Source organism: Dendrobates tinctorius, unplaced genomic scaffold, assembly GCF_039654945.1.
Source record: "Dendrobates tinctorius isolate UK_male_01 unplaced genomic scaffold, ASM3965494v1 ptg000250l, whole genome shotgun sequence".
In the NCBI taxonomy this organism is placed as follows: Eukaryota; Metazoa; Chordata; class Amphibia; order Anura; family Dendrobatidae; genus Dendrobates; species Dendrobates tinctorius.
In genome coordinates this window covers 45,792,261-46,080,618 of record NW_027361917.1, presented here as the reverse complement: position 1 = coordinate 46,080,618, position 288,358 = coordinate 45,792,261, and the positions used below count along the sequence as shown (strand labels likewise).

Sequence of the window (288,358 nt, the reverse complement as noted above, 5' to 3'; positions counted from 1 at the left end):
TGAGGGTCGCCGCGCAACAGGGAGATGACAATTTTAACCTACTGCACCGAGGTCCCCGAGGAATTAGGTTTCAAGGCAAAAAACAGTTTACAATTATTCTTAAAGTTCAAAAATTTTGACCGATCCCCAGAAAATACATCAGGAATAGGAATTTTTGGTTCTACAGCAGACGATTGAGCGAGATAGGTAGAAATTTCCCGAACTCCAGTAGCAAGCTGCTCAACACGATCGTACAATTGCTTAGTCTCCATTAAAGAAAAAATCCTCCTACGGCCCCCAGAGAAAAAGAGGAAAAAATTTATAAAAAATTCTGACACTTTTTTTTTTTTTTTTTTTTTTTTTTTACAATTTTTCCCTTCTTTAGAGTACCCTAGAATCTATAGTGTAGGCTGGTGATTCTGCTATGATTAGGTCACCGAGAAGGATAGCTGGGGAATAAGCTAGGCAACCAGAAAACCAGAAAGGTTGGTAACTAAGCAGATTGCAGACCCCTAAAACTAACAACACAACTAGAATTAGCCGTGGGACATACTGTACCTACGATGCCTCGGCACAGCCAAAGAGTTAACTAAGCCTAAAGCAAGAAGTGGGAAAGCTAAACTGACCCGGAGTAGAACCCCAAAGGAATAGATAGCCCCCAAAAATATATTGCCAGACAAGATGAGGCACAAACACAGGCAGAAAATAGAGTAAGCAAATGATGGGGCCCAAACTGTCTACATAGAACAAGACCAGAAAGATACTGTCTGCAATCACGCAAAAAACCCTAAGAAAAATCCAACACGACTGATATGCAAAAATACTGAGGCCACACAACCTCTCCCCCACTAGATCAGCATTCTGGTGTGAACTGGAAGCAAAGCAAAAGATACTGATATAACAGGGGACTAGCAATACTGAACAGACTGACATAGGCTGTGGCATATGGAATGGGGTCCAGCATTGGTCCCAGCAGGGAACAATGCTGAACCCACAAAGCAAAGCAGAAAGCAGAGAATTTTTTTCCCTATGGAGAAAATTGGCTTCTACTCTGTGGGTTTTTTGCCTTCCCCAGTATCAACAATGCAGATCAGCTGCACTAAAAATAGGCAGAACTAGATGGACATAAGGTCTTCCTTCAGCCTTCAAAACTATGTTACTATGTATGTATGAAAGGCAAAAAAATGGATCAAATGCAAAAAGATTCCAGCAAACAAATAACTTATCTGAACGATGCAGGACCAAGCAGGGGGCAAGCGGACTTCAAAATGCACAGGAAGAAAACCAAATCACCAGCAACAACTGAAGGAAGCTTGCTGACTTAAATCTTACCAGTCTGTAACACCTGACCTCCAATCATCCTCCTCAGGTGACTGACTTCTGTCAACCCGACCAGCTCCATTAGCCGCAGCAACCATCAGAGGGAGCCCAAACTCAGAAGTCAGGTCAAAATTGTTCACAACAGAGTGTTAGGGACACTAAATAATAAATAACAGGCGATATAACGCACGCGGGTTGAACGTCACCCAGTGTGTACTGGGCGGACTCTACTTCACAGAGGTGCCAAAGCGTTAAACACAAATGCCGAGCCTGTTGAACTCACAGGTCTCAGCGGAATGCACACACGGTATATGGTCACAGGACTCGGGCCCAAGACACAGGGTCAGCGTCCTTCTAGACCTACCGTGCGTGTGGCATCGCAACTGCGGATGCCAATAAGTACTGCTGACTGCAGCACGGTAACAGACACTGCCACTCTACGACAATGCCTGGTAGCAGGCACACTGTCGGACGCTAGTACCGTGGATGATATGCACTGTGGCCTGCATCTTGCCACTGACTGGCGCTGACTCTATCACTAGTTCCCTATCCACACACGTAATATCAGAGGGAGGGGAATCTTAATGAGTCATTTGCAAGTCCATGCATCCATCATCATTCACACAGGTAGCAACTAGAGTCTATACTAGCGCATGGCCGATCAGCCATGCGAACCTTTTATAACCGGGACCTTCCGGAAGCTTCCAGATCCCTGAGATGGACCAATCAGATCTGGAGACGGACCTGTGTATGTGACTCCCGATCTCCAATGGGAGATTGTCTCGTGAGCATGCTCAGTGGAGCGACGGAACGACTTAGCCTCTGGAGTGGCTTGCTGCTGAGCAGCCAGCGTTGCTATTGCTGGCCCAGAGGTGGCAGCAACAGCCAGACCCACAGAGCTGGTCTGGGCAGAGCGTCGGGAACGATGGGGCTGCTGAGCAGGCTCCTCTGCGGTTGATGGAGAATGAGAAACTGCTGAATGCAAGGCTCTGGATTCCCGCTGTGCAGCTGCAGTAACCCGACGCCTAACACAGAGAGCCAGAAAACTTGCATGTTTTTAGGTGACCAAATACTTATTTTCCACCATAATTCGCAAAATAAATCTTGCCAAATCAGACAAGGTGATTTTCTGTATTTGTTTTCTCATTTTGACTCTCATAGTTGTGGTCTACCTATGATGTCAATTACAGGCCTCGCTCATCTTTTTAAGTGGGAGAACTTGAGCAATTGGTGGCTGACTAAATCCTTTTTTTTCCCCACTGTAGATCAAAATCATCCAGAGGGTGACAGATTCCCTTTGCAGAGAATGCAGAGAAAATATCTATATAAAACAAACTTAAAATGTTTTATATGAATCACTGAGAAGTGTTTGAACACAACGCTTGCCACCAGTAGTGCTGCTCATTTAAGCAGGAGACACATATTAGATGGCCAGCATTTAGCTGTCAGATATCTCGCCTGATTCTCCCATATGCAGGAACTCTGGTTCTGTCAAGCTCTCCTGCATTCTATAGAAGAAAGTCATGTTTGGCAGCGGCTTATCTCCAGGCGACAATGAAATCAGCAATCAGAAATGAGACATGCCCAATCTACATCTCCCATGTGAACAGTTGTCCAGCGCCCCCATACACATTGCACTATCAACGGGTTCAGACTACATTAGTCTAATATTTAACTCCTTCAGGATGCAGTCCATTTTCATTTTTTCCTAACTTTTATTTTTCTGTCCTCATAGACATATGAGGGCTTGTTTTTTGCGGGATGAGTTGTACTTTTGAAAGACACCATTCATTTTACTACATAGTGTACTCAAAAACAAGAAAAAAATTCCAAGTGTGGTGAAATTGTAAAAAATAAACACAATTCTGACAGTTTTTCGGGAATGGTTTTTACGGCGTACATTTTGTGGTAAATATGACCAAGCAATATGATTCTCCTCATCGATGCCAAACATGTCCAGGTTTTAATTATTTTAGTGATGAAAAAAAATTCTCAAGTTATAAAAAAAAAATTTTGGAGTGGTGTCACCATTTTCCTAGACCGGTAACATTTTTATTTTTCGTCTGATGGTTTATTTTTTGCAGGGCGAGATAACATTTTTATTAGTACCATTTGAGGATAGATGTGACTTTTTGATCACTGGTCAGCATTTTTTTGAGAATTGTGGTGACCAAAAAATTATATAATTTTGGCGTTATAGGTTTTTTCCGTTTATGATCGGGTTAATTATTTTTATATTTTGAAAAATTGGACTTTTCTGAATGCTGCAATACCATATATGTGTATTTTTAATACTTTTATTAACACTAGGGGAAATAGGAGAGATTTGAACTTTTATTTATTTACTGATTTGGTTAGCTCGAAGATCGTCCGTTCACTTGTGCTATATGCAGCTCTGCCACAGGAAGGGTTTCAAAAGAGCTCCATAATGACAGTCATGGGGTTAGTGAATTCCCAGCTGTCATGACAACCCATCTGTGACCCGCAATTACGCCATCGGTGCGCCGATGGGCGGAAGTAAGGACACACCAGCTTGTCAGCACTAGTTAAATGCCACTGTCAGAGATTGACAGTGGCATTTAACAGATTAACAATCACGGGTGAAGTGGCAGATTCTGAATGTAAAACACAGCCATGGCCTACCAGGTATGAGACGGACTCACGTTAGCCTGCTCTATACACCCACTTCGCTATACAGCTCTGGCAAAAATTAAGAGACCACCACATCAAAACCCTGTTAAGGGCAACCCATTCTCCAGACCTGAACTCCATTGAAATCCTCTGGAATGTAATCAAGAGGATAATGGATAGTCACAAGCCATCAAACAAACAAGAACTACTTAAATTTTTGCACCAGAAGAAGTGTGAAAGACTGGTGGCAAGCATGCCAAGACGCATGAAAGCTGTGTTTAAAAATCATGGTTATTCCACAAAATATTGATTTCAGAACTGTTCCTGGGTTAAAACATTAGTATTGTTGTTTCTAAATGATTATGAACTTGTTTTCTTAGCATTTTTTGAAGTCCGAAAGCACTAGGGTTTTTAAAAAAAATTTATGACCATTTTACTTTGTCAGAAAAAAATACAAAGTTTATAGCTTGGAAATTCGGAGACGTTGTCAGATGTTTATAGACTAAAAGAACAATTTACATTTTACTCAAAAATATACCTATAAAGAGAAAAATCCGACAAACTGAACATTTGAAATTTTTGCCAGAGCTGTATATACACGGTGCATGTCACGAAAGGGTCAAGGGGTTTTTAGTCTATCTCCATTAGTCCCACTGTTGATCCTTTAAAACAGGGGACAATGAACCCCATTCCTAGTGATCATGGGCATCCCACAGAAATCAGATACTTATCACCTATTCTAAAAGGAGAATTTCATAATAACCCATTAAGATGATACAATCGCTTCACAATAAATTTGAATTTTTTCACAATAGGAAAAAAAACAAACAAAAATTCAAGTAAATTATTTAAATTTGGGAAAAAACATCACGTGGCAAAGCTAATATTACATGACCGTCAATAACCTGGGCAGTAAAACAGGACACATCCAACTTCACCCTTTGTACTGAATGATATCTCCTTAGCCAAAGACATAATTATTAGGTAAAAACTAAAGGTGAATTTACATGTGGCAGAAAGTCCTCAAACTGTCATGAAATAAACAAAACATGAAGTGTGCAAACGTCCTCAAATAAGAAATATAAGGAATTACAAAATTATAGATCAGTTGTATGTGAGATCTCCTTTAATATGAAAATTAATCTTTAGGGTATGTTCCCATGTACTGGGCAGAAAATCCAGAATGTATTACATTAGAAGAATTATGGATGAGATTTTCTACTTCCTCATCCACTCGCTGTGTAAAAATTCTGGTATCTAAATTGGCAGGCTGCGCAAATTTTTAATTCTCACCTGGTAAGTCTATATTGTCTGATTTTCACTACATTGCAAAAATTTCAAACTGAGAGTAATCTTTCAACAAAAATTTACTAGATTTGGTGCAAAATTAACCTCAGCAAATTTTCCTACTTAGAAATGGATGACTCCCAGGTAGAGAGGGGCGGACACCTGGATGTTCGGGTCCGGTGCATTCGGCTGAACAATTACAAAAAGTTTGAGTTCGGGTACCAGAACAGTACCCGGATCCGGACCCCATTCACTTGAATGGGGGTCACGAACATCCAGTGTTTGCCACGCTGTCATGTGCATGACAGTGCGGCAAACACCGCTTCTTTTTTTAAATCAGATCATTTTTACTGATTTGATTCTATAATCAATTACATACATTATAGTACAAACACAATAAACTTAACAAGGTTTACCCTTAAAGTTTATAAAGTCCTATACCTGCCAAAGTAGTCCATGCCAAACAAAGTTATTAGTTTTTGTCCAAATGAAGATTTTCCCAAAGATTGGTATAATCCTTGTATTTATTAACTTGTCATCAAAGCAAACACTGCTTCTGATCGGCGGGAAAATCATTCCTGCCAGTCAGAGAGCCACGGTTCCAACATATCAAAAGGCAGCCTGAGCCAGCAGCTGTGATTAGAGGTAAAACGTTTACCTCCTGTCATTGGTGTCGGCTGATAGGACGGCCTGCTGCCACGAATAACAGTGAGAGCAGGAGCGGCTGATGAGAGTATTCATCAGCCGCTCCTATGCTGTAAATAATTTTAAAAAATGGCGTAGGTTCAACTGTATTTTTGACAACCAGCCAGGCAAAACTCAGAGCTGGGGGCTGCAACCCTCAGCTGTCAGCTTCAGCAAGGCTGGTTATCAACAATAGAGGGGTCCCCACGTCGTATTTTTTATTTAAATAATGAAAAAACACGGCGCTGGTCCCCCAATTTTTGACAATCAATCTTGCTAAAGCAGACAGGTGGGGGCTGGTATTCTCAGGCTGGTAAGGGGCCATGGATATTGCCCCCCAGCCTAAAAATAGCTGCCCGGAGCAGTCCATAGAAGCGCATCCATTAGATGCGCCAAATCTGGCGCTTTGCCCGACTCTTCCCACTTGCCCTGTAGCCGTGGCAAGTGAGGTTCATAATTGTGGGGTTGATGTCACCTTTGTATTGTTAGGTGACATCAAGTCCACTGGTTAGTAATGGAGAGGAATCTATAAAACACCTATCCATTACTAATCCTATAGTTGTATTGTACTGTAAATAAAGACACAGCCAGAATAAAGTCTTTATTAGACATAAAAAGTAAATGTGTGTTTTGTTTTATTTAAAAATAACAAACACAGTTATACTCACCTAATTCCACTGAATCCCTCGACTCCTGTAATAAAATAAAAAACAACAGTATCCTTCAGCTCTCAGTCGTTCTGTCCCATGCCGTAACACATGTCTGGGGGAGAAACAGTTTTCAACCTGGACAGTGCCAAGATGCGACCATCCAGACCAAGAACCACCAGACTTTACTCTCCGGGTTCCCCCATCTCTACTCCCATGTGCGCTTATCCTCACCTCCATTTCCCTTGAGGAAGCCACGCTTGGGTTGGCAATACGCGTGGGTTCTCCCCCTCCTTCTCCTGTTACATCATGTGGGCACGGAGTCTTTGTCTATGATTTTTTGAGGACTCTCCTTATCTATGGGTTTGTGGCAGATAGGCATCAATTGTGTTATTTTGCCTCCATTTGGATATTCACTAGCATTATTCAATGTTTCTTTATTGGTCTGCCTTCCATATATATGGATTTACATTCTGTCCTCATCCCTTTAAATCTTGAACAATGGGTCATATAGGGTATTGATATTTCTCAGATCTCTTTCAACTTGCAGCAATTATTTTTGATTCACTTTTAGTGACCTGCACTTTATTTGCTGATTTTGCACATAATGCTTGTCATGATGCATATCATTATTATATTTGACATTTTATACTTGTCATAATGCCTTGTCATAATACATATCATTATTATATTTGACATCTTTTTCTATTGAATTGTCTTGTGCATTATTTTTGCATCTTTGCTGTATAGAGTATTGTATATTTATTCCTATACAAACTCTTTGCTTTAGCATCGTGGAGGAGTGGAGCATTAGGTTATTATTTTAGAACCTTTTTGGGAGTGTTACACACGGCCAATTTGTCCTGGCCTTTTTTTTAATTGTTTTTATTCTTATCAAAGTCACTTTTTGTGTGGAATTTTTGTGTTAATAAAATGTATCCATTTGTTTATATATTTTTGTGTTATATTGTGGTTATGACCCTGGGGTTGATCGCGTCCATTATACACACTTCTTTCTCTTGTTGGTTGCATTTCTAATTATGTGTGTGGTCAGCAGTCCCCCTCAATTATTGGTAGTGCCCTCAGGCTTTTTGTTTTTTCTATCCTTACTACTAGAAGACAAAGCATTTAACTGAATGAAACATAACTTATTCTACTTTCTAAGTACCCATTTTGCTTATTCTTTGAATGTAAGAGGTCCCTGTGTATGCATATTGATGGACAATGAGGGAACATTTTTGTTGTGAGATACTCGGTTGGCCTTGAACAAATTTTTCTCATTTCCGCGAAGGATATTTTGTTAGGAATCATTGGACTCAGACTTTTATCTTCATAATTTGTACGCAGTTTAATATTTTCATTTACTAATATGAATGCAAATGTGAAGCTTTTGAGGAACAATTGCAATAGGATAGGGATAATAATTTAGTAATAGTAGTAATAGTAATCATTTCTATTCTAGCAGAGGCTGATGTACCATATTAACATTGTTGCTATGTAAAATAAAAGTATACAGATATATAATCTATCCAGGTAAACATTATATATACACTTGCACTGAAGACATTAAAACCAGCGCATCCATTGACTTAAAACAAGCAATGTTGGATGCTTATCAAATTAACTTTAATCTCGAAGAGGTGAACTAAACAAAGCTGACCGCATCCATAGAAGAAATGTGTATTTAGCTATTCACATAACGGCCCATATTAATTATTCTTCTTGTATATTTTTTTAAGGAAATCGGTCACTTGAAACATGCTGCCCAAATCCAGTTTGATTTTCCTTGAATTGATATGAGGTTTCAGAGAAAACGAAGTTTGAACTACCAGCAGGGTACTACAGGGAAAAACCAGTCCAGCCAGATGCTGTCTCCAGTTGGCTTTTTGGCCCAACTCCAGTTGATTGACAGGGCTTGCCCATTTGTGTACAGAAGAGAAGACCTGATAATGAGCTGGAGCAGAGCGGTGAGAATCCAGCCGGGAATGGTGCAGAGCTAGCCATGTCTCCATACAGTAAGCATCTGGCTCTTCAAAACAATGCTCTCATTAAAACACCTAAGCATTTCAGATAAATACATACCTGATGGGAATCACACAGCCAGGCTCTAATCCTTGATGCCTGTGGCTTGGGCAGCATGAATCAGGTGACAGATTCCCTTTAGGTGAAAGTTTGACTAATTTTGTGCCTAGTTTTAGGAGTGCTCATCCTTTTTTATATTTACTAAACATGGCCATGGTTTCTTCATCCGGATATTTTGGGGATGGTTCATCATTTGAGGCTTTCCAAAATGTATTTTTTTAGAGCAGTTGAAGACTAAACATTTTACAACAGTTTACACAAAAAGGTAAATAAAGCAGAAATGGTAAAAGGAAACATCTTTGGAAAAAAGCAAATGAAACAGGGCCCACGGTTTATTTTTAGTCCATCTGCCTTAAACTTCTTCTTGTGTTAAACCTATATGTATTGTATAGCAGGACAAAAAGTGCTATTTATCCAGATAAAATAAATTAAATGAATCCCGTATAAAATGCAAACTAAGACAGACACTGGCTGAACTCCCAATAAAAACTGATCGTTAAATGCACCCATGTGTAGAGAGAGAGAAATAAAGGCTGTTTATTAAAGAAGCAGTCCAGAATTTGTTTCTATCCCTGCATCGCCTACTTGATCAAGTCTCCTCTTGGTTTTTCTTCAGCCTCCATCTTGGATTCCCAGATACATGTTTTATATTTTAATTTTACAGGTATGTGAAAAAGTGTTTTCCTCCTTCCTGATTTCCTATTCTTTTGCCTGTTTGTCACATTTAAATGTTTCAGATCAAACAAATTTAAAATATTAGACAACGATTACACAAGTAAACACAAAATGCAGTTTTTAAATGAAGGTCTTCATTAAGAGAAAGAAATCCAAACCTACAGGGCCTTGTGTGAAAAAGTTAAAACAAAAAAGAAAAATTCCCAGAGGCTCACACAGGGAGAGCATGTGACTGTATTTCCTGTTTTCCTGTGTCTGTGTATGAGAGAAGCAGCCTGCTGCAGATGATGCACAGATATAGACACACAAATGATTTATTACTGTAAGCTTATCATATATTGTTCCTGAATAAAGAAGCTCTGTTGTCACACGCTTGGAGAGTAGCCTGAATAGTTCGCTGACAACAGGTTATGGGCCCAGAGTAACACAGAACCCCAGAGTAACACAGCAACAGAAGCCCAGAGCAAAAGCAGCAAAGAGCAACAGCATGTCCACATCGGACATTACCTGTCTGAATCCTGCTCATGTAGGTACTATACACATGATCAGGTTTTAAAATACATCAGTTAGGGACTGCTCTGATATGGGGTTATCTTGATGTTTGATAGAGTGGCTTAGTATACTTTTTTTTTTCAAAAAAACGTTTCAACCAAATACCCTGTTTTCTTTTTACTAGCACTTGTTGTTTAGTGTTACTTTTTTACAGCAAAGTATTTTATATGTTTGTTTTACTGTGTTTTTCAGTGTTTCAGAGAAGTCCACTAGCAGCAATCCTGTCAAGTTCTCAGCGCCAAACCTCACTAACCAGAACTACCAGTCCTGGAAATTCAAGGTGGAGATGCTGCTCATAAGAGATAGTATGTGGAAATAGTGTATACTCAGGAACAAGTACCTCATCTATTACCAGATGATTGGCTAGAGAAGGATCAGAAAGCACAAAGCACGATCTCCCTCAGTGTAGATGATAATCAGATTGTGCGTATATGCAAGTGTGCAACTGTAAAGGAGATGTGGGACGAGTTACAGGAAGTGCATGAAAGATCAAATCTCAGCAATAAGCTTTATCTGATGAGAAAGTTGTATCAGTCTAAGCTAAGTGATGGACAGAATATGCAGGACTATATAAGAAACACCCTAGAGATTGTGGAGCATCTCAGGGGTATTGGAGAAGAAATTAAAGATTTTCATGTTGGTGCACTTCCATTAAGTGATCTTCCAGAAAGTTATGACACACTCGTGACTGCACTAGATGCACAGCCAAATAATGAGCTTACACTAGAGTATGATAAAGGCAAGCTTGTGGATGAATTCAAGAAAAAAAAAGACACAGGATTCTCTAAATATAATAGCAATAAAACAGAAACTCGTGAATGTTTTGTCTGTAAAAAGCCCGGCCACCTTAAAGTAGATTGCAGAATTTGGAAAGCAAGAATGAGTCAGCTTAAAAAGCAGAACAGTCATCATAGGGTTAAAACAGCTGTAAAGGAAGATTCTGCATGTGTTGAAACTGCATTTAATGCCAGTACAGGCCCATCTGCAAAGCATATATGGTGTATATTCTGGTGCAAGCAGCCATATGACAAATAACAAGGATTTTTTCAATGACCTTAATGAAAGCAAGTCAAAAAGGTCGTCTTAGCTAATGGTCACTATATGACTTCAGAAGGAGTAGCAGACGTCTACCTCCACTGTCCAGTTTCCTCAGCCCCAATCAGAAAGATGCCAGCAAAGGATGTTCTCTATGCTCCCAGCCTTGAAAGCAATCGGTGTTATGAATGAGTCACCGGAGGAAAAAACAAAAATACAAGCTAAGTCCAGAAAACCAGAGAGGTTGGTAGCTATCAGATTGCAGACCCCTGATCCTATCCACAACAACTAACAGTAGCCGTGGGGGGGTTCCTACGATGCCCTAGACCCCTCGATCACAGCCGGAGAACTAAATAGGCCTAAAGAAAGAAAGGGGAAATCTAAACTGCCCCAGAGCAGACCCCAAAGCAATAGGCAGCCCCCAACATATAATGACGGTGAAGCAAGATGAAAACACTAACACAGATAGAAAGATAGGTTGAGCAAATGATGGGGCCCAAGCTAACCAAAAAGGACAGGATAGAAAAGCTGCTGTCTGCAATCCGTAAAAAACCCTACCAAAAAATGTCCCAACCGTCTTATAGGAAAAACAGGCCCTGAAGTCGCTAGGACTTCAAAATGACTATATCAGCACTCAGGTAAATTCTGAAGACAGAGCAAAGAGACAAACTGATCAGAGACAAAAAAATGGAACTCAGCACACCCCCGACCGGGGATGGCTGAACTCCAAAAAACAAGGTAAACGAAACAAAACTAATAAGTTCAATAGCAGAGCAAAAACTTATCTTTGGGAAGCAGGAGTCAGACTGGTCTCCAAGAATCCAGCAGAGAAATCACCAGCGACTCAGAAGGGCGTCGGCTGCCTTATATCAAGTCAGAAGTTCCAGCCACCCAGTCATCATCTACCAGATCAGGTGTTTGGTAATCAGCCTCACTACCTTCCTTCACCAGAAGAGGGAGTTCATCAGACATCGACGGTGAAGGGGAAAATGAACTCACAACAAATCGGTCAGTAAAGAAGCTCACGCAAAAGGGGCATGTAGTTACTTTTAGAGATAACAGCTGCATCAGCTCTCTCAAAGAAGGGTCACACTCCTGCAAAAGTAAAAATCCAAGATCAACTTTATCAGCTAAAATGCAAATAAAGAGTGTACAGTGCTAGACAAGACCTACATAAGAACTGTATCCATGTATGGCACAGACATCTTGGGCACAGAGACCCAGAAGCAATAAGGAAGCTAGTCAACTTGCAAATGGTATTGAAAGCAACCAGTCAAAAGATGAAGTGCACTAGCTGTCTTAAAGGGAAAATGTCTAGAAAATCCTTTCCTAAAATAAGCACCACTAGATCTGCACAGCTACTGGATCTGATACAAACAGATGTATGTGGTCCAATGAGTGTTCAAACTCCTAACAAGAAGAAATATTTTCTCACATTTATTGATGACTACTCCAGATATACAGTCGCCTACCTGCTTCACAGTAAGGATGAAGATCCACAGAAACTTGAAGAATATCTTGCTGTAGTGTTTAACAAATTTGGAAGAATGCCATAAGCCCTGCGTGCAGATAATGGAACCGAATATACAAGTGGTAAGTTGCAAATCCTTTTGAAAAATGATGGAATCGAGTTCCAGATTACCACTCCATACAACCCAGAACAAAATGGCATTGCAAAGAGAAAGAACCGTACTCTCTGTGAAAGTGGAAGAAGTATGTTGTTTGATGCGAATCTATCTACAATGTATTGGGGAGAAGCCATCATGACAGCTTGCTATCTTCAAAACAGAATGCCAGGTAAAGCCACAAATAAAACTCCATATGAGTTATGGCACTGCGAGAAGCCTAACCTGAAGCACCTCAGGATATTTGGAAGCAAAACATTTGTGTATGTTCCCAAAGAAAAAAGTTCCAAGTGGGAATCACATGCAAAGCAAGGGGTCCTGGTGGGCTATATCAAAACTCAAAAGGATGTGAGGCAGTGACCCCGGTAACAGCTAGGGGGCACTGTATGTTCTCAGGATTTGCACAGAGGCGTATGGCGGCTATGGGAATGCATTTCGATCACAGGCTTAGATGGGATTGCAATGATGAAGCAGTGACTGATGTCACAGGTAGGGGTCGCTGTGTAGTCTCCCCAGGATATGCACGGAGGTGTATGAAGGCCAGAGGTGTATGGCAGTCACTGGCGTAGCTGTGACTGCAATGCAGACTGATAAGAAAAGTAAGTGTTATCCTTGGACATGTTAGTATCCAAGGCAGAGGTACGGAAAACCTGCTCTGGATGTTGTATTTGAAACAGATTGCAGTATGATAGTGTTGCAGTCTGTTCCATTCCGGACGCAGGTTTTCCATGGGCTGAAAGCCACAGGTTTCTGTGATAAAAGCCCTGCAGGAATGGATTAGTGAGGTCTTAGTGAGTCTGAGGAGTCTCAGGTGTGTCAGGGCCAGAGAGAGGCTTGGCAACCCACAGCGTATACAGTGGTGCTGCTGTCCACAGTGACTGGTCCTGGATATGGACAGGTCTTGTGCCCGGAGGAAGGACTGGCGTATGTCACAGCTGCAGACAGGAGGATGTCAAGGTCTGTGTACGGCTGTGAGTAGAGACTGTAATACAGTGGTGCAGGACACCCATGGGAACTAGTCAGAGGAGGACTAGCGTGTGTAGTTAATGCAATCTAAAGGATGTTGTATACTATGAAGAAGTACTATGAACTGGTGTGAACTGTACAATAATATTAATTGCACTTATATGAAGATAACACATTAAAAAGACTTGTGTTTGAATTTTGTGGGTCACTGCCTCGTCACTGTGCATGGTGCTACCGCTGCCTTACAGGGGATACAGAATCCTGCACCCAGAGATCAACACAGTACCAATCAGCAGAGATGTAGTGATTGATGAAAACTTTGAATCACTAAAATTCCAAGAAGTTACTCCAGTTATTCAACATAAGAAGCAAGAATAAGAATCTCAACCACCAAACCCAGATGATGAAAAGGAAAACACTGAAGTGTGGATAAACTCTGCAGCCACCAAGGAAGACATACAAGAACCAAGTCGACCTCCAGTTAGGAGATCAGAAAGGCCAAACAAAAAGGTATTCCAGCTAAACGCCGTTCTCATATGGTCAGAACACTTCCTGGACCAGAGCCACAAGTCATGGCAAGAGATGCAAAAACTGACTGTCCAAGAGAAGCAGAAATGGATAAAATGCCGCTAATGAGGAGATGGAGTCCCTTCACCAACTCCAGACATGGGAGCTTACTGAGATACCACAAGGAAAAAGAGCTATTGGATGCAAGTGGGTCTTCAAAAACAAATATGACTCAGAAGGTAAAGTTCAACGGTTTAAGGCAAGATTGGTCGCAAAAGGGTAATTGTAAAAGTATGGTGAAAATTATGATGGAGATTTTCTCGAGTTGCAAAGCAAACCACATTCAGAACATTAATGTCCATAGCTTCAGTTCAACAGATGACAATGAGACATTTTGACATCAAAACAGCCTTCCTGCCTGACATTGAAGAAGAGTTGTTCATGAGCCAACCCGAGGGATACATTAAAAAGGGTGAAGAGCAACTTGTTTGTAAAATGCAAAAATCTCTCTATAGACTTAAGCAGTTGGCAAGCTCACGGAATTCAAAAATGTGCCAAGTTTTTATGGATGAAGGCTTTAAAAGATCTCAAGCTGATCCATGTTTGTATACGAAAAATGTAGCAAAGAAGTGGATGTATGTTCTCCTATATGTAGATGATGTAATCATGTCTCATCAAGATGAAAAGGAAATTGCAAAGCTAGGTGAAATTCTCAACCAGCACTTTTGAGACTGAGGACCTTAGAAATGTGACATATTAGAGAATCCAAATCCAGAGAGAGGAAGATGGGAGTTTTCTTCTCAACCAAAGTTCTAAAATTTCCACAATGGATCCGTCCTACTTAAAGTTGGAAAGATAAGATCTGCTACCCAGCAATGAGAGTTACAGACAAGAAGTGGGGGCGCTTCTTTACATAGCAACCACAACTCGTCCGGATATCACAGCCACAGTCCTAATTCTCTGCTGATGTGTAAGCAAGCCACGCCAAAGAAACTTGAATGCAATTAAGAGAATTCTTCAATATCTTAAAAGAAACTCAAAAGGCTAAATCTCAAGATATCTGCATCAGGAGATCTCACTCTCAGAGGTAATGTGGATGCAGACTGGGCGGGAGATTCAAGTGATCAGAAATCAACAAGTGTTTACTTGTTCAAGTTAGGAGAAAATTAAATTTCTTGGTCCAGCAGAAAACAAGTGTCAGTCGCATTATCTTCTGTAGAAGCATAATATATGTCTGCTGCTTATGTAAGTCAAGAAGTATTTTGGTTGAAACAACTTTTGAAAGATTTCGGCAAGCCATTAGCTCAAACAACAGTTAGCTATGAGGACAACCAAGGATGTATTAAACTTGCCAGCAGTGAGAAGATTAGTGCAAGGACTAAGCACATTGATGTAAAATATCATCACTTGCGTGACTTAGTGGAACGTGGTGTACATGAGTTTGTTTATTGCGAGTCTGACAAGATGATAACTGATGGTATGATAAAGCCATTATCAAGAGCCAGGTTTGTGGACTTCAGAACCGCAATGGGACTAACAGGATAAGTAGATGTTGAGTGGGGGTGTTGGAATATGTTTGGTGCAACAACTCCATTCCGGTCTGTGAGTGCTTATTTGCTAGATTTGTATGCTGTTCATAAAGTTAGAACAAAACAAACAAACAAAAAAAAAACTCCCATGTTACTGGGAGCATGTTACTGGTTTTCCTGTGTCTGTGTATGAGAGAAACATCCTACTGTAGATGCTGCACAGATAGACACACACAAATGATTTATTCCTAATCTATTAAGCTTATCATGTATTGTTCCTGAATAAAGAAGCTCTGACGTCACACACTTGGACAGTATCCTGAATAATCAGCTGCCAACAGTTTATCACATCTTTGGGAAACTGAGTTCAACTATCCAAGCCACACAAAGGCCTGATTGAGCAAAGGTGTGGCAATTATAAAAAAAAAAAAAAAGAAAAAAAAAAACATAAATAGGACTTGCCTGACAGAGTGAAGTAGACCAAAAATTCCTCAGAAGCTACACATCATGCCACAATCCAAATAAATTCTGTAACAAAACGGGAAGCCATGTAAATTGAGATATATAAGTCTGGAGAAGGTTATATAGCTTTGGGACTCCAGCGAAACACAGTAAGAGCCATTATTCACAAATGGTGATGGGTTGAAACAGTGGTGACCCTTCTCAGGAGTGGCCGGCAGACCAAACTTAACCCAGGAGCGCAGCAACGACTCATCCAAAGAACTGCAGGCCCAACTTGCCTCAGTTAAGGTCAGTTGTCATGACTTCAGCGTGGGAAAGATACTGGGCAAGAATGACCTGCGTAGCAGAGTTCCAAGATGAAAACCACTGCTGAGCATTAAGAACATAAAAGGTTCATCTCAGTTTTGCCAGAAAACATTTTGATGATCCGAGACTTTTGAGAGAATACTCTGGACTGATCAGACAAAAGTTGAACTTTTTGGAAGGTGTATGTCCCATTACATCTGGTATAGAAGTAACACAGCATTTCAGAAAAGGAACATCATATCAATAGTAAAATATGGTAGTGGTAGTGTGTTGGTCTGGGGCTGATTTGCTGCTTAAGGACCTGGAAGTAGTGATGGGCGAACCCCCTGATGATCTGGATCGGCAAGTTCGCCTGAGTTTTCTTTTGTAAAGTTCGAGTTCGGGGCTGAGGATGACGCAAACTTGCGTCCGAACCTGGAGCTTGGGCTTTACAGATATGGGATGGGGTGGGGGGGCTGCATCTGCTTCCGGAGCCGCTCATTAACTTCCGGCAGTATTCACTACACTTGGTAGTCCTCGGCTTTTTTCGGCAGTGTTCGTGCGGTGACGTCAGGGTTCACTCCAGTTCATGGCCTGAGCCTGACATCACCGCACAAACACGGCCGGAAAAAGCCGAAGACAGCCGAGTGCAGTGAATACCGCCGGAAGTTAATGAGCGGGCCTGGAAGCAGATGCAGCCAGGAGACAGTGGGACAGGAGGACGCGTCGCTGGACAGGTAAGTACACTCCCTGACAGAAGTTATGTTGCTTATCCATGTTATGTGGATAAAAGCTTATAAACTGATGTTAAATTCATCCATTGGTTGTATAAATTATTCTTTTGAAAGCTAAAACCCTCCGAAATGTGGTTTAGGTTAATAAAATAATTTGCCATCAATGCAGAAATATTGATCATTTAATGGACACAGAATGGTCTGATTTTGGCAAGACAAAAGTTTTGTCGACCACAGAATGTAATGTGGTATTCAAACAAATAATTATCTTTAAATACAAATATATGTTGCATAACATTGGTGAATGAAGTTGTGGTGCTATTAGAGTAATTTTTAATATTTTGTGTGACTTCCATGAGCTTGAAGAACTGCATCCATGCGGTTCAACAATGATTCATACGATTTATTAATGAAGTCATCAGGAATAGCAAAGAATGCAGTCTTACATGCCTCCCAGAGTTCATCTAGATTCTTTGGTTTTGTCTTCCAAGCTTCCTCTTTCATCCTACCCCAAACATGCTCAATGATGTTCATGTCTGGTGACTGGGCTGGCCAGTCCTTGAGCAACTTGATCTTTTTTACCTGGAGGAACTTTGTTGTAGAGATGGATGTATGAGATGGCGCACAATCCTGCTGCAGAATTTGACCCCTTTTATGATTTGGAATATAAGAGGTAGCTAATACTTCTTGATATTTTAGGCTATTGATATTGTTTTCCACCTTGCAAATGTTTCGCACACCCGCATACTGAATGTAACCCCAGACCATGATCTTTCCACCACCAAAATTAACTGTTTTTTGGGTGTATTTTGGATTCATATGGGCTCCAGTAGGTCTCCTGCAGTATTTGCGGCGGCTGTGGTGTAATTCTACTGAAGATTCATCAGAGAAATCCACCTTCTGCCACTTTTCCAGCGTCCATCTGTTTAGCAGGCTGTGGGACTTTGCAAATGCCACACGGCTTTTTATTTGCCTTTTGTTTAGTGCTGGCTTCTGGGCACTGATTCGACCATGAAGGCCATTTAGAGACAGAATCCTACAAACTGTTCTAGTTGACACAGGGACTTGAGGTGACCAGGCCTGCTGGAGCTCTGCTGCAGTGGAAGAGGGGCTTGCTTTGGATTTTCTAACCAACAAACGTTCCTCCTGAGCAGTTGTCTTGCGGGGTCTGCCGGACCTGGGCTTGTCAAACACATCTCGAGTCTCTTCAAATCTTTTTTCTAATTCTTTGTACTTGACGCGGAGACACATTAGAGGTTCCAGCTACCTCTGCAATGGATCTGGTCTTCATCCTCTTGATAATCCAGGCTTTGGTCATAGGGTGGATTTTTGGCATGTTGTCAGAGCTCAAGTTGCAGCTCAAGTGAAGGTCTGGGGTGCTGGGTTTCTTTTTATACACACCCACTAATTAACCAATCATTTACTGAGCAAAGGTGAGGATGTAAACTAGGATTGGGTGCATTATATGACCAGGCGACAAAACTTTTGTCTTGCCAAAATCTGACCATTCTGTGTCCATTAAATGATCAATATTTCTGCATTGATGCCAATTTATTTTCTTAACCTAAACCACATTTCAGAGGGTTTCAGCTTTCAAAAGAATAATTTATACAACCAATGGATGAATTTAACATCAGGTTATAAGCTTTTATTTACATAACATGGATAAGCGACATAACTTCTGTCAGGGAGTGTATAATTAAAATGTTTATTAATTTTCTGCTTTGTTTTACAGGTCCTAAACCCGCACTGTAACAGGCTTCCCATGGAAACCAGTGTTCAGGACCTTGTGACCGAACACTATGTGTTCGGTGCGGGTCCAGAACTTTACAGTTTGGGTTCGCCCATCCCTACCTAGAAGACTTGCTGTGGTAAATGGAACTCTGAATTCTGCTGTCTACCAAAAAATCCTGAAGGAGAGTGTCCGTCCACCTGTTCGTGACCTCAAGCTAAAGGGCACTTGGGTTATGCAGCAGGATAATGATCCAAAACACGCCAGCAAGCCCACCTCCGAATGGCCCAAGAAAAACAAAATTAAGAATTTGGAATGGCCTACTCAAAGTCTTGACCTTAATCAGAATGAGATGCTTTGGTATGACCTTAAAAAAGTCGGTTCATGCTCGGAAATCTTCGGTTGAATTACAACAATTCTTCAAAGATGAATGGGCTAAAATTCCTGCAGAGTGTTGTAAAAGCCTGATTGCCAGTTATTGCAAACACTTGATTGCACTTGTTGCTGCCAAGGGTGGGCCAACAAGGTATTAGATTTAGGGGGCTATCACTTTCACACATGGCCCTGTAGGTCTGGACTTTTTTCCCCTTAAATAAAGAACTTAACACAAGTAAACACAAAATACCTATAAATTATCTTTGTCTAATATTTAAAATGTGTTTGGTGATCTGAAATATTTAAGTGTGACAAACATGCAAAAGAATAGGGATTCAGGAAGGGGGCAAAAATTTTTACACAAATATATATATATATATATATATATATATATACATACATACACACACACACACACACACACACTATCTGTACAGCATCACATGACATGTGGAGACAAAGGGATTTTTCTTCTGTATATTTTCACCAAATAAACTAAAATTATAGTAAAGGGGATGAATGTTCATCCTCCGAACTGTAGATTGATAAGTAGACAATGTTGCACAGTTATCAGTAATTGTGGTATAAGGGTACCGTTACACCTAGCGATGCACCAGCGCTCCCGACTAGCGATATGACGCGGTCAGGATCGCTGGTGCATCGCTAGGTGGTCGCTAGTGAGCTGCCAAACAGGCAGATCTCACCAGCGACATCGCAGGGGACGGGGATCGCTACTTACCTGTCAGACGCGGCGATACAGCGTCCTCCCGCCCGCCTCCACGTGTCGCTCGTCGTCACAGCAGGAAGCTCCGCAGGAAGTGACCGACGAGGAATGGTCCAGCAGCTTCTCGCGCGATCAGCGATTACCAGCGGGGGAGCCGGTCGGAGGTAAGTATCAGACACAGCGATATCACTAGCAATATCGCTGTAACGTCACAAAATCTGTGACTTTACAGCGATATTGCTAGCGATATCGCAGTGTGTAACGGAGGCTTAAGTTTCTGTAAAGACATCCAGATGTGGGTGGGAATGGGTTCAACATGAGATTGATGAGATTGCATGATCAAATGGAGAAAGATACTAAGGTACCTGATAAATCACTGTAACAGTTGAAACTAGAAGTTTACATACACTATATAAAATGACACATATGCATGTTTTTCTTAATATCTGACATGAAATCAGAATAAATCTTTCCTGTTTTAGGTCAATTAGGATTACCATAATTACTAATATTTGCAAAATGCCAGAATAATGAGAGAAAGAATGTTTTAAGGAATTTTTATTACTTACTGCAAAGTCAAATGTTCACATACATTTCCATTGCCCTTAAACTGAATTACTTGGGTCAAGCATTTGGGATTATCTTCCACAAGCTTCTCACAAGAGTTGGACAAAATTTGGTCCCATTTTTCCTGACAAAACTGGCGTAACTTTGTTTTAAGGTATTTTTATTACTTACTGCATTCTCATTGTTCTGGCATTTGGCAAATAATTATGGTAATCCTAATTGACCGACAACGGGAAAGGTTTATACTGATTTCATGTCAGATATTGAGAAAAACATGCATAGGTGTCTTGTTTCTATAGTGTATGGAAACTTCAGGTTTCAACTGTACATGTTGGTTTGTAAGGCTGGTTTCACATTTGCGTTTTTTAGCGCTGGAAAAAAACGCATACCTGCGCATGCGTTTTTTCCCCTATATTTAACATGGGTGCGCATACCTGCGCGCTGGTAAGCGCATGTATGCGATTTTCATGCGCTGCGTTTTTTTGGGGTGTGCGTTGGTATTTTCCAGACGCAGCATGTTGCATTTTTTGGCCCTGCAAAAAAGCGCATGCGCACATATGCGCACGTTTTGCGCTAAAAATGGCCATTATAGCCTATGGATGCGCATATGTGCGCACTGGCATGCTCATGTATGCGTTTTTTTGCATATGCGTTTTTTTTTTTTAACCATGGAATTTAGGGGTTTGGGTTAGGGTCAGGGTCAGGGTTAGGGTTGGGGTTTGGGTCAGGGTTAGGGTTAAGTATGGTTTGGTTAAGGGTTGGGGTCAGGGTTAGGGTCAGGATTAGGGTTAAGTATGGTTTTGTTAAGGGTTAGGGTCAGGGTTGGGGTCAGGGTTAGGGTTAGGGTCAGGGTTAGGGTTAAGTATGGTTTTGTTAAGGGTTAGGGTTAGGGTCAGGATTAGGGTTAAGTATGGTTTTGTTAAGGGTTAGGGTCAGGGTTAGGGTTAGGGTCAGGGTTAGGGTTAAGTATGGTTTTGTTAAGGATTAGGGTCAGGGTTAGGGTCAGGATTAGGGTTAAGTATGGTTTTGTTAAGGGTTAGGGTCAGGGTTAGGGTTAAGTATGGTTTTGTTAAGGGTTAGGGTCAGGGTTAGGGTTAGGGTCAGGGTTAGGGTTAGTAAAGTCATGGTTTGGGTAGTGTGAGGGGCCACCTAAAAATGTTGGAAAAAAACGCAAACGCGGTAAAAACGCACTAAAAACGCTGCGTTTTTTTCATGCATGCTCATAAAAATGCTTGAAAAAAACGCAGCAGTTGTATGCTTATGTATGCGTTTTTTCAATGCGTTTTTTTGCGGGAAAAACGCGCTGCAAAAAAAAGCAAGTGTGAAACTAGCCTTAGACTGACTGAATGAATATTCCTGCATTAAGTGACAGGGGAAAAAAAGAAAAAAAAAAAAAAACCACACAATAATAGTAATACTTGAAGATGACATGTCTATATGCCTATATTACATTACAGTAACTATAAATGATCTGTCTGTTATTTAAAACACATCAGTACTAGTAACATACTGCAAAAAACCCAACAGTGTAGCTGTAAAAATTATTACATTTTATTAAACTGTTAACAGATTGTAGTAGTACAAAAGCTAAATCAAATACTGATTAAAATGTACAATATTTGGAATAGTTTATCTTCGCTCCAAGTTTTGTTCCTGCAAGATATTCCTCAAACTTGGCATCCACCTGTTTGCTCTGTTCCTCAGTGAAAAGACTCTTCCAGTCTCCAATTTCCCCTTGAAAAAAATAATTGATATTAATGCATTATTTTTACAAGTACTTTAGATATTACAAGGTAAAATATCCAAGTTATTATTGCGATTCAGTGGCATAGTCAGTACATTGAATTAAACATTATGTAAGTAAGTAATTATACCACCATTTCCTACATATGCCAGATTGATTATTATTTGATAGTGTACTGGTAATTATATTTTCCTAGAAAGGTGCAATCTTCCAACTGGCCAGTCTAACACCCAAAATAAAACCTAATAAGCAAATACCTTGCAGTACATAAATAGAAAAAGTGCATGAAAATACTATAGGTTGCTTAGTTAACATAGTTTTGATTAAAAAAAACAAAAAAAAAACAAAACATAATATCCATCCCACCACATAACGGTGACCCTATTCAGGACTTTCTTAAGCTCTAGTATTAAAACCATACCATTTGTCAAGTGACGTGCATGTGGATAAGGGAGAGGATGAATCGAGACCCAAGTAATGGACTTAGGCATGGTGAACTGTATGAACATAATGTCAAGTGTTGCCTGATGAAGGATCCAGATAGGTTAGGGCCCCAAAATGCACAAATAAAAATAGTTTATATCCACTTAACGTCATCCTTGGAATCCTTCCTGCTTTGTCTGGTAGCGCTCATTTTACACCGGTAACTCCTCTCACCATGTACATAAAGATATGACTAAGACAATGAGGAAAATTATCCGCTGAATCCCCGTCATCATCTCCACCACTTTTGCTAGAGTGATTAATTGTAACACTTTTTTGTATTAAAAGATTTTTTTATTAAATCACTGAAAAGAGCAAGGAGAACATACAGGATCACTTCAACTGTTTTGGTTGCATATGTCTGCCATAGTTTATGTATACATTTGAAATGAAAACTGCAGTCTATGCTATTCAGTATACTTATGCAAAAAAAAAACAAAAAAAAAAACACAGATGTCTGACTGAGACCTGAGTGCCACCTGTGGTTTTCACCTGTAGTATAGACCATTCAAAAGGTTTGTGATTTTTGGTAATGAAGCGGCCCACAGAAAATGTAAGATATGTCCGCCTTTGATCCAGGCGTAGGATGAAATTTGGCAATGCAAGTTTATATTTCTGTGAATATATATATATATATATATATATATATATATATATAAAAAAAAATTGGTTGCACTCAGATGACATTTGAGCGCAGTCTGATTTTTACTGATTTGCAAAAAGGACAAGTCGGGGAAACATTAGTTTTTCTTCCTCGTATAAGAAGAACTGATGACACTAAAACCACATTTTGAGCAAAATAAATTGGTGAGTTTTAATGTACGTGAGAAAAACGGACGTCTGAATGAGGCCCTAGGCCTATGGGACCAAATGGAAAAAGTTAATTAAAGTTTATTCGCACATTAGTGTAGATGTCAAGAGTTTGTAATTAACATTTAACAGTACATCTCACGATTGTTTACTTCACCCAAGAAAGAAGAAACATAGGATGTGCAGTTTAAAATACATACCTTTTCGGAAAAAAACGTTTGCCATGTTCCCATGTGTTTCACCAGCATTTCCTTTCATGGATTTAAATGTAGATTTGTCATGAACTTTCTGTAATTGCTCATCAGTTAACGTTATCCCATAGAATTCAGAAATTTTTTTTAGTTCTGCAAGGAGATCCTGAAAAACATTATTGCAAAGAGGTTAGAAGGAATAGCACTTAAAAAAAAAAAAAAAAAAAAAGTTACTAAACATAACCCCTTCACCTCCAGACCATTTTCCTTCCCCCCCCCCTTGCTCCCCTTCCCAGGGCCATAGCTTTTATTTTTTACTTTTCTGTCAATATGGCCGTGTGAAGGCTTGTTTTATGAGGGACGAGTTGTACTTTTGAACGACATGATTCATTTTGCCATATTATGTATCGGAAAATGGGAAAAAAAAAATTCCAGGTGCGGTTAAATTGCACAAAACTACAATGCCACAGCTGACCCGCCATTACGAGTTTGCAGACCCTATGCATTTTTTTATTTTTTTTCTGTGCTACCAGGGGCTGGGTAAGGGCTTATTTTTTGCGAGCTGATGTCTTTATCAATACTATTTTGGGTCAGATACAATCTTTTGATCACCTGTGATTGCAATGCTGTGGCGACCAAAAAACGTAATTCTGGAATTTTTAATTTTCTCGTTACACTGTTTACTGATTGGATTAATTCTTTTTATATTTTGATTGATCGGGCATTTCTGAACATGGTGATACCAAGTGTATTTTTTTATTTTTTTTTATTATAGGGCGATTTGATTTTTGATTTTTTTTTTTTAAACTAGCCTTAATAGTCTGCTACATGTAGCAGAATTGATCATCTGCTATGAATGCCGATCCTGCAGACCCCAAGTTGTCATTCCAACCCATCTGCGCTCTGCAATCATGTTAACTGAAGCTGTCAGATTGACAGCGGCATTTAACATGATGTTAACAGCTGCGGGTGGATCGTGATTTTACCTGCGGCTGTTAAGGTCATATGTCAGCTGATGAAATCAGCCGTTATGTGCCGGGAAATATGTGGGCTCAGCGCTGTAAAGGGCCTGTCACACTAAGTGATATCGCTAGCAATATTGCTATAACGTCACTGGTTTTTGTGACGTTATAGCGATATTACTAGCGATATCGCTATGTCTGATACTTACCGCCGACCGCTCCCCCACTGGTTATCGCTGATCACGCGAGAATGTCCTGGGCTGCTTCTCGTCGTCAGCTTCCTGCTGTGGAGACGAGCGACGCGTGGACGCGGGCGGGAGGACGTCAGGATCGCCTCGTCTGACAGGTAAGTAACGACCCCCGACCCCTGCGATGTCGCTGGTGAGATCTGCCTGAGTGGCAGCTCACTAGCGACCATTTAGCGATGCACCTGCGATCCTGACCGCGTCATATCGCTGGTGCATCGCTAAGTGTGACAGTACCTTAAGACACGACGAGATAGAGATGATAGAGATACACATCATACGTCGTGAAGGGGTTAAAGGCAGAGTAGATAAAACATCTTTGCAGTTGAAGCTTGGGCATTGATGATTGATTTGAATAACAAAATCTACTCAAGAACCACTTATTACATTGTGTGTTGCTACTTGGACAGTGCCTTCACATGTGATGTGATCCAAAAAAAAAAAAAATTATAAAAAAGTAAAAATGAGAAAATTTCTGGTCAACTTTAAACCCTTATAACAAAAAAAGTTTGGTTCCAAAATAGTGCTGATATAAATTAGACATGTGGGAAGTTATTTATTATTTTGAAGGGAATAAAAATTCAAAGTTGGAAAATTGCAAAACTTTCAAAATTCACCAAATTTCCAATTTTTTCACAAATAAACGCAAGTCATATCAAAGAAATTTTACCACTATCATGAAGTACAATATGTCACGAGAAAATAACGTCAGAGTCATCGGAATCCATGGAAGCGTTCCAGAGTTATTACTTCATAAAGGGACAGTGGTCAGAATTGTAAAAATTGGCCCAGGCATTAACATGCAAACCACCCTTGGGGGTAAAGGGGTTAATATTTGGACATCGTAGACTTTTTTTCTGCTATAGGATTATTTAAATTACTAAGGCATTAATAATAAACCTGCCACACTTGATTACATTTACCCTTAAGGGGGTTTTACACATAGCGATATCGCTATAACGTCACCGATTTTGTGACGTTATAGCGATATCGCTATGTGTGATACTTACCTCCGACCGCTCCCCCGCTGTCCATCGCTGATCGCACGAGAATGTCCGGCTCCATTTCTCGTCGGGCGATTCCTGCTGGCGGGAGGACGTCAGGATCGCTGTGTGTGAAAAGGGGAGTATCCTGCGCTGCTGCATCGCTGTGAGATCTGCCTGTGTGACAGCTCACTAGCGGTCATTTAGCGATGCACCAGTGATCCTGACCGGGTCGGATCGCTGGTGCATTGCTAAATGTAAAGGGGCCTTTAGCCGCTCCCACGGACTCAAGGGCACCCAGATAAGGTACATTGCAGTAATCTAGTGCATTAAAATGAAGAGCATTGTCCTGACAACAACCTTGGAAAAAAAAAAAAAACAAGATTTGATCAATGTAACAGTCAAAATGCAAACCTCATAATTCTCAAGTCACTTGGGGAGGTGGGGGGGGGGGGGGGGGGGTTGACCGTCCTTGAAGTTACAGAACGTATTGAAAAGCATGCCTACCTCTTTCTTCTCGCCTACTGCTGCTGTTTAGCTCAGATGAGCCAATTTATTCTGTAGACATGCAAAATATGGTTGACCGCAGGGACTTTACCCTACAGTTATTAGTGCCCACTCACCACCCCAAGCAAAGCTACTAGTGCCTGCTCTCCGCCCTGTCATGTGCAGAGTTATTAGTGCTCACTCACCGCCCCATAATGTGTAGAGTTACTCCCTAAATATTTCATTATTCTATATATATGAGAAAAACATTTGAAAGGCTCCAGGTAATCCACTTAGGCCTGTGCTATCCACCATCTTAGGTAATGGTAGCCCCCCACAAATATAACTGTAGGGTGGGGGGTCTCATGGGAACACAGACCCTATTCTAATTCTGCCATTATGGGTTTGTGTTAATATGGGTTTAAATTGGTTTCCTTGGGTTTAAACTGAGGTCTACAGATCATTCTGGTAAGCTGTGGCGTCACGAGCAGGTTCATTCCAGTTTTGGCCAGCTGTTTTTGATGCACTTTTTGCGGAATGTGATTGGCTGTTTCACAAAAGACCGGGAAGATTTTAGGTATAAAAAGTCCACTTTTTGCCAGTTATTCCATTCACCTCAGATGAGGTTTAATTTGAGGGAAAATTGCCCAGCTATCTGGGTGGATTGGGTTAGATGATTAACTTATTGCTATTAATTGTATTAATTTATTAAAATGTTATAAAGTCTATTTTGGTTACCCTAAATACTGCAGCCATTATTCTTCTACATTTCCGTTGTTTTATTTCATATATATTTATGGGTTTTGTGTTACCACTTGGTGGGTATACACCGGCCATGCATACATACTGTATGAGGGGGATAATATAAAGAAACTCATTGGATATATTAGGCAATACAGCATGTAAAATGAGAGGACAAAAGGCTGCCATATCTCCAGAGATAGATCACTGAGCTAGAAATCATGTACAGATTATATGTACAGCAAGGAGAATAACCTGTACCTCCAGTTCTGTATACACAGCATGATCCGTACATAGCAGAGATGGGGTCACATGCAGGGCAACACACAGAAGGGTCAGTATAGCTGCACTGACATGAAGTGCAGCCTCTCCTCATCATACATATACCATCCCCTGACTGCTTCCCTGATAATACATTTTATTTCTATAGCGCCGACATATTCCGCAGCACTTTACATTTCAGAGGAGACTTGTACAGACAATAGACATTACAGCATAACAATAATCACATAGATCATAACAGATACCAAGAGGAATGAGGGCCCTGCTCGCAAGCTTACAGTCTATGAGGAAAAAGGCAGACACGAAAGGTGGGTGGTAGCAGTTGCCCTGATTGAATGGACCAGCCATAATGTTAAGTGTGTAACAGTACAGACACAGAGGGCTAATGGATGCATAAAGCATGTGGGAACATGATGCGGGGAACCTGGTTATTGTAAAACTTTTGTCTGTGCCACACAGGGATAGATTAGGTTAATGTGTTGAGGCGGTAAGCCAGTCTGAATAAATGTGTTTTCAGGGCATGCTTAAAATTGTGGGGACTAATCGTATTGACCTGGGAAGTGCATTCCAAAGAATTGGCGCAGCACGTGTAAAGTATTGGAGACGGGAGTGGGAGGTTCTGATTGAGGATGCTAACCTCAGGTCATCAGCAGAACGGAGGGCGCGGGTAGGGTGTTATACTGAAACAAGGGAGGAGATGTAGGGTGGTGCTGAGCCATGGAGGGCTTTGTGGGTGAGGGCAAAAAGTTTATACTGAATTCTGGAGTGGATGGGTAGCCAGTGTAATGACTGGCACAAGGTAGAGGAATATGATCCTGGCTGCAGCATTCAAGACAGATTGGAGAGGGGAGAGTTTGGTAAGAGGGAGACCGATTTGAAGAGAGTTACAATAGTCCAGACGAGAATAAATAAGAGAAACAGTAAGTTTTTGCAGAGTCAAAAGTAAGAAAAGGTCGAATTCTAGAAATGTTTTTGAGGTGCAGATGACAAGAGCGAACCAGTGATCGAATGTGGGGGGCAAAGGAAAGATCGGAGTCAAGTATGACCCCAAGACAACGGACATGTTGCTGGGGAGTAATAGTGGAACCACACACAGAAATGGCAATGTCAGGTATAGGTACATTAGTAGAGGGAGGAAACACAAGGAGTTCAGTCTTTGACAGGTTCAGTTTCAGATATAGTGAGGACATGATGTTAGACACAGCGTTTAGACAATCGCCGGTGTTTTCTAGAAAGGCTGGCGTGATGTCAGGAGAAGAAGCGTATAATTGGGTGTCATCAGCATAGAGATGGTACTGGAAACCAAATCTACTGATTGTCTGACCAATAGGGGCAGTGTACAAGGAGAAGAGGAGGGGGCCTAGAACCGATCCTTGAGGAACCCCAACAGTAAGGGGAAGGTGAGAGGAGAAGGACACGCCTAAAGATACAGTAAATGAGCGGTCAGAGAGATAGGAGGAGAACGGTGTCCTTGAGGCCAATGGAACGGTGCATAGTGAGGAGGAGCTTAGCATGGAGTAATGACCATTTGATTTAGCTGTTAGTAGATCATTAGAGACTTTAGTGAGGGCAGTTTCAGTAGAGTGCAAAGAGCGGAAACCGGATTGGAGAGGGTCGAGAAGAGAGTTATCAAAGAGATAGTGTCACGGGGCAGTAGGGAAAAAAAAAAAGCAGGAGACGTGGAACCTGGGCCCCTGATCTGCCCCTCAAGCTAAGGGGTTACCCTGACTTTCCTTAACTTGGGGGTACACTTGAAGGTAGTGAGGCCCAAGTCCCCGACCTGTCCCTATCTCCTGTTTAGCCCTGAGCTAAACCCCCAACCCCCTCCCCAGGAGGTGAGACAGGGAATAAAGTGTACTGCACAACTCCCAAAGGAAAAAAAAGGGAAAAACACCAAAACACTTATCTTGCTCTGCTGCAGTCATCAGGCAGTAGAGTGAATCACCGGATAAACTTTTCGCAGTGGCTCAACACCTAAGAGCCAGCTGCCACCTTCACCATCTAACTCTGCTGCAGACACCGGGCAGTCAGAGTTCACACCAGTTTCAGCAGTGGCTCTTCACCTCAGATCCCGCTGCTCACTTCACTGTGGTTCGCATCCAAAAGGAAAATGCTGCTATTACCAACACCTGCTCATAGACCATGTGACCCTATATAGGAAAAGGGAATGGTCAAAAGCTGCTATAACCCCAATGACCACTGGGGGAAAAAGGTAAACTAAAGAAAGTATCAGATGTAATGACACTTGTGGCCACCGGGGGCAAAAACCCATATCAAGCCCCCAGAAGCCTGAAAATAAAGGTTTTCATGAGGGAACCCAGACTCTGACACGGATCAAAGAATTGGACTGTAACAGATAGCTGATAAGACAGGAGTGGACCAGGTGATCCAGGAGTTTAGAGATGAAGGGAAGATTAGAGACAGGTCTATAGTTAGCGGCACAGTTTTGGTCAAGGGATGGTTTTTTAAGTAGTGGATGTATGATGGCATGCTTAAATGAGGAGGGAAAGATACCAGAAGAGAGAGAGAAAGGTTAAATATTTTATTTTAGTTAGGTGAGGGGTGACAGCAGGGGAAAGGGACTGGAGGAGATCTGACGGAAATGGGTCACTGGTGCAAATGGTTGGGCGAGAAGATGCAAGGATCCTGCTTACTACTTCTTCTGTGACTGGTTCAAAATCAGAGAGTGAGGGAGGACAATGCATGGTATGAGGTGATTGGGAGATAATTTCCTGTCGAATCTGGTCAATTTTTTCTTTGAAGTAATTGGCCAGATCGTCAGCTCGGAGCTCCGTGGTTGAGGCCTGTACTCTTGGGTTGAGTAGAGAATGAAAAGTGTCAAAGAGATGTTTCGGGTTATTGGACAGTAAGGTGATGAGGGTGTTGAAATAGGTTTGTTTTTGAGAGGTGAAGGACAGTGTTGTATGTTCCAAGCATAAACCTTTAAGGGATGAAATCTTCGGGTAGGTTGGATTTTCTCCACAGACGTTCGGTGCACCTGGAGCACCGCTGCAGGAAGAGTGTTTGCAGGGTGTGCCAGGGTTGTCGCTGTCTGTGTTGTGGTGTTCTATTTATAGGGGGTGCAAATTCATCCAGGACACTTTGAAGTGTTTCATTGTAATGCTTCAATGCAGAAACCGGACATGAGAGGGAGGAGATAGGGGCCAATGATGACTGCAAGTTCTTCATAAGTTTCTGGGTGTTAATGGCCTGTATGTTTCTATAAGCATGGACAGTGGGGGTGACCTGAGCAGCCTGGCAGTTCTTGATAGAACTCCCCTCACCAGTGTCTAGTACATGTGACTGTCCAGCTCCACCATAGAGAGCATAGTAATGGAAGACACTGTATGTACCCATGCTCCATCCCATCATATGTATACCATCCCCCCCGACTGCTCCTCTTACCAGAGTCTCTAGTACAGGTGACTGTGCCATTACTATGCTGGAGCTGGGCAGTCACATGTATTAGAGACATTAGTGAGAGGAACAGCTCGCATTTCAGAAATTTACATGAAAACCCCAATGTGAGAGCTCACCGTAGTGCACAGGAGAAATGTGCACCTTGCTTAAGGCTAGTTTCAGACAAGCACATTTTACATGCAGCGCACGGTGCCGCTAAGCCTCGCCCCCCCCCCCCCCGTCATTTCCTCCTACTATCGCACGCGGCTGCATGCGATCTGCGCACCCTATCTTTAGCATTGGGTGCGCTGGCCGTGCGCTAGTAGGATTTTTGCGTGCGCTGCGTACTTTTGAAGGTGCGCCGAGCGCACCAAAATGCAACATGGTGCGTTCGGTGCACACCGGCGCACCTTCAAAAGTGCGCAGCGCACGCAAAAATCCTACTAGCGCACGGACTGCGCACCCTATGCTAAAGATAGGGTGCGCAGATCGCATGCAGCCGTGTGCGATAGTAGGAGGAAATGACCGGACGGGGCGGGGCTTAGCGGCGCCGTGCGCTGCATGTAAAATACGCTAGTGTGAAACCAGCCTTACTGCGATGTTTGGGAGGCAGAATGAAAAAAAACAAAACAGCAGGTGAAGAACTCATTAAATATTTTTTTACGCCATTCCTCGTGCGGTATAAGTGATTAGACAACTTTATTCTTCGGGTCAATGAGATTACAGCGATACCAGATTATATCGGGTTTTTAGGTTTGGCTGCTGTCACACACTAAAAGAAGATTTTTATTGCAAAAAGCATCGCCATATTTTGAGAGCTATAATGTGTCCATATTTCTGCTGAGAGTCATGTGAGGCCTTGTTTTTTTTGAGGGACGAGTTAATTGGTACCATTTTTGGTCACATGACGTTTTTGATCACATGTTTGTGGAGGCTGAAAAAATAAAAAAAAAATTTCAGGTTTTTTTCCCCATTCTGCGTGTGGTATATTTGATAAAGCAGCCTTATTATTCGGGTCCGTACGATCACAGCGATACCCAGTTTACATTTTTTTTTGTTTTGGCGCTTTTACAGAATAACTTTTAGAAAAAAAAATATATTTTTGCATTGCTTTACTCTGAGAGTCATAACTTTATTCTTCTGCTGATTGAGCTGTATGGCAGCTTGTGTTTTGCAGGACAAGATGATATTTTCAGCGGCACCATTTTTATTTACATTTGTCTTTTTGATCACGCTTTATTACACTTTTGTGTGGCGGTAGGATAAAGCTCAGTTTGAATTATGTGGGGTTTTTTTAAACGTCATTCACTGAAGGGGTTATTAGTGACCCTTTTATAGATCGGTTGTTGCAGATGCGGTGATATGAAACAGGTGTACTTTTTTCCACTTTCTTACTTCGTCCCTCAATGGGACTTTTACTTTGATTGCAGGTATAATGCATTGCAATGCACCAGAATTGCAGTGCATTAAAACTATACTGAAAGCTTCTGACACCATGCTGTGAGCGACTCAGGGGTCAGCATGACGAAGTCATTGCGGGGGTGCTAGTCTGAAGGCAGAGGAAGCTCACGTCCCTCTGCCTGCCTCGCTCGATCACAGCATTTAGCCCTGGGTCAGACTTGCGAGTACGATGCAAGAAACTCGAGCGAGTCTTTCGAATCAATACCCGGCATTGCCGCCAAAACTCGGGACCAGAGTGTGCGGCTGCATAGAAATACATGCAGCTGCACACTCCGCTCCCGGTCCATGAGTGGAGAAAAAGTTTTGGTGTTACCACTCATTCTCTGAAAAGAGGCCAAGAAAGCAAAAATTATGATTCTGCTGCGTTGTACAGTACCTTTATTTCCTATGAAAAAAAAACGCAGTGCACATGCTGTGGATTTTTCCGCGCGATTTTCAATCCGCAGCATGTCAATTCTTTGCGCAGTTTCACACCTTATCTTTATGAGGTGTGAAACAGCAGGGCAAAACCACAGGCTAATCCGCAGATAAACCGCAGGACTTTTGTCCTGCAGATTTACCTGCGGATTTTCAAACAAAATCCGCACAACCAAAAAACTACGTGTGCTCTTACCCTAAAGACTGTTTAACTCCTGTTGCCATCAAGGTGGTCACCGAGACAATGCAGTAATCTGGTGCATTAAAATTAACATAAATATACCTAATCTGGGTGCCCTTGAGTCAGTGGGAGTGGCTAAGGGTAAAAGTCAGCAAGTGCAAGAAATCCAATCGACGTAGGTGTTGGAAAATTATTATTAATAATGCCTTTGTAGACTTTCCGCTATAGGTTATTTTCAATAAATATCATAAATGTTATTTATCCCCTTCCCCCCAGCCCATTTTCACCTCTCTGAACATGTCATTTTTTTCGATTCTGACCAGTGTCACTTTGAGGCTATAACTCTGAAATGCTTCAGCATATCCCAGTGATTGAGATTTTTCCTTTCTCGTGACATGATGTACTTAATGCAAGTGGTAAATTCTGGTCGAGATGATGTGTTTATGCAATTCTAGAAAAATTTTAAAAAATGAAAGTTTTCCTACTGGTTAATACCTATATTTTGTGTGATGTAATTTACATCATTTTTATCTTATGTATTTTTTTCAAAAATAATGTATTTTATTTTTTCATTATAGGAAGGGTAAAAGTTTATCAGCAATGTTTCATTTTTACAACAAAATTTATAAAAACTAATTTTTTTTCAAAATATAAAAAGTTTACTTGTATGCAGAGCTTTTCCATGGAATGTAGAGCGGTTTGAAGGTTTATTAGGCATGGTTGATGGAGGTTGAGGTGTTTAAGGTGCTAAATGGCCTCTTTGGTGGCGGATTAGGAGTTAGGTGGAAGTTGCAGACCAGTTAAGGTCGTAAAATTTTAAGTAGTAGAGGATGTAAAACCTCATGGTAGTGAACAGGCTCGGCTTTGGTGGCCAGCCTCAAGGACGTTGTAATGGTAACGTCAAACAGGGGCGGGCACAGTGGTTAAGCACAGGAGTGAGGATAATAGGTTTATTGGAGCCCTAAGGCTACGTGCACATGCGGCCGCGCGGATTTTGTAAAATCCGCAGGTCAAAAGACCTGCGGTTTATCTGCGGATTATCCTGCGGTTTATCCCTGCGGTTTCACCATCTCCACAATGGTGGAGATGGGAAACCGCTGCAGAATCTGCAGAAAGAATTGACATGTCAATTCTTTCGGCGGTTTCAAGACCGCAGGAAAACCACGCGGAAAAATCCGCACCGTCTGCCCTGCGTTTTTTTATTCCTATAGGGAATAATGGTACTGTACACCACGGCCAAACCCGCTGCGGAAGCGCAGCAGAATCCGCAGCGTGTGCACACACCCTGAAAGTTTGCTGGCTCTGCTTGAATGGTAAGCCAGTGCGTGCCGCCCCTTTATGGCTGTCTGTCCTGGTGCTATATGCCAGACAGCCGGGGAAATCACAGGACTTGTGAATCCCAATGTACAAGGACTTCACAGACTCCTACAGTGATTGTTTTAATCCTGTGATTTAAATAAAGCTGTGGCCATTTAGATACACAAAATACTGTACAACTCTTCTGACTATATATTCCAGTGACGTTTACTGCAGTTATGGTTGTTTTAGTGTGGAGTGGGGATCTGTGCCATATCCAAGAGTAGTTTTCATAATTCTTGTTTAACGCCTGGATGACCCTTTGGCTTCACCCTCGGACTGCTGGACCTCTTTCTGACAGTTGGTATGGCTAAGGGTGTGTGCACACGCTGCGGATTCTGCTGCGGTCCCGCAGCGGATTTGGTCGCTGCGGATCCGCAGCAGTTTTCGCTGCTGTGTACAGTACCATAATATCCTATGGATATTAAAAACCGCAGTGCAGACGGTGCAGATTTTTCCGTGCGGTTTCTAAACCGCAGAAAGAATTGACATGTTAATTCTTTCTGCAGATTCCGCTGCGGTTTGCCATCTCCTCCATTGTGGAGATGAAAAACCGCAGGGCAAAACCGCAGGCTAATCTGCAGGTCTTTTGACCTGCAGCTTTACCAGCGGATTTTACAAAATCTGCGTGGCCATATCCGCAGCGTGTGCACATACCCTTAATCTCCGAACTTGAAGTTACATCCCTTTACTACACTCTTGGCTTAGAATTTTCTTCTTTTGTTCTCAATCTCGCGGTCTACAATTCAGCACATCTTCCCCCTCCTCCTGAACTCTTCACAGGTGCTCTGGGACCTGCAAGTCGAGTGGCTAGTGAAAAGTCTGCCCATGGAGGCCTTTTTGAGTTTATTGATTCCAGATGGCAATGTTTTGCAGAGAAATGACAGTACAAAACTGTCTCTTCACAAACAAGACCTGATTTCTAACATTAAACTTTGTATGACACACTTTACTTACTGTTTTCATGTCTTCAAATGTAAGTACAAGTAAATTTCCATCATCCAGATGTTTCTCCCAGCCGAGTGTATAATCAAAGTATGACCCATAAATTACTAAGACAAAGAGAAAACAATTAGTCAACATTTGTCATCTCTTAAAAATGTAATTCATCAGCAGGTTTTTGCTATGTAATCAGAGGGCAGCATAATATAGGGCAAGAGACCCTTATTCCAATGATTTATCACTTACTGGACGGCTTAGCTTAGTTTTGATAAAATCCCTGTTTTAGCTGCTGTAGATGCAACAGTGATCATATTGCTAAACTGTGTATAACCCAGCCCACATCACTGATTCCTGTGCACACGGAATCATCAGCAAGCTGCAGAATATTGGTGGAGTTGGGGATACACAGATAGCCTGCATGCGAGACCTAGTCAGGCAGTGATAATCTCTTGTTGATAAAACACTGATTGTATTGAATTTACAATACAGCCTAGTAAGTTACACATCCTTTGAATCAGCCTAATTTGCTCTATATTATGCCGCTGTCACGGGTGTGTCGGATACTATAGACAGTCACTCTTCATCTGGCTGCAGAAGGTCTCTGTGTTAGGCATTGCAGACGCTTTCTAAATCCTTCTGACTTGTGGACCCAATGGTAACCTCCCTCTGGCTCTAATTGACACACCTGGACTTGGGTGTTTATAGACCCCCAGTCTGCTTCAGGGAGTCGCCAGTGATCTCCACATTTTCCCTTGTGAAGGCTTGGAACTATAACAGTTGGCTTACTTCCTCTCTGGTGCTGTTGGAGGACGCTTAGTTTACCTCAGAGTCTGCTCAAGCCAAGTTGATCCCCCCATGTTTGTCTCCTTACTTCTCTTTAGTGCAAATTGGGGACTGACCAGTGCTCATCCCCGCTTCCCTATTCAGGGCCTAGCTCTAGGGATATACAGGGCTTAGGTTCCTGCTCGGCGATTGGTGTGGAACCAATATAGGGATGGTAGTGGAGGCAGGTTTGCTTTTAGATCTGCCTAGGGGTCTCCACTCCCCCTTCTCCTAGCATTTGGGCTTACTTCACCTCGTGTCGCAATTTGTCTTCCCACACTGTGCGTGACAGCTGCTCTCAGATTAAACAAAAAAAACCTGTTAACAGATTCCATTTAATAAATATCAGGCCTCATTGTGAGTAGAAATTACAATATATTAAAAGAAGCAATCCCAAGGTTTTTATCCTCTTAATATATCGCAATCATCAGATTATATAGCACTGTACTTACAATTGCTCACTTTGCCCTTCTACCCAATTAATACTTCTCTTTTCCACTAGGTCTATGGACATCACGTGATTAAAACCAGACTCGCTGAATCCTTCTAAACTATGTAGAAACAGGAAGTCTCTTCTCTGCAGGAGTTTAGAACTACAATTCTTAGTCAAGGCGGAGGGGAGGAGCAGAGCAGGGTCAGGAATTGAAGATGGGTGCCGCTTGGCTGCCAAGGAATTTGCAATGAAGTAGAATTGTACTACATATTGACAGCAATATCCATTATTAACCAACTTAATGATCGCCGATACGCCTTTTAACGGCAGCAGTTTAGGGCCCCGTCACACATCGCAATCTCGCTAGCGAGATCGCTGCTGAGTCACAAGTTTTGTGACACAACAGCGATCTCACCAGTGAGATCGCTGTGTGTGACAGCAATCAGCGACCGGCCCCCCTGCCAGTATCGCTGATCGCTGCAAGAAACCTCTGGACATTTCATTCGTCGCTGATCTCCCACTGGCCAGCACGCATCGCTGCGCGTGACAGGCGGGAGACCAGCGATCAGCTGGTAACTAACGTACACATCGGGTATCCAAGGGATGCACGTCCCTTGGATACCCGATGTGTACGTTAGTTACCAGCTCCCTGCATCAGCGCGCTGGTAACTAGCGAGCTCGGCGTCGCTGTGCTGATCGCTGGTGAAGCTGTCTGTGTGACAGCTCACCAGCGATCACATAGCGACTTACCACCGATCCTGACACGTTTAGAGTACCTATTCTTCAGTGCTGCTTTTCAACGGCGCTAAGAAATAAGGGTATAGCACCTCACCAGCGTCAGAAAATCTTCTCATTTATTTATCTAGATATGTGGTGAGCACCTTCCCAGAAGTGAATATTGAGGCAAAAAAGAAAAACATTTTTTTTTTCCAGAAAAATGTTTAGCCCCAAGCTTATTTTTACAAGGTTAACAGGGGAAAATGGACCCCAAAATTTGTTTTGCAATTTCTCCTCAGTACACCAATCCCCCCATGCATGGTTGTACAGTACTGCTTAGCCATACGGCGAGACTCAGGAGGGACTGAGCGCCGATGTTGCTAGAATAGTTCTCTGATGCCATATACCGAACGCCTAAGTGCTAGAAGAGCAAAATCCCACCTCAAGTGACCCACTCAAGTACGTGGTAGTGCCCAGCTCGTGCTTCTGGAGACACGCACCTGTAAATTAGACAGCCTGTCATCGCTACAGAAATGCCAAATATGTGGACACCAAATGTTTAGGCACGCTGGGGCTCGGAAAGGAGGGGATATTTGGATTTGGGAGTGCAGAATTTGCTGAATTTGTTTTGTGGGGCGAGGAGCCATTTTGCTTTTCCAGAGCCTTTGTGCTACCAGTAATGTGGAAGCCACCTATATTTCCATAAAAGATGACGGACCTGAGTGTGGATTTCCTTTTTTTGTGGACTGATTTGAAGCTTTTGTAGGGAACATTTTACATAACATTTGGGATCATAATAATTCGGCGCTCTAGGCTGAGCATTTACATCTAAATCTCCAAGTGACACGATTCAGAGGAGACCTCCAAGGGATCCATTCACTATAATGTGGCCACAGAGTTACTTTGGACTCAGTCTGGCCTTTGTTGAGCGATGTCCTTTCAGAGGTGAACAAAACTGAGACTAAGCTTTTCTGCACGCCTAAAAAGACAGATACAGCCGGATCACAGGTCAGACGGTATACACAGTGCCTCCATCTGTCTCATTATAGGGAATCTTCCCCGCTAGGGGTTCCATGTGAATCACTTTTTTTTCCAGAGATTTAAACGGAAACCCCGGTGTAAGCGCTCAGCATAGTGAGCAGGATGAAAAAAAAAAGTCTTAGTTACTCACCGGTTAACGGTATTTTTCGGAGTCCATGACAGCACCACCTGAGAGAGGGGATCCGCCCTTTAGGAACAGGAAACCTACAGATACAAAAAGGGTGGCACCTCTCCCACGCATCAGTTGGATTACAGAGCACAAGAGGACTTCCAAGGTTAATGCATGATTTATGTACAGTATTCTTTACAATTATAACTTTTATCACCAGTGAGCATATACAAGAAAAAAGACGTGCACACCCCAATTAAACTATAAGGGAGGGAATATACGGGTGCTGTCATGGACTCCGAAAAATACCGTTAACCGGTGAGTAACTAAGACTTTATTCGGTCGTCCATGACAGCACCACCTGAGAGATTTACAGAGAGTAATATCAGCTTTAGGGAGGGACTACAGCCTGCAGCACCCTTATACCAAAAGAGAGGTCTGTGGAAGCACCCAGGTCTAGCCTATAATGACTATAAAAGGTGCTCGGAGAGGACCAAGTGGCCGCCTTACATATCTGGTCGATGGAGACTTCTGATCTTTCGGCCCATGAGGTTGCCATTGCCCTGGTGGAATGCGCCCTCAGCTTTCCGGGTGGCGACCTGCCCTTTGATGTGTATGCTATTGCAATCGCCTCTCTAATCCATCTGGCTAGTGTATTTTTTGATGCTCTACAACCTTTTCTGGGGCCTTGATGAGAGATAAATAGGGCATTATCTTTCTTCCAGGGACCGGTGACTGTCAGATATTCTATGAAGCCTCTCCTGAGATCCAGGGTGTGTAGTTTCCTTTCTTTTTCGTTAGTTGGATTAGGGAGGAAGGATGGCAGAACTATCTCCTGTGTCCTATGGAAACTAGAAACTACCTTTGGCAAGTACGCTGGATCAGGTCTAAGTATTACCCTATCCTCTTTAAACTGTAAATAAGGAGGACACCTAGATAAGGCCTGAATATCGCTTATTCTGCGAGCTGATGTTAGAGCTACCAGGAAGGCTACCTTGAGGGACAGGTTTTTTAGGGAAGCCGACGAGATAGGTTCGAATGGAGTCTCTGTCATAGCAGTGAGGACTAGGTTCAAGTCCCACGGCATAAACCTATCCTTCAATTTTGGCCTGGATCTACCTGCTGCCTTAATGAATCTGCTTATCCAATAATTACCAGCAATGTTACAGCTAAACAGAGCCCCCAAGGCTGACACTTGTACTTTAAGGGTACTGGTAGAGAGTCCCATGTCTAGACCTTTTTGTAGGAACTCTAATATCTGCATTATAGGTGCTGAATCCCCAGCGATTACTTCTGAGTTTTGAAGGAATTTTTTCCAAATTCTAACGTAAATTTTTGTGGTAATGATTTTCCTACTCTTAAGTAGGGTGTTAATTAGGTCTGCGGAGAAACCCTTCTTTTCTAATAATGACCGTTCAAACTCCACGCCGTCAGATGAAGGCCAGCCACCTGAGGATGGAAGACTGGGCCCTGGGACAGGAGATCCGGGATGTCCGGCAGAACCCAAGGATCGGACACCGACATGGTCCTGAGGCATGAGAACCATGCTCTCCTGGGCCAAAATGGAGCGATGACTATAACCCTCGCTCTGTCTTTCCTGATTTTCCTCATCACCAGGGGTAGAAGAGATAGGGGAGGGAAGGCGTAGGCTAGTTTGAAGTCCCAGTTTATCAGGAAGGCATCTACTGCCTGAGGATTTTCTCTGGGATTCAGTGAGCAGTATTGTTTCAATTGCGTGTTGTCTACCTCTGGATATCCCCACTTTTGAACAATCAGATTGAATATGGAGGTGTTTAAAGACCATTCCCCTTGCTTTAGCCGATTGCGGCTTAAAAAGTCTGCCGTGATGTTGTCTTTTCCTTTTATATGCAATGCTGTTAAAGATAGGAAGTATTGTTCTGCTAGATGGAACAACCGCTCTGCTACAAACATCAGGGGTCTGGAACGGGTCCCGCCTTGGTGATTGATGTATGCCACGGTGACCCGATTGTCGGAGAACACTCGCACGTGATGGCCCTGTAGGTACACAAGGAGCTTTTTAGCCGCCTGTTCTACCGCTGTCAATTCTTTTAGGTTAGATGACATTCTTAACTGATGATGTTGCCATTGGTCCTGGACTAAAATTTCACCCATATGAGCTCCCCAACCGTAAGGACTAGCATCCGTGGTGACTATGCGGGTTACGTTATACTCCCAGGGCACCCCTTTTGATAAGTTATCTTTGTCTAACCACCACTCTAGGGACTCCCTTGTGTTACGGGATAAGGTTAGCTGACCCTCCAAGTAACCTCCAAGGACTTTTTGATGTAATAAGACCTCGCTCTGTAGTTTCCTTGCATGAAACTGGGCCCACTGGACTGCCGGGATACAGGCTGAAAGAGAGCCTAGAAGGGACATGGCTTTCCTGAGGGACATGGTGGGGTTATTGGAGGCGTTCAGGATCTGATAATGGAGGCGAACAAGCTTGTCCGGAGGCAGACGGCATTCCTGTTTTTCAGAATCCAGGGTTAGGCCCAAAAATCGTTGGACTTTCATTGGCTGCAACCGGGACTTTTTGACGTTCAGCAACCATCCTAACCGTTCTAGGGCAGACATTGCCTTTTGTAGCTGTTGTAAACAATGGTTCGCCGTTTTACCTACAATAAGAAAATCGTCCAGGTAGGGAATCACCAGAATGTTCGATTCACGTAGATGGGCCATGACCTCCGCTATCACCTTAGTAAACACTCGGGGAGCGACTGCCACTCCAAAAGGGAGGGCCGCATATTGGAAATGTTGAATTGACCCATCCAACTGAACCGCCACTCTGAGGAACCGCTGATGGCCTGCATGGATGGGTATATGGTAGTATGCGTCTTTTAGATCTAACACCACCATGAAGCAGTTTTGGAACAGCAATTTTATTGCAGACTTAATCGTTTCCATTTTAAAGGGACGTATGACCAAAAACTTGTTGAGGGCCTTAAGGTTAATTATTGTCCTAAAGGAGCTGTCCGGTTTGCGGACCAGGAACAGAGGGGAGTAGAATCCCTTCCCCCATTCTTCCTCTGGAACCTCTATCAGGACTTTCTTAGCGCACAGGTTATGAACCTCGGCTTCCAGGGCAGCTTGTTCTGCAGCAGACGACCTGAGTGGGGTGATTTTAAATTGATCAAGGGGAACCCTAGAAAACTCTAGTCGTAGTCCCACGGCTATTATCCCCAATATCCAGCTGCTATTGGAGATCAGAGACCAGGATGGGTAGAAGGCAGCTAGTCTCCCTCCTACTGGGGCAACTAGTCATTGGGGCGGCTTTTTCGTATCCCGAGCTGGACCTTCCTGGCGCCCTCCCCCAAACATGAATCCTGTACCTTTCCTTTTTTTGTCATCCCATCTGCCCTGATCTCTGGACGGCCTTCTCCGGAAAAACCCTTTCCTGGCAAAGGGACGTCTGTAAGAGGGGTTCGGGAGACTGGGAAATTTCTTTTTGTCATCTCCAGCTTTCTCCAACAATTCGTCCAAGACGGGGCCGAATAGGTACTCCCCCTCGCAGGGAATGGAACAGAGACGGGACCGGGCTTGAATATCTCCTGGCCAGCATTTTAACCAGAGCGCTCTTCGCGCTGCATTAGACAGACCTGCGGCTTTAGCCGCCATTCTTGCAGAGTCTGCAGAAGCATCGGCTAAAAACGCCGCGGCATTTTGAATGATGGGCAAATTTTTCCGAATAGATGATCTTGAAGCTCCATCTCTTAGTTCGGAATCTAGCCAGACCATCATAGATCTGGCTGTACAGGTGGCAGCTACCGCTGGTCTTAACGCGCCTGCTGACATCTCCCATGTCCCTTTAAGGAAAGAATCCGCTTTTTTATCTAACGGATCTTTCAGGGAGGCCATATCGTCAAACGGTATGGCGGATTTTTTAGATGCTTTGGCTACTGCTGCATCTAGTTTCGGGGCTTTATCCCATCTGTTTACTACCGGGTTATCAAAGGGGTATCTCCGCTTAAAGGCTGGTGGCATGGAGCCCCTTTTCTCCGGTCTCTTCCATTCTCTATCAATTAGGCTCTGAACCTTTTCGTTCAATGCAAAAGCTTTACGTTTTTTGGGGTCCAACCCCCCGAACATTATGTCCTGTGCTGAGAGTTCCCGTTTTTTTTCCGCTACCCCCATGGTGGACCGTATAGCTTTCACTAATCTGTCCATCTGGTCTAAGGGGAAGCAGAACCGGCTAGAGTCTTCATCCGAGGAAGACGACGAGGAGGCCGAGGAATTGTCCCCCTTCCCAGGGGCGACTGAGGCCTCCGAGCCTGAACCACTAGCCTCTCTTCTCCTAGAAGGTTCTCTTTGAGGTAAAGCTTTCATTTCTGCCCTGATCATGTCTCTCAGGTTTGAAGTGAAGTCAGGTGTCTCTTCCGCTACCTGCATAAACGGGGGAGAGTATAAGGGCCTGACAATCTACCCCTGGACTCCCTGTCCTTAATAACTCCTACCGTCTGCCGTATGCATGGCTGGCAAAACTTTTTAGGGTGGCCATCTGGTAGGGGGGGAACTACAGAGGGCACATTCCCTGTGTTTCTGTTTTCCCGTAACCTTCTTCCCCTGAAAAGAACATAAGGGAACACTGCATCAGGGTACATTCACGGAGATCTCTTACCCATGCAGATGAGGCAGGTACCGGATCACGGAGGGAGGCAGGGGGGTCCTTTCTGGAGGAACTTTCGCGGCTCTGGTCGCTAGTTCGTCTCTGTTTCTTCTGCTGACTACTCGTATTGGCCTGTTTCTGCGGCCGCTCCTGCGCCTCGTCCTGCTGGACTAAGGGGGCTTCCGACGTATCCATTGCTGGGGCCTTCAGAAGCACCCCAGCGGCGTCCCCATCTGCCTTATATGGCCTCCTGTCCGGGTCAGCAGGCAACCTGCCATAGCACCACCCACCCGGCTTTGCGTTCCCTCCCCCATGCTCCGGCCCCCTTTGCGCCGGGTCGCCGCGCGACCCCAGGACCGGCATGCACCCGCGGCGCGCGCCGGAGGTCGGCCGGCACCCGACTTCCGGTATCGGCGCTATCGCTCCGCCCCTTCCGCCGCGTCACTTCCGCCGCTCACAGAGCCCTGCGGGAGCGCGCGCGAAGGAGCCGCGCAGCCCTGCCCGGAGTGCCAGCCCCCCCCGCGCCCGCCGCCATGAGCCCGGCCAGGGGACAGCACCGACCGGAAGGACCGGGCCTGGGGAAGCGCACCGGGGCATACATACCAGGTGCTGGCTTTGGAGACGGCATCCACCGGACCCTTGCTCCACCTGCTTCGTCCATTGCCGTGGTGACCTACCCGGCCCCACCGTGGCGCTTCCAGGGACCCCGCACTGACCGAGGTAGGAGACCCCCTCGCTACCTGGGTCGGTCAGCCGGCCTGGGTATTCAATGAAGATTCCATGACGGACGATCTGTAGAGAGTCCTGTCCTCTAGGAACAGGAAACCAACTGATGCGTGGGAGAGGTGCCACCCTTTTTGTATCTGTAGGTTTCCTGTTCCTAAAGGGCGGATCCCCTCTCTCAGGTGGTGCTGTCATGGACGACCGAATAAAAAAAAATAATAATTCAACAGCAGGTGAAGAATTGGTTGTATTTTTTTTTGCCGTTCCTGGTGCAGTATAAGTGTGAGGAGGGGGGAGGGATGAACAAAAAACAGCAATTATTTTATTTTTAATGCAGTTATGCGTTTAGTAAAATTGGTAAGGCAGCTTAATTCTTTGTGTCAGTACGTTTACATCGATAACTCATTTATGGTATATAGTTTGTGTTTTGATGCTTTAAACACAAAAGTATTTTTACTTTGAGAGCTATAACTTCTTTATTTTTCCACTGACGGACCTGTGTGGCTGCTGGTTTTGTGGGACAAGATGATGTTTTCGGCTGTACCATTTTTATGTTTTTTGTTTGGCGTATGGTAAGGCATGTATAATCTTTTGCCTTTTTATACCGTGTTTACTAAAGGGTTTAACTAGTAGGACAGTATTATAGGTTGCGGCAATACCAAATAAGTGTACTTTATATTATTTTTTTTACATAAATACATTTATGATTAATATTTTTTTTTTCCACTTTTCTATATTGTCCCAGAATGGAACATCAACTGTCTAAAGACAGATCGCTGATGTAATTTAACTCTGCAATGCTTCTGCACTGCAGGGCATTAGACCATCGTCTGACATGCAGGGATGAGGCGTGTCAGCTTGTGCCTCCCAAAGCCATCTTGGGACCCTTTAACAGGTTAACAGTCGTGGATGATGCTCCGCTCTACCTGCGACTGCTAGAGGCAGATCCTGGTTGTTTGTTGCAGCCACTATCTGCCCGTTCCATACACCAGCTCCCAACATGCGCCACACATGTTCATTGGATGTTGATAAGTTAAAATACAGTTGTGTGAAAAACTGTTTGCACCCTTCCTGACATCCTATCATTTTGCATGTTTGTCACCTTTAAATGTTTTTTCAGATCAAACAAATTTAAATATTAGACAAAGATGACACAAAATGCAGATTTTATATGAAGGTATTTATTAAGGGAAAACGAAGTTCAATCTTACAGAGTCCTGTGTGAAAAACTGATTGTCCCCCAAACCCAAGAACTGGTTGCGTCACCCCTACCAGCAACAACTGCAATCAAGAGTTTGCGATAACTGGTAATGAGTCTTCTGGTAATGAGTCTTTTACAACGCTCTGGAGGAATTTTGACACACTCATCTTTGCAGAATTATGGCAAGTCAGCCACATTGGAGGGTTTCAAAGCACGAACCACCTTTAAGGTCATGCCACAGCATCTAAATCAGATTAAGGTCAGGACTTTGACTAGGCCACTTCAAAGTCTTAATTTTGTTTTTCTTAAGTCATTCAGAGGTGGACTTGCTGGTGTGCCTTGCATCATTGTCCTGCTGCATAACCCAAGTGCGCTTCAGCTTGAGGTTACAAACACATGGGCAAACAGTCCTTCAGAATTTTTTTTTTTTTTTTAGGTAGACCGCATAATTCATAGTTCCATTTACCACAGAAAGTCTTCCAGGTCCTGAAGCAGCAAAACAGCCCCACACCACCACCACCATATTTTACTGTAGCTATCATGTTCCTTGTCTGAAATGCTGTGTTACTTCTACGCCAGATGTAAAGGAACATGCACCTTCCAAAAATTTCAACTTTTGTGTCTCCCAAAAAGTCTTCGGGATCATCAAGATGCTTTCTGGCTAAACTGAGACAAGCCTTTAATTTCTTATTGCTCAGCAGTTGTTTTCATCTTGGAACTTTGCCATTTTTGCCCAGTCTCTTAAAGTTCGTGTTCATGACTCCTCTATATCTGTGCAAGTGAGGCCTGCAGTTCTTTGGATGTTATTGTGGGGTCTTTGGGGGTCTCTTGGATGAGTTGTCACTGCACTCTCAGGAAGGTTCACTACTGTTCCATGTTTTCGCAATTTGTGGATAATGGCTCACACTGTGGTTTAATGGAGACCCAATGCTTCAGAAGTGATTTTATAACCTTTTCCAGACTAACAGATCTCAATTACTTTCTCATTTGTTCCAGACTTTCTTTGGATTATGGCATGATATCAGGCTTTTGGCCTGCTTCACTTTGTCAGGCAGGTCCTATTTAAGTGATTTCCTGATTGAGAACAGGTGTGGCAATAATCAGGCCTGGGTGTGGCTAGGGAATTTAACTCCAGTTGCCAAAGATGTGATAAACCACAGTTAAAACATAAAAAAGGCCTTCATTTATAAACTGCATTTTGTGTTTACTTATGTTATCCTTGTCCAATATTTAAATTTGTTTGGTGATCTGAAACATTGAAGTGTGACAAACATGCAAAATAATAGGAAATCAGAATGGAGGCAAATGCTTTCACACAACTGTATAATGTGTAAAATGAGCAAACTAAGATATTTGAGAGGCACCTGATAATAAGTGGGAGAGGATGGAAAAAGCAAATGACCCCTGTTTTTAAATGAGAGACACACTGCACAATTCATTACTAAGGAAGGCCTTTATCAAGTGGGAAAAAATAATAATGGTTGTATACTTGGGTGACCACATAGAAACTGACTAAGACCAATAACCAAAACATGATGGATAGAGAAGTGCAAACTGATTCTTACCATCCTGGTCCAGCATCCACTTTGCATTAAAATGGTCTGTCACAAGGTACCAAACAACTGATTTGGCATTCAAATGGCATTATGGGTGCCTCATTTATAACTAGACCCTTAGCTTGGTCAAAAGGCCTCAAGCAATATCATGACATGTATCGTAAGCTTAATGATCACAAGGGGCGCTAAGGATGAATTTGAGAACCGACTGGAGGTTTGCTCTGCCCTGGAGGTACTTAAGAGGTAGCTGGACAGGGGTATTACTATTTTTTTTACTCCTCTCCAATGGTGGGATTGGTTAATTGTTCATGTTGAACTCTGGCTTAGGCCGGGGTCAGACTTGCGAGAGCAATGCGAGAAACTCGCACGAGTCTCTCGGCATCAAATATTCCTATGCAGCCGCACAATCTGGTCCCATGTGCCGGCGGCAGTGGTGGGTATTGATGCGGGTTTCTCACAAGTATGACCCCGGCCTTATGAGACGACTACAGGAAAGTTAATCAATTCTATGTATTGAGTGTTAGAAGTACCCAAGGACCATTTCAATATAATAAAACATTTCTTGTTCAAGTTACCATTTCCAGTTATAAAATCATCAAAAAATGAGTCCCAAGAGCTCATTGTGGGAAGGACGGGATTGCCGTTTAAGAAGTGGTAATAAGAGACTGCTGTATCTTTTGGATTCCGGAGAATTAACAAGATCTGTAATAAAAAAAATAAAAAAAAAGTGCTTTGTGTCATTGCCTGTAGTAAGTAAACCATGTCATTTTATGGGTGGCTTATCTTATTAGGTTTACAAAAAAAGACATTAAAAGGATGTTCAGTATTAGAAAAAAAACGGCTGCTTTTTTACTGAAACTGCCACCTTTGGCCAAGGATTGTGCGTGTTACTACAGCTCAGCTCCATGCGAAGTATTTTTATTTAAATAATTAGCTCCACTAATATTAACCACACTTGTTTCAGCAGTCTAAACAGGCTTCCGATAACCCATCAAACAAGCAAAACGTTTGTGCGTCAGGTGAAATCATCTCCTGGTTTTCAATAAATTAATGGTTCTCAGCAGCACACCATCCTGTGTAAACAGGACTCGTGCTGCCGAGAACAACATCTTATGTGCACAGAGCAATCTATTATAGATCATTCAGTGTGCATCTGGTCTATTCATTGGCAAGCCCCAAAACCTTAAAGGGAGTTAGGGTCCCGTTACACATAGCGACGCTCCAGAGATCCCGACAACGATATGACCTGGTAAGGATCGCTGGTACGTCACTACATGGTCGCTAGTGAGCTGTCAAACAGGCAGATCTACTCAACGATGCAGCAATGATCCGTATAACGACCTCAGCGGGTGTTGGGACCTTGTCATACAGCAGCTATTCTGATGACTCAGACCTCGATAGACGTGCTTCAGTGTTGCCTTTTCCACGTCCCTCTGCTCCGATTGGTGGCCACTACTGCGCTATCATTACGCGGTTTGCTTCAGCGCCCTGTTTGAGTCGCTAGTGCACTATTTATTCGTGGATCCACAGTCACTGACATGGGGACACGAGATTATTATAACTGTACATGTTAAATGTTATGATTGCATATAATTGATAGCTGACCTATAAAAGGAAAGATCCTAATTTGAGACCACCAATCGGAGCTGAGGGGGCATTGAAAAGACAAGGCAAAATCACGCCTGCGTCCCCGAGTTCTGAGTCGCCAATGAGGTCGCTCGTTGTTGTTATGGAGTCAAACACAGTGATGCATGCTGGCCAGCGGGACACCAACGATCAAAAAATGGCCTAGGACATTCGAGCACGATCAGCGATATCCAGCAAGGGGGGGGGGGTCGCTGCTATGTGCCACACGTAGTGAAATCGCTGGCGAGGTCGCTGTTGCGTCACAAAACCTGTGACGTTTCAGCGATCTCGCCATGTGTGAAGAGCCCCTTAATCTTTTTTCCTACTGTAGACAGGTCACAGCAGGGAGACTTCTGCTGCATCCAGTTATCTTACAGACACACAGGACAGCGAGGAGGACGTTGAGAGAGAACGTGGCTTATGAGGAGGTTTTGAGACACAATATTTATTTTTTATTCATTTCTAAAAATTCTAATCTAATTGTAACAGACTATTTGATCCAGAGAACCTGCTGGGATCTTTTTCTGTGTGCATCGGCTGTGTTTAAGTAATGCCTTAAGTTTATACATTAGTTCATTGCACTGTACATGAAAAGATTGCAGAGAATACCTCTACTGGGACCCATGGCCCTGGGACTGGACATTATACAGAGCCCTTAATGCTTGCTCATTAGAAAGAACACATCTGGAATACAAGCAGACATTTAGACAGCAGCTCTGTGGGATTATCCAATTTATGAGACACAAAGGAGGAGGTTTCTACAAGTACAGTAACTTGTGAGAGCCCAAGCCATGCCACATATCTTATTTCATGCTTTGTCACTTCCTTAGACAGATAAAGCCTATGTTACACTTGAATAAATGTGTCCATTTAAAAGTCTATACAGCAAAAAGACAAGGGCAACCCAAGCCGAGGTGCAGCTGCCATACTGAGATATTGAAAGACATGGACAGACACCTTTAGGGGCATTTAAGAAGTAAATAAATTGCAGCCATTTTCTGTTTACATGAAAACTGAACTTCATAGTCATCAGCTGACAGGAGCTCATATGTAGGTTGATAAAAGTTAGGAACGTCTCCTGTCAGATTGAGCTCCCTGACTGATTCTCAGTTCACTCATTTGCAGCCAGCAATATACATATTGCAAACACAATTTTTCAAAGAAACCCAAATTTTAACCCAAAATAAATGCATGCGTATGAAAAGAAGACTGCCCATAGAAGGTGTTATTATCCTTCGAGGTGTTTCCCCCCCCCACAAACAAAGTTAATTTTAAAGTGGATTTTAATAAATACATCTCTTCTTGGGATAATTTCCACAAAGAATAAAATGTTCCTGTGCTGAGATAATCTTATAAATGTGCCCCTGCTGTGTACTGTGTAATGGCTGTGTCTGAACGTGCAGGGACATGGTCTGATCATACTACAGCTCCTGGGCAGGGGAGGAATATCTCTATAATTTATTTTATTTTATTTTTTTCCTTCCTCCCCTGTCCAGGAGCTGTGGTATGATCAGACCATGTTCCTCTACAGTCAGACACAGCCGTTACACAGAAGGCTTAGGTTTGACGGGTTTCTTCATCACTCATGTTTTTATATACAGGTGCAAAGATTTGCCTTTATAAATTTAAGAATTTATGAGAAAACATGGCATAAGATATGCAGTCTTATGGAGCTGTGCTCCCATAGAAATATTGCCTCTAGTGAACTATAAGGCTTTAACACTGGTGGTCTGCACAGTTGTAAGGAGATGACAGGGGCCATCATATGTCTCCCCCTCTTTGGACAGTATTCACATTAAATGTGTGCAGTTCCATAGTGTTTATGACTGTTAATGTATTGTTGCTGTAATGTTTATGCACGTGTCATGTGTTGTGTATAGGGTCAGGGATAGAATAGGATAGAAGGTAGAAGTAGCATAGACAGTGTCAGACTGAAGAATATTAGGCCCACCAGAGGATTTGATTCTGAGGGCCCACTTTTCTCCCCCTACTCAACAGCCCCATAGCAGCTGCAAGGTTTTCACTATGAACTCTCCTGAAGGAGAAGGCAGGGCCCACCAGAGGATTCTCCAGTTCTCTGGTGGGCCAGTTCAACCCTGAGCATAGATTAGTGGGGCACCATAGAGATAGGGAATGAGAGTGTTAGGATCAGCATAAGGAGGTTTCCAGGCTGTGAGGAGTTACAGATGGGTGTAGTATAGGACAGTGGGATATAGTGATGGGACTTCCTGGTTATTGGAGAGAGCCCGGGCAGCCATGCCCAGGGCATCGCGAGATGAAACAAGGCAGAGATTGCCAGGACCAGGCAGAGATTGCCGGGAAGAGAGGTGAAAGCTCCAGAATAGTCATTGTAGGAGAACTGTGCTGCATCTATATTAAGAACCCTGTTGCCAAGTAAAGTTGAATTGCCAAGCATGGACATAGATTAGTTTGTGGAGTAGTTTGTGAGAACCGGAAATCTGGAGCCAGGATGGCTGAACAAGAAGGAACCCTAGAATCTAAAGTGAATGTTCTACTTTATGTTTCCTTTGTGGGGTTCCAGGGTGGGGGAATGCAACAGCAGCTCTCCATGACTACCACCCTGGCCTCCTCACACAGGGTCAAGTAGCTGTGAAGTCACAGTTCTACCAGATCGCATGCAAAAAGAAAGGAGTCTATCTAATATATAAAGCTCAAAGTGTGTGTGTGTGTGTGTGTGTGTGTGTGTGTGTGTGTGTGTGTGTGTGTGTGTGTCCGGGATAGGCATCCGCACCGTCGCAGCTACAGCCACAAAATTTGGCACAGTCAAACGTCTGGACCCCGAGAGCGTCCTAAGCTATGTTGCGAGGCGAAATTTTAACCCCGCGCGTTCCAATTCACCAAACAATTTTGCCCCCGTCTACATACTGGGGAAAAAGTGTGTGCGCGTCAAGCCCGGCCGCTCATTATGATGTCATAATGCACCTATTTGCATACTGGGGAAACAGTGTGTGCGAATCAAGCCCCGCCCCTCATTATGATGTCACAATGGTTGCCATGGCGACGCTGATGTCATCAAGCCCCTCCGCTCATTATGATGTCATAATGGTTGACTATGGGATGGAGGATGTGTGATGGGTATATGGGCACTGGACTGTGGGATGGAGGATATGTATGATGGGTATATGGGCACGGGGAATATGTATGATGGGTATATGGGCATGGGACTATGGGAAGGAGGATATGTATGATGGGTATATAGGCACAGGACCATGGGATGGAGGACAATTATAATTTGCTATAGTTAACCAGTTAGTTACTATGCCCGGGCAGCGCCAGGCTCTTCAGCTATAAAATCACCTCATTATTTTATTAAAATTGGATAAATTACATAAAACATTAGACAGGATAATTATACAAAGTTATGGCAGAGTGTAAAACTGAGAGACCAATGTGCAACACTAGTGCAGTATTACTGACAGCAGGGAATGTCAAACTATATATATTGCCAGTGCAACAACATAAAAGAGGCCCCACAGACAAAGATTGGCAGAGGTGTGCTAATCCCCTAGTGAGATGTACAAATAACCCAGTGATCCCTCGCCCATCAGTCAGTAGGTCATAACCCCAGTCACTATTTCTTACCCATAGCTGTCAGAAGGCCTGCATGCTGTGCCCCAACGCACGTTTCACGTGGGCTTTTTCTGGGGGCTGTTCACACAAAGTGACCTGCACTGGATATGGATGGGGGCTGTTATGATAATACATCTCCCATCCCTTGGGCAAAGTCTTTTTTTTTTTTTGCTTGGACAATCCCATTGAGTTCCAATTATACTCCCTATTCCTAATATCCCCCACTTCCCTCTAGCAGTGCCATAATGACTAGAGGAAACCTCATGGTCTCCACTACCCGTGGAGCTTAGCAGCAGCGGCAATATAGAGAGCATAATCTGCTGAGCTCAATGGTTGGCTGTAGCAGTGATGTGCACTGTAGTCGTGACGTCATCACTGCAGCCAATACAGGGACCAGAGCAGCAGAGAAGACCTGGCACGGGACCTGGGGAGGGGGAATATTGGCTCATTCTAATATTTTAGCATCGGGTGTAGTTAGAAAACCCCTTTAAGTCCAAAGTTTATTTTGAAAGCTTCAACTAGTCTCACATTTGAATGCATGAAACATTATCGCATTATCTTTATTTTTAAACAGTTATATGAAGTATCTGGTATTTATAAAAAAAAAAAAAGCCTAGCTATACATAAGCTACTGTACCTTTGTCTTTTCCAAGAAAGATTTTGGTATATTTTCATAAGTAAGATGTGAGGCAAATAGTCTTGGAGAAGGTTGGTGCTTCAGGAACTTAAGAGCAAGATATAATAAGGTACACATTAGTGAAAGTCTAAAAAGCATTCTCCAAATGGTAATGAAGAGTGGAAACTTATTTTAGTAAGAATAAAAAAAAAAAAAAAAAAAAAAAAAAAAAAATCCTTACACACTGAGTGGCTGCTCAAATGTTGGTACATACAGTAACTATTTCTCCTGATTAGAGATGAGCGAGTTTGTTCGGATTTTGGCCCCAAATCTGATTTTGACAAATTCAAACACTATTCGTGTCGAATGTATGTCTTATGATAGGTTCCGAACATATTCGGTAATTTCTACTCTCATTGACTCCAATGATGTTCGACTGTGTTAGACGAATATTGCAAAAACAATATTCGATGCCGATCATATTCGGAACTGAATCCGAACAAATTCGCTCATCTCTACTCCTGATCATTGCCCGGTGTAAGCCTGATCAGTGAGTGAATGGTCAGCGATTGCATCCTTTAGGCCTCATTCAGATGAATGTGAATAATGTGCTGTGTTTTCCATTGGTATAACATGTAGCGATTATACCGGTAGGTTATAGGTCTGTTCACATGTCTGTGGATTTAACATTTTTTGTGAAGAAAAAAAACAAAAAAAAAAACCACACACACACACACACACAAAATCTCTGTGATTAGTAATGAAGAAAAAAAAAAAAAAATGTCAAAGTCTATGAGTCCAAGAAAGTAATGTACAAGCACACAGTAATAAATAACACACTTAATTCAGGTTGTCCAGAAATACGGGCATAACTAGTTCAGCAGGAGCCTTCCCCCATACAAAAAAAAAAAAAAAAAAAAAGAAGGTTGAATGTCAGATTTTGAAAATAACTTACAATCAGAAATTGGTTGGAAACAATTTTCTTTCCCATAAATGTTAGTTTTGGCTCTAAACACCCATTGCGCATATTTAATTTTTTGGGGCTGATGGCCCATCTCATCTACAAAAAAAAAAAAAAAAAAATATATATATATATATATATATATATATATATATATATATATATATATATATATATATATATATATATATATATATATATACACATACATACATACATACATACACACACACACACACATATACATACACACACACATTTTCAATATGGCTGATGTGGTCTGAGCTTATTTGTTCTGCCGAGGAATGACCAGCCAAAAATGGGCGATGTGTATGGGGGAATATATTTAAAGGGATTGTCCACTACTCAGATGCCGCCCAATCAGCATGTTTCCACCGGAAAAAAAATAAAATAAAGCCACACCTCCCACCACTCACCTCCTATACAGTTCCAGTGGCGTCGACACTCGCTGTCCCAGAACTCGCATGAGATTTTTTTCACTTGAGCACTGCGCACAATCAGCGCTGGGTTCATTCTCCGAACCTTCAGACAAATCAGACATAAAGAGGAAGTCAGAGCTGCAGATAGCCGCTCACTTCCTTTTGATGTCTGATATGCCCGATGCCGGGGTTGGGGAGAAGAGTGAAGCTGGCGCAGCACACACTCACGTGCCAAAGGAGAGCGCGTGCTGACACCACTCTAGGAGTTGTTCTTTCACTAAGTGAAAACATACTGATTGAGATGGGGGTTGTCTGAGTAGTGGACAACCCCTTTCAAGAATGCTTTTAAAGAAACCACTGGTGTCCGCCAACAAACATACATTCTGGGAAATGCTACAGGCTCTTTTCTTGATGGAAAGAACGCCTAGGATGACATTTTTTGCATTTATTGCTCATATCTAAATTGAAATTAATGTAATATTATATGCAGTACTAAGTTTAAATCACAATTTTATAGGAAGCCTTAGATATGGAATGTAACAAACCTCAAATTTTTCTGGTTTTCCAAACTCAAGCATAGCATTGTCTATGGTAGGTTCTTTGTTCTGTTGCTCATACAGCATTTGGTGAAGTATCTCTATTGACCAGTTTGTTCCTAAAACAAAATGTAAAAAAAATTCTGTTGATATTTTTATGTCAATGTACAAGAGAAATTACTTTGCAAAATAAAATATGAAACACAGTAAAACAAACATATAAAAATACTCTTGTAAAAAAGTAACAGTAAACAGCAAGTGCTAGTAAAAAGAGGATACCAAAACAGGGTATTTGGTTGATACGGTTTTTTTTTTTTTTTTTTGCAAAAAATGTATTCTTAGCCGCTTGGTATACCCATATCAGGGGAGGGGGTAGAAAAAAAAAAATTTATATAATATATACACACACACACACATACACAATAAGCAGTTCCCAAATTGCTGCCTCTCAAAAATCATTTAGTAACATAGTTAGCAAGGCTGAAAAAAAAAAAGACAATAGTTCATCCAGTTCAGCCTATGCTCTGTCAGAATAAATCCCCAGATCTACGTCCTTCTAAAGAACCTAATAACTGTAAGATACAATATTGTTACGCTCCAGGAAGACATCAAGGCCTCTCTTGAACCCTTCGACTGAGTTCATCACCACCTCCTCAGGCAGGGAATTCCAGATTCTCACTGCCCTAACTGTAAAGAATCCTCTTCTATGTTGGTGGAAAAACCTTTTCTCCTCCAGACGCAGAGAATGCCCCCTTGTGACCGTCACCTTCCTTGGTATAAACAGATCCTCGGAGAGATATTTGTATTGTCCCCTTATATACATGGTTATTATGTGCCTGATATGGAAACAGGTTGTTGGTGTTACAGATTGGCTTAATAAGCTATATCATCATTTAGCAAAAAAAAAAAAAATAATGCATTTTTTTTAATGAGCCATATATGGCTACATCTGGTTTCATGCTACCAATTTCCTTGTCATTTTGGTCAGACTGACATGCAGAACGAGAGCATTTTGGTCTTCTATATACCGTATGTAACCCTGTAGAATCATGTATTCATCTGAGGAATTGTTTCATGTGACATTTAGCACTTTGAGATAATATTTGTACACTAGGGTGCAAATTTGGTAGTAGACCCTAGTTGGTGAGAAGGCCTGAACTAAGGTCAGAAGGGCTAGCCAATTGTGAGCGGGGGCGCCACCCTCCGTGGCAAGGCTGGGCCAAGATAGAGATAGAATAACTTGAGGCACTGACCCCCTCACTTTCTTTCTTGGGCTGTTGTACACCAAGGTTTATGGTGGTTCTTTCTCTTTAGGTCTGTTGTAGTGTTACAATTTTAAAAGTTGTATTTTAATTTATCTATATAGACCAATATGCACCAAAACAACCTCATAGATGGCAAGTATTAAAAAGAGCCAATATTCAAAAGGACAAATATTTTGTATGGAACACACACGTATTCAAGCGGATAAGATCCTGCTAATGCTTTATTTTACTGTATGACTTGTAAAATACAAACAGAGAGAATCGGCACTCATTTATTAAACATTTCAAATACGCGAGTTGACGTTCGTCATAATGATTCAATAGATAGTGTTTTATAACCCAGTTTATACAAACAGCCAAATTATTGCCTTATTAAAATTCAGAAACGTTCATTATAAAATTCTACCACAGTAATATATAGCTTTACAATAGGTGTTAACTGAAGAAAAAAAAAAAAAAAAAAAAAAAAAAAAAAAACAACACACATTGAGAGGACTTATACGAGGGGCGATCCAAAAGTAATGATAATCGGTTATTTCTATTGCACACAGAAATTAAAATAAAATGTTTTCTTCTCTTAGGTACCCACTAGTCCAGGAAAAAAAAAAAAAAATAAAAAAAAATATATCACTTAAATAGGCCACGATTCCCGGGAGCTACATTCATTTGAATATGAACTGCCAAGGAGTGAACATCAAAATGGAAAAAAAAAGAGCTCAGAGCTGTCAAATACCTCTGCTTGAAAAAAATGTCTACCAAAGACATACACAGCGACTTGGTGGAAACATTGGGGGACTCTTCTTCTCCATATTCCACAGTTGCACGCTGGGCCAAGGAATTTAAGCTGGGAAGAACATCGACGGAAGATGAACATCGCGAAGGACGCCCATCCACGTCCCTCAATGAAGAAAACGTGAAAAAAGTTGAAGAAGTTGTGTTGGCAGATCGAAGAGTGACTATCAGGCATGTAGCTGAGGTCACAGGGATCTCATATTGCAGTATTCAAAGAATCCTTGCAAAAGAATTGCATATGAGAAAGGTCTCCGCGCATTGGGTGCCAAAAATGTTAACCGACGAGCAAAAGAAGAAGCGAGTTGACATTTCAATAGCAAATCTCGAAAAGTTCCAAGCAGACAAGGAGAATTTTTTGTCACGTTTTTTGACCATGGATGAGTCCTGGATCCACCACTTTGATCCCGAAACTAAACAGCAATCGATGACATGGAAACGAGCCGACGCCGAAGAAATTCAAAGTGTCAAGCTCAGCAGGGAAGGTTATGGCGTCCGTTTTTTGGGACGCTGAAGGAATTATTATGGTGGACTATTTGGAGAAGGGAGCCACTATTACGCGCTCCTACTACGCAGAACAAATAAGAAGATTGCGGGAGACTATCAAGGAGAAAAGGCGTGGCAAACTGCGGGCTGGAGTGCTGTTTCACCAAGATAACGCACCGGCTCACAAAGCTGCAGTTGCCATGGCTACCATTCAAGAAGCGGGCTTTGAACTGGTGGAACACCCCCCCTATACGCCAGATCTAGCCCCCAGTGACTTCTTTCTCTTTCCTCGGCTCAAGGAACACCTCCGGGGCAAGAAATTTGATGACAATAGCAACGTGATAACCGCTGTCGGGGAGTTTTTTGAGGGTCAAGATCAAGAATTTTTTTCGAAGGGAATTCTAAGTTTAGAAAAGAGATGGACTAAATGTATAGACTTGTTAGGAGACTATGTAGGAAAATAAAAATTTTTTTTGCCTATATTCATTGTGTTTATTATTGATTATCATTACTTTTGGATCGCCCCTCGTAGTAATGTAGATTCAAATCCTAAGGTGATTTGACCCCATGTTTCTAAAGTAAAACTCTAGAATGCCTTATAGTTCAAAATTTTGTCAAAGGTCCCTGTGAAGGAGGCATTACTTCCTTAATACACGGATCCTTAAACAAAGTAGCATTTCCTGTGTGTCGAGTATGAAACTGTAGCAAGATATTATGTGCATTTACATTAACCCCCTTTACCCCCCAAGGGTGGTTTGCACGTTCATGACCGGGCCAATTTTTACAATTCTGACCACTGTCCCTTTATGAGGTTATAACTCTGAAACGCTTCCATGGATCCCGGTGATTCTGACATTGTTTTCTCGTGACATATTGTACTTCATGTTAGAGGTAAAATTTCATTTACATAACTTGCGTTTATTTGTGACAACAAAAAAAAATAAAAATGGAAATTTGGCGAAAACTTTGAATTTTTATGCCCTTAAATCACAGAGTATGGCACACAAAAAACTTAAGTAACATTTCCCACATGTTTACTTTACATCAGCACAATTTTAGAACCAAAATTTTTTTTTCTTAGGAAGTTATAAGGGTTAAAAGATGACCAGCGATTTCTCATTTTTGCAACACCATTTTATTTTTACGGACCACATCACATTTGAAGTCACTTTGCGGGGTCTATATGATAGAAAATACCCAAAAGTGACACCATTCTAAAAACTGCACCCCTTAAGGTGCTCAAAACCACATTCAAGAAGTTTATTAACCCTTCAGGTGCTTCACAGGAATTTTTTGAATGTTTAAAAAAAAAAAAAAAAAATGAACATTTAACTTTTTTTCACAAAAAAATTACTTCAGGTCCAATTTTTTTTTATTTTACCAAGGGTAACAGGAGAAATTGGACTGCAAAAGTTATTGTGCAATTTCTCCTGAGTACGCTGATACCTGATATGTAGGGGGGGAACCACTGTTTCGGCGCATGGCAGAGCTCGGAAGGGAAGGAGCGCCATTTGACTTTTTCAACGCAAAATTGGCTGGAATTCAGATCAGACGCCATGTCACGTTTGGAGAGCCCCTGATGTGCCTAAACAGTGGAAACCCCCCACAAATGACCCCATTTTGGAAACTAGACCCCCCCCCCCCCCCAAGGAACTTATCTAGCTATGTGGTGAGAACTTGGAACCCACAAGGGCTTCAGAGGAGTTTATAACATACAGCAGTACAATTAAAAAAAGAAATCATATTTTTTCTACAAAAATGATCTTTACACCTCCAATTTTTATTTTCCCAAGGGTAACAGGACCATAAAAGTTATTGTGCAATTTGTACTGAGTACGCTGATACCCCACATGTGGGGGGGTAAACCACTATTTGGGCGCATGGCAGAGCTCGGAAGGGAAGCAGCACCATTTGACTTTTTTGGCTGGAATTGGGATTGGACGCCATGCCGCATTTGGAAAGCCCATGATGTGCCTAAACAGTGGAAACCCCCACAAATGACACTATTTTGGAAACTAGACCCCCCAAGGAACTTATCTAGGTGTGTGGTGAGCACTTTAAACCCCAAAGGGCTTCACAGAAGTTTATAACGCCTTGGCGTGAAAATAATAAAAAAAAAAATCATTTTTTCCACAAACATGATCTTTTAGTCCCCAATTTTTATTTTCCCAAGGGTGACAGGAGAAATTGGACCCCAAAATTGGTTGTTCAATTTGTCCTGAGCACGCTGATACCCCATATGTGGGAGAAAACTACTGTATGGGCACACATCGGGGCTCGGAAGGGAAGTAGTGACGTTTTGGAATGCAGACTTTGATGGAATGGTCTGCGGGTGTCATGTCGCGTTTGGAGAGCCTCTGATGTGCCTAAACTGTTGAAACTCCCAACATGTGACCCCATTTTGGAAACTAGACCCCCCATGGAACTTATCTAGATATGTGGTGAGCACTTTGAACCCCCCAGTGCTTCACAGAAGTTTATAACGCCCGGGCGTGAAAAAAAATCATTTTTTTTTCCACAAAAATGATATTTTTGCCCCCAATTTTTTATTTTCCTGTAACAGGAGAAATTGGACCCCAAAAGTTGTTTTGCAATTTGTCCTGAGTAGGCTGATACCCCATATGTGGGGGTAAAACACTGTTTGGGCACATGGCAGAGCTTGGAAGGGAAGGAGCACCACCATTTGACTTTTTGAACGCAGACTTGGCTGGAATTGAGATCAGACGCCATGCTGCGTTTGGAGAGCACCTGATGTGCCCAAACAGTGGAAATCCCCCCCCCCCCCCCCCAATTCTAACGCCAACCCTAATCTCAGCCCTAACCCTGACGGGAAAATGGAAATAAATACATTTTTTTTATGTTATTATTTTTCCCTAACTAAGGGGGGGTGATAAAGGGGGGGGGGGGGTTTGATTTAATATTTATGGCAGGTTTTTATGTTTGGCAACTGTCGCACGCTGAAAGACACTTTTTATTCTAAAAATAGTTTTTGCATCACCACATTTTGAGAGCTATAATTTTTCCATATTTTGACCCATCGAGTCAAGTGAGGTCTTATTTTTTGCGGGACGAGTTGATGTTTTTATTGGTACCATTTTCGGGCACGTGACATTTTTTGATCACTTTTTATTCCGATTTTTGGGACGCAGAATGAACAAAAACAAGCATTTCAATAATTTCTTTTGGGGAGTGCGTTTACACCGTTCCACGATCGGTAAAATTGATAAGGTGGTTTTATTCTTCGGGTCAGTACGATTACAGCGATACCTCATTCATGTCATTTTTTTATGTTTTGGCGCTTATGCAATGAAAAAAATTTTAAATAAAAAAATTTGTATCTTTGCATCGCTTTATTCTGCGAGCTATAACTTTATTTTTTCGCTGATTACAGCTTGTTTTTTGCAGGACAAGATGAAGTTTTCAGCGGTGCCATGGTTATTTACATCAGTCCTTTTGATCGCGCGTTATTGCACTTTTTGTTCGGCGGTATGATAATAAAGCATTTTTTGCTTTGTTTTTTATTTTTATTTTTTTAAGGGGTTCGCTTAAGGGGTTAACAAATGGGAAAGTTTTATAGGGCGGGTTGTTACGGATGCGGCGATACTAAATATGTGTACTTTTATCTTTTTTTTTTTTTATTTCCAAAAAAAATTAGGGATTTTTTTATTTTATATATTATTTTTACACTTTTTTTTTTTAAACTTTATTACACTGTCCCAGGGGGGACATCACTGTCATGTGATAGATCGCTGATCTGTCACATCACAGATCGCTGTGACAGATCAGCGATCTGACACAGGCACTGCTGGAGGCTTCCTAATGCCGGCGCTCTGCAGGCAGTGAGGAAGCCGGCTCCCTGCAGGCCCCTGAAGGTCCCTGGCGCCATATTGGATCCGGGGACCTGCAGGGAAGGAGGCCTCCAGAGCAGCGCAGCACATCGCGCTGCACTGGGGGTCTCAGGGAAGCACGGAGGGAGCCCCCTCCCTGCCGATGCTTCCCTAAACCCCGGTACACTGCGATCATCTTTGATCGCAGTGTGCCAGGGGTTAACGTGTCGGAGGCGGTCCGTGACCTCCCCTGACACATAGTGTCGGGTGTCAGCTGTGATAATCAGCTGACACCCGGCCGCGATCAGTGGCGCTCACCCCGTGAGCGCTGCTGATCGCTAAGACGTACTATCCCCTCCTTGGGGATTAAGTCCCAGGGTACATGGACGGGATAGTATGTCATATGGCAGAAAGGGGTTAAAGGGAATCTGTCAACTATTTTTTTTTTTTTTTTTTTTTTTTTTTTTTTACACAGCGTCGGACTGGCCCACCGGAGAATCCTGGCACCTGCTAGCATACAGGGCCAGCAGTTGCCTAGGGCCCCCGCTGCTCCAGGGGCCCCCAGCCAGTGGTGTGTCGCACACCATGCAGCTGCTATGGGGGCCCCTGCCAGCGGAGCAGCAGCGGGTGTCAGGAGGCAGGAGCCCCTGTCCCCGCTGCTAAAGAGAAATGAATATTCACTGCGAAGCAGTGAATATCATTTCAGGTCTCCACCCCCCAGAGGCCCCGCCCCCAGCCCAGTAAGCTGCTCTGCATCGGGGCCGGCGCCGCCCTCAGTCCTCTCTGCTCCTGGCTCACAGCCAGTGCGCGATGACGTCACTACACCGCGCACCCGCTGTGTGTCTGGCAGAGGGGGCAGCTCCTGACACTGAAGCCGGCTGCCGGAATCAGCGTGGGAGCGAGGAGGAGAGGTGAGTATTGTGTTTTGTTTTTGTTTTTTTATATCTCTCTTGCTCTCTCTATCTGTCTCTCTCTATATATCTCTCTCTCTTATTTCTATCTATCTATTATCTATCTCTATCTATTATCTCTATCTATCATCTCTATCGATATATCTATCTCTATCGATATATCTATCTCTATCTATCGCTCTATCTTTATATCTTTCTATATATATCTCTATATCTAGCTATTATGTCTATCTCTATCTATCTCTATATCTATTATCTCTATATCTATTATCTATCTACCATCTATATATCTCTATCTAATATCTATATCTATCTATCTATCTCTATACCTATCTATTTATCTATCCGTTATCTATCTCTATATCTTTTCTCTGTATCTATCTATCTCTATATCTCTATAGCTATCTATCGCTCTATTTATCTCTATATCTTTTCTCTGTATCTATCTCTCTCTATATCTATATCTATCTATCTCTATCTCTATATCTCTCTGTATATCTATCTTTCTATCTCTATATTTATCTATCTATCTTTATCTATTATGTCTATCTATCTAGCTATCTCTATATCTATCTGTTATCTCTATATTTATTATCCATCTCTATCTATTATCTATATCTATATCTATCTATTTATCGATCTCTGTATCTATCTCTCTATCTACCGCTCTATCTATCTCTATATCTATTATCTCTATATCTATCTACCTATCTATCTCTATATCTATTTCTCTCTATATCTATCTCTATAGCTATCTATATATTATCTCTATATCTATCTATATATTATCTATCTCTATATCCATATCTATCTTTCTATCTAACACTATATCTCTATATCTATCTCTATATCTCATTATCTATCTATCTCTATCTCTCTCTTTATCTATTGATCTATCCATCTATCTCTATATCTATCTATTATATCTATCTATTATATCTATATCTATCTATCCATCTATCTATCTATCTCTATATCTCTCTCTATATCTATCTATCTTTCTAACTCTATATCTAGCTATTATCTCTATATCTATCTATCTCTATATCTATTTTTATTTATAGCCATCTATATATATTTATCTCTATATCTATCTATATATGTCTATATTATTATTATATCTGTATATCTCTATCTACTATCTATCTCTATCTCTAGCTATTTCTATCTATCCATTATCTAATTTCTATCTATCTCTATATCTATCTACCTATCGATCTATCTATATCTATCTTTATCTATCCATTATCTACTATCTATCTCTATATCTATCTATCTATCTAACTCTATATATCTATATAGCATTATACCCTATGAGGGGGGCAGCATTATTCCCTATGAGGGGGGCAGCATTATTCCCTATGAGGGGGGCAGCATTATTCCCTATGAGGGGGGCAGCATTATACCCTATGAGGGGGGCAGCATTATACCCTATGAGGGGGGCAGCATTATACCCTATGAGGGGGGCAGTATTATACCCTATGAGGGGGTACATTATTCCCTATGAGGGGGGCAGTATTATACCCTATGAGGGGGTGCATTATACCCTATGAGGGGGTGCATTATACCCTATGAGGGGGTGCATTATTCCCTATGAGGGGGGCAGTATTATGTTCTATGAGATGGCTGCATTATATTCTATGAGATGGCTGCATTATACTATGTGAGGGGGCTGCTTTATATTCTATGAGGGGGCTACCCCAACTCCTGCTACATAATTAAGACATGTACAACCTTATATTATACCCGGATATTAGCGTGTTTTACCGCATAATTGGTGGTCTGGTATTTAACTCTATGCAGCTACATAGTGGGCCCCAAGAATGATTTTCTCTGGTGGGCCCAAGGTGTTCCAGTCCGACGCTGTTTTTACATATAAGCTGCGGCCACCGCCATCAGAGGCTTATCTACAGCATTCTGTAATGCTGTACATGAGCCCCCAATATAATCTGAAAGAGAAGAAAAACACGTTATATTATACTCACCCAGGAGCTGTTCGGTCCGGGTCCGATGGGTGTCGCGGTCCGGCGCCTCCCATCTTCTAGCGATGACGTCCTCTCCTTTGCTTTCCATCGTGGAAGGCAGAGTACTGCAGTGCACAGGCGCCGGGAAAGGTCAGAGAGGTCCGGCGCCTGCGCACTATAGTACATTGCCCTCCACAGTGCAGAGCAGTGCACCTGCGCCGCGATGGAAAGCAAAGAAGAGGACGTCATCGCTAGAAGATGGGAGGCGCCGGACCGCGACACCCATCGAACCCTGACTGCCCCTGGGTGAGTATAATATAACTCATTTTTCTTCTCTTTCAGGTTACATCGGGGGCTTATCTACAGCATCACCCTGATAGCGGTGGCAACATCTTATATATGAAAAAAAATAGGTGACAGATTTCCTTTAACTCCTTAGTGATGGCCAATTTTGACCTTCATGACAAGGCCAAATTTTTTTAAATCTGACCAATGTCACTATGTGGTTATAACTCCAAAAATGTTTGAACTGATCCCACTGACTCAGATTGTTTTTTCGTGACATATTGTACTTCATAATCTAGTGAGCATACATATTAGTGCATAAACCACCTTACGCTCCGTATCGAAATATATCAGAAACAAGGAATGCATACAATAAGCAAAAAAAAAAAATAAAAAATTGTTTCATACATTTACATCAGATAGATAAAAAAAATTGGTGCCTCATGTCAAACTATAGGAAAAAGTAAAATGTGTGTGTATGATGTGAATGCCACAGATACAAAGCAGCATCAGTTCCTGTGAACCAAGAAAGATGTCTACCCTGAGGAACAAGTTATCATCTCCAGGTGGGCCAACACTGAACTACTTCAGTCCTGACATGCCCTTCCAAGGTCGCCTCATGGACCATCATCTCCTTCTCCCTTTGAATATTTTGTGAAGGATCCACCATTTATTGCAGTTGAATAATTGAATACAGTGGGTACGGAAAGTATTCAGTCTCCTTTAAATTTTTCACTATTTGTTTCATTTCAGCCATTTGGTAAATTCAAAAAAGTTCACTTTTTTTCCTCATTAATGTGCACTCTGCACACCATCTTGACTGAAAAAAAACAAATGTAGAAGTTTTTGCAAATTTATTAAAAAAGAAAAACCAAAATATCACATGGTCAAGTATTCAGACCCTTTGCTCAGACACTCATATTTAAGCCATATGCTGTCCATTTCCTTGTGATTCTCCTGGAGATGGTTCTACTCCTTCAATGTGTGTTCCACAAAGTAAAATATCACTGTAGCCCTCCACCAGTTGGGGTTTTATGGCAGAGTGGCTCGATAAAAGCCTCTCCTCAGTGCAAGACTTATGAAAGCCCGAAAAAAAAAAAAAAAAAAAAAAAAAAAAACACCACACAAGAAGGACTCCCAGACTATGAGAAATAAGATTCTCTGGTCCGATGAGACAAAGACAGAACCTTTTGGTGATCACTCTAAGCGGTATGTGTGGAGAAACCCAGGCACTGCTCATCACCTGCCCAATACAATTCCAACAGTGAAACATGCTGGTAGCAGCATCGTGCTATGAGGGTGTTTTTCAGCTGTAAGGACAGATGACTGGTTGCAACTGAAGGAAACATGAATGCGGCCAAGTGCGGAGATATTCCGGATGAAAATCTATTCCCGAGTGCTCTGGACCTCAGACTTGGACAAAGGTTCACCTTCCAACAAGACAACGACCCTAAGCACACAGCTAAAATAACAAAGGAGTGGCTTTAGAACAACTCTGTGACCATTCTTGATTGGCCCAGCCAGAGCCCTGACCTAAACCCAACTGAGCATCTCTGGAGAGACCTGAAAGTGGCTGTCCACCAATGTTTACCATCCAACCTGTCAGAACTGGAGAGGATCTGCAAGGAAGAATGGCAGAGGATCCCCAAATCCAGGTGTGAAATACTTGTTGCATCATTCCCAAGGAGACTCATAGCTGTATTAGCTCAAAAGGGTGCTTCTGCTCAAGACTGAGCAAAGGGTTTGAATACTTATGACCATGTGATATTTCAGATTTTTTTTGTAATAAATTTGCAAAAATTTCTACTTTTTTTTTTTTTTTTTTTAAAGACAAGATGGGGTGCAGTGTGTACATTAATGAGAAAAAAAATGAAGTTTTTTGAATTTACCAAATGGCTGCAATGAAACAAAGAGTGAAAAATGTAAAGGGGTCTGAATACTTTCTGCTCCCACTGTATATAGGCAATACCACTCACACTGCTAAGTAAGGCAAAATTACTCCTAATAAAAAAATAACTTTAGACTCCAAACACCAAAATACCTGATCTCATATTAAAGGCTACGGTCACAATATCAGTATAAGGCTAAGTGCACACGTACCGGAACTCTCGCGGAAATTACCGTGAGAATTCCGGAATTCCAGTCCGCGGGAAAACCGCATTTTAAATTCCCGCGATTTTCCCGCAGAAAAACTAGCATTTTGCAAGCGTATTTAGCTTGCAAAATGCTAGCGTTCTCCAAGCGATCTGTAGCATCGCTGGGTGAACTGATTGACAGATTGGTCACACTCGTCAAACATAGTGTTTGACGAGTGTGACCAACCTTTTACTACTGAGGCCGCCTATGCAGCATCAGTAGTAAAAGATAAAATGTAAAAAAAAAATAAAAAAATAGTGTTATTCTCACCCTCCGACGTCCCGCGCATCCGTTCCCAGTAATCCTTTGCGAAAATGCCCGCGATGACGTCAGTTCTCGCGGGATCGCGATGTCTCGCGGTAATTCGCGATGACGTCGCGCGAATGACCGCGAGACTTCGCGATCCCGCGAGAAAGGACGCCATCGCGGGCATTTTCGCAAAGGACTACTGGGAACGGGAGCGTGAAGAGAAGCGGGAAGACTGCACGGGACGTCGGAGGGTGAGAATAACAATATTTTTTATTTTAAATTCTATTTTTTGCAGGGATATGGTACCCAAAGCCCGGAGGACAGTCTCCTCTCCTCCGGACCGTGGGTACTATCCGCAAATGTTCTGCTTACTTTCCGCATGGTGTGCACAGCCACATGCGGGAAGTAAGCGGAACAATGCATTCCTATGGGTGCGGGATCGCCGCGATTCCGCAAATTAATGAGCATGCTGCGGTTTTTACCGCGAAGCGATTCCGCCGCGGTAAAAACCGCAGCATTAGCACAGCATTGCGGAATCCCATAGGAATGCATGGGGTGCTTATTTTTCGCGTTTTCGCGGCAAAATCGCGCAGTTAAAACAGCCGCGGAAACGCGAAAAAAACGCCACGTGTGAACCCAACCTTATACCTCAGTATTTGTAAGCCAAATTCATGAATGGAACAAGCAGATAAAAAGTATAATAGAAACACGTCACCACTTCTGTATTTATCACCCACTCCTGGTTTTGGCTTACCGATGTAAAATACTGAGTGTGTACACATGGCCCAACATGCCAATTTTAAAGCACATTTGATGTGGATTTTACCCCTTGCATTGCGGGCACGGTGCAATAGAATTGCTTCTAGTTAATGTAGCACATCAGAGACAACATAAGGCAGTAAAAAGTGCTACATGCATGGAGCCTTAGGGTATGTGCACATGGTGCAGAGTTTTCCAAGCGGAATCTGCTTCTTTTTGGTCAAAAGCTGCGCTTTTTCCTGCAGATTTATTGCGGATTTCGTGCGGAGTTGGCATGCGTTTTTACACCTGCGGATTGCTATAATGGAATGGGTGTAAAAATGCTGCGGAATCCGCACATAGAATTGACATGCTGTGGAAAATAAACCGCCGCTGATTTTTCCGCAGCATGTGCACAGCGGTTTTTATTTCCCATAGATTAACATTGTACATCACTACGAAATCTGCAGCGGCAAATCCACATCATGTGCACATACCCACGTAATCAAGGGCCCATTGATTACGGTAGAGTTCATGCATCTAGCTTTTCTGTATGCAAAGCGCCTAAAAGCTATTCTATAAGGGTATGTGCCGATGATCCGGAACTGGCAGCGCTGTGGACAAAGCACATGTCCGATGCGTCCTAAGTGCTGCCAGCTATTGAATGCAGGTGAATCCGCATGTGGTCACTGAACTGCGCAGAGTCACCACGTCCAATACACTGTATACATAGCGTCTCCACAAGAGAAGTTGACACGCTGCGTTCTGGAAAGACGCTCCGCATGTCCATCTCCACGGCTGAGCCGTGAGCGTTTCTGGACGCATAGTGGGCATCCACTATGCTGTAACAGCGGAATGCTGCACAAGTACGCAGTGTCCAACCCGCAGCGTTTACTGATCGTGGGCACATAACCTGAATGAAATACGGTAATCCAGGCAGCCCCTTTCCTCACTCACCACATTTGGGATATGTCATAATCAATACATCATCTTCTCTGGCCTCCAAAGTCTCCATAGCCTGAAAAGTTGCCTCACTGCAGAGTAAGCTGGGGTATAGAATCCCCTTGTAGGAAACTTGCAGTTCTTCAGGAGTCATGCTCTTGGCCTTCTCAACTGTCCTCTTCATTTCTGCTAGGAATTTCTCCCTTGCTGATTTGCTGTCCTCCTTGGATTCTGCCATTTTTCTGCCTTGTACAATGAATAGAAAGTAGCAGCTTTCTCAGACACTTCTTTTTTTATGTGAGGGACTAGCAGGGGAGTGTTCAAACTCTGCACACACAAACACACCCACTGCAAGGATTGCAAAATAGTAGATGGAGAGTGCACTCTGCTGCCAACACAGAAAAAGCTCCAGCCTGAGGATTTCACTTGTTTGTAGCAAATCAATATAGTTAAAATTTAAAGGGGGGCAAAGGTCTGCAGTCACTCCGGGTAACTGCAGAATCATGGCAGAGTGCTGTGACCACATGTATGCAATTTGAATATTTGCAGTCATGGTTCTCTTACGTTTCTCTAAGTAGAAGTGAAAGCTAATTGAGTCTATTCAGAACATGACCGAAAGTTTACAAATCACATATATGTGGTCACAAGACTACCCACTCGTGTGGGGAATACTGGGTTTGAACGCTGTCCGCAGCCATATCGAGTACCTGCAGAATTTTGTCCCAGGCATGGACAGAAAACAGAATAGAAAGCTATGGCTGCTTTCCCATGTTGAGCTTTTGATGCATTTTTGATATTGCAGAATTTCTGCACCAATTATTTAAATTAGGTGACTTGCGGTTTTCATTGCGCTTTTGTGTGCGTTTTTTTAACATGCGATTTATTATGTTTTTGACTGTGTGTTTTTTTGTCTGTTTGGTATGTCATGCTTTAACCTCTTTCCGACATCAGGCATAATAGTACGCCGACGTCGGGCTCCCTCCCTTTCCCTTTGATATAAGCATCGGCGGTGATCCCACATCTATCCCGATGTAACAGGCCAGATTAAGCCCCCGCCCAGAATATACCCGGGGTCAAAGTGGCCTAGGCCAGTTTATACCCCTCTGGGCCAGAATATACCCCGGGTATATTATGGCCTAGGCCAAACTATACCCCGGGGTATAAATTGGCTAAGGCCAGATTATACCCCTCCGGGTCAGAATACACCCCAGCTGCTGTAGATCAGATTTTTCACCCTTTTGAGAACCACCAAGAACAGGGCCCCAGGCAGCAAATGGGGGGGCAGAGACAGCGAGCAGGGTCCCAGGCAGCACACGGGGGCCCCAGGCAGTACACAGGGGGCAGAGACCGCAAAACGGGTCCCAGGCAGCTTACAGGGCCCCAGGTAGCACACAGGACCCCAGGCAGCATACAGGGGCCCCTGGCAGCACACAGGGGGTGCAGAGACAGCGCACGGGGCCCCAGACAGCACAAAGGGGGGCAGAGACAGCGCGCTGGGGGGAAGAGACAGCACGCAGGGCCCCTGTGTGCTGTCTCTGCCCCCTGTGTGCTGTCTGGGACCCCTGTGCACTGTTTGGGACCCCCTGTACGATGTCTGTGGCCCCGTTCTTGAGTATATCACTCAATCCTGTGCGATGTATAGGGTTCCGGTGCAATGTGTGCCGCCTGGGGCCCCCGTGTGCTGCCTGGGCACCTGTGCACTGCTAAGGGCCCCTGTGCGCTGCCTGGGGCTCTGTGCACTGCCTGAGGCCACTGTGTGCTGCCTGAGACCCTGTTCGCTGTCTATGCCCCGTGTGCTGCCTGGGGCCCTGTGCACTGCCTGGGGTCCCCGTGTGCTGCCTGGGGCCCATGTGCTCTGCCTGGGGCTCTATGTGCAGCCTGAAGCCCCTGTGCGCTGCCTGGGGCCCCTGTGCGCTGCCTGGGGCTCCTATGTGCTGCCTGGGGCCCCAATGTGCTGCCTAGGACCCCGTTCACTGTCTCTGCCCTCTGTGTGCTGCCTGGAGCCCCTGTGTGCTGCCTGGGGCCCCATGTGCTGCCTGGAGCTGCGTGTGCTGCCTGGGACCCCACTCGCTGTCTCTGCCCCCCGTGTGTTGCCTGGGGCCCTGTGCGCTGCCGGGGGTTCCTGTGTACTGCCTGGGGCCCCATGTGCTGCCTGGGACCCCGTTCGCTGTCTCTGCCCCCTGTGTGCTGCCTGGGGCCCCGTTTGCTGCTTCGGGCCCCGTGTGCTGCCTGGGACCCTATTCGCTGTCTCTGGCCCCTATGTGCTGCTTGGTGCCCCTCTGTGCTGCCTGGGGCCCCGTTTTTGATGGTTCTCAAAAGCGTGAAAAATCTGATCTACAGCAGATAGGGTATATTCTGACCTAGGCCAATTTATACCCCGGGAATTCTGGGTGGGGGGTTAATCTGGCCTGTTACACAGGGATATGTCAGCTGTTTTGAACAGCTGACATGTGCCCAGAATAGCTGAGGGTGGAATCGCGATTCACCCGTGGCTATTAACCCGTTAAATGCCGCTGTCAAATGCTGATAGCAGCATTTAACTCGCGCTTCCGTCCATCAGGCCAGAAATCCACCCACCGTCACGTGATCGTGGGTCACCAGTTCATAGGCATGACAACCAGGTCTCCTGGAGACCTCTGTGGTTGTTAATGCAGGCTTGCTGTGAGCGCCACCCAGTGAACATCGCCTCTATGTAGCAGAGCCGATCGGGTTGTGGCAGCATCTCGTCTCCCATGGAGATTATTGAAGTATGACAAAAGTAAAAAAAAAGTTTTAAATTTTTTTTAAAAAGTTAAAAAAAAATACACGTTCAAATCACCCCTCTTTCGCCCATTCAAAATAAGACAATAAAAAAAAATCGAACATACAAATATTTGGTATCACTGGAACCTATATACTCCGAAATTAGTCTTTAGAAGGACTGTTGCTTTAGCTGGATGTGAGTAGTTTAGGATGGTAGACCCCACACTAACTAATAAACCCCCAATTCTGACCCTCTCAAGGCTGCAGCTCTCCCTACACTCTCTCAATCCAGAGCTGAATGCGCCGAGCAGGGTGGCGTCCGGTCTCTTATACCCCTAATGATGCTGTGCGGCCAGCCAATCACTGCATGACCACAACAAAGATGGCTGCGGCGTTTCATTGCCTGGCAGACAATCGCTACAGCGTGATTGGGTCTCTAAAGTCCGCCAAAAATGCTGGGTGGAGACCCGAGTTCCTGACGAGTAATCTCGGAAATGCTCGGTGCTCGCCGAGTACACCGAATATCGTGATACTCAGGCAAGTAACGAGTAGTGGCGAGCATGTTCGCTCATCACTAGTTAGGGTTGGAATTAGGGTTAGGGTTGGGATTAGGGATAGGGGTGTGTTTGGGTTAGGTTTGTTGTTAGGGTTATGGTTAGGGTTGGGATTAGGGTTAGGGTTGGGGTTAGGGTTTGGATTAGAGCTAGGGGTGTGTTGGGGTTAGGGTTGTGGTTATGGTTAGGGTTAGGATTAGGGTTAGGGTTGTGTTGGAGTTAGGGTTGAGTTAGAATTGAGGGGTTTCCACTATATAGTCACATCAAGGGGTCTCCAAACATGAAATGGTGCCACCATTGATTCCAGACAATTTTGCATTCAAAAAGTCAAACGATGTTCCCTCCTTTCTGAACCCGACGTGTGCCCAAACAGTGGTTTACCTCAACATATGGGGCATCAGCGTACTCAGCACAAATTGCACACTAACGTTGGGGGTCTAATTTCTCCTGTTACCCTTGGGAAAATAAAAAAATGGGGGCTAAAAAATCATTTTTGTGGAAAAAAATGATTTTTTATTTTCACAGCTTTGCGTTATAAACTTCTGTGAAGCACTTATGAGTTCAAAGTGCTCACCACACATCTAGATAAGCTCCTTGGTTGGGGGGTCTAGTTTCCAAAATGGGGTCACTTGTGGGGGTATTCTACTGTTTATGCACATCAGGGACTCTGTAAACGCATCAAGACTTCCGCAGACCATTCCATCACAGTCTGCATTCCAAATTGGCGCTCCTTCCCTTCCAAGCTCTGCCATGCACTCAAACAGTGGTTCCCCCCACATATGGAGTACCAGCGTACTCAGGACAAATTGCACAACAACTTTTGTGGTCGAATTTCTCCTGTTACCCTTGTGAAAGTAAAAATTTGGGAGTGAAAACATCATTTTTGTGGAGAAAATATGATTTTTTATTTTCACGGCTCTACGTTATAAACTTCTGTGGGGGTTCAAAGTGCTCACCACACATCTAGATAATCTCCTTGGGGGGTCTAGTTTCCAAAATGGCATCACTTGTTGGGGGTTTCTACTGTTTAGGCACATCAGGTGCTCTGCAAACACAACATGGCGCATGCAGACCATTCCATCAAAGTCTCTATTCCAAAACGACGCTCCTTCCCTTCCGAGCTCTGCCATGCGCCCAAACAGTGGTTCCCACCCACATGTGGGGTATCAGTGTACTCAGGACAATCTGCACAACAACTTTTGTGGTCCAATTTCTCCTGTTACCCTTGCAAAAATAAAAAATAGAGGGCTAAAAAATCATTTTGAGGGAAAAAATTATTTTTTATTTTCATGGCTCTGCGTTACAAACTTCTGTGAAGCACTTGGGGGCTCAAAGTGCTCATCACACATCTAGATAAGTTCTTTAATGGGTCTAGTTTCCAAAATGGTGTCATTTGTGCGGGGTCTTCACTGTTTAGGAACATCAGGGGCTCTCCGAACCCAACATGGCGTCCAATCTCAATTCCAGCCAATTCTGCATTGAAAAAGTCAAATGGTGCTCCATCTCTTCTGAGCTTTGCCGTGAGCCCAAACAGTGGTTTACCCCCACATTTGGGGTATCGACGTATTCAGGAGAAATTGCACAACAAATTTTGTGGTTCATTTTCTCTTTTTAAACTTGTGAAAATAAAAAAATTGATTCTGAAGAAAAATGTTTGTAAAAAAAGTTAATTTTTTCCTTCCACATTGCTTCAGTTCCTGTGAAGCATGTAAAGGGTTAATACGTTAGGCATCGGGTTTCTTTCCCTGCACAGGAAGAATCCCAAGCCTTGCCTTCTGCAGTCTCCCATCCAGTCTCGACCGCAGAGGAGGCCGCTCAGCAGAGACGTCGATCCTGGCGTCTTGCTCAGGCTAGTGCTGTGAGTTTGGTTGCTGCTACCTCCCCTGGTTCAGCTATAGCAATCCACACTAGTCAGCAGTGAGCAGCTCTTTGGACTAAGTCCTTCTTTTGGCCTACTGAGCATGCTCATGGGACGACCTCTCATTGGAGGCCAGAGGTCACATGCTCAGATCCTATTGCTGCTCCGATTGGACCACTGGGAAGGTCCTGGAAGGCTGCAATTATAAAAGGTTCACATGGCCGCCCGGCTATGCGCTAATATAAAAAAAAAAAAACTATAGACCATGTGGAGTGCGTGTTGTATGCACGTATGAATGTCTCTGGTGAATGACTCATTAAGAAACCCCTACCCTTGGTACGCATGTGTTGTTCAGCCTTGCCTATTAGTGCCCAGGCTGATGTGCAGGTTGGAGGCAGAGTCAGGGACTGGCATCAGCGCCAAGTGGTGGCTTTGTCTGTATGCCACTGTGCACTTGGTCTGCATGCCACAGTAGCCAGCGTCTATTAGTGGCGTCCGCAGGTGCGACGCTACACACTTAGTGGGTCTAGAGCAGGGGTCCTCAACCTGTAGCTCGGGAGCCACATGTGGATTGCAGTCCCATGAATTGTGGCTCGTGACTGTCTGCCAGCTTGGACCTTTAGGTCCAGGTCTAACAAACAGGTATGAAGAGTACATCTCAAAATGGTGAATTTTATGAGTAGCCCAGCACAGAAGTGCAGATCTGGATGCACATTTACTGGTCTTAGGGGTTTAGAGATGTTTTAGGTATGGTACGCTGGAGGATGATACTACCTGTTAAAGGAGATGCTCAAAGCTGGATGTGACAGTGTGTTGTGAGTCCTTGATGGGAGAACACTGAATGGGGGCATTGTGTGAACCCCTGGATCTCAGTGTACTGCTTTGGAGTGATTTCTGTGGAAAAGCTTCAGTTATCATTATACCTGTAATGGGGGCTTTGGTTGACACTACTTTGAAGGTGGTGGGAACTGGATGTGGCTCGCGACCCTCTCTCTGTGCCGAATGTGGCTCTCAAGGTCAGAAAGGTTGGGGATCACTGGTCTAGAGGGACTCTGACCCTGTGTACTTGGGGCTGAGTTCTGTGACCATATACTAAGCGCCCACTTTGCCGAGCTCTGTGAGCTTTAACAGGCTACGGCATTTATGTTCCGCAGTAGTGCGGTTCTGTGAATCATAGAATCATAGAATCATAGAATCATAGAATCGTAGAGTTGGAAGGGACCTCCTGGGCCATCTGGTCCAACCCCCTGCTCAAAGCAGGATTCGCTAAATCATCCCAGTTAGATGTCTGTCCAGCCTCTGTTTGAAGACTTCCATTGAAGGAGAACTCACCACTTCTCGTGGCAGCCTGTTCCACTCATTGATCACTCTAACTGTCAAAAAGTTTTTTCTAATATCTAATCTGTGTCTCCTCCCATTCAGCTTCATCCCATTGCTTCTAGTCTTTCCTTGTGCAAATGAGAATAAAGTTGATCCTTCTACAATGTGACAGCCCTTTAGATATTTGTAGACAGCTATTAAGTCTCCTCTCAGTCTTCTCTTTTGCAAACTAAACATTCCCAAATCCTGCAACCTTTCCTCATAAGACAGGGTTTGCAGACCGGTCACCATTCTGGTCGCTCTTTTCTGAACTTGCTCCAGTTTGTTGATGTCTTTTTTAAAATGTGGTGCCCAAAATTGGACACAATATTCCAGATGAGGTCTGACCAAAGAGGAGTAGAGGGAAATAATTACTTCACGTGATCTAGACTGTATGCTTCTGTTAATACATCCTAGAATTGCATTTGCCTTTTTTGCTGCTGCATCACACTGTTGACTCATATTCAGTCTGTGATCTATTAGTATACCCAAGTCTTTTTCACATGTGCTGTCACTTAGCCCTATTCCTCCCATTCTATATATGCTTTTTTCATTTTTATTGCCCAGATGTAGTACTTTGCATTTCTCCCTGTTAAAAACCATTCTGTTAGTTGCTGCCTACTTCTCCAGTTTATTTAAATCTTTTTGAATCCTCTCTCTCTCTTCTCTAGTATTAGCTATCCCTCCTAGCTTTGTGTCATCAGAAAATTTAATCAGTTTACCCTCAATTCCTTCATCTAAATCGTTGATAAAGATGTTGAACAATACAGGGCCCAGGACAGAGCCCTGTGGTACCCCACTTGAGACATTCTTCCAACTGAATGTGCAGCCATTTACGACCACTCTTTGGGTCCGATCACTAAGCCAGTTATGAATCCACCTAACAGTTGCCTTGTCCATTCCATACTTAGTCATTTTTTCAATAAGGATTGTATGAGAGACTTTGTCAAATGCTTTGCTGAAGTCAAGATATACTATATCTACAGCATTTCCTTGATCCACCCAATCAGTAATACCGTCATAGAAGGAAATTAAATTAGTCTGACATGACTTATTAGTTACAAACCCATGCTGACTCTGTTTAATCACTTCATTCTTATCCAGGTATTGACATACATGTGAAGGAACAGAGCCCGCCTCTGTATACACCGGGTGACGCTAACCCATGTGTGTTCTTCTCTTATACCGCCATATAGCATCCGCCATTACCGAGCAGCAGTTTACATCTCTGCACGGTGGACCCTGGGCTGCGACCGCACCCTTGTACCACCTCTTTATTATTTGGTGCGTTTCGCCAGCCCTAACATAATAATCTTCTTGAATGTGGTTTTGAGCACCTTGAGGGGTGCAGTTTTTATAATGGTGTCACTTTTGGGTATTTTCTGTCATATAGACCCCTCAAAGTGACTTCAAATATGATGTGGTCCTTCAAAAAAATGGTTTTGTAAATTTTGTTGTAAAAATGAGAAATCGCCGGTCAACTTTTAACCCTTATAAGTTCCTAATGAAAAAAAATTTTGCTTCCAAAATTGTGCTGATGTAAAGTAGACATGTGTAAAATGTTATTTATTAAGTATTTTGCATGACATATCTCTGATTTAAGGGCATAAAAATTAAAAGTTTGAAAAATGCTATATTTTAAAAATGTTCACCATATTTCCTTTTTTTTCATAAATAAATGCAAGTTGTATCAAAGAAATTTTACCACTAACATGAAGTAAAATATGTTGCGAAAAAACATTCTCAGAATCAGCGGGATACGTTAAAGCGTTCCAGAGTTATAACCTCATAAAGTGACAGTGGTCAGAATTGTAAAAATTGGCCTGGTCATTAAGCTGCAAATTGGATCCGTCACTAAGGGGTTAAAACTGAGGTTTTTTTTTTGCAGTTAATCGAATTGTGCATTCCAGAGTATTGGAGGAGCATGCAGTCTTGGAGATGGGAGTGGGAGGTTCGGATTATTGAGCATGTTAGTCTTAGGTCATTAACAGAACGGGAAGACACGGGTAAGGTGGTAGACAGAGGTGAGGGAGGAGATGTAGGGTGGTACAGAACTATGGAGTGCTTTGCTGGTGAGAGAAATAACATTATATTGTATTCTGTAGATGTGCAACCAGGGCAATGACTAGCACAGACCAATTAGTAGAGAGTTACAATAGTCCAGATGAGAATGAATAAGAGCAATAGTAAGAGTTTTTGCAGAGTAAAAGATAAGAAAAAGTTGAATTCTAGAGATATTTTTGAAGTGCTGATGACATGAGCGAGCCAGTGATTGGATGTAGGGAGTGAAGAAAGAAGCTGAGTCAATTATAACCCCAATACAGCGGGCGTGCTGCTTGGGAATAATGGTAGAACTCACACACGGAGATGGTGATATCGGGTTTAGGAAGGTTAGTCAAGGTAAAAAGCACAACGAGTTCAGTTCTTGACAGATTCAGTTTTAGACAGAGGGAGGACATTATGTTAGAGACTAAAGACAGACTGGTATTTTGTAGTCATGAGGAGTTGATGTCAGGATGTGATGTATAATTGGATTTCATCGTCATAGAGATAATACTGGAAGCCAAAAGCTCTCTGACGCGACTGCTTGGCATCGATGCCGCATGAAGGCATGACGACCCTTTTTGCCTCCAGCTTGCCCCACAGGTTAGCAGCTGACTCCATGGCCCCAGCCCAAGGGTCCCTGTGTAAGTTCCAGATCCTTATACAGCAGTTTAAAGGTGAAATCCAGAAGCTCTGCAATCTGGTAGACAGAGTGTCTTGTACTAAGTTTGTCTATGGAAGCTGTGCTAACAGCTGCCAGATTTACAGTTCAGTTGTGACACCCTAGTTGTCTAGTTTGCCTCAGCTGGCACATTTTATTACCGTTTTGCCACATAGATGGTAAAGTTCTTACTAGGTCATCAAATTATTCAGAAACTGGGTAATTTTGTTTGTTTGTTTTAACCTTAATTTTAGTTTGTGGCATTTTATTACCAGAGGATTGACACATATACACCAAACTCTATTGCTTTAATTGTGTTTATTGACTGATTAAACAGCAAAATGACAGTTTCATATTATAATTTAATGTCAGTAAAGATGTTAGACCTAAGATTTCAGTTAACTAGATGTAGTCTGGGTTCAGACTGCCAAAATTCATGGTCTGTATAAAGTGCCTAAAATGCCTGCAATGTCCACAGGTGTCCTGACCCAAACTTACAGCCTTGTAGGCATAAACGGGCCTGTAAGTTCGATAAGGAGACCAATGGTCAGTCCAGGCATGGCTCCATATACAGTTCATATGCAGACTGTGAAATATGGCCATCTGTCCCTGACCTTAAAAGGAATCTTTCACCTACCCTTTGACGGGCGATGAAAATGAGGTTGGTCCCGTCCGATGGGCGGTGTTCCCGATGTGTGCCACCTCCCCATCCTTGCCCGCCGTCCGCAGGTTATTGCTGAATTGGAGTAGGTGTGCGCCATTTTTTGCACGTGCGCTAAGCATTCATAGCTAGCGCACACGCAGTATGCTTTGCCCAACTGCAGGCAAAGCCGAAAAGCCGGACTGCGCATGCGCCAGTTAACTAAGCCCCGGAAGTATTTTGCTGTGTTCCAGGGCTTAGTTAACCGGCGCATGCGCAGTCCGGCTTTTCGGCTTTGCCCGCAGTTGGGCAAAGCATATTGCGCATGCGCTAGCTATGAATGCTTAGCGCACGTGCAAAAAATGGCGTACACCTACTCCAATTCAGCAATAACCTGCGGACGGCGGGCAAGGATGGGGAGGCGGCACACATGGGGAACACCGCCCATCGGACCGGACCGACCTCGCTTTCATCGCCCGCCAAAGGGTAGGTGACAGATTCCCTTTAAGGATCATTCTAAAAAGTAAACTAGGTTAATTGAGGAAACTCAACTCAGACATGCATTAGTCTAAAAGATCCTTGGCAAAACCAAAGAAATGGGCTGACACACCTGTTGACATAAATGCAATGTGTAGGTGCACATTCACACTAGCCAATTAATAGACAATACCTAGAAAAAAACATTGAGCAAATAACCAACAGTAAGTAAATAAATAAATAATAGTAGTACTTGTAAATAACATAAGGTTTCTTAGTTTACACTATTTGGTCAAAAAGGTGTAAAAGCCATCCAAAGTGACAAGGTATGTCTAATCACGATGATCCCTAATGTTAGTATTTCATCTTGCTACGTGCCAGCAGGCCTCAAAATAGGTGAGGGAAGAGCAGGACCTAGACGGAACAGCTGCCCATCTGCCCGTAGATGCCTATATCAAGATGCCCAGTCCAAGAAGGTAGGGGGGATGCTCCTATGTGTACAAAGTACAAGGAACTAAAACAAAATATATACTATTACTATTTATTTAATTACTTACTGCAGCGTATTTGCTCACTTTTTTTCTAGGTTTTGACTATTAATGACCACAGTGTGAATGTGCCCCTACATATTGCACTTCTATCAGCTGGTTTACTGGTCCATTTCTTTGGTTTTGCTTCCTGATTGGGTACACCTTGTCATGGTTTTATGGCTCTTAGGATTTTTTTAATCAAACTAAGCAATATATAATTATTTTTTTACTTACTGCAGGGTATTTGTTAATTGTGTTCATCCTATGTTTTGTCTAAAAGATCCTAATCAGCGATAAACTGACTAGTTAGATGTTTTTTATGCTATCTTCTGAAGTATCTACCACTTGCAATACTTTTCATAGTCCAGCATCTTTCCCAGTTTCGTTCCTGCAAGATATTTTTCAAACATCGCATCCACCACTTTGCTCTGATCTTCAGTAAAATAATTCTTCCAGTCACCAATCTCTCCTATAGAGATAAGAGTGCAAAATATTATCTTCAATGTAATAAACAAAAGTATGACTGAAATGACAACACAATAAATTATAGCAAGAGTAAAAGTATAACTAGTCATGCGAAAATGGCAGCTTGTATTCTGACGACTGATATTTACACACGTGGTCAAAATTGTTGGCACCGTTTAATGACAGAAAAACCAACAATAGTGACAGAAATAACTTGAATCTGACAAAAGTAATAATAAGGCTAAGTTCACACGTAGCGGAACTCCCACGGAAGTTACTGCGGGAATTGCGGAATTCCATTCCGTGGGAAATATGCGAGAAAACCGCATTTTAATTCCCGCCTATTTCCCGCGGAAAAACTAATGATTTTCAAGCGTAATTAGCTTGCAGAATGCTAGCGTTTTCCTAGCGATCTGTAGCATCGCTTGAAAAACTGATTGACAGGTTGGTCACACTCGTCAAACATAGTGTTTGACGAGTGTGACCAACTTTTTACTATTGAGGCTGCCTATGCAGCATCAGTAGTAAAAAGATCAAATGTTAAAAATAATAAAAAAAAAATAAAAAAATCGGGTTATATTCACCTTCCGATGTCCCGCGCAGGGTCCCCAGGCCTCCGCGATGCTCTGGCAGGTCCCGTTCCCAGTGATGCATTGCGGCAATGACCTTTGATGACGTCGCGGTCTCGCGAGACCGCTGCAGTATCGCGAGACAGCGATGTCAGCAAATGTCATTATCGCAATGCATTACTAGGAACGGGACCTGCCGCGTGTATCGCTGAAGCCTGGGGACGCTGCGCAGGACATCGGAAGGTGAATATAACCCGATTTTTTTATTTTAATTCTATTTTTTACAGGGATATGGTACGCACAGCCCGGAGGACAGTCTCCTCTCCTCCGGACCGTGGGTACCATCCGCATATGTTCTGCTTACTTTTCGCATGGTGGGCACAGCCACATGCGGAAAGTAAGCAGAACAATGCATTCTTATGTGGGCGGAATTGCAGCGATTCCGCAAAATAATGCGCATGGTGCGGATTTTTCTGCGGTGCGATTCCGCAGCGGGAAAATCCGCAACATTAGCACAGCATTGAGGAATCCCATAGGATTGCATGGGATGCTGTTTTTTCGCGGCAAAATCGCGCGTTAAAAACCGCTGCGAAAACGTGAAAAAACCGCGACGTGTGAACGCAGCCTAAATCAAAAATTTATGAAAATGAAAGTCAGATATTGTTTTTCAACCATGCTTCCACTGAATTAAAAAAAATAAAACTCATGAAATAGATCTGGACAGAAATGATGGTACCCTTAACTTAATATTTTGCTGCACAACCTTTTGAGGCAATCACTGCAATCAAACGATTTCTGTAACTTTCAATGAGACTTCTGCACCTCTTGACAGGTATCTTGGCCCACTCCTCAAGAGCAAACTACTCCAGTTGTCTCATGTTTGAAGGTTGGCTTTTCCAGACGGCATGTTTCAGCTCTTTCCAAAGATGCTCAATAGGATTTAGGTCAGGGCTCATAGAAGGCCACTTCAGAATCGTCCAATGGTTTCCTCTTAGGCATTCTTGGGTGTTTTTAGCTGTGTATTTTGGGTCATTATCCTGTGGCAAGACCCATGACCTGTGACTGAGACCAAGCTTTCTGACACCGGGCAGCACATTTCTCTTTAGAATCCCTTGAGAGTCTTGAGATTTCATTGTACCATGCACAGATTCTAGACACCCTGTGCCAGATGCAGCAAAGCAGCCACAGAACATAACATTGCCTCCTCCATGTTTCACAGTATGGACCGTGTTCTTTTCTTGATATGCTTCCTTTTTCCATCTGTGAACATAGATCTGATGTGCCTTCCAAAAAGTTCCATTTTTGTCTCATCTGTCCATAGGATATTCTCTCAGAAGCTTTGTGGCTTGTCAACATGTAGTTTGACAAATTCCAGTCTGGCTTTTTTATAATTTTTTTTTTTTCAACAATGGTGTTATGCCCCCGGGCTCCACTTACCCTGCTGCGCGCACTTCCCGGCGCGCTCCTGCTCCCAAGCGCGTCCCCGCGCCCAGCCTCCAGCTCCCCCGGTGTCAGGCGCCTGCGCACTGCCTCCCTCCTGGCGCGCAGTCCCCTGGGTAGTATGACGCGCTGGCCCCGCCTCCAACATGGCAGCGCCCAGCGCTACTTATGGCCGACATCTGGACAGGTAAGATGCCTGTTCTTCTAATGCGGTGACGCTGTCTCATTGCAGCACTCTCCGTGTTCCAGGCCCCTTCTACCCTGCCTCTGTTTGCGCAGTGATCCTGGCCCTTAGCACCCCTATTCTTGCCTCTGCCTTTGCTTTGTGCTGTATCTTCGGCTCCCTCTCCCTGTGCCTCCGCCTGCGCTGCCTCCGTCAGTTCCCCTCTGCTCTTCCGCTACACGGTGCCCTCTGTTGCTCCTTACTCCTTCCCTGTCCTGCTTCTTCCATCCTCCCGCTTTGTGTTTATCCGTGCTTCTTCTTTAGCAGTCTCCAGCCATTGCCACCCACTGCGCTCCGATCCTGCGCTCTGCCCGATCTCCACGGTCTCTGTGCTCCTCTGTGCTCACTGTACGGATACGCCTGTGTCTCCACTCCTGTCTAGCCCCAGTCGTCCCTTTGGTTCCGGCTGTCGCAGTTCCATCCCCTGGGGGTCTGCCCCTAACACTCCCTGTATAGGTGGGGGTCCTCACTTGGGCGCTCGCCCTCGGGGGCTCTGGAGCCGTGACCCAGAGGGTCAACTCCCGGGTTGCCTCTACGTGTCTTCCTGCTACAGCAACCGTAACAGTAAGAACAGGCCATGGACCCCGCTGGAGCCACGGCTGCCCAAAAGGAATTGGTTTTCCTTCGGGAGAACCAGACGTGCATGATGTCCTTTATGAAAACTATGGACTCACGTCTTTCCGCTCTCCAATCCTCTGACCCTGGTAACGCCGCTCAGTTGGCTGGCTTACAACAAGAATTGGCGCAGCAGCGTGATACCCAGTCACATATCCTCAGCTATATGGCTTCGGTAGACGGTCGGTTGCTCGCTTTGCACTCGGCCGCCTCTGCTCCTCCTGCTGCGGGTTCCCATCCTCCTCCACGGTTGGCCAAACCACCCCGGTATAGCGGTGATGCCAAATTATGCCGGGGTTTTCTAAATCAGTGCTGCCTTCATGTTGAATTATTGCCCCAACAGTACCCCACTGACCGAGCCAAAGTGGCCTTCATCATCTCTCACCTAGAGGGGGACGCTCTGGCTTGGGTCAATCCCCTCTGGGAGTGTGATGACCCTGTGGTTACCCAGTTATCCGTTTTTATGGACACTTTCCGTCGGGTTTTTGACGAACTGGGTCAGTTAGCCTCCACCACTGAGGCTTTGTTTAGCCTCTGCCAAGGTTCTCTAACCGTGGGCCAGTACACCATACAGTTCAGGACCTTGTCCGCCGACTTAGGTTGGAATAACGAGGCGTTGGTGGGTGCTTTCTGGTGAGGTCTCTCGAGTCGTATTAAAGATGAGCTCGCTGGTCGTAATACCCCTACAGCTCTGGAGGATCTGATTTCCCTGGCCACACGGATAGATCTCCGGTTTCAGGAACGGGCCAGGGAGAGAAGGGCTTCTCGTCCTTTATCTTCTCTTCGCAGACCACCCAGTCCCCGACCCAGGATTCTCTCCTCTGCCTCTGCACCTGAACCTATGCAGGTGGACCGCCTGAAGCTCTCTGACCAGCGTCGTAGGGAGAGAACCCTCCAGGGTCTTTGTTTCTACTGCGGCAGCGGCTCCTATTTGCTCCGAACCTGTCCTGACCGTCCGGAAAACTCCTCCGCCTAGGCCAGGTAAGAGAGGCCTTCCTGGGCGTTTTTGACACCTCTCTACCCCTCACTTTGTCTGTCCTCGTGCATGTTGATGGGAAGCGGGCTTCTCTGGTGGCATATGTGGACTCGGGTGCCGCCGGAAATTTTATTAGGCTTGAGGAGGTCAACAAATTTTCTGTTCCTGTGAGACCTTTAGTGAACCCTCTAAGTCTCGCTTCTGTAGATGGTCGACCCCTACTAGAGACAGTTACTCATGTCACTCATGAGGCAGAGTTGCAGGTAGGAGCCCTACACAAGGAGAAAATTACGTTTTTTGTCTTGGCAGGTATTTCCCATCCTATCCTACTCGGTCTTCCTTGGCTGCGACTCCACGAGCCCACCTTAGACTGGCATAGCGGCAACATTTTGCGCTGGGGGGAGTCTTGTCGGGCTCGATGTCTGCTGCCGGTGCGTCCTGTGGGTACCCCTCTTCCTTCTCCTGTTCTCTCCGGATTACCGTCAGCTTACAGTGCCTTTGTGGATGTTTTCAATAAGAAAGAGGCCAAGACTCTACCGCCGCACCCACCCTATGACTGCCCCATTGAGCTCGTTCCCGGCAACACTCCTCCTCGTGGTAGGATTTATCCTCTCTCCTCGGCGGAGACCCAAGCCATGTCTGAATACATCCAAGACAACCTGGCCAGGGGCTTTATTCGCAAGTTTTCGTCCCCCTGCAGGAGCAGGCTTCTTTTTTGTAAAGAAGAAAGATGGGTCGTTGTGTCACTGCATCGATTATCGTGGCCTGAATCGCATCACAGTGAAGAACAAATATCCACTGCCACTCATCTCTGAGCTCTTTGATCATCTGAAAGGAGCACGTGTGTTTACGATGCTTGACCTACGATGGGCCTATAATCTGGTTCGCATACGTGCTGGAGATGAGTGGAAAACGGCGTTCAACACACGAGACGGGCACTACGAGTATTTGGTTATGCCCTTTGGGCTCTGCAATGCACCTGCAGTATTCCAGGAACTCGTTAATGATGTCTTTCGAGATCTCCTCTACTCCTGTGTTGTAGTCTACCTTGACAACATCTTAGTCTTCTCTCCGGATCTGGCCACACATCGCAGAGACGTTCGCCAAGTTCTCCAACGTCTTAGGGAGAACCATCTTTTTGCCAAGTTGGAGAAGTGCCTCTTTGAGCAGACTTCATTGCCGTTTCTTGGTTACATCGTCTCGAACTCAGGGTTAGAGATGGACCCTGAGAAAGTCTCGGCAGTTCTCAAGTGGCCGCGTCCCCTCGGAGTAAAGGCTATCCAGCGGTTTTTGGGGTTTGCCAATTATTACCGGCAATTTATTCCCCACTTTTCTTCGTTGACTAAACCTATCTCGGCTCTTGTCCGCAAAGGGGCCGATCCCAATCATTGGCCCTCTGATGCTGAAGCTGCCTTTGAAACCTTGAAACAAGAGTTTGCGAAGACTCCGGTATTCCATCGTCCGGATACCAGCAGACCATTCATTTTAGAGGTTGATGCCTCTTCGGTGGGAGCAGGAGCAGTTCTTCTGCAGAAGACTTCCTCCGGCCGTACTCTCACCTGCAGATTCCTTTCAAAGGCTTTCTCCGCTCCCGAACGTAACTATGCTGTTGGAGATAGAGAACTTTTGGCCATAAAAATGGCTCTTGAAGAGTGGCGCCATCTTCTCGAGGGTGCTCTCCATCTGTTCATCATTTTTACGGATCACAAAAATTTGGCCTATCTTCAGTCCACCCAAAGGCTCAACCCACGGCAGGCCAGATGGTGCTTGTTCTTCGAACGCTTTGACTTCGAACTCCACTTCCGACCCGGGGATAAGAATATCAAGGCGGATGCCCTGTCACCGTCGTTCCAGTCAGTGGATAAGGAGGAGGGTCCAGCACATCTCTTCGACCCCGCCAAAATCCTTACCGTGGCCCCACTAAGCCTGGTCTCCCCACCATCTGGTAAAACCTTTGTTCGGAGTGGAGATAGACTCAAGGTTCTTCGTTGGAGCCACTCGTCAAAATTTTCAGGACATTCTGGAGTTAAAAAGACACTCTCGCTCGCTATACGGTGCCCTCTGTTGCTCCTTACTCCTTCCCTGTCCTGCTTCTTCCATCCTCCTGCTTTGTGTTTATCCGTGCTTCTTCTTTAGCAGCCTCCAGCTATTGCCACCCGCTGCGCTCCGGTCCTGCACTCTGCCCAATCTCCACGGTCTCTGTGCTCCTCTGTGCTCACTGTATGGATATGCCTGTGTCTCCACTCCTGTCTAGCCCCAGTCGTCCCTTTGGTTCCGGCTGTCGCGGTTCCATCCCCTGGGGGTCTGCCCCTAACACTCCCTGTATAGGGGGGTCCTCACCTGGGCGCTCGCCCTCAGGGGCTCTGGAGCCGTGACCCAGAGGGTCCACTTCCGGGTTGCCTCTACGTGCCTTCCCGCTACAGCAACCGTAACAAATGGTGTCCTCCTTGGTCGTCTCCCACGAAGTCCACTTTGGCTCATACAACGGATGGTGAGATCTGACACTGACGTTACTTGAGCTTGAAGTTCACCTTTAATCTGTTTAGAAGTTTTTCTGGGATCTTTTGTTACCATACGTATTATCCGTCTCTTTGATTTGTCATCAATTTTCCTTCTGCGGCCACGTCCAGGGAGGTTGGATACAGTCCCATGGAGCTTAAATTTCTGAATAATATGTGCATCTGTAGTCACAGGAATATCAAGCTGCTTGGAGATGGCCTTATAACTTTTACCTTTAATATGTTTGTCTATAATTTTCTTTCTAATCTCCTGAGACAACTCTTTCCTTCGCTTCCTCTGGTTCATGTTGAGTGTGATGCACACCATGTCACCAAACAGCACAGTGAGTATCTGTAGGCCTCTATACAGGCCCACTCACTGGTTCCAAGACTGTAGACACCTGTAATGCTAATTAGTGGACACAACTTGATTTAACATGTCCCTTTTGACATATTATTTTCAGATGTCGCGAAGTGACTGGCCCTGCTTGAAGCGACCCGATGATCGGTCGGTCACTAAACAACAAACAAACAATGGAACACCGGGGACACAATTACAATGGTGGACTCTGCAATAGGGAATGGGGAAAGGCACATCTCCTGCACTCTCCTGAGGCTGTGTCCTGGACTATCCTGACATCCCTATACGGCTTCTTTCAAACCGTCGCCGACCAGAATACCTCAGCCCTCACTTGCCCTCCACCTATCCCTCACTAGGGAATTGGCTAGTGCGGACACTGGTCCCACCGCTGCACTAAGACAACACCAAGGAAAAATAACAGACAGGGTAAAACAAAGAACACTCACACCCCCACAAATCAGAGGATAGGTGGAGGGCAAGTGAGGGCTGAGGTATCCTGGTCGGCGACGGTTTGAAAGAAGTCGTATAGGGACATCAGGATAGTCCAGGACACAGCCTCAGGAGAGTGCAGGAGGTGTCCCTTTCCCTGTTCTCTATTGCAGGGCCCACTGTTGTAATTGTGTCCCCGGTGTTCCCTTGTTTGTTGTTTAGTGACCGACCGATCATCGAGTCGCGTCACGCAGAGCCAGTCACTTTGTGACATTTATCACCAACCGTGGTGAAGACTGGAGCTATCTGGTGCAGTGGTGGTTCAGCCTATCAGGAGCAGTGGTGATTCTGCTGAAAGCTGAGTTCAGGAGCCTTACTCTGCTGTACAGTGCAATGCAGTAGATAAAGCTAAGTTTTGTTTTTTAGTTGATTTAACCCCGAGGTGTCTGTTTTATTTTTCCTTTGGTTTTTGGTGCAGTTCACTATTTTCCCTGTCTCACCTCCTGGGGAGCGGGTTGGGGTTTTAGCTCAGGGCTAAGCAGGAGATAGGGACAGGTCGGTGACTTGGGCCTCATTACATCAAGTGTACCCCCAAGTTAAGGAAAGTCAGGGCTCCCCCTTAGCCTGAGGGGCAGTTCAGGGGCCCAGGTTCATCATCCCCTACTGCACCGTGACATCAGGGGTACCATCATTTCTGTCCAGGCCTATTTCATAACTTTTATTTATTTATTTTTTTTAAAAGCATGGTTGAAAATCGGGCTATGTTTTTGGCATGAGCTTATCATGCTGTGGATTTATTTGTCTATTATCCATGTTTTCATTTTTATTAAGTATACCTACATAGATTACCTTAGGGCACTTCTACCTCTTCATCTCTGCATTATCGATACATTGTTTTCCCACCTATGTTGATAGGGATTGATAGGGGAGTGAGGGACAGTCCTCGTTGAGTGGGGGTGCCAAAAAATCGTTGTTTAGGGTGCCAACCTCCACATATAGGCAGATACAGATTAGGCCTATTGTTGGGTTATGTAGGATCTTAATTTAGGTCTTTTTTCATTTTTTGGTATTTACCATTTTTTCACTGGGAAAGTGTCTTTTTAAATATTTAACATTAAAAGCTTTTTAAGGGAATATACAGCTCTGGCAAAAATTAAGAGACCACTTTCAAATGTTCAGTTTGTCTGATTTTTCTCTTTATAGGTATATTTTTGAGTAAAATGCAAATTGGTCTTTTAGTCTATAAACTTCTGACAACATGTCTCCGAATTTCCAAGCAATACATTTTGTATTTTTTTTCTGACAAAGAAAAATGGTCAAAATTAAAAAAAAAAAACCTCAGTGTTTTCAGATCTCAAATAATGCAAAGAGAACAAGTTCATAATCAGTTAGAAACAACAATACTAATGTTTTAACTCAGGAAGAATTCTGAAATCAATGTTTTGTGGAATAACTATGATTTTTAAAAACAGCTTTCATGCGTCTTGGCATGCTTGCCACCAGTCTTTCACACTGCTTCTGGCGCAAAAATTTAAGCAGTTCTTCTTTGTTTGATGACTTGTGACTAGGGATAAGCGAGTACTGAAGTATTCTGACTTGCTATACTCGTACCGAGTATACCGTAATACTCAGGTATTCAGTACGATTAGCAAGTCCAATAATAGGCAATGGAAAATGCGAGTAATTGTCTGCTGGACGCTACAAAGCGGTCTGGGGGCTGAGGAAAAGGCTAAAAAAATGTGTAAATGTTAAAAAAATGTATGCTGTAAACAAATGTATATAACATGAGTGCACCTGGTCAGGGGCTGCAGGAGTGGTTTTACTCCACTGCTTCACTAGAATGTACAAAGAATGTACAAACATTTGAAGTCCTGTGGTTTTTTTGCCGGCAGAGCAGGACTCGTACGCCAATTACGCAGTGCCAGTGATATATCAGAAGTGCCATAAGAGCGAGTGATGATGGAGGCGATCTTCTGACAGCTAAGTGTGTAAGTGGTGTAAGTAGAGCAATCTGCCCTAGGGGCTGTGTGATGGTTAACACAGGAAGAAGCCACCCATAATCATCATCACAAGGGATTCACAATAATAAAGCTTGGACTTCTGTCCTTGTTGTTCCACTGCCACTGCCCAATGTGTAGGCACAGACATAGTGTCTTCAAAATATTAGCCCTAAGGGCTGTATCATGGTTGACGCAGGAAGGAGGCCTCAAGAGCCAGACAATTGTGAAAGTAGACTACTAGCATGGTAATTCCAGTGCCCAGTGTGCAGGCATAGCCATAGAGTCTCCAAAAATTAGCCAAAGGGGCTGTATCATAGTTGATGAAGGAAGCAAGGCAGGTCTGAAGGGCCAAACAATTATGATGAAGCTAGGACTACTAGCATAGAGGTTGCAGTGCCCAGTGTCCAGGCATAGCCATAGTGTCTCTAAAAATTAGTGTAAGGGGCATGATACCATGGTTGATGAAGGAAGAAGGGTCTGATTCTCATCACAAGTGCCTCCGATTGGAAATATTAATTAACATTACATTGTTTTTAGCTTATTGTTATTGACCATAAGGTACATGTAGCAGAAGCCGGATTTGAAAACATGTGTAAGAAGAAGAAAAGGGACTTGTATGGGAAGGGATGGACGTAATCACCAATTTAAAAAAAAATAACGTTTTGGGTGACTTTAGGTTGGGATACTGTCATCTGGAAGGCTTATATATTGTTGTGAAATCCAGTCCTTGTTAAATTTTATCAGAATCAGCCTGTCTGCATTCTCTGTAGTCATCCGTGTGCGTGTATCTGTGATTATTGTCCGAGCGGCACTGAAAACATGCTCTGACATCACACTAGCAGCAGGGCAGGCAAGCACCTCCAAGGAATATAAGGAGAGGTCTGGCCAACTATAAAGCTTGGATACCCAATAATTAAATGGTACAGAAGCATCAGGAAGGACGCAGGTATGGTCACTTAGATAGTTGTTGGCCATCTTGTTCAACTTCTCCCTCCTTGACATTGCTACTGTTCCAGCTAGTCCTTGGTGATGAGCTGGTTTATTGAAGATGGCCCAGTTTGTGGACATTTTACCACCACCTCTTTTGGACCTGCTTAGCGTGTCTCTCCCCATTAATGCATGCTGTTGCACAGAGCTGGTACCTCTGCTAGCAGTGGTGTCTGAGGGTGCTGTTGCCATCAAATGATCGACATCGGCCTTCTTGAAGGATTCCATTGTGAAACCCCTTGGTGACTGCAACAGTAGCGAAGATAATTTGTCCTTGTACCATGGGTCTAGAAAGGTGGCCAACCAGTATAGGTTGCTATTGAAAATGTGGATTACGCGAGGGTCTTGGCACAGACTGTCAGATATGAAGTGTGCCATGTGCGCCAAGCTGCAAGAGGCAAATCTTCTGTGACCCCAGAAGGAGGAACAATACCCATCCTCTCCTCGCACTGACTCTGCTCCTCCACCTCCTCCTCTCCAGCCCACCCATGCTGGACAGACATGAAGCTGGGGTTGGGATTCCCCTCTGTAGCATGAGGTGTCCCCTCGGTACCACTGAAAAAGTCCTCTCCCTCCTCATTTTCATCATCATCTTCATCCCCCAATGTTACCTGATGATATTGGCTGGGCTGGGTAGGATCACCCATTGTGAAATCTTGCTCCATACCCAGCTGCTGGGCACGCAAAGATTCCATTTTTTGATTCTGCAGCGATTTTTTTCAGCAGGCAAAGCATAGGGATGGTTATGCTGATAATAGACTGATCACCACTCACAAGCTTGGTGCAGTTGTAGGGAAATGGACTGACCTATGGACCTGTCTGCAGCAGGAAGGTGAATGCAAAATGTGCAGTAAAAGAACTTGACGTGAACTGGTGCATATGCATGTGGGGAGACAGCTAGAGAAAGTGGAAGATGGTAAAGTACTGGGTTTGGCCACTAGGGGGAGACCAAGGACAGTAGGAAAAGGAGACGGTGCAGTACTAAAGTTTGACCACAAGATGGAGGCAGAGAGCAGTGAGAAAAGGGCTTAACAGCAGCTTAAGGTTAAGAAACTGCATAGTCATGGTGGGCAGAGTTACACTGGCTCTAGAGGGGAATTCCCGGGGAGGGGAATAAAAAGGCGGAGAGAGTTCCAGAAGGAAACCAGTCCAGGAGGAGTCCAGCAGAGGAGGAGACTGAAGGAGGAAGAGACTAAGGGCCCCGTCACACATAGCGACTCACCAGCGATCCCAACAGCGATATCATCTTGTCAGGATCGCTGGTGAGTCGCTACATGATCGCTGGTGAGCTGTCAAACAGGCAGCTTCACCAGCGATCAGCACCAGCGACACCGAGCGCGCGGCATTTCTGTGTACGTTAGTTACCATCGCTGTTAGGGCTGGCGGAACGCACCAAATAATAAAGATGGTAATAAGGTGCGTTGGCAGCCCGGGTCCACCGTGCAGGGGTGGTAACCTGCTGCTCAGTAATGGCGGATGCTATATGGCGGTATAGTATAAGAACACACGCGGGTTATCGTCACCCAGTGTGTACAGGGGTGGACTCTGTTGCTTCACAGAGCTGCACTACCGCTGAACATAAATGCCGAAACCTGTTTGTGCTCACAGAGCTCGGCTAAAAGAGTGCACAGTGTACGGCCACAGAACGCTACCCCAAGGACACGGGGTTAGAGTCCATCTATGCCCACTGAGCGCGCAGCGTCGCAGCCACAAGCGCCGCTAAAGACGCTGGCAGTGGAGTGTGGAGCACGTGCACTGAGGCGTGCTGGATCACTGGTGAGGACCATTGTCTGACTCAAACCCTGACCTACCTACACCTAAGCCTGGGCGCTAACAGGCTAGGCTGCACAACACATGCGTACCAAGGGTAGGGGTTTCATAATGAGTCAATCACCAGATACATACCACTCCAAAGCCCTGCCCGACAAGAAGGAAATAATAAATCCCACTTTAGCCCGCTCAGAGGGGAATCGTGCGGCCAGCAGCTCCAGCTGTATAGAGCACTGGCTTACGAAACCCCTACAAGAAGCACTATCACCCGAGAACTTCTCGGGCAGCGGCAGGCGGGACAAAGTCGGGGCAGGGATGGCTGTGGTCACACGGGAAACAGCCTCTGTGGCTGCCTGAACAGCGACCGCAGTAACATCCGCAGCTGAGGCTGAACGCTCGAGAGCCGCCAACCTGCCCTGCAGCTGCCAGATGTACTGCAGCAGTCGCTGTTCAACCGCCATTACTAGCCAGACCCTGGCGCTAGGATAATGTTAGGGCTGGCGGAAGGCACCAAATAATAAAGATGGTAATAAGGTGCGTTCGCAGCCCAGGGTCCACCGTGCAGGGGTGGTAACCTGCTGCTCAGTAATGGCGGATGCTATATGGCGGTATACTATAAGAACACACACGGGTTATCGTCACCTGGTGTGTACAGGGGCGGACTCTGTTGCTTCACAGAGCCGCACTACCACTGAACATAAACGCCGGAGCCTGTTTGTGCTCACAGAGCTCGGCTAAAAGAGTGCACAGTGTACGGCCACAGAACGCTACCCCAAGGACACGGGGTTAGAGTCCATCTATGCCCACTGAGCGCGCAGCGTCGCAGCCACGAGCGCCGCTAAAGACGCTGGCAGTGGAGTGTGGAGCACGTGCACTGAGGCGTGCTGGATCACTGGTGAGGACCAATGTCTGACTCAAACCCTGACCTACCTACACCTAAGCCTGGGCGCTAACAGGCTAGGCTGCACAACACATGCGTACCAAGGGTAGGGGTTTTATAATGAGTCAATCACCAGATACATACCACTCCAAAGCCCTGCCCGACAAGAAGGAAATAATAAATCCCACTTTAGCCCGCTTAGAGGGGAATCGTGCGGCCAGCAGCTCCAGCTGTATAGAGCACTGGCTTACGAAACCCCTACAAGAAGCACTATCACCCGAGAACTTCTCGGGCAGCGGCAGGCGGGACAAAGTCGGGGCAGGGATGGCTGTGGTCACACGGGAAACAGCCTCTGTGGCTGCCTGAACAGCGACCGCAGTAACATCCGCAGCTGAGGCTGAACGCTCGAGAGCCGCCAACCTGCCCTGCAGCTGCCAGATGTACTGCAGCAGTCGCTGTTCAACCGCCATTACTAGCCAGACCCTGGCGCTAGGATAATGTTAGGGCTGGCGGAAGGCACCAAATAATAAAGATGGTAATAAGGTGCGTTCGCAGCCCGGGGTCCACGTGCTGGGGTGGTAACCTGCTGCTCAGTAATGGCGGATGCTATATGGCGGTATACTATAAGAACACACACGGGTTATCGTCACCTGGTGTGTACAGGGGCGGACTCTGTTGCTTCACAGAGCCGCACTACCACTGAACATAAACGCCGGAGCCTGTATGTGCTCACAGAGCTCGGCTAAAAGAGTGCAGTGTACGGCCACAGAACGCTACCCCAAGGACACGGGGTTAGAGTCACTCTAGGCCCATTGAGCGCACGGCGTCGCTGCCATGAGCGCCGCTAAAGACGCTGGCAGTGGAGTGTGACTCAAACCCTGACCTACCTACACCTAAGCCTGGGCGCTAGCAGGCTAGGCTGCACAACACATGCGTACCAAGGGTAGGGGTTTCATAATGAGTCAATCACCAGATACATTCATACGTGCATACATCTCTCACACCTCATAGTCTGTAAATACAGTCTATCCTAGCGCATGGGCGAGCGGCCATGCAAACCTTTTATAGCCACGGGCGTCCGGGACCTTCCTGGCTTCTCGGATGGGCCAATCCGAACACGAGCAGGACCTGAGCACGTGACCCTCGATCTCCAATGGGAGATCACTCCACGGGCATGCTCAGTGGCCCGACATGAGGACTTAGTCCCTGGAGAATCTCGCTGCTGAGCAGCATGCATTGTCATAGCTGTGCCAGAGGTGGCAGCAGCAAGCAAACCCACGGAGTTGGCCTGGGCAGAGCGCCGGGACCGACGAATCTGCTGAGCAGGCTCCACTGCGGCTGAAGAAGAATGGGAGACCGCTGGGTGCAAGGCTCTGGATTCCTACTGTGCAGTGGCAGGAACCTGACGCCTAACAATCGCACTGATCCAGGGAGCTGCTAACTAAGGTACACATCGGGTTTCTAAGCAGCGCTCGTCACTTAGAAACCCGATGTGTACTTTGGTTGCCAGCTCCTTGCATCAGCGCGCTGGTATCTAAGGTACACAGAGGGTTTCTAAGCACAGCGTGCTGCTTAGAAACCCTGCGTTTACCCTAGTTACCAGCGTGCTGATTGCTGGTCTCCCGGCTGTCACACGCAGCGATGCGTGCTGGCCAGTGGGAGACCAGCGATCAAAAAAAATGTCCAGGGCTTTCCAACAACGATCAGTGATATCGGCAGGGGGGCTGGTCGCTGGTAAGTGTCACACACAGCGATCTCCCTGGTGAGATCTCTGTTGCATCACAAAACTTGTGACTCAGCAGCGATCTCGCTAGCGAGATCGCTATGTGTGACGGGGGCTTAAGAGAGGAAGAACTCCGGGAGGGACTGGAAGGAGAAACGGTCAGGGGATGGCCCTGACAGGAGAGCTGCTGGACAGAGGAAGCCCGGGGGTACCAGACAGATGGACTCGGACAGGTGAGGCGCTGTGGTGGTAGGCCTAGGGCAGCCACAGTGAAAGAACCGTGAGGGACGTCAATTCAGAAAGGAGAAAAAGTGCACGGAAGCTGTCGTGCTGCTGTGGTCGTCGGGAGGACGGCCAATAAAGAGGACCTGTTGAACATGCATCGGTTTCTGTCTCCAGTCTGTTCACGGCGAAAAAAGGGACCACCCCCCAGTCGGCCCACATACGTTACACAGTACTCAAAGTTATCAAGCACCTCACAAATATCAGCGATCCACACCCACTCGACAGTTGTTATGTGTCTTGGCTGAGTCTCAGTGTGACGGGCATGTTTAAGCTGGTATTCAGCAAGTGACTTCTGCTGCTCACTTACCCTTGCCAACATACGATATGTTGAGTTTCACTGTGTTGGCAGGTCGCAAATCAGTCTGTGGTTTGGCAAATTAAATTGCTTTTGAAGCACTGCAAGACCGGCAACAGCACTTGAGGAATGGCGGAAATGGGCGCAAACATGGCGCACATTCTCAAGTAGGTACAGCAAGTCAGGATATGTTTTTAAAAATTTCTGCACCACTAGGTTCAGCACGTGAGCATGCATGGCACGTGTACCAGCTTCCCGAGCTTTAAAGCCACCACCAGGTTACACCCATTGTCGCAGACAACCAGACCAGGTTGGTGTTGCAGTGGGGAGAGCCACTGATCGGTCTGTTGTTTTAGTCCTTGCCACAGCTCTGCTGCAGTGTGTGGTGTTTTGCCTAAGTGTGGTGCCCCCAGGAGTATGGTCGCCACAGTGGCTTTGCCTTCCTCCAGGGGAGGGTAATGCCAGGCTTGGAGGCAATGATGGGTCTCTCTCGCAGTCAATCCATATATGCAACACAGTTCCACTCCAGGCCAGCAGGGGGAACTCTGAACCATGATTAAGGGGAGGAGTGCCCTCTGAGGGCCAAGAGGAAGGAGTGGTTAGTTAGTCTGCGGAGGGTGAAGTGTGCAGACGTGGAGTGACAAGCTGGCGGTTGAGCTAGGAAAGGAGAGCTCCCTCACAGTGAGCGCATGAACTGGAGCCTGGTCTCCACGGTTGTACGGATACTAACGGTCCTGCAACAGATACCAGAGGAGTAGGAGGCTGGAAATGTCCTGCTCCCATCTAAGACTTGAGGGCACAACAGCAGCTTGAATGGTGAGCGAGGACTCAAGAAAGAGGAGTCCCCGAGAGAGGATACAGCTGTCTGCCGTGCAAGTACTTCATTCAAAAAGGTGCAAGTAAGGAGACTGCACAGCCCGTCTGCTGAGAGAGAATCCCTGAGTTGCTTCCAGGCTAGCCTGCTCCAATACCATCTGTAATCAGGACCCTGGACTGCAGTTATCAAGTAAAGGTACAGAAATTGCACCCCGCTGTGTCTTGTCTGCTTCCTACCCGTACGGCACTGCTACATCCCCGTGCCTACCACCTCTACACTGCCCTGGGACTATAGCTTCACCTGTGGGGAACTATTATAATTTTGCTGCACCATACCATCCGTCCCAGCGGGCCTGTCTGCAGCGTCGGCTTAACACCTCCCTTGCCGAACACCACAGGTGGCGTCACAAACTATTCCATTCCATTAACTACATTCCCCCATTACTTGGGCGCCCAGGGCCACAGACCGGGTCACCGCTGCTGTGACACATTCCCCTGACACCGGCCCGGTACCGAGTACCCCACAGCCTTGGGAGGGCGAGACCCATAAGCAGATCAGCTTCAGCAGAGCGTGTTGCCGCTTTGCCGATGCGCTGCTGCACAGCTCCCAACTTGGGAGTGATGTGGAGGGTAATTCAGCATAGGATGACGAGACGGAGTAGGAGGAGGCAGAGGGGAGACTGGACGTATATGATGAGGCGGAAACCCTGATTGAGGTTGTGCCCGCTATTCGTGGCGTGGGTAGGATATGTGATGATGGTCCAGTTTGAGACTTTGTCCCACCCTCCACCAGGTTGAGCCAGTGTGCTGTGACAGAGATGTTTCATCCCTGGCCACAAGTACTTGTTCACGTGTCTGTAGTAAGGTGACCTTCCCAGTTATGGCGTTGGTGAGAGCACGCTTTAGATTGTTTAAGACGTGCTGGTGTAACGCGGGAACGGCACAGCAGGAAAAATAGTGCCGTCTGGGAACCAAGTATCGTGGGGCAGCCACAGCCAAAAGATCATGGAAAGACTGTGTCCCCACAAGCCTAAACGGCAACATCTCCATGGCTAGCAACTTGGCAATATGCGCATTCAGTATTTGTGCTTGTGGGTGCATGGCTTGGTATTTACGCCTCGTTTCATACATCTGGGGCACGGACAATTGGATGCTTTCCTGGGACAAACAAGTGGATGAGCTTGTTGTGTCCTGTGTCTGTACAACCGCAGTTTGTGAGCAAGAGGTATGATGATCACCTGCTTCCTGCCCATCAGATTGTAAAGGACGTATCACAGGCGACATGGCAGTGGTTTAACCCGCAGTCGCAGACACTGATTTGGTACCCTGTTGTTCAGCCCACTAACTAGGGTGCTTGCTGCCATGTGTTTCTGCATAATGGTGGTGCTTTGGTTGCCTTTGCCCTGGCCTCTGCTCAGCTTCCTATGGCAGATGCTACAGATGACAACATTTGGTTCAGAAGGACTATCGGAAAAAAATTTCCAGACAGCGGCTGAACGCACCCTTGCCTTGACTTGGGGCACAGAGGGATTGCTCTTGGCAACAGTTGACACACTTCGCACTCTGCTCAAACCAGTAGTCCTTGGTGCCTTTGTTGTTGCTACATATCCAGCTTCTTCCTCTGTGCTGGCTATGTGTGCCAACAGTCCAGGTCGGATCGGTGGTCTCATCATCGACCACCTCGTCATCCATGTCATCCTCCTTCTGTGTGGATATTGGCGACTGGCCAGATGGCAACTGTGTGTCATCACCATCAGCCTTCACCTCTTCAACCGGTATATCATGTGGATGAAAGTGGATTTCTTTTGGCCGTGGGGTTTCAAATATTTGGCCATCATCAACAGACGATACCTCCTCACGTTCCTCTTCAATGTCGCACAGTGAGAGGCCAGAGGCAACGAAGGGAATTTGACCAAGGTTGGGGTCAAATGTTTCCTGTGACTCCTGACCGGGTGATGAACTAGGAACAGGTTGAGAATAGGATGACCCAGCGTTCTCTGTATGGACAGTAGACTGTTTTGTCATGGATGATTGGGTGCTGCTAGAACATTTCGATGAGGCCTTATCAGCCATCCAAGACAGTATCTGCTCTTGTTCTTCTTGCTTTCTGACCCGTAAGTTCCAGATTGGGAAATTTCGCCAGGAACCTAGATGCATCAACCTTCTTCAGTCTCCCAGACTCTGTGCCTTGTTGGGCACCAATAACAAACCCATGTCCACGTCCCTGTCCCTTCACAACAGCCTTTTTAGGAATTTTGGATTTTTCTGCCATAGTTGCAGATGCTCAGATGCAGATATTGGGGGACAAGGAGCAGTTAGTCCTTTGTGGAAGGTAACACTACAGCCTAGTACTGCTTTGTGTTTTACAAATAGCACCGCAACAGCACAAAAAAATTGCCCTGAGGTTTAAGGCGAGATTACGCACCCCAGTTACCACACAAGACAGCGGTTCTGCCACAAAAAAATTGCCCTGAGGTTTAAGGAGAGATTATGCACCCCAGTCACCACACAAGACAGCGGTGCTGCCACTAAAAAATTACCCTGAAGTTTAAGGTGAGATTACGCACCCCAGTCACCACACAAGACAGCGGTGCTGCCACTAAAAAATTGCCCTGAGGTTTAAGGCGAGATCATGCACCCCAGTCACCACACAATACAGCGGTGCTGCCACTAAAAAATTGCCCTGAGGTTTAAGGTGTGATAATGCACCCCAGTCACCACACAAGACAGCGGTGCTGCCACTAAAAAATTGCCCTGAGGTTTAAGGTGTGATTATGCATCCCAGTCACCACACAAGACAGCGGTGCTGCCACTAAAAAATTGCCCTGAGGTTTAAGGCGAAATTACGCACCCCAGTCACCACACAAGACAGCGGTGCTGGCTGCGTGTCAGTTGTGCAGTACCATGCGTGCATCCTATTTGCTGTGAACACAGCACCGCAACAGCACAAAAACACTGCCCTGCAGGGGTAAATGAGACCCCAAAAATAGCTGGGAAAACTGTCGCTACTCAGTCGCTGACCTTATACTTTCAGCTCTGAAAAGAGCTATTGGGTTTTACAGAGGATTTCTGGATGATTTGCAGAAACAAACACAACTCTCCCTAGCAGCTGCTCACACTCTCCCTACACTAGCTGTGTTCTGCATGCAATGTGCAGAAAATGGCGGCGGCAGGGCTTAGATAGAGCCAGGCTATGATGACTCATAACCTATGATGCTGGGCGGCCAGCCAATCATAGTAATGCCGCCCACAACCAAGAAGGCTGTGGCATTACTGTGATTGGTAAATGCAGGGCGGGAGATCCGAGTAGTGTGAGGCGAGTAGTGAAATACGAGAAATGCAAGTACTTCACTACTTGCCAAGCACCGAATACCCTCGATTATGCTCGCTCATCCCTAGCTGTGACTATCCATCATCCTGTTGATTACATTCCAGAGGTTTTCAATGGGGTTCAGGTCTGGAGAATGGGCTGCCCATGACAGGGTTTTGATGTGGTGGTCTCTTAATTTTTGCCAGAGCTGTATGTTCACTACTTTATGTTTATTCCTTGATTGATTATTTTTTGAGTTCAATAAGCATGTTTGAAAAGCAATGTCTGACTTTCATTTGCTCATTTTCATAGATTTGATTTATTATTACTTTTGTCAGATTCAAGTTATTTCTGTGACCATTGTGGGCTTTTCTGTCATTAAACAAGGGGTAACAACTAACAACAATTTTGACCACGTGTGTATATTGACAAAATGTATAAGCAATTATAAAAGACGGAGTCTCTGCTGTTTTGTGACCTTGACCTACCTTTTCGAAAGAATGAATCACCAAGTTTTCCATGAGTATTTTCTGATTGTTCTTTCATAGAGTTAAAGGAAGTGCGGCTTGCTACAAGTTCAATTTGTTCCTCATTCAATGGAAGCTGATAGAATTCTGATATTTTTTTCAGTGTTGTGGGAAAGTCCTTAATTCCAGGAAAAATAAATAAAAAATTTGTTTTGTTTAAATGTAATCTAACAGCAAATACATGCTGCCCGATCCATGGGCAGCATTGATCAGACACTGGCTGTATGCTATCAGCCATGTATGTTTGAATGTAAAACTCTACATTGAGAGAAAAATAATTTAAAAACTGTTGGCGTCTAAGCCTTATAGGAGATTAGCCAGACAGGCAGGCCCCCGGAGGCTTCACTATGCTCACTCCCCTTGAGTGACAGGTCTCCCCCTACAAAGGTATGCAGGAAGAGACCTAACAGTCATTGGCTGTAAGCGGGAGAAGCTGCCGGGGACCCATCATTTTGACTAGTTTCATGTCCGCCTCAGTCCCTGGCACCGTTTGAAGTATGCTTTTCTATGAAATGCTGCAGTGTTTTAGAGTCAAACATTCATGGCTGATATCATACAGACAGTGTCTTATACATGCTTCCTTTGGTTTGGGCAGCATGTATCTGCCATCAGGTTCCCTCTAATATGCCATTTCAGCAAATGTTAATACTAGCAGTGTCAAAATGGTTGTCCAGGTTTGGTATGAAAGTCTGCAGTCACTCCATCTGAAGACTTTTGAATCCTCACAGGCGCAGTCAGGAGTCCTAGAAATGAGTGAATTTGATGTGGTCCCTGCTTATTTGGAACTTTATAGTGCTTACTGAATAAGCTACAGCGGGAACCCGGATACATGGAGTGCTCCCAATGATCAGCTGATCGACTCCGCAGCTGCATGTGTCACAGCTGTGTCACAGTCACAATACATGAATGGAGAGCCTGTGTGTTGTGACTGTGACACAGCTGCAACACATGCAGCTGTGGAGCCGATCAGCTGATCAGCCGGCGCGCTCCATGTATCCAGGTTCAAGCTGTAGCCTATTCGGTAAGCGCTATAGCTTGCCAAATAAGCAGGGACCCGATCAAATTCTCTCATCTCTACCTCAGGACTCCCTAGTGCCGACACTGGGAACGTAAGTTCATATGACCACAATTATGCAATATGCATACTTCCATCCACATTCTGGCCATGCGCTCATGTGGTGCATTACATACTTGCAATCACGTGACCACCTACTCCAGGCACCAGCATCGGAAGTTCCCGACATTGCATGCTATCAGGGATTACAAGTCTGCAATCACATAGAGTGACTTGCAGATTTTCATGCCAAGCCTGGACAACACCTATAAGTGCCATTGACTGTCACTTGATATATACTGTATTGCTTCTTCTTTAACATTGTGTGAGGTAGTGCTGTTATTCGAGTAGGGGATCCTCGCTAGGCAGCGAACAAAACACATCCGGCACCAGGTTTTCCACAAAACCAAAACAGTCCATGCGGTTTATTCAGCAGCATAAACCCACAGAAGCAACATAAAGTTCTTATAACAGCATAGCGTCCATGACAGAGTTCACCTCTGTAATCCCTGTGGTCACACAAGTTAAACATACACAGGCTTTCTAGCCTCAGTTATCTCACCCACATCAGGGTCACTCATGGTTCCTTTAGCATACTGCAGATGTCCATTCCCTCCAGTGAACTCCCCGTCACGTGCAGCCATTAACACAGCGTTCACTTGCTGTCAGAAGGCAGCCCCATCTCACTCAGACGGGACCTTCCACATTGGACCAAACAGGTCCCAGCATTCACCCATGTGACCTGCCCTGGCCACATTATATGGTCCATAGCCATGCCCACCGGGTCACATGACTATGACGTCATCACAGGTCCTTCACACACAAATATACACTTTACAATAGCGTTATTAAACACACCCCCTGGGTGGGTTTGTAGGTAACTAGTCCCTGACACATTGAACCAGCACCTCAGCAGTATCACTGCTGATTAACGACAGCTCCTTTACTGTTTCTTTTGCCGGTTCCTCCTCCTCTCATCTTCCCCTTACTGTTGGGGTTCCTCAAGGATCGGTTCTAGGCCCCCTCCTCTTCTACTTGTACACTGCCCCTATTGGTCAAACAATCAGTAGATTTGGTTTCCAGTACCATCTCTATGCTGATGACACCCAATTATACGCTTCTTCTCCTGACATCACGCCAGCCTTTCTAGAAAACACTGGCGATTGTCTAAACGCTGTGTCTAATATCATGTCCTCACTATATCTGAAACTGAACCTGTCAAAGACTGAACTCCTGGTGTTTCCTCCCGCTACTAATGTACCTATACCCGACATTGCTATTTCCGTGTGTGGTTCCACTATTACTCCCCAGCAACATGCCCGCTGTCTTGGGGTCATACTTGATTCCGAGCTTTCCTTTGCCCCCCACATTCGATCACTGGCTCGCTCTTGTCATCTGCACCTCAAAAACATTTCTAGAATTCGACCTTTTCTTACTTTTGACTCTGCAAAAACTCTTACTGTTTCTCTTATTCATTCTCGTCTCGACTATTGTAACTCTCTTCTAATCGGTCTCCCTCTTACCAAACTCTCCCCTCTCCAATCTGTCTTGAATGCTGCAGCCAGGATCATATTCCTCACCAATCGTTACACCGATGCCTCTACCTTGTGCCAGTCATTACACTGGCTACCCATCCACTCCAGAATTCAGTATAAACTTATTACCCTCACCCACAAAGCCCTCCATGGCTCAGCACCACCCTACATCTCCTCCCTTGTTTCAGTATACCACCCTACCCGCGCCCTCCGTTCTGCTGATGACCTGAGGTTAGTATCCTCAATAGTCAGAACCTCCCACTCCCGTCTCCAAGACTTTACACGTGCCGCGCCAATTCTTTGGAATGCACTTCCCAGGTCAATACGATTAGTCCCCAATCCCCACAATTTTAAGCGTGTCCTGAAAACGCATTTATTCAGACTGGCCTATCGCCTCAACACATTAACCTAACCTATCCCTGTGTGGCAGAGCCAAAAGTTTTACCATAACCAGGTTCCCAGCATCATGTTCCCACATGCTTTATGCATCCATTAGCCCTCTGTGTCTGTACTGTTACACACTTAACATTATGGCTGGTCCATACAATCAGAGCAACTGTTACCACCCACCTTTCGTGTCTACCTCTTTCCTCATAGACTGTAAGCTTGCGAGCAGGGCCCTCACTCCTCTTGTTATTTGTTATAATCTACTGTATGTGATTATTGTTATGCTGTAATGTCTATTGTCTGTACAAATCCACTCTGAAATGTAAAGTGCTGCGGAATATGTCGGCGCTATAAAAATAAAATTTATTATTATTATTATTATTATTAACACACACATAAATCTCCATCTCAAGGCCACCCACTTTGAGACACATAATGGTCATTCAGTATCTTGCCATTCATCCACTCTCCTGGGACATCCATACAGCGCCCCCTAGTGGACACAGTGGTCACTACACCACAGTTGTTATAGCCACATTGTTTTGAAAAAAAATCCAATGTAGTTTTTAATGATGCTTTTAGATCCAAAATCATAAGTAAGTATAAGTCTTTGTATATTTCCCACTCCTTTTGAATCTACTTCTGGCTATGCCTCCTGGAATTTCTTACAGTTCCAGAAAATTCATATACAACCTAATTCACTATATTGGCATGAGATACTTGCACGTTTGACGTTTAAAGAAAAAAAGCCAGTCTTTCTCTGTTTGTACCATTTATTTTAAAGAATATTTTCTGTACTATCGTTATAATTAGTTTAGCTCCTTAAGCGGTGCATTCTCTTTTTCTCAGAAGAGTCCCCCTAATACAGGGGTGGGGAACCTCAGGCCCCAGGGCCATTTACGGCCCTCGATGACCTTTTATCAGGCCCCCGAGCAGATTCTCAGGGACTGCATTCTTGGGCAGGGAGCTGTATTTTGATTGCCACAAGCTCATTAATTTCTTCTTGTTCTGTTAGCACTCACACGCAGTGTGCACTACTGAGCATTGAAGGGCATGCAATGAAAGATTAAGTCATGAAACCAGTGCCAGAGTCAGGATGTACTTTGTGGGCGGAGTTTATACAGCCCCCGAAGGATGGTATAAATATCCAAATGGCCCTTGGCAGAAAAAAGATTCCTCACCCCTGCCCTAGTATCACAGAGAGTAATGCTAGTGGGACCTTCAGCAATGATTTGAAACTCAGTTTTCCTGCGGCACCTCAAGAGAGCAACTGATAATTGCACAGTGCCTAATGACAATGCCCATAGAAAAACCAAATTCTAAGATTCAGAGAAACTCAGCTTATTGATCAGAGAAACTCAGCTTATTGATGGAGGACTTAAGAAAAATCATAGAACCATAGAATGTTAGAGTTGGAATTGACCTCCAGGGTCACTGTGTCCAACCCCCTGCTCAATGCAGGATTCACTAAAGCATCTCAGACAGATCTCTATCCAGCCTCTCTTTCAAGACTTCCATTGAAGGAGAACTCACCTCCTCTCGTGGCAGCCTCTTCCACTCATTGAACACCCTCACTGTCAAAAAGCTTTTTCTAATATCTAATCTCTAAAATGACGGGGGTTGCAAAAATTTCTACATTTCTGTTTTTTTCAGTCAAGATGGGGTGCAGAGTGTACATTAATGAGAAAAAAATGAACTTTTTTGAATTTACCAAATGGCTGCAATGAAACAAAGAGTGAAAAATTTAAAGGGGTCAGAATACTTTCCGTACCCACTATATCTATATTTTTTACTCTGCTTCTTCCATTCATGCAGTAGATAATGACCACAAGATTTAAGGAAAACCCAGCTTTATGCATCCTCTTTATTAATGACTGATAGCCTTCTGTAAGAGTACTCTCAGAAATAGCCATACATTTTTAATTAGGACTACCAGTTAACTGCTAAACCCAGAATGATCAGAGATTTCAAATAAATAAAATACAATTTATATGACATCTTTCCGTCAATCTGCTCAGTTCCCCAAGCTGGATATCCTGCTGCTGGCAGATAAGACGGCATGTCCAATATAACAGGTTCTCTTTAAGGGACAGAAAGTCACACTTACCATTTTCATGTCTTCAAATGTAATTGCCATCATAGTTTTATCATTGAAGTGTTTCTCCCAGGCCGCAACAAAATCAAAATACTGCCCATAACACACTTTAGAAAAAATATTGAAAACAACATTAGTCTTTAGAAGAGGAATTTGAAGCAAAAAAAAGAAACAAAAATCAAAATGTCACATTCAGTTTACATTCAGGGCTATTTAAAGTCTAGATGTTCCTTCACCTCAAATGTGTGGAAAAGCATCAACTTCTCATTGTCTGTAACTTGCTATCTACTAGTTTTGAGTGGACAGATCTTCAAGAGCATCTTGCCAACACTATAGAAGCTGCAACATCTATTCTCTCACTTTTCATCTTGCATTGTTTCTGCATTTGTTTTCTTGCTTGTCCTGAACTGAAAGCTCATCATCACACAATCATGGCTACATTCAGTTTCACAGACAGGAGAGCAAGAGCAGAGGGCCCATGAATCAGGCATTATAAATAACAATATTTTTTCAAGCATGAAGCCTAAAATACAGCTGAAACACAGTCTTCTTTTTTGACTACGATACACTTTTTACACAGATCTGATGTAGAGTGCAGTCTTGTTCTTTATATTGATGGACGTCTCATTGGATGAGTAGTGAGAAAATGTTCCCATCAGAGGGTGTTCATATTCCTCATTAGATAAGCCAGGCATGCTGTTCCACCTTTTTGTTATTACAAGGCCTGACATCCTGCATTCCGTCTCAAGCTGGCTATACACATTAGATGGCTGTCTGCTGATTATTCAGCCGACAGACATTTCGGCCATATTTCCCATATTCTGGGGTGCTCGCTCAGCAGAGTGCTCCTTTGTTCTCCATGAGAAAACAGCGGCTTACTGTAGCTCCAGGAGAACAAAGTGAATGGCAGTTTAAAACCGGACATGCTCAATCAACATCTTTCCTGACAATCAGTTGACCGGTGCCCCCATACACACTAGAATGTCAGTCAAACCTGTTGATATCTATAGTCTAATGTGTATGGGGAACTTGAGTGTCTCTTCTGCTGAAGACAGATTACAATTGATAAGAGGCAGTAGACAGCACTCTAGAAATGTGGGAGATACTAGTGGCTGACACTTTAAATTGATTTAAACAAAAGGTTTGCAAATTGTCTGCGATCTATTGTCTGTTATCTTGAGCAAATGAGAACAAGTTGTTTGAAAGTTTTGAATGCTAAATGAAAAAGATTGCTTCTAAAGCAATCCTTAGGTATTAAATAAAACCTTTCACCAGTTTTAGTTTGCTAAAATGGCTACATCATGGAATGTTGGCTACAGAGCTGAGTAAAGCATAGTTTTTATTTTGTCATTTTTCCTCTCCCCTGTGGAGTTCTTAACTTGTAAAGTATATAATTTATGTTATATTCAACTTGCGTGTTACCAGAGATGGGGGTGTGTACTTCTTCCCTGCAATAGGCTGACCAATCAGCAGAAGATAGCATTATGCAGGGGAGAAAGGAACATGCTCTAATTTCTTCAATGATCCCTGCATCTTCTGCACATAGATAGTGCAAAGCTGAGTTACCTATCATTACAAACTTTTCCAGATCTCATCTCATAGTGATGTAAAGTCTCTCACTTCAGCACTGACTGCTGAAAGAAGAGATCTAGAAGGACATGTAATAAGTAACTAAGCTCTGCTGTATGTCTACACAATAGCTGCAGAAATTATTAAATGGCACACTCAGTGTCAGGGCAGACAAGTACTAAGTGTGGGAACAATCTCATCTCTGGCTCCTCTCTGAAGCTGCTCGTTCACTACACTTCTGAGCAGTGGCTACAGGCTGGCAGGACCTGGATATCAGACCAGAACAAAATCGCTATGACGTATTGTTTAAATCAGCTTTTTGTGAGTAATGTATTTGCCAAGACTATCCCATTACTGCAACCAAATTGTCATGAGCAGCACTCACTCACGACACATGTGAGGACCGTAAATGGAGACTCCTCTTCCCACTCACTATTCCACTCATCTGTCGTAATAAGTCAGCAATGAGCTAAGCTCACCCCACAGATTATCCCTACACAAATAACACACTTTATGCTACCACCAATCACATACCTCCCAACTCAGAGTAAGCAAAAGAGGGACAAACCATGCAGCAGACATGACACGCCAAGGCAAATTTAGACCACTCCCCAAGCCATGCACTGTAACCACACCCATTTACCATTACTTTCTCCCCTAGCAGGACAGGGCGGATGGAGGGAGATGCTCAAGACTGCAGGGTGTAGAAGTAAATATGGGACTGTTCACTCTCTTGAGGCTAGATATGAGCAAATCGATTCACGGTCCAGCATTCAAGTCAGTGATACATCATAGCTCCCAACTGTCCCAATTCTCACGGGACAGTCCTGATTTTGACACCCCCCACCTGTGTCCCGCCCGGGACGCTATTTTTCCCACACTGCACTGAGCCGCCATGCCCACCCATGCACCGACCCCATCCTTGCCCTCTGTTGTGAGTTCATTTTCCCCTTCACCCTTGAGGTCTGATGAACTCCCTCTTCTGGTGAAGGAAGGTAGTGAGGCTGATTACAAAGCACCTAAGCAGAATGATGATGACTGGGTGACTGGGATTGCTGACTGGATATAAGGCAGCGGACGCCTGTTGTGAGTTCATTTTCCCCTTCATTATTGAGGCCAGAGGAACTCCCTCTTCTGGTAAAGAAAGGTAGTGAGCCTGATTGTCAAACACCTGAGGCTGATGATTATGACTGGCTGAGTGGAGTTACGGACTGGATATAATGCTGCCGACGCCCTTCTGCCCTGCGGGTGATTTCTCTGTGGGATGCTTGGAGACCAGTCTGAATTCCTGCTCCTCCAAAGCTAAGTTTGCTGCTCGGCCTTTTGCTTTTGTGCTTTGACTTTGTTTTTGCTTTGTTTTTCTGGATTTCTGCCATTCCCTGCTGGGGTGTGCTGAATTCATTTAGCTCTGTCTTCTGAAAATACCTGAGTGCTGATTCAGTTTTTGAAGCCTAGCTGCTTCAGGGCCTTTTTCATATCAGCTGGTTGGCTTATGTCTTTGATAGGGTTTTGGCAGATTGCAGACAGCAGCCTTCCTGTCCTTTCCTGTCTAGGTAGTTTTGGGGCCCCGTCGTTGCTCAGTCTATCTTTCTGTCTGTGTTAGTATTTTCATCTTGCTTCACCGTCATTATATGTTGGGGGCTGCCTTTTGCTTTGGGGTCTGCTCTGGGGCAGTTTAGATTTCCCCTTTCTTTCTTTAGGCCTATGTATTTCTCCGGCTGTGATCGAGGGGTCTAGGGCATCGTAGGAACCCCCCACGGCTACTGCTAGTTGTGTTGATAGGTTCAGGGGTCTGCAATCTGATAGTTGCCAACTTCTCTGGTTTTCTGGACTTAGCTTGTATTTCTGCTTTTGCCTCCTACGGTGACTCATTCATAACAGATGCCCTTCTGCCTTGCGGGTGATTACTCTGAGGGATTCTTGGAGACCAGTCTGATTCCTGCTACTCAAAAGTTTTCTGCTCTACTTTTTGCATTTGTGTTTTGGTTTTGTTTTGCCTTGTTTTTCTGGATTTCTGCCTTTCCCTGCTGGGTGAGCTGAATTCCTTTTTGCTCTGTCTTCAGATAATACCTGAGTACTGACATAGTCTTTTTGAAGCCTAGCGTCTTCAGGGCTTTTTTCCCTATCAGTCTGTTGGCTCTTGTTTTTGAGAAGGTTTTGGTGGATTGCAGACAGCAGCTTTTCTATTCTGTCCTATTTAGTTAGCTTGAGCCCCATCATTTGCTCAGCCTATCTTTCTATCTGTGTGAGTGTTTTTTCATCTTGCTTCACCATCATTATATGTTGGGGGCTGCCTATTGCTTTGGGGTCTGCTCTGGGGCAGTTTAGATTTCCCTTTCTGTCTTTAGGCTATGTAGTTCTCCGGCTGTGATTGAGGGGTCTAGGGCACCGTAGGAACCCCCCACGGCTACTGCTAGTTGTTGTTGTTAGGTTCAGGGGTCTGCAATCCGATAGCTGCCAACTTCTCTGGTTTTCTGGACTTAGCTAAGTATTTCTGTTTTTGCCTCCTATAGTGACTCATTCATAACAGAATGAATTTGCAACCAGGGAAACCCCAGAACAATGGTATCAACAACCCACTAGAGCGAGAACAAGGTTTAGACCGGGAGCAAGTCCCACAGGACTGCACAAAATTCCTGACATCACGAGACAAGGCGGGCCCAGTGGAAGAAGAGAGTGATGTCTGAAGTTGGTTATGGTCAGGAGGATAATTCCTGGGTCTTTGCCTCTGATATTCATGCCAAAAGATAGGTGCGTGCCTTTCATCGGGCTCACCCTGATCGCCCTGGTGGCGTGGATGAGAGTTCGGTGACCCCTCCTCAAGGGGGAGGTACTGTTGTGAGTTCATTTTCCCCTTCACCATTGAGGTCTGATGAACTCCCTCTTCTGGTGAAGGGGAAAATGATCTCACAACAGTGCAAAACCCTCTCAAAAACAAGAGCCAACAGACTGATAGGGAAAAAAGCCCTGAAGACTCTAGGCTTCAAAAAGACTATATCAGTACTCAGGTATTATCTGAAGACAGAGCAAAAAGGAATTCAGCTCACCCAGCAGGGAAAGGCAGAAATCCAGAAAAACAAGGCAAAACAAAACCAAAACACAAATGCAAAAAGTAGAGCAGAAAACTTAGCTTTTGAGTAGCAGGAATCAGACTGGCCTCCAAGAATCCCTCAGAGTAATCACCCGCAAGGAAGAAGGGCATCGGCTGCCTTATATCCAGTCAGCAATCCCAGTCACCCAGTCATCATCATTCTGCTCAGGTGCTTTGTAATCAGCCTCACTACCTTCCTTCACCAGAAGAGGGAGTTCATCAGACCTCAATGGTGAAGGGGAAAATGAACTCACAACAGCCCTCCCAGAGACCTACTGCAGCCTGCAATAATGTGGCTAAGCTGTTCTGTGGCTGAGCGCACAGGACCTGTGTTGAGGTCACAGGAGGGGTGGAGTCAGATGTCACATGATCAGGGGCCTCCATGTCTGCAGGACTCTGCTGTGCTGGTTGTCATGGTGCTGGATGAGGTGAAGTTTCTGTGTGGGGTCACGAGGGGTTTACAGTGTGGATGTAGCAGCGCTGTATGTGTTCGAGGTGTGTGGAGCAGAGCCGCTTGTGTACGAGGTGTATGGAGTGGAGCCGTGTGTGTACGAGGTGTACGGAGCAGAGCCACGTGTGTACAGAGCGGACCCGTGTGTGTATGAGGTGTACGGAGCGGAGCCGTGTGTGTACGAGGTGTACGGAGCAGAGCCATGTGTGTACCAAGTGTACGGACTGGAGCCGCATGTGTACGAGGTGTATGGAGCAGAGCCGTATGTGTATGAGGTGTACGGAGCAGAGCCACGTGTGTACGGGGCATACGGAGTGGAGCCGCACGTGTACAAGGTGAGCGGAGCCGCGCGTGTACGAGGTGTATGGAGCAGAGCCACATGTGTATGAGGTGTACAGAGTGGAGCCGCGCGTGTACGAGGTGTACGGAACCACGTGTGTAAGAGGTGTACAGAGTGCAGCCATGTGTGTACGACATGCATGGAGAGGAGCCACATGTGTACAGGGCATACGGAGCAGAATCGTGAGTGTACGGAGCGGAGCCACGCGTGTACGAGGTGTACAGAGTGGAGCCGCAGGTGTATGGAGCGGAGCCGCGCGTGTATGAGGTGTACGGAGTGGAGTCGTGTGTGTACTTGGTGTACGGAGCGGAGCTGCGTTTGTATGGGGTATGCGGAGCTGTGTGTGTACGGAGTGGAGCCATATGTGTACTGGATGTACGGAGCGAAGCCAAGTGTGTATGAGGCATACAAAGCGGGCTTTTCCCACGGACACAGGAGTACACGGCAGAGCCCCGAGGAACACTTTAAAACTCGCACATGATGGTCCACCAGAAGTGATGTGCTGGAAGCTGACCGGAAATTAGGTAATTTCATGAGGAAATTGTGACGGAACCAGGAATGCTTCAGATCCATCACCATGTCCTCCTCCGACAGCGCGGACAGCAGGATCGCCTTGGAATCAGGGATGCCGGCCATGTGAGCGAATCATGATATGTCCTGCACCTGGAGGCTCAGGTGGGCATTACAATGGGAGCCGGGCTGCTATAGTATCTTTATAGAATCTTTCTTTATTTCTCTGTGTCTCTTGCTCATTGTCATGATCCATGCTGCAGAAATTATTAAATGGCACACTCAGTGTCATGGCAGACAAGTTCTAAGTGTGGGAACAATCTCATCTCTGGCTCCTCTCTGAAGCTGCTCGTTCACTACACTTCTGAGCAGTGGCTACAGGCTGGCAGGACCTGGATATCAGACCAGCACAAAATCGCTATGACCTATTGTTTAAATCAGCTTTTTGTGAGTAATGTATTTGCCAAGAATATCTCATTACTGCCACCAAATTGGCTCAAGTTACTAGCTCCAATGAGTGTTTGAGAACTCCAGTCCAAGAACTTAGGACTCGAGATTACGAAAAAGCAAAACGTAGATTGATTTCATATGATTTACACTGTACTACATTGGCAGAATACCATAGACAGAATAAGATTCCAAGGGGACTTAGGAGCAATCTCCGCCCTACTCTCTTCTCTGATAATTCAGAGTATTGTGAGAAATATAAAAAGATACTAAATAAATGTTCCTTAGACATTATTATATTGACTGTGGAATATCTCCAGAGGGCCATAGTGGAAACTAAGCAAAATATATAGGCTATTGAAGTGCAACTTTCCACCTCTATTTCCTCAACGGAGTGGACATCTCTGAAAACCAAAACCGAGAAAATCCTGTCTGAACACCAAAAGTCTCTACAGGAACGGAAGAGGCAGAAATTTCAGCGTGACTCCGACGACTATTCTATGAACAGAGTATACAAATGGAACGATACATCCGCTACTATGGGCCCCTGGCGCAGACCCTATTACCAATGAAGAAATGGGTCCTTCTGTTCCGGAAGCGACTCCTCCATAAACTCTGGCAGACAACGTTTTTTAGGAAGAGGCCGCAGGGGAGATCAGCGAACCACAGACCCACCAGGCGAGGCAGGAGAAAGGATAGCAACCCGCTCACAGGTGAGACAACAGGTGTAGCATCGGACCTGGTGATTAACATTTCGGACTATCTCCTCTCCCTGTTGGAGATCTTTGTGTTGCAGAAGGGACTTTCCTTTTGTCCCACTCCTAAGTGGGACTCGTTCCAACTTGAGAAAGATCTCAAGCGATTTTATCGAACTATTAGACTTAAAACCCATTTTGGTTTGTCTCCTAACCCTATTGGTGAGGGGACTCCAATACCTTGTGATACTCAGGTTCCTGAATTGTCTATCTCTGTACTTGGTCTTCATAACCCGAGCAAATTCTGTCCTCCGAGCACATACCATGCGGCGGAGACGTTCATTTCGCTAGTGGACCGTGAGGTCAAAATGCTTTCCCATCAGGCACAACTCGGTCTTTTCCCTACTCACTCTAATCTATCACCTGCTGAAAAGCAAGCTCTTAATTCTATTCACAATAATAAGAACATCATAATCAAACCGGCTGATAAAGGCGGTGCTTTAGTAGTTATGAACTACATTGATTACAATAAGGAAGTGAATAGACAGTTATCTGACACCAACACTTATGGGATTATCTCTAGGGATCCGGTTTCCACTATTACTCATAAGATCAAGGATTTATCCAAAACATATCTAGACCGCCATATAACTGACCAAAAAACTGCCAGTTTTCTTGTGAACCCTCATCCAATTACACCGGTTTTTTATGTACTACCTAAGATACATAAGTCTTTACAAAATCCACCAGGCAGACCGATTGTTGCATCTACGGATTCGGTTCTATCTCCACTATCCATTTTTCTTGAGAAAATACTCACACCTCTAGTCAAACAGACTAGGTCTTTCCTCCTAGACACAGGACATTTTTTGAAAATCATTCAACAATTGGGCAAAGTACCCCCGGGTAGTATCCTTACCACCCTTGATGTCAATAGCCTATACACCTCGATAACCCATGATAAAGGAATTGAAACCGCAAGTTTTTTAAATAATTCCTCAGACTTGTCCACAGATTCCATACAGTTTTGTATAGACCTACTTAAACTAGTATTACATGAAAACTACTTCTTATATGAGGACACCTACTATATACAGAGGTGCGGGACTGAAATGGGCGCGAACATAGCGCCGGCCTATGCAAACGCTTATATGAACCATTTTGAGATTAATCATGTTTTCTGCAATAATCTTTTCTTACAACATGCTACAGAATATCACCATTATATCGATGATATCTTCTTCGTCTGGACAGGAACGACATCATCATTGCAGGATTTCTATTTATATCTCAACTCCATTTATCCAGAACTACAATTCACGCTACATTTCAGTATGGAATCAGTTCCTTTTTTAGATACAAGAGTTTTACAGGATAGCGAGGGTACTCTCTCAACGGACCTATATTGTAAACCTACTGATAGCAACAGTCTTTTGCATTACTCGAGTTGTCACCCAAGGGCCACTAAGAACAGTCTACCACGCTCACAGTTCAACAGGGTAGCACGTATTGTATCGGATCGGGACGTCCACAATGAGAGACTTGATACAATGGCTAAGAAATTTAAGGACAGACGGTATCCATCAAAATTGCTTGAGGTTGAAAAACAACGGGTACTAACCCCTCCATCCCCTCCACCCACAACATACCCTAGAGAAAGGATTCCATTTGTTCACACCTTTCATCTACTGATGCCTAAAGTATAATCTATCATCAAGAAACACTGGCCTCTCCTTTACAAGGCTTACCCAGACATCAGTTCCTTTGAGGCCCCGGTATTGATTTGTACAAAACGTCCCACCAATGTCCATGACAAGGTGGTAAGGGCTGACATAGGCAGTAAACTTTCTACTACTACCCAGAGGTTACTCGCCCCTTGCCGCTGTGGCACATTTCCCTGCCTTAACTGTGCAGCCTGTTCGAATGTGATCAGGTCAGACAATATCACTCATCCAAGGACAGGCAAGTCTTTCCCGATACGTGGCTACTATACGTGTTACGTGTGATTCAAACTTCGTGGTTTACTTGGTGAAATGCCCATGTGGCCTCCTCTATGTAGGGGAACAACCCAACATGTTAAAGACCGTATTGCCAGCCATAAGTCAATGATTAGATGTCAAAAAAACTGGTTACCCCTGCCTGAACACTTCACTAAATACCGACATTCAGTTGCACAGTTGAAATATCAGGTGATTGAGCATGTGCCCCGTCCAAGGAGGGGTGGTGATCATGTTAAATTATTAAGAGAGAGGGAAACATATTGGATACATAAGCTGGACACTTTAGCCCCTAGAGGGCTGAATAGAGAAATAGACTGGCTTATATAATGACTATTAACCTTTTTTCTGTTATTTTGCAGACTCGTTAGTACACTATAACCTTAGGTGAGTTTGCTCCGCCCACTGGACTCTGTCTTAAATTGAGTTATTTATACTCCCATTAGAGCTCCCTCCATCTACCCACTATATATGTATATATGTGTGTATATATATGTCTGTATATATCTATATACAAATACATGCATAAGGAATTTTATATGAGCTAATAATGTTTTGCTTACTTTTCGTTCATTTACCTTCATTTACCATCTTTTATTTTTTAATTTTTACTTTTTTATTTTTTATTTTTTCCTTTTTTTCATAGGATTCATTATTAGTCCAGGTGCCTCCTTATATATTAGTTACACTCATGCATTTTCTACTTATTGACCTCTTGCATCATGTTACCTCATCTTGATTAATAATATATCCACCTAGTCTTGTTCCTGCGCAATCTACATATAATGGTAGCATTACACCGCTTTTTGTCTGATAAGATAAAGAATTGCTACTTTGCCTATCACCGGGGCAACCGCTGTGTACATACAGCTCAAAGGTACAGTCCTTAGACATGCGCAGTGCTTACATTAAGACAGCGCGACGTCACTTCCAGTTCAGAGGTTTCACTTCCGGTCGGACGCTGCCACCAGGTTCCTATATAAACACCACCTAACCCTGATAGATATAGCATGACGCCATTGCAGCTAGGCGTGGGAGCACCGCTGTATAGCACCATAACAACAGGTATTGTACACATGGCCGTTTTTAGTAGCGCTATTTAGGGACGCCTCTTGCAACCAACTGTCAGTGGATAGTGTGCACGCAGTATATAGCACATGTTATCCCATGGGAGCAGTGTTACCATTTAAGCATGCATGTAGCAATATTCATTTCCTGAGGTGCCACATTACACTACACAGTATACTGCGGACTTAGAATTTTATGGACATCATGGACAATATATTGCCCATCATAGGGATCAACTCACCACATCCCCTCTATGGCACATTTGTATCATAGCAACACATTATATCCCCCTTATGCAGATGGCCTGTTGTAGGACCTTCTAAAGACATTAGGGTGTTTGCACATATGAATCTACTAACCATGATTTTGACAATTCCTTTCAGCCATCTTTCTTGGGCTATTCTCTTGGGAGTTCTATTCCTCTTTATTCAAAGATCTGAATTTCAATTCAGGTAATCCCTTTTCTCCTATTCTACTTAAAATGGTGCTAGTTTACTGAGCCTACTTTTCTTGTATATTCATGTTTTCCATGTACTATCATAATGTATATTTGTATATATTTGGTATATTTTTTTACTACTGTTATATACTGGGATTATTTTGGATTTTGTATGGTGTTGTAATTCTCTCTCTTTTTTCTTACATTTTCTGATGTATTTCTTTTTATTTACAGTGATAAAAGTGATAAAGGCTCGGACTGAGCCGAAACGTCGTATTAATTATATCGCTTCTACTTCGTGCTATATATTCTTGTTTGGCTCCCACATGTTTGGTATATAATAAAATGAGCACTTGTTTGCATAAAACCCCTCTGAGTGTGCGGTGAATTAGATTATTATTACCAAATTGTCATGAGCAGCACTCACTCACGACACATGTGAGTACCGTAAATGGAGACTCCTCTTCCCACTCACTATTCCACTCATCTGTCGTAATAAGTCAGCAATGAGCTAAGCTCACCCCACAGATTATCCCCACACACATAACACACTTTATGCTACCACCAATCACATACCTCCCAACTCAGAGTAAGCAAAAGAGGGACAAACCATGCAGCACATATGACACGCCAAGGCAAATTTAGACCACTCCCCAAGCCATGCACTGTAACCACACCCATTTACCATTACTTTCTCCCCTAGCAGGACAGGGCGGATGGAGGGAGATGCTCAAGACTGCAGGGTGTAGAAGTAAATACGGGACTGCCCACTCTATTGAGGCTAGAGATGAGCAAATCGATTCACGGTCCAGCATTCAAGTCAGTGATACATCATAGCTCCCAACTGTCCCAATTCTCATGGGACAGTCCTGTTTTTGACCCCCCCCTGTGTCCTGCCCAGGACGCTATTTTTCCCGCACTGCACTGAGCCACCATGCCCCCCCAAGCACCGACCCCATCCTCGCCCTCCCAGAGACCCACTGCAGCCTGCAATAATGTGGCTAGGCTGTTCTGTGGCTGAGCGCACAGGACCTGTGTTGAGGTCACAGGAGGGGTGGAGTCAGGGGTCACATGATCAGGGGCCTCCATGTCTCTGGTGTGCTGGTTGTCATGGTGCTGGATGAGGTGAAGTTTCTGTGTGGGGTCACGAGGGGTTTACAGTGTGGATGTAGCAGCGCGTGTGTGTACGAGGTGTACGGAGCAGAGCCACGTGTGTATGAGGTGTACAGAGCGGAGCCGCACGTGTACAAGGTGTACAGAGCCACGTGTGTACAGAGTGGACCCGTGTGTGTATGAGGTGTACGGAGCGGAGCCGTGTGTGTACGAGGTGTACGGAGCAGAGCCATGTGTGTACCAAGTGTACGGAGTGGAGCCGCATGTGTACGAGGTGTATGGAGCAGAGCCGTATGTGTATGAGGTGTACGGAGTGGAGCCGTGTGTGTACGGGGCATACGGAGTGGAGCCGTGTGTGTACGAGGTGTACGGAGCGGAGCCGTGTGTGTACGAGGTGTACGGAGCAGAGCCGTGTGTGTACCAAGTGTACGGAGTGGAGCCGCATGTGTACGAGGTGTATGGAGCAGAGCCGTATGTGTACGAGGTGTACGGAGCTGAGCCGTGTGTGTACGGGGCATACGGAGTGGAGCCGCACGTGTACAAGGTGAGCGGAGCCGCGCGTGTACGAGGTGTATGGAGCAGAGCCACATGTGTATGAGGTGTACAGAGTGGAGCCGCGCGTGTACGAGGTGTACGGAACCACATGTGTAAGAGGTGTACAGAGTGCAGCCATGTGTGTACGACATGCACGGAGAGGAGCCACATGTGTACAGGGCATACGGAGCAGAATCATGAGTGTACGGAGCGGAGCCATGCGTGTACGAGGTGTACAGAGTGGAGCCGCAGGTGTATGGAGCGGAGCCGCGCGTGTATGAGGTGTACGGAGTGGAGTCGTTTGTGTACTTGGTGTACGGAGCGGAGCTGCGTGTGTATGGGGTATGCGGAGCTGTGTGTGTACGGAGTGGAGCCATATGTGTACTGGATGTACAGAGCGAAGCCAAGTGTGTATGAGGCATACAAAGCGGGCTTTTCCCACGGACACAGGAGTACACGGCAGAGCCCCGAGGAACACTTTAAAACTCGCACATGATGGTCCACCAGAAGTGATGTGCTGGAAGCTGACCGGAAATTAGGTAATTTCATGAGGAAATTGTGACGGAACCAGGAATGCTTCAGATCCATCACCATGTCCTCCTCCGACAGCGCAGACAGCAGGATCGCCTTGGAATCAGGGATGCCGGCCATGTGAGCGAATCATGATATGTCCTGCACCTGGAGGCTCAGGTGGGCATTACAATGGGAGCCGGGCTGCTATAGTATCTTTATAGAATCTTTCTTTATTTCTTTCTTTCTTTCTCTGTTTCTTTCTCTCTGTCTCTTGCTCATTGTCATGATCCATGCTGGATCAGGACTGATATAAAGCACAGGTAACCTTTTTTTTCTGTGCTTAGGTTTGGTTTTGCCCCCGGTGGCCATTAGGATTATTGCACTGTGGTGTCTTTTGTTCTAAATTTGCCCCCCGGTGGTGGTGAGCGTCATTGCACTCTGGTTTCTTTAGTTAGTTAAAATAAGATAACTCAAGGAAAGTGCAGTATAAAATTCACCTAGCAATCATAATTATGCACCCATGGAAAAAATATATATAAGGAGACAACTCGGACAAATAAGATAAAACAAACGAAAAGAACCGAGGACAATGTCCAATAATAGAAATTTCTTTATTTTATTAGATATCCAACAAAAATATATATATGTATGTATGATTAAAATTTAATAATAAGGGGATGCCAATGCCAAAATAAAGGCACAGCCTGGGGACAGCAATAATCGCTCAATTAGATGCACCCGAAATAATATCACACAATGTCAAGTGAAAACAAAAAATATATATAAAAACATATATAAAAGATATATAAAAGATACTGGTGCTAATATAATATATTAGAGTGCAAAACTACATATAATAAGTGCAGGCAAGAAAGAACTGTGTAAAAAATAAGAATATATATATTTAAAAAAACACAAATAAAGTACTGAGATAATTGATAATAAATATATTACCACAAATAAAGTGCAATGTGCCACAATGATGTGGACAAAAAACGTGTGCAAAAAAGTTTCTATATAAATATATATATACACATATTTTTTACACAGTTCTTTCTTGCCTGCACTTATTATATGTAGTTTTGCACTCTAATATATTATATTAGCACCAGTATCTTTTATATATCTTTTATATATGTTTTTATATATATTTTTTGTTTTCACTTCACATTGTGTGATATTATTTCGGGTGCATCTAATTGAGCGATTATTGCTGTCCCCAGGCTGTGCCTTTATTTTGGCATTGGCCTCCCCTTATTATTAAATTTTAATCATACATACATATATATATTTTTGTTGGATATCTAATAAAATAAAGAAATTTCTATTATTGGACATTGTCCTCGGTTCTTTTCGTTTGTTTTTTCTTTAGTTAGTGCACATGATTACGATGCAGGTGTGATTTCTCTGACTCTGCTATAAAAGAGTCACAGGTGTTGCAATCAGGGTTGGTGATAGTATCCATTTCCAACCATCCCTGGTGGAGGAAGGAGCTGGGGAGAGCGTTCCTTGCAGCACTGTCTTAGCCCTGGTGTGGAAGGAGTCATAGGGGATTTCCTTGTAGCTCTGACAGAGCTTGGAGGCAGCGATTCAGGAGGAGAGCTGTATTCTGGTGGTGGACTCTGTTGCAAGGAGCAAGTGCAACAGAGTAAAGCTAAATCGTGTTTCCCTGTTTGTGTCTTTCCTTTATGTGTGTTTCAGTGCAATGGTGGGATTAGTCTCTGCACCGGCCATTTCACTAGAAAGGGGTAGGTGCAGGGCGACCTAGGATTTAAAGGTATCCTGAGCGGCGCCCGGTGCGGAATCGGCCTAGGGATCGGTAGGAGTGCAGAGACACTGACTCAGGGGAGTGCAGGAGTTCTCCACGTCCCTTTTCCCTATCGCAGGGCCCACCATTGTAATTGTTTCCCTGGTGTTTACCCTTATTATTTAAATTCGCCCTGCTGGAGGCGGTGTTTACGGCTTCACGTGTATTTCTGAAATTCGCCTGCTGGAGGCGGTGTATCCGGCTGCACGTCTTATTATTTAAATTCACTCTACTGGAGGAGGTGTATCCAGGGACGCGTGTGTCATATAAATTCGCCCTGCGGAGGCGGTGTGTCCAGTCACATGTAACCATTACATTATCACCAACCATAACTTTTTTTTTCTGCTGGGCCATGGACCCAGTTCAGCCCTTTTCCCAAATGCTGCAGACCCTTACTAATGAGATTAGGGGGCTGCGCGGAGGGTTGGTGCGGCAGCTGCAGCTGTTGGTGGGCTCTGGAGGCTTGGTTCAGGAACAGGCTCAGCCAGTACCCAAGATATCCCTCCCTGACAGATTTTCTGGAGGGAGAGATCAATTCTTGGTATTCCAGCAAGCCTGCAAATTGTATTTCAGGCTGTGCCCTCGTTCATCAGGGAGTGAAGTGCAACGGGTGGGAATCATGATGTCCCTTCTTAAAGGGGATCCCCAATCCTGGGCCTTCTCCCTACCGGACGATTCTCCATCATTGGTGTCCATGGATGAGTTTTTTGCGGCTTTGGCGCTTGTGTATGGGGATCCTGATGGCGTCGCCCTGGCGGAATCTTGACTCCGTAGGTGTAAACAGGGAGCCCGGGTTGCTGAGGAGTACTGCTCAGAGTTTAGGAGGTGAGCCTCTAACACTCAGTGGAATGACCCTGCACTTAGGAGTCAATTTGTGCAGGGTTTGTCTCCAAAGTTGCAGGAAACTCGGGTGCAGTACGCCGCCCCTAGGTCGCTGGAGGCCGCCATGTCCCTTGCCATCCAGGTGAATAGATGCCTTAGGGAAAGACACATACAAAAGTGCCCCCTGATGTCCTCGCTAGGGAGGAGGACCCGTCAGTGCGGACGGAGGAACCCAGACAGCCCGGTGTTGTTGATACAAAAAAGGGGGTGTCTGCGGCTCATCGTGGTGGGGGGTATGCTTTTCCTGTGGGAAGCCTGGCCATTTTATGAGAGCCTGCCCAGTTCATGCCAAGTCTCCTGATGAACCCATGCAAGTAGGAGTAGCTAGGTTGTATTCGGAGCTGCCTACGGATCGGGGAGTGGTGTCAGCATGTTTGTACTGTGGGCAGACTGGTCATGTCCTGAAGGCTTGCCCATTGCGCGCCAAATTATCTGAGCCATCTGAGAAGCCGCAATCCCCTGGTCACTTGGAGGGGGGTGACCAGGGAGTATACATTTCCTCCATTTTGCCCTCCCAAGGTACCATGTCTTGGCTGCTGCGCGGTACCGGAGGTGATACCGGTGCTTGTGGACAGTGGAGCAGGAGTCAGTCTGGTGGATGCTCGCTTTGTCTAGACTCATGGTCTGAGGTGTAGGATGCTAGCCCAGCCTATAAGCGTCCAGGCCATTAATTCTGTTCCACTGAGCCAGGGGAGCTTGACCAAGGTCGTAGAGAATATCCATCTGCGTATAGGACATCTTGAGGAGTCCTTTTCGTGCTACGTCTTGGAGGGAATGCCAGTATCTATTGTTTTAGGCCTCCCTTGGCTGAAAAGACACGACCCGGTAATAGATTGGCGGGCGAGGGAAATGGTCAGCTGAGGGCACTTGTTTGAAGTCTGCTGCCTAGGAACTACTGTCTCTGCCGTCTCTCTTCAACGGACCCCTTCCTCTCCGGTGAGACCAGCAGATGTGCTGCAGGAGAGTAGGGGCAAGGCTCAACCCTCACCATTGGCGCAGACCTCGTGGTGGAAGGGGTTGGAGGGTGGTGTACCCCTTGGTGAAGTGCAGGGGTGTGAGTGTGGCGACACGGGGGGACGTGTCATGAACTCATTTTCTGCTCCACCAGTTGAGAGTTCCCCTTCTGTTCTCCCTCTGGAGGTAGTGCTGTTAGTTTAAGTGGTAGTGATCTGCCACCTGATGAGGAAGATAACGATTGGATCTCTGGAGTATCAGACTGGATATAAGACAGCCGACGCCCTATCCGGGTGCTGGTGATTCAGTCTGCTTCTCAGGTCCTGGACTTCAGCTCTCTTCCAGTCTTCTCAAGTTAAGTTTGTTTTTTGCTAATGTTCACACTTGCGCTTGTTGGTCAATTCAGTTTTTTGTGTAATCAGCTTGCCCCTGCTGGGGCTATGCTGAATTTCCACTCCTATTAATCAGTATTTGCCAATCTGCTTTTTGTTCCTTATTAGATTGGCCTCTTTTTTGCTCTGTCTCAGAATATTTCAGAGTGCTGATATAGGTTTAGAAGTCTAGTGACTTCAGGGTTAATTTTGCTATCAGAAGTGTTGGACAATATTTTTGTTGGTTTTTTGTGGCAGATTGCAGACAGTGTCTTTCTTTTCCTGTCCTTTTTAGTTAGCCGGGCCCCATCGTTTGCTCAGCCTATTTTCCTGCCTTTGTTTGTAATTTCATCTAGTTTCACCGTCAATACATGTGGGGGGGGCTGTCTTTCCTTTGGGGTCTGCTCTGAGGCAGTTAGTTTTCCTCTTTTCCTGCTTTAGGCTTATGTAGCTCTCCGGTTGTGATGAGGCGTCTTGGACCATCGTAGGAATGCTCCACGACTGCTGCTAGTTGTGCGGTTAAGTTCAGGGATCTGCAATCTGCATAGTTACCAACTTCTCTGGTTTTCTGAGGCTTAGCTTGTTGTTTATTTTTTCCTCCTCGGTGAACCATTCATAACAGAATCACCAGCCATATTGCAGATTCTAGGGTACTCAAAAGCAGGAAAGAATTGTTAGAGAAAGAAAAAAAAAAGTGTCAGAATTTTTTTTTTTATTATGTACTTTTTCCTCTTTTTCTCTGGGGCCGTAGGAGGATTTTTTTCCTAATGGAGATTAAGCAACTGTCTGATCGTGTGGAGCAGCTTGCTGCTGAAGTGCAGGGAATTTCCACCTACCTTATTCAGTCACATGCTGCTGAACCCAAGATTCCTACTCCTGATGTGTTTTCTGGGGATCGGTCTAAATTTCTGAATTTTAAGAATAATTGTAAATTATTTCTTGCTTTGAAGCCTAACTCATCGGGGAGCTCTGTGCAGCAGGTTAAAATTGTCATCTCCTTGCTGTGCGGCGATCCCCAAGATTGGGCTTTTTCTCTGACACCTGAAAATCCTATTCTGACTAATGTGGATGCATTTTTTCAGGCCTTGGGGTTGTTGTATGATGAACCTAATGCCGTTGATCAAGCTGAGAGAACCCTGTTGGCATTAAACCAGGGTCAGGATCCTGCAGAGTTGTACTGTCAAAAATTCCGAAAGTGGGCGGTCCTCACTACATGGAATGATAGTGCATTGGCAGCTCTCTTTCGGAAAGGTTTGTCAGAGACCGTAAAAGATGTTATGGTGGGATTTCCTGTTCCCTCTGGTCTGGATGGCTCTATGTCATTAGCCATTAAAGTTGATCGGCGTTTACGTGAACGTAAAGCTACACGGGAGGCGCTGCCACCTTTTGAACAAATGTCTGAACCTATGCAATGTGATGGGGTTTTGTCTAGGGCGCAACTTCGGGAGTTTAGAAGGCGTAATAAGCTGTGTTTTTTCTGTGGAGACGCCTGTCATACTATTTCTGTCTGCCCTAAACGAGAGAAACGTTTTGCACACACATTTGCTGTGGGCAGTATACAACCTAAGTTCCTTTTGGCAATTACTCTGATCTGCTCCTTGTCCACATTTTCCACTAAGGCTTTTGTGGATTCAGGAGCAGCTCTGAATCTGATGGATTTGGACTTTGCTAAACGTTGTGGTCTGTCCATGACGCCTCTGCAGACACCTTTTCCTTTGAGGGGTATTGATGCCACTCCTTTGGCGGAGAATAAACCTCATTTTTTCACCCAGGTGATAATGCGAGTTGCCCCAGACCACCAAGAAAAGTGTAAATTTTTGGTGCTGCATAATTTGCATGATACTATTGTTCTGGGGTTCCCCTGGTTGCAAACTCATAACCCAGTTTTGGATTGGAAATCTGTGTCTGTGGTGAGTTGGGGTTGTCAGTGTGTTCTTAGGGATGCTCCTGTTTTCTCCACCTCTCCTCAGTCTCATGATATTCCTGATTATCTGGCTGATTTCTCTGATGTTTTTAGTGAGAGTAAGTCTGTGTCTTTGCTCCTCATAGTAGTTATGACTGTGCAATTGAGTTGATGCCTGGGTGTAAATTCTCCAAGGGTCGGCTTTTCAACTTATCAGTACCCGAACATGATGCTATGCGATCCTATATTAAGGAGTCATTGGAGAAGGGTCATATTAGACCTTCCTCGTCACCTTTAGGCTCTGTTTTTTTTTGTGGCCAAGAAAGACGGTTTATTAAGACCGTGTATTGATTATCGTTCCCTTAACAAGATGACGGTTAAATATCAGTACCCGTTACCTCTGATGTCTGATTTATTCTCCAGAGTTAAGAGTGCCTGCTGGTTTACTAAGCTTGACCTCAGGGGGGCGTATAATCTTATTCGCATCAAGCATGGGGATGAATGGAAGACGGCGTTTAATACTCCGGATGGACATTTTGAGTACCTGGTGATGCCTTTTGGGCTCTGTAATGCCCCTTCTGTCTTCCAGTCCTTAATGAATGATATTTTCTGAGACTTTGTGGATAAGTTTTTGATCATCTATCTGGATGATATTTTGGTCTTTTCTAGTGATTGGGATTCCCATGTGGAACATGTCCGGACTGTGTTCCGGATTTTGAGGGAGAATTCCCTGTTTGTTAAGGGATCGAAGTGCCTCTTTGGTGTACAGTGGATTTCATTTTTGGGATTTATCTTGTCTCCATCGACTATTGAAATGGACCCGGCCAAGGTACAGGCCATTTATGATTGGGTTCAGCCTACTTCTTTGAAGGCTCTCCAGAAGTTTTTGGGTTTTTCTAATTTCTATCGTAAATTTATAGGTAATTTTTCTAGTATTGTCAAACCACTGACTGATCTGACCAAGAAGGGAGCTGATGTGCTGGATTGGTCTCCTGAGGCTGTCTCAGCATTTCAGGAGCTTAAGCGGAGATTTACTTCAGCTCCAGTTTTATGGCAACCTGATGTCTCACTTCCATTTCAAGTGGAGGTGGACGCTTCTGAGATTGGTGCAGGAGCTGTGTTGTCCCAAAAAGACCCTGTGACTTCTAAGATGAATCCCTGTGCCTTCTTTTCTCGAAAGTTTTCCCCATCTGAACGCAACTATGACGTGGGGAATCGGGATTTGTTGGCCATGAAATGGGCATTTGAGGAGTGGAGACATTGGCTGGAGGGAGCTAGACATCAATTTGTGGTCCTCACCGATCACAAGAATCTGATTTATCTGGAGTCGGCCAAACACTTGAATCCTAGACAGGCTAGATGGGCCGTGTTTTTCACTCGTTTTAATTTCGTGGTCTCTTTTCTTCCGGGCACTAAGAATGTTAAGGCATACGCCCTTTCTAGGAGTTTCTTTGCTGATTCTCTTAATGTGACCGAGCCTACTACTATCCTAGTTGAGGGCGTAGTTCTTTCTGCCATTTTGCCCGATTTGAGACGCGCCCTGGAGGAATTTCAGGAGGATAAACCTGAGCGTTGCCCTATGGGAAGATTGTATGTTCCTGACCAGTGGAGAAAGAGAGCGATGTCTGAAGTCCATTGCTCCACATTGGCTGGTCATCCGGGTGTTTTTGGTACCAGAGATTTGGTGAGTCGGTCGTTTTGGTGGCCTGCCTTATCTCATGATGTCAGGAATTTTGTACAGTCCTGTGGGACTTGTTCTCGGTCTAAACCCTGTTCTCATTCTAGTGGGTTGCTGATTCCCCTGCCGGTGCCCAAGAGGCCATGGACCCATATCTCAATGGATTTGATTTCTGATCTTCCTGTCTCTCAGAGAATGACTGTTATCTGGGTGATTTGTGATAGATTTTCGAAGATGGTCCATCTTGTGCCACTCCCAAAGTTGTCATCTTCCGCTGAGTTGGTGCCCTTGTTTTTACAACAGGTGGTTCGGTTACACGGGATTCCTGAGAACATTGTGTCCGATAGAGGGGTCCAGTTTGTTTCCAGATTCTGGAAAGCCTTTTGTTCCAATCTGGGAATTCAGTTATCCTTCTCCTCTGCGTTTCATCCCCAGACCAATGGGCAGACTGAGAGAACAAACCAGACCCTGGAGTCTTATTTAAGATGTTTTATACCTGCTGATCAAGATGATTGGGTCTCATTTTTGCCCTTGGCAGAATTTGCACTGAACAATAGAGCTAGTTCTGCCACTCTGATGTCACCCTTTTTCTGTAATTTTGGGTTTCATCCTCGATTCTCTTCAGGGCAAGTGGAATCTTCGTCCTGCCCAGGTGTGGACACTGTGGTTGTGAGAATGCAGCAGATATGGGACCAAGTGGTGGATAAGTTGTCACTCTCTCAGGAAAAGGCCCAGCGTTTTTCCAACCAGCGTAGGACCATTGGTCCCTGGTTTAAAGTGGGTGATATGGTTTGGTTGTCGTCTAAGAATATTCCTATGAAGGTTGCATCTCCAAAATTTAAGCCAAGATTTATTGGACCTTATAAGATTTTGGAGATTCTTAATCCTGTTTCTTTTCGATTGGCTCTTCCAGTTACGTTCAAAATCCATAACGTATTTCACAAGTCACTGTTGAAGAGGTTTGTTGAGCCAGTAGTTCCTGTGGCGGCACCTCCTGATCCTGTATTGGTTAAAGGCAATGTGGAATATGAGATAGAGAAAATATTGGATTCTCGTTTGGTTAGACGGAGACTCCAGTATTTGATCAAATGGAAGGGTTATGGCCAGGAAGATAATTCTTGGGTCTCTGCCTCTGATACTCATGCCAATAAATTGGTTCGTGCTTTTCACCGGGCCCACCCTGATCGGCCTGGTGGCATGGATGAGGGTTCGGTGACCCCTCCTCAAGGGGGGGTACTGTCATGAACTCATTTTCTGCTCCACCAGTTGAGAATTCCCCTTCTGTTCTCCCTCTGGTGGTGACAGGAGGTAGTGCTGTTGGTTTAAGTGGTAGTGATCTGCCACCTGATGAGGAAGATAACGATTGGATCTCTGGAGTATCAGACTGGATAAAAGACAGCCGACGCCCTATCCGGGTGCTGGTGATTCAGTCTGCTTCTCAGGTCCTGGACTTCAGCTCTCTTCCAGTCTTCTCAAGTTAAGTTTGTTTTTTGCTAATGTTCACACTTGCGCTCGTTGGTCAATTCAGTTTTTTGTGTAATCAGCTTGCCCCTACTGGGGCTATGCTGAATTTCCACTCCTATTAATCAGTATTTGCCAATCTGCTTTTTGTTCCTTATTAGATTGGCCTCTTTTTTGCTCTGTCTCAGAATATTTCAGAGTGCTGATATAGGTTTAGCAGTCTAGTGACTTCAGGGTTAATTTTGCTATCAGAAATGTTGGACAATATTTTTGTAGGGGTTTTTTTGGGCAGATTGCAGACAGTGTCTTTCCTTTCCTGTCCTTTTTAGTTAGCCAGGCCCCATCATTTGCTCAGCCTATTTTCCTGCCTTTGTTTGTAATTTAATCTTGATTCACCGTCAATACATGTGGGGGGCTGTCTTTCCTTTGGGGTCTGCTCTCTGGCAGTTAGTTTTCCTCTTTTCCTGCTTTAGGCTTATGTAGCTCTCCGGTTGTGACGAGGCGTCTAGGACCATCGTAGGAACGCTCCACGACTGCTGCTAGTTGTGCGGTTAAGTTCAGGGATCTGCAATCTGCATAGTTACCAACTTCTCTGGTTTTCTGAGGCTTAGCTTGTTATTTATTTTTTCCTCCTCGGTGAACCATTCATAACAGGGACACCTCTGTTGTCAATCCCAGATAGAGTTCTCCAAATGGTGACAAACGAACGAGTGGCAATAAACGTTCAGGTCCGGACCTGTGTGTGAACGAGCGTGTATAGGTGGCCACCAAAAAACATCCAGTGGAAGTGTGTTGTGGAGTGTTACCATCTTATACCAAACATACACATACACAATTCATTCCCCAGGTCAGCGCTTCGGAGATGTGTGGTTCCTCCAGAAACATTGCCAGTACCAGTAGGCTCGTTTGTCATCAACCTGACGTGCAGGTACTTGCTGGGGTGAACTCTGGGTCTGGGCGTCCCCGCTCTAGGTGGTTCCCTGATGAGGAGCGGTCTTGAGGGTCCAGAGACCCCTCATTAAGGGGAGGGTACTGTCATGATCCATGCTGGATCAGGACTGATATAAAGCTTAGGTAACCTTTTTTTTCTGTGCTTAGGTTTGGTTTTGCCCCCCGGTGGCCATTAGGATTATTGCACTGTGGTGTCTTTTGTTCTAAATTTGCCCCCCGGTGGTGGTGAGCGTCATTGCACTCTGGTTTCTTTAGTTAGTGCACATGATTACGATGCAGGTGTGATTTCTCTGGCTCTTCTATAAAAGAGTCACAGGTGTTGTAATCAGGGTTGGTGATAGTATCCATTTCCAACCATCCCTGGTGGAGGAAGGAGCTGGGGAGAGCGTTCCTTGCAGCACTGTCTTAGCCCTGGTGTGGAAGGAGTCATAGGGGATTTCCTTGTAGCTCTGACAGAGCTTGGTGACAGCGATTCAGAAGGAGAGCTGCATTCTGGTGGTGGACTCTGTTGCCAGGAGCAAGTGTAACAGAGTAAAGCTAAGTGGTGTTTCCCTGTTTGTGCCTTTCCTTTATGTGTGTTTCAGTGCAGTGCTGGGAATAGTCTCTGCACCGGCCATTTCACTAGAAAGGGGTAGGTGCAGGGCGAGCTAGGATTTAAAGGTATCCTGAGCGGTGCCCAGTGCAGACCTGGCCTAGGGATCGGTAGGGGTGCAGAGACACTGACTCAGGGTAATGCAGGAGGTCTCCAAGTCCCCGTTCCCTATCGCAGGGCCCACCGTTGTAATTGTTTCCCTGGTGTTTCCCCTTATTATTTAAATTCGTCCTGCTGGAGGCAGTGTATCCGGCTTCATGTGTATTTCTGAAATTCGCCTGCTGGAGGCGGTGTATCCGGCTGCACGTCTTATTATTTAAATTCGCCCAACTGGAGGCGTTGTATCCAGGGTCGCGTGTGTCATATAAATTCACCCTGCTGGAGGCGGTGTGTCCAGTCACACGTAACCATTACACTCATTCTCTGTTCTGTCTTTCCCTCTCTTTTTCTTTCTCTGTCTCTGTTCTTTCTTTCTCTCTCTAATCTTTCTTTTTTTTCTCTCTCTGTTCTTTCTTTCTCTCTGTTCTTTGTTTCCTCTCTTTCTTTCTTTCTTTTTCTTTCCTCTCATTCTTTCTTTCTCTCTGTTCTTTCTTTCTTTACTTCTTTCTCTCTCTCTGTTCTTTCTCTGTCTCTCCCCTCTTTGTTTCTCTCTATCTCTCTGTTCTCTCTTTCTTTCCCCTCTTTCTTTCTTTCTCTGTTCTTTCTTTTTTTTCTCTTTCTTTCTCTCTCTGTTCTTTCTTTCCCCTCTTTCTTTCTGTCTATCGCTCTGTTCTTTCTTTCTTTCCCCTCTTTCTTTCTTTCTTTCGTTCTCTCTCTCTGTTCTTTCTTTCTCTCTCTATTCTTTCTTTCTTTCCCCTCTTTCTTTCTCTCACTCTCCCTGTTCTATTTTCTGTCCCCTCTTATTTTCTCTCTCTGTTCTTTCTTTCCCCACTCTTTCTCTGTTCTTTCTTTCTCTCTCTCTTCTTTCTATCCCCTCTTTCTCTTTCTCTGTTCTTTATTTCTCTCTCTGCTCTTTCTTTTTTTGTTTCCCCTCTTTCTTTCTTTCTTTCTTTCATCCTTTCTTTCTCTCTGTTCTTTCTTTCCCCTTTCTTTCTCTCTCTGTTCTTTCTTTTGCTCTCTGTTCTTTCTTTCTTTCCCCTCTTTCCTTCTCTCTCTGTTCTTCCTTTCTCTTTCTCTCTCTGTTCTTTCTTTCCCCTCTTTCTTTCTCTCTGTTCTTTCTTTCACTCTCTCTGTTCTTTTTTTCTGTCCCCTCTTTCTTTCTCTCTGTTCTTTCTTTCTCTTTTCTTTCTTTCCCCTCTTTCTCTCTCTGTTCTTTCCTTCTTTCCCCTTTTTTTTCTCTCTCTGTTATTTCTTTCACTCGCTTTCTTTCTCTCTCTGTTCTTTCTTTCTTTCTCTCTAATCTTTCTCTCTCTCTTTCTCTCTGTTCTTTCTTTACTTCTTTCTTTCTTTCTCTCTGTTCTTTCTCTGTCTCTCTCTGTTCTTTCTTTCCCCTCTTTCTTTCTCTCTATCTCTCTGTTCTTTCTTTCTTCCCCTCTTTCTTTCTTTCTGTCTCTTTCCCCTCTTTCTTTCTTTCTTTTTCTTTCTCTCTGTTCTTTCTCTTTATTTATTTCTTTACATCTTTCTTTCACTCTCTCTATTCTTTCTTTCTCCTCTTTCTCTCTCTGTTCTTTCTTTCTTTCCCCTCTTTCTTTCGCTCTCCCTCTGTTCTTTTTTTATGTCCCCTCTTTTTTCTCTCTCTGTTCTCTCTTTCTTTCCCCTCTTTCTTTCTTTGTTTCTTTCTCTGTTCTTTCTTTTTTTTCTCTTTCTTTCTCTCTCTGTTCTTTCTTTCCCCTCTTTCTTTCTGTCTATCGCTCTGTTCTTTCTTTCTTTCCCCTCTTTCTTTCTTTCTTTCTTTCTTTCTTTCATTCTCTCTCTCTGTTCTTTCTTTCTCTCTCTATTCTTTCTTTCTTTCCCCTCTTTCTTTCTCTCACTCTCCCTGTTCTATTTTCTGTCCCCTCTTTTTTTCTCTCTCTGTTCTTTCTTTCCCCACTCTTTCTCTGTTCTTTCTTTCTCTCTCTGTTCTTTCTATCCCCTCTTTCTCTTTCTCTGTTCTTAATTTCTCTCCCTGTTCTTTCTTTTTTTGTTTCCCCTCTTTCTTTCTTTCTTTCTTTCATCCTTTCTTTCTCTCTGTTCTTTCTTTCCCCTTTCTTTCTCTCTCTGTTCTTTCTTTTGCTCTCTGTTCTTTCTTTCTTTCCCCTCTTTCCTTCTCTCTCTGTTCTTCCTTTCTCTTTCTCTCTCTGTTCTTTCTTTCCCCTTTTCTTTCTCTCTGTTCTTTCTTTCACTCTCTCTGTTCTTTTTTTCTGTCCCCTCTTTCTTTCTCTCTGTTCTTTCTTTCTCTTTTCTTTCTTTCCCCTCTTTCTCTCTCTGTTCTTTCCTTCTTTCCCCTTTTTTTTCTCTCTCTCTGTTATTTCTTTCACTCGCTTTCATTCTCTCTCTGTTCTTTCTTTCTCTCTCTAATCTTTCTTTCTCTCTTTCTCTCTGTTCTTTCTTTACTTCTTTCTTTCTTTCTCTCTGTTCTTTCTCTGTCTCTCTCTGTTCTTTCTTTCCCCTCTTTCTTTCTCTCTATCTCTCTGTTCTTTCTTTCTTCCCCTCTCTTTCTTTCTGTCTCTTTCCCCTCTTTCTTTCTTTTTCTTTCTCTCTGTTCTTTCTCTTTATTTATTTCTTTACATCTTTCTTTCACTCTCTCTATTCTTTCTTTCTCCTCTTTCTCTCTCTGTTCTTTCTTTCTTTCCCCTCTTTCTTTCGCTCTCCCTCTGTTCTTTTTTTCTGTCCCCTCTTTTTTCTCTCTCTGTTCTTTCTTTCCCCTATTTCTTTCTCTCTCTGTTCTTTCTTTCTCTCTCTGTTCTCTCTTTTTTCTTTCCCCTCTTTCTTTCTCTGTTCTTTATTTCCCCTTTTTTCTCTCTCTGTTCTTTCTTTTGCTCTCTGTTCTTTCTTCCCCTCTTTCTTTCTCTCTCTGTTCTTTATTTCTCTCTCTGTTCTTTTTTTCTCTGTTCTTTCTTTATTCCCCCTCTTTATTTTTCTCTGCTCTTTCTTTCTTTCCCCTTTCTTTCTCTTTCTCTGTTCTTTCTTTTTTCTCTTCTTTCTTTCTCTCTGTTTGTTCTTTCGCTCTCTGTTCTTTCTTTCCCCTCTTGCTTTCTCTCTCTGTTCTTTCTTTCTCTCTCGCTCTCCTTTCTTTCTCTCTCTCTCTGTTTTCTTTTTTCTCTCTCTCTGTTTTCTTTCTTTCTTTTCCTTAGTACCAGTCAGTGTGCCCACAGTACCAGCCACTGTGCCCATAATGTCAGCCACTGTGCCCTCAGTACCAATCAGTGTGATCAGCAGTGCTAAATGGGTGTGGTTGGACGTGGACATGGGTGTGACTAGTTACAACATGGGTGTGGTTGGGGTGTGGCCTAAAAATTTGCAGTGGTGCGTTGCGCGTGCCGAAGCTTTTGTCCCTCTTTCCCTTCTTCAAAATTTGGGAGGTATGGTTACATGGTAGCTGGGGGGCCATGAATTTCTTACCTTCCACCATCCTTGGCATAGTTATTGACTAGCCTAGCCTGGCACAATGTCATTTGTGCATCATGCTCTTCTCTAGCCTGGACCTATGGATTTATTTTTTGTTCATTCATTCATAGTCAAAGCAGTTACAACTTTGTCATTTTTATGTAAGGCTAGTTTCACACTTGCTTTTTTTTGCAGCGCGTTTTTCCCGCAAAAAAACGCATTGAAAAAACGCATACATAAGCATACAACTGCTGCGTTTTTTTCAAGCATTTTTATGAGCATGCATGAAAAAAACGCAGCGTTTTTATGCGTTTGTATGCGTTTTTAGCGCGTTTTTACCGCGTTTGCGTTTTTTTCCAACATTTTTAGGTGGCCCCTCACACTACCCAAACCATGACTTTACTAACCCTAACCCTGACCCTAACCCTAACCCTAACCCTGACCCTAACCCTAACCCTAACCCTGACCCTAACCCTTAACCAAATCATACTTAACCCTAACCCAAACCCTAAACCCTAACTAACCCTAACCCTAACCCTAACCCTGACCCTAACCCTAACCCTGACCCTAACCCTAACCCTAACCCTAACCCTGACCCTAACCCTTAACAAAACCATACTTAACCCTAACCCTGACCCTAACCCTAACCCTAACCCTAACCCTAATCCTGACCCTAACCCTGACCCTAACCCTAACCCTAACCCTAACCCTGACCCTAACCCTTAACAAAACCATACTTAACCCTAATCCTGACCCTAACCCTGACCCTAATCCTTAACAAAACCATACTTAACCCTAATCCTGACCCTAACCCTGACCCTAACCCTGACCCTAACCCTAACCCTAACCCTAACCCTGACCCTAACCCTAACCCTAACCCTGACCCTAATCCTTAGCAAAACCATACTTAACCCTAATCCTGACCCTAACCCTGACCCTAATCCTTAACAAAACCATACTTAACCCTAATCCTGACCCTAACCCTGACCCTAACCCTAACCCTAACCCTAACCCTGACCCTAACCCTAACCCTAACCCTAACCCTGACCCTAACCCTTAACAAAACCATACTTAACCCTAATCCTGACCCTAACCATGACCCTAATCCTTAACAAAACCATACTTAACCCTAACCCTGACCCTAACCCTAACCCTAACCCTGACCCTGACCATAACCCTAACCCTAAACCCCCTTAACTAACCCTAACTCTAACCCAAACCCCTAAATTCCATGGTTTAAAAAAAAAAACGCATATGCAAAAAAACGCATACATGAGCATGCCAGTGCGCACATATGCGCATCCATAGGCTATAATGGCCATTTTTAGCGCAAAACGTGCGCATATGTGCGCATGCGCTTTTTTGCAGGGCCAAAAAATGCAACATGCTGCGTCTGGAAAATCCAATCGCACACCCCAAAAAAACGCAGCGCATGAAAATCGCATACATGCGCTGACCAGTGCGCAGGTATGCGCACCCATGTTAAATATAGGGGAAAAAACGCATGCGCAGGTGTGCGTTTTTTTCCAGCGCTAAAAAACGCAAATGTGAAACCAGCCTAAGCTTCACTATATGACATCTTGCTTTTTGTGTCTATAAGGGCGTGTTCACAACTTGCTTAAATACTGTGTTTTGCTTTTCTTCGGCAGGTGTCCGCACCAAACAATGCAATAACAATCTTCTCTGGTTATTGCATTTTTGCTGCATTTTTTATGCATTTTCCCTTTTATTTGATGTGTTTTTGGTGCAGATTTGAAGCAGAATTTTAATGTGGTTTTTATAACAAAAGCTTTGATTCTGCAGATACAAAAGGAAAAGCAGTTTTTCACATACATTTTTCTTTTAGGCTCCACATAAAAGCCTCTACAGAAAAAAGTTCCAAAACTGCACAGTTCAACAACATCTTTAGACGCACAGTGGGCAGAGTTTTTGTGAAAACACAGCCGCTTTGCTTGGGCAGATAAACATAGCAGAATTTATGTGCAAAAAAAAAAGCAATAGAAAAAACCCATTGCATTTTTGCTACATGTGGACATGGCCTATATGTCCAAAGTGGATGGGATTTTATGAAAACTCCTGTTTGCGAGTTGTGATAAAATACAGATACATCTAGGAATTGGATCCGGGAGAGCTTCTAGTAGAGGAGAACGGACCGCTGTGGGAAATAAGGACAGATTTGCCCTACACAAAGGCAATTTGTTTGCCTTTGATCACATTATTGAGTCACAGTTTTAAATTGTCTGAATAAACATGGAATTTTGAAAGAGCTGGAACTTTTTCTGCTTAACGTTACACGCATGGTCACATGGATTCCTTGCTCCTGCACACCTCGATCCACCCAGGTGAGCTGGTTAAAATATTCCTTCTTAGTACCCATTAGTTACTCTGTACACACCCTCCATGTCTCTCAGCAGCCGATATCTGCTTCAATTACCTGATCACAGAGGGGGTGGTAGTGATTGAATGCCCTCAGCCTTTGAACTGTATAACTCATAACTCCAGTACTTTTATGAAATATTTGTAATATGTTTTACCATATTACAATCATTATTAAAAATGATAATTTGAAATCTTGCCTTTTTTACACTGACCACTGGGGCTTTTTTCTGGAAATTTACATGCACATTAGCAGCAATGAACAGACCCTATATTTCATAATAAAGCATTTAATATGTGTGTGCTTAGGTAATTGAGAAGAGAGGGGAAGCACGAAAACTGTGGCATCTTCTTTGGAGATGGTGGATCCAATGTTATCATCTGAGAATAGAGATATTATCAGCTTTTTAAATTCTGTTTCGGATGGTAAGGAGAATGCTGTGAATTTTAATGAAAGGACGGGAAGTATGAATCTAAACAAGCCCACTTGGCCCTTGAGAAAATTGCAAGATTATCATTTTTTTATGTAAAGATTGTGATATGAAAAAAAATTGCTAAAATGTTTTTAAATAATATACTTAATAAAAAAAACTCTATTTAAACAATCGTTCATTTTATTATGCCTTTTTCCCTTTAAGGTTCATTGACAAAAAATGTTAACACAATTGAATGTGTAATATGAGCTTTAGTTTGAGGTTTTAGCATCTGTAGAATAGATACCTTTTCCAATTGTAAAGTCTTTAAAGAACATATCCCAGGAATTATAGGAAGGAAGAGGAGGCATGCTATTATGAAAATTATAAAAGGAGATAGCCGTGTCTTTTGGGTTACGAAGTACCAGCAATATCTGTCAAAATAACAAAACAGTAAATATTAAATTTTTGGCAAATTTTCTATCGTATTTTACAATATTTCATAATTTTGTTGTTGGGCCCAGTCTGCTACCTTCTTCATGTTTGAACATTAATGTCCTCCTATTCCTACAGTACTGTTAGGCTATGTGCACACGTTGCAGATTCTGCTGTGGAATTTTCTGCGTGGATTTAGCTAAATCCGCAGGTAAAATGACCTGCGTTTTACCTGCGGATTTACTGCAGATTTTGTGTGGATTTCCCCTGCATTTTGACACCGGTGTATTCCTATAATGGAGCAGGTGTAAAACGCTGCTGATCTGCACAAAAGAAGTGACATGCTGCAGATTCAAATCCGCAGAAAATCCGCGCGGAAAAATCTGCAGCATGTGCACAGCGGTTTTTGTTTTACATTGGCTAAAATAGTACTGTAAATCACTTGCAGATCTGCTGCGGATCCACAGGGCCAAATCCGCTGCGGAACCGCAGCAGAATCCGCATCGTGTGCACATACCCTTAATGTATAACTGAAATAGTTTGAAAAAATGAATATCATATTGTAGAGGCTCTTGTTAGTGTATATTTATAGGCTGTGCTCTATGCTAGTAATGTAGAAGTGGGTCTATGTAATTATGAACTGTTCGATATTGTGAAGGGTTTTTTTTGTTCTTTTATTCTGCACAGCATTATCTATTTTAAAAAAAGAATTATCAAATAAAATAGTCACATTTGTGACTAATCCTAATATTAGGCTAATGCTATCTGTAGAGTATTGAAGTCAAAATGACAGAATTGTTTTTGAGTCACCTCAGATACCTAACAGATACGTCGATTGAAAAGTAAGAAAGTATTTTTTTTTTCAACCAATTAAAAAAAAATCTATGTAACTACGACATCAACATAATTGTACTAAGGCTGGTTTCACATGTCCTGATATTTCCGGTTCTGGAAAAAATAGTACCGGAGATATCAGTGTCCGTGTGTGTGATACTTGCGGCACACGTGTGGCAACCGTGTGCAGCATCAGTACCACACGTACCGGCACCTGAGAAGCAGCGGTACAGTAAGCGCTATTCCCCGGGGCAGGGTGCTGAAGACGATTTTCATCAGTCTCCCGTGCTCTGATGGTGATCATAATGCAAAAATATTGATCAAAAGGCTATATAGTTTTATCTAGGAAGAGTTATATAAACAATCTGGTGCTAAGATAATATAAACTGTGTTAATGATTAATAAAAAAAACTGTTATCTAAATGTTTCCACGTAAAGAGGTTTTCTGATGAAGACACTTTAAATATTATAAAAAGAATACATATTGAAATAGTTTCATAATTAAGCAAAAAACTATTTTATTACATAATTAACACAGTAAAAAGATGACAGTACAAAAAAGCCCCTTAAAACCAGTTAGGGCAGCGTGGTTCATACATGAAATAACAGGCATGTATAAATATTTTATATATCATTATATCAATTGTATCTCACAAACAAATGCGTGACCATATTTAAATTATTACAAGGCAGTGGAGTTAGTAGAAAGAGCCATAAGGTTATGCTGCTAGATATCGATTGCCTGCAATAGGGCAGTAAACAGCTTACACTGTAAAGCAACAGGAAAATGCCAGATAGATTGTGTAGAGATACAGGGTTAGTTATTGCTCTTGTCTGCTGGCCCGGCTGTCTTTAGAAATACTGCAAGGACCAGGGCTCATACCACTGAACGCCCGCTCTCTCTCCCCATGGGCAGAACACTACTCAGACAACACAGTGTAAGAGTAAAACAGTTTGCCAATAATTTATTGAATAACCAACACACAATAGCATATAGGACAGTCCCAGCAAATACCCAAGATGGTGCAAATACAGAGGCTCACCCTTCCACTGACTCGTCAGCATTAGATCTGCTTCCAGGGCTGAGTACCCTACCAGTGGCTCCCCGCTTTTGGTGGGCCTCCACAGTGAGGCGGTAACATCAAGCTTAGGAAGCTGACAGTTCATTGATGTATGAGGCCAGGTGACTTGATTGTCCCAACCTGGATTCTCTAAAAGTGTTTGAGGGTTCAGTGATGGTCAATAAATCAGCTCTGGATTTCTCAGTTGGAGCCATGATGCCATGATTTCTGTAATGTAAGAGTCTCTCTGAACATAGGCAGATCCTCCTTTTTATAGATCACAGCTTCTCATTCAGTCATTCCACCACCGGCTTGGGGGAAGGTGGAAGGAGGTCACTGCTGGAGAGCTCAAACAACACTCACAGATTGTCTTTCATATTGCAGAGCACCAATGTTTCCCAAATATAGTAGAACAATACTAGCACTGCAATACTAGGGCAGATACAGTAAGTAATCAGCAGCAAGTCAACAAATGGCAGCCACTGAATATTAATTCAATGACAATAGGTGCAGGGGCGGACCTACCGCCCGTGCAGACCATTCATTGAATGGGGGCCTGGGGGAGAGGGGGGCTCCTCCAGCCTCCTTCATCACATGGCTAATTATTCAGTTTTTAAATTAGCCTGGTGGAGCACAGGAGGAGAGGAGAGCAGCACCTAAGCGTTGGAAGACCTATGGTGATGTCATTGTCATGTGATCAGGGGGCGGAGCTGATCACAGTCCTTCACCATTGATCAGCTCCACCCCCTGATCACATGATGATGACATCACCACAGGCCCTTTAGCTGAGCTCACACAGGAGCTGCATCTTCCAGCAGGAGCAGCCAGGTAAGAATTTTTTTTTAAATTTAATTATTATGTTTTCCTGCAGGATGGAGACACATGGACCATGTGTCTCCATCCTGCCAGACACAAAGAGGCAAGATGGAGACGGGCAGGATTGGAGATGGGGGCAGGATTGGAGACATTGGGGTCAGGATGGAGATGGGGCAGGATGGAGATGAGGCAGGATTAGAGATGGGGCAGGATTGGAGGCAGGGTGGGGGCAGGATGGAGAGGGGGCAGGATGGAGACATTGGGGGCAGGATAGAGACATTGGGGGCTGGATTGGAGACATTGGGGGCAAGATGGAGCTGGGGCAGGATTGGAAATGGGACAGGATTGGAGACAGGGCAGGATTGGAGACGGGGAAGGATTGGAGACAGGGCTGGATTGGAGACGGGGGCAGGATTGGAGACGGGGGCAGGATGGAGATGGGTGTTATGTTGGGTGTTATAGCCTCAGGAGACCAATTCAGCACATCAGCGCCCTTCTTGGCCAGATCAGTCAGTGGTTTGACAATACCAGGAAAATTACCTGTAAATTTACAATAGAAATTATCAAAACCCAAAAACTTCTGGAGGGCCTTCAAAGAAGTAGGCTGAACCCAATCATAAATGGCCTGTACCTTGGCCAGGTCCATTTCAATAGTCGATGGAGATAAGATAAATCACAAAAATGAAATCCTCTGTACACCAAAGAGGCATTTCGATCCCTTAACAAACAGGGAATTCTCCCTCAAAATCCGGAACACAGTCCGGAAGTGTTCCACATGAGAATCCCAATCACTAGAAAAGATCAAAATATCATCCAGATGGATGATCAAAAACTTATCCACAAAGTCACGGAAAATATCATTCATAAAGGAATGGAAGACAGAAGGGGCATTAGTGAGCCCAAAAGGCATCACCAGGTACTGAAAATGTCCCTCCGGAGTATTAAACGCCGTCTTCCATTCATCCCCGTGCTTGATGCGAATAAGATTATACGCCCCCCTGAAGTCAAGCTTAGTAAACCAGCAGGCACTCTTAACTCTGGAGAATAAATCAGACATCAGAGGTAACGGGTACTGATATCTAAACGTCATCTTGTTAAGGGAACGATAATCAATACACGGTCTTAATGAACCATCTTTCTTGGCCACAAAAAAAAACAGCACCTAAAGGTGACGAGGATGGTCTAATATGACCCTTCTCCAATGACTCCTTAATATAGGATCGCATAGCATCATGTTCGGGTACTGATAAGTTGAAAAGCCGACCCTTGGGAAATTTACACCCAGGCATCAAGTCAATTGCACAGTCATAACTCCTATGAGGAGGCAAAGATGCAGACTTGCTCTCACTAAATACATCAGAAAAATCGGCTAGATAATCAGGAATATCATGAGACTGAGGAGAGGTGGAGAAAACAGGAGCATCCCTAAGAACACACTGACAACCCAACTCACCACAGACACAGATTTCCAATCCAAAACTGGATTATGAGTTTGCAACCAAGGAAAACCCAGAATAATAGTATCATGCAAATTATGCAGCACCAAAAATTTACAATTTTCTTGGTGGTCTGGGACAACCCGCATCATCACCTGGATCCAAAACTGAGGTTTATTCTCCGCCAAAGGAGTAGCATCAATACCCCTCAAAGGATTAGGCGTCCACAGAGGCGTCATGGAAAAACCACAACGTTTAGCAAAGTCCAAATCCATCAGATTCAATGCTGCTCCTGAATCCACAAAAGCCTTCGTGGAAAACGTGGATAAGGAGCAGATCAGAGTAATTGCCAAAAGGAACTTAGGTTGTATACTGCCCACAGCAAATGTGTGTGCAAAACGTTTCTCTCGTTTTGGGCAGACAGAAATAATATGAGAGACGTCTCCACAGAAAAAACACAGCTTATTACGCCTTCTAAACTCCTGATGTTGCGCCCTAGGCAAAACTCTATCACATTGCATAGGTTCAGACATTTGTCCAAAAGGTGTCAACTCCTCTCGTGTAGTTTTGCATTCACGTAAACGCTGATCAATTTGAATGGCTAATGACATAGAATCGTCAAGACCAGAGGGAACAGGAAATCCCACCATAGTATCTTTTACGGTTTCTGACAAACCCTTACGAAAGAGAGCTGCCAAGGCACCATCATTTCATGTAGTAAGGACCGCCCACTTTTGGAATTTTTGACAGTATAACTCTGCAGAATCCTGACCCTGGTTCAATGCTAATAGGGCTTTCTCAGCTTGATCAATAGCATTAGGTTCATCATACAACAACCCCAAGGCTTGAAAAAATGCATCCACATTAGTCAGAATAGCATCTTCAGGTGTCAAAGAAAATGCCCAATCCTGGGGATCGCCGCGCAGCAAAGAGATGACAATTTTAACCTGCTGCGCAGAGCTCCCCAATGAATTAGGCTTCAAGGCAAGAAATAATTTACAATTATTCTTGAAATTCAAAAATTTAGACCGATCCCCAAAAAACACATCAGGAGTAGGGATCCTTGGTTCAGCAGCATGTGAATGAGCGAGATAGGCGGAAATTCCCGGCACTTCAGCAGTGAGCTGCTCCACACGATCAGACAATTGCCTGATCTCCATTAAAAAAAATCCTCCTACGGCCCCAAAGAAAATGAGGAAAAAATATACATATAAAAATAAAATTCTGACACTTTTTTTTTTTTACAATTCTTTCCTGCTTTTGAGTACCCTAGAATCTGCGGTATGGCTGGTGATTCTGTTATGAATGGGTCACCGAGGAGAAAAAAGCAAAACAAGCTAAGCCACAGAAAACCAGAGTAGTTGGTAACTATGCAGATTGCAGATCCCTGATCTTTCCACACAACTAGCAGTAGCCGTGGAGCGTGCATACGATGAACCCAGACGCCTCATCAAAGCCGGAGGACTACATAAGCCTAAAGCAAGAAAAGGGAAAGCTAACTGCCCCAGAGCAGACCCCAAAGGAATAGATAGCCCCCACACATGTATTGATGGTGAAACAAGATGAAGGCACAAACACAGGCAGGAAAATAGGCTGAGCAAATGATGGGGCCCAAACTAACTAGACAGGAAAGGAAAGGGAAGACACTGTCTGCAACCTGCAAAAAACCCTACAAAAATAATGTCCAACACTTCTGATAGCAAAATTAACCCTGAAGTTACTAGACTTCTCCCACTATATCAGCACTCTGAAATATTCTGAGACAGAGCAAAAAGAGACCGAACTAGTAAGGGACAAAAAGCCAATTGGCAAAATACTGATAAATAAGAGTGGAAATTCAGCACAGCCCCCAGCCGGGGCTGGCAGACCACACAGAAAACTGAATAGACCAACAAAATCAAGTGTGAACATTAGCAGAAAAACTTAGCTTTAGATGACTGGAACAGAGCTGAAAACCAAGAGCTGACAAGCCAGAAGGAATCACCAGCAACTGAATAGGGCATCGGCTGTCTTAAATCCAATCTGAGAATCCTGAGATCCAATCGTCATCCTCATTCTCAGGTGGCAGATCTCCACCGATCAAACCAGCCGCACCACCTCCCGTCACCACCAGAGGGAGTCCAGAAGGGGAACTCACAACTGGTGAACCCGAGAATGAACTCACAACAGGGGGCAGTCCTGTTACTGTGAAGAATGATGCTATGTTGCCTTTTTTTCTTCATGTGGTGTAGTGTAGAAGCTGGAAAAAAAATAAGTAAAGTGTTCTGCAAGTGGAGCTCTAGATAACTGTATTATTTCCTGCAGAGACGAGCCCTGGCTGGAAGAAGTAATGGCGATCTGTGCTGGATGAAAGATGAAAAGCAAGGATGAAGGACTTACCTAGAGACGTCACTGGTGAGTTAGTGTGTTACCTATAAACTGACACTATACACTCTATACTGTATACAGAGGTCCTGTGTATAATGTCACCAGTGATCACTGTATTACCTGTACGTTATATACAGAGCTCCTGTGTATAATGTCATTAATCACTGTATTACCAGCACACAGACACTGGATAGTAAGTACAGATCCCCTGTGTATAATGGCACTTATGTCGATAGTATTGTTTTTTTTTCATTACTGATCAGTATTGTAGTATTCAGTCACTATGTGGTGGTAATATGCGGTCTGGACATGGTGTTGCGGTATTTGTCCCTTGTATGTGCTATTATTTGGTCACTTTGTGGTTGTAAGATGTGGGCTGGTCATGGTGCGGAGGTATTTGTTCCTTGCATGTGATATTATTCGGTCACTGTGCTAGTAATATATAGTCTGGTCCTGGTGTGGCGGTATTTGTTCCTTGTATGTGGTATTAATTATAGGTCACTATGTGGTGGTAATATTGTGTCTGGTCATGGTGCGGTGGTATTTGTCCATTGTATGTGATATTATTGGTCATTTTAAAAATTGAAAAATTAATACAAATGTACCTAAATTGTATTGCATATTATACCCATTATCTACCAATGTCCTTTTTTTGGGACGCATAATCTTTTGCTTCTAGCAACTAAGATTTTATAATTAGGTCCAATTTTTTGTGTTGTGTTTGTAAAATGAATGTTTTCAAAACAGGAAATCATGTCACTGTCATTTTTAATTGAATATTCTTCCACCCAGAGAGCTTTCAAAGCACCTATTTTTGAGGTTCTTTCAAAATTAGGATCATAAGCTGAAATTATTATTTAAAATGACAGTTCTGTGATCACAAAGTTATTAGAACTATTGTTTATACTTGAAGGAAGGTATATAATGCAATGGCATTGATGTAGATTTACCAAGGCCAGAGTTATATTCAAGTGAAATTGCCGTCCCATTTTTGGGACATTGGTAGAATGCACTATCTATTTTCGATGTTTTTTTTTACATGGAAATTTTTGTTTGATTCACTAGTTTTTATTCATAGCCCTAAATCATTTACAACTGATATGGCAGGCAGAGGTGTTTTAGTTTCATTTCTTCCTTCTTACCAGATAGTCTGGAAATCCCTCACCCCTCCACCCCCCTTCCCCAGTACCTTTCTGACTATATATGCTTTGTGAAACCTGATATCTCAGCTGTACTGGAGACACTCAGGAGAACAGACCCTCTAACTTGCTGGCTTGTCAGACATTGTTTACGATCACATCACAGTATATAAGGTTGGTATTTTATGTTTTTATTCATCACAATTGTTTATTTAGCTTGTTTTATGAATGGATTGTGAAATGTGAAATATATTTATATATATTTAAAATAATAATATATATTTTTATCTATAGTTTTCTAAATGTTACTAAACTCATTTTTGTTTTTGTTGTATCAGCAGTAAGAACATGGCATATCAATATGAAAAAGGACTTACTGTGGATGAAATACTAGGTTATCTTGAGGAATTAGATGACCAAGAAGAGGAAGTTTCTGATGTTGAAGTAGTGATTGTGCCCCCTGACCCTGATGAGGCAACTGATGAGGAAGATTTTCAGGAAAATGAGCTTCTTGCTCATGAATTGAATGATGTAGCAGGAACTTTGGAGGTACTGCACACTTCAACAGAAATTGAAGAGGCTCCTGAGGTGGCATCAACTGAGAATTTACCATCCACCTCAGCAGGAACTTCAAGTACCAGTAGCAGAAAACGACCAAGGAATCAAACTTCAAAACCAGCTGTGAGCAAGGAAAAAAATGCAACAGAAATATTACAATGTGCAGCAACTCCAAAATGGAAAAAATGTCAACCAACATATGAAAGCAGTGCGGACCAGGATACGTCCGAAATAAGCAACATTTGTGACCTTTTAGAAAATAAAAATGAAGTTGAAGAATTTGAAGAGTTTTTTTCCCATGATGTTATGGATATTATTTTGACCCAAAGCATGCTATATGCAAACCAAAAAATAAACCCTCCTTTTCCATCAGCGAGGAAGAATTACAAGTTTTCTTAGGCATATTATTACTGTCTGGATGTCATTCTCTCCCCCAAGAGGACATGTACTGGGAACAAGCTCAAGATGTGGGAGTTCCATTGAGCAATGTCAAAGAACCGTTTTAGGGAAATTAAAAAATATATACACCTAAATGACAATTCTAAAATTGACAAGTCTAACAAGATGTACAAAGTTAGTTTATTCTTTGAAGTACTGGGGAAAGAATTCTTGAAATTTGGTGTATTCCACCAGGAACTTTCCTTAGATGAAATGATAGTCCGCTTCTATGGCAAACACCCTACAAAAATGTACATGCGAGGTACGCCAATAAAATTCGGCTACAAAATTTGGTGTCTGTGCAGTTCCAACGGCTACCTCTACAAATTTGTGCCATACTGTTGTAAGTCTGACAAAGAGGAAGGACCGTCAGGCTTGAGAGTAATTTCACAACTTACAAATGCAATTCCTAATTCCCAGTCTTTCAGTTACAAGTTATTTTTTAACAATTTCTTTACAAGTATTGATGCTCTGGTGATGCTGAAAAACAAAAACATCCAAGTTACTGGCACTATGAGAGAAAATCGCACAAAACAGTGTCTTCTTATGCCAAGCAAGGAGATTGAAAAACAAAAGGAAAGAGGATTTTGTGATTACCGGTTTGATAAAGCAAATAACATTCTTGTGGTGAAATGGAAGGATAATAAGGTTGTCACGTTTGACACGAGCTTCAGCACAATAGAGCCTTTGTCAACAGCTCGTAGGTACTGTCAAAAACAGAAAAAACATGTCCAAATCTCAATGCCGCTAAAGGTTCAGGAATATAATTCCCACATGGGGGGAGTTGATTTATTGGACAAACAAATCTCCCTGTACCGTGTCAGAATCCGTTCCAAAAAGTGGAAGGGCATATCAAAAGGCAAATCCAGAAGAAAGTGTGCCACTGCTAAGTGGAGGGCATATCAAAAGGCAAATCCAGAAGAAAGTGTGCCACTGCTAAGTGTAAGGAGGAGGACTGCATTGGCCTATCTAAGCAAAAGAGCACAATCAACTCCAAAGCGATGTGGACCTCAACAGAGTAAACTATTAGGTGGCCGGGTTAGTGATGATGTCAGATTTGATCCTGGTAATCATTTGATAGAGACAATTGCTACACAAAGAAGGTGTGCTTTATGTAAAACCGCATATCATGAGCCATTATAGTAAGTGGAACCACACTACCCAGCACCCAGTGTAGTTCCACTTACTATAATGGTACATGGTCTGTATTTTTGACCTACATCTATCTGGCACTTCCCTGTTGCTTTACAGTGTAAGGTGTTTACTGCTCTATTGCAGGCAATTGATGTCTAGCAGCATAACCTTATGGCTCTTTCTACTAACTCCACTGCCTTGTAATAATTTAAATATGGTCATGTACTGTATGTGTTTGTGAGATGCAATTGATTTAATAATATATATCATAAATTATACATGCCTGTTATTTCATGTATGAACCACGCTGCCCTAACTTGTTTTAAGGGTTTTTTATGGAGCTTTTTTGTACTGTCTTGTAGGAGGGAGAGTTCCCACTGTGTAACCGGACTGGAACCAAGGAGACTGTCACCAAGGTTCCTAGGGAAACTGTTTCCTGGGGACATAATTAGAGGACGGACCAGGGACAGTTCTAGAAGGAGTGGGGGTGGAGCAGGTATAAAAGGAACTGAGAACTCCCTTGACAGAGCGGGAGAGAAGGAGCAGGAAGCCTAGGTGGCACCAGAGAGCCAGAGCCAGAAGGAGTGCGCAACGACCAGAGAGATTGGAGGGGGACTCACCACGGTCAGGGAGGAGACAGCACCAAGCAGCCCAGCAGAGGGACGCTGACCGAACAGCCGCGCTCCCGCTCCCGTCACTTAGACCCGTGGCTGCAGCCTGCTCGCTGCCACCCGCGGCAGCCACTGCCGAGTCCATCCTGTGGTTGCGGCCTGCCAGCTGCCACCCACGGCCGCCACTGCCCGAGTCCAGCCCATGCTTGTCGCCTGCTGGCTGCTACCCGCGGCCGCCACTGCCCTATTCCAGCCCACGGTTGCGGCCGGCCCACTGACACCCACGGCCGCCGCTGCCCGACTCCAGCCCACGGCTGCGGCCTGCTCGCTGCCACCCGCGGCCGCCACTGTCCGACTTCAGCCCGTGGTCGCAGCCTGCCTGCCGCCATCCGCAGCCGTCACTGCCCAACTTTGGTCCGCGGCTGCGGCCTGCCCGCTGCCCGACTTCAGCCCGCGAGGCGCAATGCTGAGGAACTCTTCAGGGGCTTGTTGTTCTCTTGCTCCACCTGTGAAAAGAAAAGGGGGAGACAGGGCGCTTCCAATGCGTAGGTCTGTATGGAAAGTAGATGAGTGCACAGCAAGTGTTAGGCTCACCTGATAGGGTTGTGAGAGTCACAACACCTATAATTGCATAAAACAGCTGCCGCAGCCTGCACGAGGTCCAAGGACTTGGTACAAAGAGAAGGCTGGTAGTGCAATAAGAGACTGCGCTGCTGTGATAGAATTCAAGGTATCTTTATTGCCAACGCGTTTCCTGAGCCAGTCCCAGCTCACTTCATCAGGGCATGTTACAGAAGTTCATTGCAGGGGTATATATACACATAAAAGAAAAAAAATAAAAAAAAAAGGGGGAGGCGCCAAGAATAGTGAGGTGACACGTCAGCATGGATACATATACATGAATCATACAGAACAATAAAACTTTATTACAACCATATTAAAAACAATGTTTAAAATGCCATAAAAAGAGTGTTGGTATAAAAAACGTGATTAAAAAATAAAAAGACACTGGGGGATCACGAGGTAAAAGATTAAAAAATGGCTCTCGAGTCCTGGGGTGGATTAGAACTTGCCTCAGAGGATATAACTCATGGTATTAGTCCACTATGCTACATGTGAAACTGGAAAGTGAGAAAATGGTTAAAATCATGTGTAAATAGCTAAAACTAGTCTCAAATATCTTTTTTCTAGGTGGAGAAAAGAGAAGAACAACAAGAAGAAACTCTCTGGAATAGGTGATATAAAAATGGTTAAAAATTGAGTGTTAAGACATAATAAAAATAAAAAAAATAAAAAATTAAAAAAAAAATTAAAAAAAATTTTAAAAAAAATTCATGGGTGAAAAAAAAAAATGCATAAAATTTTTTTCTTTAAAAAACGAAGATGATGATATAAAGGAATTGAAAGGCTAAGATATTAAAACACAGGGTCAAAATAAAATCAATAAAAAACATCATTGATGGTATTAAGACCATTGGGCTCAATAGATTTGAGTTTGTAGATCCAAAAGACTTCCTTTCTGCATAGTGATTGAAACCTATAGGGGATGTGGTCTGGTATGTGATCAATGGGATATATGGTGGCTTTACTGAAATCTCTGGAATGTGTGGTGTCAAAGTGTCGTGAAAGTCCATGCTTTTGGAAGCCTATTTTGATATTGTGACGGTGTGAATTCATGCGACAATGTAGTGCTTGTGTAGATTTGCATACGTAGGTGCTACTCGTTATCCCATAGCGGTCCCACGTGTCTGGTGATAAAATTCCCCCAGAAAAGTAAAAAAGTTATTATGCAAAATAAAATCCATCCCTTTGTAGATAAAAGCTTTTTGTGCAACAGATAAACGAATGTCTGATAAAAGGAACCTGTTAAAACATTCAAGACCCAACTCATATTCAATGTTTGTATACGTCTGTGTTTGTCCACCCCATTACACTTGAAAAATTTCCCCTCAAATTCCACCTCACTTGTCATTCCTCTCATTTTATATATGTCATTTCCTGTCCTTGTCCCAGATTGTATGTAGGTCGCACTACACAAGCGCTACATTGTCGCATGAATTCACACCGTCACAATATCAAAATAGGCTTCCAAAAGCATGGACTTTCACGACACTTTGACACCACACATTCCAAAGATTTCAGTAAAGCCACCATTTATCCCATTGATCACATACCAGACCACATCCCCAATAGGTTTCAATCACTATGCAGAAAGGAAGTCTTTTGGATCTACAAACTCAAATCTATTGAGCCCAATGGTCTTAATATCATCAATGATGTTTTTTATTGATTTTATTTTGACCCTGTGTTTTAATATCTTATCCTTTCAATTCCTTTATATCATCATCTTCGTTTTTTAAAGAAAAAAATTTTATGCATTTTTTTTTCACCCATGAATTTTTTTTTTTTTTAAATTTTTTTTTTAATTTATTTTTTTAAATTTTTTATTTTTATTATGTCTTAACACTCAATTTTTAACCATTTTTATATCACCTATTCCAGAGAGTTTCTTCTTGTTGTTCTTCTCTTTTCTCCACCTAGAAAAAAGATATTTGAGACTAGTTTTAGCTATTTACACATGATTTTAACCATTTTCTCCTTACGTTCCAGTTTGACATGTAGCATAGTGGACTAATACCATGAGTTATATCTTCTGAGGCAAGTTCTAATCCACCCCAGGACTCGAGAGCCATTTTTTAATCTTTTACCTCGTGATCCCCCCCGTGTCTTTTTATTTTTTAACCACATATTTTATACCAACACTCTTTTTATGGCATTTTAAACATCGTTTTTAATATGGTTGTAATAAAGTTTTATTGTTTTGTATGATTCATGTATATGTATCCATGCTGATGTGTCACCTCACTATTCTTGGCGCCTCCCCCTTTTTTTTTTTTTATGTGTATATATACCCCTGCAATGAACTTCTGTAACATGCCCTGATGAAGTGAGCTGGGACTGGCTCAGGAAACGCGTTGGCAATAAAGATACCTTGAATTCTATCACAGCAGCGCAGTCTCTTATTGCACTACCAGCCTTCTCCTTGCTCCACCTGGGCGTAGGAACGCCCGAAGCTTACGTCAACTCCTCGTCGGCTGGGTCTGGCAGCTGAGACGCCGAATAGACACCGACCACCACTCTGCTGGACATTAGAGAAGGATAAGTGACACGTTGTAGTTGATCAATCGTAGAGCTTGGACCCATAGTCGGCCATACCGCGGCCTCATAGTTACCGGTTCCGACCGGGTACTCAATATCGTGTTACCAGTGTATTATTGTTTGGATCCCTGCAAGGATAACTGCTGTCAGCTTGCTAGTTGCTCAAGATAGCCCCTATATAAAAGTTGCATTTTAAGCTGACTCCGGCTCCCGCCTCGTCACTGCATCCCGCGTACCTGCGAACACCACAGTCTCATATTTTCACTGTGTGATTTATGTAATTAAGATTTTTTTGCTTAATTATGAAACTATTTCAACACATATTCTTTCTATTATATTTAAAGTGGCGGTACAAGTCTGAATAGAATTCTTATAGTGGTTACCCCCACATATTACTACTTTGTCCTGATACATTATTGCTCTAAAAATCCTTTTAGAAAAACACAATGCAACAACCATCAGCTCACCACGTTGAGAAATTCCTAGAATACAGTGCCTTGAGAAAGTATTCGGCTCCCTGGAACTTTTCAACCTTTTCCCACATATCATGCTTCAAACATAAAGATACTAAATGTAAATTTTTGGTGAGGAATCAGCAACAAGTGGGACACAATTGTGAAGTTGAATGAAATTTATTGGTTATTTTAAATTTTTGTGGAAATTCAAAAACTGAAAAGTGGGGCATGCAATATTATTCGGCCCCTTTAACTTAATACTTTGTTTCGCCACCTTTTGCTGTGTTTACAGCTGCAAGTCACTTGGGGTATGTCTCTATCAGTTTTGTACATTGAGAGACTGAAATTCTTGCCCATTCTTCCTTGGCAAACAGCTCGAGCTCAGTGAGGTTTGATGGATATCGTTTGTGAACAGCAGTTTTCAGCTCTTTCCACAGATTCTCGATTGGATTCAGGTCTGGACTAGGACTTGGCCTTTCTAACACCTGGATATGTTTATTTGTGAACCATTAAATTGTAGATTTTGCTTTATGTTTGGGATCATTGTCTTGTTTGAAGACAAATCTCCGCCCAGTCTCAGGTCTTTTGCAGACTCCAACAGGTTTTCTTCAAGAATGGTCCTGTATTTGGCTCCATCCATCTTCCCATCAATTTTAACGATCTTCCCTGTCCCTGCTGAAGAAAAGCAGGCCCAAACCATGATGCTGCCACCACCATGTTTGACAGTGGGGTTGGTGTGTTCATGGTGATGAGCTGTGTTGCCTTTACGCCAAACATATCGTTTGGCATTGTTGCCAAAAAGTTCGATTTTGGTTTCATCTGACCAGAGCACCTTCTTCCACATGTTTGGTGTGTCTCCCAGGTGGCTTGTTGCAAACTTTAAACAACACTTTTTATGGATATCTTTGAGAAATTGCTTTCTTCTTGCCACTCTTCCATAAAGACCAGATTTGTGCAGTGTACGACTCATTGTTGTCCTATGTACAGACTGTCCCACTTCAGCTGTAGATCTCTGCAGTTCATCCAGAGTGATCATGGGCCTCTTGGCTGCATCTCTGATCAGTCTTCTCCTTGTTTGAGATGAAAGTTTAGAGGGACGGTCGGGTCTTGGTAGATTTGCAGTGGTATGATACTCCTTCCATTTCAATATGATCGCTTGCACAGTACTCCTTGGGATGTTTAAAGTTTTGGAAATTATTTTGTATCCAAATCCGGCTTTAAACTTCTCCACAACAATATCACGGACCTGCCTGTTGTGTTCCTTGGTCTTCATGATGCTCTCTATGCTTCAAACAGAACCCTGAGACTATCACAGAGTAGGTGCATTTATATGGAGTCTTGATTATACACAGATGGATTATATTTATCATCATTAGTCATTTAGGACAACATTGGATCTTTCTGAGATCCACAATGAACTTCTGGAGTGAGTTTGCTGCACTGAAAGTAAAGGGGCCGAATAATATTGCATGCCCCACTTTTCAGTTTTTGAATTTCCACAAAAATTTAAAATAACCAATAAATTTCGTTTAACTTCACAACTGTGTTCCACTTGTTGTTGATTCTTCACCAAAAATTTACATTTGGTATCTTTATGCTTGAAGCATGATATGTGGGAAAAGGTTGAAAAGTTCCAGGGAGCCAAATACTTTCGCAATGCACTGTAGGTGTGCGGTGCATGGAGACTTCAGAATGGTTTCCTGAGTAGGTGAACCGTGAAAAAAAAATGGGAAAATCCAGCAACCGCAAAAATCCTTTTCAATTCAAAGAAGACACAGATGAACGGCACCAAGGCGCTGATTTGCCAGCAACTAGTCCAGGATCAATCACGGGCACACAGTATGCAACACACTGCTATACGGTGCTCTGCATCAGAAAAAACATGTTGAATTATTCAAAGGAGAAAAAGAGATGCGGCACTCACCCAGTTTGCAATGCAGAGTTTGTTTATTCGACCATTACAGGTCACACAATAAAGGACGGGCAGGTAGCATGAGGCATGCGGGGAAAAGACGTCTGTCCTTGTCAAGTGCCATGAACCGAACAGATATGAAATATCCATTCACTGGAAGTAAAAATGAAGGTTCCCATTATGTGACTTTAAGAAGAGATCTAGAAAATTCCCATAAATTTATCAGAAATGTATGGTACATTAAAAAAAAGGCTTTCTGTTATATAACTTAAAAGTATATGAACATGGACTGTCTTTATCAGAAAATACAGATAAAAGGATTTTTGCATTATTCAAAGGAGAAAAAGAGATGCGGCACTCACCCAGTTTGCAATGCAGAGTTTTTTTATTCGACCATTACATCACACAATACGATCACAAAGCAAGACGTCTTTTCCCCGCATGCCTCATGTTACCTGCCCGTCCTTTATTGTGTGACCTGTAATGGTCGAATAAAGAAACTCTGCATTGCAAACTGGGTGAGTGCCGCATCTCTTTTTCTCCTTTCAATAATGCAAAAATCCTTTTATCTGTAATTTCTGATGAAGACAGTCCATGTTCATATACTTTTAAGTTATATAACAGAAAGTCATTTTTTTAATGTACCATACATTTCTGATAAATTTCTGGGAATTTTCTAGATCTCTTCTTAAAGTCACATAATGGGAACCTTCATTTTTACTTCCAGTGAATGGATATTTCATATCTGTTCGGTTCATGGCACTTGACAAGGACAGAACCGCTTTCCACGGTGAATCCACTGAACTAAGAAAGGAATTGGAAGGGTTCTTGTTGCTGCGCTGAACACCTACCTTAACCTTTTTTTCAAATATAGACTTTGGAATATCCTTGAATTGCAAATGAGTTGAAATAATCCTTGGTGAAGGGCGATCTTGAAATCTCTAAATAGAAAAAAACAGTAACATTTGGGGAACACCGATTTAATAGGTAAAATGTGAACGATCACAAAGCAAATCAAAATTGGAGTACATGGCATGAACTATTTATTACGTGCGCTTGACACTTTTTTTCACATACAGTGGGGAAAATATTTGATACACTGCCGATTTTGCAAGTTTTTCCAACTACAAAGAATAGAGAGGTCTATAATTTTTATCGTAGGTACACTTCACCTATGAGAGACAGAAACTAAAAATAAAACCCAGAAAATCACATTGCATGATTTTTAAATAATGAAATTGCATTTTATTGCATAAAATAACTACCGTATTTTTCGGACTAGAAGATGCACTTTTCTCCCAAAAATTTTTTGGGGAAAATGGGGATGCGTCTTGTAGTTCGAATGTACTTACCAGGAGTGTGGTGGCAGCAGGAGTCAGGCGATTCTGCTGTCCCTGGGCTGGGAAGAGGGGGTGTTCAGAGGTCCGACGCCTTCAGGAGATGAGATGTCGGTGCTGAGATCTCAATCTACACATGCGCCACCTCCGACGGTCATGTTCCCGGAGGCCACCGCATTGCAGCAATGGATATGGCGAGGTTCCGGGCATTCACAAAATGTCGGCGGAGCCTACGCACCACCATGCACCACAGAAACTACCGCACCAGCCTGGGATGGGGTCACTGAACAACTACTGTGACCCAATCAACGCTGCCAATCCGCCCCCTCCCAAGAGTATGAAAAATGAGGATGAATGAACTCATGGAGAACAACATCCAACACTGCGGAGATACCATCACATGTTTCTCAACGCAGTGATTCTAGAGCAATGCCCCCATCCCTTATGGGAAATATGTAAAAACATGCAAAATACAAGCCGCGGAGACACCATCACATGTTTCTCAACACAAGCAATGACTAGCCAGGTCTTTCCCTGGGAAGGAACAACCATGGGAAGCGCAGTCTCCAATGAAGGAAACCACCTATGCCAAAACATGGTATCCATCCACAGACAGCTGTTTCGGGGTATTGCCCCTCATCAGTGTGGAGTAGGAGCAATGCCTAGTAGAAGACTGTGAAAAATGAGGATGAATGAACTCATGGAGATCAACATCCAACACTGCGGAGACACCATCACATGTTTCTCAACGCAGTGATTCTAGAGCAATGCCCCCATCCCTTATGGGAAATATGTAAAAACATGCAGAATACAAGCCGTGGTGACACCATCACATGTTTCTCAATGCAAGCAATGACTAGCCTGGTCTTTCCCCAGGAAGGAACAACCACGGGAAGGGCAGTCTCCAATTAAGGAAACCACCTATGCCAAAACATGGTATCCATCCACAGACAGCTGTTTCGGGGTATTGCTGTGTGAGAAAGTTTCTCAACGCAATGATTCTAGAGCAATGCCCCCATCCGTTATGGGAAATATGTAAAAACATGCAAAACACAATCCGCAGTGACACCATCTCATGTTTCTCAATGCAAGCAATGACTAGCCAGGTCTTTCCCCGGGAAGGAACAACCACGGGAAGGGCAGTCTCCAATGAAGGAAACCACCTATGCCAAAACATGGTATCCATCCACAGACAGCTGTTTCGGGGTATTGCTGTGTGAGAAAGTTCCCACGCAGCTTTTGCCATAAAGTGAGACCAGGGACTATTTTTTTACAGTGGCGGAGGAATACAGTGCGGAAGGATACCTACCTCCCGTCATTGTATTCCTGGAGTCCGGTAGAGAGCGGTCGCATCAGCTGATGCTGCTGTTCTCCACAGGAGATTGGCGTGGGACATTCGTGGATTTCTGCGGATCAGGGAGTATATTGCTTGTTTGTTATTTTCATATTTTTCCACAGATGACACTGGCTTCGGGGATCAAAGTGACACGTGATGGTGAGTATGTACTCTGTGTTATATGTACTGTATGTCTATATGTATGTATTGTATGAATGTATTGTATGTAGTTTGTATGTAGTATGTATGTTGTATGTCTGTAGCATGTTGTATGTATGTAGTATGTATGTAGTAAGTACTATGTATGTATGTTGTATGAATGTAGTATATATGTAGTATGTATGTGTTGTATGAATGTATGAATGTATTGTATGTAGTATGTATGTTGTATGTTGTATGTAGTAGCATGTTGTATGTATGTTGTATGTATGTAGTATGTAGTATGTATGTATGTTGTATGAATGTATGTAGTATATATGTATGTTGTATGTATGTTGTATGAATGTAGTATATATGAAGTATGTATGTAGTATGAAGTATGTATGTATGTTGTATGAATGTTGTATGAATGTAGTATGTATGTAGTATGTATGTATGAATGTAGAATGTATGTAGTATGTATGTATGTTGTATGAATGTAGTATATATGTAGTATGTGTGTAACATGTATGTATGTTGTATGAATGTAGTATATATGTAGCATGTATGTAGTATGTAGTATGTATGTTGTATGCATGTATTATGTATGTAGTATGTATGAATGTTGTATATATGTAGTATGTATGTTGTATGAATGTTGTATATATGTAGTATGTATGTAGTATGTATGAATGTTGTATATATGTAGTATGTATGTTGCATGAATGTAGTATGTATGTAGTATGTATGTAGTCTGTATGAATGTTGTATATATGTAGTATGTAAGTTGAATGAATGCTGTATATATGTAGTATGTATGTAGTATGTATGAATGTTGTATATATGTAGTATGTATGTTGTATGAATGTAGTATGTATGTAGTATGTATGAATGTTCTATATATGTAGTATGTATGTTGTATATATGTAGTATGTATGTAGTATGTATGAATGTTGTATATATGTAGTATGTATGTATGTAGTATGTATGTAGTATGTATGTTGTATGAATGTAGTATGTACGTAGTATGTATGAATGTTGTATATATGTAGTATGTATGTTGTATGAATGTTGTATATATGTAGTATGTATGTAGTATGTATGAATGTTGTATATATGTAGTATGTATGTAGTATGCATGTTGTATGTATGTAGTATGTATATATATATATATTATATATTTTACATTCAACACATTAGCCGGATGACGGGACTACTACTTTCCCATCATTGGCTAATGTGTCAATCACTGTCATTGTAGCAGGCATCGCCATATGGGACTTGTAGTCCCATCGGACAATGCCTGCACACACACAAGACCCCCAGCAGGCCCGCACAGACCCCCAGCAGCCGGCACAAGCCCCCGGCAGGCCCGTACAGACCCCCGGCAGCCGGCACAAGCCCCCGGCAGGCCCGTACAGACCCCCGGCAGCCACCACAAGCCCCCAGCAGGCCCGAACAGACCCCCAGCAGCCGGCACAAGCCCTCGGCAGGCCCGTACAGAGCCCCAGCAGCCAGAACAAGCCCCCGGCAGGCCCGTACAAACCCCCGGCAGCCGGAACAGGCCCCCGGCAGGCCCGTACAGACCCCCGGCAGCCGGCACAAGCCCCCGGCAGGCCCGTACAGACCCCCGGCAGCCAGCACAGGCCCCCAGCAGGCCCGTACAGACCCCCCGGCTGTTGGCACAGACCACGCATCATGATGCGCACAGACCGCGCATCATGATGACATCATTTCAGCAGCCAATCACAGACACAACAGTGGCTCATTGCATTATGGGGACTTCCGATTCCGGTATCCGATATTGGAAAAAATATCGGTACTCAGTATCGGAATTCTGATACAGCGAATATCGGCCGATACCCGATATTTGCAGTATCGGAATGCTCAACACTAGCTACAGGACAATAGGCAAACAACTTGGTGAGATTGAGACATCTGTTGGCACAATTGTTAGAAAATGGAAGGAGCACAAGATGATTGTCAATCTTCCTCGGCCTGGGGCTCCATGCAAGATCTTGTCTCATCGGGAAAGGTTGATTCTGAGAAAGGTCAAGAATCAGCCCAGAAATACATGGGAAGACCTAGTCAATAACATGAAGAGGGCTTGGACCACAGTTTCAAATATTACCTTTGGTAACACACTACGCCATTATGGATTAAAATACTGCAGGGCACGCAAAGCCCCCCTGCCCCTGCCAGCACATGTCCAGGTCATTTGAAGTTCGCAAGTGACCACCTGGATTATTCAGAGGAGGCATGGGAGATAGTCATGTGATCAGATGAGACTAAAATAGTACTGTCCGGAGACAGACAATGTGTACGGTGCAAACACACTAGAGAGAGGACAGTACCGAAGAAGACTGTGATTACCAAGCACCCTCTCCGGAGGGGGAGGGATGGAGAAAGTAGCAGGCATAAGCGACGGTGTGCAAATAAATAGACAAGTACCTGGCGGGTCACGTGACCAGAGCAGGAAGGTCTTAAAGGCTAGAATTAGCACTCGTGCAAACTGGGGAGCACAAGGCGGAAAGTAAGAACCGGCAATGCCAGGAGCGGGGTCAGGCTAACCAAGGTCAGTAACAGGAGGACAGCACAGGACAAAAGGAGTGAGGCAAAAGCATAGTCAGGAGACAAGCCGAAGTCAATTACCAAACGAGCCGAACAACGAGGTACAGAATCAACAGGCAATAGCAAAGTGAGGGACAGACCGGATCAGAACCAGGGAACATACACGCAGTGCAGGCACAAGGCACAAACACACAAAACACCAGGATCAATTTAACTCAGCTCAGGGCAGGAGTATAAGTGACAGAGAATCCTAGCCCAGCATGGGTATAAATATCCCTCCCAGATCCAAAAGGAGGTCACAACAATTAACCCTGAGAGGGCAGGGCATTAACCCTGTCCAAGCCATGACAAGAACTTTTTGGTATCAATTCCACTCGGCTTGTTTGGAGGAAGAAGGATGAATACAACCCCATGAACACCGTCTCATCCAAGAAGCATGGTGGGGGGAAACATCATACTTTGAGGGTGCTGTTCTGCAAAGGGGACAGAATGACTGCACCATATTGAAGGGAGGATGGATGAGGTTATGTATCGCGAGACTTTGGCCAACAACCTCTTTCCTTCAGTAAGAAGGGATGGGTCGTGGCTGGGTTTTCCAGCATGACAATGACCTGAAACACACAGCCAGGGCAACTAAGGAGAGGCTCCATAAGAAGCATTTCAAGGTCCTTTAGTGGCCTAGCCAGTTTCCACACCTGAACCCAATAGAAAATCTTTGGAGGGAGCTGAAATGCAATGTTGCCCAGTGACAGCCCCAAAACCTGAAAGATCTGGAGAAAATGTGAATGAGGGAGTGGGTCAAACTCCTTGCTGCAGTGTGTGCAAACTTGATCAAGAACTATAGGAAACGTCTGACTTCTGTAATTGCAAACAAAGGTTTCTGTTTCAAATATTAAGTTCTGGTTTTCTGTTGTATCAAATACTTATTTCATGCAATAAAAATGCAAATTAATTATGTAAAAATAATACAATGTGATTTTTCTGGATTTTTTTTAAAGATTCTGTCTCTTGCAATTGAAATGTGACCTGGATTCATTTTAACTTTTCTGGTGCTTCAGATCATCACTACTGCATACTGCTGTCAACCAGTTACTTATTTGAGGATCACGACCTGGCAATCTGACGCACTGAGTCCAAAATTTGGGGGGTTGTTCTGCCGGTAAATTAAAATTGGGATTTCATAGACTCTGCACCTCACTTTAGTAAGTGCCAGATTTAAGCGGTATGTAGTTCCACATAGAATGAGCTTTTGGAGCAGAAACTAAGCAGAATCTCACCAAATCCTCCTCATAATCTTGAAACTATACGTTTTATAGATTTTTAAGATTTAACATAGCCATGAAGTACATTTTGGATTGCTAATTGTGAACCACCATCAGTACATGAGTACTGCACCAGAACAACCCTCAGTACATGAAAGAGCTTTAATGTACTGTATTGAAATGTTGTGCTAAGCTAAGCTAGAGAAATGCTATAAATCTGAGTTTCACTTTTTGTTTACATCATCTCTACCCAGCATTTGAAAATAGGCACAAATAAGGAATCCTGTTATGAATGAGTCACCGTAGGAGGCAAAAACAGAAATACTAGCTAAGTCCAGAAAATCAGAGAAGTTGGCAGCTATCAGATTGCAGACCCCTGAACCTAGCAACAACAACTAGCAGTAGCCGTGGGGGGTTCCTACGGTGCCCTAGACCCCTCAATCACAGCTGGAGAACTAAATAGCCTAAAGACAGAACGGGAAATCTAAACTGCCCCAGAGCAGACCCCAAAGCAATAGGCAGCCCCCAACATATAATGACGGTGAAGCAAGATGAAAAAACACTCACACAGATAGAAAGATAGGCTGAGCAAATGATGGGGCCCAAGCTAACTAAATAGGACAGGATAGAAAAGCTGCTGTCTCCAATCTGCCAAAACCCTATCAAAACAAGAGCCAACAGGCTGATAGGGAAAAAAGCCCTGAAGATGCTAGGCTTCAAAAAGACTATATCAGTACTCAGGTATTTTCTGAAGACAGAGCAAAATGGAATTCAGCTCACCCCAGCAGGGAATGACAGAAATCCCGAAAAACAAGGCAAAACAAAACCAAAACACAAATGCAAAAAGCAGAGCAGAAAACAGCTTTTGAGGAGCAGGAATCAGACTGGCCTCCTAGAATCCCTCAGAGAGATGACCAGCAAGGCAGAAGGGCGTCAGCTGCCTTATATCCAGTCAGCAATTCCCATCACCCAGTCATCATCATCCTGCCCAGGTGCTTGGTAATCAGCCTCACTACCTTCCTTCACCAGAAGAGGGAGTTCATCAGACTTCAATGGTGAAGGGGAAAATGAACTCACAACAATACCTCCCCCTTGAGGAGGGGTCACTGAACCCTCATCCACGCCACCAGGGCGATCAGGGTGAGCCCGATGAAAGGCACGCACCAATCTTTTGGCATGAATATCAGAGGCAGAGACCCAGGAATTATCCTCCTAACCATAACCCTTCCACTTAACCAAATACTGGAGTCTACGTCTAGCCAGACGGGAATCCAGTATCTTCTCTACCTCATATTCCATGTTACCTTCAACCAATACAGGGTCTGGAGGTGCCACCCCAGGAACTACTGGTTCAACAAACCTCTTCAATAAGGACTTATGAAACACATTATGGATTTTAAATGTGACAGGAAGAGTCAAACGAAAAGAGACCGGATTAATAATCTCCAAAATCTTGTAAGGTCCAATAAATCTAGGCTTAAACTTAGGAGAAGCCACCTTCATAGCGATATTTTTTGATGATAACCAAACCATATCACCAACCTTAAACTGGGGACCAATGGTCCTATGTTGGTTGGAAAACCGCTGGGCCTTTTCCTGGGAGAGAGATAACTTATCCACCACTTGGTCCCAGACCTGGTGCATTCTCTCCACCACAGTGTCAACACCTGGGCAGGCAGAAGGCTCCACCTGCCCTGAAGAAAATCGAGGATGAAACCCAAAGTTACAAAAAAAAGGTGACATCAAAGTGGCAGAACTAGCTCTATTATTTAAAGCAAATTCGGCCAAGGTCAAAAATGAAACCCAATCATCCTGATCAGCGGAAATAAAACATCTCAAATACGACTCCAAGGTCTGGTTTGTTCTCTCTGTCTGCCCATTGGTCTGAGGGTGAAAAGCAGAGGAGAAGGACAACTGAATTCCCAGCTTGGAACAGAAAGTCCTCCAAAATCTAGACAAAAACTGAACTCCTCTGTCAGATACAATGTTCTCAGGAATCCCGTGCAAGCGAACCACCTGTTGCAAAAACAGGGGCACCAACTCAGAGGAAGATGGCAACTTAGGGAGTGGTACAAGATGAACCATCTTAGAGAACCTATCACAAATCACCCAAATAACAGTCATTCTCTGAGAGACAGGCATATCAGAGATGAAATCCATTGAAATATGGGTCCATGGCCTCCTGGGGACCGGCAAAGGCATCAACAACCCACTAGAGCAAGAACAAGGTTTAGACCGGGAGCACGTCCCACAGGACTGCACAAAACTGGTGCAACTGTTGTGAAGTTTGGTAATTCCAGTTATCTGTCACCCCTATTGAACCAGTGATTCCACATTATAAAAACTTTCCAAGACATGATAGAAACTAATATCTAGGTTATTAATCCATCTTTAACTCACCGCAAGTATTTCTGGACTCCCAAATTCAATCATTGTTGTATCAAGCAACGGTTCTTTATTGTGAACGACGGACACCATTTCATACAGTATCTGAATTAACCAATTTGTTCCTGAAACAAATAAAATATGTTTGTTCAATATAACTATACATTTTACAGACTGCTTTTCTTTATTAAGTTTCTATATGTAGTATGGAAAGGCTGAGAGGACAATACTGTACAAGTGCAATAAGGTCTTATTTGATAAACTGGTATAGGAATAAAGAATATGGTTACTGCTCACCTTGTGAGGTTGTGTGAGCCCCAACAGAATTTTTATGCATGAGACAAATTATTCCAACTGCTGCAACACCAACAGATTGGAGGCATCAACATGCCAACCAAGTAGTGATTTTTCCACTACTTGACATTTTCACACAAGGCACCATAGTTGTGAATTTGTTATACCTATTTATTATACAGTGAAAGAAAAACTAAGGATAACAGCACTCCACATTAAAATCACATCTCTTTAATTTTCCTCACTTAAGAAAATAATAATAATATATTCCACCATAGTGAATTTCTGCACAGTAAAAAAAAATCTGATATTGGAGGTGCCAGAAGTGCTAGGGTAAAAAGAAGATACTCATAATGCTGACCAGCCTGTTTTTTCGTCTTATCCTGGAGATTCAAAAGATGCTGAACTAAGAAAAGACTGCTTACACTGATGTCTACCACGTCTTTCTGATCTAATACTGAAGATTCTAGTGGTGTCGAGGTAAGTAGGGGCTGTTCACACTGCTGTCCACTTTGTCTATCTCATCTAATACTAGAGATACTAGGAGTGCTGATGCAAAAAGTGGCTACTCACACTGCTGTCCATTCTGTCTTTCTGATCTAATACTGAAGATACCAAGAGTGCTGCGGTAAGAATAAATTGCTCACACTGCTGTCCACCCAGTCTTTATAATCTAATACTGAGGATACTAGAGATGCTGAGGAAAGAAGAGGACACTTACACTGGTATCCACTCTTTCTGATCTAAAACTTGAGATACCACAGGTGCTGAGGTAAGAAGAAGCTGCTCAAACTGCTGTCAACCCTGTCTATCTGATCTAGTTCTGGTGATACTAGGAGTGTTGCGGTTCACTTGTCTCTATGACCTATTACTGGAGATGCCAGTGGTGCTTATGGAAGGAGAGGCCACTCACACTGCTGTCCATAATGTCTTTCTGATCTAATACTGGAAATACCATGGGAGCTGAGGAAACAAAATGCTGCTCACATTGCTGTCTATGCTGCCTTTCTGAATGCTGAGCAGCTGCTGTGAGCTGAAAATAACCTATACCACAAACCTTCTGTCTCCAGGTAATAACAGTGTAGCTTCCTACTGCACATGCTGAAAGCCATCTATCCTAATAATACTCTAGGACAGGTTTCTATTAGTGTAACAGCCTTCTATAATGATTACCTTCCTAGATAAAATGGGTGTGATTTGCTAATTAATTGCTGATTTTCTATTTAAGAATTTATTTATGATGAAACACTGTGTGTACAATTATTAGGCAACTTGCATTTTTAATTATTGTTGGAATATGTTTGGTGCAACAACGCCATTCCTGTCTATTAGTGTTCAGTTGCTAGATTTGTATTCTGTTCATAAAGTTAAAAAAAAAACTCCCAGAGGCTCACACAGGGAGAGCAAGTGACTGTATTTCCTGTTTTTCCTGTGTCTGTGTATGAGAGAAGCAGCCTGCTGTAGCTGATGCACAGATAGACACACAAATGATTTATTCCTGATCTATTATGCTTATCATATATTGTTCCTGATTGTTCCTGAATAAAGAATCTCTGTTGTCACACGCTTGGAGAGTATCCTGATTTATCCGCTACCAACAATTATTAATTTTACTACTGGACAACTACAGTGCTGTCGGTCAATCAAAAAGGTTAATAAACCTGAAACCTGAATTTAAGAAAGTAAAAGAGAGGTTTTATCCTTCTTAGGCCTCTTTCACATGTCCTGATATTCGTTTACATGTGTGTTATCCGTGTGGCATCTGTTTGGCATCCGTGTGCCGTCTGTGTGCACCATCCTTGGAATAAAATGCAGAATAGAAACGACAGATGTTTAGATAGATAGATAGTGTGACAGGGTCACTGATGCCATATATGTGAGGAGATATGTGTCACAAAGGTTGCTTTCCTGCATGATGTGAAAGCCATAAGTGTTTTCTCCAGCATGACGTGCTGAGAGCAATTCAGTTACTATATGGGCCTGGCTTTCATGGTGGCTAGGTCAGAGATGGACGGGACACCTGTCCACCATATCTCCACCTCCAGGATGTGGCTGCAGGGAGTTAAATGTCCAGTTTTTTTTCTCTCTCTCTCTCTGTGTTGTGTGATGGTAGGAAGCCTCCTGACTAGTGTTGAACAATACCATCCGATATTGAGAAATATCGGATCGGATTGGATCGGCCCGATACCCAAAAAAGTATTGATTCAAGTCAATGGGACAGAAATATCAGAATGAAAAAAAACCCTTTCTTTACTTGCACATCCAGTTCGGGAGGGAGGAAGAGTGTGGGCGGTGCGTGGGCGGACACTGTGCGTGTCTGTGTGTGCGGGCGGGGTCTGTGCGGGCCTGCCGGGGGTCTGTACAGGCCTGCCGGGGGTCTGTACGGGCCTGCCGGGGGCTTGTGCCGGCTGCCGAGGGTCTGTACGGGCCTGCCGGGGGCTTGTGCCGGCTGCCGAGGGTCTGTACGGGCCTGCCGGGGGCTTGTGCCGGCTGCCGAGGGTCTGTACGGGCCTGCCGGGGGCTTGTGCCGGCTGCCGGGGGTCTGTACGGGCCTGCCGGGGGCTTGTGCCTGCTGCTGGGGGTCTATACGGGCCTGCCGGGGGCTTGTGCCGGCTGCCGGGGGTCTGTGCGGGCTGCCGGGGGTCTTGTGTGTGTGTGCAGGCATCGTCTGATGGGACTACAAGTCCCATCAGGCGATGCCTGCTACAATGACAGTGATTGACACATTAGCCAATGATGGGACAGTAGTAGTCCCATCATCCGGCTAATGTGTTGAATGTAAAAAAAAAAAAAAGTATGTAGTATGTATGTAGTATGTATGTAGTATGTATGAATGTTGTATATATGTAGTATGTATGTATGTAGTATGTATGTAGTATGTATGAATGTTGTATATATGTACTGTCATGATCTGAAGTGATCTGACAGTTTTAAATCGCACTGGGTGAACTTTTTTCACTTTGGAAAGTTCCAAGGTGTCTTGACTGTCCCCGGTGGTGGTGAGTGGTATTGCACTTTAGGTTTTTGTGCACTTAATTATGGATCAGGTGTGACACCCTTTAAAGGTGTGCTAGGGGTGTGCAATCACTGCCTGTGATATTGTGAGAGTGTGTTCACTTTGAGTTGGAGAGCCTGGAGGAAGGATGGAGCTGGTGAGGAGTCCTGCGCAGCTTAGCCAGGGGGGACGTGTTTCAGCTATGGTGTCTGGACGAAGGGCTTGCATGGCGTGGTGGGGTCGCAGTGATGGTGTCAGCGGGAAGTGTCTGCATGGGCTGGTGGAGTGGCGACTATGGAGAGTGGCACTCACCATGTGGAACTTGGCCGCTGAGCTGGACTCAAGCATGCTCGACTTCGTGTCAGAAGCTGAACTCATCCTTGGGACTCTGGTGCTGAGCAGCTGCAACTGGTGGTGGACTCTGCTCCAAGGCTGCACTAGGGTGAAGGGTCCTGTTATGGTGATGGATCCGGGTGGAGGAGAAGACGCACGCAGGTGGTGGGCTCTGTTGCTAGGAGCGCACGCAACAGAGCAAAGCTAAGTGGTGTTTCCCCTGTATTGTCTCTTTCCTCATGTGTGTTATTAGTGCAGTGGTGGGATTAGTCTCCGCACCGACCCATTCCCTAGTGAGGGTTTAGGGTCAGGGTGAGCAAGGGCGTTAAGTTACGCATGCGGCGACAGGTGCGGAGCCTGTATAGGGAATGTAAGGAGTGCAGGGACACTGGCTCAGGGGAGCTTAGGAGGTCTCCACGTCCCCCATTCCCTATCGCAGGGCCCACCATTGTTAAAGGTTCCCAGGTTCCCCCCTTATTATTTAAATGCGCCTTACTGGAGGCGGTGTTTCCAGAACTGTATATGTTAACGTGTAATTCCTAAATTCGCCAGGTGGAGGCGGCGTATCCACCTGCACGTTCTATTATTTAAATTCGTCCCACTGGAGGCGGTGTATCCAGGGTCACGTGTGTTATGGGTTCGCCTTGCGGCATCATCTGCGACCTGACACACGTGACCATGACATTATCACCAGCCTTACTTTTTTTTTCTGTTGAGCTTCGGCCATGTGGAGACCTGTGGTAATTGCTGCCGGGCCTCACTGAGGAGAGTGGGGAGCGGCATGGTGTGTTAGAGCCGCTGCAGCAGCAGTTATCAGGGTCTGGGGCCTCTGCTCAGATAACCAGAGAAACAAAAATGGCGGCTGCGGTCTGGCAAAAGCCCCTAGAGTCGCTGCTGGGGAGCGGGACTTGCTCATGCACGGGGAGGTACCCAGGCAGGTGGGAGGAATGGTGCCCCACGGAGCTGCCTGGTATTCCCCGAGGTGAAGGGGTACATCCCTGTGGTGAGCAGACTAGGTGTATAGTCGCTGCTGGGGAGCGGGACTTGCTCTTACAGGGGACGCACCCAGGCAGGTGGGAGGAATGGTGCCCCACGGAGCTGCCTGGTATTCCCCGAGGTGAAGGGGTACGTCCCTGTACTGAGCAGATTGGTGAATAGTCCGCGGGACTCATGCCAAATCTTCGATGCCGCCCCTCCTGGTCGTGTGGAGGCGACCAGCGAGTGTATATATTTTCCTCCATATTCCTGCGGCTCTGGTACTAAAGCCCCCTAGAGTCGCTGCTGGGGAGCGGGACTGGTTCATGCATGCGGGCGCACCCAGGCAGGTGGGAGGAATGGTGCCCCACAGAGCTGCCTGGTATTCCCCGAGGTGAAGGGGTACGCCCCTGTGGTGAGCTGACTGGTGTGATAGTCCGCGGGGTTTACGCGAAATCTTCTATTCCATCGAAGAAGCCGCCCTCCTGGTCGCTTGGAGGAAGGCGACCAGCGAGTGTATATTTCATCCATATTCCTGTCCCCTTCTCCTCCAGGTGTGTGCAGCAGGTGCGCTGCGGGGGAGTAGGGACAAGTCTCAACCCTCGCCATTAACCAACCCTGGGAGGCGTAGACCTCATGGTAAAGAGGGTTGGAGGGTGGTGTCCCGTGGTGAATAGCGGGGGTGTGAGTGTGGTGACTCAGGGGGACGCCTCTGTTAGAGTCCAGAATGAGTTCACCAAATTTATGACAAACGAATGTGTGCATTAAACGTTCAGGTCCGGACCTGTGTGTGAACGAGCATGTATGTGTGTCACCAAAATACATCCTGTGGAAGTGTGTTGTGGAGCCTGATCAGCTCATAACAAACAAACATACACATACATAAACTCGTTCCCCAGGTCGGCGCTGTGGAGATGAGTGGTGCCTTCAAAATGAACTTTATTGCCAATACCAGCGGTGCGTTTGTCATAAACCTGAAGTGTCAGGTAATGGTGGGGTGAACTCAGGGTCTGGGCGTCCCCGCTGTAGGTGTTTCCCTAATTAGGGGTGGTCTTGAGGGTCCAGAGGCCCCTCATTAAGGAGGGGGTACTGTCATGATCTGAAGTGATCTGACAGTTTTAAATCGCACTGGGTGAACTTTTTTTACTTTGGAAAGTTCCAAGGTGTCTTGACTGTCCCCGGTGGTGGTGAGTGGTATTGCACTTTAGGTTTTTGTGCACTTAATTATGGATCAGGTGTGACACCCTTTAAAGGTGTGCTAGGGGTGTGCAATCACTGCCTGTGATATTGTGAGAGTGTGTTCACTTTGAGTTGGAGAGCCTGGAGGAAGGATGGAGCTGGTGAGGAGTCCTGCGCAGCTTAGCCAGGGGGGACGTGTTTCAGCTATGGTGTCTGGACGAAGGGCTTGCATGGCATGGTGGGGTCGCAGTGATGGTGTCAGCGGGAAGTGTCTGCATGGGCTGGTGGAGTGGCGACTATGGAGAGTGGCACTCACCATGTGGAACTTGGCCGCTGAGCTGGACTCAAGCATGCTCGACTTCGTGTCAGAAGCTGAACTCATCCTTGGGACTCTGGTGCTGAGCAGCTGCAACTGGTGGTGGACTCTGCTCCAAGGCTGCACTAGGGTGAAGGGTCTTGTTATGGTGATGGATCCGGGTGGAGGAGAAGACGCACGCAGGTGGTGGGCTCTGTTGCTAGGAGCGCACGCAACAGAGCAAAGCTAAGTGGTGTTTCCCCTGTATTGTCTCTTTCCTCATGTGTGTTATTAGTGCAGTGGTGGGATTAGTCTCCGCACCGACCCATTCCCTAGTGAGGGTTTAGGGTCAGGGTGAGCAAGGGCGTTAAGTTACACGTGCGGCGACAGGTGCGGAGCCTGTATAGGGAATGTAAGGAGTGCAGGGACACTGGCTCAGGGGAGCTTAGGAGGTCTCCACGTCCCCCATTCCCTATCGCAGGGCCCACCATTGTTAAAGGTTCCCAGGTTCCCCCTTTATTATTTAAATTCGCCTTACTGGAGGCGGGGTTTCCAGATTTTATGTATAACGTGTAATTCCCAAATTCGCCAGGTGGAGGCGGCGTATCCACCGGCACGTTTTATTATTTAAATGCGCCCCACTGGAGGCGGTGTATCCAGGGTCACGTGTGTCACATGGGTTCGCCTTGCGGAAACATCTGCGTCCTGACACACGTGATCATGACATGTAGTATGTATGTATGTATGTAGTATGTATGTTGTATGAATGCAGTATGTATGTAGTATGTATGAATGTAGTATATATGTAGTATGTATGTTGTATGAATGTTGTATATATGTAGTCTGTATGTATGTAGTATGTATGTAGTATGTATGTTGTATGAATGTAGTATGTATGTAGTATGTGCCGGCTGCCGGGGGTCTGTGCGGGCCTGCTGGGGGTCTTGTGTGTGTGCAGGCATCGTCCGATGGGACTACAAGTCCCATCTGGCGATGCCTGCTACAATGACAGTGATTGACACATTAGCCAATGATGGGACAGTAGTAGTCCCATCATCCGGCTAATGTGTTGAATGTAAAAAAAATATATATATATATATATATATATATATATAATATACATATACACTCACTGGCCACTTTATTAGGTACACCTGTCCAACTGTGTGTTAAGACTTAATTTCTAATCAGCCAATCACATGGCGGCAACTCAGTGCATTTAGGCATGTAGACATGGTCAAGACAATCTCCTGCAGTTCAAACCGAGCATCAGTATGGGGAAGAAAGGTGATTTGAGTGCCTTTGAACGTGGCATGATTGTTGGTGCCAGAAGGGCTGGTCTGAGAATTTCAGAAACTGCTGATCTACTGGGATTTTCACGCACAACCATCTCTAGGGTTTACAGAGAATGGTCCGAAAAAGAAAAAAAATCCAGTGAGCGGCAGTTCTGTGGCCGGAAATGCCATGTTGATGCCAGAGGTCAGAGGAGAATGGGCAGACTGGTTCGAGCTGATAGAAAGGCAACAGTGACTCAAATTGCCACCCGTTACAACCAAGGTAGGCAGAAGAGCATCTCTGAACGCACAGTGCGTCGAACTTTGAGGCAGATGGGCTACAGCAGCAGAAGACCACACTGGGTACCACTCCTCTCAGCTAAGAACAGGAAACTGAGGCTACAATTTGCACAAGCTCATTGAAATTGGACAGTAGAAGATTGGAAAAACGTTGCCTGGTCTGATGAGTCTCGATTTCTGCTGCGACATTCGGATGGTAGGGTCAGAATTTGGCGTAAACAACATGAAAGCATGGATCCATCCTGCCTTGTATCAACGGTTCAGGCTGGTGGTGGTGGTGTCATGGTGTGGGGAATTTTTTCTGGGCACTCTTTGGGCCCCTTGGTACCAATTGAGCATCGTTGCAACGCCACAGCCTACCTGAGTATTGTTGCTGACCATGTCCATCCCTTTATGACCACAATGTACCCAACATCTGATGGCTACTTTCAGCAGGATAATGCGCCATGTCATAAAGCTCGAATCATCTCAGATTGGTTTCTTGAACATGACAATGAGTTTACTGTACTCAAATGGCCTCCTCAGTCACCAGATCTCAATCCAATAGAGCATCTTTGGGATGTGGTGGAACGGGAGATTCGCATCAGGGATGTGCAGCTGACAAATCTGCGCCAACTGTGTGATGCCATCATGTCAATATGGTCCAAAATCTCTGAGGAATGCTTCCAGCACCTTGTTGAATCTCTGCCACGAAGAATTGAGGCAGTTCTGAAGGCAAAAGGGGGTCCAACCCCTTACTAGCATGGTGTACCTAATAAAGTGGCCAGTGAGTGTACATACTACATACATACAACATACATACTACATACATACTACACAAGCCCCCAGCAGGCCCGTACAGACCCCCGGCAGCCGGCACAAGCCCCCGGCAGGCCCGTACAGACCCCCGGCAGCCGACACAAGCCCCCAGCAGGCCCGTACAGACCCCCGGCAGGCTCGTACAGACCCCCGGCAGCCGGCACAAGCCCCCGGCAGGCCCGTACAGACCCCCGGCTGTCGGCACAGACCGCGCATCATGATGCGCACAGACCGCGCATCATGATGACATCATTTCAGCAGCCAATCACAGCCACAACAGTGGCTCATTGCATTATGGGGACTTCCGATTCCGGTATCCGATATTGAAAAAATATCGGTACTCGGTATCGGAATTCCGATACAGCGAATATCGGCCGATACCCGATATTTGCAGTATCGGAATGCTCAGCACTACTCCTGACTGCTAGCTGCTGCGTGCACTGCCATATGTGCTATCCCAGAGGTACTAGGCATGAATTTATATGAACTTTTATTTTTTTTTGAGCTGGAGAGGCTGTTTTCTGTTACCAATTTGAGTTTTTGGTCTATGATGCAATAAACCACCCAAAGACTTTAACCACACATGTGCCTGGGTCTACCTTCGAGGTGTAGCTAAGTGAGCCGACCTTCCACAATAGATAGATAGACATCCATGAGATATATAATTAGTGCTTTGTGCATATAGTTTACTGCACTGTTATTACACTAATAAATGTAAAAAATATTTCCTGCAATTCTCAGGCGCCGGGTGGTGTTGTCAACGCTCATCAGCGTCACTTGCTCATGCTTCACTCAGCGATACCCAGCAGCTCTGATGAGCGTTGTAGTCATTACACTGCACCTATGAATAGCAGGAACTTTACAGCTATTCACAGATGCCGGAGCTGGATTTGGGGAACGTGGACTACATCAGAGCTTTGTGGGAACATTTCTGCTAATAAATTGGTGAACAAAGGAATGTCTCTTCTGTTTATTTCTCTTGTTTTGTGTTTTACAGGTATCCATTTCTGGACTATGTCAGATTTCCAGGATTACGGCAGACCTTCTGTAATCATAGCAGTCATCACCCCCAATTATTATTACCCCGATTGCCACCGCACGAGGGAAATCAGGAAGAACCAGACAAAGCGCCAGAAATGGCACATCTAATGGATGTGTCAATTCTGGGGTGGCTGCAGGTTTTTGTTTTTACACTGGGAAGGGCCCAATATCCATGGACCTTCCCAACCTTATAATATCAGCCTACAGCTGTCTGCTTTACCTTTGTTGGCTATCATAAATAGGGGGTGTAATGTATAATAATTAGATCTGTCTCTTTAATCAAGCCAGACTTATGGGACTTGGGGGGTGGAGACAAGAGGGATGAGAAGGGATGTTTCAGTTTCACTTCTGTGTAGCATGGGAATGCAACTGTTATGCTGTGTGCTGGAGGACGAAGAATAAAACATATCTAAAGTTTAATACCTTGAATTCTTCATAACGTGTGGATATTACAACTGGCGACGAGGATGGGATATAATCACCTACTGCTGTGAGTACAGACTATATTTTACCGCTTCACACGCCAGCATCACTGAGAGACTCTATCATGGCTGACTACTTGCACACATTCCCACAATTTGATATGACTGATGTCATTAATCTCTCCCATAACTGGAGAAAATGGCTAAACAGATTTGAGAATTTCCTAGAAGCCATGGACATAAAGGAGGAGAAAAGAAAGAGAGCTTTGCTCCTGCATTGTGCAGGCACAGGAGTCTATGACATATACAGTACGTCACCTGCAGCAGAAACAGACACATACAGCAACTGCACTAAAGCTCTCACTGGCTACTTCAACCCCAAACAGAACATCAGATATGAAAGATATAAATTCAGGATTGCCAAGCAGCTTCCAGAAGAGTCCATAGACACTTATGTCACACGGCTGAAAGAGTTAGCACATGGATGTGCCTTTACAGATGTAGATGATGAAATCCTAACTCAAATAATTGTCACCTGCTCGTCTAATAACCTAAGGCGTAAGGCTCTGCAGCAGGATATCTCTCTACATGATTTGCTCAAAATGGCCCGTGCTATAGAAATAGCAGATCATCAGGCTACCGTAATGGAGAATGGGGATAAATTACATGTGCATAATCTCAAACAGAAAAATTTACCAGACAAACAAGCCCAGAAACAGAAGAAATGTTATAGATGTGGACAGGATTTCCCTCACCACCAGAACAAATGTCCAGCTATGGGACAAACCTGCAGTAAATGTGGAAAAGGGAATCATTTTGCAGCTGTTTGCAAATCAGCGCACTACAAGCCTTCGCTGCCTATGACAAAATCTGCAGATGTAAAAGTGATAAATCAGGACACAGAAGAAATGTCTGCGACTGAGAACTATGTGTTCACTACCTCTGTCACTGGTTCAGTACAGTCTCCCTGTGTTACACTCTCAATCTGCAACACTGACATTACCTTTACAATAGATACAGGAGCTTCAGTGGATATCATAGATGGCACTACATATGAACAATTGAAAACAAGGCCAGTCTTACAACAAGTGCAGACTAAAATCTTTCCTTATGGATCTAAAACACCTCTAGCTATAATGGGACAATTTGATGCTGAAATTAGATATAAAGAAAACAGGCAGAAAACCACTTTCCACACATTACAAGGATCGGGAGGCTGTCTTCTCAGCTATCACACTGCCTTGGAGCTAGGGCTCATCCAGATTATTCATACCATAACTGACCCTGCGGATATGGATGTACAAACTATGGTGAACAGCTTTCCCTCCCTATTTAGTGGTTTGGGAAAACTAAAGGACTCTCAAGTACACCTTCATGTGGATGACAATGTTCGTCCAGTAGCCCAGCCTCACAGGCGTATTCCATTTCACCTGAGACAGAAGGTAGAAAAGGAACTCCAATTGCTCATGGATGAGGACGTTATTGAAACTGTTAGTGGTCCCACTCCGTGGGTCTCTCCACTTGTGGTAGTTCCAAAACCAAAGACTCCTGATCAAGTGAGACTGTGTGTTGACATGCGCCTGCCCAACACCGCTATCCAGAGGGAAAGACATATCTCACCTACGATTGATGACATTATTCATTTATTAAATGGAGCCACCGTCTTCTCAAAGCTCGACCTCAATAAGGGATATCATCAATTAGAACTGAGTCCAGAGTCCCGATACTTGACCACATTTTCCACCCATGTGGGCCTCAGAAGATACAAAAGATTGACTTTTGGAGTCTGCTCAGCAGCAGAAATTTTTCAGGATGCAATAAGGAGTGTCATTCAACACATCCCAAATGCCTTTAATTACAGTGATGACATATTGGTTTTTGGTAAAACTCAAGCTGAGCATAATCGTGCTCTATATGCTATCTTCGAATGTCTGCTTTCTGCTGGACTCACTTTAAACAAAGAGAAGTGCGAGTTTGACAAGGGTTCATTAGAATTCTATGGTCACATCTTCTCGGCAAAAGGAGGACAACCAGACCCCAAGAAAGTGGAAGCTATCAGAACAGCCTCAATTCCACAGGATGCCAGTGAAGTGCGTTCTTTCCTTGGAATGGCAAGTTACTGTGCTAGATATATTCCGAATTTTTCAACAATCAGCAATCCACTACGGGAACTTACAAAACAAAGTTGTATTTTTCAATGGTCTCAAGACTGTCAGGCCTCTTTTGAAACAATTAAAAATGAACTCTGCTCGACGACCACTATGGCTTATTTTGATCCAGCTCTTCGAACTGAACTGATTGTGGATGCCAGTCCCGTGGGACTGGGTGCTATTCTAACGCAGTACAAGGATAACAATCAAAATCCTCACATCATTTCTTATGCAAGTAAGAGCTTAACAAACAATGAAAGAAAATATTCTCAACCTGAAAAAGAAAGCTTGGCAGTTGTCTGGGGATGTGAACACTTTCACTTATTTCTCTACGGAGCTTCCTTCACCATTGTCACAGATCATCAAGCACTTCTTACAATTTTTGGAAATCCCAGAGCTAAAATGCCTGCACGAATTGAACGATGGGGCCTACGTCTACAGGACTACAACTATAAAATTGTTCACAAACCTGGAAAATACAGCATTCCGGCTGATTATCTTTCAAGACATCCTACTAATGATGATATACCTGTGCATTCCTCCATTGAAGAATACCTACGTTTTGTTACAGATCATGCCGTGCCAAAAGCACTTTCTCTTGATCAATTTATAAATGAAACAACAAAAGACAAGACACTCTGTGCCCTAATACAAATCATCCAAAATCGAAGGTGGCATGAAATTCAAAAGGAAAAATTTCCTGATTCTGAGATTGATCTGAAAGAGTTAAAACTATTCTCAAACGTACGTGAGGAATTATCAGTCACTGAAGAACACCTCATTCTTCGAGGTACCAAACTAGTTGTACCTAAGACTTTGCGTAACTTAGTCATACAGATAGCACATGAAGGTCATTTAGGAATTGTTGGCACAAAGAAGTTACTCAGAGAAAAAGTGTGGTTCCCAAATATGGATCACTTGGTGGAAGAAAAGATTAGACGCTGTTCTACTTGTCAATTAATCACTCCATCATCAACCTTAGAGCCATTACAAATGTCTCCGTTACCCACTGCTGTCTGGGAGGAAGTGGCAGTCGATATACACTCACTGGCCACTTTATTAGGTACACCTGTCCAACTGTGTGTTAAGACTTAATTTCTAATCAGCCAATCACATGGCGGCAACTCAGTGCATTTAGGCATGTAGACATGGTCAAGACAATCTCCTGCAGTTCAAACCGAGCATCAGTATGGGGAAGAAAGGTGATTTGAGTGCCTTTGAACGTGGCATGATTGTTGGTGCCAGAAGGGCTGGTCTGAGTATTTCAGAAACAGCTGATCTACTGGGATTTTCACGCACAACCATCTCTATGGTTTACAGAGAATGGTCCGAAAAAGAAAAAAAATCCAGTGAGCGGCAGTTCTGTGGGCGGAAATGCCTTGTTGATGCCAGAGGTCAGAGGAGAATGGGCAGACTGGTTCGAGCTGATAGAAAGGCAACAGTGACTCAAATTGCCACCCGTTACAACCAAGGTAGGCAGAAGAGCATCTCTGAACGCACAGTGCGTCGAACTTTGAGGCAGATGGGCTACAGCAGCAGAAGACCACACTGGGTACCACTCCTCTCAGCTAAGAACAGGAAACTGAGGCTACAATTTGCACAAGCTCATCGAAATTGGACAGTAGAAGATTGGAAAAACGTTGCCTGGTCTGATGAGTCTCGATTTCTGCTGCGACATTCGGATGGTAGGGTCAGAATTTGGCGTAAACAACATGAAAGCATGGATCCATCCTGCCTTGTATCAACGGTTCAGGCTGGTGGTGGTGGCGTCATGGTGTGCGGAATTTTTTCTTGGCACTCTTTGGGCCCCTTGGTACCAATTGAGCATCGTTGCAACGCCACAGCCTACCTGAGTATTGTTGCTGACCATGTCCATCCCTTTATGACCACAATGTACCCAACATCTGATGGCTACTTTCAGCAGGATAATGCGCCATGTCATAAAGCTCGAATCATCTCAGATTGGTTTCTTGAACATGACAATGAGTTCACTGTACTCAAATGGCCTCCTCAGTCACCAGATCTCAATCCAATAGAGCATCTTTGGGATGTGGTGGAACGGGAGATTCGCATCAGGGATGTGCAGCCGACAAATCTGCGCCAACTGTGTGATGCCATCATGTCAATATGGTCCAAAATCTCTGAGGAATGCTTCCAGCACCTTGTTGAATCTCTGCCACGAAGAATTGAGGCAGTTCTGAAGGCAAAAGGGGGTCCAACCCCTTACTAGCATGGTGTACCTAATAAAGTGGCCAGTGAGTGTATATGGACCATTGCCAAATGGCCAATACATTCTCGTAACAATTGATGAATATTCTCGATACCCTGTCATTTCATTTATCTCTTCAACATCTGCTAATAATGTTATACCAGAGCTGGACGACATTTTCTCGGCATATGGTATTCCAAGAGTGGTCAAACCAGACAATGGACCTCCATTCAATGGACATGTGTTTACACAATTTTCTGAATACTTGGGATTCAATCACAGGAAAATCACACCTTGCTGGCCGCAAGCCAATGGAATTGTGGAACGTTTTATGCGCACTCTGGGGAAGCGTATCAAGGCAGCGAGTCTGGAGCACATCCCACTGAAACAGTCATTATACAAATTCATGAGTAATTACCGCAATACGCCACACTCCACTACTAATGTTGCTCCAGCTCATTTAATGTTCAGCAGAACCCTGCGTATACGTCTCCCTGATGTGACCAGCCATCCCCGACCGAGTGACTCCTCAGTGAGATCCACAGATTTCTCCAACAAACAAGCCATGAAACGTTATGCAGACAGAAGGCGAAGGACACAGTCAAGTGCCATCGAAAGAGGGGATGTCGTGGTGGTACGTCAAAGACCAACCAACAAGACCTCACCTGTATATGGTCCTGCAAAATATTATGTTACTAAAAGGAAAGGCAGCATGATCACAGCTGAACGAGATGGACACTCCATAACGCGAAATTCTTCATATTTTAAAGTCATACCGCAGAATGATGACAATGAACTCTCTTTGGTGGAAGATTTGGTATCCGATGGTGGAGAGGACCAACAAGAGGTAGCTGGTCCATCAATAATGAACCCTCTCAATGAGCCCAGACGTTATCCTACACGAGAGAGAAGAGCTCCATCGAGGCTTATTGAAGAAGTGTAATTACAGTTTTGTTTTGTTTTTGTTTTTTTGTTTGTTTCTCTGGTTTTGGAATTGAACAAATAAGACAAAACGGACATATGATTTCTTTGGACGTTTTCATGTTGTTGCATTTATCAGTAATATGGGTTATTTATAAAAAAAAAAAAAAAAAAAAAGGGGATGATGTAATGTATAATAATTAGATCTGTCTCTTTAAGCAAGCCAGACTTATGGGACTTGGGGGGTGGAGACAAGAGGGATGAGAAGGGAAGTTTCAGTTTCACTTCTGTGTAGCATGGGAATGCAACTGTTATGCTGTGTGCTGGAGGACGAAGAATAAAACATATCTAAAGTTTAATACCTTGAATTCTTCATAACGTGTGGATATTACAGGGGGAATCCCATGTCATTTTATTTATTTGTTAGCTAAATACAAATACAGTAAACTGCACACGTGCAGCACTAATTATATATCTCATGGATATTTTTCTATTTTTCTACGTGTGCAGGATATATTGATGTCAGTACTACTGGGAAAAAAGGACATGTCCACGTGTGGGTCACATGGAGACATGGTCATTGTGAACATACAGGCATATGAGCTGCCCCATACAAGTGAGTTCAGCACGTGTTAAAACTGTCACAACACATACTGGAAACACTGATGTGTGAATGGGGCCTTATGAGAATATCTATGTGTGGATAATTCTTGGGCAACTATTAATGTACAGAATTATTATGCAACTAAATGAAAAGCATACATTTTCCCATCTCAATGATTTATTTTCATCTGTTAAAAGTGGTAATAATAATGACCAAATAACTCAAAATGTACAAAAATACATAATAAAATGTGACCAGTACAGCAACCCTTTTCATTAACAGTCATAGCTTTCCACTGTAGGAGTCTGTCAATTTCTTAATCTGTTGACCATCAACATTTTGGGCAACACCAACCACAGGCTCCAAGACACTGTTCAGAGAGGTGTACTGTTTTCCTTCATTGTAAGGCTAAGTGCATACATTGCAGATTTTTATGCGGATCTGCGTTTTTTCCTCCCGGAATTGCACCAAATCCGCAATGTATTGCACAGCCAATGTTAATCAATGGGAATCCAGAATTTGTGTGCACATGCTGCAGAAAATTCCACACTGATTCTCAGCGTTTTATCTCCCGCAGCATGTCATTTCTTTTTGCAAATTTGCAGCGTTTCTGCACTCATTGATTTACATTGAGTCAGTCAAATCTGCAGCTAAACCGCAGGTGTAAAAAGGTCTGCGGATTAGCTGCGGATTTGCGCTCCAAAAACGCGGAAAGGAAGGAGGAAGAGTGTGTGTGCGGAGAATATGTGTGTGTGTGGGGAAAATATGTGTAGGTTTATCTGCGGGTGTCTGTGTCTGTCTGCAGGTGTCTGAGTGTGTCTGTCTGTGGGTGTCTGTGTGTGTGTCTGTGTGTAGCCAGGCATCATCTGATGGGACTACTACTCCCATCCGGCTATGTCTGGTGTCACATATAACATTGACAGCTTGAGCCAATGATGGGACAGTAGCAGTCCTATCATCCGGTGACTGTATTCAATTGTAAAAAAAAACAAACACATTCATGCTCACCAAACACCTAATTCCCTGACGCCCTCGATCTCCTGCAACAAAAATAAAATAATACACCAACACAAATACTCCCTGGTCCACCGTAGTCCTAAATAATGAGTGTCAAAACTATGTCACGTGTAGAACTAACATTGCTCTTACTGGCCAGTTTCCTACTCCACACTGATGAGGGGCAATACCCCGAAACAGCTGTCTGTGGATGGATACCATGTTTTGGCATAGGTGGTTTCCTTCATTGGAGACTGCCCTTCCCGTGGTTGTTCCTTCCCGGGGAAAAACCTGGCTAGTCATTGCTTGCGTTGAGAAATATGTGATGGTATCTCCGCGGCTTGTGTTTTGCATATATTTACATATTTCCCATACGGGTGGGGGCATTGCCCTAGAATCACTGTGTTGAGAAACATGTGATGGTGTCTCCGCAGTATTGGATGTTGATCTCCATGAGTTCATTCAACCTCATTTTTCATGTGTAGAACAGTCACATCGGGAAATGTGACTGTTCTACATGGCTTCGGTGATACAGTGACAGGAGGTATCCTCCCGCCGTCAGAGGTCACCAGAGTTCATGCTGTCACTTGCAGCACCGTTGTGTGAGAAAATTCTCACACAGCGGTACTGCCGTAAAGTGACAGCATGAACTCTGGTGAACTCTCACTGATACACTGCGGGAGGATACCTACGTCAGACCATGGAGTATTTGTGTTGGTTTTTTATTTTTCCTTGCAGGAAATGAGGGATTCTGGGATTAGGCGATGCAGTAAGTATGGTAAATTAAGATTCAATAAGGGAGTCTGTGTGATTATTTCAAATAAAGGACTTCTTTCTGGCTGTATCCTTATTTACCCTATAACTATAGGATTAGTAATGGATAGGTATCTTATAGATGCCTGTCCATTACAAAGCCGTGGGCTTGATGTCAATACAAAGATAACATCAACCCCACAAATATTACCCCACTTGCCACCGCAACAGAGCAAGTGGGAAGAGCGGAGGCTAAGTGCCAGAATTGGTGCATCTATAAGATGCACAATTTCTGGGGCGGCTGAGAGCCGATGTTTTTAAAATGGGAGGGTGTCAATATACATGGCCCCTTCCCAGGCTATTAATATCAGCTCACAGCTGTCTGCCTAGCCTTTGCTGGTTTGATTTTATAGGGGGACCCCATGTTAATTTTTTTCTTGGGTTCCCTTGTAAACTAGCCAGTAAAGGCTATGCACACATATGTGAGCTGATATTAATAGGCTGGGAACCTTTATGGCTATTGGCTCATTCCCAGAATATTAACATCAGCCGTTGGCTTTCCCTCTGCTTGTTATGAAAATTACGCAGGAGCAGACGCAATTTTTTTTTTTACATTTTCTGTAAAATAAACAGACATTGCATCTGACGCATATTTTGTGTGTGTGTGTGTGTCTTTTATTTAACTCTTTATGTACCATTTTATTATTGAGGCTATCTGGCTGACACACACACACATATATATATATATATATATAAATATATATACACACAGTATAAATGTATGTATATATGTATATAAATATATATATATATATATGTGTATATATATTATATTCACTTATATGTTTGTTTTGTGTGTGTAGACATTATATTTGAACATGGTATACAATGATATCATGGTCTTCAAAGGAGAATGTAAAATAAGAGGTTGGACAAGGAAATGACACCACAATTCTTTTTTTATTTGTTAAATAATATATCTATATTTAGCATACAAAAAAGCTTACAAAGACGCATGAAAATCTGCATCGAAAATGCGTGGATTTTCAACTGCATTGTCTGCCAAGAGAGGAAGAATCTGCACAGATTTTTACAAGAGCAAATCTGCAACATGTGCAAATACCCTAAATCGCCCATTTTAGAAAGGCCTACAAGTTCTTAATAAAGTTTAGGTCAAGTGAGGAAGGGGCCACGTCGTTATTCTTTCATCTTTAACTCCTTCATGACCATAGTAAGCTTCACATAGTAACATAGTTATTAAGGTTGAAGGAAGACTTTAAGTCCATCTAGTTCAACCCATATCCTATCCTAACTTGCCCGAACATTTTGATCCAGAGGAAGGCAAAAAAAAAACCCATGTGGCAAACAGTAAGCTTCACATTGGGGAAAAAAAATTCCTTCCCGATTCCACATACGGCAATCAGACTAGCTCCTTGGATCAACGCAATATTAAGGAAACTAGTGTATATACCCTGTAATATTATACTTTTCAAGAAAGGCATCCAGTCCCTTCTTAAATTTTAGTAGGGAATCACTCATTACAACATCATATGGCAGAGAGTTCCATAGTCTCACTGCTCTTACAGTAAAGAATCTGCGTCTGTGATTATGCTTAAACCTTCTTTCCTCCAGACGTAGAGGATGCCCCCTTGTCCCCGTCACAGGTCTAAGAGTAAAAAGATCAGTAGAAAGGTCTTTGTACTGTCCCCTCATATATTTATACATTGTAATAAGATCACCCCTAAACCTTCGATTTTCCAAACTAAATAACCCCAAGTGTAATAACCTGTCTTGGTATTGCAGACAAACCCAGTTTTCTAATAACCTTGGTCGCTCTTCTCTGCACCCGCTCCAGTTCAGCTATGTCTTTCTTATACACCGAAGACCAGAACTGTACGCAGTATTCTAAGTGTGGTCGCTAGTGTTGAGCGACTTTTGGTTTTTTAGGGTCGAGTTTCGTTTCATGAAACGTCGGGTCGAGCAAAATCGGCCGACTATAGGGAAAAGTCAGGGTCGTCCCGAAACACGAAACCCAATGTAAGTCAATGGAGAATTAAAGTCGGCAGTGAGAGGAGGACAGGAAACACATCAACAGTGAATTTGAATGCCAAAAGCATAAATTCTTGTTACTGAAGCTTGTCAACCTTAATTAACTTCATAATACTAGTTACACACTGAAAAATGGGGGTTATTTGGCTACAGTGGTGGGGGGGGGCTGGCTCCAGGTTTTCGTGGGCCCAGGGCCAAAGAGCGCCCCTTTAACACATACCATAACTCATGATGCTCCGATACGGCAGAGAAATAGCAGTATAGTACAATGAAAAATACTTCACTTCTTACATCTCATGACTGATATCCATTTTAAATTCTCCAATACCTCCAAAAACGGACAGTATATAACTCCATACAGTATTATGGCCAGTGCTTAGTGCGCTATACAGAGTAATGAGGCCCATATATTTCTCCATACGGAATCATTATTCCCATATAATGTTTCAAACCGTATATGATGAGCTCCACATAATGCTACAGCATATGTTGGTCCCAATGGATGAAGCTCCACTGTCTTATGGGCCCAAATAATGCTCCATATATAATGGGCCCCATTTCTACTGCTCTAGGGTATAATGGGCCCTGTAAATGCTGCTCCAGTGTCTGATGTCCACCTTTGGAATGCTCCAGTGTATGGTGGGCCCCATATATCATTCACCAGAGTATAGTGCTCCCCAAAAATTGCTGTCCCAACATTGAAGACAATTACATAAGTCTCCTTGCTAGGGAATCCCTGCACTACTCTGAACTCCTTGTCGTCCCCATCTTCCATCTCACTGCACTTGGCTGTTTAGGCCCTCCCACTGGCAGAGACACTTTTGCGTACTATGCGGTGCCCTGTGCCAGTGCCATCGCCCATGAGTATGCCCCCCACCTGCTCAAGGAACCTGCACTTTCATCTGCACCTTCCTCTTTGTCACCGTGTAAGGTGGTATAGTATGCGGGAAGGGGAACCTGAGTTTCCTCTGAGTCAGATTCTGGCTGTGTAGAGTGCGAGGGGAATGTAGAGGTCTGGGTCAATGTACAAGCAGCATCATCCAGCAGTGGCTGGGCCTCAGTGCACTTGTGGCGTCCCCAAGAGTACGGTCACCACTGTGGCATTGCCTTCCTCCTAGGGAGTGTGTTGTCAAGCTTGGGAGCAACGAAGGATCTCTCTAGCAGTGAAACCAACACACAACACATTTCCCACCCCAGGCCAGCAGGGAGACCTCTGAACCTGACTGCTGAGGAGCTGCTCTCTGTGGTCGGGAGGAGATAAGTTAGGGCACTCTGTGCAGGGAAGGGGAAGTGTGTGGACGTGAGAAGGGGAGCTGGAGGATGAGCAGAGTTAAGGCTCACTCCTACCTGGAGCGCATGGTCCGGATTCCGGTCTCCGAGTTTGTAGGGACACTGACGTTCCTGCAGCAGAAACCGGGGGAAGTAGCAGCTATAAATGCTCTGTACCCAACTAAGGCTCGGAGGCCCCAGCATCGACGTGTGCGAGGCAGAAGGAAAAGGCTACAGCTGTCTGCCATACAAGTAAAGTCTGAGGAACATCTGTTAGACAGGAGGCGTTTCAGTGAACCACGGTCCTGTGAGTGCTTCCCCCACAAGCGCTAGAAAGGAGACGTTCATGTTGGCGGAGTGTTGGAAGGGAGCTTTCCATTCTGGTCCCGGAGGTTGGCAGAGGTCCTGACCCGGAGGACACAGCACGGAGGCAGGCATCTGTGTAACCTGCAGACTGTGAGTAAAGCTTTGGAACTGCACGCTCTGGTGTCCTACAGTTATTCCAGCACCGCTACATCTGGGTACCAGCACCGCCTGTGCCTTTCCCCCATCACTACATCTACACTTCCCTGGGACTCCAGCTCCACCTGTGGGGAGCTTCACCATCTTTGCTGCACAACACCATCAGTCCCAGAGGATCTGCATGCAGCGTCGGCCTAACATCTATGTTGCCGAACACCACAGGTGGCGTCAAACTATCTATATAAACTCTTTACCATTATACCACGCCATTTACATGGGCGCCCAGGGCCACCGTCCGGGTCACCGCTGCTGTGACACATCCCACTGACACCGGCCCGGTACCGAGTACCCCACAGCCCTGGGACGGCGACCCATATGCCGACTGCTGATCGGGCGGCGTTATTCCCACGAACCTCCAAACAGCGTCCCTGAAGGCAAAGTTTTTGGTTTCCGGGGGCAGTATGATTGCAAAGCTGAACTTTAAAGGAATGTCCAAAAGGGCACCACCAGGAGTGGAGCCTGTGGCTTAATTGGACTGCACCCGGGAAACCACTACCAAACAAGCTACAGAAAAGATGGACAGATTGCAAGCTTTGTCGATTCTGTGTGTGGTGTGGTATGTCCGTTTGTAGTTGTGCTAGCAATTTCTCAGCTTTATTCCGTTAACGACCGAGACTCCGGCATGGCCCCGCGGTACGCGTCAAGCTTACTAGAGGGATACGCGAGGCTGTGGCACGTGAGGTCGAGCAATAACAGGTCTAGCATTCCAGTACATGTCCGAGGCTGCATGCACGCTACACTGAAAGGACCAGCTTTTGTCACTTACAGGTGCAGATAACCTGCTGAACTCCGTTAGTGATGGGAATCTGGGATTCAGATTATTCCCCGCGAACGATGATTTCCCAGTAAGTTCAGGCCAACCGCAATTCCGGAGTTAGGCCTAACCGTCATTCCTGAAAAAATTACGGGTCCAAACCACAGGTGCTGTAGCTTGCTTAACAGCTCGGCAGCTGTTCTCAGGCCCAGTATGGATTCAACAACATTGTAGAAAGTTGATAAAGGGTACAGTTTCACCGGATAACACGTATATATGTAGCCTAGTTTACACATTAAAAATATATGTCTATAGATCAGGAGGCAGACTCAGATGTTCTCAGGCCCAGAATGGATTTGACCAGATTGTACAAAGTTCAGAAAGGGTACTTTATCACTGGATAGCAGGTATACTGTATATAGCATAGTTTAAACATGTAAAATCTCCGTGTTCTCAGTATGGATTACACAGCAATCTAAAAAGTGGAAAAAAGGAAATGCATTTGAGGCGTACACAACTATATACTTTTGGTGTTATTTTTAAATCTTCATATATATTTCTGTCTCAGTAATACAGTCCAGCCTGTCCGCAATAGGAAAGGAGATGCATACAATTAGTGACATAAAGGCTATTGATTGCAGAAATCTAGGAATTATTATTCACGGGAAAAACTTCCGTCACAATTCTCATAGGTGATGCTGAGCCTCAATTAATTTGTGTGTTGAGACAGTGAAAACATTTTTTTGTGAATAAAGTCTTGCTGTATCGCACTTTCGTTGATTCCATCACTGTTACTCATCTCAATCCAATTTTTATCACAGGGAGCGATGTAAACATGGTGCTCACTGGCTATCATGATCTGTCACGTAACTTTGGAGTGCAAAAGACAGAAGCCAGAGGCTGTAGGCGATTCTATTTGATTGGCACGAGAGGGCACATTTTGAAATGTGCGCCGGAATGTCACACGTTTGTGAGTAGGAAAACTGTGAAAGCTGATGTTAATCCACCACTGCATGTGATTGTGAGTCGACGTCCATAAGAAATGGAAGCCACTGATCATCTGGAGCTAAAGCCCGGCCAGCAGGACAGGGCATAGCTACATCTTAACCATCATCTTTCAGTTCAATCAATTTGTAGTGGCAGTCCCAGTGAAGGATTTGACAGCACAGACTACACAGCGGAGGAGCAGGGAGAGGTAAACATTGCAAATGCTGGGGCCCTGCCCAAGCAAGGGGGGCACACTCGTGGGCGTCGGTACTGGCACTGGGCCCCTCATAGTACGGCGGTGTGTCTGACGGCGGGTGTGCACCACCACTGTCAGAGACACTTGATTGCACTATGAGGGACCCTATGCCAGTGCCTGCGCCCAAGAGTCGGCCTACCCACCTGTCCAGGGCAACGGCACTCGCATGGTTTTGTGCGCTAGGTGGTGACCCCGGCCATGGGGGGGGCCGAGCACTTAGGGAGGTTTACAAAGTGGCATTTGTAGATGTGGGTCATTCAGCTGCTGGAAAAGGCGAAATAGGTCAAGTTCGCGGAATAGGAGGAGGACCAAAGCAAGCCATTTTTCTGGCAACCTATGTGTCATCAAGGGAAGGTGGGACAAAATCCTTGGAAACAGATGCATGGTTCATTTTAATGAAGGTTAGATCATCCACATTTTGGGTTGACAGACAGGTCCTTTTTTCTGTCAGGATTGATCCAGCTGCACTGAAGACTCTTTCCGATAGCACACTTGCAGCTGGGCAAGCGAGCTCCTGTAAGGCATATTGTGCCAATTCAGGCCAGGTGTCCAGTTTAGCGGCCCAATAGTCAAAGGGGAATGACCTGTGCGGGAGAACAAAGATATGGGAGGAAAAGTAGTTGTTAACCATAGTTAACTGCTGTCTCCTGTCACTTTCCATCGATGCTGTATTAACAGTTGTGTGAGCGGTCCGTGAAAAATCAGTCCACAACATTGTCATGAAACCCCTGTCTCCAACGCCACTTCTGCTGTGTGCACCACGAACACCTCTGCCAAGCTGCCCCTGGCCCGTACGGCTCGTGTGAGAACCATCACCGCTGCTGTGTGCTGGGAATGCCTCAACCAACCGGTTAGCCAGAGTTGCTTGTTTAGTAGCCAATATTAGGTCAAGGTTCTCCTGTGGCATGATGTTTTGTAATTTGCCTTTATAGCGTGGATCCAGGATGCTGGCCAACCAGTAGTCGTCATCGTTCATCATTTTGGCAATGCGTGGGTCCCTTTTTAGGATCTGCAAGGCATAATCTGACATGTGGGCCAATGTTCCCGGTGTCAATGATGCACTGCGAGTGCTGGGTGGAGGAGCACCTTCTGGCAAATCCACATCCCTCCAGTCACGCACAAACCCTGTACCAGACCTTGCCACGCCAAAATTTTCACTTGCCCACAAGATGCATCCTCCTCCCCTAAGTAATCATCCCCATCATCATCCTCCTCCTCCTCCTCTTCTTCCTCCACCTCGTCCAGGAGAGGTCCGTGAGCAGACAATGGCTGAATGTCATCAAGGATTCCCTCCACCTCTTCCTCCTCGTCAACATTGGCTGCAGACGCCTGCTCCTTAAGGTGCATCAAAGTTTGCATGAGCAGACGCATAAGTGGGATGCTCATGCTTAGGATGGCGTCGTCTGCGCTTACCAGCCGTGTGCATTCCTCAAAACACTGAAGGACTTTACAGAGGTCTTTCAGCTTCGACCACTGCACACCTGTCAACTCCATGTCTGCTCTCAAAGTGCCTGGCCGTGTATCCTCCCACAAATGCATTATGGCCTGCCTCTACTCGCACAGCCGCTCAACCATGTGCAGGGTGGAGTTCCACCTTGTTGCAATGTCGATAATGAGGCGGTGGTTGGGAAGGTGGAGCAATCGCTGCAGCTACTGCATACGAATGGAGTGTACAGGCGACCGGCGGATGTGCGCACACAGTCTTCGCACCTTCTGGAGCAGGGCTGTTAACTCCGGATAATTATTGAGAAAGCACTGCACCACCAGGTTCAAGGTGTGAGCCAAGCAAGGTATGTGGCTGAGTTTTGAAAGGGCTATGGCTGCCACAAAATTACGGCCGTTATCACTAACTACCTTGGCTGCCTCAAGATGTACACTGCCCAGCCATGACTCAGTTTGTCGCTGAAAGTACTTGGACAGCACCTCGGCAGTGTGTGTGTCGCCCAAACACATCATCTGCAACACAGTCTGCTGACGCTTTCCACTAGCTGCTCGATAGGGGGACACCTCGTGTGCAACAGTGGCAGCTGCAGATGGAATGCTCGTATGACTGTGCTCTGTGGCCGAGCTTTCGCTTCTGGTGGAGGATGAGGGTCGAACACCTACAGCCAATTGTTTCCTATACCATGGGCTAGGCAGCACTGTCCCACCACCGCTGTCCCCTGTGGACCCTGCATCCACCACATTAACCCAGTGCGCAGTGATGGACACGTAACGGCCCTGGCCATGCCGACTGGACCATGCATCTGTTGTGAGGTGCACCTTTCCACTCACTGACTGCTTCAGTGCATGGACAATGCGGTCTTTCACATGATGGTGGAGGGCTGGGATGGCTTTGCGAGAGAAGAAGTGGCGACTGGGTAGGTCATAGCGTGGTACTGCATAGGCCATGAGTTCGCGGAAAGCTGCGCTTTCCACCAACCGATAGGGCATCATCTCTAACGAGATTAGTTTGGCAATGTGGGCGTTCAAACCCAGTGTACGCGGATGAGAGACTGAGTACTTTCTTGACCTACTCATAGTCTCTGGGAGGGTGAGCTGGACTTGAGAGCTGCATATGGTGGAAGTAGTGGTGGACAGGGCGGACTGAGAGAGGGTTGATGATGGTGATGGAGTTGGTATTCTTTCTGATGGCCTAGATTCAGTCTTTCGTTGATATAACAGTGGGATTCCCTGACTGCTGTGGCCTTGCAACGACACCTCAACATTTGCTGCTGTGCTAACCGGTGGGCTTACTGTGTGGGAAACAATGTAGCGTTACTGACTACCTTCTTTGTGATCAGTTGCACATGTGGTACTTGAGGTTTGGTGTTGTGTCCACACTTGCAAGTGCATGCTGGTTAAATGTCTAAGCATGCAACTGGTATTCAAATTTTTCAGATTTTTCCCTCGGCTAAAGGTCTTTGCGCACTTCTTACAGATAACCTTGGCCTGATCATGAGGATTTTGTTCAAAAAAGTGCCACACTGCACTCTTCCTACTTTGGCAGACATTTTGCGGCCTAGCACGCTGTGATATTTTGACCCTCTGGACAAGCTGTCCAGCAACTCTTTTGATCTTTGGAACCTGTCTTTGGAGTGCTCCGGGCCTGCCAGAAAATAGCTGTTGCGATGTCAATGTCTGCTGTGGATGCTCCTCCTCATCTGAGCTATTGGAAGCAGCACCCTCTTCCCCCAATGGATGCCAATCTTGGTCAACAACTGGGTCATCCATCACCTCCTCTTCAATGTCATGTGCACCTTCCTCTGTGTCACCGTGTATGGTGGTATAGTGTGCGGGAAGGGGCACCTGAGTCTCATCAGGGTCAGAATCTGGCTCTGTACACTGCGAGGACAATGTAGTGCTCTGAGTGAATGTACCAGCAGAATCATCTATCAGTGGCTGTGCATCAGTGCACTCCATGTCAGATTCATCTTGGCCTGGGTAAATCACCATTTCACTTGATAATCCAGGCATGGTATGTGAAAACAGCTCCATGGAGTAATCAGTAGTATGGCCTGTGTCATCCTTCAATCTTGGTTGGGGTGAAGGACACAAGGAAAGGTGTGGTTCATGAACATGAGCCTCCTATGACGACTCAGTGCTTTTATTTTTTACAACTTCAGAAGAGGAGGCGATAGAGCTGGAGGCTGAGTCAGCAATGTAAGACAAAACTTTTTCCTGAAGCTCTGGCTTTAAAAGCGGTTTGCCAACTCCTAGAAAACTAAGCCTTCGAGGCCTTGTGGAGCCAGACGATGACGCAGGCTCAACACCTCCTGCATTCCGTCCTATTTTGCTTTTGCCACTACCATCAGATCCACCACCAACACCATCATTACCAGCTGCCAACCCCCGCCCAATTCCATGGCCTCTTCCACCAGCCTTCCTCATTTTTTGTAGAAATGTAGACAAAATCCAACAAACTATATAGTAATGTAAAACAAGGTACAAGGTGTTTATAGGACAGGGGAGATTTTGAATTTCTGCACACACTTGTGGACGCTGGACACTTTTGGATTGTGTGAGGCCCACTGAATATCACTGCGCTATGTGACAGGCTCGATGTTGCAGGTGTGAAAAATGTCACTAGAGGATAACGGAGATTTTGAATTTCTGCACACACTTGTGGACACTGGACACTTTTGGATTGTGTGAGGCCCACTGAATATCACTGCGGTATGTGACAGGCTCGATGTCGCAGGTGTGAAAAATGTCACTAGAGGATAACGGAGATTTTGAATTTCTGCACACACTTGTGGACACTGGACACTTTTGGATTGTGTGAGGCCCACTGAATATCACTGCGCTATGTGACAGGCTCGATGTCGCAGGTGTGAAAAATGTCACTAGAGGATAACGGAGATTTTGAATTTCTGCACACACTTGTGGACACTGGACACTTTTGGATTGTGTGAGGCCCACTGAATATCACAGCGCTATGTCACAGGCAGAAATTGGCTAGTGTATGACAAACTACAAGGTGTATATAGAATTGGGCAGAGTAGGAACCTCCCTAGAGTGTAGGTCTGTAAGAACGGAACATGTCCTCGACTTATTCTTACAGAGTGACACACAGATAGCTTCACTGTGGCCGTGATAACAGCCGTTACACGGTACTGAGAGAGGAGCGTGCACGTACACGGCTGTCTGGTGTACGTAAAATTGTCAAGCTCCGTGTTTTTTAAGTATACGGACTGACACACGCTGTCTCTCTATAGTTTTGAATGTGATCAAACAGCAAATATATTTAGCTGTTTGAAAACTAGAAAAAACTAGAAGGTGCAGGTCAGTAAGAACGGAACATGTCCTCGACTTATTCTTACAGAGTGACACACAGATAGCTTCACTGTGGCTGTGTTAACAGCCATTACACGGTACTGTGTGAGGAGTGTGCACCGCTGTATGGTGTGAAAAAATGCACGCTCAGAACCTCACCAGGACAAAAAAAAAAAAAATTGGGATTGCTTTTAACCCCTTCCTGCCATCTGACGTACTATCCCGTCCATGGGACCTGGGCCCCTATGCCCATGGACGGGATAGTACATCTACTGCGATCAGCGGCGCCCACGTGGTGAGCGCCGCTGATCGCGGCCGGGTGTCAGCTGATTATCACAGCTGACACCCGGCACAATGTGTCAGGGGCAGTCACGGACCGCCCCCGACACGTTAACCCCTTGCACACCACGATCAAACACGATCGCGGTGTACCAGGGGTTAAAGGGAAGCATCGGCAGGGAGGGGGCTCCCTCCGTGCTTCCCTGAGCCCCCCACGGCAGCGCAATGTGCAGCGCTGCTGCGGGGGGCTCCTTTCCTGCAGGACCCCGAATCCAAGATGGCGACGGGGGCCTTCGGGGGCCTGCAGGAAGCTGGCTTCCTCAGTGATCTGTCACAGTGATCTGTGATGTGACAGATCAGTGATCTGTCACAGGACAGTGATGTCCCACCTGGGACTATTTAATAAAGTTAAAAAAAAATTTAGAAAAGTGTTAAAATAATTAAAAAAAAAATCGCCAAATAAATTAGAAAAAAAAAAAAAAAATATTCCCCCAATAAATCCATTTTTTGGAAATAAAAGAAAAAACCCAATAAAAGTACACATATTAGGTATCGCCGCGTCCGTAACGACCCGCCCTATAAAACTGTCCCATTAGTTAAACCCTTTAGCGAACCCCTTAAAAAATAAAAATAAAAAACAAAGCAAAAAATAATGATTTATTATCATACCGCCAAACAAAAAGTGTAATAACGCGCGATCAAAAAGACTCATATAAATATCCATGGTACCGCTGAAAACGTCATCTTGTCCCGCAAAAAACGAGCCACCATACAGCATCATCAGTGAAAAAATAAAAAAGTTATAGCTCGCAGAATAAAGCGATGCAAAAATAATTATTTTTTATATAAATTAGTTTTCATTGCATAAAACCGACAAAACATAAAAAAACGACCTAAATGAGGTATCGCTGTAACCGTACTGACCCGATGAATAAAACCATTTTATCAATTTTACCGCACACGGAGCGGTGTAAACGCACCCCCCCAAAAGAAATTCATGAAACGCTGGTTTTTGTTCATTCTGCATCCCAAAAATCAGAATAAAAAGCGATCAAAAAATGTCACGTGCCCGAAAATGGTACCAATAAAAACGTCAACTTGTCCCGCAGAAAATAAGACCTCACATGACTCGGTGTGTCAAAATACGGAAAAATTATAGCTCTCAATATGTGGTGATGCAAAAACTATTTTTACAATAAAAAGCGTCTTTTAGCGTGCGACAGCTGCCAAACATAAAAACCACCATAAATAGTAAATCAAACCCCCCGTTATCACCCCCTTAGTTAGGGAAAAATAATAAAATAAAAAAATGTATTTAATTCCATTTTTCCATTAGGGTTAGGGCTAGGGTTAGGGTTAGGGTAGGGTTAGAGCTAGGGTTAGGGTTAGGGCTAGGGTTAGGGTTAGGGTTAGGGCTGAGATTAGGGTTAGGGGTGTGTTGGGGATCGGGTTGGAGTTAGAATTGGGGGTTTCCACTGTTTGGGCACATCAGGGGCTCTCCAAATGTAACATGGCGTCTGATCTCAATTCCAGCCAATTCTGAGTTGAAAAAGTCAAATGGTGCTCCTTCCCTTCCAAGCTCTGCCATGCGCTCAAACAGTGTTTTACCCCCACATGTAGGGTATCAGCCTACTCAGGACAAATTGCAAAACAATTTTTGGGGTCCAATTTCTCCTGTTACCCTTAGGAAAATAAAAAATTGGGGGCAAAAATATAATTTTTGTGGAAAAAAATGATTTTTTTATTTTCACGTCCGAGTGTTATAAACTTCTGTGAAGCACTTGGGGGTTCAAAGTGCTCACCACACATCTAGATAAGTTCCGTGGGGGGTCTAGTGTCCAAAATGGGGTCACTTGTGGGGAGTTTCAATAGTTTAGGTACATCAGGGGCTCTCCAAACGCACTTGACACCCGCAGACCATTCCATCAAAGTCTGCATTCCAAAACGTCACTGCTTCCCTTCCGAGCCCCAACGTGTGTCCATACAGTAGTTTTCTCCCACATATGGGGTGTCAGCGTACTCAGGTCAAATTGGACAACAACTTTTGGGGTCCAATTTCTCCTGTTACCCTTGGGAAAATGAAAAAATTGGGGACTAATTGATCATGTTTGTGGAAAAAATACGTTTTTTTTATTTTCATGCCCGGGCATTATAAACTTCTGTGAAGCCCTTGGGGGGTTTAAAGTGCTCACCACACATCTAGATAAGTTCCTTAGGGGGTCTAATTTCCAAAATGGGGTCATTTGTGGGGGTTTCCACTGTTTAGGTACATTAGGGGCTCTCCAAAGGCAACATGACACCCGCAGACCATTCCATCAAAGTCTGCATTCCAAAACGTCACTATTTCCCTTCCGAGCCCCGACGTGTGCCCACACAGTAGTTTTCTCCCACATATGGGGTATCAGCATACTCAGGACAAATTGGACAACAACTTTTGGGGTCCAATTTCTCCTGGTACCCTTGGGAAAATAAAAAAATGGTGACTAAAAGATCATGTTTGTGGAAAAAATACGAATTTTTTATTTTCGCGCCCGGGCGTTATAAACTTCTGTGAAGCACTGGGGGGTTCAAAGTGCTCACCACACATCTAAATATGTTCCTTGGGGGGTCTAGTTTCCAAAATTGTGTCATTTGTGGGGGGGTTTCCATTGTTTAGGCACATCAGGGGCTTTCCAAATGTGACATGGCGTCCAATCTCAATTCCAGACATAAAAGTCAAATGGCGCTGCTTCCCTTCCAAGCTCTGCCAAGCGCCCAAATAGTCATTTACCCCCACATATGGGGTATCAGCGTACTCAGGACAAAATGCACAATAACTTTTGGGGTCCTGTTACCCTTGGGAAAATAAAAATTGGGGATGAAAAGATCATTTTTGTGGAAAAAATATGATTTTTTAATTGTACGGCTGTACGTTATAAACTTCTGTGAAGCCCATGGGGGTTCAAAGGTCTCACCACACATCTAGATAAGTTCCTTAGGGGGTCTAGTTTCCAAAATGGTGTCATTTGTGGGGGGTTTCCACTGTTTAGGCACATCAGGGGCTCTCCAAATGTGACATGGCATCCGATCTGAATTCCAGCCAATTTTGCATTGAAGAAGTCAAACGGTGCTCCTTCCCTTCTGAGCTCTGCCATGCGCCGAAACAGTGGTTCCCCCCCAAATATCAAGTATCAGCGTACTCAAGACAAATTACACAATAACTTTTGCATCCAATTTCTCCTGTTACCCTTGGTAAAATAAAAAAAATTGGACCTGAAGTAATTTTTTTGTGAAAAAAAGTTAAATGTTCATTTTTCATTTTTTTTTAAACATTCAAAAAATTCCAGTGACACACCTGAAGGGTTATAAACTTCTTGAATGTGATTTTGAGCACCTTGAGAGGTGCAGTTTTTAGAATGGTATCACTTTAGGGTATTTTCTATCATATAGACATCTCAAAGTGATTTCAAATGTGATGTGGGCTGTAAAAATAAAATGGTGTTGCAAAAATGAGAAATCGCTGGTTCCAAGGAGTGGATGACTTCGAGGCATGCAATGAAGAATTGTTCTGCATTGAAATTGAGGTCTTCTTGAAAGATGCAGTTTTTCCTGCACCACTGCTTGAATAAAGGATCTTCTAAAATTTGGCAGTAGGTTTGGGAGTTGATTTTGAGTCTATATTCATCCCCAACTAGTTAATTTTTAATAACACGAGCCCATAACAGTAACACATTATCCCATCTCTACCATGCTGCCGTCTCAGTCAAAGTACAGGAATGTGTTAGTTACTGATCCAGCCCTCTGGTCCATCAAGGGTTACTCTTATGTCTTCAGTTCATAAAACCTTTGAAAAATCTGTCTTCAGGTATTTCTTGGTCTAGTCTTGACTTTTCAACGTCTGTGTCTTATTCAGCTATGGTTGAGTTTCAGCCTCCTTCCCTTGGCCAGTTGACATGACTCAGTTGTCAGGTGCCCCGGGACTAAGGGCTCCTTACTGTCCCTATCATTAGGGGGCGCCCTATTCCCTGGAATACTTCTGAAGGTAAAGATGCCGGGGCCGCCCTTGCCTTATCTCCTGAATCAGCCCTCCGTCTGTTCACTTCCCCCACCCAGGAAAGATGGGCACTACTATGCACCGCAGTACACCAACCCGAAGACCAAGGCAACACAAACAAGGGTAAACTGAAATACCAAGCATACTGTCATGGTTTGAACAGGGTTCTTGCCCTGCACTCACAGGGTTAAGTGTTCGTGGCCTCTTTCTGGATCTGGGTGGGGTATTTATACTCACTCTTTACCAGGGTTCTCTGTCAGCTATACTGTTGTTCTGGTGTGTCTGACCCCTGGTGTGCGTGTATTCTGCATTGCTTGTTTTCTTCCCGTGTATGACCTGGTCTGTTCCCTCACTCTGTACTCCACTTTGGTACTATTGTCTTTTCTGGTTCTGACCTCCTGGCTTGGCTATCGTTACTCCGTTACAGTTTGTCCCTATTGTACCGTCTATTGCCCGTTCTGGTTTTCTGATCTATTGCTACGTCCTGACTATCCATTCTGTCTAACCCTTTGGTACTGTATTGCTATTTTGTGCTTTGACCCCGGCTTCTTCTGGTTTCTGTCTCTGTCTATGCCCCTTTGTAACTTGTCCTGTAGTTACCTTTCTAGGAGTTTCCCTGCAGCTCCTAGCTCTGTGGAGCTTAGGCCACGCCCCGAGCAGTCACGTGCTTCAGGTCCTGATACTCTGAAGCACGCATCATCACCGCTGCTGCCCTGCTCCACAGGTATCTTTGAGCACTGTTTTTGTACTCAGGACACACGCACTGGCTCAGTGAGCAAGTGCAGTGCGGGGTTCCTGACACAAATATTCACTTATATATAACTGAGGAATGAAGGATGGGGGAATAACCAAAGTAAGAGGAGGGAAGAGAATTATCACATTTACAAACCACGCAAACATTCACAGATAACACCTCCAAAACTCCTTTGCATATAAACACCTCTCCACCCAGCCATTCAGCAAAAGCTAGCTCTGACATGGGTTTGAATCAGGACCCAGATTATAAAGGGAATGGGAGTGGCTAACAGTCCTCATCTGAGAGCTCATACTCCCAGAGTTTCCAACATTTCCGATTAACCCCTTTTCTGCCAAAATAAACACCATTTAAAAAGAAGGAGAAGTGCTTCTTTCCATCGCAGGAGTAAGAGCAATCAGACGTTGCGGTCTTCTGGCTCTTCTCTGTTGCGGTAACCCCGTGACACCAGGTCTCTGAGTGCAGAACTCCTTGTATCTCTGGGCACTAGAGGGAGGTTGCAGTTCGGGAAAATGACATCACTGGAGGATAATGGGTTCCCCGCCGCTTCATGTTTTGTTCTTCATAAATCGTTGGCAGTTAATATGCATCTTTTTTTCTCAACACATTTTTGCAACCCTGTTGACTGTTTGCAACAAAACTTTTGATGGCTCTGTGATCATGTTCCAATATCTTAGCAATTTTGGTGCTGCATCCATCTTTAAGACTTTTTCAGAGTCAGTTATATCTCTTTTTTGCCCCATTTTGCCTGAGGAAAACAACTCCATAATAATTCTGCACACCTTTGTTAAGGGCATTGATATCCTTTGGCCTCACCCTCCTTATTACAAATCACCTGATCTGCTTCATCCAATAAGCATTCAAGTTTATACAGATTATAGTTGGAAAATATGCATAAAAATGTAATATGGCTCTATCAGTAGTCGCCTGACAGCTCTAAAAATGGCCCAGCTGATTCTTTTTGTGAGGTAAAACATTTCCCTGCCTGTTTTTCAGCAATGTTTTATGTCAAAGAAAGTATTAGCTGCGATCTCTTCCTGTAATGGCTGTTTAGTCTTTCGCTTCCTCCCCTGCCTATGAGATGTGGTATGATCAGACCACATTCCTGTACGGTCAGACACAGCCATTACACAGTACACAGCAGGGGCACATTTATAAAATGTTCTCAGCACAGGAATATTTTTTTAAACACATCCAGTTGTGGAACTTATTTTTCTTCAAAGATCTATTAATTAAAATGTTGATTAAAATTAACTTTGTTTGAAGGAAAACCCCTTTAAGCCATTAAAAGTGCATTTGGGTTTGCTCTGTGCAAGGATACTCTGATAGATGTGAGCAACTCATCATGGGAACATGTGACACGCAGAACACCGATAACCCAATACACCAAGCATGGGTCGGATCCTTCTTGTCACATGGTGGGTGGTAGCCATGCCTGGTAGCAGTGAAGAGGACACATTACTGTTGAAGTGCGAGAGTTAATGCTGGCATTACTGTCCCCTACCTTTGGATATTTAGTAGGGTTTCCTCATGATGTTTTTGTGGTGGAAGGAGACAAGAAAGTCAGCAGTCACCATGTATTGTTGAAACAGTTGTAAAACTACTAAAAAGGCAGCAGGTGAAAACACAGCAGTAGATATTAAAGTCATACATACATTGTGCTTCACATTTTAAAAAACAATATTGTAATCCCCAACATAGGGGTATCACACCAGTGAGGCCACATGTAGCTCGCAGTCCACAGGCTGGGAACATCTGCTATAATGTCATACACTAAAGGCCCCGTTACACATAACGATGTCCCAGCGATCCCACCAACGATCCGACATGGATGGGATCGCTGGGACATCGTTAGGCTGATCGCTGGTGAGCTGGAAGACATTCAAGACCACTGATAAACTCCCTCAATCTAGGGCTCCATGCAAGATCTCACCCCATGGGGTAAAAATGATCACAAGAATGGTGAGCAAAAATCCCATAACCACACCGGGGGACCTAGTGAATGACCTGCTTAGAGCTGGGACCACTGTAACAAAGGATACCATCAGTAACACACTACGCTGCCAGGGACTCAGATCCTGCAGTGCCAGATGTGTCCCACTGCTTTAGCCAGTATATGTCCAGGCCCGTCTGAAGTTTGCTAGAAGGCATTTGGGTTATCCAGACACGTATTAGGAGAATGCCATATGGTCGGATGAAACTAAAGTAGAATTGATTGGTAGAAACAAAACTCGTCGTGTTTGGAGGAGACAGAATGCTGAGTTGAATCCAAAGAACACCATACCTACTGTGAAGCATGGGGGTGGCAACATCATGCTATGGGGCTGTTTCTCTGCAAAGGGACCAGGATGACTGATCCCTGTATATAAAATAATTTATGGGGCCATGTATTGTGAGATTTTGAGTGCAAACCTCCTTCCATCAGCAAGGGCATTGAAGATGAAACGTTGATTGGTTCGTTCAGAATGATAATGATCCCAAGCACACCGCCAGGGCAATGAAGGAGTGGCTTCGTAAGAAACATATGAAAGTCCTGGAGTGGCATAGCCAATCTCCAGATCTCAACCCCGTAGAAAACCTTTGGAGGGATCTGAAAGTCCCTGTTGCCCAGCTACAGGCCCAAAACATCATTGCCTTATTTTCCACCATAATTTGCAAAATAAATCTTGCCAAATCAGACACGGTGATTTCCTGGATTTGTTTTGACTCTCATAGTTGTGGTCTGCCTATGATGTCAATTACAGGCCTCTCTCATCTTTTTAAGTGGGAGAACTTGCACAATCTGTGGCTGACTACATTTTTTCCCCATATTATAATGTAACCCCTTGTCATATATAGTATGATGCACCCCCATAGTATAATGCACTCCCATAGTATAATGCACCCCCATAGTAGTATAATGCACCCCCATTGCAGTATAATGCACCCCATAGCAGTATAGTGCACCCTCATATTATAATGCTCCCCCTTGTCATATTAGTACAGCGCATGCTCATAGTATAATGCATCCCCTTGTCATATATATCATAATGCACCCCCTTGTCATATATAGTATAATGCACCCCATACCAGTATAATGCAGCACCATACTGTGGCTTTACAAAAATAAAGTTTCTCCTTACCTGGTCGAGGTCCAGCGGGGTCCTCCTCCAAGTTTCAGCTGAGGCGGGCAGCATCGTTCCAGCGTATTACAGTGACATCATACGTCGGCGATTGGCTGGCAGCTGTTAACTGTTGCTGTGCAGGATGAATCTCCCACAGGGCAACAGATTTTAATAGTTACTGAAGTGGCAGCATCCTGCTGCTGGGGCCCAAAGAGCAGAGGAGAGGGGGTCCGCTGCGGGCACCATCTGCACTTCGGGCCCCATACGCCTGTAAGGGCAGTAATGCCCTGATGGCGGACCTGGGTGTATGTCTCATTACATCTGGCATAGAAATAACACAGCATTCCAGAAAAGGAACATCATACCAACAGTAAAATATGGTGGTGGTAGTGTGATGGTCTGGAGCTGTTTTCCTGCTTCCTTGGAAGGAAGGCTTGTTGTGGTAAATGCAACCATGAGTTCTGCTACCAAAAAAACCTGAAGGAGAATGTCCGGCCATCTGTTCGTGACCTCAAGCTGAACCACACTTAGGTTATGCAGCAGGACAATGATCCAAAACACACGAGCAAGTCCACCTCTGAATAACTTAAGAAAAAATTAAGACTTTGGAGTGGCTTAGTCAAAGTCCTGACCTTAATCCAATTGAGATGCTGTGGCATGACCTGAAAAAGATTATTCATGGTCTGCAACCCTCCAATGTGGCTGAATTACAACAATTCTCCAAAGATGAGTGAGCCAAAATTCTTCCAGAGCATTGGCAGTTATCACAAACGCTTGATTGCAGTTGATGCTGCTAAGGGTGGCCCAACCATAAGAGGCAATAACTTTTTTACACAGCGCCCTGAAGGTTTGCATTTCTTTTTACCTTAATAATAAAGATCTTATTTTAAAAACCGCATTTTGTGTTTGCTTGTGTTATCTTTGTTTAATATTTAACTTTGTTTGGAGATCTAAAACATTTAAGTGTAGCAAACAAGCAGAAGAATAGGAAATCAGGCAGAGGGCAATCACTTTTTCACACCACTGTATAATATAATAAAACATGGAACATTTCTAACTTATTCATCCCCCCTTTGTTTCACTACCTCTTTTTTTCTCAACATTCCAACATATCTGCTTCTCTTGATAACTCATTTAATTACCCATCCCCATCACAGTCCAGTGTGATACTTACATATCTCTTTCCAACTCTAATCCTCTTTACTCTATGGTAACAGCGTTCAACAAAAAGTAGCACTTCAAGGTATTCAAGTTCTATTATAGAATTCACATAAGCACATTACACACTTAATCCTCTTGTCACGGACAACTGTGTAAGAAAATATTGGCTTAATTTTCACTTTTCTCAGGCATATCGTATTTTCAGAAGGTGTACTGTATAAGCATATACTAGATAAAACTGCAATGTGCTACTGCTAAAAATAATGTAGAATAACATATGTTGACCATTTCAAAACTCGGACATTTTTACAATTTAAGGAAAATAGATTTGATTTTCATAGTGATTTCCATTCCCTTGGTTAACAAACATGGTTACCACAATGTTCCACTGCAACATACTGAAATGTTAAATCTGAAACCATTGGACTAACAGATTTAGACTTACTTAGTAGAATAACTATATTGACAGTATGTCATTACTCTTTTCACTCCCCAATGGTATAAAATTCTGTGACATTTCAGTGCATTTTCTTCTCTTACCCTTGTGAAAAAAAAATTTGGTGTTAGAGCAACATTTTCTGGAAAAATTTATTTTCATTTCGCAGCTCAACTTTACAACATTCTGTGAAGCACCTGTGAGTTCAAGGTGCTCGCCACACCTCTAGATAAGTTCCATGGGGAGTATAGTTAACAAAATGAGGACACTTGCAGGGGATTTCCACTGTTTAATGCACATCAAGGGCTCTGTAAACGCGATATGGCATGTACTATCTATTCCAGCAAAAAGTCAAAATGTGCCCTTCCCCTCTGAGCACTGCCATGAACCCAAACAGTAGTTTCCCACCACATATACAGTATCGATGTACACAGGAGAAATTGAACAACAAATTGTATAGTCCATTTTCTCATGTTACCCTTGTGAAAATGAAAAAAATTGGGCTAAGGTTTCTTTTACACAACCCGTGTTTTTGCGGCCCATTTTTGAGGGTCGTATTGCCGTAATTTTCACGGTCTGCCGCAAAATAGGCCGCAAAAAACTTTTTAGGTTCGCTATTTTTTATGTTTTAAAAGGTTGGCTGAAAAAAAAACAGCGTTACGCAAATACGTTGTTTTTGCGGCACCATTGATTTAAATTGGGGCCATGTCCGTAAGCTGTGAAAAATATCGAGCAAGCTCGATATTTTTTCACGGCCGTAAATATGGCCCTCACGGCCATACAGCACACAGCGCTCCAACAAAGTTTTGCCGCCCCATAGAAATCGATTGGGGCCGCAAAAACACAGCAAGTGTAAAAGGACCCTAAAGCAACATTTTTGTGGGAAAAAATTGATGTTTTCATCTTCACGCCTCAACGTTATAAAATTCTGGGAAGCACCTGCAGGTTCAAGGTGCTCACCAAACCTCTAGACAAATTCCTTGAGGCGTGTAGTTTCCTATATGGAGTCATTTGTGGGGAGGTTTCCACTGTTTAGGCACCTCAGGGGCACTGTAAATGCAACATGGTGTTGGCTATCTATTCCAATTTTGCTCTTCAAAAGTCAAATAGTGCTCTTTCTTTCTGAGACTTGTCGTGTGCCAAAACAGTACATTTCCAACACATATAGGGTATCTGTTTACTCAGGAGAAATTGCACAATTGTATGGTCCATTTTCTCTTTACCTTTGTGAAAATGAAATAACTGAGATTAACCCCTTTCCGACATCAGGCATAATAGTACATTGATGTCGGACTCTCTCCCTTTGATGTGGGCTCCAACAGTGAGCCCACATCTTTCCCTACACATGTCAGCTGTTTTGAACAGCTGACATGTGTCCAGAACCACGGGTGGAATCGCAATCCACCCACAGATATTAACCCGTTAAAAGCCGCTGTCAAACTCTAACAGCAGCATTTAACATGCGCTTCCGGCAATCGAGCCGGAAATTCACCCATCGGTGACCCCGTCATGTGATCGCGGGATACCGATAGATTGGTATGACAACCAAAGGTCTCCTGGAGACCTTTATGATTGTCAATGCCGGATCGCTATGAGTATCGCCCGGGGGTCAGCGCTCATAGCAAGTCAGCAATTCTGCTACATACAGGCGATCTGATCATCGCCTGTATGTAGCAGAGCCGATTGGACAAGTGCAGCTTCTAGTCTCCCATGGAGACTATTGAAGCATGCAAAAAGTAAAAAAATGTTTCAAAAAATATTTAAAAAAAATATAAAAACTCAAATCACCCCCCCTTTCGCACCGTTCAAAATAAAATAATAAAAATAAAGTCAAACACACATATTTTATACTGCCGCGTTCAGAAACGCCCGATCTCTCAATCTAAAAAAAATTAACCCGATCACTAAACTGTATAAAATTAAAATGCAATAATGGGTGATCAAAAGATCATATCTGCACCAAAATGGTATCATTAAAAACATCAGCTCGGCATACAAAAATAAGCCCTAACCCAATCTGAGATCAGAAAAATTGAGACACTAAAGGTATCAGAATATGGAACAATTTTTTTTCTTTTTTAACAAACTTTGGAATTTTTTTCAACACTTAAATAAAAAAGAACTTAAATGTGCTTGGTGTCTATGAACTTGTAATGTCAGATTAGTTTTAGAATTTAGTGAACATGGTGAATAAAAACCCAAAACACAACTATGGGATTACACTTTTTTTGGCAATTTCAGGCACTTGGAATTTTGTTTCCTGTTTACGAGTACACTATATGGTAAAATCAATGATGTCGTTCAAAAGTAGAACTCGTCCCGCAAAAACAAGCCCTCTCATGGTTATTTTGACCAAAATAATAAAAAAAAGTTATGGCAATAGGAAGAAGGGGCGCAATCTCCGACTCGCTGGGATATGTTGAAGCGTTCCGGAGTAATTACCTCATAAAGTAACACTAGTCAATTTGGCCTGGTTATGAAGGAGAAAACAGGCTCGGGATGAAGGGGTTAAGACTGATCTTTTTTTACACCAAATTCTTCTTTTAACTTGAGCCTATTTTGAAGTCTATTTTCTAGCTGTTCCTCTGTTATTCTCGGTTTACCATTGTGAGCATCATTTTTTTGATAGAGATGTTTGTAACTGATTCACTATTTGCAACTCTTTAAAAAGTCACACATTTTGTTTTCATAATTAAATTTTCCCCTGAAGTGAGTTTTTTTTCTTCGAGTCATGTGCAACATTGTAATGGAGTAAATACTCTATATAGGTGCAAGAAAAGATAAAAGACAAAAATTAAGGGCATTTTTCATTGTGAACTTTTTTGAAGAATTTGGTTGTAATGTAAAAAAAATAATGAAAAATAAGCAACAATGATAAATCCGACCCTAAGTGTTGTAATCAAGTCATTGCAAAAAAATTGTTATCCCTTAACAGAATTTTTGTCATTTGAAGGGGTTGTCCGCCATTTAGTTTTTAATTTTCATTTTCCAAAATCAATTCATGCTCTAAAATAAAAAATAAAACCTGAATACTCATCTAAACAACCCTATACCACTTGTCTGCCAGTGCTGCCCGCTTCCCAAGCAGAAGTTACATTCGTCAGACTGGAAGAAGAAGCATGTTGATTATGAGTGGGACTCAAACAGTACACTTAGAGGAGTAACTGAAGAAAAAAAGGTGAAAGGTGAAAAAAATAAAAAATATTTCTATTTTTTATTTTTCAGTATGCTATGCTTAGTGGTAGACAACCTCTTCAAAGGTGTTTTCTGATATGAAATGGTCAGTTGATCCACACAGGTTTGTCTCTAAGCATACAGATGATTTTGCCAAGGGAAGTCTAGGTAATGCAACCGTTAACAGCCATGAAGCTGTATGGACAACCATGTATTCAGTGAAACAGATGTTACCGAGATGCTCCCCTTAGTAGGAACCCATCATCAGGATTTACCCTATAATCTGTTAGAAGCAATGCATCAACCTCCTAACAATATACATGGACTTTTCCAAGACTGCCGCCATTCATTCCTAAACTTGACTGTTACGATGCTAACATCAGCATGAATTACATTGTGTGCAGGGAAACTGCAAGGAAGAGAAGAGAGGCGACTGTTGTATAAAAGATCCAACAGTGTGTTATGGCTTGTAATTTAAACGAAAACCACAATGTTAATGTGAACATAGCGTTTGTGAATGACTTTTACAAGCATGTGACAATATATAGTGCATATTGTATATTTATATAAGCATGCGCTTTATCATAAATTGCATTATCAGAGACATTCTTTGGCTGTAAATGAAAAAATCAAAGCGTTAATATCACGATTCCATTTTAACATCACCCACCATTTTTGGGATAGGTTGCAATCAATAAATCATCTTCTCTTGCCTCAAAAGTTTCCAGTGCTTGAAATGTCTCCAAGCTGCATAGAATGCTTGGATATAATATGCCCTTATAAGAAATCAGCAAATCTTCAGCTGATGTTTTGCTAGTCGAATGCATCATTTCCAGCAACATTTCACGATCATGTTGACCTGATGGCTTAGAATCACTCATCTTACACTAATGTGATCCTGACCAGAAATGTCCACTCTCTTCTGATGCATCTGGCTTATATAGACGATGGTAATATGTACATAATAGGGAAGAAGAAATGCCAAAAATGTTCAAATCATTTGCCAATGAGTGTAACATGATATTCCAGGGAAACAGCTACCAATTGTACAAGTATTATCCCTGTAATAAATACTACAGAATGGTAATAGATTTGTAGGCGATTTACTTTTATTGATCACTAGTGTTGAGCGATACCTTCCGATATCGTGAAATATCGGATTGGATTGGATTGGACCGATGCCCAAAAAGTATCGGATATCGCCGATTCCGAAACCGGAAACCAATGCAAGTCAATGGGACAGAAATATCGGAATTAAAATAAACCCTTTCTTTCCTTGTAGGTTAATTCTACATGAAGAAAAACAACTAAGAATAATGTAGAATGTATTGGGGGAGGTGGAGGAGACATTAAAGGCATAGAGGTTTAGCCCAATCAAATGGAATAACAGGAATTATTTTTTTTTTTAAGACGTTCGGAGTTACAAAGATATTGACTATGTTAACCTTTGTTATATTTTGTCAGATATGTATGTTTCACTAGAGTTGAGCGAAACGGGTCGGTTAATTTCAAAAGTCGCCGACTTTCGCAAAAGTCAGGTTTCATGAAACGAAACCCGACCATAGCGTGAGGTCGGCCACGAGGTCGGCGACCATGGTGCCAAAGTCGTGTTTCAAAAGATGCTTCCAGCGCCCTTTTTCAGCCAATGATGGAGGACGCACACTGTGGGCAACGCGATAACATAGGCAGCGGTCACCACCATCTTTGAGAAGGGCATGCAAGTGATTGGCTTGCTTTGTGTGGCGTCACAGGGGCTATAAAAGGGCATGCACGCCGACCGCCATCTTACTTCTGCTGATCTCAGAATAGGGAGAGCTGCTGCTGCTGCTGATTCTGTAGGGAGAGCGCTAGGCAGGAAAGAAGATACAAAAAACTGCTTTTGCTGCTAGCGATTTTGCCTGTACAACACACCAGTTAGTGTGCAGTGCAAGGGGAGGCTATATTTTGGTGCATTCAGCTCTGTTGGTTATTAGGCTGCCTTATAAGGCTCCTTGATAGCTGCATTGCTGTTTTCACACTGCTGTGCAAACTGCTTTTTTAAAAGCAAAAATACCTTTCATCCTCTTTTTTGCCTAGTTATCAAGCGTTCATTTTTCCACACTTTTGTGTGCAGCAGTCCTGCTTATTAGGCTGCCTGCTGCCATACTTGGAACTGAGAGTATCATTGTCAGCTTGCTAAAATCTCTAGTGATATTCAAATTCTCCCCAGTCCTATATAGACATTTTATACACCATCCAATTTCAGTCTGTTATATTGAGGTGTAATCTACACTGGGCCTGAGATAATAGTTCAGTGTCCTCAAGTCTGTAGGGAGATTCACATTCTCCCCAGTCCTATATAGACATTTTATACACCATCCAATTTCAGCCTGTTATATTGAGGTGTAATCTACACTGTGCCTGAGATAATAGTTCAGTGTCCTCAAGTCTGTAGGGAGATTCAAATTCTCCCCAGTCCTATATAGACATTTTATACACCATCCAATTTCAGCCTGGTATATTGAGGTGTAATCTACACTGGGCCTGAGATAATAGTTCAGTGTCCTCAAGTCTGTAGGGAGATTCAAATCCTCCCCAATACTATATACACCTTGTACCTTGTTTTACAGTGCCATATTGCTGGTGGTATTTTGGGTACATTTTCCCAAAAATGAGGAAGTGTGTTGGAAGAGGCTGTGGAAGTGGGCGGGGGTTGCCCGCTGGTAATGATGGTATTGGTGGTGGTGGTGGATCTGCTGGTAGTGGCAAAAGCACAATAGCACCTAATGCAGGAGGTGTTGAGCCTGCGTCATCGTCTGGCTCCACAAGGCCTCGAAGGCTCCCTTTTCTGGGAGTAGGTAAACCGCTTTTAAAGCCAGAGCTTCAGGATCAAGTTTTGGCTTACATTGCTGACACAGCCTCCAGCTCTATCGCCTCCTCTTCTGAACTTTCAAAAAATAAAAGCACTGAGTCGTCATTGGAGGCTCATGGTCAGGAACCACACCTTTCCTTGTGTCCTTCACCCCTACCAAAAGTAAAGGATGCGGCAGGCCACACTACAGATTACTCCATGGAGCTCTTTTCACATACCATGCCTGGGTTATCAAGTCAAATCGTGAATTACCCAGTCCAAAAAGAATCGGACATGGAGTGCACTGATGCACAGCCACTGCTAGATTTATCTGCTGGTACATTCACTCAGAGCACTACATTGTCCTCGCAGTGTACTGAGCCAGAATCTGACCCTGATGAAATCAGGTGCCCCTTCCCGCATACTATACCACCTTACATGGTGACACAGAGGAACGTGCACATGACATTGAAGAGGAGGTGATGGATGACCCAGTTGTTGACCCAGATTGGCATCCATTGGGGGAAGAGGGTGCCGCTGCCAATAGCTCAGAAGAGGAGGAGGAGCATCCGCAGCAGGCATCGACATCGCAACAGCTGTTATCTGGCAGGCCCGGAGCAGTCCAAAAACGGGTTACAAAAACCAAAAGAGTTGCAGGACAGCTAGGCCAGACGGTCAAATTAGCACAGTGTGCAAGGCCTCAAAATGTCTTCCTTAGTAGGAAGAGTGCAGTGTGGCACTTTTTTGAACAAAATCCTAATGATCAGGCAAAGGTTATCTGTAAGAAGTGCGCAAAGACCTTTAGCCGAGGGAAAAATCTGAGAAATTTGAATATCAGTTGCATGCTTAGACATTTAACCACCATGCAATTGCAAGCGTGGACAGACTACCAAACCAACATACCACATGTGCAACTGCTCCCAATGAAGGTAGTCAGCAACGCTACATCGTTTCCCCCACTGTAAGCCCACCGATAAGCACACCATCAGCAGCAAATGTTGAGGTGTCGTCGCAAGGCCAGAGCAGTCAGGGAATCACAATGTTATTGCTACAAAAGACTGAATCTAGGCCATCAGAAAGAACACCAACTCCATCACCATCATCAACCCTCTCTCAGTCCGCCATGTTCACCGCTAGTTCCAACATATGCAGCTCTCAAGTCCAGCTCACCCTACCAGAGACTATGAGAAGGACAAGAAAGTACTCATCCTCTCATCCGCGTACACTGGGTTTGAACGCCCACATTGCCAAACTAATCTCGTTAGAGATGATGCCCTACCAGTTGGTTGAAAGCGAAGCTTTCCGCGAACTCATGGCCTACGCAGAACCACGCTATGACCTACCCAGTCAGCACTTCTTTTCTCGCAAAGCCATCCCAGCCCTCCACCTTCATGTGAAAGACTGCATTGTCCATGCACTCAAGCAATCAGTGAGTGGAAAGGTGCACCTCACAACAGATGCATGGTCCAGTAGGCATGGCCAGGGCCATTACGTGTCCATCACTGCGCACTGGGTTAATGTGGTGGATGCAGGGTCCACAGGGGACAGCGGCGGTGGGACAGTGCTGCCTAGCCCACGGTATAGGAAACAGTTGGCTGTAGGCGTTCGACCCTCCTCCTCCAGAAGCGAAAGCTCGTCCACAGAGCGCAGTCGCACGAGCACTCCATCCGCAGCTGTCCCACTATCGAACAGCTAGTGGTAAGCGTCAGCAGGCTGTGTTGAAGATGATGTGTTTGGGCGACAACAGACACACCGCGGAGGTACTGGCCGACTACTTGCAGCGACAAACTGAGTCATGGCTGGCAGTCTACATCTTGAGGCAGGCAAGATAACGGCCGGAATATTGTGGCAGCCATAGCCCTTTCAAAACTCCGACACATACCTTGCCTGGCTCACACCTTGAACCTGGTGGTGCAGTGCTTCCTCAATAATTATCCGGAGTTAACAGGCCTGCTCCAGAAGACTGTGCTCGTACATCCGCCGGTCGCCCGTACACTCCAGTCATATGCAGAAGCTGCAGCGATTGCTCCAACTTCCCAAGCACCGCCTAATTATTGACGTTGCAACAAGGTGGAACTCCACCCTGCACATGGTTGAGAGGCTGTGCGAAGAGAGGCAGGCTGTAATGCATTTGTGGGAGGATACACGGCCAGGCACTTTGAGGGCAGACATGGAGTTGTCGGGTGTGCAGTGGTCGAAGCTGAAAGACCTCTGTAAAGTCCTTCAGTGTTTTGAGGAATGCACACGACTGGTAAGCGCAGACGACGCTATCATAAGCATGAGCATCCCACTTATGCGTCTGCTCATGCAAACTTTGACGCACATTAAGGAGCAGGCGTCTGCAGCTGAGGAGGATGAGGAAGAGGAGGAGGGAAGCCTTGATGACAGTCAGCCATTGTCTGCTCCGGGACCTCTCCTGGACGAGGTTGAGGAAGAGGAGGAGGATGATGATTGGGATGATTATTTAGGGGAGGAGGATGCTTCTCGTGGGGCAAGAGAAAATGCTGGCGTGGCAAGGTCAGGTACAGGGTTTGTGCGTGACTGGAGGGATATGGATTTGCCAGAAAGTGCTCCTCCACCAAGCACTCGCAGTGCATCATTGACACCTGGAACATTGGCCCACATGTCAGATTATGCCTTGCAGATCCTAAAAAGGGACCCCTGCATTGCCAAAATGATGAACGATGACGACTACTGGTTGGCCAGCATCCTGGATCCACGCTATAAAGGCAAATTCCAAAACACCATGCCACAGGAGAACCTAGAGCTAATATTGGCTAGCAAACAAGCAACTCTGGTAAACTGTTTGTTTGAGGCATTCCCAGCACACAGCAGCGGTGATGGGTCACCAACGAGCCGTAGGGGGCAACATGGAAGAGGTGTTCGTGGTGCACACATCAGAAGTGGCGTGGGAGACAGGGGTTTTTACTGACCATGTTGTGGACTGATTTTTCAAGTCCCGCTCACACAACTGGTAATACTGCATCGATTGAAAGTGACAGGAGAAGGCAGTTGTCAACTTGGGTTACAAACTACTTCTCGTCCCATATCGATGTTCTCCCTCACAGGTCATTCCCCTTTGGCTATTGGGCCTCTAAACTGGACGCCTGGCCTGAATTGGCACAATATGCCTTACAGGAGCTCGCTTGCCCTGCTGCTAGTGTGCTATCGGAAAGAGTCTTCAGTGCTGCTGGCTCAATCCTGACAGAAAAAAGGACCCGTCTGTCGACCCAAAATGTTGATGATCTAACCTTCATTAAAATGAACCATGCATGGGTTTCAAAGGATTTTGTCCCACCTTCCCCTGATGACACATAGGTTGCCAGAAAAATGGCTCGCTTTTGTCCTCCTCTTCCTCGGACTTCTACAATTCCTCCATTTGCAGCTGCTGAATGTCCAACATCAACATATGCCATTTTTTAAACCTCCCTAACTGGGCTGCCTCCCCCCCCATGGCCGGGGTCACCACCTAGCGCACACAACCGTGCGAGTGCCATTGCCCTGGACAGGTCGGTGGGCCAACTCTTGGGCGCCGGCACTGGCACAGGCTCCCTCATAGTGCAATCAAGTGTCTCTGACTGTGGTGGTGTACACCCGCCGTCAGACACACCGGCGTACTATGAGGGGCCCAGTGCCAGTACCGACGCCCACGAGTGGGCCCCCCTTGCTTGGGCAGGGCCCCAGCAATTGCAATATTTACCTCTCCATGCTCCACCGCTGTGCAGTCTGGGCTGTCAAATCCTTCCCTGGGACTGCCACTACAAATTTGGTGAACTGATAGATGATAGTTAAGACGTAGCTATGCCCTGTCCTGCTGGCCAGGCTCTAGCTTCAGATGATCAATGACTTCCATTTCTTATGGACGTCGACTCACAATGAGATGCAGTGGTGGTTTCTCATCAGCTTTCACAGTTTTCACAGACGTGTGACATTCCTGCCCACATTTTTAAATGTGCCCTCTCATGCCAATCCAACAGAATCGCCTACAGCCTGTGGATTCTGTCTTTTGCACTCCAAAGTTACCTGACAGATCATGATAGGCAGTGAGGACCATGTCTACATCTCTCCCTGTGATCAAAATTTGATGGAGATGAGTAACGGTGATGGGATCAATGGTACTGCGATACAGCAACCCTTTCTTCACAAAGAACTGTTTTCGCTGTCTCCATACACAAAGTAATTGAGGGTCAGCATCGCCTCTGAGAATTCTCCCGGGAGTTTTTCCTGGGATTAGTAATTCCTAAATTTCTGCAATCACTCGACTTTATGTCTGTAAGTTTATCCACCTCGTTTCCTCTTGCGGAGAGTCTGGACTGTCTTACTGAGACAGAAATATATATGAAGATTTAAAAATACCCCAACAGTGTATACTGGTGTACGCTTCAAAAACATTTCCTTTTTTCTACTTTTTAGATTGTTGTCTAATCCATACTGAGGCTGTAAGTATCTTTGTCGGACTCCGGATATAAACACGGAGATTTTAAATGTTTAAACTATGCTATATATACCTGTTATCTGGTGATACTGTACCCTTTCTCAACTTTCTGCATTCTTGTCAAATCCATATTGTGCCTGAGACTGTCTGAGTCTACCTCCTGATTACAGATGAGTGGTGTTTGAGTGGAACTGTTGGCCAAGTTCAAATTCTAGCTGTTTTGGGCGGTGTTAGATCCGTTCATCGAACTAGAACACTTTGATTAAAATTCGGCTGTTCGAGTTTCCGTTCGAGAACGTTTCGTTAAACAAAAGCGTATCTTTTTTTCACATTAATAATGGTTTTCAATGATAATAGACAGTTTTAGGGCATAGTAGCGGTGTCTGGTAGCCAGCGGTGTAGTACACCTGTGAAGGAGCTATCCGTGTGTGTTTCTAATAATTTTTTACCGCATATTGTCCTGAAAATCCTTTTGGGCCTAGTAACTGTGTCTGCTACTCAGAAGAGGAGCCCACCCGTGAACCGAGCTATGCCGCCTGTTTATGAAAGAACCAGTTTTTGACTGCATTTACACCACTTAATACTTTGGGCCTAGTAACTGTCTATGCTACTCAGCAGAGTTGGCCACCCGTGAACCAAGCTATGCCGCCTGTTTATGTAAGAACTGTGTGCTACTCAGCAGAGGAGCCCAGCTGTTAAACAAGCTACAGCACCTGTGGTTTGGACACTTAATTTTTTCACATTCTTTCTGGAATGCCGTTTAGGCCTAATTCTGGAATTACGGTTGACCTGCACTTACTGGGAAATGCTTGTTCGCGGGGAAGAATTGTAATCCCAGATCCCCATCACTAAGCAATACACGCTGGTCCTTTCATTGTAGCACGCGTGCAGCCCGGACATGTAAGGGCATGACAGACCTGTTATTGGCCGATCTCGCGTGCCAGAGCCTCGCGTGTCCCTCTAGTAAGCTGGACGCGGACCGCGGGGGCATGCCTGAGTCTCGTTCGTTAACGGAATTAAGCTTGCAATCTGTGCAGCTTTTTTGTGGATAGCATGGTTGAGGTTGCCCGTGTTGAGTTCAATTAAGCTGCAGGCTCCACTCCTGGTGGTGCCCTTCTGGACATTCCTTTAAGGTTCAGCTTTGCAACCATACTGCCCCCGGAAACCAAACACTTTTCCTGACAGTTGACATTCTGGTCAAAGAGCGTGATGACATCACGTCTGTACACCCTCTGCCTAAACAGTCCAAATGCAGAGAGATGGAAGATGGGGGCGACGAGGAGCCCAGAGTACAGGGATTCCTTAGCGAGGAGACTTATTTAATTGTTTTAAAGGTTGGAGCAATTTTTGGGGAGCACGATACTCTGGAGAATGATATCGGGGTCCCACCATACACTGGAGCATTCCAAAGGTGGACATCAGTCACTGGAGCAGCATTTACAGGGCCCATTATACATTGGAGCATTAGAAATGGGGCCCATTATATATGGAGCATTATTTGGGCCCATAAGACAGTGGAGCTTCATCCATGGGGACCAACATATACTGTAGCATTATGTGGAGCTCATCATATACTGTTTCAAACATTATATGGGACCAATGATTCTGTATGGAGAAATATATGGGCCTCATTACTCTGTATAGCGCACTATGTGGTGGCCATAATACTGTATGGAGGAATATACTGTCTGTTTTTGGAGCTATTGGAGAATTTAAAATGGATATCAGTCATGTGATGTAAGAATTGAAGTATTTTTCATTGTACTGTACCGCTATTTCTCTGCCGTATCAAAGGATCATGAATTGTGTCATGTGTTAAAGGAGCCCAGTGACACTCTTTGGCCCTGGGCCCACGAAAATCTGGAGCCACCACTACCCCCCCCCACAACATTAGCCAAATAACCCCCAGTTTTCAATGCCTAACTATTATTATAAAGTAAATTAAGGTTGACAAGCTTAAGGAATAAGAATTGATGTTTTTGGCATTAAAATGGGCACTCTAGGTGTGTTTCCTGTCCTCCACTCACTGCCGACTTTTCTTCCCCATTGACTTACATTGGGTTTCGTGTTTCAGTTGGACTTCGACTTTTCACAATAATCGGCCAATTTCGTTCAACCCGACTTTTGCGAAAGTGGGGTTTCGTGAAACCCGACTCGACCCGAAAAAAAGGCAAAGTCGCTCATCTCTATGTTTCACTATTTCCATGCTCTTCACCTTCTTTTTTACTCTCCTACACTTTTCTCCTTCACTATCCTCAGCAGCAGCATCGTTTTCATCAACTTCTTCACCTTATTCGTCTACTTCTTTTTCACCTTCTTCCAATTATTCTTTTTTTTTACATTCTTCATATTCTTCTTATTCAACTATTATTCTTCTTCATATTCTACTTCTTCATCTTCTTCCTATTCTTCTTCTTCATCATATACTTATTTGTGACAGGCATTCCTGTAGTTGTTATCTGTTATGAATGAGTCACCGAGAAGGAAAAAACAAAAAGCAAGCTAAGCCCAGAAAACCGGAGAGGTTGGTAACTAGCGGATTGCAGACCCCTGATCCTATCCACACACCTAGCAGTAGCCGTGGAGCGTGCCTACGGTGGTCCTAGACGACTAGTCACGGCCGGAGAACTAAATAAGCCTAAAGAAAGAAAGGGAAAATCTAAACTGCCCCAGAGCAGACCCCAAAGCAATAGACAGCCCCCAACATGTATTTTCGGTGAAACAAGATGAAAACACAAGCACAGATAGAAAGATAGGCTGAGCAAATGATGGGGCCCTCACTAACTAGAAAGGACAGGAAAGAAAAGCTGCTGTCTGCAATCACGCAAAAAACCCTGCCAAAAAATGTCCAACACATCTGATAAAAGAAAGGCCCTGAAGTCGCTAGACTTCAAATCCCTATATCAGCACTGAGGTATATTCTGAAGACAGGGAAAAAGAAATCAACTGATCAGAGACAAAATGGGGATTCAGCCCAGTCCCAGCCAGGGCTGGCTGAACACAAAAACTAAGTAAACCAGACAAAAACTCATATGAACCACAGCAGAGAAAACTTAGCTTTAAGAAGGCAGGAACCAAACTGGAAACCAGAAGCCACAGTCAGGAGAAATCACCAGCAAGAAACTAGGGAGTCGGCTGCCTTAAATCCAATCAGAAACTCCTGACATCCAACCACAGTCCTCTTCCTCAGGTGGCCGGTCTCTGTCATTTAGATCAGCTTCATTACCTCCCTTCACCAACAGAGGGAATCCAGATAGAGAACTCACTACTCCTCTGTCAGCACAGCCAGCTCCATAACCCTCACCAGAAGCCAGAGGCAAACCCGAAAATGAGCTCACAACAATACCCCCCCTTGAGGAGGGGTCACCAAACCCTCATCCACGCCACCGGGCCGATCAGGATGGGCCCGATGAAAAGCACAAACCAATCTATCGGCATGAATATCAGAGGCAGAGAGCCAAGAATTGTCCTCCTGGCCATAACCCTTGCACTTGACCAAATACTGGAGTCTCCGTCTAGCCAGACGAGAATCCAGCATTTTCTCTACCTCATATTCCACATTACCTTTAGACAATACAGGGTCAGGAGGTGCCGCCATAGGAACTACTGGCTCAACATATCTCTTCAACAGCGACTTATGAAACACGTTATGGATCTTTAACGTAACAGGAAGAGCCAATCGAAAAGAAACCGTAAGAAATCTTGTAAGGTCCAATAAATCTTGGCTTGAACTTTGGAGACGACACATTCATAGAGATATTCTTTGATGACAACCAAACCATATCACCCACTTTAAACCGGAGACCAATAGTCCTATGCCGGTTAGAAAACCGCTGGGCCTTTTCCTGGGAGAGAGACAACTTATCCACTACTTGGTCCCAAATCTGCTGCATTCTCTCTACCACAGTGTCAACACCTGGGCAGGCTGAAGATTCCACTTGCCCTGAAGAAAATCGAGGATGAAACCCAAAGTTACAGAAAAAGGGGGACATCAAGGTGGCAGAACTAGCTCTATTATTTAAAGCGAATTCGGCCAAGGGCAAAAATGAAACCCAATCATCCTGATCAGCAGATATAAAACATCTCAAATAGGACTCCAAAGTCTGGCTTGTTCTCTCCGTCTGCCCTTTGGTCTGAGGGTGAAACGCAGAGGAGAAGGACAATTGAATTCCCAGCTTGGAACAAAAGTCTTTCCAGAATCTGGAAACAAACTGAACTCCTCTGTCTGATACAATGTTCTCAGGAATCCCATGCAACCAAACCACCTGTTGTAAAAACAAGGGTACCAACTCTGAGGAAGATGGCAACTTTGGGAATGGTACAAGATGGACCATCTTAGAGAATCTATCACAAATCACCCGGACAACAGTCATTCTCTGAGAGACAGGAAGATCAGAAATAAAATCCATTGAAATATGGGTCCATGGCCTCTTAGGCACCGGCAAGGGCATCAACAACCCACTAGAGGGAGAGCATGGTTTAGACCGGGAACAAGTCCCACAGGACTGCACAAAATTCCTGACATCACGAGATAAGGCAGGCCACCAAAAAGACCGACTCACCAAATCTCTGGTACCAAAAATACCTGGATGACCAGCCAATGCGGAGCAATGAACTTCAGACATCACTCTCCTCCTCCACTGGTCAGGAACATACAATTTTCCCATAGGACAACTCTCAGGTTTGTCCTCCTGGAATTCTTCCAGAGCACGTCTCAAATCGGGCGAGATGGCAGAAAGAACTACCCCCTCACCTAGGATGGTAGTAGGCTTTGTCACAATAGGAGAATCAGCAAAGAAACTCCTAGAAAGGGTGTCTGCCTTAACATTCTTAGTGCCTGGAAGAAAGGAGACCACAAAATCAAAACGTGTAAAAAACAAGGCCCACCTAGCCTGTCTAGGATTCAAGCGTTTGGCCGACTCAAGGTAAATCAAATTCTTGTGGTCAGTGAGGATCACAACTTGATGTCTAGCTCCCTCCAACCAATGTCTCCACTCCTCAAATGCCCATTTCATGGCTAACAATTCCCGATTCCCCACATCATAGTTGCGTTCAGATGGGGAAAACTTTCGGGAAAAGAAGGCACAGGGATTCATTTTAGACGTCACCGGATCTTTTTGGGACAAAACAGCTCCTGCACCAGTCTCTGAAGCGTCTACCTCCACCTGAAAAGGAAGTGAGACATCAGGTTGCCGCAAAACCGGAGCAGAAGTGAACCTCCGCTTCAGCTCCTGAAAGGCCGAAACAGCCTCTGAAGACAAATTCAGCACATCAGCACCCTTCTTAGTTAAATCAGTCAGTGGTTTAGCAATACCAGAAAAATTAGCTATAAATTTACGATAAAAATTAGCAAAACCCGAAAACTTCTGGAGAGCCTTCAATGAAGTGGGTTGAACCCAATCATAAATGGCCTGTACCTTGGCCGGGTCCATTTCAATAGTTGACGGAGACAAAATAAATCCCAAAAATGAAATCCTCTGTACACTAAAAAGGCACTTCGATCCCTTAACATACAAAGAATTCTCCCTCAAAATCCGGAACACAGTCCGAACATGTTCCACATAAGAATCCCAATCCCTGGAAAAGATCAAAATATCATCCAGATAGATGATCAAAAATGTATTCACAAAGTCCCGGAAAATATCATTCATGAAGGATTGGAAGACAGAAGGGGCATTAGTGAGCCCAAAAGGCATCACCAGGTACTCAAAATGTCACTCCAGAGTATTAAACGCCGTCTTCCATTCATCCCCATGCTTGATGCGAATAAGATTATACGCCCCCCTGAGGTCAAGCTTAGTAAACCAGCAAGCACCTTTAACTCTGGAGAATAAATCAGAAATCAGGGGTAACGGATACTGATATTTAACCGTAATTTTGTTAAGGGAACGATAGTCAATACAAGGCCTTAATGAACCATCTTTCTTGGCCACGAAAAAAAACCCAGCACCTAAGGGCGAAGAGGATGGTCTAATATGACCCTTCTCCAATGACACCTTAATATAAGATCGCATAGCCTCATGTTCGGGTACAGATAAATTGAAAAGTCGACCCTTGGGAAATTTACACCCAGGTCTCAACTCAGTTGCACAGTCATAATTCCTATGAGGAGGCAAAGACGCAGACTTGCTCTCACTAAATACATCATAAAAATCAGCCAAATAGTCAGGAACATCATGCGACTGGGGAGAGGTGGAGAAAACAGGAGTGTCGCCAAGAGCACACCGACAACTCCAACTCACCACAGACACAGATTTCCAATCCAAAACCGGATTATGGATTTGCAACCAGGGAAAACCCAGAACAATGGTATCATGTAAATTATGCAACACCAAAAATCTGCAATTTTCTTGGTGGTCTGGGGTGACCCGCATTATCACCTGGGTCCAAAACTGAGGTTTATTCTTCGCCAAAGGAGTCGCATCAATCCCCCTCAAAGGAATAGGCGTCCGCAGAGGTGTCATAGGAAAACCACAACGTTTAGCAAAATCCAAGTCCATCAGATTCAAGGCCGCTCCTGAATCCACAAAAGCCTTCGCGGAAAATGTGGATAAGGAGCAGATCAGAGTAATTGCCAAAAGAAACTTAGGTTGTACACCATCCACAGCAAATGTGTGGTCAAAACGTCTCTCGTTTAGGGCAGACAGAAATAACATGAGAGGCATCTCCACAGAAAAAACACAGCTTATTACACTGTCACGCGGGGCTTAGGACAACTAAGGTAGAAATACCCGGGGCCCCTGTGGTGTCCCTTTCACTAGGGGAAACCCTGTCTGACCCTCAACCCAGGGTTTTTGCTGAAGGTGCAAATGCCTGAGCCTCCACCCTTTCCTTATCTCCTGCTCAGCCCTGCACTTAACCCTCCACCCTCCACCCAGTGAGGAGACACACCACCAAAGCTCCCACACAAATAAGACAGACAGGGAGAACTTAAACTGCACTGCGCCGCACACACACAGGAATATACAGTAATGTGAACAGGGCACAACTAAACACAAATATAGGAAGGAGAAAGGATAACGACGGATCATACGACACCAGATACGAATCTCTCTTTCTGCAACACCTCCACTCCAGACCGGAACCACTTGGTATGAAAACACAAGCTATAATCGGCGACGCCCATATGCCAGTATGACTATTTAAAGATCGTGGGCGTGACTAACCTTCCAACCTGGTCTCCAGCAGGATTAACCCCCGAGAGCCTGAAGATCAAGCCGGCACCACTGAGGCTATAGTGGCTGGAGGTGGAACTACCTCTGCCTGCCGGACGCTGTGGTGTGAACAGCGTCCGACATGACAGTACCCTGTCTTCTACGAGGGACCCCAGGGCCCTCAAGACTCATAGGACCCGGCTTGTCCGGATGACAACGGTGAAAAGAACTGACCAGCCGATCCGCATGTATGTCTGAGGCTGGAACCCAAGACCTCTCCTCCGGACCATACCCCCGCCAGTGCACCAAATACTGAAGAGTACGGCGTACTACTCGAGAGTCCACTACCTTGGCGACCTCGAACTCTAAATTGCCATCCACCATGACTGGAGGTGGCATCGGCGTCGTGTCCACCAAGCCTACCACCTTTTTCAATAAAGCCCTGTGAAAAACGTTATGTATTTTGTACACTGCAGGAAGTTCCAACCGATAAGCCACTGGGTTAATGATGGCAGAAATCCTAAAAGGCCCAATAAACCTTGGACCCAGTTTTAAAGATGGAATTTTGAGTTTTATGTTCTTCGTAGCTAACCACACCCATTCACCCACACACAGGTCCGGACCTGGCACGCGTCTACTGTCAGCCACCCGTTTGTACCTGGCACTCATGCTCAACAAACGCTGTTTCACCCGCCTCCAGACTGATGACAATTGGGCTCCTAGCTGATCCTCCTCCGGGACACCCCCGGAGTCACCCTGACGTAAGGTACAAAACTGAGAATGTTGACCGTACACACAAAAGAATGGAGACTCTCCTGATGCCTCTTGGCGGTGATTATTTAACGCGAATTCGGCCAGAGGAAGGAAAGTAGACCACTCCTCCTAGTTGTCGGACACAAAACATCGTAAATACTGTTCTAGATTTTGGTTCATGCGCTCAGTTTGTCCATTAGACTGTGGATGAAACGCCGATGAATGTGACAACTTGATCCCCAACCTTGAGCAAAAAGCTTTCCAAAACCTCGCCACAAATTGCGTACCCCTATCAGATACTATGTCAGATGGTACTCCGTGGAGTCTGACCACCTCCTTCACAAATACCTGAGCCAACGTCTTAGCATTGGGCAAAGAAGACAACGCCACAAAATGCGCCATCTTTGAAAAACGGTCAACCACCACCAGGATGACCGTGTTCCCTGCTGAGGCTGGCAAGTCAGTGATAAAATCCATGGAGATTTCTGTCCATGGCCTATTGGGTATCCCCAGAGGCTGTAGCGTGCCAGCAGGACGGGTTCGGGGTGACTTAGCCCTAGCGCACGTTATGCAAGCTGCCACGTACGAGACCACGTCCTGCCGGATTTTGGGCCACCAGAAACGACGCGATACCAGCTCTAAGGTACCCTTCACCCCTGGATGACCAGCCAGTACCGAATCGTGGTGTTCCTTCAACACCTTAAGCCGAAGATGCAGGGGTACAAATGATTTGTTGGCGGGAAGTCCAGGTGGTACCTCCTCTTGGGCCTCGGCAATCTCCGCCTCTACCTCCGTCGTGAGAGCCGAGACCACTACCCCTTTCTGGAGGATGGGTACCGGCTCTTCCCGAGGTTCTCCCCCCGGAAAACACCTAGACAAAGCATCCGCCTTGGTGTTTTTAGCCCCGGGACGGTACGTCACAAGAAAATTGAAACGAGTAAAAAACAATGCCCAGCGAGCCTGCCTAGGAGACAGACGCTTGGCCGACTCCAGATAGAGCAGATTCTTATGGTCGGTGATAACTGTGACCTGGTGAGCCGCCCCCTCCAAGAAGTGTCGCCATTCCTCAAAAGCCAGTTTGATGGCCAACAACTCCCTGTTGCCGATATCATAATTCCGTTCGGCTGGCGACAGCTTCTTGGAGAAGTAGGCGCATGGATGCATCTCGCTCAAGGACGAGCCTTGAGACAGTACTGCCCCCACTCCCACCTCCGATGCATCAACCTCTACCACAAAAGGTTTAGACACGTCTGGTTGCACCAGAATGGGGTCTGAAACAAAACTATTCTTCAGACGCTCAAATGCACGTATAGCCACCTCAGGCCAGTTCGCCAGATCGGCACCCTTTTTTGTCATGTCCGTGAGCGGTTTGGCGACAGTCGAAAAGTGTTTTATAAATTTCCTATAATAATTTGCAAACCCAAGGAACCGCTGGAGTGCTTTCAGACTCTCCGGCCTCTCCCATTGCAGCACCGCTTGCACCTTAGCGGTGTCCATTTTAAAACCGGCTGCGGACACAATATATGCCAAAAAGGGCAACTCCTGGACAAAAAATAAACATTTTTCCAGCTTAGCATAGAGCTGGTTCTCCCGGAGCAACTGTAACACCTGCCTAACATGCTCCAAATGAGTGTCCCGATCGCTAGAATAAATGAGGATATCATCCAGGTATACAATCACAAATCTCCCCAGGACATGAGCAAATACATCATTAATAAAATGTTGGAAAACGGCAGGCGCGGTGGTCAACCCAAACGGCATAACCAGACTCTCAAAATGACCCTCAGGAGTGTTAAACGCCGTCTTCCACTCATCCCCCTGACGGACCCTTATGAGGTTATACGCCCCCCTGAGGTCCAGCTTGGAAAACCATTTCGCCCCCGCTACCTGGTTGAACAAATCCGGGATCAACGGCATTGGGTAGGGATCACGGATAGTAATCTGGTTTAACTCTCGGAAATCCAGACACGGGCGTAACCCCCCATCTTTCTTCTTAATGAAGAAAAACCCCGCGGCTACAGGCGAGGATGAAGGCCGGATGTGTCGTTTGCTCAGACTCTCCGCGATGTAGTCTATCAGAGCTTGCCTCTCAGGACCAGAAATATTAAACATCCTGGCCTTAGGTAATTTGGCCCCGGGTTTTAACCTAATCGCACAGTCATAGGCTCTATGTGGAGGCAGTTCTGAGCAACCCTTCTCAGAGAAAACATCCGCGAAATCCTGCAAAGCCTCCGGCAGGCTGGGCGTCACGGCGGACACACATGTGGCCAAGCAATTGTCTTGGCAGAAACCACTCCATTGCACTATGTCCTGAGTTTTCCAATCAATTACCGGGTTGTGCCTGGACAGCCATGGAAAACCCAGGACCATTTGAGCTGGGAGATTACGGAGGACCCTACATGTAACCGACTCAGAATGTAGGACCCCAATGTGGAGTTTCACCTCTGCCACAAACTCAGTAATCTCCCCTTCAGGGAGGGGAACAGCATTAATGGTCACCACCTGTATGGGGTGAGGAAGTTTTTCGATCTTAAACCCGGCGGTGTGTGCAAACTCCTCATCTATGAGATTGGTAGCGGAACCGCTATCCACAAACACTGATATAGGTAGCTCTCTGCCGGCGATAATAACCTTGGCAGGGAGCATACATTGAGATACCATCATGGAGGATATGCATACGCTCAGTTGGGTCTCCTCCATACCCTCTGAGCTTAACAGTTTTCCGCCGATGTGACTCTCTTAGGTAGTACCGGGCAAACGTTAACATAATGACCTCTTTTACCACAGTAGAAACATGCTCCGGGCTTCCGGAATCCCGGAGCGCGAGGCTGAACCTGTGCCACGCCAGCAATCTGCATAGGTTCAGGGGACTCATCTACTTCAACCACACCTGCACCTCTGCTTTCCCCCAGAGGTAGCGTCTCCTGTGCCCCCTGACGAAAACGGCGATCAATACGTATCACCAAACTCATGGCAGACTCCAATGATGCTGGAGTCTCATACATCAGGAGGGCTTGTTTCACCCTCCCTGATACCCCATGAATAAACTGGCTCCGCAGTGCTGGGTCATTCCACTGTGTGTCTACAGCCCAGCGGCGAAATTCCGAACAATAGTCCTCTGCCAAGCGCTCCCCCTGGCGGAGGGCGCGGATTTTAGATTCCGCTAGAGCCAGTCGGTCAGGGTCATCGTAAATGAGCCCGAGGGCAGAAAAAACATTATCGACCGAATGAAATGTAGCAGAGTCAGCTGGTAAGGAAAATGCCCATGCTTGGGGGTCACCACTTAGTAATGACAACACCAGCCCTACTCGCTGGGCCTCATTACCTGAGGAGATTGGCCGCATGCGGAAGTATAATTTGCAGGCCTCCCGAAATACGACAAATTTGCTGCGATCGCCTGAAAATCATTCTGGCAGCGGAAACTTCGGCTCTGCACCGATACCTGCAGATGCCGTTTGCACCTTTGCTACTACCAGGCCCTGCTGCTGAACTGCCCCTTTCAACTCGGAGACCTGTAAGGACAGCGCCGCCAACTGGCGGGTTATGGAATCCATGGGATCCATGGACTCCTGAAAAAATGTGGGCCGATTATAATGTCACGCGGGGCTTAGGACAACTAAGGCAGAAATACCCGGGGCCCCTGTGGTGTCCCTTTCACTAGGGGAAACCCTGTCTGACCCTCAACCCAGGGTTTTTGCTGAAGGTGCAAATGCCTGAGCCTCCACCCTTTCCTTATCTCCTGCTCAGCCCTGCACTTAACCCTCCACCCTCCACCCAGTGAGGAGACACACCACCAAAGCTCCCACACAAATAAGACAGACAGGGAGAACTTAAACTGCACTGCGCCGCACACACACAGGAATATACAGTAATGTGAACAGGGCACAACTAAACACAAATATGGGAAGGAGAAAGGATAACGACGGATCATAAGACACCAGATACGAATCTCTCTCTCTGCAACACCTCCACTCCAGACCGGAACCACTTGGTATGAAAACACAAGCTATAATCGGCGACGCCCATATGCCAGTATGACTATTTAAAGACCGTGGGCGTGACTAACCTTCCAACCTGGTCTCCAGCAGGATTAACCCCCGAGAGCCTGAAGATCAAGCCGGCGCCACTGAGGCTATAGTGGCTGGAGGTGGAACTACCTCTGCCTGCCGGACGCTGTGGTGTGAACAGCGTCCGACATGACATACGCCTTCTAAACTCCTGACGTTGCGCCCTAGACAAAACTCCATCACATTGCATAGGTTCAGACATTTGTTCAAAAAGTGGCAGCACCTCCTGTGTAGTCTTGCGTTCACGTAAACGCCGATCAACTTGAATTGCTAATGACATAGAATCATCAAGACCAGAGGGAACAGGAAATCCCACCATAGTATCTTTTAAAGTTTCAGACAAACCCTTCTGAAAGAGAGCTGCCAATGCATCATCATTCCAGGTAGTAAGGACCGCCCACTTTCGGAATGTCTGACAGTATAACTCTGCAGGATCCTGACCCTGGTTCAATGCCAATAGGGCTCTCTCAGCTTGATCAATAGCATTAGGTTCATCATATAACAACCCCAAGGCTTGAAAAAATGCATCCACATTAGTCAAAACAGGATCTTCAGGTGTCAAAGAAAACGCCCAATCCTGGGGATCGCCGCGCAGCAAGGAGATGACAATTATAACCTGCTGCGCAGAGCTCCCTGATGAGTTAGGCTTCAAGGCAAGAAATAATTTACAATTATTCTTAAAATTCAAAAATTTAGACCGATCCCCAAAAAACACATCAGGCGTAGGGATCTTTGGTTCAACAGCATGTGAATGAGTGAGATAGGCGGAAATTCCCCGCACTTCAGCAGCGAGCTGCTCCACACGATCAGACAATTGCTTAATCTCCATCAAGGAGAAAGAAAAAAAAGAATCCTCCTATGGCCCCAGAGAAAAAGAGGAGAAAATATACATATATTAAAAAAAAAAAATTCCGACCCTTTTTTTTTTTTACAATTCTCTCCTGCTTTTGAGTACCCTAGAATCTGCGGTATGGCTGGTGATTCTGTTATGAATGAGTCACCGAGGAGGAAAAAACAAACAGCAAGCTAAGCCCAGAAAACCAGAGAGGTTGGTAACTAGCGGATTGCAGAACCCTGATCCTATCCACACAACTAGCAGTAGCCGTGGAGCGTGCCTACGGTGGTCCTAGACGCCTTGTCACGGCCGGAGAACTAAATAAGCCTAAAGAAAGAAAGGGAAAATCTAAACTGCCCCAGAGCAGACCCCAAAGCAATAGACAGCCCCCAACATGTATTGTCGGTGAAACAAGATGAAAACACAAACACAGATAGAAAGATAGGCTGAGCAAACGATGGGGCCCTCACTAACTAGAAAGGACAGGAAAGAATAGCTGCTGTCTGCAATCACACAAAAAACCCTGCCAAAAAATGTCCAATACGTCTGATAAAAAAAGGCCCTGAAGTCGCTAGACTTCAAATCCGTATATCAACACTCGGGTATATTCTGAAGACAGAGCAAAAGAGATCAACTGATCAGAGACAAAATGGGGATTCAGCCCAATCCCAGCCAGGGCTGGCTGAACACAAAAACTAAGCAAACCAGACAAAAACTCATATGAACAATTGCAGAGAAAACTTAGCTTTAAGAAGGCAGGAACCAAACTGGAAACCAGAAGCCACAGTCAGGAGAAATCACCAGCAAGAAACTAGGGAGTCGGCTGCCTTAAATCCAATCAGAAACTCCTGACATCAAATCACAGTCCTCTTCCTCAGGTGGCCGGTCTCTGTCATTTAGATCAGCTTCATTACCTCCCTTCACCAACAGAGTGAGTCCAGATACAGAACTCCCTACTCCTCTGTCAGCACAGCCAGCTCCATAACCCTCACCAGAAGCCAGAGGCAAACCCGAAAATGAGCTCACAACAGTTATCTATAAAAGTTTGAAGATTACACCTTCCGTTCTGCCTGTCACAAAAGATTAACAACAGGATTTGTCCGCGTTCAGTTTGGCCTGCAGCAGCAGGCATTTTCCAGGGGCACCACGAGGAGGAACGGACATACACTGCTTAGTCTTCTTCTGCTTATAATTTAGATAATATCTTTTGCTCTGATTTTTAGTCTTATGCTTAATGTTCTGCTTTTTGTTTTTCTGCTTTTTGTTCTTCTGCTTCTTGGTCTTCTGTCTCTTGTTGTTCTGTATCTTGGTGGTTGTCTTCATGTTCTTTGTCCTCTTGGTCATATTCTTCAGGGTCATCTTTTTGGTCTTCATTGGGGTGGCCTTCAGGGTCGTCGTCAGGGAGATCCAGAGTGATTAACAAAAACCATTTCAAAAAGCTTGAACTTGGAAATGTAGCAGAAGGTACAAGAAGGCTGAGGAATTGCCGAGAACCAGCTGACGGTACTGGAACCCGGATGGGTAGCAGAAGGAACAAGAGCCAATGGCACTACCGAGGACAAGCTGACGGTACTGGAATCCGGTTACTAAGCAGAAGGTACCTGTGCTAGAAAGCACTACTGTTGTGAGTTCATTTTCCCCTTCACTACTGAGGCCCGAGGAACTCCCTCTTCTGGTGAAGAAAGGTAGTGAGCCTGATTGTCAAACACCTGGGGCTGATGATGATGACTGGCTGAGTGGAGTTAATGACTGGATATAAGGCTGCCGACGCCCTTCTGGCCTGCGGGTGATTTCTCTGTGGACTTCTAGGAAACCAGTCTGATTCCTGCTCATCTAAAGCTAAGATTTCTGCTTTGCCTTTTTGCATTAGTGTTTTGTTTTCCTTGCTTTTCTGGATTCTGCCATTCCCTGCTGGGGTGAGCTGAATCTCCTTTTGCCTGTTGCTCTGTCTTCAGAATATTCCTGAGTACTGACATAGCCTTTTTTGAAGCCTAGCGTCTTCAGGGCCTTTTTTACTGTCAGTTGTTGGCTCTTATTTTCATAGGGTTTTTCACGGATTGAAGACAGCAGCCTTCCTGTCCTTTCCTAGCTAAGCTAGCTGGGGCCCCATCTTTGCTCAGCCTATCTTTCTGTCTGTGTTTTGTTCTTTCTTCTTGCTTCACCGTCATTATATGTGGGGGGCTGCCTTTTGCTTTGGGGTCTGCTCTGGGGCAGTTTAGATTTCCCTTTCTGTCTTTAGGCTATGTAGTCCTCCGGCTGTGATCGAGGGGCCTAGGGCATCGTAGGAGCCCCCCATGGCTACTGCTAGTTGTGTTGATAGGTTCAGGGGTCTGCAATCTGATAGCTGCCAACTTCTCTGGTTTTCTGGACTTAGATAGCATTTCTATTTTTGCCTCCTACGGTGACTCAATCATAACAGAAAATAAGAGCCAACAACTAACAGTAAAAAAGGCCCTGAAGACGCTAGGCTTCAAAAAAGGCTATGTCAGTACTCAGGAATATTCTGAAGACAGAGCAACAGGCAAAAGGAGATTCAGCTCACCCCAGCAGGGAATGGCAGAATCCAGAAAAGCAAGGAAAACAAAACACTAATGCAAAAAGGCAAAGCAGAAATCTTAGCTTTAGATGAGCAGGAATCAGACTGGTTTCCTAGAAGTCCACAGAGAAATCACCCGCAGGCCAGAAGGGCATCGGCAGCCTTATATCCAGTCATTAACTCCACTCAGCCAGTCATCATCATCAGTCCCAGGTGTTTGACAATCAGGCTCACTACCTTTCTTTACCAGAAGAGGGAGTTCCTTGGGCCTCAGTAGTGAAGGGGAAAATGAACTCACAACACACTACCAAGGACCAGCAGAAGTTGCTGGAACTCGGATACCGAGATGGAGGCACCTAAGCCAAAGGCACTGCCGAGAACCAGTTGATGGTGCTGGAACTCGGAGGGGCAGCAGAATGAACAAGAGCCAATGGCACTACCGAGGACCAGCTGACGGTACTGGAACATGGTTACTAAGCAGGAGGTACCTGTGCTAGAAAGCACTACCAAGGACCAGCAGACGTTGCTGGAACTCTGATACCGAGAAGGAGGCACCTAAGCCAAAGGCACTTCCGAGAACCAGCAGACGGCACTGGAACCCGGATGGGTAGCAGAAGCTACAAGAGCTAATGGAACTATCGAGGACCAGCTGACAGTGCTGGAACCCGGAGGGGCAGCAGAAGGAACAAGAGCCAATGGCACTACCGAGGACCAGCTGATGGTGCTGGAACACGGTTACTAAGCAGGAGGTACCTGTGCCAGAAAGCACTACGAAGGACCAGCAGATGGTCAGGAACGCGGCACTGCACTTGCTCACTGAGCCAGGGCGCGTGTCCTGAGTACAAAGACTGTGCACAAAGATACCTGCGGAGCGAGCAGCAGTGGTGGCAATGCATGCTCCAGGACCTGAATCACGTGACTGCTGGGGGCGTGGCCTAAGCTCCACAGAGCTAGGAGCTGCAGGGAAACTCCTAGAAGGGTAACTACAGGACAATGTTACCAAGGAGCATAGACAGAGACAGACACCAGATCAAGCCGGGTCAAAGCACGAGATAGCAGGACAGTACCAAAGGGCTTAGACAGAAAGAATAGTCAGGACGTAGCAATAGATCAGAAAACCAGAACAGGTATTAGACGGTACAATAGGGGTAAACTGTAACGGAGTAACGATAGCCAAGCCAGGAGGTCAGAACCAGAAAAGACAATGGTACCAAAAACGAGAGACGGAGTACAGAGTGAAGGAACAAGCCGGGTCATACACGGGAAGCAAACAAACAATGCAGAGTACACGCACACCAGGGGTCAGACACACCAGAATAGCAGTATAACTGACAAAGAATGCCAGTATGGAGTGAGCATAAATACCCCTCCCAGATCCAAAGAGAGGCCGGCAATGTTAACCCTGTCAGAACAGGCCATTAACCATGTCCTAACCATAGAATCATAGAACCGTAGAGTTGGAAGGGACCTCCTGGGCCATCTGGTCCAACCCCCTGCTCAAAGCAGGATTCGCTAAATCATCCCAGTCAGATGTCTGTCCAGCCTCTGTTTGAAGACTTCCATTGAAGGAGAACTCACCACTTCTCGTGGCAGCTTGTTCCACTCATTGATCACTCTAACTGTCAAAAAGTTTTTTCTAATATCTAATCTGTGTCTCCTCCCATTCAGTTTCATCCCATTGCTTCTAGTCTTTCCTTGTGCAAATGAGAATAAAGTTGATCCTTCTACAATGTGACAGCCCTTTAGATATTTGTAGACAGCTATTAAGTCTCCTCTCAGTCTTCTCTTTTGCAAACTAAACATTCCCAATTCCTGCAACCTTTCCTCATAAGACAGGGTTTGCAGACCGGTCACCATTCTGGTCGCTCTTTTCTGAACTTGCTCCAGTTTGTTGATGTCTTTTTTAAAATGTGGTGCCCAAAACTGGACACAATATTCCAGATGAGGTCTGACCAAAGAGGAGTAGAGGGAAATAATGACTTCACGTGATCTAGACTGTATGCTTCTGTTAATACATCCTAGAATTGCATTTGCCTTTTTTGCTGCTGCATCACACTGTTGACTCATATTCAGTCTGTGATCTATTAGTATACCCAAGTCTTTTTCACATGTGCTGTCACTTAGCCCTATTCCTCCCATTCTATATATGCTTTTTTCGTTTTTATTGCCCAGATGTAGTACTTTGCATTTCTCCCTGTTAAAAACCATTCTGTTAGTTGCTGCCCACTTCTCCAGTTTATTTAAATCTTTTTGAATCCTTTCTCTCTCTTCTCTAGTATTAGCTATCCCTCCTAGCTTTGTGTCATCAGCAAATTTAATCAGTTTACCCTCAATTCCTTCATCTAAATCGTTGATAAAGATGTTGAACAATACAGGGCCCAGGACAGAGCCCTGTGGTACCCCACTTGAGACATTCTTCCAACTGGATGTGCAGCCATTTACGACCACTCTTTGGGTCCGATCACTAAGCCAGTTATGAATCCACCTAACAGTTGCCTTGTCCATTCCATACTTAGTCATTTTTTCAATAAGGATTGTATGAGAGACTTTGTCAAATGCTTTGCTGAAGTCAAGATATACTATATCTACAGCATTTCCTTGATCCACCCAATCAGTGATACCGTCATAGAAGGAAATTAAGTTTGTCTGACATGACTTATTAGTTACAAACCCATGCTGACTCTGTTTAGTCACTTCATTCTTATCCAGGTATTGACATACATGTTGTTTAATAATTTGTTCAAAGATCTTTCCTGGTATAGAAGTCAGACTCACCGGCCTATAGTTGCCTGGGTCCACCTTCTTCCCCTTTTTGAAGATAGGAACATTTGCTCTTCTCCAGTCTTCTGGCACTTCTCCTGTTATCCAAGAATTTTCAAAGATTATGGAGAGGGGTTCAAAAATTTCTTCTGCTATCTCCTTCAGTACTCTGGGGTGTAATTCATCTGGACCTGGAGACTTGAATTCATTTAGGTTAGCTAAGTGTTTCCTCACTATCTTTCTGTTTATAGATATCCTGGATTCTTCTATTCCCTTAATAGGACAGTGAATAACAGTTGATGTTACATTTCCTTTCTGAGAGAAAACAGATGCAAAATAGGAATTTAAAAGTTCAGCCTTCTCAACATCCTGTCTTACCATTTCATCATTTTCATCCTGTAAAAATCCTATAGCATCTTTGACTTTTCTTTTACTTTTGACATATCCCCAAAATCCTTTATTATTGCTTTTGACATCTCTTGCAAGCCTCAATTCATTTTCAGCTTTAGCTAATCTGATTTGTGCCCTGCAGGTTCTGCAGACAGCATTATATTCTTCTTTAGATATGCCTCCCTCTTTCCATTTTATAAACATTTTTTTCTTCCTTTTTAGCATGTGCTTAAGTTCTGTGTTCATCCATCCTGGTTTCCTTAAATGCTTCCTATTCTTCCCTCTTTTCGGAATTGTTAACAACTGTGCTTTGAGAATTTCATTTTTCAAGATTTCCCATCCTTCCTGGACATTTTTGTCTTTAAGGATATCCAGCCATTGGATCCCTCCAATTCTCTTTCTGAATCCCTTAAAATCTGCCTTTCTGAAATCTAACCTTGACGTCTGAGTCTTCACAGATCTTCCGCCTCTAGTTATCCAAAATTCTAAAATAGCATGGTCGCTACCTCCTAGGGTCCCAGCCACTTTTACCTCCTCAACCATTTCCTCCCTGTTTATAAGGATTAGATCCAAGGTAGCAGTTCCCCTTGTTTTCTCCCCTACCTTTTGGAAGATAAAGTTGTCAGCAAGAGAGGATAAGAATTTCCTTGACCTGTTAGTTTTGCCTGAGAGAGATTCCCAACAAATGTCTGGATAGTTGAAATCTCCCATGACAACTATGTCATATTTTTTGGAGAACTTGGCGATTTGATGCATAAAGAGTTCATCCATATCTGCAGCTTGCACAGGCGGCCTGTAGTAAATGCCTACAATGGTGTCCTTTCCATTGTTCTGTCCTTGTATTCTTACCCAAACAGTTTCCACAGAACTCCCAGTCTCTGAAGCTTCAATCTCTGTGCAGATATACGCGTTTCTAACATACAATGCGACACCCCCTCCTCGTTTATCAAGTCTGTTTCTTGCAAATAAGTTGTATCCTTCTAGTCTTGTATTCCAATCATGTGTATTGTCCCACCAAGTTTCAGTGATTCCAATGACATCATATTTCTTTTCCTGTGTTAGTAGTTCCAATTCTCCTTGTTTGTTGCCCATGCTTTGTGCATTAGTATAGAAACATTTTAGTTTGTGATTGGTTTCTCTTTCTCCAATATTTTTATTAATTAGATTCTTTCGTCTTTGTTCTTCCTTTCCACTTCTAATAGCAGAGTTCTCAATAGCATTTGTCAGGTGTATGGCTTTTTCTGGTCTTTTGCTTCCCTTCCCATGTTGTTCTAGTTTAAAGCTCTCCTTACAAGTGTAGCAAGGCGACTTCCAAATACATGCTTTCCAGTCTTCGTAAGGTGCACCCCATCTCTAGCAAGTAGTCCATCGTATAAGTAGTTCACTCCGTGATCCAGAAATCCAAATCGTTGCTGACGGCACCATCGACGTAGCCAGTTGTTCACCTGCAGAATCTTATTCCACCTCCTTGTTCCATGGCCATCCACTGGGAGGATGGAAGAGAAGACCACCTGCGCTCCCAGTTCTTTCACTTTCTTGCCTAAGTCTTCAAAGTCTCTGCAGATGGTTTCCAGGTCGTTTCTTGCGGTGTCATTTGTCCCCACATGTAGTAGCAGGAATGGGTAGTCATCTGTAGGTCTGAAGAGTCCTGATATCCTGTCAGACACATCTTTAATTTTTGCACCTGGAAGACAGCACATTTCTCTTGAAGTTATATCCGGTCTGCAGATAGCGGCCTCTGTTCCTCTCAACAGGGAATCCCCCATGACCACCACTCTCCGTTTCTTCTTCACAACATTTTTCTTTCTCCATCCAGGAGGACTCTGAAGGCGTACAAGGTTGCTGTTTGTTGGCAAAGTCTTATCCTGAAGTAATTCTTCATCGTTTTCCTGCGTGAGAGCCTGGTACTGGTTTCTGAGCAGTATGGGTGCGGACTGCCTCCTGATCCTCCTGCTTCTCTGGGTCACATGTCTCCATTCCTCTGTTTCTTCAGGTGCACTTCGAATTTCTTCTCTTTCTGTAACATGAAGAGATAATTCTGCTCTGTCCAAGAACTCTTCACCTTCCTTAATGATCTTCAACGTAGCTAACCTCTCTTCGAGATTTTGCAACTTTTCCTCCAACAGGGACACAAGCTTGCATTTGTGGCATGTGAAGTTTGGCTTTTCCACTGGTAAATCTGTGAACATATAGCAAGAAATGCAGCTCACCAAATGGCTCCTGGCCTCTTCCATCTTGAGATTTCTTAAAAACGATGAAAGATGAGCCAATCCCAGAAGGCACTGGGAATATGCAAATGATCTCCTCAAGACTCTTCCCCTGGTTTTCCGATTTCCTCTTCTCAGCTGCAACGGCCAAAACCCAGTGATCGTTGAGCTCGTGGAGACTCTTCACTTATCCCAGAAGGCACTGGGAATATGCAAATGATCTCCTCAAGACTCTTCCCCTGGTTTTCCGATTTCCTCTTCTCAGCTGCAACGGCCAAAACCCAGTGATCGTTGAGCTCGTGGAGACTCTTCACTTATCCCAGAAGGCACTGGGAATATGCAAATGATCTCCTCAAGACTCTTCCCCTGGTTTTGGGGAAGTAGTAGTGGGAATTGGACAGAGCAGGAGAAATTGCCGGACACACAGCCGGGGATCAGCTGACGTTACTGAACCCCAGTAACACAGGAGCAAATGTTGATTGTGCAGACGGCACTTCTGAGCAGCAACTGGCGGTGTTGGAGCCCAGGGTAAATACTAGAGACAGAGTGGAGCCAGAGGCCTAATTGGAGCAAGTTTAATATCTGATGTTGTGTGAATGAGGAGGGAGCAGGAGATGTTGCCGGACACACAGCAGGGGAGCAGCTGGCGTTACTGAACCCCACTAACACAGGAGCTAGTGATTTTCTCTGTGTAGACGACACTTCTGAGCAACAACTGGCGGTGTTGGAGCACAGGGTCAATTATGGTGTAGGCTGAGGCCTATTTGGAGCAAGTTTAATATCTGATGTTGTGTGAAAGTGGACGGAGCAGGAGATATTGCTGGACACACAGCACAGGGGAGCAGCTGACATTACTGAACCCCACTAACACAGGAGCTAGTGTTTTTCTCTGTGCAGACGGCACTTATGAGCAGCAACTGGCGGTGTTAGAGCACAGGGATTACAGTTCATGTGGTAGAAACATGAGCACAACAGGAGACCTGGATACTGTTGCCAACCAATTATTTAATCTGGTAGAAGACTGGCAAATTCCAGCGAGTTCCAGGCCTTGTTCATTTTCAGAAAAGTAAGCCGGTCAGCGTTACCGGAGGATAGTCGCATGCGACAGTCTGTTAGTACACCACCTGCGGCACTAAAGACACATTCCGATAATACACTAGCAGCAGGGCAAGCCAGCACCTCCAATGCATACTGGCTAAGCTCTGGCCATGTATCCAGCTTAGAGACCCAAAACTTGAAGGGGGAAGAGCCATCTGGGAATACACTGACAGGGTAAGACATGTAGTCTGTCACTATTTGACGGAAACATTGCCTCCTGCTGACTGGAGCCGTCTGTGATGGTGTTGACATTTGTGGCAGGCACACAAATCTTTGCCACATTTGGGCCATACTGGTCTTTCCTTGTGCTGAGGCGCTGCCTCTGCTCCCTCTTTGTGCAGAGCTTCCTCTACTGCCTCGACGCACAGAGCTGCTTTGTAAAGCACTAGCAGCACTGCTCTCGGGTGGAATGGAGAACATGATGGAATGCACCAGTGTGTCTTGGTACTCCCGCATTTTGCGCTCCCGGTTCATCGGTGTTATGAGGCTTTGTAAGTTGTCCCGGTAGCGAGGATCTAGGAGGGTGTACACCCAATAATCAGCCGTGTTGAGAGTGTGGGCGATGCGGCGGTCGTTTCTCAGGCACTGCAGCATGAAATCAACCATGTGCTGCAGACGCCCAGCTGGCCAAGAAACGCTGTCCCCTGCTTGAGGCGTCATCTCTGCCTGCTCTGCATCACCCCACCCTCGCTCTACATACTGACTACTAGAGCATTGTGTACCTCCCTCCTCTGGAGAGATGTCTTCCTCCTCCATTGACTCCTCCTCATCCTCCTTACAAAGTGTCCCCTGCCTAGGCCTTTGTGAGGAACCACGTAGCGCAGACTGTCCAGAAGCAGATGGCATTTGTGACTTCTCATCCTCGACCTCTTCCAAAACCTCCTCCCTTAGTGCTTGCAGTGTTTTATGAAGCAGGGAGATAAGTGGGACAGTCATGCTGACTAGTGCATCATTTGTACTCGCCATCCGCGTGGAATCATCGAAGGCACGCAAAATGTGGCAGATGTCCTTCATAGAGGCCCAGGTGGTGAAGTGTAAATGGCGCGCAGTGCGACTTGTTTGCGCCTGATGCAGCTGGTACTCCATTACTGCTGCCTGCTGCTCACACAACCGCTCCAACATATGTAACGTTGAATTCCACCTGGTTGGTAGGTCACATATGATGCGATGTTCCGGAAGGTGGAATCGGCGCTGCAGAGCTGCAATGCGCGATCTTGCCATACTGGAACGCCGCAAGTGAGCGCACTCTATGCGGACCTTGTGCAGCAGTGCATCAAGATCCGGATAGTCCCTCAAAAAACTCTGCACGACCAAGTTGAGCACATGTGCCAGATATGGGATGTGAGTGAGGTTGCCTAGGCCCAGAGCTGCCACCAGATTTCGGCCATTGTCACACACTACCAAGCCTGGCTGGAGATTCGCTGGCACAATCCACACGTCGCTCTCCTTCTTGATGGCATTCCAGAGCTCCTGCGCTGTGTGGCTTTGATTCCCCAAAGAAATTAATTTCAGTACGGCCTGTTGACATTTGGCCACTGCTGTGCTCATATTAGTCGTAACAGGTAAGCGTTCACGGGTCGATGTGGAGGTAGACCGTGACGGCTCCTGCAGCGCTGATTCTGAGGAACTGGAGTATGAGGAGGAGTCAATGTGCACAGACTGGATTCCTGCAATCCTTGGAATTGGCAGAACATGTACAGTGCCACTCTCAAGATCTGTACCCGGCTCCACAACATTTACCCAATGAGCAGTGAGGGAAAGGTATCGTCCCTGTCCATGGTTACTGGTCCACGCATCGGTGGTCAGGTGGACTTTGCTACTGAAGGCGTTTAGTAGCGCATGTTTAATTTTTCCCTCCACATGTTTTTGCAGGGCAGGGACGGCTTGCCTGCTGAAATAAAAGCGTCTGGGCACATTGTATTGTGGGACTGCCAATGCCATGAAGTTACGGAAGGTGTCAGTCTCCACCAGCCTGAATGAGAGCTGTTGTGAGTTCATTTTTCCCTTCACCAGTGAGGTCTGATGAACTCCCTCTTCTGGCGAAGGAAGGTAGTGAGGCTGATTACCAAACAGCTGAGCAGGTAGATGATGACTGGGTCACAGGAACTGATGACTGGATATAAGGCAGCCGACGCCCTGCTGCCTTGCTGGTGATCTCCCTACTGGATTCTTGGAGACCAGTCTGATTTCTGCTTCTCAAAGCTAAGTATTGCTCTGCTTTTTGTACACTTTAGTTCTGGTTTTGTTTGCCTTGTTTTTTGGAGTTCAGCCATCCCCGGCCAGGGGTGAGCTGAATTCCATTTTTGTCTCTGATCTGTTGATCTCTGGTTCTGTCTTCAGAATATACCTGAGTGCTGATATAGTCTTTTTGAAGCCTAGCGACTTCAGAGCCTGTTTTTCCTATCAGTCTGTTGGTACATTTTTGGATAGGGTTTTTGCGGATTGCAGACAGCAGCTCTTCTATCCTCTCCTATTTAGTTAGCTTGGGCCCCATCATTTGCTCAACCTATCTTTCTATCTGTGTTAGTGTTTTTCATCTTGCTTCTCAGTCATTATATGTTGGGGGCTGCCTATTGCTTTGGGGTCTGCTCTGGGGCAGTTTAGATTTCCCCTTTCTGTCTTTACGCTAACTTAGTTCTCCGGCTGTGATCAAGGGGTCTAGGGCACCGTAAGAACCCCCCACAGCTACTGCTACTTGTTGTGGATAGGTTCAGGAGTCTGCAATCCGATAGCTGCCAACTTCTCTGGTTTTCTGGACTCAGCTATTATTTTGGCTTTTCCTCCTTCAGTGACTCATCCATAACAGAATCACCAGCCATACCGCAGATCCTAGGGTACTCAATAGCAGGAAAGAATTGTAAAAAAAAAAAAAAAAAAAAAAAAAAGGTGTCAGAATTTCTTTGTGTATATTTTTTCCTCTATATCTCTGAGGCCGTAGGGGGAATTTTTTCTCTAAATGGAGATGAAGCAATTGTCTGATCATGTGGAGCAGCTCGCTGCGGAAGTGCAGGGAATTTCCGCCTATCTTACTCATTCACATGCTGCTGAACCAAAGATCCCTACTCCTGATGTGTTTTTTGGGGATCGGTCTAAATTTTTGAATTTCAAGAATAATTGTAAATTATTTTTTGCCTTGAAGCCTAACTCATCGGGGAGCTCCGCGCAGCGGGTTAAAATGGTCATCTCTTTGCTGCGCGGCGATCCCCAGGATTGGGTGTTTTCTTTGAAACCTGATGATCCTATTCTAAATAATGTGGATGCATTTTTTCAAGCCTTGGGGTTGTTGTATGATGAACCTAATGCTATTGATCAGGCTGAAAAGGTCCTGTTGGCATTGAGCCAAGGTCGGGATTCTGCAGAGTTGTACTGTCAAAAATTCCGAAAGTGGGTGGTCCTTACTACCTGGAATGATGATGCCTTGGAAGCTCGCTTTCGGAAAGGTTTGTCAGAAACCGTAAAAGATACTATGGTGGGATTTCCTGTTCCCTCTGGTCTTGACGATTCTATGTCATTAGCCATTCAGGTTGATCGGCGTTTGCGTGAACGCAAGACCGCACGAGAGGTGTTGCCACCTGTTGAACAAATGTCTGAACCTATGCAATGTGATAGAGCTTTGTCCAGGGCGCAACGTCAGGAGTTCAGAAGGCATAATAAGCTGTGTTTTTTTTGTGGAGATGCCTCGCATATTATTTCTGTCTGTCCTAAACGAGAGAAACGTTGTGCTCACACGTTTTCTGTGGGTGGTGTTCAACCTAAGTTTCTTCTGGCAATTACTCTGATCTGCTCCCTGTCCACATTTTCCGCCAAGGCTTTTGTGGATTCGGGAGCAGCTCTGAACCTAATGGACTTGGATTTTGCTAAACGTTGTGGATTTCCTATGACGCCTTTGCGGACGCCTATCCCTTTGAGGGGGATTGATGCGACTCCTTTGGCGAAAAATAAACCTCAGTTTTGGACCCAGGTGGTAATGCGGGTCGCCCCAGACCATCAAGAAAATTGCAGGTTTGTGGTGTTGCATAATTTGCATGATACCATTGTTCTGGGGTTTCCCTGGTTGCAAATCCATAATCCAGTTTTGGATTGGAAATCTGTGCCTGTGGTGAGTTGGGGTTGTCGGTGTGCCCTTAGTGATGCTCCTGTTTTCTCCACCTCCCCCAGTCGCTTGATGTTACTGACTATTTGGCTGACTTTTATGATGTATTTAGTGAGAATGAGTCTGCGTCTTTGCCTCCTCATAGGAGTTATGACTGTGCAATTGAGCTGATCCCGGGGTGTAAATTTCCCAAGGGTCGGCTTTTCAATTTATCTGTACCTGAGCACGAGGCTATGCGATCCTATATTAAGGAGTCATTGGAGAAGGGTCATATTAGACCATCCTCTTCACCCTTAGGTGCTGGGTTTTTTTTGTGGCTAAAAAAGATGGTTCATTAAGGCCTTGTATTGACTATCGTGCCCTCAACAAAATTACTGTTAAATATCAGTATCCGTTACCCCTGATTTCTGATCTATTCTCCAGAGTTAAAGGTGCTTGCTGGTTTACCAAGCTTGACCTCAGGGGGGCGTATAATCTTATTCGCATTAAGCATGGGGATGAATGGAAGACGGCGTTTAATACTCCGGAGTGACAATTTGAGTACCTGGTGATGCCTTTTGGGCTCACTAATGCCCCTTCTGTCTTCCAGTGCTTCATGAACGATATTTTCCGAGACTTTGTGGATAAATTTTTGATCATCTATCTGGATGATATTTTGATCTTTTCCAAGGATTGGGACTCTCATGTGGAACATGTTCGGACTGTGTTCCGGATTTTGAGGGAGAATTCCCTGTATGTCAAGGGATCGAAATGCCCTTTTGGGGTACAGAGGATTTCATTTTTGGGATTCATTTTGTCTCCGTCAACTATTGAAATGGACCCGGCCAAGGTACAGGCCATTTATGATTGGGTTCAGCCCACTTCTTTGAAGGCCCTCCAGAAGTTTTTGGGTTTTGCTAATTTTTATCGGAAATTTATAGCTAATTTTTCTAGTATTGCCAAGCTATTGATTTGACTAAGAAGGGTGCTGATGTGCTGAATTGGTCTCCGGAGGCTGTTTCTTCCTTTCAGGAGCTGAAGCGAAGATTCACTTCTGCTCCGGTTCTGCGGCAACTTGATGTCTCACTCCCGTTTCAGGTAGAGGTGGACGCCTCTGAGATTGGTGCAGGAGCTGTTTTGTCCCAAAAAGATCCTGTGACATCTAAAATGAATCCCTGTGCTTTCTTTTCCCGAAAGTTCTCCCCATCCTAACGTAACTATGATGTGGGGAATCGGGAACTGTTGGCCATGAAATGGGCATTTGAGGAGTGGAGACATTGGTTGGAGGGAGCTAAACACCAGGTCGTGGTCCTTACTGACCACAAGAATTTGATTTACCTGGAGTCGGCCAAACGCTTGAATCCTAGACAGGCTAGGTGGGCCTTGCTTTTCACACGTTTTGATTTTGTGGTCTCTTTTCTTCCTGGCACTAAGAATGTCAAGGCAGACGCCCTCTCTAGGAGATTCCTTGCTGATTCTCCTGTTGCGACCAAGCCTGCTACCATCTTAGGCGAGGGGGTAGTTCTTTCTGCCATCTCGCCCGATTTGAGACGTGCTCTGGAAGAGTTTCAGGAGGACAAACCTGAGCGTTGTCCCAGTGGAAAGTTGTATGTTCCTGACCAGTGGAGGAAGAGAGTGATGTCTGAAGTTCATTGCTCGTAATAGAACAAACTGACGGCACATCTAGAACTAGTCTGAATAGGTGCATACCAAAAGGCAACTTACATATTAAATTAGAAAATGGTAGCACACCAAATATGAAATATGTGAAATACGAATAGCAAAATGGCTTTAGTAATACATTTCATAATGGCTTTTGTAAGGCATATCAAATATGAAATAAGTGAAATATGAATAGCATAATGGCTTTTGTAATCTTGAAAAACATATATACAGGCTTGTCGTTGGTGAATGGGCTCACATTTTTTGGCCAAATTTTGACGGACAATGGGTCACAGGTAGATCAAACAGCCAGGACAGCAGCCAGAGCATTCCAACAGCACTTTTGCCGACCACACGGTTACCCTGAGAGAGTGCTTACAGATCAAGGTCCAGCTTTCGAGGCAGAAGTGTTCCAGGAATTCTGTAACTTGTACGGTTGCAAGAAGATCAGGACAACCCCATACCATCCACAGACCAATGGCATGTGTGAAAAGATGAACCAGGTAGTGATTGACCTACTGAAGACCTTGCCTTTGGATGAGAGGAATCTGTGGCCAGAAAAGTTGCCAGATCTTGTAGACCTCTACAATCACATTCCTGTGAATTCCACCAACTGCACTCCAGCCTACCTAATGAGAGCGAGGCCTGGCAAGTTGCCTATTGATTTGGATATGGGAGTCCTTACCCCTGAAGTAACATCCCCAGATGCTGACTGGGATACAGAAAGGCAACAGCAATATCGAAGAGTACAAGAGTGTGTGGAAAAGAGTCTAGCTCAGGCAAGACAAAAACAAGAGAAGAACTACAACCAAAATGCACCTGCAGTTCCCTTGTCACCAGGAGAACAAGTCCTCAAGAGGAAAAGAAGGCTGCATAAATTGGATGACCAATGGGAAGCTGAACCCTACATCGTCTTACCATCGAACTTCGACAACACCAAAGTGTGCCTTATAAGTAAGGCTGGAGGTGAGACCTCAGCAGCAGTATCAAGGGATCATCTGAAACTGTGCCCTGACCAGTTAAAAGAAAAGATGGAAGAACAAAACAATCTTCAGCCCATTGAAGAAGAGGAAGAAAAGGTCAGCACTGTACTTGGTGAATTCCCTGCAAACTGGACAAGAATGGGTCCCGCCATTGTAGTTCCTGTCCTAACCTTTCCCCAGCCTACTGCAACTGAAGTAGCAGAGACTCAAGAGAACGTTGAAAATCAGGAAATTCAGGCAGCGAATGCAACACCAGCAGTGGAGCCAGAGAATCCTCGCCCTGCCAGTGGTGAATCTGTCATGCCCACAGTGAGTCTAAGAGTTCGCAGATGGCTACTCCCAAGTTTACCCACACAAGAGCTACATAGGTCTACCCGTGGTACCCAAGCTATACCGCCCATCAGATTTCGCATATAAATAAGTTAAAGTAAATAATGATAGTGTCTAATGTTCTATAGTAATAGTGAATGGTTTCATAAAAATGTAAATATGTAACCTTTCTCAAGTTTTGTGCCTACAGAGACTCTGTAAGAACCTGTAAGAACCTGTATATAGTTCACCAATTGCCCAGGAATGGGACCATGGACATTGGCGCATGGACTTATCATCATAGGACTCTTTTTGAGCATTTGGTTTTTGTTTGTTTATGTGTTTATGTTGTTTACATGTTTTTCATCAGCCCAGGAGTGCTGAATTGCACTAGGGGGGAGTGTGGCGCCCCCAGGAGTATGGTCGTCACAGTGGCATTGCCTTCCTCCTAGGGAGAGTGATGTCATGCCTGGAAGCAATGAAGGGTCTCTCTGGCAGTTAACCATAACATGCAACACAGTTCCCACTCTGGGCCAGCAGAGGGAGCTCTGAACCAATCCTAAGGGGAAGAGCTTATCTCTGGGGGCCAGAAGGGGAAATTAGTCAGTTGGTGTGAGGAGGGCAAAGAGTGTAGACGTGTGGAGAGAAGCTGGAGGTCGAGCTGAGGATAGAGAGCTCCCTCCCAGTGATAGCACATGATCTGGAGCCTGGTCTCCACTGTTGTATGGATACTGAAGGTCCTGCAACAGAAACCAGAGGAATAGGAAGCTGTAAATGCTCTATTCCCACCTAAGACTCGGAGGCACAACAGTGAAGGGTGAGCCAAGAGAGATAGAAGGCTACAGCTGTCTGCCATACGAGGTAGATCCGAAAAGGGAAGAAGCAGGAGGAACGTCAGTGTAGCACCGTACTGCATGTACCTCAAGTAAGCGCTAGACAGGAGACTACACAACCCATCTAACAGAGATTCCTAAATTGCTTCCAGGCTAATCATTTCCTATGCAATCTGTAATCTGGACCCTGGACTGCACTTACAAGTAAAGGTAAAGAAACTACATTCCGCTGTGTCCTTGCCTTCTTCCTGCAACTTCTTCAGCACTGTTACATCTCTGTGCCAGACACTGCACCCTATTCCCCAACACCTATCTACACTGCCCTGGGACCAACAGCCCTGCCTGTGGAGGGTTACAACATCTTTTCTGCACTACACCATCTGTCCCAGAGGATCTGTCTGCAGCGTCGGCTTAACACCTTCATTGCTGAACACCACTGGTGGCGTCATGAATCACTCAAACTTTATTTCACCACTCAATCCCCTTTTTACATGGGTGCCCAGGGCTACGGACCGGGTCACTGCTGCTGTGACGTTCCCCTCTGAAGGACTGGCCCGGTACCGAGTACCCCACAGCCCTGGTAGGGCGACCCATTTGGTTCTCTCACCCTCAATCCTTATATGCATGCTACCCCTCAACCCCCTATCCTGGTATGCATGGTCCCCTGACCCCCAATCTTGAACTGCATGGTCCTCTCACCCCCCAATCCTGGTATGCATGGTCCTCTCACCTCTCTTTCCTTGTATGCATGGTCCTCTCACACCCCAATCCTGGTATCTATGCTCACCGTCACCCCCCTTTACTGGTATGTATGGTCCCCTCACCCCCAATCCTGGTATGCATGGTATCCTCACCCCCCTTTCCTGGTATGCATGGTCTCCTCACCCTCCTTTCCTGATATGCATGGTCCCCTCACCCCCCTTTCCTGATATGCATGGTTCCATCACCCCCCAGTCCTGGTATGCATGGTTCCCTCACCCCCAATCCTGGTATGCATGGTATCCTCACCCCCCTTTCCTGGTATGCATGGTCCCCTCACCCCCCTATCCTGGTATGCATGGTCCCCTCACCCCCCAATCCAGGTATGCATGGTCCCCTCACCCCCCAATCCAGGTATGCATGGTCCCCTCACCCCCCTTTCTTGGTATGCATGGCCCTCTCACAACCCAATCCTGGTATGTATGCTCACCGTCACCCCCCTTTCCTGGTATGTATGGTCCCCTCACCCCCCAATCCTGGTATGCATGGTATCCTCACCCCCCTTTCCTGGTATGCATGGTCCCCTCACCCCCCTTTTGGGGTATGAATGGTCCCCTCACCCCCCCAGTCCTGGTATGCATGGTCCCCTCACCCCCCTTTCCTGGTATGCATGGTCCCCTCACCCCCCAGTCCTGGTATGCATGGTCCTCTCACCCCCCCAATCCTGGCATGCATGGTCCCCTCACCCCCAATCCTGGTATGCATGGTCCCCTCACCCCCCTTTCCTGGTATGCATGGTCCCCTCACCCTCCTTTCTTGGTATGCATGGTCCCCTCACCCCACTTTGCGGTATGCATGGTCCTCTCACACCCCAATCCTGGTATGTATGCTCACCGTCACCCCCCTTTCCTGGTATGTATGGTCCCCTCACCCCCAATCCTGGTATGCATGGTCCCCTCACCCCCCCTTTCTTGGTATGCATGGTCCTCTCACAACCCAATCCTGGTATGTATGCTCACCGTCACCCCCCTTTCCTGGTATGTATGGTCCCCTCACCCCCCAATCCTGGTATGCATGGTATCCTCACCCCCCTTTCCTGGTATGCATGGTCCCCTCACCCCCCTTTTGGGGTATGATTGGTCCCCTCACCCCCCCAGTCCTGGTTTGCATGGTCCTCTCACCCCCCAATCCTGGTGTGCATGGTCCCCTCACCCCCAATCCTGATATGCATGGTCCCCTCACCCCCCCTTTCCTGGTATGCATGGTCCCCTCACCCCCCAGTCCTGGTATGCATGGTCCTCTCGCCCCCCAATCCTGGCATGCATGGTCCCCTCACCCCCAATCCTGGTATGCATGGTCCCCTCACCCCCCTTTCCTGGTATGCATGGTCCCCTCACCCTCCTTTCTTGGTATGCATGGTCCCCTCACCCCACTTTGCGGTATGCATGGTCCCCTCACCCCCCTATCCTGGTATGCATGGTCCCCTCACCCCCCTTTCCTGATATGCATGGTCCCCTCTCCCCCCAATCCTGGTATGCATGGTCCTCTTACCCTCCTTTTGGGGTATGCATGGTCCCCTCACCCCCCTATCCTGGTATGCATGGTCCCCTCACCCCCCTTTCCTGATATGCATGGTCCCCTCTCCCCCCAATCCTGGTATGTATGGTCCTCTTACCCTCCTTTTGGGGTATGCATGGTACCCTCACCCCCCAGTCCTGGTATGCATGGTCCCCTCACCCCCCTTTCTTGGTATGCATGGTCCTCTCACACCCCAATCCTGGTATGTATGCTCACCGTCACCCCCCTTTCCTGGTATGTATGGTCCCCTCACCCCCCAATCCTGGTATGCATGGTATCCTCACCCCCCTATCCTGGTATGCATGGTCCCCTCACCCCCCTTTTCCTGATATGCATGGTCCCCTCACCCCCCAATCCTGGTATGCATGGTCCTCTTACCCCCAATCTTGATATGCATGGTCCCCTCACCCCCCTTTCCTGGTATGCATGGTCCCCTCACCCCCCTTTCTTGGTATGCATGGTCCCCTCACCCCCCTTTCGTGGTATGCATGGTCCCCTCACCCCCCTTTCATGGTATGCATGGTCCCCTCACCCCCCTTTCATGGTATGCATGGTCCCCTCACCCCCCCAATCCTGGTATGCATGGTCCCCTCAACCCCCTATCCTGGTATGCATGGTCCCCTCAACCCCCTATCCTGGTATGCATGGTCCCCTCACCCCCCAATCCTGGTATGCATGGTCCCTTCACCCCCCAATCCTGGTATGCATGGTCCCCTCACCCCCTATCCTGGTATGCATGGTCCCCTCACCCCCCCAATCCTGGCATGCATGGTCCCCTCACCCCCTTTCTTGGTATGCATGGTCCCCTCACCCCCCCTTTCGTGGTATGCATGGTCCCCTCACCCCCCTTTCTTGGTATGCATGGTCCCCTCACCCCCCTTTCGTGGTATGCATGGTCCCCTCACCCCCTATCCTGGTATGCATGGTCCCCTCACCCCCCTTTCTTGGTATGCATGGTCCCCTCACCCCCCCTTTCGTGGTATGCATGGTCCCCTCACCCCCCTTTCTTGGTATGCATGGTCCCCTCACCCCCCTTTCGTGGTATGCATGGTCCCCTCACCCCCTATCCTGGTATGCATGGTCCCCTCACCCCCAATCCTGGTATGCATGGTATCCTCACCCCCCTTTCCTGGTATGCATGGTCCCCTCACCCCCCTATCCTGGTATGCATGGTCCCCTCACTCCCAATCCAGGTATGCATGGTCCCCTCACCCCCCAATCCAGGTATGCATGGTCCCCTCACCCCCCTTTCTTGGTATGCATGGTCCTCTCACAACCCAATCCTGGTATGTATGCTCACCGTCACCCCCCTTTCCTGGTATGTATGGTCCCCTCACCCCCCAATCCTGGTATGCATGGTATCCTCACCCCCCTTTCCTGGTATGCATGGTCCCCTCACCCCCCTTTTGGGGTATGAATGGTCCCCTCACCCTCCCAGTCCTGGTATGCATGGTCCCCTCAACCCCCTATCCTGGTATGCATGGTCCCCTCAACCCCCTATCCTGGTATGCATGGTCCCCTCAACCCCCAATCCTGGTATGCATGGTCCCCTCAACCCCCAATCCTGGTATGCATGGTCCCCTCACCCCCCTTTCTTGGTATGCATGGTCCTCTCACACCCCAATCCTGGTATGTATGCTCACCGTCACCCCCTTTCCTGGTATGTATGGTCCCCTCACCCCCCAATCCTGGTATGCATGGTATCCTCACCCCCCTATCCTGGTATGCATGGTCCCCTCACCCCCCTTTTCCTGATATGCATGGTCTCCTCACCCCCCAATCCTGGTATGCATGGTCCTCTTACCCCCAATCTTGATATGCATGGTCCCCTCACCCCCCTTTCTTGGTATGCATGGTCCCCTCACCCCCCTTTCGTGGTATGCATGGTCCCCTCACCCCCCTTTCGTGGTATGCATGGTCCCCTCACCCCCCTTTCGTGGTATGCATGGTCCCCTCACCCCCCCAATCCTGGTATGCATGGTCCCCTCAACCCCCTATCCTGGTATGCATGGTCCCCTCAACCCCCTATCCTGGTATGCATGGTCCCCTCACCCCCCAATCCTGGTATGCATGGTCCCCTCACCCCCTATTCTGGTATGCATGGTCCCCTCACCCCCCCAATCCTGGCATGCATGGTCCCCTCACCCCCCTTTCTTGGTATGCATGGTCCCCTCACCCCCCCTTTCGTGGTATGCATGGTCCCCTCACCCCCCTTTCTTGGTATGCATGGTCCCCTCACCCCCCTTTCGTGGTATGCATGGTCCCCTCACCCCCTATCTTGGTATGCATGGTCCCCTCACCCCCCCTTTCCTGGTATGCATGGTCCCCTCCTCCCCCCAATCCTGGTATGCATGCTCCCCTCACCCCCTTTCTTGATATGCATGGTCCCCTCACCCCCCAATCCTGGTATGCATGGTCCCCTCACCCCCCAATCCTGGTATGCATGGTCCCCTCACCCCCCAATCCTGGTATGCATGGTCCCCTCACCCCCCAATCCTGGTATGCATGGTCCCCTCACCCCCCAATCCTGGTATGCATGGTCCCCTCACCCCCCCAATCCTGGCATGCATGGTCCCCTCACCCCCCTTTCTTGGTATGCATGGTCCCCTCACCCCCCCTTTCGTGGTATGCATGGTCCCCTCACCCCCCTTTCTTGGTATGCATGGTCCCCTCACCCCCCTTTCGTGGTATGCATGGTCCCCTCACCCCCTATCTTGGTATGCATGGTCCCCTCACCCCCCCTTTCCTGGTATGCATGGTCCCCTCCTCCCCCCAATCCTGGTATGCATGCTCCCCTCACCCCCTTTCTTGATATGCATGGTCCCCTCACCCCCCAATCCTGGTATGCATGGTCCCCTCACCCCCCAATCCTGGTATGCATGGTCCCCTCACCCCCCAATCCTGGTATGCATGGTCCCCTCACCCCCCAATCCTGGTATGCATGGTCCCCTCACCCCCCAATCCTGGTATGCATAGTCCCCTCACCCCCCAATCCTGGTATGCATGGTCCCCTCACCCACCAATCCTGGTATGCATGGTCCCCTCACCCCCCAATCCTGGTATGCATGGTCCCCTCACCCCCCAATCCTGGTATGCATGGTCCCCTTACCCCCCAATCCTGGTATGCATGGTCCCCTCACCCCCTATCCTGGTATGCATGGTCCCCTCACCCCCCAATCCTGGCATGTATGGTTCCCTCACCCCCCTTTCCTGGTATGCATGGTCCCCTCTCCCCCTTTCCTGGTATGCATGGTCCCCTCACCCCCTATCCTGGTATGCATGGTCCCCTCACCCCCCAATCCTGGTATGCATGGTCCCCTCACCCCCCAATCCTGGTATGCATGGTCCCCTCACCCCCTATTCTGGTATGCATGGTCCCCTCACCCCCCAATCCTGGTATGCATGATCCCCTCACCCCCCAATCCTGGTATGCATGGTCCCCTCACCCCCCAATCCTGGTATGCATGGTCCCCTCACCCCCCAATCCTGGCATGTATGGTTCCCTCACCCCCCTTTCCTGGTATGCATGGTCCCCTCTCCCCCTTTCCTGGTATGCATGGTCCCCTCACCCCCCTTTCCGTGTAGCCCCGACCAATCAGCAACGTGGCCCTGTAGCCACGACCAATCAATGCCGCTGCCCTGTACAAAAATAATATTAAAAAAATTAAAAAAAAGTTATTCTCACCTTCCGATGGCCTCCTGTTTTCTTTCCACGCGCCCGGCCTCGCGTTCCCAGTAATGCTTTGCGGCTTAGACCGCTGATGACGTCGGTCTTCTTTCTCGCTCTCGCGAGAGTGATGTCGGTCTTCTTTCTCGCTCGAGTGACGTCATCAGCGGTCTAAGCCGCAAAGCATTACTGGAAACGCGAGGTCGGGCGCGTGGAAAGAAGACAGGAAGCCGTCGGAAGGTGAGAATAACTTTTTTTATTTTAATTCTCCTTTTTACAGATTAAGGCCTGCGCTGCCGCTGATTGGTTGCGGTCTGGTGGCCACGACCAATCAGCGACAGGCGCAGCTTACCGTTACAAATAGCTGCGCCTGTCGCTGATTGGTTGCGGCCTGGCGGGGGCCTGGCAGCTGCGACCAATCAGCGGCCCGCTATTTCTGTTACAGACAGACACGATAAGGCGTTTATATATATAGATTTGCTTCACAAATACGAAATTAATTAAATAGTCTTCATTAAAAGATTCCTACCATTTTGAAGAAGCAGAGTCTGTGTAACTCCTGTATATAGTAGGCTATGATGCTGCATCTAAAGGCACAGTCAGATGGCTGCAGTGTCGGACTAGAGTGCCAAGGGACCACCAGTAACATTGACTTTGGAGAGGGCCCACTTTTCACCTGCAAACAAATATTACACTATCCTTGTTCACAAATTTACCTATATCTCTGTATAGTAATAAACTGGGTAGTTTGGGTAATGACTGATGAGATGCTGCATTTTTATGTACAGAATGAATCAATTAAATTATGCCAAATGTTGCCCATGCAGTGGGGTTGGAGGACCATGTCTGCACAGGGGCCCACCGGGGGATTCCCCTGTTTCCCTATGGGACAGTCCGAGCCTGGATGGCTGTATAATGATCGCATTGCAGTGGCTCTCTTGACCCAAGCGTGACAGCTTGTATTTCTATTCAGCGGTCACACTTGGGTCAGGAGAGCTGCCAGCCAGTCTGAGCAATGCGATGCAATAGTCGTCCATGTTATACGGCCATCTTACTGCCCTCTAATGTAGCTCCTTCAGCACATTTTTCCTGGCTGTATCATCTCTTTATCTGCACTATGCTGGTCGCCTATTATTTCTCCAAGAATTGTTTTAGTAAATCAACAAATGGGTTTAACAAAGGGGCGTGTTCCTATACATTCAGACTCCAGTCTTTTGTTGGATACATATCTATTGTTTAGAGGAATACAGTTTTTCTTGCTTGACATTGTCAACATATATATGGATATACCCCAATTAGTGACTCCACAGTTGCAGATTTAATCAAAAATTTTGTTGTTCCAATAACAGGAGCCACACAATCCAGAGTTCTTTTAAAACTTATCTGAGAATTGATAAAATAAGGGAAGTAGTACACATGAAAACAAATATACCCAGGATAAAAAATGTCAAATGATTTTTTTTCCTAGTTAGTTTGGGTTTCCATAACTGTTGTTTAGAGGCATACCTAGGCTTTCCTTAACCTGGTGCAAAATTTCAGTCAGCTGAATGCGCATTAAGCTAACCACAAGCTGTCTCAATTTACCACATCATGCACAAACCAGGTAGAGAAAATTTCCCAACCCGGGAGTGCCGGGTGTAATATGCAATGATATCTTTGATGTGCCGAAATCCAATTTTACTAAATGATCTTTTAAATTACGAACCCGTTTGTACAACAGAGGGTGGCAAGAAGCAAAATTCGGTATTCAGGGTAAACCCTTAAGTAACAACGGTCAATGTCTATTCAAAATCCATGCTACTCGTCCACTATATGGGCAATATGTTGCTGCCAAACAAATTCTTTTTGTTGTTTGTCTCATACGGGTCCCTGGCAATAGGTATTCTCGTCTCAATTTAACCCCTTTACCTCCTTGGGTTTTTCCGTTTGGAGTTTTCATTTTTTGCTCCCCTTCTTCCCAGAGCCATAACTTTTTTATTTTTCCATCAATATGGCCACGTGAGGGCTTGTTTTTTGCCTGACAAGTTTTACTTTTGAAATACACTATTGGTCTATTGGTTTTAACATATAGTGTAAAATAATTAAAGTGTGGTGATATTGCAGAAAAAAGTGCAATTCTACAATTGTTGTTTTTTTTTCTCCATGTTCATTAAATGCAAAAACTGACCTGCCATTATGATTCTCCAGGTCATTACGAGTTCATAGACACCAAACATGTGTGTGTTCTTTTTTATTTAAGTGGTGAAAAAAATCCAATCTTTGTTAGAAAAAAAAAAGACGTCATTTTCCGAGACCTGTAGCGTCTGCATTTTTCATAATATGGGGCCTGGTGAGGATTTATTTTTTGCGTGTCGAGCTTAGGTTTCACTTATATCATTTTTGAGTAGATATTATGAATTGATTACCCGTTATTGCATTTTAATTCAATGTTGCTCATACCAAAAATCCATAGTTCTGACGTTTTGATTTTTCTCGTTACGACGTTTACTGAACAGATTAATTCTTTTTATATCTTGATAAATAGGGTGATTCTAAATGTGGTGATTAGTGTTGAGTGACTTTTGTTTTTTTAGGGTCGAGTTTCGTTTCATGAAACCCGACTTTTCCAAAAGTCGGGTCGAGCAAAATCGGCCGACAATAGGGAAAAGTCGGGGTCGTCCCGAAACACAAAACCCAATGTAAGTCAATGGAGAATTAAAGTCGGCAGTGAGAGGAGGACAGGAAACACACCAACAGTGCCCATTTGAATGCCAAAAGCATAAATTCTTGTTACTGAAGCTTGTCAACCTTAATTAACTTCATAATACTAGTTACACACTGAAAAATGGGGGTTATTTGGCTACAGTTGTGGGGGGGGGAGGGCTGGCTCCAGGTTTTCGTGGGCCCAGGGCCAAAGAGCGCCCCTTTAACACATACCACAACTCATGATGCTCCGATACGGCAGAGAAATAGCAGTATAGTACAATGAAAAATACTTCACTTCTTACATCTCATGACTGATATCCATTTTAAATTCTCCAATACCTCCAAAAACGGACAGTATATAACTCCATACAGTATTATGGCCAGCGCTTAGTGCGCTATACAGAGTAATGAGGCCCATATATTTCTCCATACGGAATCATTATTCCCATATAATGTTTCAAACCGTATATGATGAGCTCCACATAATGCTACAGTATATGTTGGTCCCAATGGATAAAGCTCCACTGTCTTATGGGCCCAAATAATGCTCCATATATAATGGGCCCCATTTCTACTGCTCTAGTGTATAATGGGCCCTGTAAATGCTGCTCCAGTGTCTGATGTCCACCTTTGGAATGCTCCAGTGTATGGTGGGCCCCATATATCATTCACCAGAGTATAGTGCTCCCCAAAAATTGCTGTCCCAACATTGAAAACAATTACATAAGTCTCCTTGCTAGGGAATCCCTGCACTACTCTGAACTCCTTGTCGTCCCCATCTTCCATCTCACTGCACTTGGCTGTTTAGGTCCTCCCACCGGCAGAGACACTTTTGCGTACTATGCGGTGCCCTGGGCCAGTGCCATCGCCCATGAGTATGCCCCCCCACCTGCTCAAGGAACCTGCACTTTCATCTGCACCTTCCTCTTTGTCACCGTGTAAGGTGGTATAGTATGCGGGAAGGGGAACCTGAGTTTCCTCTGGGTCAGATTCTAACTGTGTAGAGTGCGAGGGGAATGTAGTGGTCTGGGTCAACGTACCAGCAGCTTCATCCAGCAGTGGCTGGGCCTCAGTGCACTTGTGGCGTCCCCAAGAGTACGGTCGCCACTGTGGCATTGCCTTCCTCCTAGGGAGGGTGTTGTCAAGCTTGGGAGCAACGAAGGATCTCTCTAGCAGTGAAACCAACACACAACACATTTCCCACTCCAGACCAGCAGGGAGACCTCTGAACCTGACTGCTGAGGAGCTGCTCTCTGTGGTCGGGAGGAGGTAAGTTAGGGGACTCTGTGCAGGGAAGGGGAAGTGTGTGGACGTGAGAAGGGGAGCTGGAGGATGAGCAGAGTTAAGGCTCACTCCTAGCTGGAGCGCATGGTCCGGATTCCGGTCTCCAAGTTTGTAGGGACACTGACGTTCCTGCAGCAGAAACCAGGGGAAGTAGCAGCTATAAATGCTCTGTACCCAACTAAGGCCCCAGCATCGACGTGTGCGAGGCAGAAGGAAAAGGCTACAGCTGTCTGCCATACAAGTAAAGTCTGAGGAACATCTGTTAGACAGGAGGCGTTTCAGTGAACCACGGTCCTGTGAGTGCTTCCCCCACAAGTGCTGGAAAGAAGACGTTCAGGAAGGTACATGTTGGCGGAGTGTTGGAAAGGAGCTTTCCATTCTGGTCCCGGAGGTTGGCAGAGGTCCTGACCCGGAGGACACAGCACGGAGGCAGGCATCTGTGTAACCTGCAGACTGTGAGTAAAGCTTTGTAACTGCACACTCTGGTGTCCTACAGTTATTCCAGCACTGCTACATCTACGTACCAGCACCTACACCGCCTGTGCCTTTCCCCCATCACTACATCTACACTTCCCTGGGACTCCAGCTCCACCTGTGGGGAGCTTCACCATCTTTGCTGCACAACACCATCAGTCCCAGAGAATCTGCATGCAGCGTCGGCCTAACATCTATGTTGCCGAACACCACAGGTGGCGTCAAACTATCTATATAAACTCTTTACCATTATACCACGCCATTTACATGGGCGCCCAGGGCCACCGTCCGGGTCACCGCTGCTGTGACACATCCCACTGACACCGGCCCGGTACCGAGTACCCCACAGCCCTGGGAGGGCGACCCATATGCCGACTGCTGATCGGGAGGCGTTATTCCCACGAACCTCCAAACAGCGTCCCTGAAGGCAAAGTTTTTGGTTTCCGGGGGCAGTATGATTGCAAAGCTGAACCTTAAAGGAATGTCCAAAAGGGCACCACCAGGAGTGGAGCCTGTGGCTTAATTGGACTGCACCCGGGAAACCACTACCATACAAGCTACAGAAAAGATGGACAGATTGCAAGCTTTGTCGATTCTGTGTGTGGTGTGGTATGTCCGTAATTTAGGAATTACTAATCCCGGGAAAAACTCCCGGGAGAATTCTCAGAGGCGATGCTGACCCTCAATTACTTTGTGTATGGAGACAGCGAAAACAGTTCTTTGTGAAGAAAGGGTTGCTGTATCACAGTACCGTTGATACCATCACCATTACTCATCTCAATCCAATGTTTATCACAGGGAGCGATGTAAACATGGTGCTCACTGGCTATCATGATCTGTCACGTAACTTTGGAGTGCAAAAGACAGAAGCCACAGGCCGTAGGCGATTCTATTTGATTGGCATGAGAGGGCACATTTTGAAATGTGCGCTGGAATGTCACACGTTTGTGAGTAGGAAAACTGTGAAAGCTGATGATAAACCACCACTGCATCTCATGATGGTGGAGGACTGGGATGGCTTTGCGAGAGAAGAAGTGGCGACTGGGTAGGTCATAGCGTGGTACTGCATAGGCCATGAGTTCGCGGAAAGCTGCGCTTTCCACCAACCGATAGGGCATCATCTCTAACAAGATTAGTTTGGCAATGTGGGCGTTCAAACCCAGTGTACGCGGATGAGAGACTGAGTACTTTCATGACCTACTCATAGTGTCTGGGAGGGTGAGCTGGACTTGAGAGCTGCATATGGTGGAAGTAGCGGTGGACAGGGCGGACTGAGAGAGGGTTGATGATGGTGATGGAGTTGGTGTTCTTTCTGATGGCCTAGATTCAGTCTTTCGTTGATATAACAGTGGGATTCCCTGACTGCTGTGGCCTTGCAACAACACCTCAACATTTGCTGCTGTGCTAACCGGTGGGCTTACAGTGGGGGAAACAATGTAGCGTTGCTGACTACCTTCTTTGTGATCAGTTGCACATGTGGTACTTGAGGTTTGGTGTTGTGTCCACGCTTGCAAGTGCATGCTGGTTAAATGTCTAAGCATGCAACTGGTATTCAAATTTTTCAGATTTTTCCCTCGGCTAAAGGTCTTTGCGCACTTCTTACAGATAACCTTGGCCTGATCATGAGGATTTTGTTCAAAAAAGTGCCACACTGCACTCTTCCTACTTTGGCAGACATTTTGCGGCCTAGCACGCTGTGATATTTTGACCCTCTGGAAAAGCTGTCCAGCAACTCTTTTGATTTTTGGAACCTGTCTTTGGAGTGCTCCAGGCCTGCCAGATAACAGCTGTTGCGATGTCGATGTCTGCTGTGGATGCTCCTCCTCCTTATCTGAGCTATTAGAAGCAGCACCCTCTTCCCCCAATGGATGCCAATCTGGGTCAACAACTGGGTCATCCATCACCTCCTCTTCAATGTCATGTGCACCTTCCTCTGTGTCACCGTGTATGGTGGTGGGAAGGGGCACCTGAGTCTCATCAGGGTCAGAATCTGGCTCTGTACACTGCGAGGACAATGTAGTGCTCTGAGTGAATGTACCAGCAGAATCATCTATCAGTGGCTGTGCATCAGTGCACTCCATGTCAGATTCATCTCGGCCAGGGTAATTCACCATTTCACTTGATAATCCAGGCATGGTATGTGAAAACAGCTCCATGGAGTAATCATTAGTACGGCCTGCGTCATCCTTCAATCTTGGTTGGGGTGAAGGACACAAGGAAAGGTGTGGTTCATGAACATGAGCCCCCAATGACGACTCAGTGCTTTTATTTTTTACAACTTCAGAAGAGGAGGCGATAGAGCTGGAGGCTGAGTCAGCAATGTAAGACAAAACTTTTTCATGAAGCTCTGGCTTTCAAAGCGGTTTGCCAACTCCTAGAAAGCTAAGCCTTCGAGGCCTTGTGTAGCCAGACGATGACGCAGGCTCAACACCTCCTGCATTCCGTCCTATTTTGCTTTTGCCACTACCATCAGATCCACCACCAACACCATTATTACCAGCTGCCAACCCCTGCCCAATTCCACGGCCTCTTCCACCAGCCTTCCTCATTTTTGGTAGAAATGTAGACAAAATCCAACAAACTATATAGTAATGTAAAACAAGGTACAAGGTGTCTATAGGACAGGGGAGATTTTGTATTTCTGCACACATTTGTGGACACTGGACACTTTTGGATTGTGTGAGGCCCACTGAATATCACAGCGCTATGTCACAGGCTCGATGTCGCAGGTGTGAAAAATGTCACTAGAGGATAACAGAGATTTTGAATTTCTGCACACACTTGAAGACACTGGACACTTTTGGATTGTGTGAGGCCCACTGAATATCACAGCGCTACGTCACAGGCTCGATGTCGCAGGTGTGAAAAATGTCACTAGAGGATAACAGAGATTTTGAATTTCTGCACACACTTGTGGACACTGGACACTTTTGGATTGTGTGAGACCCACTGAATATCACAGCGCTATGTCACAGGCTCGACGTCGCAGGTGTGAAAAATGTCACTAGAGGATAACGGAGATTTTGAATTTCTGCACACACTTGTGGACACTGGACACTTTTGGATTGTGTGAGGCCCAGTGAAAATCACAGCGCTATGTCACAGGCTTGATGTCGCAGGTGTGAAAAATGTGACTAGAGGATAACGGAGATTTTGAATTTCAGCACACACTTGTGGACACTGGACACTTTTGGATTGTGTGAGGCCCAGTGAATATCACAGCGCTATGTCACCAGCAGAAATTGGCTAGTGTATGACAAACTACAAGGTGTATATAGAATTGGGCAGAATAGGAATCTCCCTAGAGAACGGAACAAGTCCTCGACTTATCCTTACAGAGCGACACACAGATAGCTTCACTGTGGCCGTGATAACAGCCGTTACACGGTAATGAGAGAGGAGCGTGCACGTACACGGCTGTCCGGTGTACGTAAAATTGTCAAGCTCCGTGTTTTTTAAGCATACGGACTGACACACTCTGTCTCTCTATAGTTTTGAGTGTGATCAAACAGCAAATATATTTAACTGTTTGAAAACTAGACAAAACTAGAAGGTGCAGGTCTGTAAGAACGGAACATGTCCTCGACTTATCCTTACAGAGCGACACACAGATAGCTTCACTGTGGCCGTGATAACAGCCATTACACGGTACTGAGAGAGGAGTGTGCACCGCTGTATGGTGTGAAAAAATGCACGCTCAGTACCTCACCAGGACAAAAAAAAAAATTGGGATTGCTTTTAGAAAAGCAGTTTGCAGAGCAGTGGGTAAACAGCAATGCAGCCGTCAGGAAGCCTTAGAAGGCAGCCTAACAACCAACACCGCTGATCCAGCAAAATATAGCCTCCACTTGCACTGCACACACAGTGACTGGTGTGTTGTACAGGCAAAATCGCTAGCAGCAGAAGCAGTTTTTGGTGTCTTCTTCCCTGCCTATTGCTCTCCCTACAAAATCAGCAGCAGCAGCAGCTCTTCTTATTCTGAGATCAGCATGAGTAACATGGCGGTCGGCATGCACGCCCTTTTATACCCCCTGTGACGCCCCCAAAGCAAGCCAATCACTTGCATGCCCTTCTGAAAGATGGTGGTGACCCCTGCCTATGTCATCACATTGCCCACAGTGTCCGTGGATCCTGATTGGCAGAAAAAGAGCGCAAAACAAACTTTTGAAACGCGACTTTGGCGCTTAAGTCGCCGACCTCGTGGACGACCTCATTCTAGGGTCAGGTTTCGTTTTTTGAAACCCGACTTTGCCAAAAGTCGGCGACTTTTGAAATTTTTCGACCCGTTTCGCTCAACTCTAGTGGTGATGTCAAATATAATATTTTTTTTTTTACTTTTTACTGCCTTCAATAGTCTCCATGGGAGACTAGAAGCTGTGATCATCCGATCACCTGTGCTACACAGAGCAGGCCCTCTACTATTGTAAGCAGGTGCTGAGCCGGCTCTGTTAACACTCTGCACGCTACCTATGATGAAAATGTATGTAACAGGTCGTTAAGGGGCTAAAGCTTATCACAGATGCAAAGTATGAAAAGGGTTATCAAACAAATAAATATTTGGGCACTGATTTGTAATAACGTGCAGGAGAGGTATATGTCACCACGTAGCAGGAAGAACAACAGTAAAAGGGAGGTTTATTTACAGGGGATAATACTGGTAAAACAGACAGTATGAAAATGGATATGCTATGAACAGATTATATCAACAGCAGAGAGACATATACGGGGTTCAAACAGTAGTAAAGTTATTTTCCAAAGAGACAAACTTATCAGTCCTCAGGGGTCTTGTTTGGAGGGTTCTCTCTTGTCCAACCTTGGCACCGAGGCACCAGCGGTGCTTGCTGTCCTCTGTCTCTGGGGTCCTTAATGAAGTCCAGCTGGAGTATGAGGGGTTAACGCAGGAGCCAAAGAGGTATGAGGCTGATGATTTCCCCCTGTGCTCCAAGTCCTTCTCTCTTCTACGACAGCGGTGTTCTCCCACCGAGGTCAGGGGCTCTGGCTTACACAGTCTCTCTTTGCAGGTCACTGTCCCGCCACTGAACGCCCCTTGGTCACAGGGGAGCATCTTAGCACATAACCCGGTCTCTCTGCGGGGAAGCGTCTGGGTGAGGTATACAGTCTCTCTATCAGGCAAAGTCTCATCGAGGAGGGGAGTCAGCAGCCTTCCTGGCAGTGCAGTGACAGGCTTCTCGTACTCACTGCCCACCGCCTGTGTCCGCGATCTCTCTGACTGCTGTGGCTGTAACTGCTTCCTCTCTCATCCTGCGTCAGCATCCTCTCTCCTCTGATCTCTGCGCTGCTCTGCAGAAAGCGCGCGCAGTTTTCCCACTTCCAGTCCTGCCGACTTTCTGTACCTGGCTTCAGTCCGGTCCCCTAAAGCGTCCCCCGGAGAACCTAATGCCCTGCTCAATGGTTCTGGGCATGGAGCTGGGAAGGCAACTCCCCCTTGGCTCCTTCGGTGCTTCACCCCCTTACAGAGTCATCAATTTCGTTTTATAAGTCACAGTCCCAGTCACAGCCCCAGCCCTGCAGTGTGAATACATCATAACACACTGCAGGGCGGGATCTGGGGCCTCCACAACATGCAGGTGCAATAGCCTGATGTCGGTTCTTGGGCAGTGCTCACTGCGCATGCCCGAGAACTCTTGTCGCAGCGCAGGCGCTGGAATTCAAAACAGGAGGAGGCAGCGATGCACAGGGGCATCATGATGGACGGATGGTGGGCAGCGCCGAGACACCGGACAGGCATGATGGACGGATGGTAGGCGGCTGATGCAGGGGGACACACCTTACCTATGGGACACATTACAGGTATGAGAAGCTATTTATAAAAGTCAATATTTCAGCGATACTAGGGGTCAGAAACAGAAGAGCCACCTTCACAGAATGCAGCCTCAGGCTGTGTGCACACGCTGCGGATTTTGCTGCGGTTCCGCAGCGGTTTTGGCCGCTGCGGACCCGCAGCAGTTTTTGCTGCGGTGTACAGTACCATGATTCCCTATGGGGATCAAAAACCGCAATGCAGATGGTGCGGAATTTTCCGCGCGGATTATCTGCGGTTTTCAATCCGCAGAAAGAATTGACATGTCAATTCTTTCTGCGGATTCCCCTGCGGTTTGCCATCTCCTCCATTGAGGAGATGAAAATCCGCAGGGCAAAACCGCAGAGCAATCCGCAGGTAAAACCGCAGGTATTTTGACCTGCGGTTTCACCTGCGGATTTTACAAAATCCGCGCGGATGAATCCGCACCTAATCCGCAGCGTGTGCACACAGACTCAGTGCTGCTGAAGGTGGCTCTTTAACTGAAAAATGCCCTGGGGGGTGACAGCTTCCCTTTAAAAGTCATTCAAGTTCATCATGTGGTGACATATGGGATAGGGCACAGCATGTCATGTTTCTTCCTTCCTTAGTACAGTACCTCTTCAGCGCTGCTCCTCATTAGCTTCAGGGATTTTCTGTCTACTTCAGCACTGCACCCAGGACCAGCCACCTACCCCGCACATAATTTGACGTCCACCGACCTCGAGATGTCAGACGACCAGGTTCGCTCCTAAGTACCTGGCCTGAGCCCTAGGCTCCAGACATTACTGCAATCTCCATCAGGGATATCAATATAGCCTCCAACTGCCTCGAACAATTGGTCCATGCTGCCCCCAGTAGTCCACTCACCTTAACTTAACCTTGACACTGCACTTCTGTAACTCACCACTAACAGGAAGTGTCCCCTTTTATTAAAACTGGCTTCCACCCACTACGCTAGTTCTATCATTAACAATTTCCTTTCCTATAGTCTAAACATATTGTTCTTATCCTATGTTCTATAATGTTGCTAAACCCTTTATACAGTAGCGACCAAAAGTTTAGCTTTTTTATTTTTAAAGTGCGATTACTTCTGTCTGGTTGTTGTGATGTCATTTTTTCTGGTAATTTTAGTAAATCGGAAGTTTTGTAAGTATACTCACTGACAAAGACGATTACTTCTGTCTGGTTGTTGTGATGTCATTTTTCTGCTAATTTTAGTAAACTGGAAGTTTTGCAAGTTTGCCCACTGACAAAGATATTAACAGTCTATAATTTTAAGGGTAGGTTAATTTTAACATTGAGAGATAGAATATCAAAAATAAAATCCAGAAAATCATTGTATAAATTACATTATATAAATTTATTTTGCATTTTGCAGTGAGAAATAAGTATTTGATCCCCTACCAACCATTTAGAGTCCTGGCTCCTACAGACCAGTTAGACACTCCTAATCAACTCATTACCTGCATTAAAGACAGCTGTCTTACATAGCCACCTTTATAAAAGACTAGCCTCACCACTACAGATGGTACCACACAGGGGATAGTGACAAACACAAAAGGGACAAGGAGTTAACACAGCACTTAGCTTCCAGACACCGCTGCCAAGCTCCACACCGCAGATAGCACAGCAACAGGACTCCAAACACCAGAAGTGGCTGACACCAGAGAGCTGCTCCTGCAAGGCTGGCCTCCATAGAGAAACTCTATCACCTTCTGTCAGCTGATGCATCAAGTGACCATTTAAAGGATGGTGGGAGTGGTCACCTCATCACCCACATCAGCTGACCCAGCAACTCTGCAACTGCAGAAGATTGCCAGCAAGGGAATAACTGACATTAACTCCCCCGCTGGCCTGAAAGGAAAAAAGCTACATTTAAACAGAGTGGAACCAGAGCTGTCACAAATCCAAAAATGGTTCGTGACAGTGACCTAGCCAGTTTCCAGACCTTAATCCCATAGAAAACTTGTGGAGGGAGTTAAAACTCCAGCCTCAAAATTTTAATGATTTAGAGATGATTTGCAAAGAGGAGTGGACCAAAATTCCTCCTGACATGTGATGAAACCTCATCATAAACTACAAAAACCTGTCATGTCCGCCATGTCTGTCATGCCACAAGATGCCTGGGGCAGTGTGCACGCGTGCCTTTCCTCATGGCTGCACGCTGTTGCTGGGTAACCATCCGTCTCTGTCTGACTCTGCAATCCGCTGTATTCCTAGAAACCCCTGATCATGTGACTCTTTCTATGTTCCAGTTCTGCTCTGATTCTGCAGTCCGCTGTATTCCTGGAAACCCCTGATCATGTGACCTTTCCTATGTTCCAGCCCTGCTCTGATTCTGCAATCCGCTGTATTCCTGGAAACCCCTGATCATGTGACCTCCTCTATGGTTCTACCCAGGCTGTTCTAGCGATGCTCTCTATGATCCTGGAGGATCTGAACCCAAAGTCCCTCCCTGGTCCTGACCCGGAAGTGCTGGTGCTATGGTGCTATATCAGACCGCCCCTCCCTATGGTCAGGGCCTGAGTATCGTGTTGCTTCCCTGCATGGCTGCTTGGTCTGCTTGGTTGCTCCCTGTATTCTGTGCCCCTGCACTCTGCCCTGTCGGGCGTCTCGGCACACGCTCTGTGCTTGTACTCTGTCTCGTGCCATGTCTTGTGTTGTCTCTCGTGCCATGTTTGTCTTTACCTTGCTTTGCCTTGTAGTACTTCCGCTGTTCTTTGCCTTTGCCTGTTTCGCCATGTCTGGTCTTTGCTATTCTGAGCCTTGTAGTGCTTCTCATGTTTCTTGTCTCTGCCTGGTTATCGGTACTCTGTCCTATGGTGCTCTCTTGCACTTTTCCATGTCTAGTCTCAAGGTGCTCCCTTCACCCGGCTCTGGGCTTCGGCCTACGCTCCGCTGCTAGACTCTGTCCTATCATGCTCTCTTGCACATTTCCACGCAAATCCCAAGGCTCTGCCTTGGTCCGGCTCTGGACTTCGGCCTACGCTCCGCTGCTAGCTCTGTTCTCACTCTGATCTGACTCTGTGTCTCTGCCTAAGTTTCCGCTCCGTGTTCCATACCTGCCTAGCTCTGCCTTGTTTCTTGTCTTGCTTTGCTTTATTGCTTCGTGTGCCCTTTGCATGCGCCTGGCCTTCCTAGCCTCCTGTTTGTGCCTCAGCCGTGCCCGCTGTAGCTGTGCCTGCCTGCTTGTGCCTCAGCCGTGCTCATCGGTCAGTGACGGCTGTGTCGCCTGCTGTGCCTCAGCCGGGTTCGCTGGAGTCTTGCCCTCCTGTTAGTGCTGCAGACCGATCAGCTAGCCAGTGCCCCAGCCGTGCCCTCTGTGCTTCCTTGCACTTCACGCTGTTTCTGCACTGCGCCCTACGTGCTCTCTATAGCGCACGCAGGTCCTCGCCTGCCCTTGGCATACCTCCCCGTGCTTCTATAAAAGTTTGCGCAGGTTTTGCCATGTACCCTGTCGTGTCCTCTAGCACGCACAGGTCCTAGTCTGTATCTTGTCTTGAACCCTGACCCTGGCGTGCCTCTCTGCATGCGCAGGACTCTGCTTTTAAACTCTGTCCCTGGCATGCCCCTCGGCATGCGCAGGCCTCCGTCCTTGAACCTGACCCTGGCGTGTTCCTTTGCACATGCAGGACTCTGCTCTGAACCTGTCCCTGGCATGCCCCTCAGCAAGCGCAGGCCTCCGTCCTTGAACCTGACCCTGGCGTGTTCCTTTGCACATGCAGGACTCTGCTCTGAACCCGTCCCTGGCATGCCCCTCGGCATGCGCAGGCCTCCATCCTTGAACCTGACCCTGGCGTGTTCCTTTGCACATGCAGGACTCTGCTCTGTACCTTTCCCTGGCGTGTCCCTCTACACGCGCAGGCCTCCGTCCTTGAACCTGTCCCTGGCGTGCCCTTTGCACGCGCAGGCCTCCGTCCTGTCTTGGATCCTGGCGTGTCTCCTTGCACTCACCCTGCCTTGGACTCTGGCGTGTCTCTCGGCGTGCACCTAGTCTTGGATTCTGGCGGGTCCTAGCACGCATCCCTCCTAGGAACTCTTGTGTGATCCGTAACATGTACCCTGCCCTGGACTCTGGTATGTTTTCTGCACGTGTTATGTCTGAACTTTTGGCGTGCCCTTGCAGGCACCTTGCCGTGTTTCACCGTTGGTGCCCTGCATCTGATTCTCTGTTTTTGCCTTGTATCTGATTAAAGTGTGTAACCACGTTTGCTGAAGAAACCCTGTTACCTCGGTTATGTTTCATATCCTGTTCGTCCTGTTGCTGGACACTCAATAGTGTCTCCCTGAGCCGGCCGTTTGGTCCAGCTGCCTTGGTGGCTCACCCCCTTGGTCTTGCCCCTGACACTCCCTGTACAGGGGGTGGGTTCTCACTAGGTTCGCTCACCCTAGGTGGGTGCCACGGCCCAGAGGGTCCACTCTAAAAGGAAAAATGACTCAGCGTAAGCTGACGCTCGTCACAAAACCAACTGACTGCTGTCCTTGCCAACAAGGGTTTTGCTACCAAGTATTAAGTCTTGTTTGCCAGAAGGATCACTTATTACTCACTAAAAAATGCAAATAAATTTATATAATTCATACAATGTGATTTTCTGGATTTTATTTTTGATATTCTATCTCTCAATATTAAATTTAACCTACCCTTAAAATTGAAGACTTTTCATGTCTTTGTCAGTGGGCAAACTTACAAAATCAGCAGGGGATCAAATAATTTTTCCTTCTCTGTATAAGGATGAGAATTGTGTTTTTGCTTTGTTTTATCCCTTTATGTGTTAGTTTTCAACATTTGCTGGGCCAAATATTTTGCATATTTTGTCATAGGTATTCAAATTTTGCCTAATTTTTTTTTGTGTGTGTGTTTTGGTTAAAGCATGGCCAAATTTATCACCAAATGTCAAGAAGCTTTTTATTCTGAGAGTGAAGCCAGGCAAAAGCCAAAAAGAGGTAGGTATAGAATTCAACTGCTCTCAGTCAAGTGTCACATATAATAAAGAAAGAAAAAGGTTATGAAACAGTTGATAATCCTAGAAGTGGACGAACACAGAAAACTTCCTCCAAAGTTGATCACATTATTAAGAAAAAGTATCTAATGTCCATAAAAGTACTGTATAGATTTCACACAAAATGAATGTAGAATATGGGGTCAAAGAGAGACGCCAAACTGTAGGGCGACGGCTAAGAGCAGTAGGGTTGCATGATTGAAGTCCAATCAAGAAGCCTTTCATCTCTGCAATGAACCAGAAGGTCCAACTTGAGTTTGCCAAAGAAAACAGCCAATGGAAAGAGTCAGATTGTTCTAAGGTGTTGTGGTCAGATGAATCCAAGTTCAATCTCTTTGGTAGTGATTGCAAGCTGTAAGGAGGCTAATGGCCACGTAATCAAATGGAGGTATGTGTCACAGAGATGACTGCTATCTGTGAGGTATCCCGGAGTATTTTTTCTTTAGTGCATGTAAGCACTAAGATGTCAATTGAAGCACCTGGGCCTGGGTTGCGGGTAGCTATGAGAGATGGGCGGATCTGGCTACCCACATACAGTACCTCACATCTGGCTGTGGTTACAGCTTATTGTTGTGAGTTCATTTTCCCCTTCACTACTGAGGCCCGAGGAACTCCCTCTTCTGGTAAAGAAAGGTAGTGAGCCTGATTATCAAACACCTGAGTCTGATGATGATGACTGGCTGAGTGGAGTTACTGACTGGATATAAGGCTGCCGACGCCCTTCTGCCCTGCGGGTGATTTCTCTGTGGGATCCTTGGAGACCAGTCTGAATTCCTGCTCCTCTAAAGCTAAGTTTTCTGCTCGGCTTTTTGCATTTGTGCTTAGTCTTTGTTTTGCTTTGCTTTTCTGGATTTCTGCCATTCCCTGCTGGGGTGTGCTGAATTCCTTTAGCTCTGTCTTCTGAAAATACCTGAGTTCTGATTTAGTTTTTGAAGCCTAGCTGCTTCAGGGTCTTTATCATATCAGCTTGTTGGCTTATGTCTTTGATAGGGTTTTGGCAGATTGCAGACAGCAACCTTCCTTTCCTGTTCTGTTTAGTTAGCTTGGGCCCCATCGTTTGCTCAGCCTATCTTTCTATCTGTGTGAGTGTTTTTTCATCTTGCTTCACCGTCATTATATGTTGGGGGCTGCCTTTTACTTTGGGGTCTGCTCTGGGGCAGTTTAGATTTCCTTTTCTGTCTTTAGGCTATTTAGCGCTCCGGCTGTGATCAAGGGGTCTAGGGCATCGTAGGAACCCCCCACGGCTACTGCTAGTTGTGTTGATAGGTTCAGGGGTCTGCAATCTGATAGTTGCCAACTTCTCTGGTTTTCTGGACGTAGCTTCTATTTTTGTGTCTGCCTCCTACGGTGACTCAATCATAACAGCTTATGTAATGGAGGCTGTTGTTTGGCACATGGTCTGTGTCTTGGGAGGGAGAAGGCCTCCTGTGTGTGTGGCTCCAGACCAAGCCTGTGTGCTGAACATTACCCCAGCCTGTGTGCCCACAGGCCTGGTGAAGTAGAACCCTGCTATGGACAGTGTTGCATTGTTTTGCCTGCTCTAATGGCTGTTTTTCCTTTTGTTGGTGTTTCTGGTATTATGGCGCAAATAAATCGGCATGAACTTTTAAAGAAACGTGCCTCCTATTTTCTCCTGTCACATCTGAGTGAGTACAGATCCCTACACACCCAATTGAAAAACATAATGATGTAAGGTACCAAACACCCAGGGCCGGCGTTAGGGGCAGGCAGACCAGGCAGCTGCCTAGGGCCCCCGCTCCACCAGGGGCCCCCAGCTAGCGGCACATCACACAGCTGCTATAGGGCCCCTTGAAGCAGGGGGCCCACTTTCCCCCAGTGCCGACTCCCCCCGCCACCGCATTGAACTATACCGGCGACTGCCAGTACAGTTCAAAGCAATAATGGAGGAGAGAGCGTCAGCCAACGCTCCCTCTCCCATCATTCCCCGCTCTGCCTCTGACACAGCGGGTGCGCGATGACATCATCGCACTCTCACTGTGTGCCGGCAGAGCAGGAGACAGGAGCAGCCAGCAGCGCGGGCACAAGGAGAAGGTGAGAATAGTTTTTTGTTTTTTTTAATATATTATTATTATTATTATTATTATTTATTGTTATAGCGCCATTTATTCCATGGCGCTTTACATGTGAGGAGGGGTATACATAAAAACAAGTACAATACATAGTATACTAAACATATACTAAACATATACTAAACAATACAAGTCATAACTGGTACAGGAGGAGAGAGGTATCAGTGTGAGTACTGGACTGTGGGGCCATTCTGGGGGGGAGCGGCTATATTCTATGCTGGGCTATACTCTGTGCTGGGCTATATACTATGGTGGCATTGGTGGGCTTTATACCATGCTGGGCTGTATACTGTGCTGGGTTATATACTATTGTGGCATTGGTGGGCTATAAACTATGGTGGGCTGCATACTATGCTGGGCTATATACCATGCTGGGCTGTATACTGTGCTGGGCTGTATACCATGCTGGACTGTATACTATGGTGGGCTATATACCATGCTGGGCTGTATACTATGGTGGGCTATATACTATGCTGGGCTATATACAATGCTGGGCTGTATACTGTGCTGGGCTATATACCATGCTGAGCTGTATACTGTGCTGGGCTATATACTATACTGGGCTGTATACTGTGCTGGGCTGTATACTGTGCTGGGCTATATACTATGCTGGGCTCTATACTGTGCTGGGCTATATACCATGTGGTGCTGGGCTATACACCATGATGGGCTATATACCATGTGGTGCTGGGCTACATACCATGGTGGGCTGTGCTATATACCATGTGGTACTGTGCTATATACCATGGTGGGCTGTTCTATATACCATGGTGGTGCTGTGCTTTATACTATGCAGCTGAGTTATATACCAAGGGGGTACATTTTACATTATAATCTATGGGGGAGGCTGTGTTATATAATATGGGGGCTTACATTATATTCTATGGGGAGGTGGGCAGTATTTTATTCTATTTGGGGCTACATTATATTCTATGGGGGGCTGTATTATATTTATTATATTCTATGGGCGGTGATTGCATCATACTCTATGAGGGGGCTACATTATACTATATGAGGAGGCTACATTGTATTCTATGGGGGGGCAGCATTATCTGTGGGGGCTAGATTATATTGTATGGGGGCTTTATTATATTCTATGGGGGCTGCATTATACTATATGAGAAGGGCTACATTATACTATATAAGGGGCTGCATTATACTCTATGAGGGGGTGCCATATATTCTATGGAGGGGCTGCATTATATTCTGTGGGGGGTTACATTATATTCTGTGGAATAGCTGCATTATACTCTGAGGGGTAGCTGCATTATGCTCTAAGGGGTGGCTGCATTATACTATAAGAGGGGGGCTGCATTATATTCTATGGGGATTACATTATATTGTATGGCGGGGCTGCATTATAATCTGTGGGGTGGCTGCATTATGCTCTATGTGGGCTGCATTATACTGTATTGAGGACTATGGGGAATACATTATATGATGAACTATGGTGTGCATTATACTATGGGAAGTGAATTGTACTACATGGATGACTATGGCGGTGCATTATACTATATGGAGCATTATGAGGAGTGTATTATACTATATGGTGGACTGAGCAGTGTATTTTAATATATGGAGGACTATGGGGAGTGTATTATACTATATTGAGGACTATGGGGAGTGTATTATACTATATGGAGGACTGAGGAGTGTATTATACTATATGGAGGACTATGGAGTACATTATATTATATGGAGGACTATAGGGAGTGTATTATAAAATATGGAGGACTATGGGGAGTGAATTATGCAATATGGAGAACTGAGGAGTTTATTATACTATATGGTGGACTATGGAGTACATTATATTATATGGAGGACTATAGGGAGTGTATTATAAAAAATGGAGGACTATGGGGAGTGAATTATGCAATATGGAGGACTGAGGAGTGTATTATACTATATGGAGGACTATGGGGCACATTATATTATATGGAGGACTATGGGGTGTAAACTGTAGATGTGCTGCTGATAACATGATACTGTATGGTGATTTGTTAGTGATCCATTAGTGATTGTTCTGTCCCCATCATTTTTTCTCAGACGGTGGAAAGAGGCCGGGAAACAAGTGTTGAACGACTTCAATATTGTCGATCACACTCATTTAGCGGCCTGAACTCAGCGCATATAAATACAACCGAAATGCTTCTGTGTGATGTGCAATATGTTAGCTTTTGGGGCCCCATTTTAATCTTTGCCTAGGGCCCCACTTTGCCTAAAACCGGCCCTGCAAACACCTACAGTGAAACATGGTGGTGGCAATGGTTTGGGGCTGCTTTTCTGCATCAGCCATTGCCCCTATGCATTGAATTGATGGAAACATGATTGCTACCATGAATAAAGATATACTGGAGAATGTAATGCTGCCACCTGGTAAAACCAAATTAGGCCGGGGCTGGAAATTCGAACAAGACAATGATCCTGAGCACACATTCAATTCAGTAAAATATTGGTTAGCCAAGAAAAATGTTTGCCTGTTGCAAGAATCCAGCCAATCACCTGATTTAAACCCTATAGATCTCCTTTGGGATGAGTTAGGATGATGAGCTGGGGCCCGTACCCATAGCAATAAAGATGAACTGTTTGCAGATTTGCAAATGGAATGGAGCAAGATCCCTTGGGATGTCTTGAATACCCTAGTGGCTTCAATGCCCCATCGGTGTGGCATAGTAATTAAACTAAGAGGTTATGCTACAAAATACTAAGTTAAGGCATTGTAACAATGAATTACTCTCTATGTTGTGATCAATAAATAGTATATGCAAAACTTTTCGCTGTCAGTTTTCTTTAATTAAATGACCATATCTATATTCTAAAGCATTTTGGTTAAAATTAAGGTCTTGTATGATGATAACTTCATGCCCTTTCAGTTCATCACTGTGAAAATGGCATCACAACAACCAGACAGAAGTTATCATACTTTAAAAAAACAAAAACTTTGTCCGCCACTGTATATAAACCATACTTATGCTTCATCAAAGCTAATGCAATGCTTACTCTGCACTATACACTACTCACATTACATATTAACACATTACATGACTTTTATGATGTACTTTACCATAACACATTATATAAGACGCACATCACTGTTACATGTAAAACTGCACGACGCTATTCACACAGCGGGATTGTTGTTGTGAGCAATATACACTCTCTTGTATGCCTTCCGAACTCCAAATATTGAAATATGTTTTTGAGATCTCGAGGAAATCAATACAACACAACCATGTATGGTGTACTAGAGAAAACTTCTGCTTTATTAACACATGTGGCACTTTAAATAGGGTCACAGACGAATGAAAAGTTCCCTCTGACCTATGAACCGATAGTAACCTTAGGGGTGTGAATAGAAATGTGAAACTTCCCATCAGTGTTACCTAATGATCATTACATGGGATACATAGGACAAAATGGATACCATATACTCAAAATGGATACCACAGAGAAACAAAATGGATTCTTTTCTCTTACATTTCCCCCCATTTTGTGACCATTTTTGGCATCTCCGTAGATATATAGGAGCGCGCTAGTCATGTCCTCAGGACTTCGTTAGCTGCTTCACCTCAGTTCTCCACCTAAACACTTATAGTATCACTACAAAGGATCTTTTCTTTTCTGGGGTCCATAATACACAACCAGGGGTTCTTTGACATGGGTTTCCTTACATATAGACCTTGTTAACTTAGGTATAACATAAAATAGTGCTTTTACGGCTACATATACCAACAAACAGAATGATAATACTTTAATTGCATACATGTATGTATAATCCCTGAGAGCCACCCACCTAGACCGTTGAACCAATAGGTGGGATTCAGGAAAGAAAATGTTTCTCCCCACTCTGAGTCCTTGTTTGCATCATGCTCCTGTAAGGTCTGTTTCACACATACGTTTTTTACATCAGCTGCAATCCGCGAAAATGGCGGGACACGGATCCGCAACCGTTTTCAAAGCAACGTGTGCCAGCGGACCGTTGCGTTGACGGATCCGGGGAAGGGAGAAATTTAAAGGAACCCGTGGAGAGAGAGAGAGAGAGAGAGAGAGAGAGAGAGAGAGAGAGAGAGAATTTTATTACCAGCCGCCAGAACGGATTTAGGGTTAAATTTCCGGCAAAGGCAATTCTTCCGGGCATGCGCAGTGACAGATGCGGATCCGGCCATCCTAAAAAACGTTTCATTGTCCGTCCTCTCATGTCAGCGGACGCCAAAATTTTGGCGGATCCGTAAAAAAACGGATCCAACTGATGACCATCAGTCAAGATCTGCCGATAATGCAAGTCAATGGGAAAAAAACGGATCCGCCAAGAAAAATGGTGGATCCGTTTTTTTTGCAAAACGGCGGATTTTGACTGATGGAGACAAGCGGATGTGTGAAAGAGTCCTAACCATTTATCCATTTTTTCAGTTATCTTCTGTATATCAGTCTTAACATGGAGATTTCCCATAACATCAATATAATGACAACATGCAAGACCTATGATCTGACATATCCCGCCTTCTTTAGAAGTCAAGTAGTGTAGCACTACGGTGTGTTGGTTAGCGACTCACATTATCTGCTTCTGTATATTATTTGAAGTATTAAGGACATCAATGCCTGGAAGATCTGGTCATCTAGATGATCAGTTGCCTCTACCAGCTTATCTGAGTTATGAATGGTGTGGTAGACCAACTCACATAGTGAAACATGGAGGTAGAAACGTGATTACTGTCTCTTTAAATCCTTCACTGGTTTATTTGTGACATGCGGCATAAACCAAGGAGAAGTAAAATAAACACAGCCTTTAAGGCAAAACTAGAAAAACAAAAGAAAATGGTATCTCACAGTCCATACATCTGCGGAGATCATCCCCGCTTAAGGCTACCAAAACCTCGTGATTCAGTTTAGCATCAACATAAACACTTTCCTGGAATTACTCAAATGGGACCTCTATAATGGGTAACCGAACTAGGGGACTGAGGAAGTGGGAAACAAGAGCAGTTAACTAAAAAAAAGAGATTATTTTTGCATAACTAAAAGCTTGCTATGTCGCTTCTTCCCTATCTAAACATTTAATTTGTTATTGTCTAGTGTATATAAGTGAGTATATAGTCCATATAATTGTATGTATGTAGTATATAGTGTATGTAATAGTACGTATGTAGCAAGATGGGTGAGAGACCAAGTAACTGTAAGCAAACACTGCCATCTGCTGGACCAAACTGAAAGTGAAAGTAAAAAAAAGAAGAAACAAATTGTGCTGGGAGATTTGCAGGGAGAGTAAATTTGCCTGCTAAACCTAATCAGGTGACACAGAGGAGGGACTTCCTGAATATGAAAGACCTGGCCAGGCTGAGAAGGGAAGTTGGCGCCAGGACCTGCACTAGGGCAGGTTGTATGCCTATGAGGTGGGCTTGCAGCCACCATCGGCACAGAAGAGTCTGAGAGCAGTCAGATGCCAGCAAAGGCCTCAGTTGTAAGAAAGATTCATGCATCTGCTCCAGTAGAAGGCCGTGACCAGAGCCAATCCAGGCCTGAGGGCCGCTGCCGCCGAGTTATTGGGACATGCTTGGGGAGCAAGACAGGCGAGACATTGTGAGCCAGTGATTGAGATTCGGACGACTCCAGCCGAGGCCTGGAATCCAGACTATGCTGGTCAAGTACTGAAGACCAGAGCAACGCCAGTCAAGACCCGGAAACCAGACGACTCACGAAGTGTTATTAGACTTTGTCAGGGCCTGGCAAGCCGCAAGGGTGCCCTAGAGACTGTTCCTGCTAAATACAACATTTGCCCCCTTCCAGGTTGGACCAAGGTTGAACTGTAGACCTCGAGCTTATCTCAAGGACATATCTCTTGTAATGTACTAACCAATATATTGCTTTGCATACAATTGACTGTTGCCTGTATATAATACTGTAAATATTGTTCTTGTGCGATTTATCTGTGATAATAATCTTGCTGCATTTAACCCTGTTACGTGAATAAACTAGAAGTACATTGTTGATCCCGCCTGTTGTCTCCACTGTTGCATTCAGTTCACCTGCATTACATGTATTGTGGCAGGGCTGAGGGTCGTGTAATCGATGGGAGATATGTGTCTCATAAATGGCTTGCCTCCATAATGTAAGGCATAACAAATATTGCTGTATTATAATTGTTTTAAGGACCTGTGGTGAGGTCACAGTCACATGACCAGTCAGCTGCTGGGTTCGTGGGTGTGGCTACACCCTTATAATGTGGCCTGCTCTTGAATCAGGCAGCTGTGTGTGAGGGGGATATACACCTCCTGGGTGCGCTGAGGCTCATGGACTTAGCCTGAAGGAAAAGACATTTGATGTTACTTTGTCTCTTGAACTGAAGGCTGTTTATTTTGGTGACGTGCACATCTTGGGGTGACAACTGGGGGTGGAAAAAATGCAGGAACGGATTGTACAGAGGTTCTATTGGCCTGGGTGTCACCAGGAAATAGCAAACTATTGCAGGTCCTGCCCGACATGTCAGTTAACTGCCCCCACATCTCATGTGTTTTCCCGGACGGGTTGGCCGAAGGAGATCCTGACCGACCAGGGGACACCTTTTATGAGCAAGGTGATGAGGGAATTGTGCAGAGTCTTGCAAATCTCCCAGTTGAGAAATTCTGTGTACCATTCACAGTCAGATGGCCTTGTTGAGAGGTTTAACAAGACACTGAAGAGCATGCTGAGAAAAGTCAAAGAGAAAGATGGTAGAGACTGGGATTGTCTCTTCCCGTATTTACTGTTTTCTATCCGTGAAGTTTCCCAGGCCTCCACGGGGTTCTCGCCCTTCGAGCTTCTGTACGGCCGTCATCCGCGAGGTCTCCTAGATATAGCCAAGGAAACCTGTGAAGCCGAAGTCACGCCCACAGAAGCGTCATTGAGCATGTGGCACTGATGCAGCATAGGGTTGCAAAGGTGATGCCCATTGTTAAAGAACATCTCCGCCAGGCACAAGAGGCTCAGGCCAGGGTCTACAACCGGTCAGCCAGAGTGAGGCAGTTCAATCCGGGAGACCGAGTTCTCGTGCTAATCCCGACGGTGGAGAGTAAGTTCTTGGCCAAGTGGCAAGGGCCATATGAGGTGGTGGAGAGGCTGGGAGACGTGAACTACAAGATCCACCAACCCGGAAGACGGAAGCCATACCAGGTTTACCATGTCAACCTCATCAAGCCGTGGCAAGATAGAGAGCCAGCGGTAACTCCGTGCTGGCTCGGCAACCTAGATGGGGAGGTTGGAGCAGTTACCATAGCGGAGACGCTATCGAAGGCCCAGAAACAGCAGTGCCGGGAGTTACTCCAGAAAAACAGGGACCTGTTCTCAGAGTTGCCGGGGTGCACGAAGGTGGTGGAGCACGAAGTTCTGACCGAGCCACATGTGCGGGTGAACGTGAAACCGTATCATATTCCTGAGGCCCGGCGAGAGGTAATCTCCAAGGAGGTGCAGCGTATGTTGAAACTCGGGGTCATTGAGGAATCCAAGAGCGGCTGGTCGAGCCCGATTGTCCTGGTCCCAAAACCTGATGGTGAATGGAGGTTCTGCAACGATTATCGGAAGGTGAATGAGGTCTCCAAGTTCGACGCTTATCCCATGCCACGCTGTTATGACTGAGTCACCGTAGGAGGCAGACACAAAAATAGAAGCTACGTCCAGAAAACCAGAGAAGTTGGCAACTATCAGATTGCAGACCCCTGAACCTATCAACACAACTAGCAGTAGCCGGTTGGGTTCCTACGATGCCCTAGACCCCTCGATCACAGCCGGAGCGCTAAATAGCCTAAAGACAGAAAAGGAAATCTAAACTGCCCCAGAGCAGACCCCAAAGTAAAAGGTAGCCCCCAACATATAATGACGATGAAGCAAGATGAAAAAACACTCACACAGATAGAAAGATAGGCTGAGCAAACGATGGGGCCCAAGCTAACTAAACAGAAAAGGAAAGGAAGGTTGCTGTCTGCAATCTGCCAAAACCCTATCAAAGACATAAGCCAACAGCTGATATGGAAAAAGACCCTGAAGCAGCTAGGCTTCAAAAACTAAATCAGCACTCAGGTATTTTCAGAAGACAGAGCTAAAGGAATTCAGCTCACCCCAGCAGGGAATGGCAAAAATCCAGAAAAACAAAGCAAAAACAAAGTCAAAGCACCAATGCAAAAAGCCGAGCAGAAAACTTAGCTTTAGAAGAGCAGGAATTCAGACTGGCCTCCAAGGATCCCACAGAGAAATCACCCGCAGGGCAGAAGGGCGTCGGCAGCCTTATATCCAGTCAGTAACTCCACTCAGCCAGTCATCATCATCAAACTCAGGTGTTTGATAATCAGGTTCACTACCTTTCTCTACCAGAAGAGGGAGTTCCTCGGGCCTCAGTAGTGAAGGGGAAAATGAACTCACAACAGTACCTCCCCCTTGAGGAGGGGTCACCGAACCCTCAATCACGCCACCAGGGCGATCAGGGTGAGCCCGATGAAAGGCACGCACCAATCTTTTGGCATGAATATCAGAGGCAGAGACCCAGGAATTATCCTCCTGACCATAACCCTTCCACTTAAGCAAATACTGGAGTCTCCGTCTAGCCAGACGGGAATCCAGTACTTTCTCTACCTCATATTCCATGTTACCTTCAACCAATACGGGGTCTGGAGGTGCCACCCCCGGAACAACAGGTTCAACAAACCTCTTCAACAAAGATTTATGGAACACATTATGGATTTTAAATGTGACAGGAAGAGCCAAACGAAAAGAGACCAGATTAATAATCTCCAAAATCTTGTAAGGTCCAATGAATCTAGGCTTAAACTTAGGAGAAGCCACCTTCATAGCAATATTTTTTGATGATAACCACACCATATCACCAACCTTAAACTGGGGACCAATGCTCCTATGTCGGTTGGAAAACCGCTGGGCCTTTTCCTGGGAGAGAGATAACTTATCCACCACTTGGTCCCAGATCTGGTGCATTCTCTCCACCACAGTGTCAACACCTGGGCAGGCAGAGGGCTCCACCTGCCCTGAAGAAAATCGAGGATGAAACCCAAAGTTACAAAAAAAAGGTGACATCAAGGTGGCAGAACTAGCTCTATTATTTAAAGCAAATTCGGCCAAGGGCAAAAATGAAACCCAATCATCCTGATCAGCAGAAATAAAACATCTCAAATATGACTCCAAGATCTGGTTTGTTCTCTCTGTCTGCCCATTGGTCTGAGGGTGAAAAGCAGAGGAGAAGGACAACTGAATTCCCAGCTTGGAACAGAAAGTTCTCCAAAATCTAGACACAAACTGGACTCCTCTGTCAGATTCAATGTTCTCAGGAATCCCGTGCATGCGAACCACCTGTTGTAAAAACAGGGGCACCAACTCAGAGGAAGACGGCAACTTAGGGAGTGGTACAACATGAACCATCTTAGAGAACCTATCACAAATCACCCAAATAACAGTCATCCTTTGAGAGACAGGCATATCAGAGATGAAATCCATTGAAATATGGGTCCATGGCCTCTTGGGGACAGGCAAAGGCATCAACAACCCACTAGAGCGAGAACACGATTTAGACCGGGAGCACGTCCCACAGGACTGCTCAAAATTCCTGACATCACGAGACAAGGAGGGCCACCAAAAAGTCCGACTCACCAGATCTCTAGTACCAAAAATACCTGGATGACCAGCCAATGCAGAGCAATGAACTTCAGACATCACTCTCTTCTTCCACTGGTCAGGAACATACAACTTTCCACTGGGACAATGCTCAGGTTTGTCCTCCTGGAACTCTTCCAGAGCACGTCTCAAATCGGGCAAGATGGCAGAAAGAACCATCCCTTCGCCTAAGATGGTAGCAGGCTTGGTCACCACAGGAGAATCAGCAAAGAAGCTCCTAGAGAGGGCGTCTGCCTTGACATTCTTAGTTCCAGGAAGAAAAGAAACCACAAAATCAAAACGTGTAAAAAACAAGGCCCACCTAGCCTGTCTAGGGTTCAAGCGCTTAGCCAACTCTAGGTAAATCAAATTCTTGTGGTCAGTGAGGACCACGACTTGATGCTTAGCTCCCTCCAACCAATGTCTCCACTCCTCAAATGCCCATTTCATGGCCAACAGTTCCCGATTCCCCACATCATAGTTACATTCAGATGGAGAGAACTTTCGGGAAAAGAAAGCACAGGGATTCATTTTAGATGTTACAGGATCCTTTTGGGACAAAACAGCTCCTGCCCCAATCTCAGAAGCATCCACCTCTACCTGGAACGGAAGTGAGACATCAGGTTGCCGCAAAACCGGGGCGGATATGAATCTTCGCTTCAGCTCCTGAAAGGAAGAAACAGCCTCCGGAGACCAATTTAACACATCAGCACCCTTCTTAGTCAAATCAGTCAATCGCTTGGCAATACTAGAAAATTTTGCTATAAATTTCCGATAAAAATTAGCAAAACCCAAAAACTTCTGGAGGGCCTTCAAAGAAGTGGGCTGAACCCAATCGTAAATGGCCTGTACCTTGGCCGGGTCCATTTCAATAGTAGACGGGGACAAAATAAATCCCAAAAAAAAAATCCTCTGTACTCCAAAAAGGCATTTAGATCCTTTGACATACAGGGAATTCTCCCTCAAGATCCGGAACACAGTCCGAATATGTTCCACATGAGAATCCCAATCCTTGGAGAAGATCAAAATATCATCCAGATAGATAATCAAAAATTTATCGACAAAGTCTCGGAAAATATCGTTCATGAAGCACTGGAAGACAGAAGGGGCATTAGTGAGCCCAAAAGGCATCACCAGGTACTCAAAATGTCCCTCCGGAGTATTAAACGCCGTCTTCCATTCATCCCCATGCTTAATGCGAATAAGATTATACGCCCCCCTGAGGTCAAGCTTGGTAAACCAGCAAGCACCTTCAACTCTGGAGAATAGATCAGAAATCAGGGGTAACGGATACTGATATTTAACAGTAATTTTGTTGAGGGCACGATAATCAATACAAGGTCTTAATGATCCATCCTTTTTGACTACAAAAAAAAACCGGCACCTAAGGGTGACGAGGATGGTCTAATATGACCCTTCTCCAACGCCTCCTTAATATAGGATCGCATAGCCTCGTGCTCGGGTACAGATAAATTGAAGAGCCGACCCTTGGGAAATTTACACCCCGGGCTCAGTTCAATTGCACAGTCATAACTCCTATGAGGAGGCAGAGACGCAGACTCATTCTCACTAAATACATCATAAAAGTCCGCCAAATAATCAGGAACATCATGCGACTGAGGAGAGGTGGAAAACACCGGAGCCTCACTAAAGGCACACCGACAACCCCAACTCACCACAGACACAGATTTCCAATCCAAAACTGGATTATGAATTTGTAACCAGGGAAACCCCAGAACAATAGTATCATGCAGATTATGCAACACCAAAAATCTGCAATTTTCTTGATGGTCTGGGGCGACCCGCATTACCACCTGGGTCAAAAACTGAGGTTTATTTTTAGCCAAAGGAGTAGCATCAATCCCCCTCAAAGGGATAGGCGTCTGCAGAGGTGTCATCTGAAATCCACAACGTTTAGCAAAATCCAAGTCCATTAGGTTTAGGGCTGCTACTGAATCCACAAAAGCCTTGGCGGAAAATGTGGACAGGGAGCAGATTAGAGTAATAGCCAGAAGAAACTTAGGTTGAACACCACCAACAGAAAACGTGTGTGCAAAGCGTTTCTCTCGTTTAGGACAGACAGAAATAATATGCGAGGCATCTCCACAGAAAAAACACAACTTATTACGCCTTCTGAACTCCTGACGCTGCTCTCTGGAAAAAACTCTATCACATTGCATAGGTTCAGACATTTGTTCAACAGGTGGCAACACCTCTCGTGCAGCTTTGCGTTCGCGCAAACGCCGATCAACCTGAATGGCTAATGACATAGAATCGTCAAGACCAGAGGGAACAGGAAATCCCACCATAGTATCTTTTACGGCTTCTGACAACCCCTTCCGAAAGAGAGCAGCCAAGGCATTATCATTCCAGGTAGTAAGTACTGCCCACTTTCGGAATTTTTGACAGTACAATTCTGCAGAATCACGACCCTGGTTCAATGCCAGCAGGGTCTTTTCAGCCTGATCAATGGCATTAGGTTCGTCATACAACAACCCCAAGGCCTGAAAAAATGCGTTCACATTAGTCAGAATAGGATCATCTGGTTTCAAAGAAAACGCCCAATCCTGGGGATCGCCACGCAGCAAAGAGATGACAATTTTAACCTGCTGCGCGGAGCTCCCTGACGAGTTAGGCTTCAAGGCAAAAAATAATTTACAATTATTTTTGAAATTCAAAAATTTAGACCGATCCCCAAAAAATACATCAGGTGTAGGAATCTTTGGTTCAGCAGCATGTGAATGAGCAAGGTAGGCGGAAATTCCCCGCACTTCCGCAGCGAGCTGCTCCACACGATCAGACAATTGCTTTATCTCCATTGAGAGAAAAAAAAAATTCCCCCTACGGCCTCAGAGATATAGAGGAAAAAATATACACACTTTTTTTTTTTCAATTCTTTCCTGCTATTGAGTACCCTAGGATCTGCGGTATGGCGGGTGATTCTGTTATGACTGAGTCACCGTAGGAGGCAGACACAAAAATAGAAGCTACGTCCAGAAAACCAGAGAAGTTGGCAACTATCAGATTTCAGACCCCTGAACCTATCAACACAACTAGCAGTAGCCGTGGGGGGTTCCTACGATGCCCTAGACCCCTCGATCACAGCCGGAGCGCTAAATAGCCTAAAGACAGAAAAGGAAATCTAAACTGCCCCAGAGCAGACCCCAAAGTAAAAGGCAGCCCCCAACATATAATGACGGTGAAGCAAGATGAAAAAACACTCACACAGATAGAAAGTTAGGCTGAGCAAACGATGGGGCCCAAGCTAACTAAACAGAAAAGGAAAGGAAGGTTGCTGTCTGCAATCTGCCAAAACCCTATCAAAGACATAAGCCAACAGCTGATATGGAAAAAGACCCTGAAGCAGCTAGGCTTCAAAAACTAAATCAGCACTCAGGTATTTTCAGAAGACAGAGCTAAAGGAATTCAGCTCACCCCAGCAGGGAATGGCAGAAATCCAGAAAAACAAAGCAAAAACAAAGTCAAAGCACCAATGCAAAAAGCCGAGCAGAAAACTTAGCTTTAGAAGAGCAGGAATTCAGACTGGTCTCCAAGGATCCCACAGAGAAATCACCCGCAGGGCAGAAGGGCATCGGCAGCCTTATATCCAGTCAGTAACTCCACTCAGCCAGTCATCATCATCAAACTCAGGTGTTTGATAATCAGGCTCACTACCTTTCTCTACCAGAAGAGGGAGTTCCTCGGGCCTCAGTAGTGAAGGGGAAAATGAACTCACAACACCTCGCGTTGATGAGCTCATCGAGAGACTTGGACCTGCCAGGTACATAACCACTTTGGATCTGACAAAGGTATACTGGCAGATCCCCATGGCACAGGAAGCCAAGGAGAAGACGGCATTCTCCACACCAGACGGGTGCTTCCAGTATGTCCGGATGCCGTTTGGCCTGCAGGGAGCTCCAGCAACCTTCCAGAGGGCTATGGATAGAATCCTTGCACCTCATGAGCTATACGCTGCTGCGTACCTGGATGATATCGTCATCTTTACCCCGGACTGGGAGTCTCACCTGGAAAAGGTCGAAGCAGTGTTTGACGCTGTAAGGGAGGCGGGGTTTACAATAAACCTGAAAAGTGTGTCTTGGGTAAGGAGGAAGCCAAGTACCTCGGATATGTATTGGGGCGTGGCGAGATCAAACCCCAAATCAATAAAGTGGAGGCAGTTAAAACATGGCCGAGACCTCTGTCAAAGAAGCAAGTTAAAGCCTTCCTGAAGATTGTGGGATATTACAGGAGGTTCATCCCAAACTTCGCCACAATGGCTGCACCTCTAACTGATCTGCTTAAGGGGACAAAGTCAGTGTTGGTCAGCTGGTCCGAAGAAGCAGAGTCAGCCTTCCAAGAAATGAAGGGAGCTCTTTGTAAGCAACCCGTTTTGGTGGCCCCGGACTTTAAACGTGAATTTATCCTCCAGACAGATGCCTCAGATGTCGGGTAGGAGCAGTCCTTTCCCAAGAGATACGTGGGGAGGAGAATCCTGTTCTCTACTTGAGTTGGAAGTTGACTTCTTGTGAGAGAAATTACTCAGCTGTAGAGAAAGAGTGTTTGGCCATAAAATGGGCAGTGGATACATTACGGTACTACCTGGTGGGACGGAAGTTTAGATTAATATATGACCATGCCCCACTTAGGTGGATGAGGGAAACAAAGGGTAAGAATGCTAGGGTCACCCGCTGGTTCTTAGCCCTACAAGACTTCAGCTTCCATGTAGAGCATAGGGCCGGGAAGCTACATGGGAATGCCGATGCCCTCTCCAGAATCCCTTGCCTGGTAGGTGAAAGTGCCAAGCCCCAGGGCTTTAGCCAGAGAGGGGAGGTATGTGGCAGGGCTGAGGGTCGTGTAATCGATGGGAGATATGTGTCTCATAAATGGCTTGTCTCCATAATGTAAGGCATAACAAATATTGCTGTATTATTATTGTTTGAAGAACCTGTGGTGAGGTCACAGTCATGTGACCATACAGCTGCTGGGTTCGTGGGTGTGGCTACACCCTTATAATGTGGCCTGCTCTTGAATCAGGCAGCTGTGTGTGAGGGGGTATACACCTCCTGTGTGTGCTGAGGCTCCCGGACTGAGCCTGAAGGAAAAGACATTTGTTGTTACTTTGTCTCCTGAACTGAAGGCTGTTTATTTTGGTGATGTGCAGTTTGGTTTATGACGTAATAAACCGCATGAAATTTAAGGAAACCTGCCTCCTGACTGTCTCCTGTTGCACCTAAGCGATTATAATCCCTTCAGTATATAGTATGAAATTTGTTATTTTGTGTAGATAGAATGTAGTGTATATAAGAGTGTGTATGTGTAGAAGAGGGAACCAGGCTGCAAGTGCTGTTGAAGCGCCGGGTCCGGAACTGCTGGGGCCGAACCTCCTGTTGCAGGTGGGGAAGGAAATTGAGGATGGAGGAGACCCATGACCTTCAGAGAGGGGGTGTGGTGAGTCAGGGGAGTATAAGGAGGTTTGTGTGGGAAAAGAGAGGGGCTTTCTGCCGGAAGGCTGTGAGAGAGGACCCGTGCTGCGAGCAGCAATAGGCCACGCGGCAGTGATAAGGGTCGAGTGCAGTAAGGACCCGGGGGGAACGTCGCTGAGCATGCAAGTCAGAGCATGCCGAACGGAAGTTTGTTGGGAAAGGCTCCCGGCCGCAGAGCACAGATCTAGGACGGGCTCAGTAAAGACTCATAATTACCAGCAGGGAGACATGCGCCGAGTAGAGCGTTGCAGTGCGGATATCCAGGTGATGGCGGCTGCTCTGAGGCACATACTCCAATTGGAATATTACAGACAGCTTCACTCTTCAGCTCCGCAGTTAGATGGACTAAGGGCTCAGCGAGCAAAACCGGTGACTGCCCACTGCCACCAGAAGCAGGACCATGTATTAGTCAGGGAAGCCTGAAGCTCAAAACGCTTCCTGTCTTAGCAGTGGGCACTTCAGACCCTCACACAGCATGCTGCCACATAGATCTCTATCCAGATGACTGATGAAGTTCAGGTATTGACTGAAACGTCTCATTTTTGTGGAATTTCTTCATCCAATAAATAAGTTCTTGAATCTGATAAAAAGACTGTTGAGTTAAATATCTATTACACTGTTTAATTTGTTTAACCCCTTGTTGGCTCCCTGTAAGGAGAACCCCTCTTGTGTTAATTAAACCGCACCCTTGTTAACCCTTGCTCTGTGCCTCTGTGTTACTGCATCCGATTACCTGCTTTACATAGGTACAGATAGCATATGGCATATGGCATATGGCATATAGCATATGTCTTTCTCTATATGTACATAACTGCATGTAGGTATACTGTTATGATACTTATGTATGGTCAGACTTGGATTAACCGGCTGCTCTACAGATTTCCAGTGGTCAACTCCTATAGTTAAACAATCCTTTGTACATATCTCGCATGATGTAACATGCATGCAGAACATTGAGTGCCGAAGCGGCAGCTTGGGAGCTCTTGAGAGTAATTAACTGTGAGCTCTATGCATTGCAACTTGCAGAAAGTAAAAGTATTACAGCAGAATGCTGCTCAATGCAATCAATGTGGTGAGATCAGATTGGCTGTCTGCTGATAAGTGCCCTGTATAGTAAGGTCCAGTGCATATGTGTTGCCCCTGAGGCTTCAGTCGCCACAGAGGTACTGCACCTTCTCCTAAGGTGTAGTGCCCCACCATCCAGGTAAGGTGGGAACTCCTGACCATGCTCCACACCTGCATTCCACACACAGGATAGCTCAGTGGGGCCACCTAACAGCTTCAGGCTGGGGGTTAGCAGAGCACCCCTCGTGGAACCCTGCTTCATAACACGAGATGTGCTGGGGGGCGGGTGGAGTGAGATGATATAAAAGAGTGGGAAGAGTGAGAGTTAGGGGTTAGTTGGTTAGAGGAGAGAGAAGGGAGAAGATGGGTGTCTGAAGGACGTGCTGCAGCAGGTCCCAGTGATCTGGGCTGCTGGCACAAGAAAGACCAGAGAAAGAGACTGATAAGATTGATAACCTAACCTTCCATAAGAGAGATAGAACAGATCGGAACGAAGGAGAATAGAAGGAGGGTGGGAAGCTGGTTGAAAGATAGAGAACCCTTCCAGTCCAGAGAGCGCAAAGGCCGGGGCCCAGTCCCCGAGGTTGATTGGATCTTTATGTCCGGCAGCAGACACCGGAGGAGTAGTGAGCCGCTAATGCCTTGCTCCCATCATAGACTTGGGGCACAACAGCAACTGAGTAGAGAGCCGGGACGCAGTGAGGAATCCCCAAAGCAGGCTACAGCTGTCTGTCATACAAGTAAAGACTAGGAACACCTAGAGAGAGGCATTCCAGGGTAACTAAGTACTGGAGTGCTTCGCACCTAAAGGCGCATTGGAGATGTGCTGGGGGGCGGGTGGAGTGAGATGATATAAAAGAGTGGGAAGAGTGAGAGTTAGGGGTTAGTTGGTTAGAGGAGAGAGAAGGGAGAAGATGGGTGTCTGAAGGACGTGCTGCAGCAGGTCCCAGTGATCTGGGCTGCTGGCACAAGAAAGACCAGAGAAAGAGACTGATAAGATTGATAACCTAACCTTCCATAAGAGAGATAGAACAGATCGGAACGAAGGAGAATAGAAGGAGGGTGGGAAGCTGGTTGAAAGATAGAGAACCCTTCCAGTCCAGAGAGCGCAAAGGCCGGGGCCCAGTCCCCGAGGTTGATGGGATCTTTATGTCCGGCAGCAGACACCGGAGGAGTAGTGAGCCGCTAATGCCTTGCTCCCATCATAGACTTGGGGCACAACAGCAACTGAGTAGAGAGCCGGGACGCAGTGAGGAATCCCCAAAGCAGGCTACAGCTGTCTGTCATACAAGTAAAGACTAGGAACACCTAGAGAGAGGCATTCCAGGGTAACTAAGTACTGGAGTGCTTCGCACCTAAAGGCGCATTGGAGGAGTCGTTCAGTAAGGTACATGTTGGCGGAGTGTGGAAGGGAGAATCCTATCCTGCCTGGAGGTTGGCTGGAGCCCTGACCTGGAGAACACGGTACGGAGGCAGGCAGTTGAGTGAACTGCAAACAGTGAGTAAAGCTTTAGAACCGCATACTCTGGTGTCCTCCAGTTATTCCAGCACCGCTACACCTGAGTAACAACATCTATACCATTCTGCGCCTCTCCTCATCCATTGCACCTACACTGCCCTGGGACTACAGCTCCACCTGTGGGGAGCTACACCATCTTTGCTGCACCACACCATCAGTCCCAGCGGATCTGCATGCAGCTTTGGCTCAACATCTTACTTGCCAAACACCACGGGTGGCGTCACGAACTATTCTAGTAAACTTTAACACCATTAACATCACCGCCATTGATATTGGGCGCCCAGGGCCACGGACCGGGTCACCGCTGCTGTGACACATTCCCACCTTGACACCGGCCCGGTACCGAGTACCCCGCCGCTCTGGGTGTGCGAGGGCGACCCACATAATTCACGTATGTAATGCATTGATTGCCATCTTTGAGCAAGTGACCCTCATTTTTTATTAACATTTGTCATCTATGTTCATTCTGTATCAGTAAATGTTATATACACCTAATAACATTTGCATATGTTTGTGAGTGAGTCACAGGTAACATGCAACAAATTCTCTAGTCTGATTTAAAAAAAATGCTGGCAAAAAATGCTATGACTGGTATCACGCTGTCTTTGTCTAGAAAGCAGCGTGTCGAAACGCGTGTTGGAGAGGACGCCATCCAGGAGAGTGAGACCCACATTGTCCCTGTAAGTGTTACTCCTCCTCCATTTTTGCACTGATCTTTACATAATTACATAGGGCTTCTCTTCTCAATTCAATATATAATTTATGTTGTTCTAAATGTGCCTTTACACCATCTTAATGATCGTTTATATTCACACTATGGATTTATGGAGCTGTTTTTCACTAAGTACTTTATTACTTGACATACATTCTGTACAACTCCTTGTATGTACTGTGAGAATCATGTGGGAATAGTGGATGAGGGCAGTTATATCTCGCCCAAATACCTTTCCTATGTGGCCTAGTCTGGTCAGTATCTCACCTGGTGACTAATGAATAATGGAAGGTGGATATAAAAGGATGCCAGGTGGTTGTGTGAGTGTCTCAGCCTGGGGACACAGAGAGCCTGTCTGTGTGAGAGACACACGTGAGTGAAAGCAGTGCCCACTGCAACTGTGGTTTGGCTGGATGGAAGAAGCCCACCCGTTGGTAGTTAGGTCGGACCTTGTTTAGTTAGTGCCGGACAGGCAAGGATTTGTTTTATGATTTATTTCCTTAATGCATTGCTTTCACCTTTAATAAACCTGACCCAGTGTCAGTTATACCCGAATCCCAGCTGTGCGAATGAGTTTCATGCTGAACGCACGTGACCTTTGACCCCAGCAAAGGCGATCCCGGAGTGTTTTATCACATTGTGGTGGAGAACACGAGCATCACGTTGGAAGCATGAGCATGGAGGACGTGGTGAAAGCACTGATACAGTCCACCACCATCCAGCAAGAAGCTAATCGGGTGATGATGGCCCAGCTGAAGGAGTTGGTGGACATGACAGCTACCGATCGTTCGCTTCTCCAGCAGGTGGTGCAGCGCCTGGCAAGCCTACATGAGGTTAACCTGGAAGTCGAGTCGAGAGTGATTCACGTGAGTCGGTGCTGGCAGAAGATGATGACCGAAGATGATGTCGAGGCATTCCTGACCACGTTTGAACGGATGGCGGTGCGAGAAAAATGGCCGAAGGCACGATGGGCCGGCCTGATTGCCCCGTTTCTTTCCGGTGAGGCCCAAAAGGCTTATTATGACTTAGAACCTGAAGCCGCGCAGGACTTCGACAAACTGAAAGCCGAGATCTTGGCCCGGCTGGGAGTGACGACCGCTGTCCGTGCACAGAGAGTGCATCAATGGACTTATCAGCCGGATAAACCACCGTGGTCATAGATGTTCGACCTGATCCACGTGACGAAGAAGTGGCTACAACCTGAGGTGCTGACAGCGCCAGAGATAATCCAGAGAGTCATCATGGACAAGTACCTGAGAGCTCTACCGCCAGCCCTGAGGAAGTGGGTAAGGCATGGAAATCCTACGACGGCAGATCAACTAGTGGATCTGGTTGAACGTTACTCCGTGGCGGAAGGACTCCGAGACGACACTACCCCTCCTCGTTCTTCATCATCTCCACGTGGAACCGGTAAGACTGTTCCAGGTAGTAGGGGAGAAGGAAAAATCCCTAAGACAGTGGGGGAGGAAACCGGGACTGTCCGCAATGCGAGGCCGAGAGTAACGAACTATGGTCTAAGCAAGGGGCCCGTAAGGTGTTTCCGCTGCCAAGAGATGGGACACATTGTTGCGAACTGTCCGGTCAATACTGAACCCATGCAGTGCGACGTCACAGACTCTAAAAACCGCATGTCTATGGTTGCAAGGGTAGTGAGTGTGAATGCCGATCAAAAGGATGTGGAAAAACACTTGTGTGATTTAACTGTTGATGGCAAAAATGTGGTGGTATTGTTAGACTCGGGAAGTATGGTGACTCTGGTGAAGGCCAATATGGTGTCAGCCCCGACTGGACCATCAGACAAATTTTCTGTAACGTGTGTGCATGGAGACACCTGTTCGTACCTCACCACGGTCATATGCATTACTACTTGCTATGGGTCTGTGCAACATTAAGTGGGACTCGTCCCGCGTTATTGCATGATGTTATCTTGGGCCGGGATTTTCCCCACTTCTGGCAATTGTGGGAGAATCAGTTGATGCCCTCGGGTAATAGTGGACATGATTCTTCTCCCAGGGCGCGAGTGGGTCCCGAACCCCTGGAAGAGGTCTCCCCGGAAGACTCGGGGGAAGAGTCTGCTGGAAATGACCTGCAGTTCCCGTTTTCAGTCATGGCGGGTGATACGGAGGAGACCAGGGAAGAGGAGGAGGCCGACAGCCGTCCACCTCCCTGTTTGCCGGATTTGGAAGTTCAGAAAGATGACTTCCAAAGCGAGCAAATAAAGATCCTACCCTTTCTCAGGCTAGGACAAATGTAAAAGTGATAAATGGGGTACCCGTAGAACCTGGCTCTAGGCTGGCATATCCTTACATGGTCCTGGAGAATAATTTACTATATCAGATAGAGAAAAAGGGGGAAGACACGGTGGAACTATTAGTCGTGCCAAAACCCTACCTGCGGCAGGTGCTGGACCTGGCCCACGGACATGTGATGGGAGGTCACCTGGGTGTCCAGAAAACCACCAAAAGGATATTACACTGTTTTGTCTGGCAAGGCATGCATCACAATATTCGTGTATATTGTGAGTCTCGTCCTGACTGCCAAGCCTCTGCGCCTAAGCCCCGGTTCTGTAGCCCTTTGGTACCCCTACCTATTATTGCGGTCCCGTTTGAGAGGATTGGGATGGATTTAGTTGGGCCCCTTCCACGATCTGCATGTGGACACCAACATATCCTGGTCATCTTGGATTATGCCTCTCGTTACCCGGAGGCCATCCCTTTGCATAACACGGCCACCAAGACGATTGCCAAGGAACTGGTGCATGTGTTTAGTCAGGTCGGTATACCAAAACAGATACTCACCGACCAGGGGACCCCCTTTATGTCCAGGGTAATGAAGGAGCTCTGCCGGTTGTTACAAATCGAACCGTTACGCACATCCGTGTATCACCCTCAAACAGACGGGTTGGTCGAACGGTTCAATAAAACTCTGAAGCAGATGCTGAGAAAGGCGATAGACAAGGATGGGAAGAACTGGGACTATTTACTTCCATATTTGCTTTTTGCCATCAGCGAAGTGCCCCAGTCTTCCACGGGGTTCTCGCCTTTCGAGTTATTGTACGCCCGACGTCCTCGCGGACTGTTAGACGTCGCCAAAGAATCCTGGGAGGGGAGGGTCACTCCGTTTAAAACGGTGATAGATCTCGTATCCCAAATGCAGGACCGTATTGCGGCTGTTATGCCTATCGTCAAAGAGCACATGATGCAGGCTCAAGGAGCCCAAAAAAGAATCTATGATAGGGGCGCCAAGATCCGTACGTTTGAACCCGGAGATAGGGTGTTGATCCTGGTCCCCACGGTGGACAGTAAGTTCCTAGCAAAGTGGCAGGGCCCCTTTGAGATTAAGGAAAGAGTTGGTGAAGTAAACTACAAAGTATACCAGGCAGGTAAATGGAAACCTGAACAGGTTTATCATGTAAATCTGATAAAACCCTGGAAAGATCGGTCTGCCTTGTCAGCGGAGCTGGCCCGTCCCGTCCGCTCGCATACCGTACCGGAGGTACGGGTTGCAGAGACTCTCTCGGAGCGGCAAAAGACTGAGGTCAGGCAGTTTCTACTTCACAACCAAAAGTTTTTCTCAGAAAAACCAGGGCAGACTACGCTAATGAAACATGACATCGTAACGGAACCTGGTGTCACAGTTCAGGTGAAACCCTACAGAATTCCGGAAGCGCGCTGTGAAGCCGTTTCCCGAGAAGGGAAGACAATGTTAGAGTTAGGTGTCATTGAGGAATCACACAGTGCTTGGTCCAGCCCGATTGTGTTAATTCCTAAACCGGACGGCACAATCCGGCTCTGCAATGACCTCAGGAAACTGAATGCGGTCTCAAAATTTGATGCCTACCCTATGCCCCGGGTCGACGAGTTAATAGATCGGTTAGGAAAAGCCCGGTATATTACGACCCTAGACCTAACAAAGGGGTATTGGCAGATCCCTCTGGCGGAGGCTGCCAGAGAAAAGACCGCATGTGCTACGCCGGAAGGTCTATTTCAGTATGTGTATATGCCATTTGGACTGCACGGAGCACCGACGACCTTCCAGAGACTGATGGATCGAGTCCTGAGGCCACATAGGCAGTACGCTTTGGCCTATTTGGATGACATTGTCATTTACAGCTTGGACTGGGAGACTCATCTCCAGAAAGTACAAGCTGTGATTGACGACCTGTGGGAGGCAGGTCTAACCGCGAACCCCAAGAAATGTCACATCGGGCTAGAAGAAGCCCGGTATTTGGGGTATGTAATTGGGAGGGGTGTTGTTAAACCCCAGGTTGATAAGATTCAAGCGGTTCAGGACTGGCCACAACCTGTCAACAAGAAGCAGGTGCAAGCCTTTCTGGGGATCGCCGGCTATTATCGCCGGTTCATACCCAATTTTGCAGCCATCGCTATCCCCCTGACGGATCTTACCAAAGGGAAAGACTCCGTCATGATTATGGGATGAATGCGGAGGAGACACAGATTAGATATTAGAAAAAACTTTTTGACAGTTAGAGTGATCAATGAGTGGAACAGGCTGCCACGAGAAGTGGTGAGTTCTCCTTCAATGGAAGTCTTCAAACAGAGGCTGGACAGACATCTAACTGGGATGATTTAGCGAATCCTGCTTTGAGCAGGGGGTTGGACCAGATGACCCAGGAGGTCCCTTCCAACTCTACGATTCTATGATTCTATGATTCTATGATTCTATGATTAAATGGAATTTAGCGGCTGAAGAAGCCTTCCATAGCCTAAAATGGGCACTTTGCTCTCAACCCGTACTGGTGACTCCGGACTACCGCAGCAAGTTTATGGTACAAACGGATGCCTCTGATACCGGTATCTGGGCCGTGCTGTCACAAGTGAGGGACACCCAGTCCTCTATCTCAGCAGGAAGCTGAATAAACAGGAGCAAAAGTATGCGGTAGTAGAAAAAGAGTGCCTAGCCATTAAGTGGGCACTAGAGGCCCTCAAATATTACCTGGTGGGCAGAAAGTTCAGGCTGATCACTGACCATGCCCCTCTCAAGTGGATGCACTTGCCCAAGGAACGGAATAGCCGGGTGACCCGGTGGTTCCTTGCCCTGCAGGCCTACATTTTTACGGTGGAGCACCGCCCAGGGGTACAGATGGGGAATGCAGATGCCCTGTCCCGAGTGCCCTGTTTGGCGGGTGTCATTGCAGGTGTCAGAGTGGTCTGAGCAGAGGGGGGGATATGTGAGAATCATGTGGGAATAGTGGTTGAAGGCAGGTATATCTCGCCCAGATACCTTTCCTATGTGGCCTAGTCTGGTCAGTATCTCACCTGGTGACTAATGAATAATGGGAGGCGGATATAAAAGGATGCCAGGTGGTTGTGTGAGTGTCTCAGCCTGGGGACACAGAGAGCCTGTCAGTGTGAGAGACACACGTGAGTGAAAGCAGTGCCCACTGCAACTGTGGTTTGGCTGGATGGGAGAAGCCCACCCGTTTGGTAGTTAGGTCGGACCTTGTTTAGTTAGTGCCGGACAGGCAAGGATTTGTTTTATGTTTTATTTCCTTTATGCATTGCTTTCACCTTTAATAAACCTGACCCAGTGTTAGTTATACCCGAATCCCGGCTGTGCACCTGAGTTTCATGCTGAACGCACGTGACCTTTGACCCCAGCAAAGGCGATCCCGGAGTGTTTTATCACAGTACTTTACTATTCTGTTTTTTTTCCCATATATTTATTTAATTTATTTTCATTAATTATATATAATCGTGTACAAATATCTATAGTCTCATTGAGATTGGCACTCTACATTTGGCCTCATTGCATCCCATTGTTCATTGTCATTTTTCATATCTGTGTGTGCTTCCTTGTTTTTAATTTTGTGTACATTGATTTGTTGTTTCTATTATTATTACCTGTTCATTATGTAAATTAATAAATACTATTGATTTTTTCACCATACTATGCATGGACTTTATGGTCGACTCTCCCTCTCCGTTTCTCTTCAGGATTCATCACTAGTAGAGATGAGCGAACTTGTTCGGAAAACTTTCTCCAATCTCAAATTCGGCACAAACGTAGCACATTCAGATTCGTGTTAGGTTTCACAAACATTTTTACACAAAGTCGGCAAAATTCAGTCACAGTTCGGTAAATCATCGCTTTTTCACTAATGCTCTTGTTATTACTTTGGCTAGGATAGGGGTGCTGTATGATGAGCTGTGGTTCCGGAGAATGTGTATGATGAGGGAAGGGGGTGTGGAGAGGTTAGAGGAGCAATGCGCTCTTTTGTTCCCCTTTAACTTTATGTGTATTGATTCCAGCAGTCAATCAGGGCGCAGAAACCGTCCACAATATCATGAGATAAGGTCTTCTTTGATTGGCTGCTGAAGACACATATCCCTGGCTGTATAAAAAGCAGACATCTTGTTTTGCTGGTGCCACTTTCTCAGTGTCGCAGTGCAGAGAAGTCGCTCCTGATAGTGCTGCATGTGAAGTTGTCAGCTAGATACGATCCTGTTCTGTGTGAAATTGATCTTGCAGCATCTAATAAGATTGTGCAAAAACTGTGTGGCAGTCTCAGGAGGTCCCATTTGCTAATCCAAATTGTTTACGATAAAACTGTGTTTCAGTGACAAATCAGAAGGCCAGATTTCCACATAAAAATAGTTAGGCCTAATATTGGGGCACAGCCAGGAAGGCCAATTAGCTAATCCAAATAGTTTGTGATAAAAATGTGTTTAAGAGAAAAATCAGAAGGCCATATTTCCACTTAAAAATCGTTAGGCCTAATATTGGGGTGCAGCCAGGAGGCTCAGTTAGCTATTCCAAATTGTTTGTGATAAAACTTTTGCTTCAGAGACAAATCAGTATTGTTCAGGCACACTATCTAAGAAAATAAATAGAGATTGTTATCAGTTAGGTGTTAATGTTAATGAAAGCTCAACTGCACAAACACCGCCTCATCTCCTCCTATCTACCACTGACAACATCTGTTACTTGACGGGTTAGGCTGGGGTCACACTGCATTATGGCATTCCGCTAGCGCGGTGTAACGCAGTCCGTTAATGCTGCTATTAACCCCCATTATTGGGCACATCGCTAACGCATGCCATAATCGGCATGCCCTCGCGATGTGCCGTCATTCAGTGATGGAGCCTAGGATGCGGGCTGCAGCATCTGAGGCTCCGTCACCGCTAGCACAGATTAAGCATCTGCGTTAGCGATATAGTATAACGTGATTGAGTTATGCTATAGTGTTAACACAGCCCGTCAACGCTATGCGTTGAACGGGCTGCCTTAACGCAGTATGAACCTGGCCTTACTTGACTCACTTTCTTTGGCAGCCACATAGCGGTGCAGCTTGTAGATGAGGCTCAGAAAGAGCATGTACTCCTGTGGATGTCAAGTGCTGCATCAAGTGGCTTCTCCTCCTCTTCCTATACCTTAACATCACACACTCTACAATCCTCAAAAGTGGCACCCCAATCACCCTTGTTTCCCCTGTGTCACAAATTTCCAAATGCCCAACTTACCATGGGGAACCACAGACTGATCATTCCGCAGAGCTGTTCTTCTATTGTATTTCATGGGCATCAGAGCTCTGCTCCGAAGAATCACAGAATCCAGAGGAGTAAAGTATCTGCACCGATGCCCAAAATTTTTTCATGTTGGATTCGGGGCCGAACCAAGTAGGGTCCGAGCAAAATCCAGACCCTCGTCACTAGATGTGAATCACCAAGGCTGGAGGTGATCCTGATGAGTCTCAGATATCAGAGGCGTATGCGGACTGTACTGTGGTATCAGGGCAGGAAGAGGATGAGGGTGACTCTCAAGGTGAGAAGAATAAGAACAGAGAGGATGATGATGAGGTTGTAGATCTCACTTAGTGTGAACCCAAAGGTACACAGCTGAGTAGCTCAGCAGAAGAGGTAGAGAAGGAGGAAATCGAGGAGGTCATGAAGTGATGCAACCACGACAAGCACTGGATCCTCAGACCCAACTCTAGCTGTGGCCAGCAACGGTCACAAGTGTGCTGTTCACAGGGGCGGCAAGGGTTGCCTAGCCTGAGCCTTTTTTGAGACCGCAAAGGATGACTCAACTCACAAATTTGCAAAAAAACAAACCTCAACATGTCTTAGTGTGGGAATCTCACCGTGCTAAAATGCGGACTAACGGGACTCACCAACCGCCAGCCATCCCATCAACACATCTGCTTCTTTCTCCTCCGTCACCATGCCAAGTCTTCTCACACTGCTGTTTTTACATCACCTAGCAAACACATCTTTCTCAGTGCACCATATTATCTATGCCTGCACCTCACTCAAAGGCCAGCAGTTTATCCTGTTCTCCGTACTCCACTCTCTCTCAGCACAGTAGCCAGCCCTCAGTTACACAGTTGTGGTCACATAAAAGAATGTTTCCTCCTACACATGCCAAAGCTAAGAGCTTGAACTCCACCAACTCCAATCTGTAGGTCACGGAAATGCTGCCTTTCCGCCTGGTGGATACAGACAGTTTCAGAAAGTTGATGGCCATTGCAGGTCCCCAGGACCAGTTGTTATTACTTCTCTAAGAAAGCTGTGCCTGTGCTACACCAGCATGTCGCAGACATCACCCGTTCCATGAAAAAAAATCAATGTCTGCAATGGTGCATTTCACCACTGACAGCTGGATGGCCAAACATGGGCAGGGGCATTACATCTCACTGGCTGGTGGTACAGCAATGTCTCTGCCACTATCCTGGTGCTGTATGTCCTTTTCCATCGCCTGGGCCTACGCAATATGGACATGGTGCAAATCACGCTTGTGGAGTGTTCACAGATGAAGGACCTCTGCATCCTATTGCACAGTTTTGAAATGGCTACTAAGATGGTTAGCACTGATGATGCCATTATCAGCATCACTATTCCAGTCATCTACATGCTGGAGCACACTTTGAATAGTCTGCTTGAGGCGGTGGTGGTCCCAGATGAAGAGGTGGAAGCAGAGGAGAATGCGGAATAGATAAGAATATCTCAAATTTCCGGACTAGCTTCACACAGGTGGGTGCCATGGGAGGGTGGCTTACAGCAATCGAGGGGGGTTCATGGTACCAGACAAACTTTTAGTAAAATGACACACCAGAGAAACGCAGGAGCTTTTTTCAATAAAAAATATCTATTCTTTATTGCCGTATGCAAATAGTTAAAAACATGATCAATTAGAAAATGTATTACAAAAAGACACCAAAAATTCAGACATGTGCACCCAAGTATTAGGTTGATACATCAAAATAGCAAAAAGGTTATTACAATAACAGGTATCTCCACTAAATATCACTCCTGCATTATTTTGCATGACCCCAGATAATCATACAATCGCAAGTAATTCAGCAGGACCTGCATGAAAGTTCATGCTCCATGATGTCCCCCATCACATGTAATGCAATCTAACAAGGCGAATCCCGAGGGCTGAGGGGAGGAGAGAGGGGACACTCACACCAAAATACCTAGGCAGCCACGTCCTGAAAACCCCGACGCGCGTTTTGCTACTCTGTTTCGCTTTCTCGAGGGGAGTATGTGTGGTAAGTAGAGCACAGGACCTTATGTATCTATGGTAATTGGTCATATGACCATCAGCTGATTTCACCAAACAGCGCTGTATGTAGGCGGCGCATGCGCCAATCCCCTACCACCGCAAACCCTACCCACCAGGCGGTGCCCTGCCAGCAAGCAAGCAGGGATCACAAGGACCCCGGTCACATGCTGACACAAGCCGTGCTGGACGGGCAGGGCCACAACAAGCAGGGCCAACTGCGCAGGCGCACTACAGCACTGCCAGGTCCTGTGCATAACATGAAAAAGCAATCCTATACACATAAGCGCCGTTTAGATCGATCCGGAGAAGAA

General features: G+C 45.1%; 2 protein-coding genes across 3 annotated transcripts; both read right to left on the bottom strand.

The window, feature by feature from the left end:
- Positions 1-21,927: 21,927 nt before the first annotated feature.
- LOC141063551 (sulfotransferase 6B1-like) lies at positions 21,928-68,144 on the bottom strand. 2 transcript variants are annotated; one of them, XM_073557665.1, is made up of 8 exons: positions 67,685-68,144; positions 54,087-54,196; positions 53,096-53,200; positions 52,162-52,248; positions 46,883-47,009; positions 35,097-35,191; positions 23,636-23,792; positions 21,928-22,132 (listed from the first exon to the last, which is right to left on the bottom strand). In XM_073557665.1, exons 1-8 carry the CDS (start codon positions 67,905-67,907, stop codon positions 22,002-22,004), a joined length of 1,035 nt encoding a protein of 344 aa, XP_073413766.1. In that variant the 5' UTR covers positions 67,908-68,144; the 3' UTR covers positions 21,928-22,001. The 2 variants fall into 2 exon arrangements, with proteins under 2 accessions (XP_073413766.1, XP_073413767.1); XM_073557666.1 differs by lacking the exon at positions 53,096-53,200 and having other exon boundaries at positions 67,685-68,136.
- Positions 68,145-78,871: 10,727 nt separating this feature from the next.
- Positions 78,872-200,790, bottom strand: LOC141063549 (sulfotransferase 6B1-like). Its single transcript, XM_073557664.1, has 7 exons — positions 200,580-200,790; positions 158,853-158,962; positions 150,660-150,749; positions 133,761-133,887; positions 103,786-103,880; positions 98,664-98,820; positions 78,872-79,002 (listed from the first exon to the last, which is right to left on the bottom strand). Exons 1-7 carry the CDS (start codon positions 200,788-200,790, stop codon positions 78,872-78,874), a joined length of 921 nt encoding a protein of 306 aa, XP_073413765.1.
- Between the last annotated feature and the right edge of the window lie 87,568 nt (positions 200,791-288,358).

What these genes read in the sequence shown, in the direction of transcription:
- LOC141063551 (XM_073557665.1), bottom strand. Translation starts at nt 67,907, where the DNA reads ATGGCAGAATCCAAGGAGGACAGCAAATCAGCAAGGGAGAAATTCCTA. An exon ending in GAAAACCAGAAAAATTTGAG is followed by an intron (nt 53,201 to 54,086) that starts GTTTGTTACATT and finishes TTTTTTTTGTAG; the next exon opens with ATGAGATGGGCCATCAGCCC. An exon ending in CATTTGAAGACATGAAAACA is followed by an intron (nt 23,793 to 35,096) that starts GTAAGTAAAGTG and finishes AATGTTTTTCAG; the next exon opens with GATCTCCTTGCAGAACTAAA.
- LOC141063549 (XM_073557664.1), bottom strand. Translation starts at nt 200,790, where the DNA reads ATGAGTGATTCTAAGCCATCAGGTCAACATGATCGTGAAATGTTGCTG. An exon ending in TGCAACCTATCCCAAAAATG is followed by an intron (nt 158,963 to 200,579) that starts GTGGGTGATGTT and finishes TATTTGTTTCAG; the next exon opens with GAACAAATTGGTTAATTCAG. An exon ending in TATTTGAAAAAAAGGTTAAG is followed by an intron (nt 133,888 to 150,659) that starts GTAGGTGTTCAG and finishes TTATTTTGACAG; the next exon opens with ATATTGCTGGTACTTCGTAA.